Source organism: Lepidochelys kempii, chromosome 6 (genome assembly GCF_965140265.1).
Source record: "Lepidochelys kempii isolate rLepKem1 chromosome 6, rLepKem1.hap2, whole genome shotgun sequence".
In the NCBI taxonomy this organism is placed as follows: Eukaryota; Metazoa; Chordata; order Testudines; family Cheloniidae; genus Lepidochelys; species Lepidochelys kempii.
In genome coordinates, this window is record NC_133261.1 from 92,104,816 (window position 1) to 92,393,173 (window position 288,358).

The 288,358-nt window shown below is 44.9% G+C and overlaps 1 protein-coding gene and 1 long non-coding RNA gene across 3 annotated transcripts; both read left to right on the top strand.

Annotated features, from left to right (window-relative positions):
- Positions 1 to 2,903: 2,903 nt before the first annotated feature.
- Positions 2,904 to 25,474, top strand: LOC140913231 (uncharacterized). Its single transcript, XR_012159504.1, has 2 exons — positions 2,904 to 2,970; positions 24,692 to 25,474. It is a non-coding gene; the product is annotated as an uncharacterized lncRNA (long non-coding RNA).
- Positions 25,475 to 43,592: 18,118 nt separating this feature from the next.
- On the top strand, positions 43,593 to 210,030 carry ESRRB (estrogen related receptor beta). 2 transcript variants are annotated; one of them, XM_073349256.1, is made up of 10 exons: positions 43,593 to 43,809; positions 51,265 to 51,399; positions 53,259 to 53,311; positions 54,686 to 54,878; positions 156,314 to 156,723; positions 168,025 to 168,141; positions 183,577 to 183,687; positions 184,635 to 184,796; positions 196,675 to 196,944; positions 206,922 to 210,030. In XM_073349256.1, the coding sequence occupies exons 4-10, from the start codon at positions 54,826 to 54,828 to the stop codon at positions 207,164 to 207,166; spliced, it is 1,368 nt and encodes a 455-aa protein (XP_073205357.1). In that variant the 5' UTR covers positions 43,593 to 43,809; positions 51,265 to 51,399; positions 53,259 to 53,311; positions 54,686 to 54,825; the 3' UTR covers positions 207,167 to 210,030. The 2 variants fall into 2 exon arrangements, with proteins under 2 accessions (XP_073205357.1, XP_073205358.1); XM_073349257.1 differs by lacking the exons at positions 51,265 to 51,399; positions 53,259 to 53,311; positions 54,686 to 54,878.
- The last annotated feature ends 78,328 nt before the right edge of the window (positions 210,031 to 288,358 follow it).

Genomic DNA, 288,358 nt, shown 5'->3' on the forward strand with positions numbered 1-288,358 from the left:
GTAAAGTCAGCAGATGTGAAGTGGGGAGCAGAGAAGGGGCTAAGAAGGAATCTTTTGAAGTCATTATTCTTGATGCACCCACTCTTTTATGCATTGTCTTTCCAGAACGACAAGTATCATGTAACATGTACGGTTCCCCTGAGTGGGATAATGTGTCTGTCAGCAGCAGTTCAGCACCAAAGTGAGGGGAATAGAAATATCAAAGGTCTGTTACCACGTTCCTGTTTGTATAGCAAAAGGCCTAATTTAGGAGTAGCCACAATTAAAAGGTTCCAGAACCACTGGTGGAAACATCAGGGGATCATTCTGAGTACATTGCATATAGATCCTGTTCTTACAAGACACAGGACATACACTAAATGAAACATGCTCCACTAGTGCAGCCTGGGGTATGTCCGGGCATGTTACTCACTTGAATGGTGCTTCCATGGGACACTGCTATCAGGTAGAGGCAGATCAGTGTGGTATTCCCTACAGGAGTCAGATTCAGGAACCCTCTCCCATCCAGGCCATTTAGAGAGTGTCAAATCCTCTCAGTCTCTCCACCACGCCTTTCCCTCTAGTCACTCGCCCTCCCTAGATGGTGGGGAGGGTACAAGGGTGGCCTATGGCAGTGAGAAGAAAGGAGAAGACACAGTGATTTAGGGATGGTCTGTGAGTGGAGATAGCAGAGAAGGCACTGCAAAGCAGAATGCCTGTCGCTGCACCTGGACAGCTACACACCCCACAGCCCCATGATTAATTCAGGACTCCCGTGAAAATAACTAGAGCCCTGGAAATCTGTAGATACCTACTTTATGTCCGCAGATATCTGCATCTGTGGATGCGGATATGTTTGTATTGTTTACCATCTTTGTGGATCATGGATCGGAGATGGATCCAATTTTTTTTGTCTGCGCAGGGCTCTAGAGCCGTGGTTCTCAATTGGGGGTCCATGGCACGCTGGGAGACTGTGGCTTCAGAGGGTCTGCTTGAGGGGCTGAAGCCCTGAGTCCCGGTGCCCCTCATGGGGCTGGAGCCTCAAGCCCTGGCACCCTCCACAGGGATGGACCTCTGGAGCCCCAGTGCCCCCTGTGGGGCTGAAGCCCCAAGCCTTGACACTCACTGGAGCCCTGAATCCCAATGCCTCCTGCGGGGCTGAAGCCCGGAACCCCCAGCCCCCCAGGGGGCTGGAGCCCAGAGCCCAGCACCCCCTCGTGGGGCTGAAACCCAGTGCCTCTACAAGGCTGAAGTCCTGAGCTCTGGCACCCTGCACAGGGCTAAAGCCGGGGGGGGAGGCGGGGACCTTCAGGACTTGGGGCTCCTGGCTTCCGATCTGTAGGAAGGGCTGCTGGGGCTCAGGGCTTCCACCCCACAGGGCCCATGGATCCCTTGAAACTGACCTGAGGGCCCCCTGGGGGCCATGCATGCCCAGTTGAGAACCACTGCTCTAGAGGGTGTGGATGTGGATGCAGATACGTTTAAAAGGTGGATTGCAGATCATGGGTTAGGTACAATTTAATTACTGTGTATCAGATACAGATCCTAATTTTTGTATCCATGCAGGGCTGTATAAATAATCCCGACCCTCAGGATGCAAGTTTCTTGAGTCCCAAGAGACCGCTCTTTCCTCTCTAAAGCAGCACCTGCTGGTATTGCCCTAATTAAGGGCCTAATGGTGGTTCCTGTTTCACGGGCTTTAGAGCTAGGTTGAGTCTACTTTACTTTGATCTAAAATGTTGCAAACCATAGTGTTGTTGTTAACTTATGCAGCGGTGGTGGCTAGCAGTAACAGTTGAGCTGGTCCATATAAACTACAGGTCCCAGAATATAATGCTCCATCTTGAGCTGAGTGGCCTCACCTGAAAACAAGATGGAGCACTGCATTCTGGGACCTGCAGTCCTTATGGACTATGCCTCCATGTAGAGGCTGCCATCTGCTCCAGTTAGGGGCAGCATATTCCCTCCATGCAAGTGTCCTAGACAAAGTACCAATAAAGAAAACCTAAAATGTTTAAAAAAATGAATGTACAACATTTAAAGTAATACTAGCACCTACGTTTGCACAATGGAGAGGGGGAGAAATGTAGCTATTTTCCCACAATTGATATTAATGGGAGTCACCCCAGCTTCCTCCCCATCTTTTTATTACAACTTCTTAAAGGCCACATGTTTGTCTGATCTGTCCTCCTGGCTGAGGAAGACTAGAGATGTTTCAGAAGTCACCAAAGGGTGTAGTCACAAAGTAACCCCAACAACATGCAGGCTAAGACCCTGCCTCAGTGGCTCCCCTAGCTCACTGCTGCCCCATGGATAGACTCCAGTCCTGACCTCTGCCCTCTAGACTGCCACTCTGGCCTTATATAATTTTTTTCAATGTAAGTTTTTTGGGAGTAGTACAAGTGGCTGCTCTTTTAACAAAGTAGGGCCTCCAGTGCACAGACACATCGTTGCCAGGGACAATAGAACCTGGGACCTTCAACACTCAAAGCACAAGCCCCAGCCCCTTGAGCTAAATGAGTAAGTCCCTTTGCTGTCAATAAATAGCTGATTGTTGTCCTCACTGTGGCTAGACAGTAGCAGGAGACACGATTCCACGCACCACGCCCATGAGTTTATTTTCTTGTGTTCCAGTACACTGAGGAGGTCAGTTTTGCAGGGGTTCCTGACTGGCCTCCTTGTTGGCAGTCTCATTTGAAAGGCCAATATCTGAATAGGCCATGGAGACTGAACTCCAGGGCAGGGCTGAAGCCTGTGGGCGGCCGTGGTGTCAGAAAACTTGCAATCTGAAATCTTTCACCAGCACAAAATGTGCATGAAAAGTAAAGAGTTTTTTTGCAGGTTCACTTCTGATTTAACTGGCACTCCTGCCTTCCCAAATGAGGCTGGACTTGTCCCTAATGCCCAGGACCAGAGGCTGTGATGGGCATATGTGCAAAAGACATCCTGGTGTGTCATCTATCAGTTCCCGTATTTCCATGTTTCCCTCAGGTATGTGGCTGGGGGAGTGGGAGAGCTGAGCTGCTTGATTTGACCTTGTGTTTTGTTTTTTATTCTCTTTGCACGTGCCCCTAATTGATCTTGAAAAGAAGGGACAGTTAAAGAAGACGTTAAGGTGAAATGAAGCCATAACTGCGCCTGGAGACTTTTATTAAGTGTGGCAAAGTTCCCTGGGCAGCGTTGAAATTGTTTATTGATTTTGGTATGGCTGGGTGCTCTGGAGTAATCGCCCGCAGAACCGCGCGCGCGATAGAGAGAGAGAGCGAGCAAGCTCCTGCTTCGTTTGGTCTCAGCTGTCTCCAGCACCAGCCTGCTCCCTCCTATTCTGGGGTTTTGCCTCTTTTAACCTGTAAATAAAAAGCCACAGCTGTCTCCGATGAAGTGAGCTGTAGCTCACGAAAGCTTATGCTTAAATAAATTTGTTAGTCTCTAAGGTGCCACAAGTACTCCTTTTCTTTTTGCGGATCCAGACTAACACGGCTGCTACTCTGAAAGCTGTCTCTAGTTAACTCTTGTGGTGTCTAACTCTTAACAGCTTGGGGCTGGCTGCTGCTTGACCGTGCCAATCCCACTGCCTGTGAATTGCCTGCAAAAGGGGCAAGGGGATGATTTTTGAAATTTTTAACATGGACAGACTTGTAGTGGCTAAATTGCCCTTTTGATTGGCTTTTACAGAGAGGAATCCTTCTGTGACAGCCAGCCGTGTTCTTCAGCTCTGAGCCTAGTTAATTGATGGGTGGGTCAGCTTTGTGATGGGCATGTGGAAAACATGCTCTGTGTTTCATCATTAGCTTCAACAGGAATCCTAGAATCACAGGACTGGAAGGGACCTCGAGAGGTCATTTAGTCCAGTCCCCTGCACTCGTGGCAGGACTACTTATTATCTAGACCATTCCTGACAGGTGTTTGTCTAATCTGCTCTTAAAAATCTCCAGTGATGGAGATTCCACAGCCTCTCTAGGCAATTTATTCCAGTGCTTAACCACCCTGACGGCTAGGAAGTTTTTCCTAATGTCCAACCTAAACCTCCCTTGCTGCAATTTAAGCCCATTGCTTCTTGTCCTATCCTCAGAGGTTAAGAAGAACAATATTTCTCCCTCTTCCTTGTAACCACCTTTTATGTAATTGAAGACTGTTATCATGTCTTCTCTGTCTTCTCTTTTCCAGACTAAACAAACCCAATTTTTTTCAATCTTCCCTCACAGGTCATGTTTTTTAGACCTTTAATCATTTTTGTTGCTCTCCTCTGGACTTTCTCCAATTTATCCACATCTTTCTTGAAATGTGGCACTCAAAACTGGATACAATACTCCAGTTGAGGCCTAATCAGCACCGAGTAGAGCAGAAAAATTACTACTTGTGTCTTGCTTACTACACTCCTGCTAATACATCCCAGAATGATGTTCACTTTTTTTTTTTTTTGCAACAGTGTTACACTGTTGACTCATATTTAGCTTGTGATCCACTATGACCCCCAGATCCCTTTTCACAGCACTCCTTCCTAGGCAGGCATTTCCCATTTTGTATGTGTGCAACTGATTGTTCCTTCCTTAGTAGAGTACTTTGCATTTGTCCTTATTGAATTTCATCCTATTTACTTCAGACCATTTCTCCAGTTAGGAACGTTCTGGGCTAGTGTCGAATTCCACCATTTCTTCTCTGCCTCCTTCTCTTATCCACTACCCCTCTGCATCATAGCACTATAGCTGTAGCTGATGCTGGGGGGGATTGAGCAGTTGTCCATGGTACTGAAACCAGGGTACCTCTCTTGTGGGTGCTCTAAGACCAGCAGACCTTCAGTCTCTCTTCTGAATTCACCCTCTCCCTTTGAGATGTCTTTAGTTTGGGGTTTGCTGGCTGAAGTGTCAGATACAGAATCAAGACTTTGTTGCTGGCCAGGGTCCATGCTGCAGCCAGATCTTCATCCTTGTACAAAAGAGAACTCCACATCTCTGTTACTGCACCTGGGGTACTTCACACCACTGTCCTGGCAGACAGCAGATTCCACATCATTTGGCTCACATTAAGGGTATTGCATGCCACTGTCCTCACACTAGAGATGTGCCACACCACCTTCATTGTACAAAGGCCATTTAGCTCTTTTGTCATTGCATGAGGTACTGAGCTCAGACTAAGGGACTATTCCGTACAGGCTTTATTTCTTTACCTTTCCTCCTTCAGCTCTGATTAGCATGGGAAGAGAGAGGGCAGAGTCCTGTAGACCCTTGAGTTTAGATTATTCCCCACATCCTCTGATTTAACCAAATAATTATGCTGCATAGCTCTCAGTAACCCCTCTCTCTGCAGGCAAAGTCCAGTTAATAAATGGAGAGGGATGTAGGGTTTTTTTTTGCCTCCCCTTCATTCAGAGTTTTTATTCCCACTTGACCTTCCTGATGACACATTGTCTTAATCTCTTTCCCTCCTACCATGAGTTGATATCAGACCTCTTAGAATGGTGTGGACACTAGGTGAGGGTCACTCAGGTATAAGTTTTTATGGGGAGAGGCAAATGGAACAAATCTCAAGTCTTGACTCTTCCCTGAGCAGTTCACTTGTGGGACTTCCTAGAACCTGCAGAGCTTTGGTACTATTATCAAAAGACACTGGAGGTATTAAGAAAAAAAAAATCAACCGAGACACCTTCCTAGTAATCTGTACTCTAATCTGAGGAGAGGAATGAGATCTTGAAGCCAGAGGAAAGCTGAAAGCCTTCAACTTCAGGTTTTATGTGTCATAAACCAAAGATTACAGGAATAAGTGTAGATGTTGTATGGGTTGTAAGTATCTAATTTATGATCTTGATATCCTATACATTTCTTTATGAAGAAAACAAGGGGCTGTTTAATCTAAAAACTTTTTAAATTAAAATTGTTTGCTACAATAAGTAACATAAATGTTAGACAAACTATATACCCAGTATGTTGCAACTAAAGAAAACTCTAAGCTTTAGAAAGTATGGAAATAGGCTATGGCAATGTAGATAATTTATTTGAATATCCCTAGAGCATTCTTTGACAAAAATGACGTGAGCATTAGCATTACAAACTCCAATAGCAATCTTAATTCTGATCCTTTTCATCTTTTTATTCCTGTATAATACAGTTGTTCAAAAGTTTGTGTAATAAGTATGGTATAAGGACAATGAATAGTTTTAATGTTGGCACATCTTCATTTTGACTTGAGGGTGTGAATATCATAAGAGGATTTGCATCTATATATACATTATCTTAACTTGTCATTGCCATATTTTGTAATGGTTAGAGGCTTTTAATTATAAAGCTTTTGTACTATCTTCTCTGTAGTAGCCTTGGAGCATTGTGTAAAATATTGTCATTGCAGTGCCAGATTTCATCACAATTCCCCAAGGGTTTTGGTGAAATTTTTTGAAAGGCATCAATTTTTCACTGGTACTTTTAAAATAAGTGCAGGTATACAATACATATATAATGTTTGTAATTGGCAGTACTGAAATTGTTAAAGGGATTTAGTCACTCTTTTTAATAATCTTCTCAAGTGTATCTCATCTAGTTTTGGTTAAAGCTACAAAAAGTCCTTACTAACTCCTGGTGAACCAACTGCCAACTCCTGCTGTTGATTTGTACCAAGACTTCATCTTACTTCTCTTGCTGCATGTATCAGGGATTCTGTAGCCTCCACCTGGGGAAGAACAGGCTGGGTTTTAAATTCCTCAGTCCGACACCTCAGTCTGAAAAAGTTATTTTTAACCTGTCCTGACCCCTGTTTGAACAAGAATAAAATAGGGATTGGGCAGAATATGACACAAATCAATAGGTTATCCCAACAGATGTGATCTTTGGTGCCAGTATGCCTTGGACACTTGCTGCAGTAACACAGATAAATGGTGATTTGTTAACACCATGATCTGGGGACTGGGTGGCTCAGTGGATCAGGCAGTGACTTTTAATCACTGGGTCTCTGAGCTCTGAACATTGAGATGAAATCACAGTCTGATAGTGGGAAGAGAAAAAAGTTCCAGAGGGTTGTGTGTTTTTGGTTCAGTGCTAATCACACTGCTTGGCACAAAACAAACTACAGTAAAACCTCAGAGTTACAAACACCTCAGGAATGGAGGCTGTTTGTAACTCTGAACAAAATGTTATGGTGGTTGTTTCAAAAGTTTACAACTGAACATTGACTTAAGACCACTTTGAAACTTCACTATGCAGAAGAAAAATGCTGCTTTCCCTTTTTTTAGTAATTTATGTTTAACACAGTTCTGTACTGTATTCGTGTGTCTGTCTGTCTGCTGCCTGATTGTGTACTTCCGGTTCCAAATGAGGTGTGTAGTTGACTGCTCAGTTTGTAACTCTGGTGTTTGTAACTCTGAGGTTCTACTTTACTACAGTCCTTCAAAATAGAAAAGTCTCTCTGGTACCAGCCTTTTCCAACAGGAATTGAATGCAGCATTCCCATCCTATTATATCCCATCCCAACCGCTCCCAGCAGGAGGGGACTATAGGAAACCGGATAAGAACTGTAGCACTAGGGAGCTCCCAGCTATTTCAATCCCAGTCTCCCAGTTGCTTTAGGGAATAGCACTGGTCGTGCTTTCCTAGCCTATCTTTCCAAGTAGGAGGCGCACTTGGAAGAATTTGTAGTAGCTCTCAAAGTAGGGGAACTTAGATCATTGCTTTGTTTTGAAAGCAGCTTCCCTTCTATTTTCTGGGAGGGGTGAAACTTTTTGGTTTCTGTGGCTATCTTGAGCCTTGATCAGTTTTGGAAGGAAAGATGGAAGAGTTACTCAGAGGAGCAGAGCTATAGGGAACAGCAGAAGTACTGGCTCCTTGCTGTCCCAGATAATATCCCCAGATCTCCACTCACTCCCATTGTGCCCCTGACAGCCTCACCAGGTAGCCAGCTTTGATTTAGTCATTGAAGGTGGACAGTCAGCCACTTTGACAGTGCATGCCCCCAGAAGCATATCATACATGGTGTGCTCTTCTCCACATGCTGCTCAGGGTGTGGCGGACTGAGGCTGTCCTGAGCATTTTCAAGGTAAAGGATGAAGAGCTCCCACATCTGTCCCTCTTCTTATTCCTCTTTCTATTAAACTAAAGAGAGGCTGTGGGATAGTCTCCCAGTTCCAGGCAGTGACATACACCAACATCCTTGGACTGGGCCAATGACTTTAAGGAACAGGGTAACGATACTGAGCACTTCTACAGCATGATACATGTTCAAAACCCTCTTCATCACTAGTGGGCCTGCCAAGTGGCACATGGGGGCCATGGCACTCACACTTGCAGGGCCCCTACATGCTTCCCTGCAGCCCAGATGGATTCTCATGCACCAAGCATGGACTGAGCAGGGTTTTACCTTCCATTACTACTCCTGGACCCCGGGGGTTGCTGTGGAGCAGGATATGAAGGCAGCCAGGCAGTCTCTCTGCCTGCCTCCTTTCAGCTACTCTCTATTCCCCCTGCTGGCTTGCAGGTGTCAGCAGGGTCACCACTTGTCCAGGATGGCCTCTTGTTTGAGCTGCCTGTTCAAGTACCCAATGCACTGTCAGCTCTCCTGTTTTATGGGCTCAGGATCATCCTGCATGTCCCTGTTTTTGTACTTCCAAGATGGAGAGGGAAGGGAGAAAGAGGCTCCTTCAGTCTGTGCCCTGCTAGCCGGGGAGGTGAGAGGCCAGTGGGGGGCCAGGCTAGGTCAGGGACTGGACTGGTGTGTGGGATAGCAGGCTGGAGGGTGCAGACACAGAACATGAGTGTCTGAAGTGGGGGGCTAATGGGGACCAAGGGCAGAATGAGGGGAGGGGAGGCATGTGGATTCCAGTCTGGGGGGAGGGGCTTTGGGGTGTGGGACTGTCCACCTTCAAGCATCATAGACAGGTAGGACTTGGGAACAAGGCCTGGGGAGAGCAGAGGGTGGGTTTTGCTATGCCTAGGACTTGTTCAGGGTTTATTTATTTCATTTTTTGGGGTTTATTTTTTATGTAGATGTCCAAAAATCAGGGGGGTTTGGAGCTGTCTCTTTGTATCTACTGTAGTGAATAATCTCTTTGTAATGTTCCCTAGTGCACTTTAACACAGCCCTGTGTCACACAGCACAACATTAAAGTGCACTAGGAACCTTTAATGTGCACTACCAGGGACTACAGCAGGGGTGGGCAAACTTTTTGGCCTGAGGGCACATCTGGGTATAAAAATTGTATGGCGGGCCATGAATGCTCATGAAATTGGGGGCTGAGGTGCCGGAGAGGGTGAGGGCTCTGGCTGGGCATGCGGGCTCCGGGGTGGGGCCAGAAATGAGAAGTTCAGGGTGTGGGTGGGGACTCCAGGCTGGGGTGGGTGGGTGTGTGTGTGTGTGTGTGTGTGAGGGCTCTGGCTGGGGGTGAGTAGTTTGGGGTGTGGGAGTGTGCTCCGGGCTGGGACCGAGGGGTTAGGAAGGAGGGAGGGGGCTCTGGGCTGAGGCAGGGAGTTGGGATGGGGTGGGCTCAGGGGTGCAGGCTCCAGGCGGCGCTTACCTCAAGCAGCTCCTGGAAGCAGTGGCATGTCCCTTCTCCGTCTCCTATGCAGAGGCGTGGCCAGGTGGCTCTGCACATGGCCCCATCCGCAGGCGCTGCCCCTGCAGCTCCCATTGGCCGTGGATCCCAGCCAATGGGAGCTGTAGGGGATGGCACTTGGGGCAGGGGCAGCGTGCGGACAGCCCCCTAGCTGCCCCTACACGTAGGAGCTGGAGGGGGGACATGCCGCTGCTTCTGGGAGCCATGCAGCAAGCCCCCGACCCCACTCCCCGGCTGGAGAGTCGGAGTGGGGCAAGGCCTGGTGGGCCAGATGCAGTCCATGTGCCGTAGTTTGCTCACCCGTGGACTACACAGACCAATTAATTCACAACACATTAGTGTGCTTGAAAAATCACACCCCAGTAATGCACATTAGTGTTCCATTTAGACAAGCCCTTAGATACAAGTAACCCTTTCAGGTGTTCTCCAGTGTTTATTGGATAACTGCCAATGCCATTTTTTTGTATGGGGGTATTTTATTGATGTTTGTTGGTTAAAACTGAAATTCAGAAGCCCTAACTATGATTCACCCTTCAGTCATAGGCGTGTGGACATTGAGACGCAAGGCTTGCCACTTGTTCCTCAGTTACCGAAGTACTCACTTTGTAGCAGAGGGGGTTAATTAAATAGAAACAAAGCTCTTTGATGAGGGCAGGGTTGACATTTGATTTAGCTTGTTTGAAGCCCTCTGTCCTTTACATCCAGCTCTGTGTTGTGTATTTCTGGCTGCCCATTACTTAGAGATCTGCTTTTACACCTGGGCATCTGTCCTGTCTGTCTGCCTCCTATCTCTTTCCTTCCTTAAGAAGGAAGCAAAACTTTATTCCAACCCAGAACATTTCATGACTGTCAAATGGATGCATTCATCCTACGCTCTGTCTTGAGATAAATACAGACCAAGACAAATAGGTCTTTTTTTTTGCAAGTCTCTGAGTGGATCTTTGGCCAGAGAGTCCTGAAGCATCTGTCTCATTCTTCTCAAGTTATATCTGTCGGCATTGTGATTATTGACTGACAGCGTGCTTAAACGGAGCAATTGTAACCGAAGCTGCAAAGTTCCTTTGGACGTTGAGAGCTCTCTGCAGCTGCTTCATTCTTGCAAGAAATTTGGAAAGATAATTCCATCCTCAGCACAGAGATTGGGGAGATAAGGGTGAGAGGAAAAGAGGTGGCTGTCCTGAGGGCAAGAGGGCAGGTTTCAGCTGAGTGTCGGATGTTGCTTTGTTTTGTCAGCTCGCCTGTCAGTGCAGGGGCCTCAGGTGAGCACTGCAACCCTGCCTGAAAGTAGCATTCCTCCTCTCTGATTTCTCACAAGACCAGGAGTGATTTTGTACTGCATGCCCCCTCTAACGCATACTTTGGAAGGATGGTGCTTTTCAGGGGTTATCCTTGAAGAGAGTAAATCCATCGCCCTACTCCACAGGCATGCCTGCCCTCCGGCTGTCAGGCCAAGCAAATATTTTCAACCTTAATTGTCTTTAAATATTTGTAAGTAGAAAAGCTCAGCTCCTCAAACTCTACCTTTCTGTCCCCGTTTCCAGTTTTTGCAGTAGGAGTCACTCCCTTCTCCAAGGAGTCTGTGACAGAAGGCAGTGGTTTTTCCTCTTCCCAAATTGGAGGTGTATGGTAGAGATGTCTAGATTAGGGTTTGGAGTTCATGAAGTGGAGGTATAGCATAGGAAACTGAGATGGAAAAGAGTGATTAGGAAATATGTTAGAGAGACAAGAGCATGGCATTCACAAGCTTATAGAGGGTAATGACATCATAAGAAATAAACATTAGATGTCTGTAAAGAACAAGCCAAGCCAGGCCAGCCTGGGATCACTTTTTGTTACTGTTGACTACTGATTGAAAGGAGGCATGGGTTGATGCTGGGGATGCATCTGAATTTTAGTGAAACATTTGTTGTGGTTTCATGAAATCCTGCTCTCCTCATTCGGATGAGGTTGGATGGGAGCATGGGGACTGAAGTGGCCAAAGGTAATGGTGATCCTAGAAGAATCGCAGGAATTAGAGATGAAAAGACCTGGTCATCTAGCCCATCTCTATCATAGAAAGACTATGATGGTAACATATTGAGTAGCAGGTAGGGGGCCAGTGAGGTGGGGCAGGGATTAGCGTTAGTCCTGGTGTGATTAATCCTCTTCATTTAGAGATCTGGAAGAGGAGGTAAACAGTCCATTAATTAAGTCTGCAGATGATACTAAATTGGGAGTGTTCCAAACACCAGTGAGAAGAGAGCAATAATGCAAAGGGATTTAGAGATTAGAAATGTAGGCAGGAAATAAAACTATGTTCAACCTGAACAAATACAAGCTGGAAAAAAAACAACCTGAAACACAGATATTATAATGTGGAGAGAAGCCTGAAAAGTAATAGTGGCAGAAAGAGACCTAGAGACGATAGTGAACAGCAAATGAGTTAAGAGCCTGCAGTGTGACAAGGCTGGGAAACCTGGCATTTTGCTCAGTGGAGACAATGAGCCTAATACAGTGGAAAGACTCCTCTCTGCTCCAGTGAGTGTTGGATTGGGCCTGTAGTGTCTGAAAGGAGATCTGAGTGAAGGGAATGGTGAATGGGACAAGGAAAAAAGGTCTATCATTTAATGTGGCAACCCAAACCCTGGGAGAAACAAACTATCAATTGGGAAACAGCTGATGAAAGCAGAATTGAATCAGCAGCAGGATTGTTCCTTATGGCATATAATAAGTAATAACTGCTATGTCCTTCTCCAGCACCCTTCCATCCCAGAAGAGCTGCTGCACCAATGTGGGTGGAATGATCCTCACAACCGCCTTGGAATGAACCCCTGTTTTGTGATGGAAGAAACTGAGGTGCAGAGAAGTGACTTAGCTAGAGCCACTGATCTAGTATATGACTGAGCTAGGATTGGGATCCTGATTCCTAGTCCCATGCTCTACCCATTAGAAACATTGTCTTCCACATTCACTAGTATTTTATCCAGTTTAGTGTTAGATATCCTGAGCTGAGTGACAGGGCTCCTTGCCCTTCCACTAGGCGATGATTCCACCACCTGAACCATCTCACTGTCAGGGAGTTTATCCTGAGTTCTTCCTTTTTTTCATTTCATCCCATTACTGTAAGCTACACCCTTTCATACCACGCTACATCCCTGGACTTTTCCTCCTTTAGTATCTGGGGTGCATGGAAATTTCACCTTTTGGTGCCAGTGGCTCATGATAACAGGCTGATCTGAGTGGGGGCCCTGGGCATTTTTAAAATCAATTCCTTAGTTATAGGTCTTCCTTCCTCTGCTGCCCACCCAAGGTTAGCAGGTGGTTCAGTAATGCAGTGCTGCACTGCTGTGCATTGAGGCTTCTCAGGGAGTGGGTCAGCAATGCCAGCAGGGCTGCTGGGGTCATCAATGTAGTCGTCACACAGTCTTCAGTGTACTCAGTTGTGGGTTTACCGATGGAAAGGGTAGAAATATGGGCTCCCTCTGAGCACACTTGTACCGTGCATTTTGCAGGGTTTGGGTGTCTTGATACAGTCTGCTGTAACTGTCCCCCTTCCAAGTGAAGTAGAGCTTATGCAAAGAAAGACCTAAAGGTAAGACCCGTGAAAGCTGTGTCACATAGTTAATATCAACCCTGGGAGGTACTGGCCTAAAACTGCTTTAAAAATGAGCTCTGTATTATATCCTAATGATAGTGTACAGGAGGTCCAGCCACCAAAGTGTGGAGCAGGCTAGTGCTGGAATGTTTCAGGAGGGCTATGACACTTAATTTGGGGAACCCCTGGAGTACAGTAGTGGGGTTTCCAAAGGATGGTGTGGGGCGCACTCATCTCTAGAGGTCAGGGGAGCGTAATGAGGAAAGGAATTTTATCATTTTTCCTTGATGGCTTTTTGTGCCCTACAGGGCTTTCCTGCATGACCTCTGCAGGCTGAGTTCACATGGCCAGCTCGCTGCTGCTGCCTCTGAATAACCAGGCAGGCTTATCTCGCTGTGCTCGGGCCACTGCCTCTGGAGTCCACACCTATCGCCTCATCCACAGAGGCAGAGGGAGGGAGGTTAAAGGCAATCTGGGGCAGAAGTGGTATAGTCAAAGGCCAACCCTGCATTTCATCTCCCCCCTCCCCCCCAACCAAAAGGTCTAAAATAAACTTAGGAACATAGGAAGGGTCAGACCAGTTCACACCAGTAATCCATCTACTCCAGTATCCTGTCTCCAATGGCGACCTGTATCAGATGCTTCCGAATGGTCAGTTATGGAATAATCAGTCCAAAAAGGGAGTTTCTTTTGTCCCTGCCAATTAGTGATTGGCTTGTGGGCCCTGAAGCATTTGTTTTGAGCCTATCTGATGTAGTTGTAGTTATTCTCATTCTCATACAAGAATAGCCAGGATTATAATAGCTAATGTTGAAAACAAACATTTTGGGTGGGATGCAAAACCTCATGCTTCAATCTCCAGCTATTAGGGGTAGTATGAGACTTTCAGCAGGGAGGAGCACATCTGCCTGCTGTGGGTTTTTATTTATTTATTTTTTTAATTTTTTTTTTGTACCTTCCTCTGCTGCATTGGGTTCTGGCCACTGTCAGAGACAGGATACTGGCCTGGATGTTGCACTCTTCTAATTCAGCATGAAAATTCCTATGTTCCATTACGCATATGAGTGACCCTTATTTTTTAATCCCGCTAAATGTATGGCCTCAGTGTTATCTTGTGGCAGTGAGTTCCAAAGGTCAATTATGCATTTTGTAAAATTGCTTTTTCCACTTCCTATTTTTAAGTTTGTTGCCTTTCAGAGTCATTGAATGCCTCCTTGTTCTTGTATTATCAGAGAGGGCAAAAGGTAATCTCTGCAGGCCTCCAATCATTATCACTACCCATCTCGGGATCCCTGTTTCTTCTATATCTTCTTTCAGATAAGGTAACCAAAACTGAACATGCTGGAACTGATTCTCCCCTGAGCTGTGGTCCCTTTATACATTTCTGGTGGCAATGGCGGGAGGGGGCAGACATGGCCTCTGGAGAATACCCTCTACATTTTTACCACTGCTACACATTGAGAAGTTCTGTTGAACTGTCCACTATGATGCCCAGCTCCTTTTTTCTAGTGTCTGTAGTTAATTTAGAATGCCCAGTAATATGTATGAGTAGTTAAAATGATTCCTTCCAAACTGCGTTACTTTGCTTTTGCCAACATTGAATCCCATCTGCCATCATGCTGCTCATTCACTAGCTTTGTTAGGTCCCTCTGAAGTTCCTCACAGTCCCCTCTAATCTTGACTAACCTAAATTATTTTATGTCAGCTGTTAATTTTGCTACCTCACTGTTCACCTCCTTTTCCAGATCATTGATAAATATATGGGTGTTAGTACAGCACCTTGTGGCACTCACTCCTCTGTTAACTTTTTTCCATGCTGAAGTTCAACCGTTTACTCCTATTCTTTGTTTCAGTCTTGTCCAGTTTCTAATCCACAGTGGAACATTCTCTCTCACCCCAGGGCTGCTGAGTTTCCTTAGAAGGTCTCTGAGGGACTTTGTCAAAAGCCTTTTGCAAGTACAAATAAATTATGTCAACTGGTTCTCCTTTATCCCCTAGTCTGGAGATATGCTTACACAATTCCATTGACTCTAAGCTAAGTACTGACTGCTTCCAGAGTGACATTCTCATCTTCACTCTTAGACATTGAGTTCACGGGGATATAAACACACATGAGGTGTGGGGACAAGGGCACTGCACAATCTCTTTTGCAGCAAAGGGAAGGGTGTGGACTAGGGGGTTTTGCCTAGATTTCACTTGGCTTCTGTTTGGTGATGACTTCTCTCACATCTCTATCATATGGAATCTCAGTCCTGCGTACAAAGGAGGACTCTTCCAAGAGCTCATCTGGAACTTTAGCACCCTACTAAAGGGGGAGGTATAGACCTCCCTCCCTGCCTCAGGAAACAAGCTGATGTTTTCATGTCCTGACGCTAACTAGGCCCCCAAAGCCCATCACAGCCACCACACGTGAGAGCTGGGACCTCTGTACCCTGCCTGTCTGAGGTTGGAAAGTTATCAAATGTAACTGCGAGAGCACTCTTCGGTCCTGATGGGTTTTCCTCCAGCCAGTTTCTCAGAGAGTTGGGGGAGTTTAGCACTGAGGGATTTCTCAGGGGCTAGTTTTGTGGGGCCTGAGAGGTCTCTGTGGGGCCTGTTTCTCTGGGAGTTGAGAATTGATGCACTTTCATGTCACCCATCATCTGACTTTAGTCTTTTCCCCTCGTTCTTGTGTTTCTGGTTTCCCTGCAGCACCCAGCCTTACAATGCTGCTGCTATTCTCTTCTCTCCGGCACGTGCTTTCCAGGTGCTTATATCCTCTGAGTCCTGCCTCTGAGGCCAGCCCCTTGATGACAGCTGCCTGGCTGCCCATCAAAGGCACCATTTAGAGCTGGCCACAGAGCAGACAGAAGGCTGCAGTGTTAGACCCCGAAATCTGACACAGTGTGGCCCCGCCAGTTTTCAGTGTTCCTTGACAGTCCTTCAGCTCTTGTCTGTCAGCCCCCCTGCCAGGCACACAAGTTCACTTCCATCTCGGGAGAAGGGGAGAGAGAAAAGACATTTCACCGAGAGTTGGGCAGGCAGGGGGATGTAGTGAGATAAGGAAGGAGCACAAAGGCAGCTGAAATCCCCCAGTGGATATTGCGTTGCTGGCTGGATTGACAGGTTAAAAGTACAGTTGGGACAAGTTTCCTCCTCCCTGCACCCTCCCTCCCAGAGAGGTGCTCAGTGAGAACAGAGATACATCCAACTGGATCTTGGCCTAAATAACAGTATTTAGTCCAGCTCAGCCACAGCCTGATGTGGGAACAGCTCAGAACAGTTTGTTTCTGGCTTTCTCTTTGGATCTATCAGATACATGTTAAAAAAAAAATAATCACGGCAAACAATGAATGCTGATGAATCAATTGAAACCATGATGAGTCCAGAGGTGAAATATTAGCATTTTTCAAATCTGTGGTAGTGAAGAGAGCTCCTGGCACCAGTTCAGATCCTTGTGTAGGAAGCTGTTTGCAACGCACAAAGTTCACTCAGAGCCAAAACCTGTCAGTCGGCTCCCAGAGCTCAGGACGGCAAAACTCTTTTAAGTGACTAGCCCACAAATAGCCTAAAATAATAATGTTCTGCATTTCCATTCCATCTTTAAACCCACAGCTCTTTAGAAACTTAACTTAATGTGCAAGCTGTAGGGATCACTTCAGCCACCACTGAAATGCTGGCACCTCTGGAGTGAAAAGGGGCAGCTGTTTAGTAGCCATACAGAAACTCTAGACAACAGTAAACAAGCATCAGCACCCTATCTTTTATGAAGAGTGCCACAGGATCTTTAATGACCGTGAGCAATTAAAATCTGTGTTACATCTCATCTAAAAGACTGTCTGTAGCATGGCACCACTAACACCAGATAACTCCGTACTGATTCAGAGACACTTTCTGCAGGACCATGAGACTATGTCTACGTGATGAGCGAGGGGTGTGATTCCCCTGCTTAGCTGTGCCGAGGACAAACTTGGGTATGTACTCAGCATGGCTAAGCCATGCCTCCACTGCTGCTACCTGTGTTACTGCTGCAACACTGATATTTATACTCATGCTAGCTCGAGCGCTAGTATGAGTATGTGTACATGAGCAGGGGAATCATACCCCTGACTCAAAGTGTAGATGTAGCCTGGGTTTTGCTCGGAAGTTTCTCATCCTGAAGCTGATCCAGTCTAGCTCTGTTCATGTTCTCTTGGGAGACTACAACACAGCGTGGCTTGGCTGGAAGTTCATTGTCTAGGAAAATTTTTCACTCTGAAGGCAGGTCTACACTACGGGGTTAAGTCAACCTAAGTTACTTGACACCAGCTATGTTATTCACGTAGCTGGAGTCAACGTAGCTTAGGTCGACTTATTGCAGTGTCTGCACCGCGCTGGGTCAATGGGAGAAGCTCTCCTGTCAACTTACCTTATGCTTCTCATTCCAGTGGAGTACCAGAGTCGACGGGAGAGAAATCTGTGGTTGATTTAGCGGGTCTTCACTAGACCCACTAAATCGACCCCCGGTGGATCCATCACCACAGTGTCAAGCCACAGTAAGTGTAGACATGCACTGAGAAAGTTACATTACTTATTCATTCTTTAGTTCTTTGGGGAATGATGAACAGCATAGGCAACCTTCTCTTCTAGGTCATGGGTTCAAATCTGGCCTGGCCCAGAAGTGACAGAAAGCTATGTAGTTGGCTGTTGTGACATGAGTTGGTGGCCTCAGTCCTTTTCTGGTAGAGAGGGGTGTGAGTGTGGGCAGTGAGGAGATGTGTTTATTGGGGAAAGAGGCACCGAACTCTCAGGACAAGTGACTTTAGAGGTGATGCAAATGGAGCTTTGCTAAGAATCTCTTCGTGTTCCCCAGCAGCTCATCTCTGCAAGGTCAGAGGGCAAACATAGGCGATTTACTGGGTGAGTGGCTAAAGTGGTTGGGAAAGGGCCACATTCCAGTGTACTCTCTCCCCACCTTAAGAAGGGCTGGAAGAGAAGGCAGCTCAGGGGTACAAGCAGACCTGAGGAATTTGGAGGGGAGGAGGGAAGGTGGTGTGTGTGTGGGGGGGGGGGAGCTTGTAAATTTACTAACAAGTAAATAATAAGTAGAATGAACAGAATGCCCAGTGAGGTGAGAGGGGACTCACCCTTACCCATGCTCGCCACAGGGTACCGAGGGATGGCGTGATCTAGTCCCACAGGCAAATCACACCTACAGGGTGGTTTTTCTCTCCCTGTGTATGTCCTGTATGCCCTTCCACCTCTCCCAGCCTGCTATCACTTCTCCCCTGCCCCACTCCTTAGCCCATGCCACTTGGTCACATTGCTTCTTGTACAGGCTTTGAGGCTGCATAACACTCCTTATCCCAGGCATCACTGGGTCAGAAGGACCTGGATGTGAGTAACAGTCGAACTGTTCAGCCCAAACAGGGAGGTTAATAAAGACCTACAGCCTTGGTTACCTTTGGCTTTTATAAAATAAAAAATACAAATAGCACATAAGAAGCATTCATTACTGAGCCCTGCACCTTTGGCTGCTCCTTGGATACACATCCCCCTCCCCCCGCATCTCTCTCCCTCTCTTTTTTAATATGTTTTTTTTTAATTTGTTTTGATGAATGAGTGACAGCCCTGACACCCGATTCGCTGAGATTAATAGAAACGACACAATATTTACGTCGCGCCGACGAGCAATTATCCTGCCATCTATCTTTGAGATTATCTTTCTGATTGAAAACTACTCATCCATGTAATCGGAATTATTTGGAATTAGAAGGGAATTTATGGCCCCTCTCTCTCCCTCCTATATGCCTCTATCTCCATCTTTCTCTCTTCCCCCTCCTCTAAATGCGTTTCTTTCCTCCTTCCATCCTTCCCTTGGCCTATTGTCCAGTCGTGTCTGGAGCATCATGTGTCACCTGGGCTAAAGGCTTCTCTTCAAAAGGATGCTTTTGAGCATTGTGATGCAATGCAGGTGCAGCTTGGGGCAGAGAGAGAAGGTGGGCAGGGAAGCACTGGAGTGAGAGGAGGAAGACAGCGAGAGTGGTGCAGGGGTTGGGGCTCAGTGGGCAGGAATTGCAGTGCCAGAAAGGGAAGATGACACGTGGGTGTTGGAGAGGCCAGACTATGTGAGCCATACTCAGGCTGGCGTTAGGGTAGCTGCACAGGCAGTACCAGGATGGTGGGAATGAGTGTTATCTTCCCCCCTCCTTCTGCCCTATGTTGCTATTGCTGTCTTTTCTCTCTGTCTCTGTGGTGCCTCACACCTTGGTATCTATTGCTCACTGAGCTGAGCCAATCCCCTGATTTCTGATCTGAGTGTTTAACTCAAAATAATTCTCCATCTCACTGTGTATGATTGAGAATCTCCTGTCTGGAATGAACCTGTGTGCTGGGGCCGTTGTGCAGTCTGCTGAGATCCCACTGGTTCCTGGAGAGGGCCAATGGGATCTGGTGGCCTCTAGTGTATGTGCTGGGCCCTGGCAGCCTCTGGTCTGTTCTGGTGGCCTCTGGTATGATTCCATGTTGGTTAGAAGTGGCTTTCAGAAATTATTATGCCTATGTTTTCTGTTGCTCGATCAAATCCTTTCCATGTGAGTAAGACTAATGGGAACCCTCAGTGAGTGACTGGATCTAAATTTCACAGACGGTGTTTCTCTCACCTTTGCTTTGTTTACTTTTGTTTTCTTTTTTGCACTGAGATGTAAAGGAGGTAATTTGCCTGCACTGTTTGTCTGTGGCCATCACCAGATTTGGAGACATGACTGTTCTTCTGTGTGAATCCAGGATGGGACCTCTGAATTTTTCATATGGTCCCTCTCTTCCTCTTCAATCTCATTATTTTGTGTAATCTTCAGAAAAGTACTTCTTACCTCTTCCGATGGAAACTGGGAGTGATGACTCCTATTAAATGGTGGTATAGCCTGTAGTGGTATACGCTATAGTGCAGTCTGCTTGGAGAACAGCACCTTCTTTCCCTCTGTGCATGACCCAGCACAGCAGCTTATCTTTAAGATAGGAAGGAGAAGCCTAGAGTAGTGGGCATAAAAGCCTAGAATACCTGGGAAATTTGCCAGTGCTATGGTCTTATCAGTAGCATGTTTTCCCTGATGTGATTGAAATAATGGCCAATCAATTTGTGGTCTGGGATGGATAAATCCATTCTCAGACATCCCTTCATGAAGTTATTTCACAGCAGTGATGCTCATCACCTCATGGGGCATTGTGCCTCCTCACTCAGCCTTCTGCAAATCTTCTGAGCTGCTTATGAGGAATTAGCTGTGAGGGTTGGACACATACGAGTAGTGTCTCTGTGACTGATGGGTGATGCCATGTTGGAAACTAGTCTCCTGGATCTAGTGTGCAGTGGCACTTTCTCTACGTAGCTGGCACATTATGAGAGCTCTCGGTACACCATGCAAACCCCTCAGGTGCTGTGATTAGTTTTGGTAAGTAGCTTCTGCTGGGGACATGTGTGGCTGTGCTTTTGGGGTGATCATGGAGGCTACAGTCATTGAAGTCTCTGCATGATCTTTTCCCCCTGCCATAGGTGAGTGTCTAACTTTAAGAAGTCCTGTTTTTTTCCGAGTGCCCCAACCCCCCCAATTTTTCATTATTTTTGGTGAAATAATTTTTTTCATTATTTTTATTATATAAAACTGCAAAACTTATTGCTTTGGGTTTGCCTGAATTCCAGTGTCCTGAATGGGAGAAAGGGCTCCCAGCTTCTAAATTTTTATGCAGCCTCCTTTTCAGCTGCTCTCTCCTTGCATATTCCAGCCTTGCGCATCCTGCTCCGCACTTCTCTTGACCTCAGTCCCTGTGACAGGATATACCTGCCCTGCACTGGGCAGGAATGGGTTAACCCCATAGTGTGGGTTGAGAGAGCCATTCCTCACCCCTGCTGAGCATGCTCCAACTGGAATCATGGTACAAATGGGAGCAGCTAAGCTCAGTCTGCCTGACCAGGGAGGGGAGAGGATGTGCATCGCAAGCTCCTGCCTGGGAGCTATCGGAGCCCCAGGCCTCAGAGGCCAGACCTGCCAAGACCCAGGTAAATACCCGGCTGTCTGCAGACGCCCACAAGGAGAAGGAGTTGTTGGGAACTTCACCTGCTGACTATCCCAGATGACCCGTGGACTATGGAGCAGGAAGACGGAGTAGGAAGCTGCCCAGGGGAACCAGACATTGATCTGGTTGTGGAACCGGGAACAGAGTCTCACCATGTTTCGGAGGGATCCCTGCTGACTCAGTGGCAGATACTCTCGCTACTGTTAGGACCCTGGGCTGGTACCTGGTGAAGTAAGGAGGGCCCAGGCACCCCTACCCCAGCTGCCAATCCACCCCTGGGTGGCAACCTCTCTCCGGCTGGCCGCTAGGCCATACTGCCCTACTGACTCTGGCCACTAGGCCCCACTGCCCTATGCAGAAGGATGGCCCCATAGACTCTGGCTGCCAGGGCCCGCCGCCCTGTGCAGAGGAGGTTGGTCCCATTGACTCTAGCCATTAGTTCACACCACCCTGCAAGGAGGAGGGTGGTCCCATTGACTCAATCTGCTAGGTCAGACTGCCCTGAACCTAAGGACAGGCCCCCTAACCATTAGACTATACTGCCCTGGGAGGAGTACTCCATTGAACTTGGTTGCAGAACCATAATGCCTCCCCTCTGAGGGTGACAGGGTATACCTGCCCCGCAAGAGTCCCTCATAGGGAAAGGGATCAGGGAAGGCCAAATTAATTCTGCACGTAACTTCATTGATTTCCGAGAGTGATGATTCTGCTTACTGTCCCTACAAGAACTGGAATTGTTTACCCTTCACCCACACTTTCTGCTAATAATTCTTTGGCACTTCCGTTGTGCTTTCAATCTAGCTCTGAAAGTGCTTTACAGTGATAGGTCAAAATCATTACTGCCCAGTTTATAGTCAGGGACACTGAGGCATAGATCAGCGACAGGATTTGCTCAGGGTGGCACAGTGAGTCAGTGGCAAAACCAAGTCTAGAACTTGTATTATGTGACTGTCACTCCTGGGCTTCAGCCACTAAACTACTCTGCTTCCTATCTGGCACCTAAACTGTATTGGTCAGCCAGAGCCTAGACTCAGGTTCTCTGAGGCCCAGTCGGAGCCTGGACCTGAGCTCTCCTCACCACAAAAGAAAAGCCTGTTTCCGCTCTTGAGATTCAGAGATGACAACAGCCACTGAAGGGTTTTTGAAAAGACTTTACTATAATTTCCAGTCACCCTCCTCTCCCACCTTTCAGTTCAGGATAAATAGAAACCTCACTGAGGTGAATGAAGAGGGTTTCTTAGCTTGCCTCTGAATCAGTGGATGAGGTTACGGTTTAAACTGTGGGCATCAAGCTTTACCAAGCCAAAGGCTGCATCTGTAATTTACTAGAGCCCAAAGGCCACACCTTGGCCCTGATGTTGTAATCAGATCTGCTAAGACAAACATATATTGTTTGCTTGTGCCCAGTTTAACAAGTTATCCAGATCACTCTGTATCAGTGACCTGTCCTCAGACTTGTCCCCTTACCACTCCTCCAATTTTTGTCATCTGCAAACTTTGCCAGTGATGATTTCATGTTTTCTTCCAGGTCACTGAAAGAAATGTTAAATAGTGTAGGGTGAAGAACCAATTCTGATGAGACCCCTACTGGAAACACACCCATTCGATGATGATACCCCCTTTATAATTACATTTTGAGACCCGTCAGTTAGCCAGTTTTTAATCCATTTAATGTGTGCCGCATTAATTTTATAGCTTCCTAGATTTTTAATTAAAATGTCATGCAGTACCAAGTCAAAGACTTTACAGAAGTCTAAGTATATTACGTCCACACTATTACTTTTATCGACCAAACTTGTAATCTCATCAAAAAAAGATTTCAAGTTAGTTTGGTAGGGTCTATTTTCCACAAACCTCTCTTTATTGGCATTAATTATATTATCCTTCTTTAATTCTTTATTAATTGAGACCCGTATCAGCCACTTCATTATTTTGCCTGGGATCGATATCAGATTGACAGGACTATAATTACCCAAGTCATTGGCACAACATTAGTTTTCTTCTAGTCTTCTGGAACTTCCCATTGTTCTAAGACTAACATTAATGGTGCAGCAAGCTCCTCAGCCAACTCTTCTAAAATTCTTGGATGCAACTTACCCAGCCATGGTGATTTAAAAATGTTTAACTTTAGTAATTGCTGTTTAACATCCTTGTAATAGGGTGGCTTGCCCTTGGGCTGGGGCTAAGCCAGCCCTGATTAGAGAATAAGTCACACCAAGAGGAATCTGCTGATTCAAATAAAAAAGGCTGAAGGAAGCTGCAGGGTTCTGTGTGGTTGAGAGAAGTAACTACAACGGTCAGAGGTAGGAGGTCTAGCAGTAAGCTAGGGAACCCTGGGAAACAGGAGATTGTGTAGAGCTGGAACTGATGAAAGACTTTGTTTGTATTTGGGGAATTTTGAGTCCTGTTTCTGATTAATTCTGTTGCCAGCCTGGTGCAGAGTGAATTCAAGGATTTCGGTCTGAGAAGGTGGCTGGAAACTGAGTTCTTTGGGGGCTCTGGTGGAGGGGAAATAGAGGCAGGTGGCGGCCATGGTATTACAATCCTCCTGAGATATTAGTGAAGTGGAAAGAATGGTATCATATGCTGACTACATCATCTGGGTTTTTTCCCCAAATACAGAACAGAAATATTTATTGAACACTTCTGTCATGTCTTTATTATTATTGATAATTCTACCATTTCCATCCAGTAATGGACTAATACCATTGTTAGGATTCTTTTTGTTAACGCATGTACTTAAAAATATCTCCTTATTGTCCATAACTCTACTGGCCATAGATTTCTTGTTGTGTCCCTTTGCTTCCCTTATCAGTTTTCTACAGTTCCTAGCTTCTGATTTATATTCATTGCTATCAACTTCTCCTTTCTTCCAGTTGTTGTTGTTTATTATTTTTAATAGCTGCCTTCACTTTCCTTCTAAACCAGGTTGTTGGTTTTTTTAAACAAATATGATCTTCTCCTTGAATGTGGTATTGTTCAAGAACACTTGACTAAATGCCCAAAAAGCCACAATTCCCAATCACCATTCCCATTCTTCCTCCCAGGTGATTTGGCTCATAATTGTTTTCAGCTTTGTGAAATTGGCCCTTTTAAAACATGAAGTGTGTGTATCACTGGACTTGACTTTATTCTGTTTGTATATGATCGCTTGTATTGAAGTTACCATTGATGTCATGCTACTGAAACCTGATTAACAGAGAGGGGAAGTGATTTTTATTTACACTACTTAAAACATTTTGGGTTTTGGTTGCTTTTGGGTAGTAACTTATCTCAAATACACTATAAATCATTAGGATAAAAATTATCCTTGCTAAATATTCGACACCCAGTGCATCCATTAAGGAGTAAGAAAGCTCACATTCGGCATCTAAGACTTCCAGTGAGTCCTCTACCAAAACCAGGGAAGGACCGATTTGACATTCCTGATATTTCAAAGGTAGAAGTCGAGATTTTTTTTTAAAGGAAACCTTTCAGACTTCCTTTATCCATTATAAAGAAACAAACAGTTGCAAAAGGCCTCCTCCTCACCCCCGTTTTATTGTTTGTTTTTTTTGTTTGTTTTTGTTTTTTTGCAGGTCACCATTTAGATGAGCGATTTTTGCTTGGTTCTTGGCAGATAAACAGCTTTTCAGTTCACAAAACCCATCGTCGCCACCCTAACTATGACTGATTGCCATCACCACCCTCATGCCCACCTGAAAACATTGATCCTGTAGATCCAAGTGCATAGCTAGTGCTATGAGTCTAGGGAATGATTTTAGTTATATCAAAAGGACGAGTAAGGGGAGACTCCTGGAAACTGTGCCCAGTCCTCTTTGGACAGCAAATGGCTGGGGCTGAAATGGAGACCAAGTACATTGCTGGAACAATCTTTTTAAAATGGATCTAGGATCATCTCTATCCTTTAGGACTGAGAACTTGGGGTGGGACCCCACTCAGGTGAGCCCTCATAGGGAGAGAAAAGGGAAGTTATGTGGCTGCTTGAGCAAGTGTCAAATACAGATGACGACACATGGGCACTGAAGTAATTTAGTCTGGGTTTGTTTACAAGAAGTAGAAGTCAGACTAACAAGGCCTTAGGAGCAGGGGGCAGTGTAAACAGTTAATAATGGAATAAGACAGGAATTTGGTAGGGAAATATGTTGTGAGGTACAATTGCTAACTCAGCATGAGACACGTGGGCCCAGATGGGAATCTCCAGTTCCTTCCGCCCGGAAATTCCCTATGTTGTTGTTAATTAGCATGGAAATATTTTCCTAGCTGCAGAAAGGATTGTTGAATTGCCAGTGGGATATTAGGAGTGGTTCGTCTATCAAGTAACTCTTAATTAGGTTACTTCCCACTGCTGTTGATATGCTGGGGGATGATTGTGGGCCAAAACAAAAGGAGGGGGAAAGAGAGGAGCTGGGGAAGGAGAACGTGGAAAGCATAGGACAAAGAGACTGGACACAGGGGAGGAGAAGACAGGGCAGGCTGAAATGAGAGGGCTGAATAAGAAAAGGCTGCTTGTGCCCCAGGACAGGGGAAAAGCAGAATGAGAAACAAAATGCAAGCTAGGTCAAAAAGGAAAACACCCAGGAAACCTAAATAGCACTAGAATTGATTGAATGCAATTACTCAAGGGAATCACTAATTCCTTGGGATCTGACTGTTTCCTACCTTGCACCTTGTCCAGTCAGTTACACCTGTGCAAAGTGAGCACAAAACGCTCAGAGTATCATAATAGTGGTGTTTTACACTCACTCTACACACGTGTAAGGCAGGCTACCTTTCTTTGCTGACTGGTTCTAATATCTTCACCTGCATTTAAATGGGAGCTAAATCTGCTTTGATTAGTAATACTAACTGAAATTTTCACCATAGTTCTCTCTATATCCTTGGTGGAAGTGCAGTCAAATGTGTCTATGGTCTCTATGCTTCCTATCACAACACTACACTGAGAATGGGGGATAGGGGACATGGGCAGCTGGTGAACCCCGCCCGCCTTTGGGGAGGCTAACCCCCAGCACTGTTTGTTCCACCCAAGGCCCTAAGTCCCCACTTGCGGCCCGAGCCCTGGCCCATCCACCCACCCCAGCTGCCCTGAGCTGCCAGCTGGCCCATCCGAGCACCAGGCCGCCGGCCGACCCAAGCTGCCCCAGGCCATTGGCCCGAGCACCAAGCCAGCCCAAGCCTCCCCTGGCCACCCCAGCCCCTGGCCACTGGCTGGAGCAGAGCCTCCACTAGCTTCAGGGGAGAGGGGGAGTGAGGGCGGGGCCTCGACAACTTTTTCTCTCCCTTTCTAGCAATGGAAGAACACAGTCACTAAATGTAGTAAAAAGAAAAGGAGTACTTGTGGCACCTTAGAGACTAACCAATTTATTTGAGCATGAGCTTTCGTGAGCTGTAGCTCACGAAAGCTCATGCTCAAATAAATTGGTTAGTCTCTAAGGTGCCACAAGTACTCCTTTTCTTTTTGCGAATACAGACTAACACGGCTGTTACTCTGAAACCTGACTAAATGTAGTGTTACACAAGTGTACTAGCCCTATTTAGACTAACAACAGTGACTCCTGACCTAAACATGGGGATGGGGGTAGGGAAAGAAACACAAAGAGGACCAGGAATGAGGAAGAGATGAAAAATGTGTCTGGCAACATGAGTTAGAATAAGTCAGTAATCTAATCACAGAGGAGAGAGAAAATTGAGCAAGTGGGTTACCTAAAAATATCAGTGCAGACTCCCTCACAGACTGAGGGAAATGTTGCAATTCACAGAAGGTATGTTCAGGGGTTTTTAATACAAAGAAATAGCATCAGTGATACCTTATAAAATACCAACACAATAAAATGTTATCCTGAGGTGTGGCTCAACAGAACACAACTGCCATCAGTGTCCTAAGCAAGGAAAGTTGTCGATTGAGAAGATGGATTCTGGGCACATAAGGGACCCACCCATTCCTTAGACGATAGGATGGGGCAGCTGGCTAGGGAGCAGCAGGCCCTGATACAACTCCTCAGAGAGGGGTTTGCGAGGAACCGGAGAACATGGCGTGAGGGGCTGAGCACCAGGGCCAGGAGGCAGAGCGTCAGGCCTGCTATGCCTGCGGACGAACGGCGCATTTGAAACGGGACTGTCCTTATGGGGATAGGGGCAGGGCACCGCAGCCCCAACCGGGACAAGGAGAGGTCCCGTGGGCAGGCCGCCGAGTGTGGAAACACAGGTGGCTGCCAACCTGTTGGGCCTGTGGGCAGACGGGCCACATGCGGTGGGCCTGCCCAGGCCACAGGGACCAAGAAAAGCCCAAGACAGCCTGGAGGCAGGGAACCTGCTGGCGCTGTTGGGAACGGGGCCACATAAGAAGGCACTGCCCCCTCAGGAGAACTGAGGAGAGGCTGGGAGAGGTGCCTGTGTGCCTGGAAGGGTCAAGACTGGAAGAGACGGTGATCAGGATGGAGGGAACCCAGACCATCACAGGGGGCTTTCGCCGAGGACGAAACCCAGAGGGACTGGGCCCAGCAGGAGGCCCGGACCCAGGTCTGAGTAGAACAGGTGGCTGTGGAAACCAGACCCTAAGGGAAGAGGGCCTGGAGGACCAGGACCTACGGGCGCTGTTAGAGACCGCTGAGCTGGCCCTCAGGAAGGCCGAAGCCCAAGTCTGGGAGATGGCCTGGGGCTGGGAGGCCACGGAGAAGAAGTGGGCAGGCCTGGAAGAGCGACTCTGTAGGGGTAACCTCGGGGAGCCCAGGCCAAGACTCCCCCTGAACCCCAGGGTTGGGGGTTTTGAGGGGGGGTGTAGCAGGGTGAGCACATGCTCCAAGCCTGAAGGAAGTAAAACCACGGCTGATTGGGGGAAGTGGCGGCAGCTGGGGGGCCACACCGCAATCAGGGCCCAGCTGGCTCCATACAGGCTTTGAGCCAAAACCTCTGGGAGAGACTCTCTCTAGCTTGGAGAGAGAGGGACCTGGCTGCAAGGGCTGAGAAAGTACCTAGGTGGGGAGCAGGCTTGGGGAAGGCCAAGGGAGCTGGGGAGCTCGGGCCTAGGAAGGCCCCAGGCTGCAGGCCTGGGAAGGCCTATTAGGTACGGGGGTTGCAGGGGCAGCCATGGGTAAGCAGAGGCAGCAGGTCCAAACCCAACCTTGCCTGTCATGTGTGGCTCATACTGCAGTCTGCCCCAAGGTGCAGGGGCTAGCTGGTGACTGGCAGGAGTCTATGACTGAGGTGAGGTAAGGATAGTGCGTGGGGGGTTCCCCTGGGAGGGGGAGACCCAGAACTGTGGGGGTATTGCCAGGGGGCAGCACCCAAGACAAGGGTGAGCAAGACCCAGGGCAGCGAGACACTGGCCTGAAGGAGGTACTCCGGAGGCTGGATGCTAATTCCCTGACGACAACCATCAGGAGGCGCTGCCGGGTGAGTCTGCGCCCCGTGACAGTCTGCTAAGTGAGCAACAGTCTTATAAAAAGAAAAGGAGTACTTGTGGCACCTTAGAGACTAACCAATTTATTTGAGCATGAGCTTTCGTGAGCTACAGCTCACTTCATCGGATGCATGCCGTGGAAACTGCAGCAGACTTTATTTATGCACAGAGAATATGAAAAAATACCTCCTCCCATCCCACTGTCCTGCTGGTAATAGCTTATCTAAAGTGATCATCAGGTGGGCCATTTCCAGCACAAATCCAGGTTTTCTCACCCTCCACCCCCCCACACAAATTCACTCTCCTGCTGGTGATAGCCCATCCAAAGTGACAACTCTTTACACAATGTGCATGATAATCAAGTTGGGTCATTTCCTGCACAAATCCAGGTTCTCTCACCCCCTCACCCCCCTCCCAAAAACCACACACACAGACTCACTATCCTGCTGGTAATAGCTCATCCAAAGTGACCATTCTCCCTACAATGTGCATAATTAAGGTGGGCCATTTCCAGCACAAATCCAGGTTTTCTCACATCCCCCCCACCCCCATACACACACAAACTCACTCTCCTGCTGGTAATAGCTCATCCAAACTGACCACTCTCCAAGTTTAAATCCAAGTTAAACCAGAACATCGGGGGGGGGGGGGGGGGAGGAAAAAACAAGAGGAAATAGGCTACCTTGCATAATGACTTAGCAACTCCCAGTCTCTATTTAAGCCTAAATTAATAGTATCCAATTTGCAAATGAATTCCAATTCAGCAGTTTCTCGCTGGAGTCTGGATTTGAAGTTTTTTTGTTTTAAGATAGCGACCTTCATGTCTGTGATTGCGTGACCAGAGAGATTGAAGTGTTCTCCGACTGGTTTATGAATGTTATAATTCTTGACATCTGATTTGTGTCCATTTATTCTTTTACGTAGAGACTGTCCAGTTTGACCAATGTACATGGCAGAGGGGCATTGCTGGCACATGATGGCATATATCACATTGGTGGATGTGCAGGTATACGAGCCTCTGATAGTGTGGCTGATGTTATTAGGCCCTGTGATGGTGTCCCCTGAATAGATATGTGGGCACAATTGGCAACGGGCTTTGTTGCAAGGATAAGTTCCTGGGTTAGTGATTCTGTTGTGTGCTATGTGGTTGTTGGTGAGTATTTGCTTCAGGTTGCAGGGCTGTCTGTAGGCAAGGACTGGCCTGTCTCCCAAGATTTGTGAGAGTGTTGGGTCATCCTTTAGGATAGGTTGTAGATCCTTAATAATGCGTTGGAGGGGTTTTAGTTGGGGGCTGAAGGTGACGGCTAGTGGCGTTCTGTTATTTTCTTTGTTAGGCCTGTCCTGTAGTAGGTAACTTCTGGGAACTCTTCTGGCTCTATCAATCTGTTTCTTTACTTCAGCAGGTGGGTATTGTAGTTGTAAGAATGCTACATGCTACAAGGGGCCACAGCAATGGTTCCCTCAACCCACCTAGCAATATTGTTAACCTATCCAACTATAATCTCAGCCCAGCAGAAGCAGCTGTCCTATCTCGGGGCCTTTCCTTCTGCCCCTCCACCCCCACGAACATGATACAGTTCTGTGGTGACCTAGAATCCTATTTTCGACATCTCCGACTCAAGGAATATTTCCAACACACCTCTGAACAACATACTAATCCACAGAGACCTCCCAACCAACACTACAGAAAGAGGGATTCTAGGTGGACTCCTCCTGAAGGTCGAAACAGCAGACTGGACTTCTATATAGAGTGCTTCCGCCGACGTGCACGGGCTGAAATTGTGGAAAAGCAGCATCACTTGCCCCATAACCTCAGCCGTGCAGAACACAATGCCATCCACAGCCTCAGAAACAACTCTGACATCATTATAAAAAAGGCTGACAAAGGAGGTGCTGTTGTCATCATGAATAGGTCAGAATATGAACAAGAGGCTGCTCGGCAGCTCTCCAACACGAGTTTCTACAAGCCATTACCCTATGATCCCACTGAGAGTTACCAAAAGCAACTACAGCATTTGCTCAAGAAACTTCCTGAAAAAGCACAAGATCAAATCCGCACAGACACACCCCTGGAACCCCGACCTGGGATATTCTATCTACTACCCAAGATCCATAAACCTGGAAATCCTGGGCGCCCCATCATCTCAGGCATTGGCACCCTGACAGCAGGATTGTCTGGCTATGTAGACTCCCTCCTCAGGCCCTACGCTACCAGAACTCCCAGCTACCTTCGAGACACCACTGACTTCCTAAGGAAACTTCAATCCATCGGTGATCTTCCTGATAACACCATCCTGGCCACTATGGATGTAGAAGCCCTCTACACCAACATTCCACACAAAGATGGACTACAAGCCGTCAGGAACACTATCCCCGATAATGTCACGGCTAACCTGGTGGCTGAACTTTGTGACTTTGTGCTTACCCATAACTATTTCACATTTGGGGACAATGTATACCTTCAGATCAGCGGCACTGCTATGGGTACCCGCATGGCCCCACAGTATGCCAACATTTTTATGGCTGATTTAGAACAACGCTTCCTCAGCTCTCGTCCCCTAACACTCCTACTCTACTTGCGCTATATTGATGACATCTTCATCATCTGGACCCATGGAAAAGAAGCCCTTGAGGAATTCCACCATGATTTCAACAATTTCCATCCCACCATCAACCTCAGCCTGGTCCAGTCCACACAAGAGATCCACTTCCTGGACACTACAGTGCTAATAAACAATGGTCACATAAACACCACCCTATACCGGAAACCTACTGACCGCTATTCCTACCTGCATGCCTCCAGCTTTCACCCTGACCACACCACACGATCCATCGTCTACAGCCAAGCTCTGCGATACAACTGCATTTGCTCCAACCCCTCAGACAGAGACAAACACCTACAAGATCTCTGTCAAGCTTTCTTACAACTACAATACCCACCTGCTGAAGTAAAGAAACAGATTGATAGAGCCAGAAGAGTTCCCAGAAGTTACCTACTACAGGACAGGCCTAACAAAGAAAATAACAGAACACCACTAGCCGTCACCTTCAGCCCCCAACTAAAACCCCTCCAACGCATTATTAAGGATCTACAACCTATCCTAAAGGATGACCCAACACTCTCACAAATCTTGGGAGACAGGCCAGTCCTTGCCTACAGACAGCCCCCCAACCTGAAGCAAATACTCACCAACAACCACATAGCACACAACAGAACCACTAGCCCAGGAACCTATCCTTGCAACAAAGCCCGTTGCCAGCTTTGCCCACATATCTATTCAGGGGACACCATCACAGGGCCTAATAACATCAGCCACACTATCAGAGGCTCGTTCACCTGCACATCCACCAATGTGATATATGCCATCATGTGCCAGCAATGCCCCTCTGCCATTTACATTGGTCAAACAGGACAGTCTTTACGTAAAAGAATAAATGGACACAAATCAGATGTCAAGAATTATAACATTCATAAACCAGTCGGAGAACACTTCAATCTCTCTGGTCACGCAATCACAGACATGAAGGTCGCTATCTTAAAACAAAAAAACTTCAAATCCAGACTCCAGCGAGAAACTGCTGAATTGGAATTCATTTGCAAATTGGATACTATTAATTTAGGCTTAAATAGAGACTGGGAGTGGCTAAGTCATTATGCAAGGTAGCCTATTTCCTCTTGTTTTTTCCTCCCCCCCCCCCCCCCCGATGTTCTGGTTTAACTTGGATTTAAACTTGGAGAGTGGTCAGTTTGGATGAGCTATTACCAGCAGGAGAGTGAGTTTGTGTGTGTATGGGGGTGGGGGGGATGTGAGAAAACCTGGATTTGTGCTGGAAATGGCCCACCTTAATTATGCACATTGTAGGGAGAATGGTCACTTTGGATGAGCTATTACCAGCAGGATAGTGAGTCTGTGTGTGTGGTTTTTGGGAGGGGGGTGAGGGGGTGAGAGAACCTGGATTTGTGCAGGAAATGGCCCAACTTGATTATCATGCACATTGTGTAAAGAGTTGTCACTTTGGATGGGTTATCACCAGCAGGAGAGTGAATTTGTGTGGGGGGGTGGAGGGTGAGAAAACCTGGATTTGTGCTGGAAATGGCCCACCTGATGATCACTTTAGATAAGCTATTACCAGCAGGACAGTGGGATGGGAGGAGGTATTTTTTCATATTCTCTGTGCATAAATAAAGTCTGCTGCAGTTTCCACGGCATGCATCCGATGAAGTGAGCTGTAGCTCACGAAAGCTCATGCTCAAATAAATTGGTTAGTCTCTAAGGTGCCACAAGTACTCCTTTTCTTTTTGCGAATACAGACTAACACGGCTGTTACTCTGAAACCAGTCTTATAAAAGAAGCAAAGTTTACCAAAATGCTGCAAAAGCACTTTCATTTGTGGTTCCGTCAGATAATCTGTAACCATAGCATATGTAACCTGAGATGCAAAAGATTGTTGTTATGCATAGTACAGACATAACAGGAGCTGGTGTTACCAGAAGAAGCAGATAGGCAGACTGAGTGGAGAAGATGAGTACAATAAAAGTTAAATGTAAGAAATATTGAATAAAATAAATGCGGAGATTCCAGGGCAAGCTTTTTTTGGGACAGGCCTTTAAAAATCTTTAATGGAGTTATAAAAAGGGGATTATACCTCCCTTCCCAAAGTCCTGTTTGTCAGAAATGCCTTGATGGATTAACCTCAAACTTTATTTTTTTTTTTTTAAAGCATCTAACTAGAGATTGGAAATACAAAACTTCAGGTAGAAAGGATTCTTTCTGGAGGAAAACTGAAAACTAGGCTTAGAATTGCAAGTCTATACTTGATTGTATCCTCCTTCTTCTGCCTGTTATGACTCCTGCCTTTTTAGGACTAGTTTACACACAATTTTTGTTCCACTTTAACTCTATTGGTTTAAAAACCAATGTAGTTTGATTGGTTCAGCCCCCAGTATGGATGCAGTTATACCTCCTATAAAGGTGCTTATACCAATATAGCTTCTTTACAGGACTAAGCTGTAGCCCTATATGCATGTTTATGCATACTAGGATGTTAAACTGCTTGAACTATATCAAAATATAATCACAGCCCTAGTTGAAATAATTACATTGGGACAAAAACTGTGTAGTGCAGGCCTTAAATTGTGAGCTCTTTGCAGCAGGGACTATATCTTTGTAGGTGGAGGTACACTGCCTAGCACAAAGGGTCCCTGATCCTGATTGAGGCCTCTGGGGATATATCTATACTGCAATAAAATACCTACAGTATGATAGTGACTGACCAAGGTCAGCTGACTCTGGCTCACTGGGCTCCGGCTGCAGGGCTATAAAATTGCACTTTAGATGTGCAGACTTGGGGTAGAGCTCGGGCACTGGAACCTTCCCTTCCCTTGCAGGGTCTTGTCTACACTGCTATTTTTAGTCCCGCAACCTGAGCTCTGTGAGGCCAAGTCAGCTGACCTCGGCTCTGAGCTTTTTATTACAGGGTAGATAAATTCTCTGGGTGTTACCATACAGTAGCTATTACATAATAATGGAAAGGGAATTACAGATGTAGCTATAGAGTCATCCTAGTACATCTATAATTAGTAGTACTAATAATATTAATCTAAAAAGGACTTGTAAACATTAACAAATTACTAGGAGAGAAACATTAACTACATAGTCACGTGTGTTGTGTCAAGACTTTAATGACATTATTTTTTTGTCGGGGAAGTTCCTTACTATTTACTTGCTCATAATACTGAAAAATGGCTGAATGGATTTTGCTTGTAAATTTTATTATATTGAACACTGTGAGGTTGTCCATCACTGTTTAAAATGGGAGCACATAACTTTACCCAATATAATGAAATGCATTATGGTACCCCACAGCTTCACAATGTTTGAGGACAACGATTGGGGCTGGTGAGAGGGAAAACAAGCCAGAGCTCACCATTGCTGGAAACAGATGCATTTTCTAAACATGGCCAAATTTGAGCTCAGTTGTATTTCTAGCAGGAGAAAATTCCAGAGACCAGGGCTTGCTCCTGAGAAGGATTTGCTTGAGCTTCACTCAAAGGCAAGAGATAGGAAGTATTTCTCAAGGACATCTCTGGTGTGGCAAGGGAGAGGAGGGGTCTTGGATAACTTAGGCTTATGTCATTTAGAACTTTGTGGATGAGAACCAATGTCTTGCATTTTACTTAGAAATGGACTGGCAGCCAGTGAGAGACTGTAAGGAAGGTTTTTTGTTTTTTTTTTAAATAAACTGTTTCTTTTAAGAAAAAGACATGGAAAAGTTCCCATGTGTCTTAAGTGTTGTAATAACCTGTTTTGATCCATAAATTAAATTTGTCAGACTTGACTGGGCAGCATCCCTCTAAATTGTACATGACAAACAGAGGCCTACCCATGATAAAAACCCAGACATAATGCAACAGTGTTAGTGTATGCTACCCTTAGAGTGTACAAATATCTTCTTCTGGGCTCTCCTCCAAAGGAGACCTTCACCTGTTCTTAGATTCTTGTCTTTCCCTGTCAGTGATGTGTGAAGCAGAAATATAGGCCTTTAATGAAGAAACAGGAATAGCATTATTCTTTATTAAACAGCTGTATGAAGAGAAATATAGGCCTTTAATGAAGAAACAGGAATAGCATTATTCTTTATTAAACAGCTGTATGAAGAGAGCATTCTTTATGCCACTGAATCACAAACAAATTATATATATGCCTAGACTCTATTTTTATTTTAAAATTTTCTCCAGTTGTTTATGATCCTGTTCTTAACTGTTAATCTATCCCTCTTCATTTGCCCTCGCTGTGCTTCAGTTTCATCGTCTGTAATACGGGGATAATAAAAAGGGACCTACTTCACAGGGGTGAGGGAAACTGGATCATTAGTTTTGTGTGAAACTAATACAGGAGGTGGTAGAGAAGGGTTGCTATGTCTTTTAATTCTATTGATGCCTTTTAAAAGTTGTGTACAAGTTCCTGGGCGAGTTGCCTGGTGTTCAGTGTGCCAGGGGAGAGGCTATTCTAATGATCTGGGATCTGCAACCAATAGTTTTACTTCCTCTGTTATGGGCAGTCCTAGCTGGAACATGTGCAATTGTGTGCACTGTGAGAATGACAGTGACACCCTGCTGGAGGGTGGGACTGGCAAAGAGCTGAACCTTACCTTCAAACAGCAACAAGGCTGTGGGCAGAAGCAATGGAAGGGACTGGTTATTCCAGGCTGGGATAGACTCTGCAGCAGGAGGAGTCCTGGATAAAGTGATAACAAGGGACAGAGCAACACCACTAAAATGAAAGAATCCTGCAGAAACAAGAATCCTAGGAGAGCTGTTTGCGTGGGACTTCGGGTAAATTCACTTTAGATTGCAGAACTTGGCTAGCAGTTTCTTTGCACTGTTAATGCTAGTAGATCTATAGCCTTTTGAAAGGGGAAAGATTCAGCTGTTTATAGGCTTCACTTTTACCACATTAGTGTTTCATTTGTGTGGGACTATGGGCTAGTTCAAGTTCAGCTGTAGCTACCATCACCTAGTAGGCAGGGATTGCTACAGAGTCCTAGTGTCTTCCCTTCAATGCCCTCAAACACTGGCATCTTTGGAATTAAGGTTCAGTTCAGCCCATCTGAGAGAGGCAGTCCCAGTATCTCCTCAGCTGCACACCAAACATGTTTTCTTGACAGCCTCCAGTGCTGCTGTGTCTGTGGTTTTGTGATACCTATGGCACTTTCTTTACCTGTTCTTGGCTGTAAGTACCTTTTGGACCAAGGTAGGGGTGATAAAAGGTGAATAGAACCCAGACAATGGCATGGGCAGCACATGCACCTGCCTGATGGTCTGTGTGTGCATTAGGCAGCATGTGCTGCTCCCATTAGCTTGTTCAGAATAGCTCTCTTCTGGGTATCCAGGTGGATGCCTGACATGATAGAAATGGGAAGTGCTCGTTGTCTGCCAGAGACAGAGCAACAGCAGTGTGGACTCCCCCTGGGAATTTCCTACAAGCTGCCTCATAGCAAATGCACTATGATCTAATTTAAACAAGGGTTTTGTTTAATGTGGATGACATGCTCTAACACATGAAAGGTTTCCTGTCTTTGGGAGCTGGACTGCAAGAACAAGGATTGCTAGAGGTCTAGAGTGGAGTGCATTGGTAGAGCTGTTTGAGGGAATCCAAGGCTAACTGAGGTAAACTGGCAACGCTGGAATATGTGTGTGTTTTGGCGGGTGGACCTCAAGCATCAGGACTGGAAAAGCAGAGGGTGCTGTGGGGAAGGATTGAGAGACACTAGCAGAATTTGTGTAGAGAGATAGAAATTGCTTAACCCACAACTGAAATGCAACCTCCTCTGGGGTGGCACGTATCAGCTGTTTAACAGTGCACAGCAGCCCTACACAAACATCTGGAAAAGGAAATACTGTATAGAGCTGAAAATGCAAGGGTGAATTTTGGGAAGGTAGAATTTAATTTCCTGAGATAACCTCGGTGTCTTGGCCTGATTCTAACACCCCAGTTGTTTGTAAAATGGGATCTTAAATACCAAAATAAAAATTAGATGGTTTGACTTGTCTCATCCATAAACTAGCAGCTCCAGCAGCGCAGTTCCTGACTCCATGCTGATACTAGGATTCACTACTGCCTTATTGAATCATTAACACCACTCCTTGTTCCGGATATTCTTTGGAGGTCTCCCAGTATGGACTGGCCTTGACCCTGCTTGGTACGGGAGATCTGACAAAATGTTGGTTTGAGGCAGTCTGGGCATGAATGCTGTTTTTGCCATCTCACTAGCCTTCAAGAACAGAAGAATGCTCACAGTATGACATATATAGGATTCTCCTTTTCTTTTATGAAACGCCCCGAGAGTGACGCTTTCTTAATTTTGATTAGGAGAGCGCAGCTTTAGCTCCGGATCAGAGATACAGGAGAGGGCTCTGCCTTGGAGTAAGGGGAGAATGTTGAGAAGTTAGTGACTTTCCTAAGAGATTGGGCAAGGCAGGAAATTCTTGGCACTGCTTTAGAGATGAGCTTTGTGCCCTATGGCCCCCCACAAGAGACTTGCTTTAGATTCTTTCCTTTCCTTTTTTGGAAACCCAGGCAATTCATGCTGGTGACTTATCTCCTTCCATGGATTCATCTGATTATCGTTGATCAGGGAGCTTATTCTTTATGTGTATAAGGGCTGCGGAATTGGGCTCTTCCCAAGCAGACCTCAGAAAGCAGGCAAGTAATTTTGAGTCTCATTTATCTGTTGATTTTCAAGCTTTGTGGAGCTGGGGGACTCCTCCTGGAACTGTTTATTCCTTCATTAGCTAGAAATGGTGTTTGTAGCCAAGGAATGCCCTGCTTTAGGGCTCCCATAGAAGCTGGACTTTGCTTTTGGATGACTGTGACTTGTTAGAGTGTTTGTAGAGTGTGTGGGGAGGATCATTTTATTTCAGTATAAAAGCCCAATCTGAATTTGGAAGCTTATTTTAATCTCTGTGGTGGGCTGAACCAGAACTCCAGATCAAAGGGCCTTCATATATTCTGGAAGTTTGGATCTGGAGCCAAATGTAATGGCTGGGCCCATCGGTGACTGTTGTTTGTTGTTAGAGATGCTCTAAGGGAGTCTGTTCTCAAACCAACCAACCTAGGCAAGGGTACCACCATGTCCCTGGCTATTCAGCTCCTCCCTATTTCCTTTGGCACTAAAACTGGTTTAAATCTCTGTCTTCCTCCCCCTTTTCCTGCTATCAACTTTAGTATGGATATTATTACAATAGGTGTTTGCTATAAAACTAGCCGTGCTCTCTTTCCCTCTCCCTGCCCCCAAGGTTATTGAGAACATGAAACAGTATTGCTAGTCTCAAGCTGACCTTATACAAATCTCAGACATACCAGCAGGCTATTAAGTGCCTAGTTAATGCTCTGTCTGCACAGGTGTGTACTTGTTGGTGCTATAAAGTAACAAATAAGTGCTGTAGGTGCTTCACAGAAGTACATATGTGTTTTCTATATATGGTGATAACATCTGAGGCAGATGCCTTCCCCAAGGAGCAAATCTAGGAAGTGGACATTTAAACTATCATATAAACTCACTAACTTTTGTAGGCAGAGTCAATGCTTCAGAATTAAGTGTTTAGGAGGGATATTTAAATATATTGCAGTGTGTGATTGTCCTGCTGCTAATAAGCTTTAGATAGAGCCTCATACATTTTATTTCTGTACAAATTCAGACACATTGAAGTCTTTGAATACACTCCACTTAAGTACTAATATCTAACATGAGTACACTATATTGTGTGTACCGAACAGTGGATCACTAGTGTAATATTGGTGAACTCAACAGTACATAAATTGATAGGAGTATGATCAGGCACAAATACTCTTAAAGTCAATGGCAAAACTGTGATTGGACAGCCACAGTTAAAAATATTTGAGAATTAATAAAATATATTGAAACTAAAGAAGGAATAAAAGTCAAAACTGCATTGAGTCAGTGGTGTTATTTTCTCCAGTGGTACAAAGGACATTGCAAGGTGCAAGAATATCTCATGATTCTAGAGCTTGTTGGGAGAGTGCTGGACATGGAGTTTTATTCAGAGAACACCAAGAAAAGCCCTGTTGAGAATATAGATTACACAGAAAAATGCAAATTAATGTAATGTTAAGGTTACAGCATTAAAATTCTCCAAAGGTCAGGAAACACAATAGCTAGGCTTCCACTGGCATCAGCAACTCCACTGTCTTGTGCATCCTGTGTATGAGGAGTATATTTGAACAATCCAGTTAAACACAAAAACAGATCTGGAAAATACTCCATATAGGCAATGCACTCAAAATCATGTTGCTGTTGGAACCTCTACTTCTGCATTTCTGTCACGCTTAGTGGTGTTAACCAGGCAGCCTTGACATGGGTTTTTTTCTTTTCTTTTCTTTATATTTCTTCATAATAATGCTAGTATTTAAATGGTCCCAATTTGAAGGCTCTGAAGTTCACACCCCACTGAGGCTTATAGGATGATATCCCACCTATGCTGCAGTTTTTGGCTGGTGAGAGTTCTCTTGTAGATTGTTAAAATGACAACTGAATCTTCCTAATGGGAAAGTTTTTTAAAAAAAACTATTTTTGCTGCATTCTACAAATTTTTTTAAAAAAGATTGTGGATAGAATATCGTAAAACTATGGAATGATTTTTATTGATTTTTTTTGTTGTAGTTGTACATCCTTATGTTTTCCCTGACATTAAAACAGGTGCGGTTACATTGGGCTCTGCTAAAATCATGGCAGATATGCTTAGCATGCATAGAAGTGATTTTTTGGGTGCTTGCTTTTTTCCACACACTCAATTCAAAGGAAGATCCCAGCTGTCTGTCTCAGCCATCTTTCAAGCTTCATATATATTTACTGTAGCCCTGTCTAAAGTATGATTACTTTTCTTTTTTAACATTGGAGGAAAAGTGTAGTATGTTTCATTCTTCCATAATAATTTACAAATGGCTGAAAGGGTTTTGCCCAATTGACCCTTGCTCCCTCCCAGCCACCCACCCACACACTTACACTTTTCCTGCCCTCTGCCCCAAACCCCTCACCCTTGAGCAGAAGTCAATCACTGAAAATTTCATATACATAAATAATAGTTTTATGAGCCTGTGAAGCAGGAGTTTATAGTGGAAGCTGCTTTCAACTTTAACTACAGTAGGTACTAATGACAGGCACCTTTTAATAACAAATGCAACAGCAAATAACCAGTGAGAGAGACTGCTCAGATACAGTCCCTGTTTTCCAGATGGCAATACTCTAGACTAGGTGTTTGAAGAAAAATATATTAAACTTTATCCACTCTACAAGTAGCTTGTTTTTAAATATATTTTGAGGTGATTTTTTTTTTTTTGCACTCTTCTGGTCTCCTTTCTACAGTGTGTTGCAGTGGGTGTAAAGTCTATGTAGGATTTCCTCTGCTATAGGGTTTCTACCCCGTCTGTCCATGTCTCTGTGAGACTGCCTGACACAAATCATTTACTGCTGGAATGAAGAGGAGCTTCCACATAGAAGTTGACTGGGTCAGGGCCAAGAGAGTTCTGTGACAAGAACCAGCTTCAGGCTCAGGAGTGTCTTTACTGGGCCTCTGACTTCTTTCTCCCGAAGTATAACAACTAAATTCATGTGCTCTAGTAAAAGAGGAGATGAAGATTCAAAGAATTCTGGGCTCTGTTCAAGGCTGTGCCACTGTGTTGCTGAGACAGTGTGGGCAAATCTCTTGGTATCTCTGTGCCTCGGACTCCCTCTCCCCAATACAATATAGGGATGATAATACTGGCCTACCTTGCATGGGGCCTTAATTAGGTAATGTTTGTAAAGGGTTTGGAGATAGGTGATATGGAAAGGCAAGGAACGAATTGGTTGCATTTTTATTTATTTGGTTCAGAATGTATACAACTAGACTTGTATTAAGGTCAAACGTTTCAAAAATGGCCACTGGATTTGGGTACCGCACCTTGGCCTGATTTTCAGAAGTACTCAGCACTAAAAATTCCAGCTGAAGTCTGTAATAGGGTGGCCTGCCCCCTTTAAGGATAGACTTGAGACCAGTTAGCCTAGTTCAGTTAGTCCTGCCCTGTTATACCTGTGCAGGGTTGGACTTTAGAGGAAGACAGTCTGGAAGAGGGGGATTGGTGGGGGAAGCAGACCAGACACACTATCCTGCGGTAGGCAAGGAGCCTCGGTGGAGACAGGAGCCAATGAGAGACTGTAGCCTGTCTGAAACCCTGAGAGGGGAAAGTGTGTGCTAACCAGGGGGCGGTGAGAGTGAAAGCCAGAAACTTGGTCAGTGTTAGTACGGTTTGCAGCTGGGATTAGCCTGCAAAGAAGGAGGTTGGCAGCTGAGCCCAGCTGGGCTGAAGATTCAGTTGTTTTGCTATTTTCTGTTGGACTTCAAGTGAAGGACTCCGAGGGCCTGGAAGGGGTTGGACTCTGTTAGATGGATTGGCTGGAGGCCAGGTCACTCCTATGGCCAGAGAAGACTCTGGGGAAACTGAGGAAAGGCTGCTACAATACCACTTCCACCCATGATGGGGTGGGTTGGAGTGGCATCTCTGAAACAGTCAGGGGAGCCACGTACTCAACATCTCTCAAAATCTGACCCCAAGTCTCTCCCTTTAGGCACCCAAAATTAGAGCACATTCATGAAAATATGGTTGTGTTTTTGATGAAATTCAAGATTTGTTGTCCGTTCAGTTAGATATTGACTTGGTGTTCGTCTCAGCAAAAATCAAAGGGCCAAATTCAGCTGAAAGGCATGGGTGCATCTCCATTGAAGTCAATGGCACTATACTAGGGCTGAATCTGGCATGCTGTTTATCATAATGCTAAGTATAGCACTTTTCATCTGTAGATACCAAAGTGCTTTACAATGGAGGTTAAGCATCATTATCGCTGCCTTATGGATGGGAAAACTGAAGCACAGAGCTCAACTAGCTCAAAATCACACAAGGCGCAGCTAGGAACAGAACCCATGTGTCCTGCACCCAGCCCACTGCTTCGTCCACTAGACCATGCTGCAAGAATTAGAATATTAGGGAAATGACATGACATATGTTTTTCATGAAATAAGAATTATAAGTCCTGCCCTCTTTACTCAGGGAAAAGGCCCATTGACTCCAAAGAATGCATTGCCTGTGTCGGCACTGAAAGATTTGGCCTTAAAGTAGGGAAACTGCTTTCAGCTATTTACATGAATAATCACCTGGTGTAACCTGAAACCTGGGCCATGCTGGTGTGTCTCCTAGGCTTATTTTGGGAAATCTCCCACCACTGCACTAGCACTGGTGCAACTTTATGGAAATAGTAGCAGTAGTGTATGTGGGACACTAATTTTTGAACATCATCTTACCTAACCCTGCTCAGAGGAAATCTAGATGACATGGTGGTAAAAGTTTTTGATGAGTGCTGGTACCTGGTTTTCACCACCAGAGCTGAACTGGTCCTTGTTACCACACTGTGTGAGACCCCCCAAAATGTCTAATGTTGAGAAGATCATTATTCCCTCAGCTTTTCCTTCTGCCCTCTGTATCCCTCAATACACAGCTGCAGTTGCCACCCACCGGGCCATACCTTTGAGTCCAATTGGTATGGAGAGCTACATATCCCCCATGGAGGTCACTACTGATGTTAAACATCTGGGAGTCAGAGAAGGCTTGGAGAATAGTGCTAACAGCCACTTCCTACAGAAGCTTGAGACTTCAACTGATCTGCTGCTGAGACTGATTTGGGAGCAAGTAGAAGAAATCAGAAGTGTGAGAGGGAAAAGCCCTGTAAAGTCCCATCTAGACCATCCCCACACTTACCAATGCAGGCCAGGCAGGATTGCTTGCTAACGTCCATCCTTAAGGGCTTTATCCAGTCATGCATACGTGTCCCAAAGAACGGGGCTCACCCCGTTCCGTGAAAGACAATTCCATAGCTACACACATAATCACTGGGAGGTTTTTCCAAATATTCAAGGACTTGATCAAACCCCAAACTCCTATACAAATCCCCCAAAGTTTAGTAACTTGTTACTCTGAGCTAACACTAGCCAACAGGGAATTCCTTGGTCTGGGGCTTCCTTTAAAAGTGGGAATTTTGTCAATATCCTGATGTTAGTTGTCAGGGAGTGTCCTGATCAAATGGTTCATGGAGAACAGTAACTTCATTCTCAAGCCCTGAACTCTTTGCAGAGTCCTTCAGGAAGCTGTCTAACCTTGCAGTTACTAACCCAGGTGTCAGCCCCAGTTTATTCTGCAGCAGGAATGCAAAGTTTCATGGAAAGAGTTTGGAATAAAACACAGTTCAGAACTGTACTCAGCTCACATTTTTTCTTGTCTTTTCTTTTTTAACTTCAAGGTGTAAAGGAGTCAAATCCAAGCCAGCATCTGTACTTTTTTTCCTTTTCCTTCTTTTGGTACAGTGAATTTTGTTCACTTGCTTACATACCCAAAGTTGCTGTAATGCTGCTGTGGGGAAATGGTGACTGTGGGGGACTCCTCTCTGGGTGCAGTGCACAGGTGAAAGCCCAGCTTTTGCTGCTTTCCTTAAGACCTATGGTGTGGTGGTGGTTTGTTGTGTTTTTTTTTTTTTTTGTCAGCTGCCTGTTATATCAATCACAGAGCTGGGATCTATTTATAGGTTGGGACTCGGAGTACTGTGTCCTAGTCACAAAGAGGCAGAGACGCAGAGGGGACTGTCGGCTGGTGCAGGCAGAACCAAAAGATATTTAATCCGCAATTAGAAACACCTGAGGGCAAGGGAAATTCTGTTCCAGCCCAGAGCTTCTCTCTCAACCTGCAGCATGTAAGTACTTAACTTCTACCTTTTATTGTGTTTTGGATCCAAATGTCTCCCTGTACTAATCCTTTTATCTGGGCTTAAAATTATGGCAGCATCTCAATGTGATTTAAATTTTTTTTTTTCTGTTTTCACACTGTCAAAGCAAGGTCAGAGTGATCCACAAGCAGGCAAGATGATTTCAGAACTTCATGTAAATCAGTCAGTTTCACTATTTGGATGTTGGGTTTTTTTCTTAAAACAAATGAAAGTTTGAGCAGAATGGGATTTGTTTTGGGAATGGAAATAGTCAGCTTTGCTGGTGTTCTGAAAAGGCCACTGTATAATGTAACTCTGCTTTAAGGGCTTACCAAGGACAGGTGATATTTCCCCACCGCTTGTATAAAAACCACATACTTGGAAACTTCAGCAACCAATTACTAAAAGAAAAAAACAACCATTCTCCCAACCACCCCCCAAAACCCCTAGTTTTGGCTCACACCTTCTCTAGCACACACATGAAAATGAAATTTTGTTTCACCAAAGGCGTTTGGCATTGAGCAGCTGACGTTTGTCTAATTTTAAAGGTCCCCAAACAATTTAATTTCGCAATAGAGGGGTGCAAGACTTTGAGAAGTCAGCACAGTGACAATCAAAGGAGGACTCCATTGTGTGAGGTATTTGCTTTAAGGTATCTAAAATGCAAAATAAAACTCATACAATTGGTGTGTATTTTGGTGTGGTTTTTGTTAAAGGAAAAAGTAGGAGAAGCTCTAATTACAAAGGTTTAAAAATGAATCTGAAACTAGTTTTTATTCATTATGTAAACATTTTTTTGGGTCAAAAAACGGAAATTGAAATCGTTTGTCTTGTTTCTTACTTTGGGCTCAAAGACTTGGGATTTTTGACGGTTTACTTTTAATATTTTTTTTAAAGGATAGAACAGTCTTTATTACAAATGTATGTGGCTTCTTTGAAATTTCTTGCGTTTATAATGTGTCACGGGGGGAAAAAATCAAGATTACATTTTTTATTTTTGTTTTTCCAGTGTGGTACATTTTCGGTTATATACATTGTTCCCAAAGTACACTCTGGCAACTTTTTTTAGGACAGATATTTTAACATTTTGAAAGCAACAAAAAGAACACAAAATGGTTTGGTTTGAAATAATTTGGACTGAACAAACTTCTAATGAAAATATGAACAGAACAACGGGAGAGCTGCCTTTTGATTCAAGTATCAAGTACTAAGAAATAAAGTAGATTGGTGTGGTGGGATTGAGTGTGGGAAGGTGACAAACAGGCCAGATCTCGCCCTATAAATATACATCATATAGAACTGTGGCTTTTTATTCAATGCAAATTTTACCATTCCCAAAGTCTTTGACTTGCGAGTGTATTTTTGTTTTCTTTTGGAACTTATTCCAAATTGTTACTTGCAAAGATTTAAACCGTCCATGTAATGACTGAAGCTAACGAACTGGAATTGTAGAGGCACAGCTTGCAGGACAACACTGATAAACATGTTGATTTTCCATAGGTTAGTAACGTTTAAAATAATTGCAACTCAAAGCTTCCTCCAAAAAAGTAAATCAAATAGAATTCTCAACTTGACAATGCTCAGTATAGAAAGCTTAGTTCTGACTGGTAAGATTTTTTTCACTTTCTGTTGCTCTTTAATGTATTTTTTTTAATGTTTGTTTGGCACAGTATTACATTTATTGTTTCTCTGTTTATTTCCCTTTATAGTTGAATTATTCAAATGAGAGCAGGTTATTCTAAAATGTATTGAAGAAATCAAAATTGTTGTTTTAGTTAAATAAAGAAGGTGTACTGTACAACTAGTTTTAGATCCTCTTAAAATTTTAAAATTAAAAAAGCAACCTCTTTCTCCACCATGCACGCAGCAAAAATCCAACATGCCTACATTCAGACATGACTGCAAATATCCATGATTAAACACTTCTGCAGAGATCCCAACATTCCTGAGCAAGTATTCCCAATAAACCCTCTATCTCTTTAGTCTTAAGGATTTTTGGAATATTTCTTGGCTGTGTCCATGAAACTGCTGGACTTGACTCCCTTTTTCGCTACAGTGGATCTTTTCTTATACAATCTGCAGATTCTTTGTTTTGTTCTTGCATTTGGAAAAATTATCAAGTGCCTGCTGCTGTATAGCTTGTAGATCAATAGATTATGGGACATCTTTCTCTTTTATCTCTATGCATGGTTAGATAAATGATTGGAAAAAACTTTGATGCATTGTGTGGAAGAATGCAGCCTGTTATCATTTAGTTTCTGCTTCGCTAACAATTAATGTTATGTGGACTAAGCACCCATTAACCTCATCTCCTCCAAACTGATTCCTTAAATGTAATTTGTCATGGGCCTGTTTGTGATTTTTGAGGAATGAAAAATCTTGCTCATTACACCCTTTTCTGTTCATTTGACTGCAAAGTAATTGACACATACATTCTCTTTTTTGTTGTTGTGAAAAAATACTTCCTGGGAATTTTGAATAAACCTGTGCTAAACCAACTGTACAGGTGTCTGAAATGCAGCATACCAGGTGTATACCTGTAAATCTCTGCAAATTGGGAATAAACACCTGGGGGGAAACACTGTCCTTACTAAAACAATTCTACGCTGTTAGGGTCCTTCCTAATAACCCCCTGCCCAAAAGTCAGCAGCCAGTTAATAATTATTATTGAGCTATCTTTCTCTCCTTTTCTCTCTTCACCTGTACATCTGTCCAGCTGTTTCTGATCCCTCTATTTTTACATTTCATTATGCTCATGTTTGCTCTCTCACTCGCTCTTTTTCTTTCCTGAAAACACATTTCTATCTGGCACAGAAAATAAACTCAGATTGCGGGTAGTTATGTTAATCTAATTCAATCCTCTGTGGGTTAGGAGTGAAATTCTAATAGTGGAGCTGTTGAGGGCTTTTTTGTTAATGGCTTGGGGATTACATTGAGTTAAAGGCTCATTTCCTAATCAAACAGAGAGGGAGAGAGTGACTCCGAATATTTATGAGTCTCCCAGCGCGAGTTAAACATTGAACTCCAAAGCAGGATTTCAGTGCCACAGAAAGTGTTAAAACCCCTTAGGGCTGCTATGGAAAAAAAAAATGAAATCAGTTAAGCCATCAGCATTTTCAACTGCTGTACAACTTCAGTTCTGTAAGAAAAAATAATCATCTCACAAAGCTAAAATGGAAACTGTAGCAAGCTATTTAAAACAAAGTCAAGTGATGCTTCAGAACAGCTCTCTTGTAGGTAGGCAAGATATATGGAATGCATGCAGAGGCCTAATAGAAACTCCAAATAAATTCTCCACTAACGTATAGTTGGGTGGAGGGGCACATGTTTATGAGAAGAGGAAACTTTTATCCGTTTCTAGAAGACTCGATTTAATGTTTTAATGGATTAGTTTTGGTCCCATTTGTCTCATCGAGAACCCTTTTTGTTTTTTAAAAATGTGGATTGGTAAGCTCCTAAATTGTGCTGCCTCTGTAGACAGATTTGTTAGTGGGCCATATTTGACTCTTCAGGTTAGCAGGAGTCTTGGGTCAAATAGTATAGTTAAGAAATCAGAATCGCGGCCACAGGGACAAATCAATGTTTTGGTGATGGGTTCAGTACAAATGCTTAGATAGAGCCTCGTCCCTCTGAAGACAATAGGTGTTCTGATTGACTTCCGTGGGGTAGGACCCAACCCTATTTTGCTAAGTGTTGGTGTGTTGGAAAATAGGACAGAAGGGCACTGGCCTAGGTTGGGTGTGAAAACCAAACCTGCAAAGACTGAAGTGTAAGAAATGAGCTGGTGCTGTGAAAGTCTCTCTGCTCCCTTCGGCAGGGGTCTTTTAGTGTAGCAGGTGTGCTTCTTGGCTCTGACTACCAAATCACTTCTTCTCCGTGTGCCTCAGTTTCCCTAGCTGTAAAATAGGAATAATGATGCTGATCCATAATCTGAGATAGGTAGATGAAAAACTTTATCTAAACATTCATCCTATGACAAGCAGATCGATATTGAGCTGCGTTCAGCCCTGGTATAACTCTGTTGACCTCAGTGGCATTGTGCATGAGGTCTGAATTTGTCCTATTGTTTTTTGTTAAGATGAACCTCCAGCTTTATTAATCCAAGAGGTAAATATTTACTAAGGTGAAACCCGTGTCAGTATTTACCGTAAGTAACAATAAATCTTGAAGTTCATCCAAACGCTGCATTGATACATGTATTGTTTTATATATAATATATGTTCTGAATATATATATAACAATCATTCTCTTTGCCTTCTCCTGTGCCCTCCATAGTAGTGGCACCCAGGGCAGATCTACAGCAAAGTATTCCCTTCACAGCTTTGAGGCTGATTTCTGTGGCCAAACTGCACCCGGTAAAGTCTTAAATTTTCTTCTGTTCTCCCCATCACAGAACCCTTGCTTCTTGGCTGGTGCAGGAAGAGCTTCCCCTCCTGATTCAATCTATTTTAATCCCTGCCTGGCAGTTTCTGTAAATGCAGGGGTTTACCATGGTGTCCTTTAACCAAAAATTTCTCTTCCTTTCTCCCTCCACTGCTGTGCAGCACTCTGTGGATGGCTTTCTGCCCTCCACCCCAGAGGTGGCTGCATTTCAGTGAAGCTGTGTATGTGTACATTTTGTGAAGAATTTAGAAATATGTATTGCCTTTCATCCTGAAGTGCTTCACAAAATACATACACAGCTCAACTGAAACCTTTACAGAACACACAGTGGCAGGGTACGTATGCCATATGTTACAGACTATTTTAAGAAAAATTATTGGGACTGGTTTTTATCTCTCCGCCTGTAAAGCCAAGTACTGTATTGCCATGAATCCAACTGTACAGGATTAAGAGGAAGCCATAACAATTGGAAAATGTCACAGTTGAACAGTCTGAAATCTCAAGATCTAGACGAAAGCACTGAGTGTCCCACTGGGAATTTCCCCTTTCAGTGGGATACCACTCCTGTTTGGTTAAACATCATCCTCTGGATGCAGAACAGAAGATGCCTAACCAGGGTCTAAGTCTCACATGTATCAGAGGGAAGTTTAATTGGCTCTTTATTTTCATTCATTAGAGGAGCCACTGCCATTTCCCTTCCCTTTACCATTTGCCCAGCAGTTGTGAGTTACAGCCTAGGTGTTTCACTGAGGAGTCATGTGATGCTCACAAAGCCAGGAGAGTGATGTTCATGGTGAGAAGAATTTCACCAGCATTAGGACCTGGACAGATTACCTAACTCAGCAAGCCAGCCTCCCCTTTTTGTTTGATCGCAATCCTCATTTCCTGCTTTGTCAACAAAAACCCTCAGCCCTCTCCTTCTCCAGATATGAATCCACTTGACTCTTGAACTCCTTTTACTCTAGTTGCATTTCTGTGTAGCTTTATGTTGCACTTTTGCTCCCCTTCTTGGAGATTAGATTCGTACCCAAGTTTCCTTCCAGTTTCTCCCTTGTTGGAGTGTGCTCCTATAGTCCAATGCCCTTAACCAGGACCTCCTGAATTCTAATCACACCTCTAATACTGGTTTCAGAGTAACAGCCGTGTTAGTCTGTATTCGCAAAAAGAAAAGGAGTACTTGTGGCACCTTAGAGACTAACCAATTTATTTGAGCATGAGCTTTCGTGAGCTACAGCTCATACTGTCTCCCTGTACTGCCTGTGTCGAGTCCTTTCACTTCTGAGCTTTAGTTTGCCCATCTATAACATGGGATTAATACTCTTCTGCCTCCCAGGAAGGCTGTAAAGATGAACAAGGGCTTTGGAGGTGTAAAGCCCCATAGAAATGCTCAGCATTGTTGTTATACTCTGAGTTCTCCAGTGTGTTTTGCCTATTGTAACCGTTATCCCGTTTTGTGCCATGCAGAACACATCCTTTTTCCTCTCTGCCTGACCTTTTTTCCCTTCCCACCTCCTCCCTTTCCACCTGGCAGTAAACCTCAATTTTGGATCTTTCTTTTTGAAGTGGCCCTGGTGCTGTGGCTCGCTGTAATGCTCACCTACCCCAGCTGTTGCTCCTGATGTCTCCTTTTATGAAATGTCAGCAGGAACTTTGGGAGTGTATTCATCCCTCCTGATGTCAAAGCAGCAGTCAGGCATAGGAAGGCTCTGAAACTGGTTTCTCTGAAGAGGTTAAATGATAGCAAATAAGGGCTCAGGCATCTCCTAAGGAATAAGGACTGTCTGAGAGAATTGATTACTTTGGCTTATTGATCCTTCAGGAAGTAGTTGGCACTGAAGTGACAGTGCTGTTCTTATCACTTTAGGGGATTCTGTACCAAAACCATCCTTCTCTTTGCAGAGGTCAGTGAGGAGAAAGTGCTACTCTTCTACTGGCTCTCCCTAGATATATGCCATCCTGGGCAGCCACACGCTTTGTTTCTTGTCTCTCTTTTTGTGAAGAAGCTCACAGGTGAAATGCGAGTGCTTATAAAGTGAAGGGTGGAGAGCAGGGCATAGCAAATGGGTGGGCTGTGAAAGCAACTCTCCCACAGATTTGCTGAAGCATCTCAGTCCTAGCTTGCACATGGCACTGCTGGTGTGCCCCCGTTTTGACTTGCAGCCACCCCAGATACTCCTCCACCCAAATGACTTTCATTTGCAACCTAACACAAGAGCTGGATTCTTGTCTTCAGAGTTGAAAGGCCAGCACACTGATCATTGCGCCCCTTTCTCCTCTGTTCCCTCTCCTGTGCATGTACATGCACTGTCAACTTGTACCCCCTTTATTTCCGAATGTTCTCCTAGGGTTATAAAGAAACTCACTCAGGTCTCACACAACTGCCTATAGCTAGATTGGAAGGTTGTATGTGCTATTTGCAAAGACCCTGACTCTTGCAGAATCCTCTCCAAAACCAGAGGGTGCTTTAATCTAAAGTAAAGTGTTTTTGTACATTGTCATACCAGTTGCTCACTATACACTTTAAAAAAAATCAATGTAATTGCCCTATATATTATGTCTCTGTATTTCGCTGTACAGTGTTGCCAGTTCTTTGATGTTATTGCAATATTGGATGTTTTACTTAAAACCTCAGCTTCTGGAGACTAGTGATTATGGGAAAATCTCTGTTTTCGTTTTTTAAAAAAAGTTGCTAGCATCATTGTTGCAGAGAAAAGCTTGAAAACATGTTGCCCTCTGATTTTTGGGCCTTTAAGGTTCAAAACAAAACAACCTAACATCTATTTAAAAAAATCTCTTGCCAATCTTGTGACTTTTTGGGGGGGAGGCAGCGGCTCATGATATTTGAATGTTTGGAGCTGGCAGTACTGCGTTTCCTAGAGCACACAGTACTGCACCATGGTTATAACATGTTAAGAAATGAATGAAAAACACTGCTCAATCCCATGTTGTGTTCTGCCCCTGCTCATTCCTTTGTATTTGTAAAGATTCCCACCTTGTGGCTGAGGCCATTGGTACAAGCCACAATGACTGATGTCATCCTGTTTTTATTTATTCATTTAGATCAGGATCAGGGTCCTATTGCCCTGGGGACTGCACAAAGCCATAATAAAAGATGGAGTTGAGGGTCTTACATTCTGATTTTAAGAGGAGACACAACCAGAGGGTACAATAAACAAAGTGAAGGAACAAGAGAAGGTGGATGAGGGGAACAGTGAAAGGAAGACATGGTTATGTAGAATCACCTAGTTATTTTATTTCTAGTTCCTTTAGCGCCTCTGCTCTTTCTGCTAAACAAAGTGCTTTCCATGTTCTCTGTGTCCTTGTACTGAGCTCTTACATGTGCCAACCCTGTTTTCCTATGCTACAGTGCTGCCTTTCCCCTTATTAACATCTCTGGGAGAGTAGTACATTGGTCATCACTTCGTATGCTAATAGCTGAATTACATGCATGTGTGATGTGCTGTTACACAGAGTTGCAACACATTAATCCTAGGGCAAAGCCTTATCTTTGTACTGGATTTTTTTTTTAAATACTGGTATAGTTCAAGCAGTGTACCTGCATCAGTGAACTCTTAGTATAGATGTGCTGCAGCAGTATAAACAGTACAGGGCCCCAGAGTGGGAATGGGGTGATGGTTATGCACAGACTGAGTTTAAGCTGAGTATACTTGTTCTTTCTCTGTCTTCCCCTTCTCCCCCACAACAGCGTGGGCTGAATCTAGATTGGCTGTTGCGAAGGTGTCTGGAGGGCACATGTATCCTGGGGCCCCATGTTAAATATTAACCATTTATAGGAATGGCTCAGAAGCATGAAGATGGTATGTTATAGCATTTTCTGCTATCTGTACCCATGTACAGATTACATGGCAGCCATGGGCTTCAGTCAGTGAAAAATTCAGTCAGTCCCACTTCCATATTGCACAGGCCCACAGAAGGTTTGAAACTGAGGATTCAGTCACTTGATGGGTTTTCATCTTGTGGTCAAGGTGTATCGCTTTGCTGAATCACGCATCAGTGGAGTAATGTTGAATTAGCTGTGAACTACACTGTGTCAGCCAAGTGAACACCTATCCCCGAGAGGATCTTTATTCCCTGTAGCTTCAAGCATTACCTTCTGTTGCATGTTTCCTGCATGCAGGTGAGGGAGGGTGAAGCATAAAGATGTTCCTTTTAGCTGTAGCCCAGCCCAAGGCTCCTTTCAACATGGAGGGGAAGCGGGGTTCAGGGAGGGCAGATGAGCACAAGAGGTTCCACTCTTAAGAAAGGGAGCCTAAGCACAAGAGAATTTGAAGGCCATGAACATTCACAGAATAAGTGTTCACAGGAAGCAACCTCTCATCCCACACCATTAGCATTTAGTGACTGTCTGTGTTGTAGATAGTAGCTCAGGGTCATGTGGTTTCCTCTTCCCCAGTGTAGCCAGCTGCCTTATTGCTATTAGCCTGTGTAAACTCAGAAGCTGAGCTCCTGCTCTTTTGCTGCTTACCGTACATATTCTGTAAAACAGGAGTGTCTTGGGGCAGCTGAAAAAAATTTACCTTCACAACCAAGGATTCAGCTGTGTGGTAAGAAGGTACCACTTCTAGACTCCTCTTGGGGGTTGGAGTAGGATGGGGACGGGATACCTGTTCTGTTCCCTCTGGGGGATGGGGAAGACTGGTGGTGCTTCTATGGCTTTGAGGGGCAGCCAGGCTAGCGAGAGCATCTTTATGTATGTGAAGGTCCCTCTCCTCTCCCTTCTAGGGCAGGGCAGTCGGGATTGTGTTTTCCATGCTGTTCCCAGCCCCTGAAAGTGTCACTCCTCTAAAATGACATTGCTGAGGCTACAGTGTGGATCAGGTATCAGTGAGCCAACTTTCAAGTGGTCCGTCTGGGAGGGCCATCACAGACCTGCTGCTCTGCGTAGCAGGGTATGGGGAGTTTTCCCAAATACTTGAGCACCTAATTCTGCTCCAGCCCTTGTCTTTCTTTGCTCTCATCCCCTGCTGAGTATGTGCATCAATAGCCCAACCTCAGGCACTGACCGAGCTCTTCATCTTCAAATTGCTTTACAGACAGTAAGGGCTGAATGGCCCCCTTCTCTCCTCTGCCTGGAGGGATGACGGTGGTAAGTGTCAACAGAATAGTGTACCCCCTCTGACTGCCTGGGACACCAGGGGAACTTCACTGGGTCTTCCCTCTGTGTTGTTTTGTAGAAGGGGCTAGAAACCAGCTGTCCTCCCTGGTTGATGCTCCATATTTCGGCTTGGGAGTTAATGCTGCTTTCCCAAGGGTTGCTTACTGCATAGCTCTAGGGTAGACTTTGGCCAATGGCAGCATGGCTTCTGAAGGAGGAGCTGGGTAGGACTAGATTTGCCCAAGGTAAGAGAAAGGTTAGATGAGGGCTACTCCAATCTCCCAGGCTTTTCTGTTTGGGTTATGAAGCTCAGGCCTCCGGTTCTGTTCTGGACCTTGACTACTGAGACAAGCCACAAATCCAGCTATAAGCACTGTGAGGCCAGGCTTTAAAATGGGCCTATTAGAAGTGCATGCTTAAAACAAACTAGGTTTTCCAGTGACGCACTGTGGATGCATAGTTGTTCACTTCTCATACAAGTGCAATTGCAAGCACGAATGCTGTTTTTGTCTGTGCAAACAGATGCCCTTATGAATTTTACAGGTATAGTTTTAAAGGCCTTTTTGAAAACTGGGCCCTGTAAAGCACTGAAATAACTATGGAAAATAAATACATTTAATTTTATTGTCACAAAGTGTAATGCTAAAAACTAAAAATTCCACCAAGTAGATGAGGCCCCTGTAAAAAGGTGACCCGTTCACAATGCTCTCTATGCAAAATGCAGTGGTAATTGGGAAGAGTTTAGTGTCTTGGTGCTTAGTGCTGTGTGCTCTGTAAGTAACTTAAGAGCACATTGTGGGAATAAGGCACCTCCTGAACTACTACTTTAACATGGTCTTCCTCAAAAGATCCTGGGGCGAGAAAAGGAGATTGGATGGGTCCAGAGTCTGAACTCTCCATTGATGCCTAGGCTGGGCGGCAGTCAGGAACAGCTAATTTCATTAGAAAAGAAAAATAACACTTTCAGAATGATTTGACTCCCCCTCCCCCCTTGGTGGTCCTTGATTGATTGTTACACTTACCTTGTATCTTGTTTCAAATTTAGATTTCAAGTTCTGTAGGGCAGGGACATTCTCTCCCCTTGTGTGTCTGTACAGTGCTTAGCACATCTGGGCCCTGATCCTGACTGGAATAAAAAGCTGAATCTCTAATGGTGTGTGATCTCCTGTTCGGAGTCCTCAAAGACCTGACACACTCCTGGCAGGTCAGGAGTGGTAGGGAGCCACACTACTATTTATACTCCATGCCAAGCCACAAACAGCACTGTCTCCCTTTTTCTGAGCCCAGTTGAAATGTCAGGTAAATGTGAATGCTGATTTGCTGTTGTACAAACACACATTTTTTAAAAGAGAAGATGTTCTACAGGCATCTCTTAAAATGCAACCAAGTGGGAGTTTGTGCTGCTGCTTTCCTGCTCATCTGGGAGCCCCTGCATCTCTGTTAAAAGCACGTTTCTGAGAAGAGAAGCCAAGCTGCTAATTTGTCAGTAGGACCTTATTTCTGGAATGCAGCGGTATTTCACCAGTGGAGGAGCTGTCCTGGAAACTTACAACACAAGGTCAGCTTCCTTCTTGTCTTGCTTGTATCTGTCGTGTTGTACTAATGCTGGATAACCTGCCCCCAAATAGCAAAGTTGAGGCACGAGCAGGTGGCACTAGACTGGATGATAACCTGCCCCCTTAAAACATCTGACCACCTTGACAAGGTGTCATTGAAGCTATTGATTGTAGGAGCAGTGAGTAAAAGAAGCCTGTACATGTTTCCAGTGGAAATATGGTGGGGACCCTGCTACCACATAAACACATGCATGTCTGTGGGTGCGGGCAAAGGTGAGAGTGAGACCTAGAGGGGCTGGAGTAGCTGCTGCAGGGCCTGGGACTGGGTCGGGGAACAGCGAGAGAACCTAGAGGAGCTGGAACATGCCTGCAACTGGGACCCCTGGAGCCCTCCTTCCTAGCCTGGAGCCGCCGCCCAACTTCCTCCTCCTCCCCCTGCCAAGTCTCAGTACCTGTCCCTTCCCCACAAGTGAAGACATGGTGGCCCAGACTTCACCTTGGGCTGTACAAGCCTGCCCAAAACCTGAGCCCATGCTCCCATTCCTAGCCCATGATACTGAGGACTGTGGGGCCCCAATCCCAGTTTGAGGCCTTTGGGTGCTACCATAATATAAATATTAACTATTATAATAATAATAATAATAAGAGGAAAAGAAGTGATCCTGGACGGATGAGAGAAGTTGTGGCACAGAGAGGCAGGGTTATGGAATTAACTGATTTACAACTATGGTCCTGTGATAAAGGTGACTTTAGTCTTATAACTAAAAGGAAAAAGTCTTTATTTTTTTTTTATTTTTTAGTGGTAAAGTCTCATTGACCACTGGTACATGTTCTGAAAAGTTTGAGTAAACAGAGCAGAACTTTTTAAAATATTTAATCTATTTTGCAGAGTTTCACCAGCCCAATGACATCAAAAAACTCAAAACATGGATGAATTTTACTGACCAGTCTCAGTGTTTTTTTTTTTTTTTTTTAAATCCATGTGCTGCACAGCATTTAGCACTGTGATATCCAAGTGCTTTAGAAATGCTGATAGATTAGACAGATATTCTCATTGGCATAAACAGGCAATTTTCCAGGGCAGAGATAGTGAAATATTTAAGAAATTGCCATTCTATGAAAACTAGCTGATGGAAAAATAAAGAGATGATGGATAATATATTCTCCAACAGCCCTTGTTGTAGGTGAATCCTTTAACTGACAGAAGCAAAGATACTGTGTGGCTTGTACACATCGCACTCTTTCAGATGACTGCTTTCTACAACAATTTCAAAGTGGCAAAATGAATATAAAGTCATAGGGTTTGTTTTCTCCGCCCCCCCAGGCCAGAAGGGACCACTGTGGTACTCAGGCTGGCCTCTGCCATCACACAGGCCATAGAATTCATCCAGTAATTCCTGTATAACTTCTGGTTGTGCTAGAGCATATCTTCTAAAAAGACGTTTCATTTTGATTTGAAGACTACATGGGTATGCCTACACTTTGAGCTGAGGGTGTGATTCCCAGCTTGAGGTGGCATACTCCTACTACCTCTCATTAAGCTGGCATGCTGGGTCTTGGATGGTACGTACTCAGGGCAGCTAGCATGTCCCGCCACTTGTGCTGTCATGGCTATATACTATTTTTAGCACGCTAGTGTAATGAGAGCTAGCTTGGTGATGTCTCCTTAAGCCAGGAATCACATCCCCAGATCAAAGTGCAGATATGCCTCAAATGATGGAAATTCCAGCATGCCCGTAGGGAAATTGTTCCAGTGGTTAATTACCCTCCCTATAAAATTTGCACCTTAGTTCTAGTCTCAGATTTGTCTAGTTTCAGCTACAAGTTATAGGGTCTTGTGCCTTTTTCTGTTAAAGTGCCCTCTACTATCAGCAATCTTTCCCCCATGTAGGTACTTATAGGCTATGATCAAATCACCTCTTAAACTGCTCTTTGATTAAGCTCAATTGATTGAGCTTCTTAAATCTCTCACTGCACGGTGTTGGTTTCCAGCTAGTGTTGGTGTGGTAAATGCCACTCATTCCATTTAATCCAATAATCTAGTGACCCCTCCATCTCTTTCATCTAAACTGTGTCTTCAGTTACTTGTACAAAAGAAGAAAAAATGTTTTAAAAAAGGGAAATATCCCAAATAAGACCTTGTTTAAGAAACCAATTGAGGCGACTAACTGGCAACAGTTCAGTGGCAAATCACATACTTTATAAAAGCCAAGGTCTTAAAAGCAAGGAAGTAAAGAGATAAGGACATTATACATTTTGCGCTGTCTATATAAATAACATATGCACATTATTCACACCAAGTAAAAAGAAATGCATATTAAACTACAACAGAACAACCTAACTCTGACCCTGAAAATGTGATTCTTTCATCAGTAAACTCAAAACATAAATCCTACACAAAGCCCTTCTGGAAAAAGAAACACACACATTACAGGCCAGATTGCAGCTTTAAGCATTGCCCTGGATATAGGGGCAGTGCATAGCTGGGTAGCCTCAGGAAGAGCCCTGGGGAATAATTGTGACTCACAACTACTGGTTTCAGAGTAACAGCCGTGTTAGTCTGTATTCGCAAAAAGAAAAGGAGTACTTGTGGCACCTTAGAGACTAACCAATTTATTTGAGCATGAGCTTTCGTGATGAAGTGAGCTGTAGCTCACGAAAGCTTATGCTCAAATAAATTGGTTAGTCTCTAAGGTGCCACAAGTCCTCCTTTTCTTTTTTCACAACTACTGTGCTCCCCTCCTTCTCCCAGTGAGGGAGAATTGGGAGGTAAGTTACTTGGCTCCATCTCACAGTGCAGCTTGCTTGCTTTCTTCTCCTGTGCCTGGTCAACTCTTGCAGCACACCTGTGTATGTATGGAAAGTTCAGCAGGGGGTGGGGGGCAGGGGAAAGAGCTCCACTTCCTCCTCATCCACTTGCTCACAAGAAATGGATTTTTGGCCATTCAGCTTCTGCTTGTACCCTCCACCTTGCATACCAGCTGTGATGCAAGCTACTGTCCTGTTGCCATGCAAGAGCAGTATATATGGGTGGGTGGGGGAGATTACTCCCCTTGGTAGTGTATTAGGGCCAGTCAAAAACCAACTGTGTGTGTGTGCGCATCCATTAATGACATCTATTGATCAATCTCCAATGCAGGTGCACTTACATTCATAATTTTATCATAAGTTGACACTTACTCCTCTTTTTATTAAATTACAGTTCATTAAAAGAACAATTGTAAATATTCTACTAAAAAAAATCAGTCAGCTGATAAACACATTGAACTGATGTTTCCCATTTAACCCATCCTTTAAAAGAAAATACTTAGATCCTGAAATGAAAATAGCCAGAATAATACATGTAAATGACCTGCATGCGTCAGACATACGGCTGTTGTGATGGAATAGGTCTTTCTTTGAATAACACGGTTCTGTTTATGATGTGTGCTGTGTAATACTTATGGAAGCTGATTTTCAGCTGGTATATGTCAGTGTAGCTATGCCAAATTACAGCAATTTAGGATCTGGCCCTTTATTTCCTTGCTTTTAAGTGCTTGGGTTTTGTACACGATATAGATAACTACATTGGTGTCAACTGAAACTGTTTAATGTTTTTTTCTATCTTTTGGAATATACATATGTGTAGGGAAAACATTCTAATAACTGATGTATAGGTGGAAAGCAGTAAAGGTCTAATGGTAGGCAATAATAGTGAGCAGCAAATAGGATCTGAGTTGGCACAGTGGCATGACACCCAAAAAATGAGAGAGAGAATTTTAGTCTTTGAATGGGATTTGTTTGTGCACACAGAAGCAGCACCTCATGGAGCCAGTGAGGTAGAATACTCCCTCTCCGTACAGCTCTGATAAGACTGCCAGTCTTTCCACTGCAATGGCAAAAAGATAGAGGAATCTTGGAGGGTAGTTAAAGAACAAAAATTGTAAGAGAGCTGGAGGGATTGCTCTATGAGGGAAAGATCAAAAGCATTAAATATGTAGAGTTTGGCTAAATGATGACTAAGGGGGAAATGTGAAAACTACCTATAGCGGTTTGAAGGATATTAATGCTGGAGCTGAGCAAACAGTGGGGGGAAACAGTCTGTGAATTTGAAAGGGATTTTCAGCTCAACTGTGTTTGCAACCCTTTTATGATTATGTTCTGCCAAGATTTTCACACTCAAGCTTTACTGAATGAATTCTCACAAAAGATATTAAGCATTTGAGCTAAAAAATATGTGCAAAAGTGAACTTTTAAATGTAGATTCAGTTTTAAAGTTTGCATTGTGTTTAGTTACATAAGTCACCTAACTGGGTCTAGGTTAGTTTCATGAGTCACATGGTGAAAGAAACAATAGAGCACAAATTACTGCTCTGATAGTTAAATATACAATTTGAAAATTGTGCTCTTGGTTAGTTGCATATGTGTTGTGGTAGTGGTTTTGTTGCAGGGTTGAATATCTTATGTAACTGACCAACACAGCGTGAGTTGCAAATATTTGCAGTCAAATTTTCACAAACCACCCAAAACCAAGAATGACTGAAGAAATTCACTAATACTTTAGCATAACAAATAAACAGGTAGTGATAGTCTGTTCTGTTGCTGACAGGATGTTTTTTAATGAGTGTGATTTGTATGTTACTCTGTTACTTTTATAGACTTTTTTTTTACTTTTATCCACTGTCAAAGTGACTAGAACCTAGAGCAAGCGCTTTCTATGTATAATGATATTGCTATAGATGGTCTATGAGATGGGGTGTGAGTGTGTGTGTGAAATAAATGGAACAACTTCACAATCTGTTCATGGACAATTCACAAAACAACATAGGAGAAATTATTTGTCACATTATTCTTTTAGCTTTAACAACAGAACAGTTGTTTATGGTCCAAAAAGCTATAATTTACAGAATTGGGATAAACTTTAAGAGAAGGAAAATTCAGGCTGAATACTAGGAAAAATTTCTTACTAGTGGTGAAGTAATATCCAGGTAGAAGCTCCATTGTCCATTTAAAATTAAATTAATTTGTTGTCCATTTAAAATTAAATTGGACAGCAAAACATTGGAAAACTAGTTATAGGGCCCAGGGCTATACTGGGTAAGTGTCGGATGGACTATATGATCTGATAGGTTGTTTCCATCTCTAACTTCAGTGACTCTATGAATTAATAAGTATTTGTATAGAAGTTAGAGATGGGAAAGGCTTGTCTGGACATTAAGTGTGTTTCCCAGTTAATACGGGATTGATGTGTGCTGTCCAGTGAGTGATAGAAATACGCACTGAGCCATATAGATGCACATTTCAAGAAAATGCATCTCTGGAGCTGACTGTGTGTGTGTGTGTGTGTCGGGGGGGGGCATGCACATACTGTACAGAGAAACTATAGGCTTTGACCTATGCAAACACACACCAAATTATAGCCTCCCATAAACAAATTAGCATGCTTAAAAGGTGAAAAGCGCTATAAAATTGTCTCCTCTGTTGTTTATAGTGTGAGTAGAGGATGCCTACATTGCAGAGGAGCTCACATTCCTCTCTCTCCCTTTCGAAATGGACGTGTGCTCCGTCCATTTCACCATTGTTCCTGCCAGCCCGGTCCCAGCAGGGGTTCCCTAATTAGCAATCTCTTCATTTCCAATCAAAGCACAAAGCGGCCCCAAAAGCCTCTCTTTATGAGGGAGCTGAGCAGCGGCTGGGGACGTGGAGTGGGATAATTGCCTTTGCCACTGGCAGCGGTAAGCAGCCTGGCTAATTCATTATTGTAATAACTTTGCTTGTCCTTGGGGAGGGAGGGTTAGGGTGGAGAGAAGTGAGCCTATTGTGAGCAGTGCTAGCTGAGGACAGGGGGAAAGGGAAGTCCAGCCAGAGTTCAGGTAGGATGGAAACAATTGGCTGGGAAGAGGAGACTATACCAGATGGGGTTTCTGTCCTCCAGCTCCTTAAGCAATCTCAGGAATTCATTAATTTGTGGCATGATGGCCAGTACTCACTAAGATACAATGTTAACAGAACACCTATACTCTGTCCTTTGTAACATTCACAGAGACCACCACCCTAAAAAGTACACAGTGTGAGCAGGATCAGGATGCTGTGGAACCCAGTTATGATGGGAGAAAGGGTGAGGGAATGCCTCTGAGATCTGATAGAAACCTCAGATGTTTGAGACAGAACTAGAATGGCTGACCTGCCCAACACCAGCAGTCTATGACACTAACCTAATCATGAGACTAAGTTTCTTCTCGTGTCAGGAAATCCTCCACCATGCTTCTCTAATGGACGCTGGCTTGATATGCGTTACACACAGTGATGTAGTAGGGTTTTTTTTATAGTTTTTTCTAAAGTGTCTTTCACCATAATGTCTGTGATGCCTCCTGAGGCCCACAACTTTGTCTTCAGTGGAGCTGTGCCAATTTACAGTAGATACTGAGGGTCTGGCTCAGTGTGCAAAAAGCAAGCTTCAGGCACATGAAGAACTCCAGGAGGTCTAAAGCCAGCCTCATGCTGCAGGAGGCACTGTAGGCAATGGTGTGGGAGTGGTGGCTGTGGGGAGCTGCCTTCTGTTGCATGAAGGACTCTTCCTCACGTGCAGCACTGCACAGTCAGTTGGGGTTGGGTTTTTGACTTCCTAATGAAGCCTTAATTAGTAGCCCCTACTGTAAACAGGACACTGGGGTTGATGGGTCAGTGGCTTGAGCAGGTATGGCAAATCCTGTCTTCCCCCTAGGCCCTCTGATCCTTCCCGTTTACTCTTCCTCTTCAGTGTAGGTGGGGTGGCCCCTCTGTGACAATGCCCAGCAATTGTGTTAGTAGCAAGGAATACACAATCTTTATTGCTTTTATGATTCCTCTTCCTACTTTCTCCCAGCTATTGTTGTTTATAGTACAGCAGTGCCTAGGGGGCTCCAGTGCAGGATTGGGGCCCCATTGTTCTGGGCAATGTACAAATAGACAGCCCCTGCCACAAAGCATGTACAATCTAAGTAGCTAAACTATTGATTTGGGGAAAGGTGTCCCTTGGGTAGATTGGCCAAAGGTGCTGGCAAGTAAATGAATAAACATTTGGCCAATCCACCTAATAAACAGATTTTCCTGCATCAATAGTCAGCCTAGTCCTGCACGAGTTGCTAAGTACGTTTCTGGTGGGATCAGTTGGATGGGATCTGTAGCTTACACCATCTCTAACTTCTCTGTTTTAGTATGTACAATTAGCCTCTTTGAAGCTGCTTTGCCTGCAGTTCCCTCTGTTAAAACCAAAGCAATGTCCTCTCGATGAGCCTGGCTGCTCTCAAGTAAAGAGCAAAGCCCCTCTACCCTGTATTGGGACAGGGTGGAGAGGATGCTTATGGCTGAGAAGAAAATATCTGCCTTTTGATTCCTGTGACCAGTGTTCTTGTCTTGCCAGCCTTGTGCTGGGTGGGTGCTACCTAACATAGTATAGATGACCTTGTTCAGGGAGTGGGAGGTTCTGAAGGTCTTGTGGGCATTTACAATGGTCTGAGAGTGCTGTGCCATCTCCAGACTTCCCAGTACTGCTTGCTCAGTACCATTCAATGTGCAACTCCTCTCCATCTAAGGGATTGTTACAGCTACTCGTTTCTTATCCCCTCACACTCGAGCTGTCAGGACTAAAGTGTGGACCCAAAAAGAAGGATGCATTCCTAAAGAGCAGAAGCAATGATGGGAAAATTGCACCGCTCTCACTACTTAAATTATTCATGAACCACAGGAAGCTGAAGATAGATTAACAGCACGTGTTGATGAGACAAGTCAATGTGGGTCGCAAATGAGCTAGAAATGAGAAGTGTCTCCATTCCTGATTCTCCAGGACCTTCCTGCTTTCTGTTGTGTCCTATCCCTTCTTTAACTGAGGTTTCATAGTGGAAGCTGTGTTAGTCTGTATCATCAAAAACAACAAGGAGTACTTGTGGCACCTTAAATTTGTTAGTCTCTAAGGTGCCACAAGTACTCCTTGTTGCTTTAACTGAGGTTGACTCTCTCAATCAGCCAAACCTTTGAAAGTATATGTGGTGACACAGATGAGTGGGATAAGCATTCTCTTGTTGTTCGAGCAAACAACTGGGAGTCCGGGCTTCTGGGTTCTGTTCTGCCACTGACTGTGTCTGACCTTGGACAAGTCAGTTCCTTCTTTGTGCCTTTCTTTCTTTGTAAAATGGGGATAATCTTGACCCACCTCTCTGGAGGATTGAGGCTCAGTGGCCGTGAAGTTCTTCGGGATCCTTTGGAAGAGGAGTTAGAGGCAATGTGAGATGCAGGAAGACATTCTGGACAGAGCCCAGTGGTGCAGCCTGACTGGATGCCAGGATGTAGGAAAAACTGGCTGAAAAGTGATGAACAGAACCTGTTTGGGGTCTCAAACTTCTCCCCCTTCCCCACCCCTGCCACTTCAGTCTTCAAGCCAAAACTGTTGCATTGAAACAATCACTTGTGAAGAGGCTGGAAATCATGGCAATGGGCAGGAGAGGGAATATTAATGATCCAATTTCCAGGTGGGTTCCACTCCAAGGCCTCGCCAGGCGATGTGCATTTTTAATCATAACAAACCAGAATGAGAGGGAGTCATTTACAGTGAGGCAGTCCTGTGTCTGAAGCTGCAGAGTGTGATGTCATCTCACACCTCTGCCTGCTGCATAAAGGAGACTGTGCTCATAGGGGCTGCTGTACAGGATCTGAGATGGAGCACTTTCCAACAGGAACGTGACCGCTCCACACCGGGGCAGGCCTATGATAGAAATGACACCACAATCCAAACTGGACCATATGTCTAATAGAAACTGGATCTCTAATGGGAAAGGATCCCTGGGAAGAACCTTGGAAGAACCTTGAACCAGACTGAACCTCTGGGCAGAACCAGAGGGTCCCTTGAATTAGAGGGGAACCCCAGACAGAGTGGCCAGGGCTGAAAATTGGACCTGATCTGAAATGTGCAGAACCATGAACCAGAACAAGCCCTCCCTCAACAACCAGACAGTACCAAGAATCATAAGTCCTCCCTCAACAATGAATGAAACAGAATCCAGAGTGAACCAGCCCCCAAATTCCATGTCTTTCAGGAGCCCTTACTTCATAGAATCCTAGAATATCAGGGTTGGAAGGGACCTCAGAAGGTCATCTAGTCCAACCCCCTGCTCAAAGCAGGACCAATCCCCAACTAAATCATCCCAGCCAGAGCTTTGTCAAGCCTGACCTTAAAAATCTCAGAGGAAGGAGATTCCACCACCTCCCTAGGTAACGCATTCTAGTGCTTCCCTACCCTCCTAGTGAAAGTATTTTCCTAATATCCAACCTAAACCACCCCCACTGCAACTTGAGACCATTACTCCTTGTTCTATAGTCTGCTACCACTGAGAAACAGTCTAGATCCATCTTCTTTGGAACCCCCTTTCAGGTAGTTGAAAGCTGCGATCAAATCCCCTCTCCTTCTTCTCTTCTGCAGACTAAACAATGCCAGTTCTCTCAGCCTCTCCTCATAAGTCATCCTTCCAGTCCCCTAATCATTTTTGTTGCCCTCTGCTGGACTCTTTCCAATTTTTCCACATCCTTCTTGCAGTGTGGGGCACAAAAATGGACACAGTACTCCAGATGAGGCCTCACCATTGTTAAATAGAGGGGAACGATCACGTCCCTCAATCTGCTGGCAATGCCTCTGCTTATACAGCCCAAAATGCCATTAGCCTTCTTGGCAACAAGGGCAGACTGTTGACTCATATCCAGCTTCTCATCCACTGTAACCCATAGGTCCTTTTCTGTAGAACTGCTGCCTACCCATTCGGTCCCTAGTCTTTAGCAGTGCATGGGATTCTTCTGTCCTTAGTGCAGGACTCTGCACTTGTCTTTGTTGAACCTCATCAGATTTCTTTTCGCCGAATCCTCTCATTTGTCTAGGTCCCTCTGTATCCTATCCCTGCCCTCCAGCATATCTACCACTCCTCCCAGTTTAGTGTCATCTGCAAACTTGCTGAGGGTGGAGTCCATGCCATCCTCCAGATCGTTAATGAAGATATTGAACAAAACCAGCCCCAGGACCGACCCTTAGGGCACTCCACTTGATACCAGCTGCCAACTAGACATGGAGCCATTGATCACTACCGGTTGAGCCCGATGATCTATGCAGCTTTCTGTCCACCTTATAGTCCATTCATCCAGCCCATACTTCCACAGTATTCTTGCCAGCAAGTTAAAGGAGACCGTATCAAAAGCTTTGCTAAAATCAAGGAATAACACGTCCACGGCTTTCCCCTCCTCCACAGAGCCAATTATCTCGTCATAGAAGGCAGTTAGATTAGTCAGGCATGACTTGCCCTTGGTGAATCCATGCTGACTGTTCCTGATCACTTTTCTCTCCTCTAAGTGTTTCAGAATTGATTCTTTGAGGACCTGCTCCATGATTTTTCCAGGGATTGCGGTGAGGCTGACTGGCCTGTAGTTCCCTGGATCCTCCTCCTTCCCTTTTTTAAAGATGGGCACTACATTAGCCTTTTTCCAATTGTCCAGGACCTTCCACAATCACCATGAGTTTTCAAAGATAATGGGCAATGGCTCTGCAATCACATCTGCCTACTCCTTTAGCACTCCCGGATGCAGCGCATCTGGCCCCATGGATTTGTGCTTGTCCAGCTTTTCTAAATAGTCCCAAACCACTTCTTTTTCCACAGAGGGCTAGTTGCCTCCTCCCCATGCTGTGCTGCCCAGTGCAGTAGTCTGGGAGCTGACCTTGTTCGTGAAGGCAGAGGCAAAAAAAGCAGTGAGTACAGTAGCTTTTTGCACATCCTCTGTCACTAGGTTGCCTCCCTCATTCAGCAAGGGGCCCACACTTTCCTGGACTTTCTTCTTGTTGCTAACATACCTGAAGAAACCCTTCTTGTTACTCTTAACATCTCTTGCTATCTGCAACTCCAAGTGTGATTTGGCCTTCCTGATTTCACTCCTGCATGCCTGAACAATATTTTTATACTCCTCCCTGGTCATTTGTCCAATCTTCCACTTCTTGTAAGCTTCTTTTTTGTGTTTAAGATCAGCAAGGATTTCACTGTTAAGCCAAGCTGGCCGCCTGCCATATTTACTGTTCTTTCTACACATCAGGATGGTTTGTTCCTGTAACCTCAATAAGGATTCTTGAAAATACAGTCAGCTCTCCTGGACTCCTTTTCCCCCTCATATTATTCTCCCAGGGGATCCTGCCCATCAGTTCCCTGAAGGAGTCAAAGTCTGCTTTTCTGAAGTCCAGGGTCCATATTCTGCTGCTCTCCTTTCTTCCTTGTGTCAGGATCCTGAACTCGACCATCTCATGGTCCCTGCCTCCCAGGTTCCCATCCACTTTTGCTTCCCCTACTAATTCTTCCCGGTTTGTGAGCAGCAGGTCAAGAAGAGCTCTGCTGGAGACTCTTGCTGAGTTCTCTGCCAGACCAGGGACCATCTTGCTGCCTTGATGTTGGTTACGCCAGGCCTTCTCAGCTTTGTCCACATAATTCCTGGAAAGTGGCTTCTCTGGTTTTCAGGGCGCACTAATTTTCAGTCTTACTGGCCTACCCAGCAGGAATCTGTCTCATGACCAGTTTGTTTGACCCTTTCATTCCTAGAGGGGCAAGACTACTGAGGGAGTGTGGGAGAGCCTTTTAAGGTTCCCTCCCCCTTCCATCAGGTAACTGACCACTATTACTCTCCTTCAAGCCACAGAGGACTTGTACTGTCTTTCCTTTGGAGCCCATCTTCATGTGCTTAAGGTGGCCAGAGGGAGTTGCTGTTGGGAGACATTGGCCGTGCACTTCACAGGGCTAAGCACTCTTTCTGCTGGTGTTTTGGGGTCTGTGTGCCAGGCCAGGTCTCCTGACATGCCCTTTACTTTCTGTTCCTACTGGGTTCCCATTCTGCCATTCTGTTGGTTTCCAGGTTCCCCGCTACATGCTTTTGTATGGACTCACTGAGCATAAGCCCCTTTGTCTCTAGGGTTAAACAGCTGGTAAGCCTTGGTCACCTTGGACTTCAGTTCAGTGGCTACGTCATTGTGTGACCACCCATCATAAGTGGGGATGGAACTTAGGCCTTTCTGTTTCAAAAATACAGGCCTACCTCTGCAGTGAAAAAGGAATCACCTTAGCTTTACCAGTGCAGGGTTTATGATGCACTGAAATAGTGACTGTCATTCCACCTAGCAGAGGGCAGTGGTATCACTTCCCCACACATTAAACACTTCTATAGTTCAGAGGCTTTTGTAAAAGGGAACAACCTTCCACTTCACTTCCACCAACCCACACTTCCTCAGGTAGTAACAGGCCTTAAATCACCCATCACACTGGATGCTGAAAGCTGCCACTTTGTTGCCAATTCTTCATGCCAGTGGATCCAAGGCAGGGAGGAGGGCTAATAGATTTGTGTGTGCCCCTCATGTGACATCCCTTGCTGAGTTTGTTGCAAGGACAAGAAAAGTGGAAGGGGTGGTTGGGTTTTGATGTTCCACTGCCTCCACTTATTAGTGAGTTGATCCCAGGGAAGCAGCAGATGAGACAAGGTGGAAAGAGGTGAAGGTGATTTCAGGAGGTGAAGAGCTGCTCTTCTGGTCATCATTCCACTAAGCCACAACATGGATGGTGTTAGTGAGTCTGGTCCCTGCTGACCCAGTCAATCCCTTTTCTATGGGCTGGGGGCTAGAATCCCACGCTGCTCTGCTTCCGGCACAAAAGCTGTTTCTTTAGGAAAAGGAGGTCCCTAAAGAACCCTGGTATCTGCAAAAGCAGAGCCTGGCAAAACCACATGCGCCTGCCACTGTACCAGGGAAAATACCAGCAGCTTACAGAATTTTTGCTTTTGAATAAATGTTATAGCATTCACTGGAGAGCTGCTTCCACCTGAGCAGAAAGTGAATGTGCTGAAATGGCCAGGGGCAAGGAGGTGCCCTGTAATATACCCACAGCAGCCACTGCTGCTGGTCTGAGGGTTCTGGTTTGAGATGAGATGAGGGTTTATACATGCTATGTTCACGCAGCGAGTCCAGCCCTGAAAGGGGCATCCCTTCATACCCAGGGGCCATTCTTCCTCCTGCACAAAATATTTTTTGGGTTGAGGTGTTGAAAACCTAAATTGTCAAAGATTCATTTGTGTATGTGGGTATGAGAGAGAGTGATATGGGGGGCAGGTATTAAGAGAAGACAATCTTTCCCCCTTTAACAAGTGGATCTGATGAGAGAGTGAATGAAATGAACTGTTTTGAGCCCTTGTAGCTGCCAGCCAGATGCTGCCAGATGTGATTTTTATGATCACTTTTTAAGCAAGATGGATACAGCTTGCTGAGTAGGCAGGCATTTGTAATTGTCATCCAGGCAAAACTATTTACAGCAGCTCTGTGTGTGTGTGTGTGTGTCTATATGCCTGTGTTTGTGCATGCTCATGTATGCCTCTATTTCCATACTCTAGCCGCCTGCCTCTGATTTAAGGGCAGGTTTTATTCCCCAGCTGCCTCAGGGCTCCTCTTTTCTGATTGCATTAAAGTCTCTGTAATTCTCCCCTCATTAATGATTGGCATATTTTTACCTCTCACTAAAGGAGCTTGGAGGCAACTCCCGAGGGGCCCTGCTCTCCAAATGAAACAATTTCATCCTGCTCCAGAAACGCATTAAAAAGGGTTTGTCAGGATCTTATCGCTAGTTAGGGAAAGCTAATCAAATTACTTCTATTTATTAGCTGCTGCAGCAATGTGTCATTCCATCAAGTACAGGTAGTGGGACAGGCTGGGACCGTGCTGAGAGCTTCCCACAGCCAGTGCTCCTGCCTTTTACCTTACAGCACCTCCTGTTGGAAGAGCAGGGACTGGAGTAGCTGTGAGCTTTGCACACTTGTGCTCCAATTTCCGACCTTACACTGCCTCTTGCTGTGCCTAGAGTAGCTGTGGGTTCCCCACAGCCAATGTTCCTGCCTCTGACCTTGCAGCGCCTTCTGCTGGGCCTGGAGTAGTTGAGAGCTTCTATTGCCAGTGCTCTTGCCTCATATCTTAGAGTGCCCCCTATTGTGGGAACTGCAAGTGGAGTAGTTGTGAGCTCCTCCCTGTCAGGTCTGCTGCACTGTTCTCTGCAGCCCTTCCCCCTCCCCCCATTACTCTCCTCTTCCAGCAGTATCTGTGAACTCCATTATAATCAGTGCTTCTGCACTGTTCCCTCTGAAGCCAGTGGGTAACTTGGCACCTGACTGACCAATTCCTGCTGCCACTGACAGTTGCTGATTCTAATTGCGATGTGGGCTGTGGGATTTGGTTTTTGTCTGCATGTTAAACTCCGTGTTAGACCAGCACTAGTCACTTATTTTATAGTTTCTCAAAAAGAAAAGGAGTACTTGTGGCACATTAGAGACTAACAAATTTATTTGAGCATAAGCTTTCATGAGCTACAGCTCACTTCGTCGGATGCATTCAGTGGAAAATACAGTAGGGGGATCTTATATACACAGAACATGAAACAATGGGTGTTACCATCACTCTCGTTCTAGTGTCCGGTCACCATAGGTGGGGAAGGTGCTGGCTCATCAACTCACACCAGCCCCTGCTCAGCCCGGGCTGCCTTCTACCTGCATCTTGTGGGCAGGCAGGCTCTGCATCAGCGGCTGCAGCTCCTGTCCCAGCCCTAGAGCAGAGGGAGTACAGCTGGATGGAGGGATCCAGTAATGTGGAACGGATCCAGTAATGGGCTGGGGGGGAGGGTGGAAGAGCAGTGAGCTATGGAGGGAGCGGGGGGAGGGGCCTTGCAGGAAGAGGTGGAGCAAGGGGAGGTTCCTGCACTCCTGCTGTAGTGTCCAGTTTTTAGACATTGACAGAGCTCTGAATGCAGAGCCCAGAACTAGAATAGCAGGGAGCGCTGCAGGTCAGGAGTGAGGGGTTTTAACAGAGCTGCGTGAACAGGGATAGCAGAGGATACCATGTCGCAAACCCCTAGCATTCAAAACCCAAGAGTTAGGCCTTGAAATATTACAAGTGGTGTAAAAATCATGAGATTGTCTTCTGCCTTTTTGCACCATTAGGTATCAAATTTTCAATTTTTTTCTCTGCAACCAGGAAGTCTAGAAAAATGGTTTATTTAAAGTATTAAAGCAGAGAATCTTGGATAATTGCCTGAGTCCAGGAGCGAGCATTTTACGAAACCCTTAAAGTATTGCTAGGCTTATGATGAAATTGCAGGAGTTGGCCACACTGAGGATGCCAAAGATTGGCAGAACAGGAGAGGTGAATATGAACTTTTAAAAGAATTCAGATTCCTACATATGCCCCACACGTTGTACACACTTTATTTCTCTTTCTCTGTCCGTCATATGCACACACTCAGTACGCTTGCACTTATAACCAAATAGATACACGCGTACATTCTTGCATGCAAATATTCCCTCATCCCAGTAAGAGTACACAAATACACATACACTCAAAATGTTCATCTCTACATACACCCCAGGGGCACATCGGTTAAAACTTCAAGAAAATACAAAACAACTTGAATTCATGGTTTCTTATGGTCTTGAAACTGGAACCATTTTTTGCAACACAGTTTACTGAGCAGTGCAAATGTTTTGAGCAAGCAGGCTAATTTTCAAGTGAAAATGGGCCCATTTCCTTGTAAAAATGGCCTCGCTTTAAAAAATAAACATGAAGATAGCCATTTTGCTGAAATGTGTGTGAGTACAGTGGTATAGAATTCATGGTAATCATTTTGAATGGAAAAATTCACCATTTCATTTCAATTTCATATGCCCCAAATGCTGCTTTTAGAGGTGAATACAAATGCATACAATGAAATGGAAAAATATTAAATAAAGAACTTCCTAAAATGAAAACTGCATTTCACACACTAGTAATACAAACACATGCCCCCCCCGCCTCATTCTGCCACGTGTGTATGCTCATAGATGTTGCTTTCTCGCACATGCACTAACACAGGTTTCCTGTCTGAGTGCACTGAAGTTAAAAACATTCCAGTGCACTGGCATTGTGGACCCTGACGTTTGTGGCTTGTGTAGGTGAGAGGAGTGCAGGTGACAAGCTATTATAACTCAAGTTGAATTCACTAAATGGTCTTATGAGTTGACCCTGAAGTGCTACCAGTCAGCAGGGACTCCCCAGGTGCTGTTTAGCGGGATTAGTGAGGGCTCTTTCGCATCGGCCCATACAGTAAGCCATGCTGCGGCATCCTCGTTATCCGGTGCAGTTCAAAAGGTAGCCTGGAGTGGTCCATCATGTCCCACAAAAGGCTGCATCGATTGGTCTGTCGGAGCATTTCCTGGGGTCCTTTATATCTCTCTGCCTCGTTGTCTGTAATGAAGAGGCCAAGTACTGGGCGAGTCCCAGACTCCTGACTGCTAGGATTTCTTCATCTTCTCATCAGGATTTTAATTAGACACGTCCGAGAGGGCAGCATGTGTGAGGGCGGCGGGAGCTTTATCAAGCAGGCCACATCTTTAATTACTGTTTGCTGACAGATAACAAGGCGGGGGTGGGCACAGGTGAAGGGGGAGGCAGGAAAAGGACAGCAACCCCCAGAGTATCTGCTCAGCAAAGGAGAAGGCCTTTTTCACAAATCCTGGGGAAATCATGCCCCATTTGCCATGCTGCTTGTCTGCTACCTGGGCTGAGGGAGCTGCCGTCTGGCTCCATTCTGAAGGGCTGTCTGGTTTGGCAGAATGGGTATGGATGATGATAAGTGATGGAGGGTCGGGGCACTCAGAAGGAAAAGTACAAGTTAAATTGGAGGGAAATAAAGAAATCTTCCTGGCTTGCTGCACAATAGCAGTTAAAATAGGGCCCTGCCACTGTTGTTCTGACTGACTTGATGGTTGACTACGTGCCCTCCCTGCCTTAGCCCTGGTCTACACTACAAGTTTAGGTCGAATTTAGCAGCGTTAGGTCAATTTAACCCTGCACCTGTCCACACGGCCAAGCCTGTTTTGTCAACTTAAAGGGCTATTAAAATCGATTTCTGTACTCCTCCCCGGCAAGGGGAGTAGCGCTAAAATCGACCTCATTGGGTCGAATTTGGGGTAGTGTGGATGCAATTTGATGGTATTGGCCTCCAGGAGCTATCCCAAAGTGCTCCATTGTGGTCGCTCTGGACAGCACTCTCAATTCAGATGCACTGGCCAGGTAGACAGGAAAAGCCCCAGGAACTTTTGAATTTCATTTCCTGTTTGGCTAGCGTGACGAGCTGATCAGCACAGGTGACCATGGAGTCCCAAGACCATGAAGCGCAAAAGAGCTCCAGCATGAACCGAACGGGAGGTATTGGATCGGATTGCTGTATGGGGAGAAGAATCCGTGCAGGCAGAACTGCCTTCCAAAAGACAAAATGCCAATATATTTGCCAAAATCTCCAAGGGCATGATGGACAGAGGCTACAGCAGGGACACACAGCAGTGCCGTGTGAAAGTTAAGGAGCTGAGGCAAGCCTACCAAAAAACAAAGGATGCAAACGGTTGCTCTGGGTCAGAGCACCATACATGCGGCTTCTATGATGAGCTGCATGCAATTTTAGGGGGAGCCCCTACCACTTCCTCACCACTGTCCGTGGACACCTGCAAGGGGGGAGTCTCACGCAACAGGGATGAGGATTTTGTGGATGAAGAAGCGGAGGAGGAGGTTGAGGATAGCGCACAGCAGGCAAGCGGAAAATCCCTTCTCCCCGGCAGCCAGGAACTGTTCATCACCCTGGAGCCAATACCCTCCCAAGGCGGGCTCCCGGACCATGAAGCCGGAGAAGGCACCTCTGGTGAGTGTACCTTTGTAATATAATACAGGGTTTAAAAGCAAGTGTGTTTAATGATTAATTTGCCCTGAAGACTTGGGATGCATTCGTGGCCAGTGTAGCTACTGGAAAAGTCTGCTAACGTGTCTGGGGATGGAGTAGAAATCCTCCAGGGACATCTCCATGAAGCTCTCCTGGAGGTACTCTCTGTGTTAGCATCAGGAGAGTGATATCATTCATGGTCACCTGGTTGAAATATGGGAAATTTGTTTAAGGGGACATTCAGAGGTGCCCATTCCTGCTGGGCTGTTTGCCTTTGGCTGAAAAGAAATTATCCCCGCTGTTACCCGTGCAGTGGGGGGCTGACAGGGATCTTCCCTGATACTAGCCACGCTGTGGGGGTGTGTGTGTGAAGCGATCATCCCAGAGAATTGGGTGGCGAGGTGGTTTGGGCTGTGCTGCACATTCACCCTAAAACCGTAGCCCCTCCTTTTAAATGGCCGACCCAACGGGCTTTTCTTGGTATGGGAAAGGAGGGCGCTGCTGTTTGAAACTGTTCCCACATGTTATGAAGGTTGAAGAAGCCAAAACCCTTTGCCTTACCATGGCTGCCTGCAAGCCAAATTCTGTTGCCTAGCCAAGCGTGTGTGATGTCTCACACCAAACCGGCAGGTACTCAATTATAAGTGGCAAAATGTGACCTTGTACCAAAAGCACATGTGCTATGTAATGTGAATCGCTTGATTCAGTGTGAAATAGTCTTTCCTTTGTTCTCTAAAATGTATCTTTTTAAATACTACTCTCCCTTTTTCTCTCTCCCACAGCTGCAAATGTTTCTATGCTCCCCCTATCATCTCCGTCCCAGAGGCTAGCGCAGATTAGAAGGCGAAAAAAACGCACTCATGATTAAATGTCCTCATAGCTCATGCAGTCCTCCCGCACTGAAAGAGCTCAGCAGAATGCGTGGAGACAAACAATGGCAGAGTCCAGGAAAGCGTTAAATGAGTGCGATGAGAGGAGGGAGGATGCAATTCCGAGGCTAATGGGGGAGCAAAGTGACATGCTCAGGCATCTTGTGGAGCTGCAGGAAAGGCAGCAGGAGCAGAGACTGCCGCTGCAGCCCCTGTATAACTGCCTGCCCTCCTCTCCAAGTTCCTCACCCAGATGCTCAAGAATGCAGGGGCAGAGGCTATGGGCACCCAGCCACTACACCCCAGAGGATTGCCCAAGCAACAGAAAGCTGGCATTCAATACGTTTTTTGAACCGTAGTGTGGCCTTGTCCTTCCTGCCTTCCCTCATCCACCACCCCACCAAATGCTTCCCTCCTCACCCACCCCTCCCAGGCTACCTTGTGAGTTTTCCCCCTATTTGTGTGATGAATTAACAAAGAATGCATGATTTTGAAACAATAATGACTTTATTGCCTCTGAAAGTGGTGATCGAAGGGGGGAGGTTGGTTGGCTTACAGGGAAGTAGAGTCAACCAAGGGAGTGAGTTTTCATCAAGGAGAAACAAAGAGAACTGTCACACTGTAGCCTAGCCAGTCATGAAACTGGTTTTCAAAGCTTCTCTGATGAGCAGCGTGCCCAGCTGTGTTCTTCTAATCGCCATAGTGTCTGGCTGTGCGTAATTGGCTGCCAGGCAATTTGCCTCAACCTCCCACCCCGCCATAAACGTCTCCCCTTTACTCTCACAGATATTGTGGAGCACACAGCAAGCAGCAATAACAATGGGAACACTGGTTTCGCTGAGGTCTAACCAAGTCAGTAAACTGCGCCAGCGAGCTTTTAAATGCCCAAATGCACATTCTACCACCATTCTGCACTTGCTTTGCCTATAGTTGAACTGCTCCTGACTACTGTCCAGGCTGCCTGTGTATGGCTTCATGAGCCATGGCATTAAGGGGTAGGCTGGGTCCCCAAGGATAATTATAGGCATTTCAACATCCCCAACAGTAATTTTCTGGTCTGGGAAGTAAGTTCCTTCCTGCAGCTGATGAAACAGACCAGAGTTTCTGAAGATGGGAGCGTCATGTACCTTTCCTGGCCATCCCACGTTGATGTCGGTGAAACGTCTCTTGTGATCCACCAGGGCGTGCAGCACCATTGAAAAGTACCCCTTGCGGTTTATGTACTGGCTGCCAAGGTGGTCCGGTCCCAAGATAGGGATATACGTTCCATCTATCGCCGCATCACTGTTAGGGAACCCCATTGCAGCAAAGCCATCCACTATGACCTGCACATTTCCCAGAGTTACTACCCTTGATAGCAGCAGCTCGGTGATTGCGTTGGCTACTTGGATCACAGCAGTCCCCACAGTAGATTTACCCACTCCAGATTGATTCCTGACCAACCGGTAGCTCTCTGGTGTTGCAAGCTTCCAGAGGGCTATCGCCACTTGCTTCTCAACTATGAGGACTGCTCTCATCTTGGTATTCTTGCACTTCAGAGCAGGGGAATGTAAGTCACAAAGTTCCATGAAAGTGCCCTTACTCATGCAAAAGTTTCGCAGCCACTGGGAATCATCCCAGACCCACAATATTGTGCGGTCCCACCAGTCTGTGCTTGTTTCCTGGGCCCAGAGTCGGTGTTCCATGGCAGGAACCTGCCCCATTACCACCATGATGTCCAAATTGCCAGGGCCTGTGCTTTGAGAGAAGTCTGTGTCCATGTCCTCATCCCTATCGTGATCGTGCTGTCATTGCCTCCTCCCCTGTTTCTGCAGGTTCTGCACATACTGCAGGATAATGCACGAGGTGTTTACAATGCTCACAACAGCAGCGGTGAGCTGAGCGGGCTCCATGCTTGCCATGGTATGTTGTCTGCAGAGTTGTAGCGGAAACGGTGGATGACGACGATGGTTTAGTTGCCCTACTGCACTGGCTGCTGACAGCAGTATGGCAGCTGCACGGAAAAAAAGTGCAAAACGATTGTCTGCCGTTGCTTTCACGGAAGGAGGGACGACTGACGACATGTACCCAAAACCACCTGCGACAATGTTTTTGCCCCATCAGGCATTGGGAGCTCAACCCAGCATTCCAATGGGCAGCGGAGACTCTGGGATAGCCATGATACTGTGGACGCGCTCTGCCGACTTAATGCACTTAGTGGGGGGACACACAATAGACTGTATAAAATCGCTTCCTAAAAATCGACTTCTATAAATTTGACCTAATTTTGTCGTGTAGACATACCTTTGGATGACTCTGCTGGCTCCCCATTCACTTTAGGATTTGATGCAAAATCACTTTCCTTGGTTTTAAATCCTTCCAGTTGACTTTGCAGGCCTATCTGCTGCTTTCTCTGCTACTGCTTCTCATCCATCATAAACCGCTTCTCTGTCCCTTCATGGATGCGCTCCACTGCTGGTCTGAGAGCCTTCTCCTCTGCAGCTGAAGACACCTAGAACAGGCTCCCTGCAACTCTCCCTCATCTCCTCTCCTTCTGTTTTTAAATTCCATTTGCAGATGTCCCTTTTCTCGCTGGTCTCTGAATCCCCCTCTCCCTCCAGCTGGTATTTATTATCTAACTCTATAACACTGTGGTTTCCTGGATTGTTCTGTTCATTTGCTTTGTGTAATTATGCCCTGACTTTTTTGTGTTGTCTCAGGGCCTGCATTTTCCAGTTTGTTGATGCTGAGCCAGATGCACCTATGTACATGGTGGTGGTGCTGCTGTCTGGCTCATCCAGCCCCAGCCTATGAGGCCAGCATGTATGGGACCATCCCAGTGTGTCAGGTTAAATCTAGAACGGTGACCGTTTCTGCTTGAGCCACTCATTGACTGGAGGCTCAGCTGAATCACACCAATCTGGAGCCAGCTGATTGTTTCAAAAAACGTGCCACCAGCCCTGTTCCATTTGGATCCAGTACAAGGCAGCACAGTGATTCCAAGGGATCAAAATGCTGCTGCCTTTCCCTGCAGTCAGTGCCAGGGCAGGCTTCCCCTTGACCCAGACAGACCCTGGCTGATCTGCACAGAGCAGAGCCTGAAGGATGTGCCCAGGATCAGCAAGGACTCAGTAATTGGACTGTTGTTCTTTCATTTTGCTACGCAGTAACAAGCAGATTATATAGCCCACATGCTATAGATTTCCTGTCATCCTTCATGAATCAAGCTCAACTGTCTTATTTACTGTCAGCTAGTGCCTGTGAATAATATCACCTGGGGATACACTCACGCACTTGTGCAAACACACAGTACAGAGCGGTCAGATGCACCTTTGAGTTGTAATCCCCCTGTTCTCTCTCCCTCCCTTGTCTTCCTAACAAGACTTCATCAGAGAGAACAGCTCCTTCTTTTCCCATCTGTATGAAATGGGCACTAACTTGCCTCTGACCAGGGCAGGTATTATAATGTTAAAAGAAAAATCTGTGATATCACAATAGCATTGAGATCTAGATTGTAATTGCGTGAAAGTCAAAGAATTCAGTTAAGGTTCCTCTAGCCATTTTATCCCTGCCCTTTTGTGCCTGGACATTCCCTCGCTTGCCAGCCATGCGGCTAGATATCACTTCAAGTTCCCTGGAAGCAACATTTCTTACGAAAACTGGAAGGTTTTCATTGCTCATCAGAAAGGAAGGTGGACTTGTGGCTAAAATACCGTATTGGAAGTGAGGACCTTAGGCCTACTCCCAGGCTCCGCCCAGGGGTGGCACTAGACATTACGCTGATCTTTGGGCACTGCTACCGCAGTGCAAATAGAGAATAATATTGACCCTTTCCCCCCTCCCTCCCCGAAAGGGTTTTCTTGGAAGTTTCTCAACAATTCAACTCTAGGCTGCAAACAAATGTGAGAAATCTGATCCCAAGAGAGAGAATTGTTTTGGGAAGTGTCTCCATCTCTCCTATGACTATATAATGAGAATCGGTAGTGCATCCTGGCAAGAATAATTAAAAATGGCAGGATCTGCTGTAGACACTACGGAATACCAAGAAGGAGGTAAATGAGTAAACATCCACTGCAGGATTAGCCTTGCGTATGAGGAATCCAGCCAGAAATTGAGCTGAGGACCTTGTGCATCCAAAAGCAGTCGGACTACCGACAGAGCGACAGGGTAGTCTGCTTCATCTCTCAGTAGTGGCCCTCTTGGTTACAACTCCTTTTCCTATTGCATTTGTTTGTGAAGGCTGTGGTCAGAGGTTTGGAGAGCTGAAGTAGGCCTACTTGTAGTCTCAGTATTTGGTGGTTCTTGGGCAAATTAATAACTAAATAATTGAAATCTTGTGCTGAAAATGTGTAGATACTTGCCTGTGTAACTGGGTCTGGGATAGGCATTGGATGAATTGATATAGTTATGTGAAATAAACAAATACTGGAGCTTGTAAGATGGTTTGTGGTACACAAAGAATGCATGTTCTAGACACTCCTTTTCCCCTTGGAGGTCTGCAGCACAAATACAGACCAAGCCAAACACTGTTAAGTCTTAAAAACTAAGACCAGCCTGTTTAAACAATCCAACTACTGCACCTTCAGTTGGAACTTCCATAAATTATTTGTCTTGGTATGCGCTTGTAAATTGGGCTGGTAGCACTGCCTTTTGTTAAAGTTGCCCAGGACTTACCTTTATAAGAGCCTATTTTCAGTGGCTTACTACTTTGCCAAACAAACTATTTGTACTGAAATTTTCCATGCCAGGTGTCTGCATCAGGCTGAATATTTTTGAAAAAAAATTCCACCAAAATGGTTCAGTCATAATACATGGTTTTGCAATTGTGTTTTTAAAAAAAATTGTGGTGATCTCTTCTTTGAAAACCACTGTTGCCCTAATGCTTTGGAGCCAGGGACTTGAATTTTGGCAGAGTTGGCCTTTGGGTCAGGTATGTGCCTTCTGCCATCCCCATGGAAATCTGCCCACATCTGGCCAAGTTACCAGCCCTTGAAAAAATGCAGTTAGTACCTGCTCAGTAGAGATGTCTTAGATTTACAGCAGCGAAATTCCCACAAATGCTCTGTCCATTCAGGGCTGAACCTGTCTCTCCCGTGCCCTCTATGAGCCCCCTTGCTATTACCAGACAACAGGAAGAAGGAAGCTGCTAAATGCAGAGGGGACAAGAATGCAGAGTGTTTGAGGGTGTGAGAGAATAGTTTGGGTTAAGAAGCGGGGGGGGGGGGGCAGTAATTAGGGCTGGAGGGTGGGACAGAGAACATGGAACTGGGCATTGTGGGGTGAGGGGAAGAACTAGGACTGTCTGGGCAAAGACACAGTAAGAATTTTTCTTTACATGATCAATCATAATCATAAGGCTGCACAGGCAACCTTATTTCTGGTATTTTGTAACTTTTGAGTGCTTGATTTTGCAACCTTAATAACATAAAATAATGTTCTTTTAACATACTTGTGTGTGTAATACTATATCATTGAGTTTAATAGGTTAGGTGCTTGCTCTGCTTATGTGCTTAAAAATCATGTTGCCCCCAATCTATGCCATTTAGAATATGTATTGCTGTTTCATGTAGTTGCATATCAGCTAGTTACATATGGACAAATTCCAATATCCTTACTCACACTGAGTGGAATCTGATTCTGTAAGTCACACTATTGAGGTACTCCTCTGTGTGAGTAAGGGTGGCAGAACAAGGCTCATAATTTCGCTACATGCAAACATTATTGAGAACCACACATTGCTGCTTTTAACAGGGTAATTACTCTTAATAAATTATTGGGGATACTCGTGAGCTTTTGTCAATCTGTTTTTTTTTAAATAGTTGTTACTGCTTGCAGCAAAATGCAAGACCAAAGAATGTCACTGGGGCATATGAAAACCTGGAGCTATGACCTGAAAATCTTCACTGTCATGTGGAGAAAAGCCTGGCAAACATTAATTTTCTTAGAGCGAGAATACAGAACTGTTCAGCACTCAAAATGCCTAACTTTGTGTAAATTGAAAAGGAGTACTTGTGGCACCTTAGAGACTAACCAGTTTATTTGAGCATAAGCTTTCATGAGCTACAGCTCACTTCATCGGATGAAGTGAGCTGTAGCTCACGAAAGCTTATGCTCAGATAAATTGGTTAGTCTCTAAGGTGCCACAAGTACTCCTTTTCTTTTTGCGAATACAGACTAACACGGCTGTTACTCTGAAACCTGTCATTTGTGTAAATTGCATCTCTGCTTACTCGTTATGTACTTATTCAGAGATATGTGTGTCAGGGATGTATACTGTAATAATAAATGATAAAATGGGTGGTATTAAAATCTATTGATGTAGGTGTCTTATACTGTGCTGATCATTGTGGTATTTGAACCTAGCCTTTGCTGCTCTATGGTACTGTGGTGTTTGTGGAGTTTCCTAAACTTACGATGGAGAAAGTTCCACTTATTGACTATTGGCAACAATTACAAGTAGAAAATATCAATATTTGAACTGTGTTTACTTCCATTTGATCTTGTAGGTGATGTTGATTTTAAAGGTTCTAGGCACCTTCTGTAAAATGCACTCTTCCTATATCCTTTCTCCTCCCCTTCCATTGCTCATTGTTTTACGTCTAACTTAGATTGTGTCATAGTTTAATCAGAATAGGAGCTTGTTAGTGCTTTACTGACACATAATAGCTAAGCACAATTCTAGGACTATATAAAACATCTTTCTTAACTAGAACTGTTGACGTTTTTTAATATTGGTTAATTTTTGGAAAGTGCAAGTCATGTGCTGTGTCTCATTATTATTGAATGGTGGCAAATGCTCTCTTCCCTCCCATATTTTGTGGATGAATCAAATATGACTAAATAGATATTTTTTTTAAAATCCATTAAATTCTTGAGCACAAGAAATTCCAGGTTAACAGGTATGTTTCTGAGAATGGCATAAGCAGCCTAAAGGCCAAGTTAAGGTTGTGGGAAACTTGTATAATATCTGCCTGCACTGTGCCTCGTTCTCCCTTTAACCTGTGACTCCCTCTCTTTAAAAATTCCTTTAACACCTTTCCCCACTCTCATCCCTTCATCACCCACACACTATTTAAACTCGAAAAAAATGAAAAGAATCAATCTAATTCTTCTTCAGTCAGGACAGAGTGAGAGGTGAAGGGGAGGATAGAAATAGTGGTGCCAAAATGCTCCGTAAATTGAAAGCTGCTGCTGAGCAGGAACTCTGGTGAGCATCCCTGCAGGCAGGCAGACAGCTAAGCACGGCATGGCACTCACAGACAAAGAAGAGAGGAAATAAACAGCAAACTATCTGCTCCTGCATTTGGTCAGACGGAAAGGAAAAAAAGTGAGTACCTTCAGGTGGGAGCCACCATCCACATGGGAGCACAAAATCTACAATTTCCCTCTGGGAGAAATAAAACCTGTTCATTAAAATAGTGTTCGGCCAGATCCTCAGCTGGTAAAAATCAGTGTAGCTACATTGACTTAAAAGAGCAATGCTGCTTCGCACTGGCTCAGCATCCTGACCAGAATTTCTTGTCATTCTTTGTGGCCTTCCATGTATAGCTCTCAAAACATTTTACAAACATAATCATTGTCTTCCCTTCCCCTGCCTCCTCACAATATGAAGCAGGTCAGTATTATTTTACAGATGGGGAAACTGAGGCACAAAGGGGACTGACTTGTTCAGGCATTCTGACTTCCAGTGTTATTTCTAGCCACTAGACCTGCTACCTTCTTTAATGAGCTACAGTTTTGGAAATGACTGGCAGAACTCTCCAAATCAGGGAAAGATGGCAAGGGGAAAAACATCATAAAGATGTAGTTACAAAATGCACAGTTGGGTCAGCACAGTGGGCATAGCTTGTCTTACAGACATGGCTATACTTGCTGCACTGGCAAACTTGGTCACATCTGTTTTGAAAATATTGCCCATGGGCATCTCCCTCACTGTGGGGCACCTGGTCTTCTGGAGAACTGCATGGAGCGGGTAGACTGAGCCAGTGCAGTAACTGTGGGGGACGGAGCATTTCCTTGCCTCCATCCAGCTCCTTGTGGCAGCATGGACATAAGGTTGGGCCTTGGGCATTGTGGGAACTGCATGTGCTCAGAGGCTGAGTGTCTCGCTCTTTACAGATCTGTCAAGCAGAAAATGTTTGCTTGCTGCTTTGGATCCAGGACCTAGGTGAAAAGAATAAAAGTGATTTTAACCTCTGGTAGGAGGGAAATCATCTGACTGAACAGGAGGCAGAGGACAAATGGGACCGTACGATGTGGAGGAGGGGAGATACACTGGTTTGAATTCATTAATTATTCAGCTTCTAATTTTTGGCTGCTCTGATTGCACAACTGTTAGAAATAAAGATTCTTTTCACTGTCTCAGTGAATCTGTGACATGGGATCGCGCTCTGTGACATTGGCTGTGTCTTTGAGATGGGCAGCACCCTCTAGTGGTCAAGGATATTCCAACACCTCCTGTGTCTGGCAGCCACAGTCCCAGCATGCTGGGTTTGGGCTGTGTTGCATGGAGATTGCAGAGAGGCTCAGGTTAATTCCAGCTGGCTTTCAGGTTGCTGTTGCTACTGTGAAAGCCACGGCAGCTGGAGAAGAGGGTATAGGATCTGTCAGGGATGAAGGAGGGAAACAGAAGTTTGAAGAATACGTTCTCCCCTTCTTTCTCGGACTTTTGGGCCTCTGAATTTGTAGCCAACCCCTTTTCAAGCCTCTCTGCTCCTCTGGAAATGGATGTTAGGTGCTGTGCACTATCCATGCCACTTAGTCTGGCAGCTGCGCCTATCCAGTGCCCCCATAATCCATCGCAGGGGACACACAAACCCAGTTCAGTTTTTGCTTATCCCAGGAGCTGTACCCAGAATCCATTGCTAGTGAGCACCAAAATCCAGTCTGGGAGGGCTGCATCCTGAGTCTATCCTCTTCCTCCTCTTTCCCCAAGGGCATATAAATCCATTCCAGAGCTCTCACCAATCCAGGTTTGGTTCTTTTCCTTCTCCCAAGTGCCAGAGTCTGTATAGCCCATTGCAGGGAACACAGGAATTCAGATCAGGTTTCCCTTCTCCTTCCCCTAAGTGGATTAACAGGCTGAGGGGATAGTCTCTGCCTGCCTGACTCAATCTTCATTAGCTAACGTTTCACCAGCCGCAGTGACATCCTGAGCTGGGTGGTTATGTTTAATAGGAGTAGATTCTGGCCCCAGCCTCCATACTAGCAAAGGGCATTGGTCCCCCTCAGAAGATTTTCTTGAGGGCTGGGCCCTGCAACCATTCCTGGTATGGGCCCGGGGGCTGCTCCCCTGGGGAGCAGCGCCCATACCTTCTTGTATTATATTTTCACTGTAATAACTAATCTCTACAAGAGCCTGCTAGGTGAATCTGGCACTTAGGCCCCTACTGCTCACAGTGACATACCGATGTCATTGGAAACAGGGAAATCTTCCTGGTTTTTAGTGGGGGTTTTCTTGCTGTGGGAACTTCTCTCAAACATGGAAGGAACATGGGACTGTTCTGGTGCTCTCGGCTCTTATTATTAGGCTGTTACTTTTGGGCACCATTTCTCCAACAAGTGTTTCTACTGTCGATTCTAATGTGGTGACTCCCACCCCACTGTAAGCAAGTGACTGTCTCTATGCGGGCCCTCCCCCACTAGTCCCCTAGCTAATGCTGCTTTGTGGCTACGGTTAAATTGATGCAACCCTTTTGTATGGACACTTTTATTTTGGTTCACAAGTGCCTTGTATCAACTGAACTGATTTCAGGTCCTTACCAATTTGAGCTAAGGGCTTATCTGCATGAATAAGTTGCACCAATGTAACTTAAATTGGTTTTAATCTAATATAGATAAGCCGTTCAACCCCCTGTGTGGACCCTCTTCAAACCCCCTCAGTTTGAGGGGTTTATTTTCGTTTATTATACCATTTCTCAGATAATCATGGTTTAAACTGAAATAATAGTTGCCTTTTGCACCAGTTTAACTAAATCAGTTTAAAATTGTACCTTACACTATACTCATTCAACTTTCTCATGTAGACCGGCCTGAGCGTAAGGAGAGTATGTTGTGGGAGAGGAGCATGGCTAATACTAGGTCCCACTGAAAGGCTACCAACCTGCTGCTGATCATTGTAGGTATCTCAGCCCCTTCTGGCAGAAGTCTCAGCCCTTGTTATGGGGAGACTAAACTCAGTGGGGTGGCCTCTCAGAGGAACTGACAACAGTAAAGCCTTCTGGTTGTTAAATGGATGTCATTGTGTTCAGTTTGGGTCTGATTACATTTCTGTTAAAATGAGGTGTAAGTCTAATATGAATGTTGTCATGACCTTTTAAAAATTCCAGTGCAAGGGTTTTTTGAAAAAACAAATGTTTCCCTTCCATTTTTGCAACGCAAACATTGCAGCAGGATGCTAGTGCATGGGAATCTGAAAGCAAGGTTAACTAGAAAATGGCCAGAAGCAAAAGCAAAGCTGTCTGTTTCTATGTCCAACCTGGGAGAAAAACAAGAAGTAAACAAACTGCTCGATTGGAAACAGGATTTTAAAAACTATTTAGGCATGTGTGGCAGGTATAATAGGCTGGGGAAGGCTATGCCTCCCCAAACAGCCCTGTGGGGCCCCGCCCATGTTCCGCTCTGTGGCCCCCTTTTCCCTTGGTCCCAGCCCAGGCAGGCTGCTTCTCTTCCAGGGAGCCTGCTGGAGCTGGGACTTGAGGTGGCTCGTGGCTGGGGCCGCCTAGCGCTGGGGGGGGGGGGGGCAGGGGTTGCGCTGCCCAGCGCTCCAGGACTGGGGTTGCGCCGCCCAGTGCTCCGGGGCTGGGGGGAGCGGGTGGGGGTTCTCTGGGCTTTGGGGAGGGAAGAAGGGTGGGCAGGGCCTCAGGCAGAAGGGGTGGGCTGGGGGCTAGCCTCCCCAAGCCCGTGGTTCATCCACCGCCCATGTGTTTAGGATTTTATATCCTAAAACTGTTAGTAAGAAACATAAGGGATCAACTGACTATCCCTAACAATGTTTTTTAAACCACAAAATCTATTAACCCTGCCACCTAGGAACTGGGAATAGGCTTGCTATGGCATCATGGCCATTTCCAAACCCACAAGTCTTGGTATTCAAAGCAGCAAGACTGTGCAATTTCCAAGAGTGATCCCTGATTCTTTAGCATTCTAAGCTCAGCAGGGCAGAGACAGTCTCTGTGCCTGTCTCTTGTCCAGGCCTGAGCAGGCTATCATCACATGATGAGCACAGAGTGAGAAACAAGGTTTATGTTGACACACCAACCCTACAGATGTGGCTGGTCCCTTCAGAAATGAATGGGTAGCAAAGGAGATGCCTCTGGAAGTACGAATAGAACAGATCTAATTGGATGTTGCCTCTCAGGGGGTCGGGAAGGTTTGTCCTCTCTTCCCCTTTCCCTTCACATTCCCTCTTGTGGCAGGCACAGGATTCTTTTTACTTCATTTCTTCCATTTGTAAATCAGTCCACTACATGGAACAAGATTGGGAGAGAAGCCCTATTCTTTGGGAAGAGGGGGAGGTCTGCATGGGTGAGTCCAAGAACATTAGGACTCTTGGAGGCCATCAGACTCTCTGGGGCCATCTTGGATCACCAGGTTTGATGATGATATCTCATTCCAGTAGTGCTTTCCTTTTCAAGGGATCCCAAATATCCAAACTATTGAGATGATTTTGCCCATCACTGAAATGAAGCCACTTCTGGATGGAATGCAGCAGCATTTAACAGCACACAGCAACGCTATACAATAGTTCAAGATGGGGAGTGAAGGAGAATGTTGTATCCAATGAAAAGTGCTGGCAAAACTCAGGGAGGCAGAAGGGAATCACCAAGATTGAACAAGATGAGCTTTCCACCCATCATCCTTTATTTGCCAGGTGTGTGTCTGAAGTAGTAATTTACAGCCTTCCCCTTCCTCCTCAATGCATTACCTCCTTGCTAATGAATTACAGGCAGCCATAAAGCAGGACAGCATGGTATATCTTACCTACTACTATGTTCAAGTGTAAGGACCGGACTAGCCAAGTCCAGCCTGGTGGCTATTTTGAGTCTCTGCTCCACTCTAGTACCTCCCAATGGAAAAAAACCATGCTGCTTGATCTTCTCAGAGCCATGGTATATCCATGTCCCAGTGACTCTGCAGATGACATCAGAGTCAGATCACCTTGGGAACGCTGTGTCCCGATGACTCTGCTAGCGACATCAGAACTGTGTTGCTGTGGGGATTTGTGTCTCTTTTTTTTCAGGTGAATTTATCACTGGTGAAAGGTGCCGTGCCAGATACAAGCGGGAACTTTCTGAATTTAGGAAATAACTCCTCCCCAGTCACTGATTTGGTGAAAGGGAAGGAAATTGCACTAGCAATTTCAGAGTTTTCAGGGCAAGAGAAACTCTTGATGTTTTTATTTTATTTTTTTTCCTAGTGTGTCCTAATGTTCCCTCCTGAGCGATTTTTGTACCCCTGCCCTGACATCTTGGTACACATGACAAAATCTGGGCTATTTAAGTATGAGTTGGATCTAGGTGACGACTTGACCTGCTTTCTAAGCAGCTGGATCTGGTAGCTGATCCCTCCCTGAGTTGCTTTGCCAGCTGTGGACTGATTTGAGTGCGTCTGCTAGGAGTGTCAGGTCTTTGTCTTCTCATTGGCGTTCCCTCCATCAAACATGTCTATTAAACACTTGTCGAGTCCCTGAAGGCACTTGCTCTGTGTTTGAAGAGAAGCAGCCTAACCAAAAGCAAAGAGAAAAGCCCTTGTACTCAACCACAGTTGCTCTAAAGGGACTTAATTGAAAGCTAGTCAGAGCCTGCTGCGTATGCTGGGTGCCCAGAGCCCATGTGTGCTGCATCCCTCAGGAGGCCTGTTTGATGCTTTCAGTGTCCTTTGCTATTTTCTCACTGAGACTCTGGCACAGCCTGTATCACCTGGGCACTCTGGACATGAATTGTGTTAACTTCCCTGAGACCCTGGCCTAGGGAAACCTCTGGAGGATTCCAAGCAGCTCCCCAGCCCTCCTAAACCTTCCCAAGTGGAAATGTCTGGCCCTGTGGGAAAGGAGCTTGATAAATAAATAATCCCCTCTGTCTCTCCTGATCAGCCCAAGAAGTTGAGATTGCCCCTGGGTGCCCAAATTGCTTTGTTTAAAATGGCTTTTAAAGCAATTTCACCCTTATCTGATGACCCAGCTCCTCCTCCTAAAAGAGCAATTGCTTCTTTGGGGAGAGTTTTTTGGATCTCGTCAGCAGTGTTAACCTAGGTGAAGTAGGGGGATATTTAATCAATTAACCCCTTCACTACTACTGGATCCTGTGTATGCCTCACAGCCCCCATCAGTTTCCTATGGCAGCTGATCAGTAGAGTTGTGACTGGCAAGTGCTCATGCTGACCACACACAGTGTTCTGCTTAGTACTGATGTGCACAGTACCTTGCCACCCCCCCACCATGTCCTAACCACTGCCAGTGGTCGAAATTCCTTTTCCTCTATACTGCATGCTCCCCTTGTCTGTATGTGTTCAGTGTCCCCTCTTGGTTTCATTGAAGTTGGCATCTCAGCGAGTGCATTTGCCAATCACACAAGGAAATTGTTCCAGTAACGTTGGCTTAGCCTGGTAGCACCCAGGAGATGCAGAGCTCTGGTGCCATATCTCTCTCCCCTGGATATTGCAGCATGTAGCTAATTGTCACCCATTGTGTGAGAAGCTTGCGGGGCACATCTGAGGCTCTCAGGCAGCTCACAGATATTTAATTAATTAACTTCCACAGTGCTCTGTGATGGAAATGTTATACTCGCTATACTGTTGGAGAGAGTAAGGCACTGAGAGGTTAAATTACTTGTCCTAGGCCACACAGTAAATTAATGGCAGATTTAGGAATAGAACCCAGGAGTCCAGCTCCCAGCTCTAATGATGAGAGAACAAAAAATATTTGTGAGAGTTGTCCTGCTCAGTTGAAATAATGATAATACCCAGCTTTTATACAGCACTCTGCATCCATAGATCTCAAAGTGCTTTACAAAGGAGGTCAGAATCGTATCTCCATTTTACAGATGGGAAAACTGAAGCACAGGGAGGTGAAGTGATTTGCCTGAGGTCATCGAGCAGGCCAGTGGTATTGCTGGGAGTAGAACCCAAGTCTCCTCAGGTCAATCCAGTGCGCTATCCACTAAGCCACACAAAGTAAGCATTTGATAACTGACCCAAAAGGAGTCATTGCTACACTAAACTCTCAATATAATGCCCTTCACAATAGTGAACCTTGGGCTATAGTGAATGTGGTCCCTGGATCTCACCTCCAGCCCTGCCTGCTGTGGTGGGGGGCTGAGAGCTCCTCTGGCTGCAAAGGGGAGGGGGCTTCTCCAGTCTGGGGCTGCGGTGGGGGGCTGACAGGTCCTCCAGCCCCAATGCCGTGGATGGGACAAAATGCTCCTCTGCCCACGGGGCTGGCAGCAGAGTGCCCCTCTGGCCACAGGACTGGAGTAGCATTCCATCCCAGTGGCAAGCCCGGGGCTGGATGAGCACTGTCAGCACCTGCAGTGGCCCCAGGGCCAGAGGAGCTCTCTTTCTCTCCCCACTGCAGCCCCAAGGCCGGAGGAGCACTGTCCTGGCTGTGGCCCTGGGAGCCGCCTCCGCCTCCCTCACTACTGGCTATACTGAACAAATGGCTTGGATCCCCAGGGGTTCTCAATAGCAAGGGTATACTGTAGTATCTTATATTAATGATACATACTCTGTGTGTGTGTGTGTGTGTGTGTAAATATATGATATAGTACACAGGGAGAAATAGTCCCTGCCCCAAAGAATTTACAGTCTAATCCCAAGGAGCATTTTCAGTGACTGCATTGGAATACAGACAGTCTAGGTCTAGGTATATCCCAGTAGAATGCATGTGCTCGGCTTCTGAATGTACTAGTTCTGTCTGCATAGGAAGAGCACACCTACCGTGCTGCTGAATATGCTAGGTATGTTCAGATAGCGCTCACTTTCTGTGCTCTGTAGGATGTCCCTGTGTTGTGCTGCAATATCGGGGGAATAGCTGTGTTGGGCTGCCTGCCTGGTGAAATTCCCTGTGTTGTGCTGCCAAATGGATCCAATGCCTCTGGTTAGAATGCAGCTACCATGCTGCTGATCATGAAACAGAATGAGCAGATTCTGCATCTTGGTCATTAGCCCCGGTGCTATAGTAGCCACTGACCAAAAGTTTTGTTCTAACTGCTCTGCTTTGCTAATAAGATTGAGGCCATTGAGGCCTGTGCAATTATCACTGACATCGAAATGCAGGGTTTTATTAGGGCACTCTGAGTCCTGCCCAAGGATTTTCCCCTGGATATACAGTCAGGGATCTCCAAGTCACCACAATGGGACTAGTTTGCAGAATCCTAATTACATTTGAGGAAGTAATAAATGACTAGACAAATCTTTTCCAGTCTGTTCTGCTTATCCCCCAGCTCTCTGAGCTCACAAGAAAGAGAAGGTTTAACAAAGAGAAGTGATGGCCACACATTGCGGTGCCTCCCAGGGCATTGTAGAAGCACCTAGTGACACCTTACTCTTGGCGGGTGGCCCATCCTTGCCTGCTGGGCTGCTGATTGTACTAGCTATAGAACTACCTTATGTTCGTCTCCAGGCTGACTGTAAGAGATCTCCAAACAGGACACTTCTTCATAATTGTCTTCTCTGGTAATTTTCGTAAAGCAATCAAGAATGTGGTACCGGTTCTGGGACCCAAACTAGCCACAAGTGAGACATACTCTGTGACAACAAAACAAAGTATTTACTGAGTCATCATACAGCCTGTGACACTGCAGCCCCCTTTGTTGTTGTTCCAGAGAAAGGGAGCTCAGAGCAACTTGAGATTTTTTCAGTGAGAAGCTTTGAAACTTGAAAATTTTCCCTCTCTCTTCCCCATGCAGCCTTCAATGGGAATTAAGGTGTGTTGCCTTGATGGTAGCAGCTACAAAGCATTCCACTTCCTCAGGCCCCTTTGCCTTTCTACATCAGACCCATTAACATGTCCCTTGCAGCACACATGGCAATGACTTTTTAACTCTTTCCTTGCAGCATAGGAGCAAATAACTATTATTCCTTTTGATAACAAGGAGGCACTTCTTTTGATCAGTTTAGTCGAGAGCCTATCATTGTAAATATTAGGGTCCTGAGGTCAGTTTCTTTTAGACTAGTTAGGGTGCAAAGAGTTAAAGACAGAAAACTCCCCTGAACCAGGGGAATGAATGAGCACCCTGCTAACCTTCTCCCTACTCCCCTGACTTTCCATTGTGGCCCTCTGCCCCTAGCTCTTTCAACCTTTGTGCTGAAATTAAAGAGCTGCAGGTGGCTAGATGCTGTCTGCTTCTCTCTGCCATCTGATTGGGTGACCCATCAGCCTGGGGAAGCTGTGTTTGTGATGTCTTGGTGCTTTGTAATGGAAGTCTTGGTGATATCCCAAGTGAAGGTATTTCAAGGCCCCTTGATCTTCTTCCTTTCCTGCCCCGCAGCTGAACAAAGGACCCTGGTGCTGCTGTCTGGACTGTGAGCAGTGTCTCTGAGGTCACAGGTGGAGAAGGCTCTGTCGCAGCTCTGCAGGGATTTGGAGATAGGATGGGGAGAAGGGGAAGCATACTAATAGAAAATATGTAACTGTCAGTCTGAATAAGATCACTCACCATTTAATGCCTCAGTTGTGTCCTGTCCTACCAGGGCAGCCTCATCAAGGGCTGAAGGTAATACAGTAAATGGAGGGAATCACAAGGGAGAAGATCACCAATAGGTCAAAGTTTAGATCCAGACCACAGCTCTCATCGTAGCTCTGCCTGGTGTAACAGATCCATCTATTTGCCTTTCTAGCTATCCATCTTTCTTTGTGGGTGGCAGGCTGCTGTCTGCTGTAGTTTGAATGGATTTATGCAAAGATCTGTTACAGCAATAGGCTGCTAAAATATGATCAAAAATACTGTGAAGTCTTGTTAAACATTTCTGGACCAAAAATTCCATATCAAATGCCCCAACAAAGGCAATGATGCAAGAGGGAGCTGATCTTTCAAATCCTTTTTGTAGATTTCCTTCCCACATCCACCTCACCTCCCTTCCATTTTAAAACCTCTTTCAAAGATGGAAAATAAAACCTCCCTCCCAGATACCTTTTATTTTTTTCCATTTGGCAAAATACGTCTTGCTCACCTCCTGCTCTGACTTCTTGTTTTGAATTCAGCAGTTGATGTGCCTCTTTTTGGGATGCTTTTTTGTGTGTACACTTGCATCAGGGGTGTCAGGCACGTGCACTGCTTTGGAAATAGAACTTGTCCTGCTATTAGTATTGCAAAGCTGGAATAAAAAGGCAAAAATAGCGTGGGACCTACAAAAATGGGGACTCTTGTTTAGATTGTTTTCTGATTTCTCCATGACAAAGGAGTGGCTATTTTTATCTTATCTCAAGACTGCTTAATACTCTTGTATCTAAGCGGGAAAGGGGGAAAAAATCAGAACTTCATGACTATTCCCCCTCTCAATTCTACCAATCTTAAAATAGGTCAGATTTTTGGGGAACAGAATTCTGCAACTACAGCTGAGGACCAGAAATCAAGACACTTGGGCAAGTCACTTAACCTCTCAGTGTTTTGGTTTTTCCATCTATAGAATGGGAATGAGAATACTGACTTATCTTCCAGGAGTCTGAGGGCTAATTAATGTTTGTGACACAAGTAGATTTGCAGACAGAAGGCTCTATAGAAGTACATCATAATGGTAATGAACTGGCTGCTGTACATATTCCCTTGTTAAAAAATCATTAATAAAGAGTTAAGGCAAATCCCACTGACAGAAACCCTCAAAATCAAGGAGCGTATATTTAATCTACATACACATCCACCCTCTTACACATCACCACTACCACATCCTAAATGCACAGCACACACCGTTGCCACTTATTGCCTCTACAGTAAATATGCAGCCTTAACTACAAGCATGGTAGCAGTGCATTTCGGATGGATGCAATTAACAAGTAAGGTTAATAATTTTGCTTGAGGAAATGTCTGTGGGGGGCTTGGTTCATGTTAGAAAATTGTCTTTGGAGTGGCAGATAAACATTTCGTACTGTGCAATATGTGTTCTGTGTGATCTGTGCATGAAGAGTTTTACAGGGACAGTTGTAGAGAAAGCGGAGCAGAGTAGGGGAGGGATCCTATGTGTTGTCCCAGTTGGGGATAGCTGATTGCTGTGGAAGGTGATAGAATGGGAGGTGGTGTACTTCTGCCAACAGCTTAAGGGAGGCTCTCCTTTAGCTCAGGAGATTAGGGCCTATCGTTAGGGGCAAGAGGATCTGATTTTACCCACACTGCCACTGTGAAGTTGAGTGATCATGTGTACAACATAGATACATCTGTGAAGCCCTAGTGGGTAATGGTTTTGTTACAATATTATTGCCATAGAATCATAGAAATGTAGGTGTGGAAGGGACCTCAAGAAGTCATCTAGTCCATCCCCCTGCGCTGATGCTGGATTAAGTATACCCTGTAGCTCATCCCTGACAGGTATTTGTCTAACCTGTTCTTGAAAAGCTCCAATGATGGGGATTCCACAACATCCCCAGGTAAACAAGTTCCAGGTAACTTGTTCATAAGCAGCATAAAATAATTGTTTATCACATCAGTATGCTATATGCTGTACCTTATAGCATACTGATGTGATATGGTGTCAGACACAGACATGTATACTCAAGTTACTTGCCCAGCTCTCCTAAGTTTTGCATCAAATTTTTTTTCTGTGCAGATGCCACCTTACTGACTTTCCCACAAGAATATCATGGGAGATCATAGTGGGGACTTTTTAAAAAAAAATCTAGGTCTGTTCCATATGTTTGCATTCCCCTTATCTACAAAAAAACATAATTTTATCAAAGAGTGAAATCAGGTTTGCTTGGCATGATTTGTAGGTTGCTGCTGTATTAGACCAAATGAAATTTCTGTCATTCAATCAATCAGCTTGCTGGAAAGTTGACCGTTCTTCCATGATAAAAGTTAAAAAAGTAAAAATTAATCCATCAGAAAATAGCTTAGTCATTAAAGAACAGAAAATAAGTCTCAAGAAAATCTCAGTTCATCAGCTCTCAGAAAGCCAGTAAAAGTACCAAAGATCTGTAGTGATGTGAATTTGCTGTTTTCTTTCTGGGCAGGAAACAGTCTGGTTTAGAGGACTGATATCAAACTATAGAACAATTTGCCTATAGGACACAGATTCCATTCCATCCTATTAGCGAATGAAAGTATTTGCTATCTGATAACTGTGTGGTGGGGGTCATGGATCAGTGTTCACATCACACTTCCTATCAGTACCTGGCCCAGTTTGGAGAAGCTAATGATCCAACAAGCGGACCAAATTCAGCGATGAATCCTGGTCTCATGCTACCTAAGGCACATTGTGCATACGCTAAGAAGAAGACTGTTCAGTGAGCCAGGTGTGATATTGAATGGAGAGAATCAAATCCACATGCCCACATCATGAAAACCATCCCCACGGGTAGTGGCTCACTTGTTGGTATTCCCAGCAGAATGACTATGTACTGAATGGGTGGTAGGGTAACTGAATTGATGTCTCTCCTAGAGGTGATCATTCAAGGGCAGGGTTAAGATCAGTTGGCAAACCTACTCACTGTTGCCATTGTTGTTTTCCTCTGGGAGGGGAGGAAGCCCCACTGGCAGTTTTAGAAGCTAGAAAAGCTTTATGAGGACTGTCGACATCGGCTTTTTGAAAGCAAAATGAAGCCTCTAACGCTCCACAGACAGCGTCTTGGGTTTGTGGCCCTGTTCCGTAGAGACTTCAAGATGGCAGATGTGGCAAAGCCTATAGTGGCCATCCCCTCAGGTTCCTGAGGAGGGAAGCAGGGCTCCACTTAGCAGCTATGTTTTAGTAGCTAAATTTTAGCTACTCCAGAGGCATGGAAAGTGTCATTTGTCCATTTACACTGGGTCTAAAGTGATTATAATTTTTGCACCAAAAATGGGTCTGCGCAGCCGCTTCACAGATTCCCATCTCATCTTTGCCTGGGCAGTTCCTGTCAGCAGGAGCCCATTATCTGAGCACAAAGCGCCATTGTGTTACTGATGTCAGTTAATTAGACCACATGGAGCCTGTGCCAGCCAATTGGATGGCTCCCTGGCTGGCTCCCCTAGGCCCTGATAAAAGTTTAGACACAAAATGAAAACTTCAGCTATTGGGAAAGTGGCAGCTGCCTGAAAGGCCAGTTACCAAGCTGACCGCTCATTGCCTGAAGCAGCACACAAAATGGCTGCTCACTAAATCAGTCAGGGTGCAGCAGGTGAGCAATAGTCCACAATGGGAGACTCGATTTCAGATAAATAAGACCAATCAGAAGCTTCAACCACCCTTGAACCAAATCCTATCCATTCTCAGATTAGATAAAGGTCCCTCCAAACCCCATATCACAGGGCATATTCCAACAGGACCCCTATGGATTTTCTCCAACCCCTCCCATCATCCATCACTAACTGTGCAACATTGGGAATACGTCTTCAAGGGGCAACTGGATGGCCTCTTGCTTCTATTTCATCATCAGTGGTTTCTGAACAGTCTGCTCCCTGCTGTGACCTCGGACTACTTCAGGAAGCATCCTGGTATTTGCTCCCCACCCCTCCTATCAGGTTTCCTCACAGAATCATAGAATATCAGGGTTGGAAGGGACCTCAGGAGGTCATCTAGTCCAACCCCCTGCTCAAAGCAGGACCAATCCCCAATTTTTGCCCCAGATCCCTAAATGGCCCCCTCAAGGATTGAAGTCACAACCCTGGGTTTAGCAGGCCAATGCTCAAACCACTGAGCTATCCCTCCCTCCCTCCTTTGAGGCTGACTAGATTGCCTGCCCCTCCAGTCTGGTGTAGTGGGCCACAGTAATCCTCCTGTTGGATCCCACTGATCTGCCACTTCAAAATATAAAAACACCCCACAGTATGCTTGGTTTTGTGAGATTCTTTGGTAATATCCCTTTCTCCTTTCCCATAGGACCTGCTAATCTCATGGGTATAAAGGGATCTCTCACACAATGTACTCCAGGGTTTTACAATCCCATGGTATACTCTGAGTCACATGCTCTGGCCAGGTTGCTTTTACTGCTTGAAAACAAGACCCACCAGAGGTGTTCCTGGGCTTCTGTGAACCACAGTGGAGAGAACATTCACCCTCAGAACAAGAAGAAGACTTACCAAAGAAGATGGCAGATCATTGCACCTCTTGACAATAGAGAGCATACCAGGGCAGGGGGCAGCCTGACCCAGTTGCAGGGAGGAAGATTGAGAGAAATCTGAAGAGAAGAATGATTGGGAGCACACAGGTTTGGATAAATGTGTAAACATATCCATGCTGAATCAACCTGCCTTTTGCAATTCACCTATCACTGACATTAGTACTGTGTGCAACCATCAGATAAAGTGATTAATTTTCCATCAATCATTTGGTCTAATAAAACATAAGTACCATGTAATAGAAAATTCTTACAGGATCCAGTCCTCTGGCCTTGGAAATAAAACCTCCGCTTCACTTTTTCATTTATGTAGTGCTAAAGAAAGTTGATCTCTGCTACTATACAATGTATTTTATTCTTTATTCTGCATCCTTTAATGCACTGTAGGAACATACTGTAAGATTTGCTATAGTGGACCAGGCAGTTGGTTTGCTATAGTGGACCATCTACTTCAGTTATCCCATCTCTGGCAGTGACAGGCACCTGACAGTGACAATACTTGAAGTTCAGAGAGAGGCTCAAAAAGCCATCAATGCATGTGGAATAAGAGGATAAAATCCACAAACAATCCCCTTGTGTCATTAAGCTTGAGATATGATTTCCTCTTATCTCATTGTTTTAGGCTCTAAGCCCTGATTTACGCTACGCAGTTAGGTCGACATAAGGCAGCTTTATGTCTGTCAGTGTATACACTACAGCTTTGCTCCCACTGATGTAAGGCCTGGTCTACACTGCAGGTGGGGGGGAATCAATCTAAGATATGCAACTTCAGCTACGAGAATAGCGTAGCTGAAGTTGACGTATCTTAGATCAACTTAGAATCACTTACTTTGCATCCTCGCAGCACGGGATCAACAAACACCACTCCCCCGTCGACTCCGCTTCCGCCTCTCGCTGTGGTGGAGTTCCGGAGTCGATGGCAGAGCGATCGGGGATCAATTTATTGCATCTACACTAGACACGATAAATCGATCCCCAATAGATCGGTCACTGCCCGCCGATCCGGAGGGTAGTGTAGACGTGGCCTAAGTGTTCTGCTACACCCAACATAATATCTCCACATCCACGAGAGGCATAGGGCTTATGTTGGTGTAGTTAGGGTGACAGTGTCCATATAGACGCTCTGTTACTTACTTACACTGGCTGCTGACTGTCATTCTTGTCAATTTCACGGCTTCATCCTCCCCATGCCCAGCTAGGTTGCTGCCCACTGCCTGGGCACGCCGCTTGGAGCTGGGCTGCTCCTGGCATCCCTGGTGGGGTGGGGGTGGGGTAATGAGCTCCTGGCAGGGAACAGGGAGGCAAGGTGGGGCAAGTGGGCCACCGGGCTCCCAGTAGGGAGTGGGAAGGCGGGGGCGCAACCAGGCTCCCAGCAGAGAATGGGGTGCGGGGGAGAGCCAGTGGTGAGCCGGGTGCCTGTGGGGCAGCCAGGCTTCTGGTGGGGAGTTATGAGTGGAGCTGAGGTGCTCCCCACACTGCTCCTGTTAGGTCGGTGGAAGCGCTTCTGGTGTACCACCGACCGAAGGAGTGTAGTGTGGACATGCACCACCTCAGTAATTACTACGGTGGCTGTAAGTTGATCTAATATAGGTCAACTTAAGTTTTGGTGTAGAAATGTCTTAAGAGTTGCAAATGCTATTAATGGTCAGAGTTCCAAAAATCAAGCCACATATTTTGCCTGATGCCTCCTGCATCAGTGAGTTTCACAAGTTAACAATATATACTGCAGTATATACAATAGTATTTAATTTATTTTGTTTTACACTTACTGAATGTACTGTTATTCTTCTGGGAAATGGGTAAAGCAGGGAACTATGGGCTTTCACTAGTGGAACCTTTATTAACCAAATCTCACTTATCTGAAAATCCTCATAATTCAAAACAGAGTCCTTTCCCCAGGTCTCTGTTTTTATTTACATGCTAAAGTCTTAGTGAACTGCAGAATTCAGAGGTAAAGATTTAAGTGCTTAAATCTTTATATGCTCCTGTGCATAAAGATGTATGCATGTAAATGTTTATTTCAGTTCATATAAATCCTGTTTCTCAGAACTGTCTATAATCTGAATGCAGTGGTGTTGTGGCCATGTTGGTCCCAGGATATAGAGAGATAAGGCGGGTAAGGTGATATCTTTTATTGGACCAACTTCTGTTGGTAAGAGAGAGAAGTTTTTGAGCTTACACAGCTCTTCTATAATCTGAATGTCACCTGTTATATTCTGCTGTAAATCACCTGTTATATTCTGCTGTAAGTATGTCATACTCTCAAACATCCCATTCCAGTCCCCTCTCCCGTCTCTTTTCCAAACTGAATCATCCTCACTTTTGCAGTCTCTTTCTTTGTAAGCTCCACCATGTTGTACCTCTAACCATTCTTATCACTTTACTTTGATTATTTAGTCTGTTACATCTGAAGGTGAGTTGATCAAAATCAAACACAGTTCTCCAGGTCAGGGCACACCATTATTTTATACAGTACTTTGATCACATTGGGGCAGATTATTACCTAATGTAAATTGATTTAGCTGTACTGACTTAATGTGGACTTCAGTGGAGCTATGATGGTTTGTACCAGCTGAGGATCTAGCCCATTATTTTATCCCTTCCTCAATATCCTGCAAATACGGATCCTCTTGGCTTATATGAGAAATTTAAACTACTTTAGCCAATGTACATTGCTGAATACTGAACCAAGTCAAATTTCACTTGCCATTGTGCTGTGTAATTCCCCTCATTTGAATAGCTCCAATCTGTCTAGTGCTTTACCTGGTGTATTACACCATAGCCTCCAGTTATGGACTCAGGTTTAATGCTGTGTTATATAATGAAGCAATCTCCTCTTTGCCCTAACTTGGGTTTTTTTCCCCCTTGGCATAGGAGAACAAGGGGTTCTGCTGTCCACAGATATATAGAAAGACTTGTTTGGCTTAAAAATCTCTATTTTTCTTAATTATTTATTAAATTAATTTTTAATTTATTGAGTAGCAAAACTCCAAAGATTAAAAAAAAGTAGAAAGCAGGGCAGAGAGAAGTGAAAATAAGATTTGCATGTGTCTGGTTTAGAACATGGAAGATAGCAACAAACAACTAGATCAGTAATAGAACTTTGTAGGAGAGGGACTGCCAGTGTGAGTGTCTGTATAGTATGATCATGTATGAGAGACTCTGACTTTGCATGTGTGGGGTTAAGTGTGAGTGTTTGGATGGGGGTGAGTGTGCCAATGTAACTGTGTGGTTTGAAGGTGAAAATATGTGTGTGAACATGATGGTGTGGGAGTTGGGGGAGATCCCATTGACTCTAATGGCAGCCAATAAATGTGTACAAAGCCTTGGAAATGTCTGTGTGTGTGAGAGAGAGTGAATGTGTGTGATTGACAGTTTGAGTCTGAAATTGAGAAGTTTTGTGAGCACTTCTCTGCAAATGTATGTATCAATGTATTCTGCTGTGTTAACCTCTCAGGGTGTTTCTTTGCACCTCTGGGCGAGAGTTAAAGGTTTGTATCTGGAATGCATGCATTTACCCTGAAGATCTGATTCTGGTCTCGCTTATACAGGTTTTATACCACTGTAAATCCATGGGTTTCATTGAATTTATTTCTGATTTAAATTGGTATGAGATCAGAGTCAGGCCCTATTCTTTGTATGAAAGAGGGTGCATATGTATATTTCAGAATGAATCATTCTGTGTGTGTATTTGAGGGTTTGTATATGGGGATCTGCATATATTAGTCTGTCTGTGTGTATTTTGGGTGGGCTGAGTCACTGTGTGTGTATATTGGTGTGCGCCCAGCACTGAATTGCGTACACCCATACAAGTGTGTGTGTGTATATCTGTTGAGCTGTGTGTGTATTTGTATAGATATACAAATGGAGTGATGTGTTTGCATGTGACAGTGCATGTGTCTGTGTGCATAGATGTATGCAAACTGGTACGTATGCATGTCTAGGTGTGCGTATGGACTACTGTGTGTGAATGTATTTGATAGTGTCTCTGGACATGCACTGAAGTACATGTGTGGATGTGCATGTAGATTGGAATAATACATAAAGCACCTTTCACTTCAGGGTCTGAGTGCTTTATGAACACTAAGTACAGTGAGTCGGTAGGTAAGAGGCTGACGCGTAAGTGTGGGTGTGCATGCACATGCGGGGAGAGTCACCATGTCACAATAACTTACATTTTAAGATTGAATCAGGTGATGGTAGTTAATATTACTGTTATCATTTGCATTTCTAAATCACCCATCACTGTGGCATTTGACTAACAGACATCACCCTTTGGTGAGTGCCAATAAATCCAAGAAGTTCTGTTTCCCACATGCATTCAAACTGGTAGTCACACATATTCATTTATGAGACTTTATTGGCATGACAATCCAAGTACTGACAAAGAGTAGAGACAGAACCCTCAGATTTCTGTCAGGGGTGGATAGGATCCTCCCCGGATACAGCTATGCTGTATCCAGCAGTGTCCATTCGGGAGCTGGTGTTGGGCTGCTACTTAGCACTATATTGTGTCTGCTGTGTCTCTCCTTTCTGTTAGGGTCAGTTTTTCCTCAACACTTTCTGATGAGAAGCCTTTTGTGATTCCTGATAACTTGAGGAAATGATCAGGAATTGCTATGAATGCACAAGCAGCATGAGGTTTTGTTGCTGACCCCAAAGTGTTCCCCCGGCAGACACTTTAACAGTCACAGGCATTCAGAGGAATGCACAGGCTATGTATCTGGAAACAAACAAAAAACAAAGGAGACCCACCAGCCATGAGGTCCTGTCTCACTCAGTTCTGCTGCCAGTGGAATTCACATTGTAGAAGGCAAGGGGGACTGTGTAAAGGACCGAAGGTCACTCCCTGTCCCCCTGGTTTTGCCTAGCCAACTGCAGGATCACAAGCTCTTTGGCTGTGTGATCAGCATTCTCTTCCTCTGATGCTATTAGCCCATGTGTAGGTATGTTAGTCTATTGAAGTCTCACTAGCTTGCCCCCCACCTCCCTCCTTCTCACCCCCCTCCCTGCCCAGTTCTGCTCTGTCACTTCAAGTCCAGCCCCTGAGTGGTAACCAATAGCAGCTTTGCCATATTCATCAGTCTCTCAGTCTTAAAGCTACAGTGGAGTTAGTGGGATCTAAATCTCTTGTGCCTGTGTCTTCTCAGCTGCCTCCCTTCCCTCTGCCTGCTTCAGTGTGTCTGGATGAGTGTATGTGTGTGGATGTGCATATGTCTGTCTCTCTTTCTCTCCTACCCTCTTTAACTGTCTCCTCTTTTTCTCCCACCCCCTTTCTTTCCTTCCTTGTCCCTTTTCTTGCAGTCTGGTCCCCTTTCTGTGGCTCCCTTTTTTCCCCTTCACTCTCTCTTCACTGTAATTTAGTTGCTTTTCTCTGCCAACTGGGAATGCTAAAACTGGACTGATGGACATTTCCGAACTTTGCATCTCAGACCCTCTCAGCTACCACAACCAGTAGGTGCCCTGTTTGTTTGGTTTGGTTTGTTTGGTTTGGTTTGCCTGTGCTGGAAATGACAGGCTGGCACTTGTGTGACCCTGAGTATTGTCTGACATTGAGTTGGGAAGGGGGGAAAGCAATTTTTACTTGAGGTTTCTTCCCTCTCCCCCCGCACCACCCCTGAGGAGAAATTCCTCTGCAGATTTCCTATCTTTTGGACAAATTATGTAGAGGTGGGCAGGGGATTGTGTGAGGGGGTATCAATGTTCCTGTCTGAGGCTTGGAGGGAAGCAAATCTCCTTTTAGAACAGGTGCAGACCAAAAAGCCTGCTTAGGTGAAAGGAAAATCTCTCTAAGGAATCCACAACTCAGTTTGATTTGACTTTAGTTTGTGCCAATTTATTAATTTCCTTCTTGCAACTTCTTCCTTTAATGCTTCATCTCTGGGGAACACAGACTGATGAAACAGAAAATCTACAATGCATGTTCTGCTTTCACAGATTTACTTTCTGTTTGTGCTCAGGGCTATGTAAAATTTCTATTAGATGAACTAGTGCCTGGGTGTAAATAGATATATACTGTCCACACAAAGTAGATACAGTACATGAAAACACAGATATTTTACTGGGTTCACTTATTTAAAAGAAAGGCAAAAGCTTCATCTGTGGAAAGCCAGCCTTCCTAGGCTTGCAATCAGGGCAGCCAGCGCGGGGAAAGAGTGGAGGAGAGCTACTGAGCAGGCATCCCAAGCTGGACTGATGACAGATTCCTCGGCACCTGCTGGTGTTCTCATTCTTTGTATGTTATATTGGAACGTGCCCGACAATGCTTTGTATAAAATCACTTCAGCAAGTAAGTTGGATTTGATCCTTTTTGGGGAACTTGGGAGACAGGATGAATTCCTTTTGCAATTTGTGTCCGGTCCACCGGTACAATTCCTTTTCAAGTACGTTTCTCCTCTCCGACAAATCTCTTTCTAAGTCGAGTCTCCTTTTGTGTATTTGCATATTAGTCTGTGTGTCACCTACAAGGGCTCCATGGTGTCACCAGAGACGGAAATAGTCACTTTGGCTGGTTCATTATTTGTTTAATAACTGCATCCTAGTTAGCATGAATTAAAAGAGAATTAAAAAATTATGCCTTTTACTCTGCTCTTCTCATTACAGCTCTCTTTCATCTCTCTCACATCTTTCTGTTTCTCTCCCTCCCTTTTTCCTGACTTGCTCTCATTCCTTCTTTCCTTACCTTACTCCTTTGCTTCCAACAGCGCTGTTAACATGAGATTTATTATTTTAAATGGGAATTACCAGTTTAAGCCCTATGGCTTTTGTGACTGGTGCTTCGCTTTTGGCTGTTCCGCTTTGAATTAAAAATAAACAAACAGATTTGTAAAGGAAAAGTGGATTGCATCCCATTAGGTATTTTTAATACAAAGTCAAAGTTTTGAAAGTGCGCTGTTACCTCCATGAAAAATAGTTTGTAGCTTGATAATTACCAACTGTCATGTCTGCTCTTGTTAACTTTTTTCTGTTCATCCGTTCTACTTGTTGAATCCGGAAAAGCAATTCAGACAGTACCAAAACAATAAAAGTAAATCACTCATTTGATTATTGTTAGTACCTTTTACTATTTAATGGTCTCCCTGGACAGCCCCCAACAATCGTGTATCCAAGGTGCTTCATTCCTGCTTGTGCCTCCCTTAACTTTGGCTTCTGTTTAGACAAATGAAAGTGACTAGGAAATGTGAGAGATCCATGGCTTCAAAATGGGTTGGAGGAGCTATTCTTTGGTAATGATAAACTCTTGGTGTGATCTCTGTCTTCTTTTTCCTGGGCTTGCATGGCTTCTAAGCTCATTTACAATTTTTTTTTGGTGTGTGTGTGTGTGTATGTGTATGTGTGTGTGTGAGAGAGAGAGAGAGAGAAACTAAATTGGGAGAATTAAAAAAACCAAATAAACGCATTTAAAAAAAATTAAAGTAAAGAAAAGTTAAAGGAGCACAAGCTATGGGGCAAGTGCTATGGAAGCCATGACTAATTCAGAATCTGAAGAAAGTCAAGAGGAGAGGAAAGATGTAGGAAGCCTTCCAGATAATGTGTATAAATAAAAATTTATACAATGGTCAGGTTCTGCTTTGGTTTACACCCTTGTGTAACTAAGATCAGATTTCAGTGTGATTGTGTGTGTGTATCAGTCAGGGCAGAATTTGGCCCAATATATGTACATTTACCTATCTATCCAGTATGTGTAAATAGTACAAGTACACTTTGCAGCAAGTGTAAAATGTGTATGCATGAGTATATATGTACATACAGCATATTGTAGAGTGAGTGTGTGTGTGTGTGTGTATATATATACATTTATATCTGTATCTATTTGCATGAGTGTACTATCCTACATACAGTGGCTTACTACGCTGAATACTGGGTATTGAAATAATGTTATTTTCTGTCCAAACTCTCTTGTTTTAATTATGTTCGCAACGATTGTTTTTGGCAAACTGAACATTACATTGAATGTGAACTTTAAAATATTGAAAGCTGCTCCTTTATTTATGTATTTTAATAGTGGTAAAATGGGGGGATAAGTGTGCATAGCACCTTGGGTGATCCATTGTGGAATGCCCAGAAGTTGTAGTTTACATAGGAGACAGAGAGAGAGAGAGAGGAAAATGGTCACCTCACCACTTTGGAGTCCAGGGAAAGATCTAAGTTACACAAGTTCCAAATCCAGGATGAGTCCAGACAAGAACTAACTGAGCAGAGGAATTTACCTCTTCTAATCAAACTCCATTATACTTTGAATTTCACCTTCTCTGAGTAGTAAAAGTTCCCTTTTCTTCTGCCTGTATGTGTGTCCTGACCTAAGAAATGACACAAGGAGTCAGGGAGGACTCCGGTTATTGGTATGCATTGTTTCCTGCAGTGCTGGATCTTGCAGTGACAGTAAAAAAAACACTTGTTCCTAATTGTTGACTCTGAGTGTGTGTGTGTGTGAGAGAGAGAGAGAGAGAGAGAGAGAGAGAGAGAGAGTTGATGTGTTGGAGTTACTGCTTTGAGGGACTCATTGCTGTCTCCATGTACTGGGGTTTGGGAAAGTTCTTCTGTCAGTGGCAGGTGAAGCAGGTCCAAGGAGGAACCTTTTGCAAGGGTAGGATTAGCAAACTATAAAAGGTAATGATTTGAGTCTGCAGTTTGTCTCGGAGGTCAGGGCAGGTGGAATGAACATACTTACACTGTGCTTACGATGTCTATCAAAAGTACAGTACATGTACATACACGTTTTTAAAGTATACAGTATGCATACACATATATATATAAAATGCCTCTATTGTATCTCTGCGGTATATAAACGTAAGATTTTTTCACAAGAGAGTGAAATCTGGCATTTTATCCTTTAATATTAATTTCACACTCCCAGATGAGAGAAGAGGTTCTTTTTCTGTTTTGTTTTTGTTACTGCCTAAGATGTTGATAGGACTGTAGGAAAATATCATTGCCATTTCTAATTAATATCCTGGAAAGAGAAAGAAAGAGAGACTGACCAAGTTACGTGTGTGTGTGTGTGTGTGTGTAATTGCCAAATTAGGGCATCCTACTAAAGGTTATGTCTTTCAGTGTTTTTCCTTTGATGTAAAAGAGAGATGCACAAATCATTGTCCGATGATGATTCTGAAATCTTATTGTGCAATTAGAAAACAAAATTTAAAAGGAATAAAGTATCTGTATGATCATAGAAACACAGACACAGAGAGATACTGTACTGGAATTTTGATACAATCAAAGAGCAAATTCAGAGAAAGACTTTGTTTTCATTTGTTTTTGTTTTGTTTTGTTGATTCTTATTTACAGATTGAGGAAATGTCACTTTGTTTCCAGTAACCTCCAAAATCTCCACAGTCTGTGAATGGAAGGAAATTGGTGTCAGATGCTGACTGTAGCTGTGTACTTTGAGCACTTCTGAAGGACTAGAACAAGGAGTTGTTGTTTTGGGTTTTTGTTATATTTTACTGGCAGCATAAATTGAGAAGTGTCTGTAATGAAAAGGACTGAGTATCTGAGTTCCCTGAGCAGGTTCGCATCACAGGATGGGGTCCTGCTTTACTGAGCTTATCAAGAATCTGTCTGGCACTGGAATTTGGGAAATTATTTTATAGGATTTTTATTAACATCCCCTTCTCCTCCTCCCAACTTCCACTTTAAAAAAAAACTTTAATCATATTAATTATTGAGAGATATGGAAAGATCAATTTATTAAAGAAAACCCAACCAAACAGATCTTTCATTGTATTGATTTGAAGTAATCAATAAATATTGCATTTAGCCCGAGAGGGAAAAGACTTTGGAGGGATTGCGTTCAAAGAAAGTTGCTGTGACAGAGATTTCATATCCCAGACCCTTCTTCTCAGAGACTACATTGCTCACTACCAACTGCCCTGACTCAGAGACTCCCAGCCCCATTTCTGCTGCATTATTACCTATGCTTGATTCCCATTATTTTTAATTTCATGCTTCCCGAAATTTCTTATGCTCTTTGAATAATTTTAGTCCATTAAGGAGGTTTGTGTGTGACATCAACAACTCTCTACCAAAGACTTCATGTTTTGGGAGGATGGAATCTCTCCAAAGAAATGTAAAAAGGAAAGGGGGTGGGGGAATGGATATATCTAAACCGAACTGCACCTCATGGTCTCTGTGGGGGTGATGGACATTCTTGGGAAACCTCTTCAAAGCATGTAAAATGTTTTGGCTGCATACAGTTAGAGAAAGAAATAGCAAAAGAAGATGATGATGGTGTATGCTGGATATAAAAGCCAAATCCCTTCTCTCAAATTCTGTCCTTTCTGTTCTGCATCCCACAGTTCAGAAGTCGGGAAGTGCTAACAGCAACCAGATTTTGTGTGTGTGTGTGCGAGAGAGAGAGAGAGAGACTTTATTGTAGACCTCAGAGACAGGGCAAATTCTTCTCCGCAAGTCCATCTCCGCATCTTAGATAGTTAGTTATTTGGCAGCTGGGGAATACAAAAGGTTTTTTACATTTATTTTTAGTTTGCATGAGTAGGTAGGTATAGCATTTGTACAGTGCCTAGCGTAAGAGGCCAGGAACCTTGATTGAGGTTCCTAGGCACCACCGTCAAATAAATAATAAACAGAAGTTCCATAGGTAGCCATGAATCTATTGGCTGTTTGTCTGAAGAGGCTGGTGGACAATGAAAACAGCAACAGCAATCAGATTTGTGTATTTTGCTGAAAACAGGAAAAATCTTGCACTGTTTCTGCCCTCCAGGATCGGCTGCATTTCAGCAGCAGGCGAGGTGATTGCTCCATGTAGTTTGTGGGTTAGTCTGAATTGCAATGTGTTCTGGGATCTGCAAGTGGAAATGTAATGTAACAGCCTTATTATTTATTAATAATAAATATTGAGCTGGATAAATTATTATTTATTGAAAATAATAATAACTAATTACCTGCAGAAATCTTAGCCAACTTCTGGGGAATTTATTGTTGAGGAGCTAAATTTCAGTAACTTCTATCAATATCAATTTCTGTACCTGTCATGTCGCTTCTCTTTAAAACTCTGCCCTGCCTCTTCAGAGCACTAGAGATGCCCACAAAGTGACCCTTGGTGCTGAAACACACTTTACTTTGTTGATCATGTAGAGCTTTTAAGAGCTCTGCTGCTGGAAGCGACTGTCCGTGAGGAGAAACATGCTTGCTCAAGGTGGAGCGGGCTGTACAATAATATATTTGTCATGTTTGTAATTGCAAATGTAATTAGCAAACAAGCTCTGGGGGATAGAGGACTTGAAACTTTCACTGCACATCATTTGACCCTGTGCTGGCTGGACAGGAGCTTGTGTATTGTTAACCCTCACCATTCCTGCACACCGCTCCTCTCTGTCTTCCTAGGGTTTACTAATGCTAAATTTTCTTTTCCATAGGTCTGACCTTGCTTTGATTGGGTGTGTGTGTTTATAATTTATTTTATTGCAAATGATTACGGTCGTTTCACTAATATTTCCTATTCCCTACTGCTTCTGACACCCTCTGGAAAGCATTCTGTGATGCCCTTTACAAAGAGCACTGTGTACAAATAAATACTAGCACATTGCACTGTTCAGTGCATTCTGATCACCGCAGGCAATGTTCCCATTCAGTGCCCCCTTACACTTCGCAAAGGCAACTTGTGAAAAACAGGTGGCAAGCTGTTATCACACAACCTGTGTTGGGTTTGTGTCCCTGCTGAGCTGAATTTTTCTTGCTCCCTTCTTCTAAATGGGGGAGCCTACTCAGCTCTGTTTCTTTCTATTGGGAGAGGGGGAACGGAGCACAAGAAATCCAATTCAATTTTTTGGGATCCCAGAAAATCCCACCCTAGTCATCCTTAATCTGACTTTGTCAGTTTGCAAAGAATATACTTGGCCCATGAGAATGTTATGGACAATAGAACCAGAATCCCTTCAGAAAAAAATCACGAACTTGTGTGTGAGGGGAAGAGTGTCCTTTGCTTTCTCTTGCAAATTCCTTCCTTAGTTGCTTTTCTGCTCCTTTCTGCGCTTGGGATTTAAGTTGCAGTAACATTCCATGACAGAACTGTTTTTGTTTTGTTTTTTAGTGTGAAAGGGAATGGATTGAGCATAGAGAGAGGCGGCCTGTCTTGTCCGATGCTGCACTGCCGGTGAGGTGTTCATTCTTTGGGCATCTCCCTGATTTTACATCCCATTTGAGAGGGGTGGGAGAAAAAGGAAACCTGTTCTACATTTGTTCTTTAGGAGGCTAAGAGCATTTGGTGAGAACCCTTCTCTGACAGTCCCAACTTTCCTTTTCTGTCCTAGGAAATCATGTCCAGTTCACCATACATTTTAAGTCTCAAACACTTTCTTTAACATAAGAAAACTAGGCCATCGGATGGGTTAGAGAGAGCCAGATACTTTCAGTTGGGGAGCCTGTGAAAGAGAGTCTCTTTTCAAAATGCCATTCATTCTGAACTGATTGTGCATTTTTAATACAGCTGTTTTTATTAGGAGATTTCTTGTTGCTATTTTTCTCCTATTCTCCCAGTCTTTCCCACGCGTATAGTTTCACAAAACATTATTTTTTAATTCCTTCTGTTTTTCTCCTGGCACTTTAAAGTTCCCTTCAGTAATAATGAGCCTCAATCGCTGGTGATGAAGCCATCACCGTGAACGATACCGGTGAGCGTATTGTCTCACTGTCCTTTGACTCAAGAGAAAGGTCAAAAGAATAGCCTTAAAAATGTTTAATTCTGTCATTATGATTTTGCATATGGAGATGATCATTTTAAGAGCATCTAGTTTTTCCTCCTCCACAAAGATGTGGGGAAAAGTAAAGGACATAAATATAATTTTATGTCAATTGCCTTCAATAAATAAAGATTTTTTTGAATGTGTCTTTAAATGTGCTAGCAAAAACAATTACAAAACATCCTTCCACTGCGCTTTATACCAGTTTGTAGAGTTAAAAAAAAAATAAACACACAAAAAGAAGGACAGCAAATAATTTTGGTTTTCCTGATTTTATTTTTAAAAAGTTTTCCTTGCATTTTTTTGTTCATTCAATCTGACATGTTTTGAAACATCAACAGTGTTGTTTTATTTGCTTATTCTTAAAAAAAAAATTCTTTATGGGATTTTCGCAGACTTAGAAATACAACAGTTAAAAATATAGGCTTGTGACATTGAGTTCAGGGGCTCATTTTATAACTGTTACCACAGTACTGGTAGCCAGGGTTAATCCCAAAATTTTGTAAATGTTTGTGTGTGTGTATTCATACTTCGTCTGCTTTTCATTTTTTTACAAATTATCCTTGATTGAAAGACTGTTTCTGAGAATTACCTTTGTCTTTCATTTGTTCCTTGTTTCAGAATTGGGTATGATAGGCAAACACTGCCTGATATATATTTTAGCTGTCTAAAAGGTGGGGGGAAGGTCAGATTAATATCTTTACAACACTCAGATTGCAGTCCCTCTCTAGCCCCTTTTCAGCCTCTCTGGGCATTGCCTTCCTCTCTCCACCCCTCTGACTTGCTGCTTCATTCAGCCTCTCAAATGTTTCTGTTTTTCTGCCGTTTGCATTTTTGGTCATTGTGAGGGAGTGTGTGTGGGGTGGGGGGGGAGGAGGCGCTGCTCTGTAGTGAGATGCAGGGCAGCTACTCCTATGAAACCAAAGACCTTAATACCCGTTGCCTGACACTCTTTTAGCAGCCAGTTTGCTTATCAGATTAATCTGTAGTGCAAAGGTATCAGAAGGGAGCAAGGCACTCTTTATGCTTAACTGGATTATTAAGCAGTGATTTCCAGGCAATTGAGTGTAGCCTGCAATGCAGTCTAACCTGGGATCAGGGGCAGGGAGAGGAAGCATAGCTGTCTGATAGAGTCAAAACTTACTTTCAAAGCCAAATTAATCCCTATACGGGGGCCTGTAACAGTGGCACTTCAGCTTTAGAAAATATTTTACTTTCACTCCTTGTGGGCTTTTTCTGCCTTAACAGATCGAAGCAAGTGTGACCTTTTGAAAATGATGGTGAGATGTACTGATGTGTCCATACATTCTACCTTATACAAATGATACCAGACAGGTCGCCCTTAGAATAATTGATGAAAATTGTGCTGTTGCACCTTACACACTACACAGACTTAACATGAGTAAAGATGAGAAAGAAACAGTTTTATTCTCACATGCATGTGAATAAGTGTTTATATGTATAATCTGTGTGTGTATATATGTGTGACCTGAAGAAGAGCTTTGTGTAAGCTCGAAATCTTGTCTCTCTCACCAGCAGAAGTTGGTCCGTTAAAGGATAGTACCTCAGCCTCTTCTCTCTCTAATATCTTAGGACCAATATGGCTACAACAACATTGCATGTAATATATTATAAATAAACAAGCACACATACCATGTGTGTATGTGTGTGTGTATATTTCTATATAAAACAGGTACATATACTGTATATGTGAATATATGTGTATATGTATACTCTAAATATAGTGTGTGTGAATACTGTCTATAAATGTGTATATCTACAGTGTGTGTACATAAAGTATATATGAAAATACTTCCTTCCTCATAGAAGTGTTCTATGGCTTAATTAATTAATATTTCTAAAGCTTTTGAGATCTTTGAATAAAAGGAATTCTAGAACTAAAAAGAAATTTAATGGTATCTAGATACAGTGTACATAACATCTGTATTTATAGATTTTTATAGTCTGAATTAGAGCAGATATAATTAGATCGTAGATAATAAGATTAGATATCATTGGATAGCTAAATGTGGTTAGATATTTTGTTTATAGATTTCCCCCCCACATCAGGGTTTCTGATTTTAAAGAAATGCAGTGATATTTACTTCTATTAAAATGCGAGAAAGGATGAAAAGACAAATGTGCAAAATATGGAGCAAACCACAAAGTACTGTTTGGATGAAGCTGGGGACTTGTGCCGAAGCCGGAAAAGTCAACACTTTGGTTTAATCTTTGGTTTACTTTTGGGAACTTTTATTTTGTTTTGGGGAGATTTTAAGCATGGCGCTTATGGGAGGGCACAAAATGTAACATGCTTCCCACTGTATAGTTCATCACTTTTGAAAGAGTTTGAATAAGGAATTTGAATAAGGAATAATTCAAGTCACACCCTATCAAAGCAAACAGCATTTCTGACCATCCTGTTATAACTGTTAGGAGCCGCTTGCGATTTAAAATGAGAACTATTTGCTTTTGGTTCCAGTAAATTACAGTTAAAAGGCTGAAAGAACCATATGCCCTAAACAGTGCCTATACCCGTTTCTCCCATTCCAGAACAGATCCGGTCTTCAAATTTCTCCCCTGCCTCAAGACCATTGCCTTTTTAAGCCCCAAAACTGCAGTTTATTTCCCTATCATCCTTCATTTTCCCTCTGTGTATATTTGCAAAAGGAAATGAATTCCCCCAGCTCAGCACTACAGTATTATGTATATTTTTAATGTATTCATTTTTTCCTTTAAATTTTCACCTAAGGTGTTTAGGAAAATAATAGACACAACCATTTTTTAATGGTTAGTTGAAAGGAAAAAAATCTGCTTTTGGCTGTTCTGCTCTGTCGACATAGAGCTTCTTTTCTCAATTTGTGGGAAATGTTATAGATTCAATTCCCCTGTTGGACCAAGAGTTAAAAATTAATTCATGAATAATAAAAACCAATCAATCTGGTTGAGTTTAAGAAGGATTAGAAGAAAGGTTTTTGTACAGAAGCAGTTATATATCTTGGTGCTGATGTTGAACTATTAGATATTGTTCTGGTCTCCGCTGTTTATCTGATAAAGGTACTTGATTTGCAAATAGGATTGTTATCCTGATGACTAGCTCGATCCAAATCTCCAGCTTGCTGCACACATTCCTGCCCCATATGGAGATCACCAGCTGGGAAGGGTCAGTCTTTCAAGAGCAAAGTTTTGAAGGTGCTGGACTAGAGAAAGTATGAATTGGATTAATTAAGAAAGGTCAGGTGGCTGGTGTCTATTACAAGTTCTCATCCACTGCTTAGCAGATAATTCATTTGATTAAAAATGTATGGATGGTAAAGGGAATGTAACAAAATACATGTTTTAAAAATAATTTAAACTCATTATTTGTAAAAGCTGGGATATTCAACAAAGCCTATGGGATTTAGGCATCCAAATCCCCTTCAACTCCAGTGGGACTGTGGCAAATGTGCTGGGTTCTGTACAATACACAGCAGGCAAGGTAGTCCCTGCCCAAGGGAGCTTACGGTCCAGTAGACAGGCATAGAAAGAACAGACAAACTGGCAGAGCCAGAGGAAAGAGTTACTTTCCATAGTCTACCACCTTCAAAACTTTGCTCTTGAAAAGTGGAGACTCCCCAGCTGGCAGTTTCCTATAGCGTGCAAGTGAGTGGGCAGCAGGCTGGAGATTTGGATCCAGTTAATTTATTTGCTTCAGGAGGACTAGAAAGAAAATGTTTTGGTTGTTTTATTTTTCAAAGGTTGGGCTCCAGTTTTGGGGAGTTTCTTTGCTGTTGAAAATAACTGATAAAGAGCAATGTATGCACAGTTATTCTCTCAGAGCAGAGTCTTGCTGTGCAGTGGTGTGGAATAGGGTATGGGGTAATTGCACGTCTCGTGAGATAGCGTTGGAGCTCAACACAAGAGTGAATAAGGCAGGCCAAGGACAGAAGCACTACGTTGTCTTTCCACACCACAAAGCGATTCACCGCAATCAGTTAAGAAGATGTGCTTATGTGGGTGAGGAAGAAAGACATGACAGCGGCATTGGGTAAGGCAGAGTAAAGGGATAGAGCCAGTATAAGCTCCAAAAAGTCTGCTCCTGTAAGAGCTGTTCAAGATTATATAGCACTTTGAGTTAAAAACAACTGCTCCGTTAACAGGAGTTTGAGGTTAACCCCAGCTTCAGCTTCAAATAGCCACAGCACCTTCTGCTTTGGCAGTTCGGTATGGAAAAATTGTCATTGCAGAATTTTTCTGAGGTTACAGGATATGTCAGTCACTAGTTTAAACCTGAAGGAGACTTGATGTTAAATAGGAATAGGAGAGAGACCTGAGAAAGTAGTGTCATTTTTCCAAAACAAGAATGGAACTGCATACCTTACTGGGAGATCAGTCAGTCAGTGCCCATCATCTTTGCCTCAGCCTGCCTTAAAATAGCTCTGACCATTACGGTACTCCAATCCATGCACCAGATGAGAAAAGTCAGAAGAACTCTACAGCCCCCTGCAGGACTTGGTTGATACTGCATTGACACATCAGAGTTGATGAAGTACTGGGAAGGGTTACAATCACAGATTACTTTTTACATATGTAATTCTGGGAAATAATCAAATTACTTTGTGGTCTGAGAAGTAAATATGGATTCCTTTCAGCCACTTATCTTGGCAGTTCTTTAATTCCTGTGTCAATCACAGAATCAGATATTAGAGATGTAACTATTGGGTCATCCAGCCCATCTTCCTATGGCAATGCAGGATTCTGCTCTATGGTACATTTTCCAGTATTCTATCTAGTCTAGTTGTAAGTGTCACAAGTGAGGAGACTTCCATCCCTTCCCTCCAGGGATGATTCCACAGCCTAAGGAGTTCTCATAACAGAAAATACTTTTTCCTAATATTCAGCGCAAAAGTTTTCCTTCTTAATTTCATCCCATTCCTCCTGATTATGTCCTCTACTATCATGCTAAGCAATTTCTGTCCATCCTTCCTGTTTATTCTCTCTTCAAATATTGGTATATTGTTATCCCCTTAGACATCTGTTGATCTCTCTTCCTAATGAGTCCAGACAACCACCTGATCACTTTTGGGTGCTCAAAGCTGCATCCAGTTTGTCAGTATCATTCTGATAAAATGATGCCCACAAATTAACACAGTATTCCAGGTACAATTACAGCAGAACTGTGTGGAGAATTGTCACCTCCATACTTCATGACATTGTAAGGCAATATCCCTGGAGTGGACGGTTGGCAGTGGAGTTAACACACAAGACTTCAGGATCTGAATGACTGAGCTAGAAGACTCAGGTATGTTGCTCAGTGTCTGTAACAGGCTCTTTGTAGTCCAGACACTAGAGGGAGAGAGAGAGAGATTCATTGTGTAAGTGTGGTATACACATTCCCCAGGACTTTTCCAAAATAACAGTCTGTGGAGCCAGATGTTTGTTAGCTAATCCCCTGTCTGTCATAAAATACATTTTGTTCAGAACAACTAATGAATATATATATTCTTAAGTATTCTTTTACTTTCTTTTTATTAATAGCTGGTTTAGCAGGGTGCTTCTTACTTCCAAAATGTTTGTTCCTCTTTTATTTCTCATTAAAGGCAGATGTTGAAAAGCAGTAACCCAATCATTTTTGGCTTGCCACTAAACTAATCCCCCTATTCAATCTTTAATAGTCCTACTTCCTCCAAGTACTTCTACCATGGGGAATGACGCCATGAAAGTCATGCTGTCCAATATGAGCAATCTCCGTATGTAATGATCACCAGTGTTACAGCTACATTAGAACTTTGATACTTCTCATGGCGGACCATCAGACGAGACAAAAGAGCCTCACAAACTCAAGAAGGAATCTTTGTTGCCTTCTGAGATGGAAGACCATACTAAATGGCAGTAACTCACAGTGATTCACTTTTCCCCACACAGAAGTAAACTAATCAGTACTTCACAACTTCTAGGAGTGACTAATGTGTAACTGATTCCATTTTACATCCAGCAATGAGTAATTTGTAATAATTACTGCACATTCTCAAAGTAACTAACAACCATGAGATGCTGTCAGTGCATGTATAGTATAGAAGGATATTGTTGATAAGAATGTAAATAGGAGACTAAGATAGGAGAGGTCAGTAAATGAAGACACTATCATCAAGTCTTTTGAGTTCTGCATCTGAAGATGCTTTGGGTGGATTCTTATTTTCACTGGGGTAAATGAGGAGTAACTCAGTTGAAATCAGTAGTTACCCCAGTGTAAAACTGATGTGAGATCAATATTAGGCCTTTCAGCTTCACATCATAATAAGGGAAGATACACCTGGAATTGTTTAAAGAGATCTCTGTGAGAAGCAGACTAATGCTCCTACTGTACGGGGAAGACAGAAACTAGCATTCTACGCTCTGCAAAACTGCCAGGTGCTCTTATTGAGTCAGATCACCAGCTGCTTCTTTCAGAGTTCAGGTTTCATGCTTCTAATGCATGAAACAATTCCTTCAGTCCTTTGGGAATAATTTGGAGTATGCTGGAGGAAGCTACAGAGTGGTAATTGGGGATGAATTTGATGCATTGCTGAAATGCACAGAGGACAAAAAGGCAAATGAAGTGTGAGAGGAGACAAAGTGTGAACTCACTGAAGTTGCAAAGAATATTATTGGGATAAAAACATGGCAGAGAGGAATAAAACAAGGCTCAGATGAAGTATTCTGTCATGTGGAGAATCCCTGAGAACTCCAGGCAGGAAGGTGCTCTGATGAGAGAATGAGGAAGAAATCCATGTGGAGGGAGTTGACCCATGCAAATGCTGTTGAAACTCTATAGTGCCACCAAACTGAGCAACAGTAAAGCCCTCACAACAGCACATGAAATCAAGAAAAAGTGAAAGAAGGATGATAACCTCTGCTCTGAAACAAGGCAGGCTGCCTGATAGCCCCGACTGGGGAGGAATTCCAAAAGAACTCTCTAGCCCCTTAAAATCTGAAATGAGCAACGTGTGAACAAAATCCACAGAGACAAAGCTTGGAAGAGATGACAGCACTGCTGCTGAAAAAGGGATGAGTTCTTTACACAAGATCTCTCAGGCCAGAAGGGAAACCAGCAATGGCTGGATGACTGATACCAGCTGATAATCACACCTCTGCCCCTCCACCCCAGACAGGTGGTTTGAAGGAGAGTTGGAGTTACAGGCTAGCATCACACAATTCTCATGTGAGCAGCACCCTACAACCAGTTACTCTAGGAACAGTGTTTGAAGATGGAATGCAAACTGGAGGCAGAACAAGCAAGGGCAGAACTGAGGTCAGGGAGCGTCGGATCAGACATGTAACCGAGACATAATGATTGGGGGAAAAAAACAAAGAAAGTGAACCCAGTCCTCATGACTGTCTTATTCGTGTAACCAGGGTTTCTGGTTTTAGGTTGAAACTGATAAACTGTGACAAATTCCCCACATTTAAGATAAAGTTTTATAAAATATACACTGCAAATGCCCAGGCCAGGGGCAGTTCATTCCAAGGAAAGGCGGGGTTTTGAGTTTGTATCTATAGTGAGCTGGGGGGAAAGGATTTTTTAAAATGCATATTAGAAAAACCGACTTTCACAAAAACTGAGTCAGGATTTGCTTAAAAATAAACATTAAATCCAACAAACAATAATAACAGCACTAACCTTTGTCCTATCCATCTAACGAGCAATTTCAAACCAACACCTCAGTATGCCTCTGAGCCACTCTGCTGGAAATGGGCTTTCCTTCAGGTTTGAGGAACATGTCACACTGAGCAAGTGGCAGCCAGATCGGTGCAAGGTGTAGCACTGCAGAGAGGTTTCGCCACAGCGATTAAGCTTTCATAAAAATATACAATGTCCTTTGTGCTCGATGTCTCTGATAGTGCCAGGTCATTTGTGAAAGCAGAGTCTGCTACCTGCAGCCTTCTTGATGAGTGACATTGAGATCTGGAACTATGCGCAGCCAGAGGTGAATTGTACCTGAGAGAGATGGTGAGACTTGGGAAGCAGGATATTCCAAAGAGCGGAAGAGTTTGAAATGGAGCCATTGATAATGGAAAGAGTTATAGTGATGGACTTCATGGAGTTTGAGGAATAGGGATTGCCCTCATCAGATCAGGAGATAATTTATTACAGCATGTTTAGTGTCCTGGAAATTGGAGAAGACACACTAATTGGAAGCTGATAGAAGCTCTATCTTATGTGGATGCTCCAAAGGAGTGGGAGGAGACAGGAACCATGTCCCAGTATGAGGCTTAATGGAAACTGATGGAAATGGAATCCAAAGGTGGTGTTCACGGTGAGGTGGAGCACATGGCCTGCTGAGTCCTGGCTTGGCACTTGGAGGGAGCAGAAGCTCAGAACCATCCCGTTTTGTCATTTTTGCCTCTGTGATGGATAAAATAAAAATAGCCATAAGAGAACAGACAGGGAGGAAAACTTACAGTGAATCAATCCTAGAGAGAGAAAGGTGATTAGCTTATCTCAGGGTTTTCTTTGACCTGCTCAGTGGGCTCATGCTGACACTTGCAGTGGCTTTAACTCTCTGTGCTCTAACCTAGTGCTTAGTCCTGCTCCATGGAATTACTGAGTCCTCCAGTTGTTCCATTGCGGTTTAACAGCAGTTAATGGCAGTAGCCAGCCTCACTCTCTGCTGATTTGAAATATTTTATACTGAAAATAGAGTGAGTGAGGTGAGAGTAGAACATGACAAAGACCCTCTCTGCTTAAAGGGTCATTAAAGGGCCAGGCTGATTTGCGTTCTGGCCATTTATATTTGCAAAGGTGCTTGTCACAGAGTATGTAGGTTTGGGTGATGTGGGGTATGGGGGGTTCTGTGGAAAGTGTTCATCTGTATGTGTTTGTTGAATGCTTTGTTTAATGTCTTTATGTTGGTGTTTAATGTGAATGTAGGAGTATGCATGCTTGTGTACATATGGTGGGTAGTGGCGTATATGTCTCTTTGTTAGCATTAATGGATTTCAGTGTGTCGATGCATGTGTGTATTGTTTGATGCTTGTGCATGCATCTTGTGCACACTCATGCGTGATCCTTGTGCACATATTATTCTTTTAAGACATGCAAAATGCAAGTTACAAATGAGGCCTACTCAGTGTGGCCCAGATATTTCAAGCAGCCAAGGTGCTTGCAGCCATCCCAGCTCCATGCAGTTCCTATTATCTTGGCCAGAGGGAAGGCTCCCTTTGGGCTCACCTGGAAAAGCTAGCGCCTGAGGGTACTGGAAGACCTAACTGGAGTGTGAATTGCAGTACTGTGCAGATGCTCATACTTGGGGACTCAGCCATGAAATGGGGAACTCCAGGAACCAGAGGCCTCCACTCCAGTGTCTGGCCCAAGGCTGGCGATAGAATAGAATCATGGAATTATTTATTCCGTAGTGCCTACAAATGAATTTATTCTGTAGTGCCTGTCTAATCCTATGTCTGTGAAGAATATAGGATTAGACAGGTGTTTGCCCCTCAGAGTTTACAATCTTAAAGGACAAAGACCAAACAAGGGACGGGGGAAAGGGGAATAGCAGTCTAGAAATTAGTGAAGGAAAAGCCCACTGGGTTCCATCCAGATCTTGCTACCAGAGCAGAATTGTTCCCTACAGCACCTTTTCTACAGTTTTGTTGTGCCTGGATTTAAAGGTGCAGAGTTCTGAGTAAGCAACAAATATCTGTGCATGCGAATGAAAGAGCAAGGCACTGTTGCTCCATGGGGAGTGAGGAGGTGAGGTGGCAACATGCACTCACAAGTGATTCTAAGTCCCTTGCAAACGTGGTATTGTCAGTCGGGTGAGTATTTTGACATTTACTCGTCACTCTGAAAGAGAGGACACAGCCTCTGTCTCTGACAGCAAGTTTCTAGAATGGAGTTAATATTGTTCTGTGACTGAAAGGGCCAGTGTGTCTCCAAGAGACACCAACCAGCAGCACTCAGAAATATTAACAACAATAAAAGTACATTATACAATTCATCAATCTTTTTGTTTCCTGCATTGAAGCGATACTGCTCAGGGCACTCTGGTTACACAGAGGTCAAAACTTTCATTAGACCTCCCCTCCCCCCCCCCCCCCACACGCTCGCATACATCCTTTCCCAGGGTGCTCTAGAACTTTCCTATAGGAGTGGGTGCAGCTGGCAGCTTGGCACAGGCGCACGGGGCCAGGAATGATTGTTTAGTTCAAGACAAAGTGAAAGATCGGTCTGTTAGATAGGAGTGAAAATATTACACATTTCCTCCATGTCAGTGCAGGCCAGTTCTGATTTTAAAAATGAAATATGGCAGCTAATTAATCTAGATCACAGCTTAATCGCCTGTGGTCGTTTTTTAAAAAAACATTTTTGTGTGAATTTAGTGCTCATGAAAGTGAGAAACTCATATCATTGGGCAGACCAAGGCACGGTGTGAGCAAGCCACTTCCCCCTGCCTCTCCACCAGTGCACCTCAGTCTTGACCTGCCACAGCCTCTGCTGTTCAAGATCTGAGCACACCCTTATTTTACTTATGTACCTTAAACCTAGTGTGCAGCAGATTTCCACAGCTCTGCCAATGAACTTTGATCCAGATCTGCAGCACCCCTGTACTTCATTAATCTAATCATGAAGATTCCAAAGCACAGACTTGCAGTTGTGCAGATTTATAGTTTGATGTTGGTGGGCAAATATCCGCTTACGTATTTGCATTATAGTAGCACCCTGAGGCCTCCTACCAGGATTGGGGCTCCATTTTGCGGCATGCTGTTCAAACACATGGTCAGAGATGGTACCTGCCCTGCAGTGCTTCCAATCTAAAAGGACAAATAATTGACAAAGGAAAGGGGAGCAGGTTAGAACACAGATAGTGATCAAGGCCCTGATAGGTGCATATCTTGCCAGTTCCATTCTTCCCTCAGAGAACATCCCAAGTGTAAGTAGCAGCATGGAGGAAGGCTTGTAGACATTTATGTGAGGGGCTGACAAATTGGTGGAAAGCGCTGGCATAGCTGATGGACTAGAAAAGGTGGGCTGGGCAACATGGTAAGTTCTGTATTAAATTCTTTACGGTGGTTTAAAAAAATCCTACAGAAAAGGCAATAATTTTCTATTAAATTCTGTAGGACTGTTCATTGATGGTTACATCATTTAAAAACAAATAATTTGCTCCATCCTCATGCTTGCGGTTATCCTTGCCTGGGTTATGATTTTGGCTGATCTAACAGGCTAGGCAGAGTTAAACCCGATTAGTATGCTGTGGGAGGCCTGCAAGGAAAACTTTAGAGCAGTGTAAAAGGTGATGCTGGTGAATCAAGATCTTCACTCTCGAAGAGTTGAACCACAGCAGAGTACTGGTGTTGGGGGGCTGTGCAAGAGGCCATCGTCTTTCAGATGAGATGTGAAGCTAAGGTTCTGACTACTGTGTCCTTAACCATCCCATCATGTTGGGGTATTAATCAGTTGGGGCATTAATTCCAGTGTCCTGACTAAACTTCAACTGGGGTAATTCCATTCTTGCTCCTTGTGTTCTGCAGGAGTTGCAACCAGACACAAGATTCTTCTTTTCCTCCTATCTTAAACTGTCGTGCAGCATTGATATGTACTATAAAATAGCTGCTGTGTTCTGCCTCAGAGGTGGCTACATTTCTGGAGAGGATGAATGGATCCCTTAATGTGTGATCAATTTGCAGAGTGATTTGAAAACCTTTTGGCTGAATGGCACTGTGTAGTACGTATAAAGTTATTGCAATAATATGAACACCACATTCTGTCAATTTTTTTTAAATGTCCTTCTTATTGAGTGGATAACATGAGTGCTTCCATTTTGTGAGGTAATAACTGTACCATAAAGCTAAATAAAATCGAAGGCCAATAACTTTGTGTTAACAAGAAGTTGTTAATATATTAATAAAACTTCGCAATAGTGCTTGATATCCTTTATATTAACTGATTATACTTATCTGTCTAAGGAGTGAAATGTTTTGAGATGTAATGGGGTAAAAATATTGTCTCTTATTCTGTCATCTGGATGAAACAAGATGATGAGGTGGCTGTTTGTTGAGGGCACATGGAAGGTGAGCCCTGAGGACTGCAGCAAATCAGAGTGCACGGATATGAAGAATGGATGGTTAATATACAACTAGAGCCTTGATTTGTGGAGAGAGATGCATCTCAATATAGTAACTAGGATCCAGACAAACTACCATAACCCTGAAAGCACAATACTAATGGGGTAAATTTTGCTAGGTAGCGTTTGAGCAGTGACTCTCCCATTGGCTTCAAGTGAGGGTCGTGTGGCTATCTTGGGAAATGGTTTGAGAAGTTCAGGGTACGAGTCAGAGAAAGGGCAAGAATTCAGAGTTCACAGTTATGTGGAACAGAGCAGTTTCACTGTAGTCTAACTATTGTAACAGGTAGAGCTGCAAACACCCTTAGCCCAGACCGAGGGCACTAAAAGTCATTTGTGATGGCTTCAGGTAAGGACCTGTCTGTTAATCAGGACATGGGCAATAAACAAAAATTCACAGAAGCCTGTGACCTGTCCCTGACTTTTACTAAAAATAACTGTGACAAAATGGGGATGGAGGAGGATCCAGCATCCACCACTGCTGGGACTCTGGGGTCCCCACAGTGGCTGAGAGGGCCAGGGTCTCCCTCGCTGCCCGTGGCAGGTGGGATCTGTGGCTTAAAGCCTGGGGCTGAAGTGGAGAATGTCACGGAAGTCTCTGGAAGTCACAGATTCCATGACCTCCGTGACAAAATCTTAGCTTTAGTCATGATCTCTCTCTTTTCCATCTTCTGACCTAATTCCATCTATCTACAAGCTACTTGCACTACTGTACAGCCTCCACCTCCATAGTATCTCAAGTCTGTTGGGTGTTTAGTGGGAGGAAGAATAGTAATATTTATATGGGTTTTAGTATTACACATTATTAATTCTTACAAAACAGGGCTGCCAGGAACCCTGGGGGGGGGCGTACCGTAAACTGTTTCATTTTATTGCAGCCCCCTGGGGAAGAGTCTGGGTTTCTGTCTCTGGAATTGCTTTGTAAAGGTGATGGCTAGTTAGCATTTATCTAGAACATTTGATCTCTGAAGCTCAGTCAACTGTCACTCAAACTTTGTCCAGATTAGAGGAGGAGAGAAAAACAAGACTGGGCTAAGCACCAGTGAACTGACTTACGGAGCCGTCCTACACTGACCCCTTGGGGTGCTGGTGGACTAGATGGAACTTATTGGGCTTTTCCAGCTCTAACTTCCATGATTCTATGAAAATTAATGAGGCAAGGCAGTCAGCAGTCTTGGAATGAAAGAAATCCGAGGACTTCCAACCAGTGTTCTCTTTTGTTTTCTCCATCAAGGGGAGCTGATTAAGAGGCAAGAGCATCGCAGCAGGTAACAGCGCAACCGCCCCAACCTCCATCCATAAAGTCATTATTCATGAAACTGAGTTCACACTGGCCTAATGGAAGGGTCCTTTTCCCTTCATTGCTTATTTCTGTCCCCTACCCAAGAGTCTTCCACTGATGTTATTGCTGTGCAAAACTCTTACCTGCCTTCTCACCAAGAGTCATTAATTTAGCTCGAGGACAAAATTTTTAGAGAAGAAATGGCAAAAATTTGACCTTCAAGAAAATTGAAGGTTTCCTGTGTGATGTTGGACAAGTGACTTAATCTCTCTGTGCCTCTATTCGCCATGTGTAAAATGAGGGTCATAGTGTTTTCTTTTCTCTACTATTTGTCTGTCTTCCTACTTAGATTGTCCCTGCCCTAATAAGTACAATCAATTAGTAGGAGTGTGTACAGTGCCTAGTGCAGTGGGGCATCTAGGCACATCTCTATTAATACTAGTAATGATAGTGATGATGCTTTTAATAAGAGACCTTTCTGCTCCATCCATAATCCCATAAATCAGATTGTTTTCCATTCCTGTTTTGTCAGGACTGGAGTTTCCAGAGATGGATGCCACGAATGCTGGGCCCTGTGCCCTCAAAGATGCATTTCTGAATTCAAGGGGACAGCTTTCACATTGGAGACCTGCGCATGCACTACCTTGTCATAGAAACTTTAGGCAAAAAAAGCAGAAGCTGACCTTGCTCCTCTAAAAATGGCTTTGCAAATATGGCCTGTATTTGTGTGTGTACTCCCGTCCCTCCTCCCACAAACATACAATGAGTCACTTGCATATGGAGGCACCTGATTAGCACATCAGGTGATGAGGTGCGTGCATTTTCCAGTTTTAAAAAATATGCTCCTATCTATTCTTTCCCTTCCTGCTAGTAGCTATACTAAAAATAACCAGGGCCCTAGACTAACCTCTGTAGGCACCTGTGACTAGGACTGGAACCGTTTTGGGATTGTGTGTTTCTTAAAGTTATGGACAGAGCTGTAGATCAGAGGAGCAATCACATTTTTTTTTATGTCAGGAAGCTGCTGGTCAGTTGACTATTATTATTAATTTGTATTTTGGTTGCAATCTACTGGTCCTAATCAGGATATAGGCCCTAAAGTACTGGATACTGCACAAACATAAAAGTCAATCCCTGCCTGGAGTTGCATTGGTGCAGCTGCACCACTCTAGCTTTTAAGTGTCAAGAAGCCATTGGAGTCTACAATCTAATATAATAAAAGATCCAAGAAAAGTATGTAATGGACAAAAGATGGGAATTGGGGAGGGAGGATGATGGTAGCAATGGTTTGAACACACAGTACAAGGGTAGTATGCGTTTCATAGCACAGAGTAAAGTGACAGAGCTCAGTGGAGCCTGATGTGTTGCCAACTCTTCTGAGTTTATTGAAAGTCTTGCAGCATTTGGTGTTTTTTCTTATAGCATCAGCTCCTGGACTCAGTTTTCTCCACTTTCATTTTAAAAAAGTAACTCTCTAGCCCTCAGGAATGCAGAGAAAAGTTTGAAAGCATGACTCAAGAAACCCCAGAAGGCTCAGAAACATAGAGGCAAATAAAAAGAATCTAACATTTATTATTATTTAAAATATCGTGATTTTGGGGAGCCTGACTCATGATTTTTGCATGCTTGAGTTGCCAGTAGTAAGGCTGAACAGTGTAGGACAGATCTGAGCTGGGGAGTAATGGGTTAAAGCAACAGAGTGGCGTATGGAATGAGTACTGTAGGACAGGCCTGAGCTGTGGGAGAAGCCCTGTGGGAGGGATCTGTGCTCATCCAGAATCCCTTTGACCCAAATCCACTGGCTGCATTAACCCATGCAGATCCGTAACTAGAAAGCGGGAGGTGACTCTGCCAGTGTTAGGCTCTGTATTGCTCCAAGCATTCAGGTGATGCATGCAGTGTCCTCAAAAAGATCCCGGTTCCTGGCTGCTCCCACCTGGCAGATTGAGAAGGCTGGAAGCCTGGGAGTCAGTCCAGGAACTGCCTCTCCGAGGCAGGAGGGGGGCAGCATCTTGCCTTTGTACCACACACAGACTAATCCTTGCCCTTCCCCAGCCCTGGAATTGATGCCTTGTTTCCTCCTGAGCTCTCCTGCCGTGTGGGGTACATTCCTGGAAGAACTTTGCCTGTGACACAGCAGATCGACGGGCCCAGGCTCAAGTCACCTCTCGTTCCTGGGATCAATACAATGTTGGCGTGTGATGCTGGGGCTGGCATCACTGCTCCTTTCAGGTCTAGCATTGATTAGCTGCAGCCTGCAAATAGAACTAGAGCGGTAATGCTGTGTGACCTCGATAACCCCTTCTCAGGAGCCTGCTGGAGCCAAGGGGCTTCTCACCACCATCGCAGCCAATAGAACCATTTCATTAGTCTGGAAAGGTTAATTGCATTGAAAACTGGCATAGTCCTCAGTGCGTGACCATCATAAAGCTGCACAGCAGTGCAAGGCCTGGAACCTTCCCAGGGAAGGGGGAGCACATCTGAGCTCTGAGCATGAACCCAGCTCCACCCAACTGCACTTCTGAACAGAAAAAGTCAGACCCCAAGTTTTTCTCTCTTGTCTCCATTCCATTCCTCCTGCTGCTGCGCATCCTCCTCTTCACTTCTGCTTACCCTTTGTCTCTCATCCCTCTCTTCTCTGCCAGGGTACATCTTGCTTTGGGGAGGTGGGGGGTGGGGGAGAATTGGCTTCTGAGCTGGTGAAAGATATTCCCTTGTTATGCATCAGTCAGAATCCTGTCATGCAGCCCACAGCTGCTTGAATGGTTAATACAGATGTGTGGCCAGTAGAAGCATTGCAGGCTGGGATCTGTAGTCTCTGTGAGCCACAACTCTGTGCTTATGGTAAGGCAATTGCATTCTTCTCTATTTTATGCCAGTTAGATATAGACCTCGGGCTTCTGGCAAGTTGTTGCTACAGCTCTTGGCTGGGTGTAGTTTGAGTTCCCCCTGCTGCAAAATGCCGTATTTACATTTTGTATCCTTCCCAATTCACATTACAATCACCACCTCTGTGGAAAACAATAGGACAAGCTGATTTTATTAAAGGTTTGCCCTTCATCTCAGACATTTTATTGATAATATAAAATAAAAATTATATATTTTGCAAGATGAAAATTCCTCCCAGAGAGAATTGTTAATGAATCTGCTCTAGGGAGCATGTATATTTATTTACATGTCTGTTAAAAACATATTATTTAAAAAAATACGAGGATTTCCTGGTCTGTGGGAGAGCTGAAGATGGGTGGGGAGATGAAGTGTAAGGGCTGCCACCTTCTAAACACCATCCTCTGTGGCAGACTCAGTCACATCCTTACTCTAGGATGTGTGTATTGTGGCATCACAACTCAGTGTTATGATATCCTGATGTAGCCAGCACCACATCAGGTTTAATATCTTGTAAGCAGCCACTGGACAGCTCTTTTGAAACTGAGACTCCCCTTCAGCCACAAGCAGGATGGCTTGCTATCTGGGACCCCTGCCTGCTGGAGATGCAGCAGTGTTGGAATTTAGCTGTCAGAACTACAAGGATCCCCACTTTGTTACTTTTAGCCCCCTTCCCGGCAGGTACTAATGCTCAGTAATTCCCACAAAGAGGAGAATATGGTGTGCAGGAACCTCCTGCAGCAGCTTGAAAGGGAAGTAAGGAAAGAGAGAGAGAGCCAAATGGAGGTCTGAAGGATGAAAAGGAGAGAGGAGGATGGGGGGACGTCTTGTCCGTGTCAGGAGGGCTGTTTTTGTATTTTGAATTGCTGTTCCCATGTGCGCTGGGCTCTCAGTGGGAAGGGCACAGCGAAGAGCTCTCTCTTTAATACAGTATGTGTTTTATCTCCACAGACTTCTTGCAGACTTAGTTTAAAGATCTCAGCTCAATACCATTAGTGTATCTCTGCTGAAGGCCCTTTATAAAATTGATTAGAAAGTGGGCTTTTGCATGTGTGTGTGTGTGGGCTCTAATCTGATTTGAGTCCGAGATGGTATCTTTAATTCAGTGCATCGCAGCAACTAACTCACGAACTTCACCGAGAGTCAGGGCCTCTAATTTGGTTTGAGAATACATTAGCAAAACGAGCTCAGAAGGCCCCTTTTGGGAGGGGATGCTGTGGGGAGAGGGGGTGGAGTGACTTGATGGAAAAGAGTAGTGGATTTAACCAAGATCCTGGGCATGATATTCCTGCAATGGTTCCTAGGGAAAAAAAGAGAGCAAGATTGATTGATTGCTGGGCTTGCACAAATCATGGAGAACAAAGTGAACCTCAAAGCAGGCTTAACTCTTTCCACTCCAGGCAAACAAAGGCCTAAAGAGCTGTTCATTCAGCACTGTTTTCTCCTTCCACACACTTTCCTCTCCTATCTGCGAAGATGCCCCAAATAGGTGCCAAATGGTGTAGAATTTAAGCTACATTGCTGCAGTGACATACGGTCCACAACGTCAAAACCTTTTGGGGCTGTTCTGATCACAAAAAAACCCCAGCCATGCTGTCATTGCTGGGAGTGACCGTGAAAACCATAAGGTAGCCGAGACCCATTTCACTAAGTTTAGTAAGCAGGTAGTGTGCGATAACCAACTTTGAGGGAAACTGACTTGGCCCTTCGGGGAAGTCGTTGCACACAATAGCTGCTTTATTGCTGCCTTTCACTTTTAAATTGATTATTCATTGATTGTATGCGCCAGGGATTGTGTGTAACATTGCATACCTCTCAAAACCTACATTTCAGTGTTAAAAAAAAAAAAAAGTTGGGGACAGGAAGTAAGCCTGATTATTCCCCTTCCCTTGGGGAAAAAAAGATCATGTTCATTTAAAAAAAATAAGTGTGCAAAAGGTAGGAAAGCAATTAAGTGTTAGATTCTATAGGGTGATATAATGATACCTAAGATAGAGGAAAGTAAATATTTATTTTGAAAAGTTAATTACCGAGTTATTAAATATAAAACCTATGGTATATTAATTTTAATTTAATGGCTGAGGTTTTACATACACAGGATGTCAGGAAACTCCAAGTTCTGCTTTCTTTGGTAACCATACTGCAGTCCCCTTGCAATTAGATAATATTTTGTATTACTATGAGTGATGATGACTTTAGTGTTTTAGAGCTAGCTGCCTAGTTGTTGTAAATCATCCCTGCTACATTGTCTTCAAGGGACCTATGCCAATTTACACAAGGTGAGGGTCTGGCCCTTAATGTGGCGTGTGTGCCAAATTTTTGAACATAGGTGTCTAAATCATGCCTGCAAAATATTCACAGGCAAACACACAAGTATTTGTATGCACAAAGACGTGTGCACATAATTGCACATGCAGATACATGCTTGTGGGCAGTTGAGTCTGCTTTCATTTTTGAAGCAAAAATGCATATTCATACAGGCATTTTTTATGGATGCAATTTAGGTGACTGTTCGAAAATATGGCCCTCTACGCAATGTGTCCATGTCACATGTGTTTTGGAAAGTGTAATATTGAATTTCCTGACTTCAGTGCACGTAAAAGCTTCATCATAATGTTCCTTTGGGATTTTTTTTTTTTGCGCTTGAATCCCTGATTAAAACAACAAACAAAGATCAGAGCTGTCCCTGAGGGCATGGCATATTCAGTGACTTGCTCTTATAGTTTTCAGAGGCCCTTTGCTCTGTGATACTTGTAGATCACCTTTTGTGGGGAGGGAGGCTGATCTACTATTTAAAAAGAAGGAAAGTCCAGAAGTGATCCTCAAAATCAGGAAGATTCTTTGATATCCTGGGATGATCTGACAGGTGGGCCTATCACTGTCACTTGAATTGAAACTGGATATGCTGCTTGATTTGAACATATCCATACATGGCCACCATATTATTTAGCCTGACCAAGTAACTCCATGCCCTTCAAATTGTATCCCCATATGGTTAGATGATTTCCCTGTTTCTACCTTCCCTGACAAACTGCTGAGGTCAGCTATTTTAGTTCAGTAGCTTGCTCCAATGAATTTGAGTTCTATACCAACCTACCCATCCAGTCAGCACCGCAGTGCAGAGAAATAATCCAATTTTACTTGATTATTAATAATTACTCTCTTCTGTAATTTTTTTAGTTGATTGATTAGAATAAACACTGATCCAAGGGGACTCCCTCCCCTTCACTTCCATCCACCCTGATCTTTGGAGGTACAGAGACCGCACAAGCAGCAGGAGCGGAAAGTGGGTTACAGGGATATTTAATATTTGGGAGAGACAGATGAAGGGTTCTTTCAGTCCTTTGTAGCCTGAAACTCTATCCAGCAGTTCTGGAGCGTCAGAGGAACTTTAAAGCATTTGCAGGTTTGCCAGAAACCTAAACATCTCAGCTAAATTACACACACAAAAATAGAAAAAATAACACTGATAGGACTAGCTGTTTGTGCTGGGCAGGAGCAGCCACTGGAAATGGCCCACATTGATTATCACTACAAAAGGTCCCACTCCCTTCCCTCCCCCCCCCCCCAGCTCTCCTGCAGGTATTAGCTCACCTTAAGTGATCACTCTCGTTACAGTGTGTATGGTAACACCCATTGTTTCATGTTCTCTATGTATATAAATCTCCCCACTGTATTTTCCACTGCATGCATCCGATGAAGTGAGGTGTAGCTCACGAAAGCTTATGCTCAAATAAATTGGTTAGTCTCTAAGGTGCCACAAGTACTCCTTTTCTTTTTGCGGATACAGACTAACATGGCTGCTACTCTGACACCCAGGATTGCATCTCAATCATCACAGTTCCCTTGCTGACCCATTCTGTACTGTATCAAAGGCAGTACCTTCATACAAGTTCCCTGTATGTGCCTAGGGATGAGCAATGATGCACTTGGTATCTCAGCAGTCTACAACAGGTGATTTGCTAGGTAGCTGGTGTGATCTGCAGTTTTTCTGTTGAATAGCAGTTGTCACTGCATACTGGGATGCTCTCTTGTCAAGTGGCTGGTGCTCTGTTCTGGTTAATTCTTGTTGTCTGAGCTTGGGGACTCACTTGAGTTCCTTCTGTTGTGAGGATATTGCTGTTTTTGGGAGGAGAAAGTTGTTTGGACTTGGACTGAATTTTCTGCATCTGTGAAGGCACACCACTTGTCAAAGGCACCTGGAGCTTGGGATGGGTGGCTGTTGTTTGCTTGTTATGAACTCAAGTAAATAAAGGAGTCATTCATAGAGGGACACTTTTAGGGTAGCTGTTGCTGCTGAAGATTTCTTCTAGAGTGATCTGCACAGGGTGGGTGAACTTGCTGACAGCTAGTGGTGAAATGGTCTCCCTGGGGTCATTGTACTACTGGATGTCACCAGAGGACTGGGATGTGTTAATTGACTCATTACTTCCAGTAATACTCAAATACTGCAGTTGCCACCAGTTGGGTATCTAGCACCCTCAGCAATACATGCAGCGTGACTGACACTACAGTTTGTTAGCAATGTTTATTAGCATTACTAGTGACTTCTGACAAATTTGTATCATTGTGGCAGGTCTGCTCACGCCCTTTCCTTCCTTGGAACAGCCTTGTCTTTGATCTAAGTACCTATTTCAAGAAGAGCTGATTCAGCTCAGGCATGGTAGGCAGACGGACCTCCAGCAGGAACCTCAGAAATCTGACCCTCCAAACTAAAGGCAATGGATGGCACTACTTTTTACCATATCCATCAGAGTACATATGTCCTGTATTCTCAGGTCCAACTCCCACTGGAGTCAGTGGGATTCTCACCATTTAACTTTAATGGGAGCTGGTTCAGGACCTAAATGCAGATGTGGGTATTTCTCTTACCTAATTTCTGATGGTCTTCCAGTGGAGCTATAAACGATTTGGGTAGGATTTAGGTGGTAGATAGGATATTGCTTAACAACCATTCTTCCTCAACAGATTGTAAAATTCACTATTGTTCAATGGCTCACACAGCTTCTGTAGCTCCTATCACAAGTGGATGAGGAAGAAGTTTCATTCAAGCTCATTTCAAAGGGGATAAAATGTTCAGGTCACTTTTGCAAGTCAATATGCAGTCAGGATTTCTGAACCTCTTACCAGATACTAGCACCAAGTTCATCTTGTAGCAGGAGAATCGGTGTAAAGCTTAAATGGCACCATATGGAAAAACAGACTAGGATTTCTCCATGAGCACTCAGGTTTCAAAACAGGGTGTTTGGTTTTAGCTGTGTGAAGCCTACGACATGTGGCTAATTCCCCTACCCTTACAAAGCTCTGCATAATAGAGGGTGACCATTTCACATGAATTAAGGGCAGAGCATCCACTGTACTTGTGAATTGTCAGGGTTTCTCTTTTAGCATTAGAACTTTTAAAGTTATTTCAATGTAATTTGTAAGCCTCCCTCTTTCTTCACCATTAATCTCCCTATTTATATAGATAAGTGTTGAAATAGAAGCCCATTCCATACACAATACATATGTAAAGGGGGACATGAAATGCTGCATCTTCTGTACTGTAGATAAGACAGAACAAGGCAGGATTCAGATACAGAATGTGTCACAGGTAGATGGAGTTGGGACTGGAGCTGTTCAAATAACAGATTTTTCAGTTCACTGGCAGTCCCAAAATATTGGGGGGAGGGATAATTTCAAGTTGACCTGAAAACTACTTCAGGTTAAGCTAAAAGTTTTGTTTGATCCAAAATGAATATTTTCATTTAAATTCTGAGCAATTATTTAAAAATATAATTGAAAGAAATTCCAAAATGGAAAGTCTTTTTGACCCAAAAAATCAAAACATTTGGTTAGAACACGTCAAAACAAAACATTTTGATTTCTTTGGAATTTTTTTTTCCCTTCTAGACTAACAGTTTGGCAAAACTGACACAAAGCCGTGAGCCAACTCAGCTCGGAGGAAGAATTTAATTAAAAAAAATGTTAATGATTATTGGAAATTGTTTAAGAACACTTTACTAGATGCCCCCAAAGCCACAATCGAGGAAGAAGGCTGTATTGTCAGGAAGAAAGCTAATGTTGTACCAATATTTAAAAAGGGTAAACAGAATGACCCAGGTAATTCTAGGTCTGTAAGTCTGATATCGATCCCAGATAAAATAATGGAGTACCCGATATGGGACTAGATTAATAAAGAATTAAAGGAGGGTAATATAATTAATGCCAATCAACATGGGTTTATGGAAAATAGAGCCTGTCAAACTAACTTGGTATCTTTTTTTGATGAGATTACAAGTTTGGGTGGTAAAGGTAATAATGTTGATGTAATAGACTTCTATAAGGCTCTTGACTTGGTACAGCATGGCATTTTGATTTTAAAAAAATAACTAGAATGATATAAAGTTAACCTGGCACACATGAAATAGATTAAAAGATGGCTAACTGATAGGTTTCAAAACATGACTGTAAATGAAAAACCATTCAGTGGATGTGTTTCTAGTGCAGGGGTGGACAAACTACGGCCCATGGGCCGTATCCGGACTGCCAGCCGTTTTAAACCGACCTTTAAGCTCCCACTGGGGAGCGGGATCTGGGGCTTGCCCTGCTCTGGAACTCCAGCTAGGGAGCAGGGTCCGGCACCGTTCCGCACGGCTCCTGGAAGCAGCAGCATGTCCCCACTCTGGCTCCTACGCATGGGGCAGTCAGGGGGTTCCGCTCCACACACTGCCCCACCCCAAGTGCTGCCCCTGCAGCTCCCACTGGCTGGGAACCGCAGCCAATGGGAGCTGCAGGGGCGGCGCCTGCGGATGGGGCAGTGCGCAGCAGAGCGACTTGGCCATGTCTCTGCGTAGGAGCCAGAGGGCGGACATGCCACTGCTTCTGGGAGCTGCTTGAGGTAAGAGCCACCCAGAGCCTGCACCCATGAGACACCCCCTGCCCCCCCGCATGCACCTGCCCCAGCCCTGATCCCCCTCCCACCCTCCGAACCTCTCGGTCCCAGCCTGGAGCACCCTCCTGCACCCCAAACCCCTCATCCTCCGCCCCACCCCAGACCCTGCACCCTAAGCCAGAGCCTTCACCCCCCTGCTCCAACCCCCTGCCCCAGCCCTGATCGCCCTCCCGCCGTCCAGACGCTCTGTCCCAGCCCAGAGCACTTTCCTATACCCCAAACTCCTCATCCCCAGCCCCACCCAGAGCCCGCAGCCCCAGCCAGAGCCCTCACCCCCCACACACACCCCACTTCCCCCTACCCCAGCCCAGAGCCTCCTCCTGCACCCTGAACTCCTCATTTCTGGCCCCACCCCGGAGCCCGCAGCCCCAGCCAGAGCCCTCACCCCTCCCTCACCCCCAACCCCAATTTCGTGATCATTCATGACCCATCATACAATTTCTATACCCAGATGTGGCCTTTGGGCCAAAAAGTTTGCCCACCCCTGTTCTAGTGGGAGCCCACAGGGATAGGTTCTTGGCCCTATGCTATTTAACATTTTTACCAATGAACTCAAAGAGAACATAAAATCACTTCTGATGCAGTTTGCAGATGACCTAAAAATTGGGGGAGTGATAAATAATAAAAAGGACAGGTTATTGGGCACAAGCAAACAATATGCATTTTAATATATCTAAATTGAAATTGTATACATCTAGCAATAAAGAATGTTGGCCTTACTTACAGGATTGGGCACTCTGTCCTGGGAGGCAACTCTGAAAAAGATTTCGGTATTGTGATGGATAATCAGCTGAATGTGAGCTCCCAGCGTGAAGCTGTGGCTAAAAGGGCTAATGCAATTCTTGGATGCATAAAGAGGGGAATCTTGAGGAGCAGATGTTATTTTCCCTCTTTATTTGGCACTGGTGTGATCGCTGCTGGAATATTGGGTCCACTTCTGGGGTCTGCAGTTCAAGAAGGATGTAAATAAATTGGAAAGGGTTCAGAGAAGAGCCACAAAAATGATTAAAGGATTAGAAAACATACCTTATAGTGATAGACTCAAAGAGCTCAATCTATTTAGCTTAAGAAAGGGAAGGTTAGGAGATGACTTGATTACAGGCTAGGAGTACTTACATGAGGTACAAATATTTAATAATGGGATGTTCAGTCTACCAGAGAAGAATATAACATCATCCAATGGCTGAAAGTTAAAGCTAAACAAATTCAGACTGGAAATAAGGTGTAAGTTTTTAAGGGAGAGTAAGTAACAACTGGACGAATTTACCAAGAGTCATGGTGGATTCTCCATTACTTCCAGTTTTGAAATCAAGACTGGGTGTTCTTCTTGAAGACCTGCTCTAGGAATTACTTTGGGGAAGTTCTATGGCCCGTGTTATATAGGAAGTCAAACTAGATGATTACAATGGTCCGTTCTGGCCTTGGAATCTATGAATCTATAAAAGTCAGTAAATGTTTGTTTCACCAAATCTGCATTTTTTCACCAAAAAATGTTTGTCTGAGAAGTTTTGCCCAGCTCTAGTTGGGATGTAACAGAAGAATGGGTTGTATGGAGATGGGGGTCAGGAGATGGCTGGAATCTGAAATGGGACCCGGGGAGATAGAGGTAGAATGAAGTTCTTGAGTGAGTTTAGGGTGTAGTGAGATAGTGGTGCAGGCAAGTAGAAGGAAAACCGAGTTGGTCTGAATGATGCTAATACTCATTGTAAGATGTTTACAAAGTATATGTAAGGCTTCTGTTTGTCAAAGTTTATTAATTTCATTTTTCAGGGTTTATTTTTAGCAATTTTAGAGTTTTATATAGGTGTTTAAAAACTGGGGTTTTTTGGGGCTTTCTCTTTGTATATTCTGTAATGAGTAATCTCTTTGTAATGTCTTTAGTGCATTTTAACATAGTATATTTCAAAAAGTACTGTGTTAACACTAAAGGTTCCCAAGTGCATTTTCACCAGCAGGGTCTACATGGACTGATAAATGCTCAAAGTGTTAGTGTACTTTCAAAATCACAGCCCTGTTGTCCACATTACTGCTCCGCATAGACAAGCCCTTGGATACAAGTAACCATTTCCAGATTTCATTGTTTTTTGTGTCAGGGTGTTTTATGTTTTTATTGGTTATAACCTAAAATAAGAAGTCCTAAGTATATGTTGTATTCCCATCTAGTGGCTAGTCCACATAGAAGAAACCTGCTTACTACTACTGCCGGCTAGTGGAGTTACTCCTTTAGTTGAAATGGCAGAGGTCTGTGCTTTGGCGCTGAAGGAATGGGTTCAAACCCTAATGACAGCTTGTCGTAGAGGTTATTATGTGAGCACTTAAGATAAAATCTAGCCATCATGTTTAATTCACTCATTCTCATAAAATCTATATGCTTCATATTTCCAAGCACTGTGTAAACTTTAACGGATTAACCCTCACAATGCTCCTGGGAGGTGGGTCAGTCAATTTGGGAAACTGAGGAACAAGGTGTTGAAATGACTTGCCCAAGTCTACAGAGGAGAGTGTCAGAGTTGGAATAAGAACTTAGAATTGATTCTGTGCCCAGTGCTCAGTGCCCTATATCATGTTGCCCCACTGTGATGATGAACAAGAGAGAGGGAACTGAGTTATATAATGGGTCTCAAGGGCATGCATGGGGCTAGGGAATACAGTGCTCACTGGAAAAATAAAAGGTTAGGGTGCAGAATAAGTCACACAGAGAGTATTTGCAATAGAATGATGAGTCAGTAGAGGACACTCAGAGGGAGTAAGACGTACTAGGGTATATGGCTCTGGGGAGACAGGGCTTAAGAGTTTAGAAGAGGTTGGAAGGAGATAGGGCTGGGATAAAGCTTAGTCTCAAGAAGTCAGGGCTGGGCTATAGATCAGGTCAAAGATAGCTGGAGGTTGGCTAGACACTGTAGATGAGGTCAGAGGGTGTGGAGTTATAGATTCTGTCTTTACACATCACACTGATCTCATTCCAGTGTATTATACTGAGAGTTTCATTTATGTAATGTGGATGTTTTATATGGACTTGTTTATTTTTAATCCCTAGGTGGCCAGCAGTTTCCCACTTTGTCAGACACACAGACACTCAATGTGGCTGGACTGGGAGGCAGAGTTCAGGTCTGGATAAAGATTTTGCAAACTGGCCCTTAAAAATTCATAACCTCCACAAAAATGGCAAGTTCAAATGTTCTGGACTGAGTCAGAAGCAGAATATCTGGGGCCTGATTCTCCATTGTCTGGCACCTTGTGTTGCCATTTATGCAAAGTGAGTGTAAAATGCTACCAAATCATAATGGCGGTATTATACACCCATGCTGAATGGATGTAAATGACTACACAAGGAGCAAGGTGAGGATATCAGCCTTGTTGTGATTTTGACTCTCCATAGCCAAATGTAGAATCCTGACTGAAGAGATGAGGTTACATGTTTTATAATGCACTTGTCTCTCTCTCTCTCTCTCTCTCTGTGTGTGTGTGTGTGTGTGTGTGAAAAGTTGCAGTCTGTCAGCCAGTTGGGGCATGTCGGAGATGTTCTTGTGGCAGAGGAAAGCTCCTATTGCAGTGAGCATGTTTATTACTTAACCCCACAGCGAGAGCTCGTTCTGTGCACTAACAAAGTGATCTTCTGTCCCTCCATTTGAGAATAGATCTGTGTGGCATTGGAGGATATATTATCTAGTTGATCCCAGAAGAAAGGCTTTTTCAACATCAGTGGGACGACAAGGCAGTGGACAGAAGCTTTCTGTGGCAGATCCACCTTATCAGCTTTATCTGCAGAAGGAGCTAAGTTTTTTGAAAACAAGAGGTAGCCAGGCGATCAGAAAGTCATTGCCTTCCAGAGAAGGTTGTTGTTGACAGAAGCAGGCTTCTGTGTGGTAGTTTAGGGCTGACCTATATGTGTGCACCTCCCTTTGTGTGTTTTTACAAATAGTCTGTGTTAGTTTGGGATTGGTATTTTTAGTTGGCTTTATGTTTTCTTTGCATTTGATTTTTTTTTTTTTTTTTAAAGAAGGGACAGTATAAAAGAAGGTACTAGTGAGGCTGGATACTGACACCTGCCACTTGACAGGGTATGAAACTTTTGGAATTCTGACCCGTGTCATGTGATTTAGGCCAGGAACTATAGAACAGTCTCTTACCAGCACTTTTGTGTGTTATGTTGTTACTACGCCACCTCCAGAACTCGCCATGTTTCCTCATCTCTTCAAGGCTGTAGTCAGGAGTTAAACGGATTCTCTTTCCCCAAACTTGAGTGCAATGCCTTGTGTGCATCCTGTGTGTTGCTAAACCCCAAAATAGCCAGGAGAAAAATAAAATCTTGGAAGCCACCCCATCTGCCACTGATTGGTTTTCAGTTCACACTGCTGGCCCGTAATCACAGATTGATCTCCAGTTCTCATATTTCTGAATTCTTGCATGTCTCCAACCTAGTGAGCTCAGTCCCATCTGGAAGATGGACCATCAGAACCAGCCATTTGCAGGCTAGAGCTGACTTACCCCCTGGAGAACTCCAGCTGGCAAATGCCTGGCAAACTCCTGATGTCAATGTGTTCGTGCTCCTGCTTATTCCTGCACCGTCTCCAGCCCCCACACACTTCCCTTTCTGCACATCTTTTCCCCTTCATCGCAAGACTGTCTGTCCATCACCCTTTCTTTCTACGCACCTAATGGAGGGTGGTAATCCCGTTAGGTGCTTGCAGCAGGCGCTGCCGAGTTTGCTCGCAGCGCCTGTGCCAGGTCGAGTGTCATTGCCAGCAGCGCTCTTGGCGGGATGAAGGTTGCATTAGTGAACAGTAATTGAAATGCAAAATAACATTTTGATCGAGCGAGCAGGCTGTTTATTTATCAGATCAATAGCCAAAATGCCCCATCTGGAGAAGTCAGCGTGATAATAAGTGATAGCATTCCAAGGGCAAACGGAATGCATGCACTAGGGAGGACCCGCCATCAGGGTGGGCTAGGGTGTCTCTGAAACATGCTCTCCTATGACTCCCCTTCACCCTTCCCTGCAGAGGGCAGCCCCTTTCCTACCAGCAGCCACTAAGAGCTGCGCCCTCTTTTCTGTCTCTCAGGAAAGAGAATGACCATCTCTAAAATATCAGATTCAGTGTAGTGCAGATATATGGAAAATCATGTGAGACATTCTCCCTTTCATGTCCCGGTAGACACAGGGCTCTGACACAGGGTGCTGCTCACAGATATTGTGGCGCTGGTAGGCAATGATTTTCTTCTTTACTTAGTATGTTTTTGTCTGTTGTAAAGCTCTGTGTACAATTATGTCGCTATATAAATATTAAATCATAGTTTGGCAATGCAAGGGACCCATCACCATGGTATTTAGACACATGTAGAGAGGGAGAGCAGTGTGTGTGTGTAGCATAAATTTATATTATACATGCATGGTATATATTTACCACATATACACATATGCGCACACACACGTAACATCACATACACCTCTCCCTCAGCACATCTGTATAATGTGGCCTGGATACTATGGTGGTGGATTCATTACAAATTCCTAATTGATTTAATATTTATACCACTTCAGTACGTTATATTTAGATATACATGCATAAGTATAGAAACTGATTTGTTACAGATTAATTTCTATCTGTTTCATTCTCTTTCATTTATGTGGCTGATCCAAAGTCAGGTCAGTTTTTATTTGCTTAACGGAGCTGCCAAATGTTAGGAAAATCTGGCCAAATCTCCATTATCTTTCTGTGCGCCTCCTGGCCTGAAGTCCCAGCTGAAAACCACCTTCTTCCATATACACTCAATGAAGACCATCTGACCCACAATGCTCACCTTAGGCAGATACACAGTGGAAGTCTGTCTCTGCCATATAAGCAGATGCAAATCTCCTCCTCCCTGGGTTTTCCATCTGTGTTATTCTGTCTCTTTGGCTTCTGTTTGTCTGTTAGTAGAAATATTGAAAAAGGAGAGCAGGAAGTGAAACTGACATTGAAGTAGTTGTGAGTTTGATGCGTTTCCCTTTCCTCCCTGAGGAATAACACAAGGCAGAGTGACAAATTCCAGTGATGGGAGAGAGGATTCCAGCTTCTCAATTTAAATCATTGCTTTGATATTTTTGAATTTGATTATTTTTATTTTCCATCCAGTGATGTCATCTGCTTTGGGAAGGCACAGGGAGAAATTTCATGTTTGGTTTGGGTTTTTTTGTGTGTGTTGGTGCTCAGAGACGTGAAAGGCACCTAGAACTGGCTAAAAATTAAGGCATGATGTGGGCATTTGCTGTGCATTTTTCCTTCACACAGCTATCCCAAAGCACTTGAGACCTGACTTCAGAACCCTTTTCTGTTTCAGTTCTGGGTGCGCTGATGAGCCTCAGTCATGATCTGCAGATCCATTACAGTCTTGAACTCCATATTCTGTATATATATGGATACAGACATGTATAGATGTAAAACCATTAAGAACATAAGAACGGCCATACTGGGTCCATCTAGCCCAGTATCCTGTCTTCCAATAGTGGCCAGTGCCAGGTGCCCCAGAAGGAATGAATAGAACAGGTAATCATCAAGTGATTCATCCCCTGTCGCCCATTCCCAGCTTCTGGCAAAAAGAGGCTAGGAACACCATCCCTGCCTATCCTGGCTAATAGCCATTGATGGACCTATCCTCCAGGAATTTATCTAGTTCTTTTTTGAACCATGTTATAGTTACATAGATTAGATATAACACAAGTATAATTTGTAAAGGTCTGCAGAATCCTCTGAGAGGAAAGGTTCTCTATACATGTAATAAATTATCACTATAATAAAAGGACCTGCTCATTGCGAGGGTGAACTTTCAGTAACCTCAGTGGACTATTACTGGTTTTGAATTTTGTCAATAACTAGGCATTCTCAGTACCAGATTATATTGCATAAAAAATGAAAAAGGTAAAATGCTCCTGCAGTTGTCTTTGTGATGCTTTCTAATCATCTATATTGGGCAGCTGGAATTAAAGGTATGTCTGTTTTGTAGTCAGAAGATATTTCTACTCTTTTTGAATTTCTGTTCTTTTAGTCCTAGGATAATTGATATTTTAGGGGCCTGGAATATTGAAAGTTTATTACATTCTTTCTGACTGTTTCCGTAGAGACTGTGTTTTTCATTGTTATTGGCCACTTCACACTCTGTAACAAGGTGACTGTCCCATATCACAGTTCTAGTGACATCTCTCTGATTCCTCTGTCGAACAGTTGGAAGCACTTGCAGTATTTATGAGTGTACAGAGGAGAGAATGAATGCATGCGCCATAAAATTCCAGATTATGGAATTATCGAATAGAACAACAGTTATCATGACCTATGGCTCCTTCTCATCTCTTCGATCAGTCAGGCAAGAGTGCATCGCATGGTGTGGCTGAATTCGGACTGGGCTTGAGTGCGATGGAAACTTCTTTGTCAGTACGAGGGAGGAGTGAATAGACAGACCGTCTGGAAGGTGGATGGATGAGGTGGATTTAAAATGAAATTTAAAATTTCAAAACCCAGACTGAAAAGGAGTACTTGTGGCACCTTAGAGACTAACCAATTTATCTGAGCATAAGCTTTCGTGAGCTACAGCTCACTTCATCGGATGCATTCAGTGGAAAATACAGTGAGGAGATTTATATACACAGAGAACATGAAACAATGGGTGTTACCATACACACTGTAACGAGAGTGATCACTTAAGGTGAGCTATTACCATCAGGAGAGCGGGAGAGGGGGGAGAGGAGGCACACCTTTTGTAGTGATAATCAAGGTGGGCCATTTCCAGCAGTTTACAAGAACGTCTGAGGAACAGTGGTGGTGGGGAGGGGGAATAAACATGGGGAAATAGTTTTACTTTGTGTAATGACCCATCCACTCCCAGTCTCTATTCAAGCCTAAGTTAATTGTATCCAGTTTGCAAATTAATTTCAATTCAGCAGTCTCTCCTTGGAGTCTGTTTTTGAAGTTTTTTTTGTTGAAGAATTGCCACTTTTAGGTCTGTAATCGAGTGACCAAAGAGATTGAAGTGTTATCCAACTGGTTTTTGAATTTTATAATTCTTGACGTCTGATTTGTGTCCATTTATTCTTTTACGTAGAGGCTGTCCAGTTTGACCAAGGTACATGGCAGAGGGGCATTCCTGGCACATGATGGCATATATCACATTGGTGGATGTGCAGGTGAACGAGCCTCTGATAGTGTGGCTGATGTGATTAGGCCCTATGATGGTGTCCCCTGAATAGATATGTGGACACAGTTGGCAACGGGCTTTGTTGCAAGGATAGGTTCCTGGGTTAGTGGTTCTGTTGTGTGGTGTGTGGTTGCTGGTGAGTATTTGCTTCAGGTTGGGGGGCTGTCTGTAAGCAAGGACTGGCCTGTCTCCCAGGATCTGTGAGAGTGATGGGTCGTCCTTCAGGATAGGTTGTAGATCCTTGATGATGCGTTGGAGAGGTTTTAGTTGGGGGCTGAAGGTGATGGCTAGTGGCGTTCTGTTATTTTCTTTGTTGGGCCTGTCCCATAGTAGGTGACTTCTGGGTATTTTTCTGGCTCTGTCAATCTGTTTCTTCACTTCAGCAGGTGGGTATTGTAGTTGTAAGAATGCTTGATAGAGATCTTGTAGGTGTTTGTCTCTGTCTGAGAGGTTGGAGCAAATGCGGTTGTATCATAGAGCTTGGCTGTAGACAATGGATCGTTTGGTGTGGTCTGGATGAAATCTGGAGGCATGTAGGTAGGAATAGCGGTCAGTAGGTTTCCGGTATAGGATGGTGTTAATGTGACCATCGCTTATTAGCACCATAGTGTCCAGGAAGTGGATCTCTTGTGTGGACTGGGTCCAGGCTGAGGTTGATGGTGGGATGGAAATTGTTGAAATCATGGTGGAAATCCTCAAGGGCTTCTTTTCCATGGTCCAGATGATGACGATGTCATCCATGTAGCGCAAGTAGAGTAGGGGCATTAGGGGGCGAGAGCTGAGGAAGCGTTGTTCTAAGTCAGCCATAAAAATGTTGGCATACTGTGGGGCCATGCGGGTACCCATAGCAGTGCCACTGATTTGAAGGTATACATTGTCCCCAAATGTGAAATAGTTATGGGTAAGGACAAAGTCACAAAGTTCAGTCACCAGGTTAGCCGTGACATTATCGGGGATAGTGTTCTTGATGGCTTGCAGTGCATCTTTGTGTGGAATGTTGGTGTAGAGGGCTTCTACATCCATCGTGGCCAGGATGGTGTTTTCAGGAAGATCACCGACGGATTGCAGTTTCCGCAGGAAGTCAGTTGTGTCTCGAAGATAGCTGGGAGTGCTGGTAGCGTAGGGCCTGAGGAGGGAGTCTACAAAATCTCCCCACTGTATTTTCCAGTGAATGCATCCGATGAAGTGAGCTGTAGCTCACGAAAGCTTATGCTCAAATAAATTCGTTAGTCTCTAAGGTGCCACAATTCCTCCTTTTCTTTTTGCGAATACAGACTAACACGGCTACTACTCTAAAACCCAGACTGGAATTTGGGTCCAGTGTAAATGGCTACTTGTTATCGCAAAGACATGTGTCTTAAGGGAACTGCTAAATAGCTACCAAAGATGGGTCTTTAAAGGTGAACAAAATTGCACTGGAAACCTTGGGATATCTTAAATTTGTGGCTGAAAACAGTGCTGTACATTAACAGTGGCCTCTGGTACACATAGGTACATTGAGTGTTTTAGGGACACCAGCAAAGGGATTGGGTTACAAATTTTCCACATTAAGCGAACCCCTCTCTAGCTTTCAGTATTGCTTGTGAAATACTGAGAGAGGCTGAGAGAAAGGGCAAAAGCCAGACACAGAGTAGGTATGTGCCATGCAAGTGTACTTCACACAACTCTGCCAATGCATCTCAGTCCTTATCTGTAGTGCCACCCCCACCCTCCACTTCTTTTCTAGACCTGGACTCATCCCACAGCCCTACAGCTGTACTTCAATCCTGATTTGCAGTATTCATGCCCCCCCGCCCCGACTCTGCCACGTGCCACGTCTGTAGCACCCCTGCTGTTCCATTCCTAATTTCCCTATACCATTCTGGCAGTAGCCCAGGGGTTCTGTGGAAGCCAGACTATGCCAGTTCCTATGCCCATGTTCACACCCTCACCCTACTTTTGTGCCCTCTCAGTCTGATGACTGCTTCCAGGGAAGTCGGAGAGAAAAAGGTCTGATTGAAAAACACTAATTGCCCCTTGTTATTTTCGGTGCCATAATTTGTGTGGAATGAGATTTCAATCAGTTGTCCAGCTCAGGCTGGTTTTGACTAATCTTTATAATGATGAGAGGCTTAATTATAGATTTCTGTAAGAGCTCCGGGTGGAGTCTAGGCCCAGCAGACTGCCGCTTACTGGTTCAATTCCTCGGGTGGGTGGGGAGGGAAGATAGAGAGGCGATGTCTTGCTCCTGCTCTGGATTGTGGGGGGGGGGGGTTGTAATGGAGGGAGACTAAGAAAGGACAGAAAAAGAAATTGAACAACAAACCAAAGTCAGAGAATCCCCGAACACAGTGAAGTTGAAGAACAGGAGTGCTGGGGTTTCCAGCCTGCCTATGTCTAAATAAATCCAGAGTCCACTTTTCAGCAAATACATAGTTAGAAGGTAATTCTTTAGTCTCTTTTCACCTTTGTTCCTGGTTTTGTGTCCCTGATTTCTCCATCAATTCAGTGCCACTTCATTTTGTGTAGTGTCTTTTCTCCCAGCTTCTTACCCAAACATTTCACGGAGTTAAATAATCCCCCACCTCCCTCTGCTATTGTTCAACATGAAGCATAGGCAAAGTTAAGGGGAGATGCTATCAAGGGAGATCTAAAATGTGATAGAGAACTGGTGATAAGGCAGGGAGGAGCAAGAAGGCTGGTCCAGACTGAAAGAAGTTGCAAAGGAGGAGGCCTTCTCACTGACAGTGCGAAGGTGGTACTGAGGGAAGGAGTGCTAAATGAGCCAAGGGAGCAGGGCAGAATGCTAAAATGAATGGGATCTCGGGGAAGGTGTTGGAGGGTGGCATGTTTGCCTTGCTTTCCACATTTGAGAGCGTGGACGCAGAATGCTGTGCATGCTGGAGATGAAATGTTCTATTTTATTCTGTTAGGTTCTTGTATAGCACGTATTACCATAGTGTTTGAAGGACATTGGGAAGGACACTTTAGATACCAAGGTGAAAAGTATCTTGTAAATACCATAGATAAGTAGACTGTAGAGAAGGGGACTCCAAGAGGAGATGAAGGTTTGGCTGAAAATTTCAGCAGGGGCTGAGTTGTGGCCTTGGGCATTATATGAGCAGTATTGTGGAGGTGGTGTGGTTAGATTTGCAGATACAGGAATGATTGCAGAAGGCGCAGTGTAGTAAGAAGCAGGCAGGCTAGAGACATGAAAAACAGGATTTTAGGGGGGAAATTGGGGTCTTTTTGGATAAATAATGATTTGCAAGTCAGTCTTGGTCTTCATTTTGTTGGGATTTCACCAGTAGCTCTCCGTTAAAAGCATTAGCCCACATAATAAAGCAATTTACTTTGGAGGAAATGCTTGCAATGCACCAGAGGGCAAAGTAGCATCGGAAGCTGACCTGCTAATAAGAGAGTGAACTGATAATATGTGTCACAGCTCCAGATTAATTGTCTTAATTCATCTGTATAATTCTTCTTACAGTTTACAAACAAGAGAGTACTCTTAAAGGTGAAATAATGAGGAGTAGGACTGGGGGGTGAGGTGGGGAGGGGGATAAAGGCTAACAGGAAAACCAGAAAGTCTCCTCACTTCAAGAAGACTCTTATTTTTTTAAAGGCATCCAGACAGCTTGTGGGGCAGCTTTTGTCAGTATGATCAGACCTGGGCTATTGATGTATAGCTGGGATCTAGTTATACAATGGATCAGAGGAATAAAATGTTTCCTGGGTGTTAAGCAAGTGATTATTATTTGTGCAAGACTCTGAATTTGAGCATCCATTTCTCCATCCCCCAATTTGCTAGGAAGCGTGGATTTAAGCCTCCCCCTGGCCCCATGCCAGGAGTCGATTTCTTTGATCCATTTGCAGGAACTGGGTCTCAGCCAACAGCCCATATCAATAGACCTAATATAACCCAGTTCTCTTGTGGCCACCAGTGAGACTGCCCCCTGGAGACCTGCCTCAAGATAGACTTCTCAGGGTGGGGAGCTGTTGGGTTTACTGGCAAACTCACTCGTTTACAGTTTCAATCCATCTCTTTCAACCTCTGGACTCATTAGCTTTTCCTCCCTACAGGAAAATATAAGGCCAAAATTTTTTTTTAAAAAACCCCACCCAAAAAACCAGATCACTGCACAACAAATCAGAGACAAGGGGGCAAGGTGGTTGCAATGTATTTGTACAAAAGAAACCAGATCCAGATTAATAGCAAAGAGAGAAGCAATAGAAAAATACTCCAGGTTAAACTCAAAAAGTCTGGGCTTTGTTACAATCTGGAACTAACTCATTTAGCACTTGAGGATTTTTACCCCAAATCAGGGCAAATTCAGCAGCCTTCTGCTGTGAGCTGTTCTTTGTGTATGAGCCCAAAACAGAAATCTGATATTAGTGAGTGTACAAAAAAATCCATGTGAACACAAACCCCTGCAACCTAAAACCGTGGGGATTTGCACTACTCTAGAGAAGAGGCACAGGAGACTCAGGAGAAATAGAAAACCAGACAATCCAAAGGGAGGAGCTGCTGGGGAGCTGAAAGAGCTCTTAGAAAAGCATCTGTAGTCCAGGCCAAAAACACATAAATTAAATTAAAGTTGAGACTCTCTTGACCTTTAAAGCAACCTAAGCAAAGTGCTTGAGTTTAAAAATCCCCAAGCCCTACATGCTAGAAACTCAAGAACGTCACCGTTAAGATCCAATTTATAATACCATCTCTAACTTTGCCCTAAACCCTGTCCACTTACAGCCCAGAAACTCTTCCCTGCTGCCCTACAAAACTGAAGTTTGCCCTGCTGAGCGCATGAATTCCAACAGGATGCTCTTTAGTTGTAGAACGGGTTAACCCACACCAGCCCTTCCAGCCTACATCAGCTATAGCAGGATCTCTGCTAAATAACTGTAAAGTGTCCAGACCAGATCCTGGTATTTTTGGGATTCAGACCTTGCACTGAAAAGGGCCACCAAGTTTGTCAGGAGGCGGTGCCCATGTGATGATTCTCTGCCTTCTGCCAGTGTAACATGCAGGGTTCATAATGAGTGGTCAGAGGAACCGGGAAGACTTCAGGAGTATCTGCCCTTCAGATGACATTAGTCATTTATTGACAGACCTGAAAGAATGGAGAGCATGTGGCAATTATGAGCTATCCATAGGTGATAAGCTGTCAAACAGGCCTACACACATGGCAGCTTCCCTCTCACCTCCCTTGCTCCACGACATCATCCCTTTGCATATGCAGCCCAAAAATTTCATTGGCCATTGTTGTAGCCACATCACATTGCAAACTCTTTTCTGATCTGCTGCCAACGCTCTCCCCTTGGTCTCTCTCGAGTATTCTTCATAGACTGATAGATTCCAAGGCCAGAAGGGACCATTACGATAATCTAGTCTAACCTCCTGTATAACACAGGCCATAAAATTTCCCTAAAATAATTCCCAGAGCAGATCTTTTAGAAAAACATCCAATCTTGATTTTAAAATTGCCAATGATGAAGAATCCACCATGACACTTGGTAAGTTGTTCCAGTGGTTAATTACTGTCATGGTTAAAAATGTACACTTATTTCCAGTCTGAATTTGTCTAGCTTCAGCTTCCAGCCATTGGATCATATGATACCTTTCTCTGCTAGATTGAAAAGCCCATTATTAAATATTTGTTTCCCATGTACGTACTTATAGACTATAATCAAGTCACCCCTTATCATTCTCTTTGTTAAACAAAAGAGATTGAGCTCCTTACTATCATTCTCTTGGCTTTTCTCTGAACCCTCTCCAATTTATCAAAATCCTTCTTGAATTGTGATTGCTGCTGGAATATTGTGTCCAGTTCTGGTGTCCACAGCAGTGCCAAATACAGAGGTAAAATAACCTCTCTACTCCTACTCAATATTCGTCTGTTTATGCATTCAAGGATTGTATTAGCCCTTCTGGCCACAGTGTTGCACTGAGAGTGACTTTTTCAGAGTCTCAGCTTCCCAGGATAGAGTACCCATCCTGTAAGTAGGGCCTACATACTTGGTTCCTAAATGTGTACATTCCCATTTAGCCATGTTAAAATGCATATTGTTTGCTTGCACCCAGCTTACCAAGTGATCCAGATCACTCTGTATCAGTGACCGTTCCTCTTCATAATGTACCACTCCAATTTTCGTGTCTGCAAACTTAATCAGAAGTGATTTTAGGTTCTCCTTCAGGTCATTGATAAAAATGTTAAATAGCATAGAGCCAAGAAGTGATCCCTGTGTGGTCCCACTGGAAACATATCTGCTTGATATGATTCCCCATTTATAATTATGTTCTGAAAACCTGTTAGCCACCTTTTAATCCATTTCATGTGTACCATGTTAATTTTATACCGTTCTGGTCTTTTGATCAAAATGTCATGCTGTACCAAAGCAAACGCCTTACAGAAGTCTATTATGTAATCACTATTACCTTTATCAACCAAACTTGTAATCTCATTAAAAAAAAGATATCAAGTTAGTGTGCCAGAATCTATTTTCCATAAATCCAAGTGGATTGGCATTAATTATATTCTTGCATCTGGGTTTCTGACTACTTTTTCTCAAGTATAGTTACTACACTTTTCTAAGATGACTCTCATTTTCTTTTTTCTTACTCATGTTAAATCTCTCTAGGTCTGTTTGGATTGTTCCTTTGTCCTCATGAGTATTTTGCAACTCCTCTCAGACTAGCATCATTTGCAAATTTTATAAATGTTTGGGATTATTTTGGTTATAAATCTGTTAGACTCTGTTAACGTAGCTTTAAAAAGCAGCCACAGCACCCTGAACTGAGAATTTCTTTATTTTTTCCAACCTTAATAAAAATTTAATTTATTTTCTACTTGTATGCCTGGACAGACTTTGCTTCTGACTTCAGTGCAGTTTCTGTTTGGTTGGTGGTGTTTATGAGGTTTAAAAGTTCTGCAGCCTTTGCTGGTGGAGCTTAAAACTTCTATGCTGCTGCAAATGTGCTTCTCAGCTCTCACAAGTTGGTATCTGATGTGAGTTGAACAGAATTATAGTGGGGGCCCCACAGACCTCCTTCGCCAGAAAAGCCTGTCACCCCTATGAACTCCCCCCCACCCATTTGAGGCTTTACAAAAGTGGTAAATTCCACCAGCATAGCCATAAGCACATGGAAGTTAGAAGCTTTACTGGTATATTGCTTGCAGAGGTTACAAACTTTATGGCAGAGTTTAGGGATTAAAATAATCAAGATTTCACACAGTTTAGAATCCAGATCCCATAGTGGGAACCAATGAAAAGGCCCCTTTTTGACTCTTTGCTCTGCCAGAGTATCCAGAACAGAGAAACCTCTGCAAATAGATAGCAATCTGACACCCCCACTTCAGAAACACATAAGAGAATGTTCCTTCCACCACTTTTCCCATGCCCAGAAATGTCTGCAATTTCTTATGGGAAATGGTTCAGTGTTTGTCCCTTTTAACCATGATTTAAATCTTGGTCATGGAAATCTCGACCACTTTGGGTCAGTTTATACATGACTTGGGCACAAGACCCTCATGACAGACCTGGCCTATAGGTCAGAACTTCCAACAACCACGTCCTGCTCCCTTACAGGAAGTTGGAGTCTAGTATTAGGCTTGGGTGATGAGATGCCACTGCCTCCTCCCTGTTCATTTGTCCATGTGGTGAAGACTCAGCCACTGAAGAAGTTAAGCAGAATTATTTCCTGTAGCCTCCAACCCCCCGCCTTCTTGGTATTGTTGGCAGGAGGCGGAGAGTTGGGGCCAGATTTTTGGTCCTGCTCCCACCACTTTTGTGCTGCTCAGATAGCAGAGAGTAGCTGGATTCTGGCCAAAAGTAGCCAACAGAAAATCCCTCTGGTGGATGGGAGCTCCCCTCTAACATGAAGCCAGCTATTGTTCCAGCTATTTCACACTGGCATTGAGTTTGTGCCGGGGGTATGGATATGTCTTTGTTCCACTGATCCTCCACTGTCCTAAGTAAGAGTGTGTTACTGGAGATTAGAAAATGTTGGCCTTTTGCAGGAAGAAGTCTGGTATTCCACAGCTATGTGTGTGGGGATGGGGACGAGGGCAGGGGAAAAGGGTGACTTCTTACAGACATCACCATGAATAACGTGCCAAAAATTGGTATGGGAGCTTTAACTGCACATATCCTGAGTTTTTGCCATTTATATATTATTTCTGAATTCGAAAATTCTGTGAAAGGGTGTGTTAAAGGGCAGTGTTCACTACCTTAATGTTATAGTGAGAATACTTTGCCTTCTCTAGCACTATCTATCTAGCAGCCTTTCCAGCTCCTAACATTGCTCTTAAGAGTGTGTTGAGCCATTAGCAATCCAACCATTTCAGGGAAGAGGGGGAGGATGAAAGGCAGGAGAAAAGCTAGTAGAGAACTGGGAGAACTCCTAACTCCCATTAACCTAACATCACTGCCTAGAAAGATAATGCAACCAATATTAATAGATGGAATCTGTAAGCTTCCAGAGCCCAGTTCTGCCCTCATCTAAATCTGTACAGCTCCATCCAAAGTCAATGGGATTTGTGCACGCGTGTCTAACGGCAGGATTGGGTGTGTAGAGGCTAACAGCATCATGAGCAATAAACAACAATGGGTTTATGAAACAAGTTCAACAGACAATAGCTGTTCTTGATACAATTAGATAATTAGTGGGCAAAGGCAATACTGTGGATAGACTGTCTGACTTTACTTAGGCATTTGACATGGAGCCATACAAGATCTTATTAGGGAAATTAGATCCAATTGGTTTGGATGCAAATCCTGTGAAATGGATCGCAGACTGGCTGACAGACTGTAAAGGGAGGGAAGTTCTTTACCATGCTCGGGATGAAATGTTCAAAAGGTCCTGAAAGAGTATGTGAAAGGCACAAGTTGTTATATTCACAGACAGTCCCCAAGCTGGAAGGTCCTGGAAACAAGTACCTAGCAAGTGAGGAAGCTGTGCTAGAGGGGTTTGGTAAAATGGATAGAAATTAGAAACATGAGGCTGAAAATGGCAGAATCCCCTGTGCTAATGGAAGCAAGGTGGCTAAAGCTGTTACGTTCAGAAAGACCAGGGTGGGTTAGTGCAGAGGTTCTCAACCTTTTTCTTTCTGAGGTCCCCCCAACATACTATAAAAACTCTACGTCCCACCTGTGCCACAATAATTGGTGTTCTGCATATAAAAGCCAGGGCCGGTGTTAGGGGGTGGCAAGCAGGGTAATTACCTGAGGCCCCATGCCACAGGGCCCCCCACGAACTATATTGCTCAGGCTTCAGCTTCAGCCCCGGGTGGCGGGGCTCAGGGACCTGGGCTTCAGCCCTATGAGGTAGGGCTTCAGCTTTTTGCCCTGGGCCCCAGCGAGTCTAATGCTGGCCCTGCTTGGCGGACCCCCTGAAACCTGCTCAAGGCCTCCTAGCGGGCCCTGGACCCCTGGTTGAGAACTACTGGGTTAGTGGTTACCAAGTGATAGCAGCCTATAATGTGATCCAACCGCTAGAAAAGCCAACACTGTAGTGCACGGCCAGGAAAGAGACTCTCCACAGAGCCCTGGCATGATTGCACTTGAAGTTCTGCATGCAGGTCTGGACACCTCACTACAGGAAAGACTGGCAAATTGGAGAGAATCCAGAGAAGGGCAACAAAGATGCTAACAGGATTAGAGGGAATGACCTATGATTAGGAAAGGTGAAAAGAACGAAACGCTTAGAACCTCTAAGCTTGTTACATGGGCACAGAAATAGTAACGGAGCGTCCTGTGCCAGCTCGGAGGAGAATTGGATCAAGTCTCTCTCCTTTTATATTCCCAATAAGAGCAGGAGTACTTGTGGCACCTTAGAGACTAACAAATTTATTTGAGCATAAGCTTTCGTGGATACAGCTCACTTCATCAGATGCATAGAATGGAACATATAGTAAGAAGATATATATACATACAGATTTCAGAGTAAAAGCCGTGTTAGTCTGTATTCGCAAAAAGAAAAGGAGGAATTGTGGCACCTTAGAGACTAACCAATTTATTTGAGCATAAGCTTTCGTGAGCTACAGCTCACTTCATCGGATGCATACTGTGGAGAGCACAGAAGATCTTTTTATACACACAAACCAACATACAGAGAACATGAAAAGGTGGAAGTTGCCATACCAACTCTAAGAGGCTAATTAATTAAGATGAGCTATTATCAGCAGGAGAAAAAAAACTTTTGTAGTGATAATCAAGATGGCTCATTTCAGACAGTTTACAAGAAGGTGTGAGGATACTTAACATGGGGAAATAGATTCAATTTGTGTAATGACCCAGCCATTCCCAGTCTCTATTCAAGCCCAAGTTCATGGTATCTAGTTTGCAAATTAATTCCAGTTCAGCAGTTTCTCATTGGAGTCTGTTTTTGAAGCTTTTCTGTTGCAAAATTGCCACCTTTAAGTCTGTTGCTGAGTGACCAGAGAGGTTGAAGTGTTCTCCTACTGGTTTTTGAATGTTATGATTCCTGATGTCAGATTTGTGTCCATTTATTCTTTTACTTAGAGACTGTCCGTTTTGGCCAATGTTCATGGCAAAGGGGCTTTGCTGGCACATGATGGCATATATCACATTGGTAGATGTGCAGGTGAATGAGCCCCTGATGGCGTGGCTGATGTGATTAGGTCCTATGATGGTGTCACTTGAATAGATATGTGGACAGAGTTGGCATCAGGCTTTGTTGCAAGAGTAGGTTCCTGGGTTAGTGTTTTTGTTGTGTGTTGTGTGGTTGCTGGTGAGTATTTGCTTCAGGTTGGGGGGCTGTCTGTAAGCAAGGACTGGTCTGTCTCCCAAGATCTGTGCAAGTGAGGGATCATCTTTCAGGATAGGTTGTAGATCTCTGATGATGCGTTGGAGAGGTTTTAGTGGGGGCTGAAGGTGACAGCTAGAGGTGTTCTGTTATTTTCTTTGTTGGGCCTGTCCTGTAGTAGGTGACTTCTAGGTACTCTTCTGGCTCTGTTAATCTGTTTTTTCACTTCATCAGGTGGGTACTGTAGTTGTAAGAATGCTTGATAAAGATCTTGTAGGTGTTTGTCTCTATCTGAGGGGTTGGAGCAAATGTGGTTGTATTGTAGAGCTTGGCTGTAGACAATGGATCATGTGGTGTGTCCTGGATGGAAGCTGGAGGCATGTAGGTAAGTATAGCAGTCAGTAGATTTCCGGTATAGGGTGGTGTTTATGTGACCATTGCTTATTAGCACAATAGTGTCCAGGAAATGGACTGATTGTGTGGATTGGTCCAGGCTGAGGTTGATGGTGGGATGGAAATTGTTGAAATCATGGTGGAATTTCTCAAGGGCTTCTTTTCCATGGGTCCAGAAAAGCTTCAAAAACAGACTCCAACGAGAAACTGCTGAACTGGAATTAATTTGCAAACTAGATACCATTAACTTGGGCTTGAATAGAGACTGGGAATGGCTGGGTCATTACACAAATTGAGTCTATTTCCCCATGTTAAGTATCCTCACACCTTCTTGTCAAGTGTCTGAAATGGGCCATCTTGATTATCACTACAAAAGTTTTTTTTTCTCCTGCTGATAATAGCTCATCTTAATTAATTAGCCTTTTAGAGTTGGTATGGCAACTTCCACCTTTTCATGTTCTCTGCATGTATATATATCTTCTTACTATATGCTCCATTCTATGCATCTGATGAAGTGAGCTGTAGCCCACGAAAGCATATGCTCAAATAAATTTGTTAGTCTCTAAGGTGCCACAATTCCTCCTTTTCTTTTTGCGAATACAGACTAACACGGCTGCTACTCTGAAACCTATTCCCAGTAAGGTAACCAGACTCAAGCAAATAGCTGCTGTTCACTTTGTGAACTTGCAGGACAGGTGGATCTATTTTGCAGTTATTTCTGCTGTTCAGAATGCCTCATTTTGTGCATTTTGCTGCCATCACTTTGAGTCATCTTAAAAATAACAAACATTCCTGGTCCAAAGGGGGGATTTTTTTGTTAGGAGTGTTCATGGAACCTATGGAAGGTCAGAATTTGTCAGGCTTTGCTCAGCACATGGAGCTTTTTGGGAGACCCAGAACAGTGCTAACCCTGGGCTGTGATGGGATGCACAAATTGTGCCATAGACCAGAAAATAAAAATATAGGCTCAGTTAGTAACAAAGATGTCCTGATTGCCAGTTCTGTTCCTCAGTGGCACATGCAGCCTTTTACTCCAAGTCACTGATGCAAATCTGGCCTAGTCAGCAGTCACTAGTCCTTACTTATTACCATCTATTGGCTAGTCGGTGTCCCACGTGAAATGGCTTGGGGAGGACTCAGTCTAGATCCTAGAGGACTGGTGTCAATATCTCGAAAACCACCATCACAGGTGGCACTATCTGGCCCCTGTGTGTTGGTCTCAGCACTGAGTCAGAGGACTGAACTGGGCCAAGGAGACTGAGCATCCCTCACATTCCTCCAGCACAAGAAGGCAGCACATTGATGGGTCAGCATATAGGGAAGCCCACCCTGCCTCTATTCGTGGCCTTCCTATGCTGGAGATAAACAGAGGCCTTCAGTCTCCAGGTTTGTCAGTCCTTTAAATACACGTTTGACTATCAGGGATTATGATTTTGAGAAGTGGCTGCAAACTAGAGTCATCTCTGGGCTGGGTTACGATTGGCCCAGACAGGGGCATGAAACCTAGATGAAACCTCACTTAAAAGCTATTTTTAATAAACGAAGACTCAGTATGGGAATAAAGTAGAAGATGCTTCTAAATGTTCCTGAGTCTCAGCCAGAGAGAGTATATCTGGATTTTCTTGAACTATTATGGGGGAAGTCTCACTAGTACTGTTCTCCTAACAGTCACAACTCTATTCCTTCTAATAGGGGTTTGCTTTATATTTTTGAAAGCTACCATTAGACTGTGTTGCAGCAGACTGAGTATGTTTCCTATGATTCATGTGGAATGTGCTCTTCCCAGGATGTGGGTAGCTACCAGCTCAGACACAATATCAGAGTATTCTCCATCTGTTTTGTTAGCCCCTGATGCTGTCTGTCTTCCATTAGGGGTGTTTGGTGCCTGACTATGGGGTACGCTAGCCTGGTTGTATTTCATTTCTGTGTTTGGCTTATATTTTCCCAGACCCTTAATTTATCAGCTTTCAGTATCCTTTTCCCAATTCATTGAAGGGTCTAATTTGTATTCCTGGGGGAATTCTGCATGACTGTGCGTGCACAGAATTCATGGCCCCCGCAGATTTCTTTGCTTCCCCACAGAAAAATGACTTCTGACGGGGAAGCAAAGGGAAGCCGCAAAAGCGGTCATGCGCCCCTCCTTGCAGTGCAGACAGGTCAGTTTGGGTGCCTGGAGCAGCCAGTAGAGACATAAATCACCAGCAGGACAGGAGGGCTGGGCAGTCATGCATTTGAGAGAGAGAAACACTCTGTCCCTCTCGCTCGCTATTGTGGCATACTCATCATGGAGGGGCAGGGCTTTGGGGTGTTTCTGGGGAGGTAGGCATGTCCCCTCAGGCAGAGCAGAATGTAGCAGCTTGCCTGCTTAGTGAATTGTTCCCATTGTTCTTAGTGAATTCCCCCAGGAGTATAAAACTGGTGTAAAAAGTTTAAGGCTCCTTTACGTTGCCAGAGTGGTCTAAAGGAGCCTTATTGTAAAGGACAGGGTGGCCTCATAAATACTTATGGTGCTTTAGTGATTAGAACTGGTCTAAATTTTTGGACCGAAAAAATTTCCTATCAAAATGTGCTCCATGAACTGTTTGCTACTGACCTTTCTGGGGATGGTCAGTAGCCAATATAAATTGTGAGTTTGAGTTCCCAGCCCTCCCTTGTTCTTCAGTTGCCTATGATGTAACACTGAGCATATTTGTTGACTAATAATTAGAAGTAAAGGGTCAATACTAGCTACATTACTATTAGAGGGGATTTGTGGTATTTCCTCCAATGCTCCTCTCTCCCATTCTTCATCCATTGGATTGTAGTTTACATAAATTACCAAAATAATTGAAACCAGAGTGATTATATGGTGTTAATTTAACAAATAAAATATGCAGAATTTTGCAGACTTTTAAAATATTGTGCACAGAATTTTATTTTTTGGTGCAGAATTCCCCCAGCAGTAAATTTGCCTTCCTTTGTCTCCCCTTCCCCTTAAGCATGTGAATTACAGTCTTCTTAAAAGAAGAGGCTGGGATTCTAATTCACCTGTTTGAATTTGGGAATGTGGCTCACATCCCAGTCTGATCTTTTTCATAATCCCCAACATAGTGTGGGGGCCTTGCCTATATGCACAGCATCAGTCCCTCCATCTGGTGTTATGACACAGCCTGTTCTCACCTGTGAGCTCCTTTGTGCAATAAAAGGCAACCAACATTGTTTTTTGGTGTCTCTGCCTTCCATTGTGACCCTCACCTGATGATATTGTGCCAGCTGCTCTTCAGATCAGAGCTGCATCTGGACTCCTTTCACAGTGGTGGTCAGATAGAGTGAAGCCGGGAGCTTTCAGCAGTGTGATAACAGCTTTCATCTACAGAGATGTGGCCATGGAGGATAGAGGTGGGTCTCAGCATGCAAAGCTGTATTTTGACCAAAACAGACAGGTAGCTTTGCATGCTGAGATCTGTGGTTGCTGTAGCTGCCCTCTCTACTTAAGATGAATGCAGCTGCAGTCAGCTACATTTTTGCAAACTTTTGGTGGACCTTAGTCCATTGTAGTCCTCTGCTGGGCGAGGCTTGGGTTGGCCTTAACTCTTCAGATCTTGTCTCTGAGTGGGACTAACAGTTGGGCTCCTCTTTAGTAACCCTGGCACAGAGGAGCCCATCAGGCCAGGGATGGGAGATGCCTGCCCACACTCTTGAGGTCAGAAGTCTCAATAGGTAACAGAGTTGTTGGCAGATCTAGATCAAACATATTGGGCTAAACAGAGAGTAGAGGAGGGAAAATTAGGAGAGACTTGGTTACAATGAGGTTATGAAGATACAGGATCCTAAAGCTGCTGCATCTCCAATGTGTAGCTGCATGTACATAAATACACAGGCATGAAGCACATACACATTGGAATAAGTACTCACCTACTCATGCATACTCTAATTTTGGTACATGAGAGAAGCTCTGTCGTGTTGTCTCTTCTGGGTTTGACCTTCTGATGGCTGGATGGTGGTACATTTAACAGGTACCTGGGCTGAAATTAAAAACAGAATGATAAAATACCTAGATGATTAGGGTATGGCAACCATGAAGGAAAATTATGTGTCACCGATCAGTTAGAATTCTTTGGGCATGTCAACAAATTAGTGCACACAGGACAACGAATTGCTATCATTTATTTGGATTTAAAAAAAGCTTTTGACAAATTCCTTCACAAGAGGGGAAACTCAGTAGTTCTGGGGTGAGAAGTTAAGTACTAGTATGGATTAAAAAGTGTCTAAGAGGCAGAAGACAAAGGGTAGGAATAACTGATTAATTTTCAGAATGGCAAACGAAGGTTAACAGTGGGGTGCCTCAAGGTTCATACTTGGGTTGTTTAATGGGGAGAGCAGTGAGTTGGCAAAATTTGCAGATGACATAAAGTTAGTTATTTAGGTTATTCAAGACCAGAAAAGACTGTGATGAACTCCAGAGGGTCCTAACAAAGCTGGGTAAATGGGTAGCACAATGGCATATGAAATTAATTGTTGACAAATGTAGGATGATGTACGTTAGAAGGAATCATTCAATTTTTCATACATGTTGATGGATGTAGGCATAGATCTTGCTGGGCATGAGTAAACTTGCACATAGCTTGATTTGAGTGCAAGGTTAAATTGTAAACAAGGGTGTGACAGGCTGTGTGCTGGAGATGGCATTTTCGGGCTATTTGAGATAAGTGGGAACACGCTGAACTGATAGGCTTGAAAGGTAAATAAGGTGAAGGACATAAAGCAATTTCTCCTTATGTGATCTGTGTGATGGCCAAACCAATCAGGTCAAGAAATATGGATGTTAGTAGTTAGGAAAAATATATATAAACTGTGTAGTGTGTGACATGATTTGGAATTGTAGTATCACTCTGTTTCTAAATCCCTGTGTCTGGCCCTGGCCTGTGTGGGCATAGGGTACAAGCCTAAGTGATGAGGGGACTTGAACTGAGTTTTTGGATCCCAGAGAACTGGATGAAGTGTTCTCCCAGAACTGGACGAGGTGTTCTGGATAAGCTGTGTAGAAAAGGTCTCGGATGGAATCCCAGCAATGAGTTCTAAATTAACTGTAATAACTCAGAAAAAAGACTTAAGCATCATTGTGGACAACTCAGTGAAAGTCTCTGCTCAGTATGTAGCAATGGTTTAAAAAAAACCAAACAATGGTAGAAGGTATAATAAATGGGATGAAAAATAACACTGAAAATATATAATGTCCTTATATGAATTGGAGATTCATCCTGATCTAGAACACTGGGCTACACCTGCAGCTGGAGAATTGATTTCAATGTAGTTATGCTGATTTACATCAGCTGAGGATTGGGATCATTGAATTCAGTTCTGGTCACCCTCTCTAAAAACAAATATAGCAGAAATGGAGGAAGTTCAGAGATGGCTGATGAGACCAATGAAAGGCCTGGAAAGACTTCTGTATTAAGAAAGATTGAAAAGATAGTGGGGAAATGAATAAGTGGGGAAAATGACAAAGGTACACCAAGTAATGAATGACATAGAGAAAGTAGATTGGGCACTCCTCTTCACCCTCTCACAACACAAGTATAAAGGGTCTTTTAGTGAAATTGAAAGGCAGCAACTTTAATACTGATACAAGGAAATAATTTTTCACAAAGTGCACAATTAACTCATGGAACTCACTGCCACAAGATATCATTGAGGCTGACAGTTTAGTGGGATTCAAGAAAAGATCAAACATATCTATGGCTAATTAAAATATTCATAGATACTATAGATGAGGTTTTGTTTGTTTGTTTGTTTCTAAAAAACCCTCAACAGTTGGGAGGCTTTTACAAACTGTTATCTGTCAGCTTCTGAAGCCTCTCTTCTATAGGATTCCCAAATGTTTAAGAAAAAAAGAAAAAGGTGAAAAAGAAAACAGTGGGCATAATAACCCACTTTACTGCAAGGGAATTTACAAATGGAAGGTGTCCTCTCTTGTTGATGTCCTACTATGGAATCTGCTAGTAAACTCTGTTTGCCTGGAGCAGTGTCTGGGAATCCCAGATTGAGGGATCCCGCACCTCATCTGACACCACTACAGACCTGCTCAGTTCCTGATCTTCACCTGTCCTCCATGGTAGTGAACTCCTGCTCTGGATAGATTATAACCAGCTGGCACTGCTAACAACATAGCCGCTTCAACAGATTGTTCACTGAAATTTGGGACTGTCTCAAAAGGTGACCTACAAAAAATATCATGGTGCTTACTTACCCATTGCTCAGGTCAGTGGAGAGTAGGGAGGCAGCTCGTAACAAATTGGACTGATGTCCATTAGGAAGTCAAAGGGAGTGGGTTGAACTAGACCAAAGGTGGGAATGGGATGGACTCTGTGGTGACTGCACCCTGCCTGATATTTCTGTGGACTGATAAGTTTCCGTCTTCCTACAGGCTGCTTGGCAGAATGTCCACAGAGGAGCGGCATCTCACCTCTAGCTGCGGATCCTTCATTAAGACTGAGCCGTCCAGCCCATCTTCTGGCATTGATGCCATCAGCCATCACAGTCCCAGCGGCTCCTCTGATGCTAGTGGTGGCTATGGCATCGCCATGGGTGGCCACCCAGACGGCCTGGACTCCCCACCCATGTTCAATGGTGCGGGGATTGGGGGTGGGTCCTGCCGTAAGCGCTATGACGACTGTGCCAGCGCCATCATGGAGGACTCGCCCACCAAGTGCGAGTACATGCTCAATGCCATCCCCAAGAGGCTGTGCCTGGTGTGTGGGGACATTGCGTCTGGCTACCACTACGGCGTGGCCTCCTGCGAGGCATGCAAAGCCTTCTTCAAAAGAACAATTCAAGGTACAGTGTGGTGGGAGAGGGAGCTCACACGTTCACTCCATGGGGGGCTGGGTTCCTGTGGTTGAAGAAGCTCTTGTACTCCTGTGGCACTTTAAAGGAGAGAAGGACAAGCAACAAAAATATACATAATCTATCCTCTGCTCCCCAGCACAGCTCTGCCAAGCCTCCTCCACCTCTCCCCCACCCCTGGATGTGACCCAAAGCCTTTATACTTGGTGACTCTGGGAAGCTTTGCTAGGTTCCCAGCTTTCAACATCATCATCACACGTGGCAAAGCTGTTTTCAAAATGTTGCTGCAGGAAATGTAATTCCAGGGAGTTCTCCAGTTTTGCAGTGAAGAGGCAGCACCCCTCCCCACTCCTGGAGTCACCCACTGATTTGTAGCTGGCAGGGGGGTTAGGGTTTACTCTGGGAGGGTATTCGTTTGGCACAGGCTCATCTGGAGAGCAGAATCCCTGCCTGCTGAGGGCATCAGGATAGGGCTGGGGCCTTGTTAGTAATGTTATGCATCTTGTGGGGAAAACAACAGTGCTCCAGGAAAAGAGGTTTTCACACAAACCTGTCAATCCTTTTTGCATCCGTTAAGTTCTGAAGCACTATAGGCCTCATGGAGATGCTGTATAGTGCACGCAGATACGGAGACACACTGATACCTCTCCCTTCTCAGCAGCACAGCACATGGTTGTAAAGATTTAGATGAAGATTTTCAGATGCTGGGGGTGGGGGGGTTAGACACCCAATTTCTGATTAGTCTCAGTCAGAGTTGCAAATTCCTTAATGTTCCTCACACATTCTTGTCAACTGCTGGAAATGGCCCTCCTTGATTATCACTACAAAAGGTTCCCACCCCCCCACCCCCCCCCCCCCGCTCTTCTGCTGGTAATAGCTCACCTTACCTGATCACTCTTGTTACAGTGTGTATGGTAACACCCATTGTTTCATGTTCTCTATGTATATAAATCTCCCCACTGTATTTTCCACTGCATGCATCCGATGAAGTGAGCTGTAGCTCACGAAAGCTCATGCTCAAATAAATTGGTTAGTCTCTAAGGTGCCACAAGTCCTCCTTTTCTTTTTGCGGATACAGACTAACCCGGCTGCTACTCTGAAACCTGTCATTAAGTGGTTTTGAAAATTTCAACCTTGGCGTTTCAGTGTAAACAGCAGCGCACGCACCACAGTCCCCAAATGTGTGCACGCATGGACACAGACACAAACATACAGCCAGATATACCTGCATGCGTACCTACATGCGCACACATATGTACACCTATTACATACCACACACACACAAAGGTACACAGAAGAATTGTACATACACCTCTACCCCGGTATAACACTGTCCTCAGGAGCCAAAAAAATCTTACCGTGTTATAGGTGAAACCGCGTTATATCGAACTTGCTTTGATCCACCGGAGCACGCAGCCCCGCCCTTCCCCCCTCCCCCTCCGGAGCGGTGCTTTACCGCATTATATCCAAATTCACGTTATATCGGGGTAGAGGTGTACCTGCAGGACCAGTGATGCATACCAGCAAAGGCACACGTGTATACATGTACACAGATATACCATGCAAATATAGACAAATACACACACACTTACAGGCAGGCTGCCATACACAGATACTTGTATGTCCATTCATATACATGTACCAGTATAAGCACACATGCATAGACACGCTGTACATACATTCCCCCCCTCTCCAATTGAAAAGATGGACAGCATCATTCAGCCTGCAATAGAAAGTGAATTGAATTTACTACAAAGACACCTTTGACTCTGATTAAATTAATTAAATATGTATGCGGGAAGGACACACGTTTTATTTGTACTCAGTGAGTGGTTCCCTCATATCTGATCACACCTCATTGCTGAGGATGCTGGAATCTGGACTGGACAGAGCTGGGCAGGGAACAATCCTCCATAGGTCTCTGTGGATAGACTGTTTCTATCTCTGATCTCTCTGATTCCAGGCATCTCTACTTACTGTTACACTCCCTGGAAATTAACTCTCCATTGCCCCAGACTGACATGGTCCATCTCCCTCTGCCTGGCTTGTCCTCTCTCATCACACCATGTAGAAAACATGAACCACTATGGAATGCCCAGCTGTTCATATGCAATATTTCTGTGGCTTGTCATTGCAGAGTTTTCATGGGTTGAATGTGAACTTTTACATCCAGTCTCACTTAGCAGCGCTGAGTGTCATCCCTCTCTTGATCCATTCTTGGTATTTCAGTTCTGAACATTTGGGCAATCAACACTAAAGGAGGGACTTGGGGAGGGGGACGACACACCGGGGGATCTTTGTATGGAAAGAGAGTAAAGGTTAACCCTTTAGGGGAGCAACACTGGGGAATCTCTGTAGCAGAGGAGAAGGCAGTCTTTACCGTACCCTAGAAAACTACCAGCCACAATAGATCAGGAGAGATGGGGAAAGACCAGCAGCTGTAGAGTTCAGAAAGAATGAGAGAAAGCGAAGGGGGAAGAGACAGTGTAATCAGAGACTCCACTAGCCTATGTAAGCTATCAGCTGATTTCATCCTACAGCACAGAGAGACCCGCTGAGTGCAGCAGCCTTGCTGGCTGCTCCCTAATTGTAACGTGTAACAGATGGGGAGAAGGAATAAGTGGGGATTTCTCTCACCCTGTCATCAGCCCATCTCAGGCAGCATCACATCCCTCTCTCCATCGGCTGGTCTAGCAGTTAGGGCACCAAAATGCTCTTATTCATCTGAGCTGCAGAGCTCGGTCTAATGCAGTTGAGACTGAGGCTTTTATTCCATCATGGAGATGAGGGGCAGAGGCAGAGAAGGTGATCAGATTGGAGGAAGCAGGGCCTGCTTGGGAGCCAGGGCGGTCTGCAGATTGCACGATCAAAAAAGGCTTTGCTGCAGGACATGTTGAGCAAAAGGAGAATGAGCTCTCAAGTGTGACAGGGCCCTATGTAGGGAGCAGTAGGAGGGAAGAGACAGAGGCTCTCTATATATCAGTAGCAACAGCAAACAGGTTTCCAAAAGCCTTATTCATCCTGCAGGTTTATTTCATTCACTAGATTTGATAACAAATGAGAGAATTTAAATCACCATCCAAGCTTCTTAATATACATGTGCGCATGTGTCTGTGTGCACCCGTGTGATGTATTTGTGATGTGTGTTTTGGTCTAACCTATTACATTGCCTGCCAGCACAGATCATCTTTTTTGTGGCTGTGATGTCAGAGAGAGGTGCTGTCTGATCGTGCAAGCACAGAATTGGGACTGGGGATGCAGATAGCACAGTGATGTGCATACTATAAGAACCTAGATAGACAGATACTGCGGATAGATTCTGTACTCAGTTCTGACACTGACACCCTTATGGCCTTGGACAAATCACTTCACTCCTCTGTGACTTAGTTTCCCAATCTGCAGAATTAATGACTTCATTACATGCATTTCTAACCTGTCTTCTTTACAGGCGTTACATGGGGAGCTAAAGTAGTAACATGCTACTGTACTGTTCTCTGCATGGTGCTAAATTCTGATTCCTGTGAACAGTGAGACCGAGTGCAGCATGTGGCCTCTGATTGCAAAGCAGAGTTTCATGCTGAGAGCACGTCACTGATGCTCCCTAGCCGCACTGACTCCCTGTTGATTTCATAGTGGAGTTGAAAGCTGCTGACCCCTAATTGGTTTGGGACTGAATTACTCGTCATATCCTCTCTCCCGATATGATACTGCCATAGCTGTGATCAAACAAGATGCCCAAGCTGAAGATCTTTTGATTTAAAGGACTGGCAGAGTGTTTTCTGTGAAAGCCCATCAGTTTTGGACCTTGCTTCCCTCTCCTAAACACATTGCAAAGTCCATTTCTTTCAGGCTCGGGAAGGTGATGGGCTGGGGGATTGGAGGGATAAGCTGTTTGCTATGTAGTTATCATGAAAGCTGGTCAGGAATTTTCCAGCTGAATGATTTTTCCAACAGAAAATGCACTTTCCACCAAAAACAAAATTGTGGGAAAATTTTGTTTTTTCTGGACATTTTTTATTTTTTTTCCACTGGGGAAAATCTAAATGAGATCTTTCATTTGGGGTAACAAAATATTAAACTGAATTTCCCAATCAGTGTATTGCCATGTAGGAGTTGTAGTTTAGGCCCCAATCCTCTCATCTTCCACAAAGCTGGGCTCCACGTGTCCAATAATGCAATGCAGATTTCCCTCTGGCTGAGTGTGCAGTGCATCATGGGAGTAACATGACTGTGGGTGCACTGTGGGAGATGTAGTCCAGCCACATAACCTGGCACGCAAGGGGCGAATGGGGGTGTTAGGCTCCCAGACTACAGCTTGCGTGAGGCAGTGTGCCAGTGTTAGAATATGCAGTGCGTTATTGATCAGATTCAAAGTCTTTTGGGTGAGTTCAATAAACTGAAATGAAACATTTTGATTTTGCAAATGTTGAAACATTTTGTTTTGATATTTCACAATTGGAATTTTTCAGAATGTCCATTCTGCAAAAATGTTGACTTTTCATCCTGATTTGGGACAAAAGCAAATGTTGAAATGTCGGAATTTCTCTCACAATGGAAATTCCAAATTTTGCTCTGCTCTAGTCATTATTAATTTATTCGTTTGGGCTGGTATTTTGATATATTTGATTTTTTTTTGAATTGTTAAAAAAAATTAGGGTTCTGGGTAGGCAATAAAATAAATGTAAATTGTTGTATTCTCCTCCCCACAAAATCAGCTTGTACTATGCTCTGGGTCTCCGACCCTCAAATCTAGCCAGTGTACTAAATGACAAGAGATACCAGAACCTACAGCTAGTGAAGACACAGACAAACAGAAACATTTTACATCATATTTTACCTGGCCAGGTTCTGGATCAGCCATATCTCTGAAAGTGAATTCCAAAGTGGAGAGCCCACTCATATGAATGCCCTGGATCCTGTAAGCATCACCCTCAGGACAAATAGCTGACTGTAGCTGCTATGGCAGGACATAGCAGGATGTGCAATTTCTGGAAAAAACATAGCTGGAGTTTACACCAGTTAAGGCTTAAAATGTGGATAATGCTAATCACCCACCTCATAGGGGTGGTAACAAAGTGCTTGTAACAAATCCGTGGATTTCTAGGGCTCTGTGGTTGTTGCTACAATGCTCAGAGAGGCCCCTGGGAACTTCATAGCAGCAGCAAGGATAGAATCCAGATCTTCCTGTTCCAAAATTCCAAGCCACTAGTGTTTGAGCTAAAGGAAATTTCCCCCTAGTGGTTGGCCCTATAGGGCTTAAGACACACAATTGAACAGTTCTGCTTCCATCCCGTAGAGAGCAGTGGTATGCATGCATATGCACACGCTAGCCCTCTTGTAAACTTATCCTCAGAGATTTATATGTTCTTTCTCAGCTGAAAGGTCACAACTTAGAAATAGGATTTTTTTTGAAAGCTCAGAACAACTTTTCCATTACAACCAATAAAATTGCATAAACTAATGTCAGCTATGTAGTGATTGGCTAAGTTATATCTTATGTCACAGTCAATGTTCCCTCTAATTTTTGACAGGCCGTGTGTGCAAAAAATTTCTTCTGTGCAAATTTTTGACAGGCCGTGTGCACAAAAAATTTCTTCAGTGCAAATTGTTGTGTGCGTGGTGTTTCGCCGTGTGCGCGGGGTTTAGGATCCGTGTGTGCACGCACACATGCACAGCTTAGAGGGAACAGTGGTCACAGTCCTTCCACCCATAATGAGAAGATGTCTTGAAATCAGCTGCCTTGAAATCAGACAGCATCTCGGACACCCCTGGTTTTCCTTTTTCTCTGAGGAGAAGAATCATGCAGACTGGCTCCATGCAGAAGCATATCTTCCCTGGGACTTTAGTAAAAATGTATTTTACTTGTTAAAATCCTGTGATAGTATTAAAATATAAACAAAGCAGAGACATGCTGGTGACTCAAGCTTGGCATTTGTGGCTACTGTCAGCAGACGCCCTTGATGGTATCATGCCTTATAAGTGTTTAGAATCTCACCCTTCCCTGCCATGAGACCTGGTTAAATGAAATTCTTGGTTAACCAAAGTGCTATTGCACAGAATCTGCTTTCTCAAAATCTCATTGTCCCGAAGATTACACCCATGCACACACTAGTCCTTGCCAAAATTTTCAAAAATAGGCTGTAACTTTAGGCTCCTGAATCCATATTTAGACACCTAAATAAATGGCAGTCGGGAGCTGAAAGGTGCTCACCAGTTTTGAAAATCAGGTCACTAAAATATGAATTTTGGAGCCTAATTTCAGGCTCCTATTTTTGAAAATCATAGTCACAGAGTGTATTTCCCCCCCCCGACACAAACACACACACTCACCTCACTTGAATATAGCTGAAGGGATTTCCTTCATATTTTCATAGGGAGCAGAATATGAAGTTTCAACCCAAACAAGGAATGTGTCTGTAAATGATGCATGTGTAAAAGCAGTGGGTTAACACGGAATCAATTCTGCAAACTGTCACTTACACATAGTATCCGCGTTAACGTAAATCTGAGTGAGTTACTGGGAAGAGAGCACTGCTGAACTTTACTGGTACAGGGTGCCGCTGTATCATTTCCAGGTTCTTTTTGTGGTGGACAACCTTGATTGATCCAAGTGAACAAGTTCAGGAACCAAACTGGAACCCGAGATAAAAAGTAACTAAGTAAAACACTGATGGAAACTGGAATGACTGTGTCCCCTGACTTAGTTGCTTGTTGAATAGTCCAGTTTTATTCCCATTGAACTGTCCAAATGTTGGGACATCCAGGACTGTAGCCTGTATGGCTTTGTGCAGTCCTGACCATGCAGAACTGCTAAAGTGTAGATGCAGTATTCTGCACGTGACGTGTTGCTCTTTGATTGAACAAAATAATTTGTCTGCTAAAGTAATCTCTTATATTTAGGCCATTTTGAAGCTATTTCTGATTAAAGAAAGAAAATGAGAGGAAACGTCTCTAATGTTATGAGAAATGGAATAAAGGAAGAACAAGTGGTGTGATCTGAAATGGATGTGAGACCAATCCTGATGGGAAATCCTGCTTCCCACTTCCCATGCTCTATGGGACCGAAGAGTGGCATCATGCCACCCTAGCAAGTCTATGGCAGAGCCAGAAACTGAACCAAAGAGTCCTGCTCTAATCACTAAACAACACTGCCTCTCCTGTCTTTTAGTTTCATAAGTAATTTCTGATGTAAATAATGTGCAGATCTGTTTGGATCAGAGGTAAATACTGTTCTAAAGTGAGGAAAGCCCCTGTAATGAGAGACTATTCAGAACTGTTTCTTGGGAGCTTAGGTTAACCCATCTTCTACTCTTCCCTTCTGGCTCATATAATATTAAACACACACGAGGCGCACACACTCACCACAAATTCAAACACATGCAGATACAGACTCACATGCAGGAACAAACACGCACCCTTGCAGCTGCTCATTGACACGCACAGCCTCCTCCGCTGGCTGTCGCAGAGAATCGAGTTCTTTTAGCCTTCCTTCCCCAGAGCACCCAGTCTGTGGTGACTGAGCTGGCAGCGTGACCGCCAGCCAGCAGGAGGCTGCCGGAATTCCGATGAGTTAATCTCATCACTTTATCACAGGGCACTTACAGAAATTACAAGCCAGCGTGAGCAGCTCAGCTGTGCTGGCAGCCGGCCCAGGACCCATAAAAGAAATTGAGAGGAGAAAAAAAAAAGTCAAAGAACTTTGCTAAAGTTTTGAAGACAGTAGCTTTTCTTGGATGAGTTTTGCTTGGCTAACACTGACTGCGTCTTTCTCTCCTCTGTGGTGTCCTCCTCGCTTCACCCCCTGCAAAATGAAGAACCATTTTAGGCAAAGGTACTTCATCCCTGCACATCATCCTGTTTACAGCAGAGAACAGATTTGGGCCAAGTGACATCTGGTGTAATTGCACAGAAGTAAATGGAGTTTTACACTGGGGTGAACTGGCATGAAAGGGACATATTGAGACTGATTCTCCACTGGCTTGCATGTTTGCACCTGTACAAGTGGATATAAAATGCTGTTCTGACTTAATACTTTGCCAGATGTAAATGACGACGCAAGGTGTGTGGCAGGGAAGAAAGGGGCACAGAAGCATGGATAGAATTAAAAGAGAAGCCAGGAAATGAAGGATCCGCTATGCAAGGGACTACTGCATTCCCATCCTGAAGGGTCGGTCTGAGAGATGAGCACCCTCCTTTTGCTCTGCTATGGCTATTGTACTGACTGTGGGGAGCCACTGGCTCTTGCATACAGACTGTAGCATTTACAGACTGGTACTCCATCTGACAGTGTCAGAGCTTTCTCAGGGTACCTTCATGTGACAGTCCCAATTTCTTACATGACAATTGGCTCCTCAAATTGGGAGTAATGTGAAGCGGTGAAATCTTTGCCTTAATCCATCTGTGATGACCTTGAGCTGCAATGTGAGGAGCCCTTGTCATCCACAGATGCAAAGTTTTGATATGAGGACGCACAAACCTCATAGCAGCATAGTGCAGTGTTGCTGCCTCATGAGGTGACTGCTGAAATCCCATAACATTATGGTGCTGTAGGCCTCTTAGCAGGAGGTGGGGCCTCATTTGGGAGGGCTGGGGTTTTGCTTGTGAAAGAGAGGCTTGGAAACAGAAAGACGGGAACCACCCTGACAAAATGAATCTGCCACGTTCTTCTCCTTCGGGGTGTTACTGCATACTCCTCATATGTGGGACACAGCAGCTGTGCAGCCCTGAGGGCAGGGACGCTGCACTCTCCAGTCTGTGGCTCACTGGATGTACAGGAACAGAAGTGGGAGTTCCTTTATTACCTTGGGACCAAGCCTGAATCTCAATTTCCAGTTTTCAGAGATATTTGATACTTAGACGGCTATTGAAATTCAGGTGCTGTACAATGCTGAGGTATATACTGAATGGAAGTGGCTTGTGCAGCTCTCTCCGCTTCCACACAGCGTCCGTGTCTCCGATCCAACTGTGTGATGGCAGTGCTGCGAGCATGCAGACGAGCGATGGCTGAGAATTTAACAGTGACGCTGGAGATCACTGTCAGGGTGCAGGGCTTACAAGACAAGAATCTGAAGGTGAAAGCTCTACATACTGCATGCAGACATCAAGTCTTTGTGCCTTTGGGGCTTACAGTGCTCCTGGCCCCATGCCACCAGTGTGGGACTGAAATTCTCCCACATAACACTGTGAGCTAAACAGCTGGTGAATCCTTCACTTTGAATTTCCCTTCTCTGCCCATCTTTAGCCCTCTTCCACTCAGATTTTCAATGGGCTTTATATGGGGTTGGTCTAACTAAACTTCACCTCTCACCCCATCCCCATGCAAAAGGTGGGTATTAGAGCATCCCCATTATACAGTGAGCTGTAGCTCACGAAAGCTTATGCTCAAATAAATTTGTTAGTCTCTAAGGTGCCACAAGTACTCCTTTTCGTTATACAGAGGGGGGACTTGTTGAAGATCACACAAGTCCACTGCAAAACCAGGAACAGAACCCTGGAGTCCTAACTCCCAGACTTCTGCTCCAACCCCACTAAATCAAACTCTCCCTCCCTGATGTGGTTATAGAAGCCAAGAGTCCTGACTCCCTCTCCCCTCTGCTCTAACACTAAATGAGTACTCCTTCCCAGGGCTACCAATGAAAATCCAGGAGTCCTAAATCTCAATTTCTGCTCTAGCCCACCAGAACAAACTCCCCCCACAAAACTGAGTATGGAACCTGGGACTCCTGACACAAAGCTGCCTGCTTTAACTACTAGACCTGCATTTCTTAAATACATTATTGCTGTCGATGTATCACTATCAAGCTTAGATTTCCAACCCCCTCTCTTCACCCCTTATACTGAACAGTCCTGTCCAGAAGTATCTTCTGAAGAGTGATTGGCAGGAGGTGAGACAGCCCCATTTGTTACAGTCTTTAACAGTAGGGTTAAAAAAGTTCTGTGATGCTGTGACCGGGCATTACAGCACTTACATCCTCATGTCAGGTCATTGTACCTGTGTCTGAGGTTGTGTTCTTGCTTCATGATAGTGCGCCATGTGGCAGGAAATAAATTTGGGGTGCTTTCTTTGCCCTTGGGTGTTGCAAGGGATGAACCAGAGCCCTGGCAGCTGGAGTGGGAGGTGACCTAAAAGAAGAAAGTGAGAGGTGCACCTGGAAACATGGGGGCTCTGTGTGCTGAGCTCAGGGACTAGAGGTAGGAACTGACAGGATCAATATCCCTCAAATGCAGTAGGAAGCCTCCATCCCTCTTTGGAGCAAAGTCCTCAGAAGAAGTCCCTGTTTGTAACAAAACCAGATTCTGTTTTCATTAAGAAACCAGAGTCTCTGGCCAGGTTTGCTGAAGCCCATGCACCTTTTGCCAAGTCCAGCGGCCAAGTTTCAGGAGATCTGCGTTCAGTTTCTAGTTTCCATGGGAAACCATTGGAAATGTGTTTGTCCTTGTGATTTTGACCCAAAACCAGGAAAAAAATCAGTATTTTTGGATAAATTTGACTTTGTGTTGGGGGTTCATTTGAACTCCAAATAAATTCAAAGACAAGATCAGGGGACATCAGTGGCACATCAAGTGAAACCAAAAAGGTTTGCATTATCCTTCCTGTAACCAAACCTGGGGTATTCCACAGGAATGTCCTACTCCAGATCGAGCACTTCCCTGCCCCTGCTATCCCATTGTACTGTACCAGATCATAAGCATAAGATCATTAGAGTCAGTGTGTGACACAGTGAAGAGAAAAGTCACTTCCCCAGCTCCCTGCCCCCCAAAAACAAAAGGTGGAAAAGATCAGCAAGAGTCCCAAAGCCCTGAGGGAAACACAATCATCACAGGAAAGGCTGAGACTAGGGCAGCAAACGGAACAATCCCCATGGGTTGGGCTCCTGGGGATACGGTTATAACAGTAAGGGATATGTGCCAATAATAACACCAGGTGCATTGATTAGACTGGTAAGCAGTGCATCTCAGAGACACTACATGGCTGAAGGCCAAGCACCTCCAGCTGGGCTTGTACTCTAATTCCACCTGCAAGTACTGCTTTTTATTTAATGTTTTCATTTTGCTTTTCTAACAAAGAAGCCCAGCCTGTGTGGTAACCCCAAACATTTTCACAGATGGAGTCGTCATCACAGTCCCCTAGTGTGTGAATGAAGGAACGGACAGTATGCATCTGGGTGGTGTAGGGGGTATAAGGGTATTACCCAGTGCAGGCAGGAGGCATTGTACTCTGGCCATGATAGTGATTCCTGCTGTTAGAGGGAACAAGGCCTCTTGAGTGACCATCTCTGTGTTTGATTGCAGGGAACATTGAATACAGCTGCCCAGCCACCAATGAGTGTGAGATCACGAAACGGAGGCGCAAGTCCTGTCAGGCCTGTCGCTTCATGAAATGCCTCAAAGTGGGGATGCTGAAAGAAGGTAAGATAGAGGGTACTAGGGACTTGGGACCACTCACTACCTTTGAGCCTGGGCCAGGCCTCGTACCAGCTTCCAGACTGACTGCACAGGGGCCTCCCTGGCTTTCCCAAGGTGCAGCCCTTATAAAGGACTCAGGAAGGACAACAATCTGTTTCTGCTAAGTGGGAAGATGGGCCCTATGAGGGCTAGTTTCAGGGTATGTCTACACTTACCTCCAGAGCGATCAATCCGGGGGGGGGGGTGTCGATTTATCATGGCTAGTGAAGACGCGATAAATCGACCGCCGAGTGCTCTCCCATCAACTCTGGTACTCCACCGGAGCAAGAAGTGTAGGCGGAGTCAGTGGGGGAGCATCAGCAGTCGACCTACTGCAGTGAAGACACCCCAGTAAGTAGATCTAAGTACGTTGACTTCAGCTATGTTATTCACGTAGCTGAAGTTGTGTAACTTAGATCGATGCCCCCCATCTCTCCCCTTCCACCCCCATCCCCCAGTGTAGACCAGGCCTCAGTCTCCAAAGGGCAGGGTCCTTATGTTATATTTTGTATGGAGCTGCAAATCTGACAATTAGTGAGAGCCTGACCCATGATAGTGTACATTCCCCTTCTAAAGGAACCCCAGATGGGGGCACATCCCTCCCTCCCACAGTGACTTGGCTGAGTAACTGTACTAGTACCTGTACAACTGGAGGGAAGAGGGAATTATTGTTGTTAATGAACAGGTTGGGTTGTTTGTAGGGGAGGGTGAAGTTGGCATGAAGACATGTCACAGAGTGCAAGGAGGGTCTGGCAGCTATTCCATTCTGAGGGGAGGCTTTAAGAAAGTGATGGGGAAGAGACCTTTTTCCCTGAGCAGGTGGGTCCCTCTGCCCTGCATGCTCAGCCTGTCTCTCCCCTCTCTGAGCCTATTGATCTGCGCAATGTTCTCTGAGCAGCGCTCGGCTCCTTTCTTGTGCTGCTCTTTCCCCTCATCCTTGTCTATTCAAGGTGAACCACTGGGAATTCAGTGGCAATTAAACACATTCTTATGGATTGACTTTAAAGCTTCATTTCCCCAAGTTCCTTCTGGGAGAGGAAGGGAGGAGAGGCACTGCTTGTAATTCTCTGCATTGCTGTACCTGGCAAAGCACAGCGGCTTCAGCCTAACCCCAGTGAATAGCAGCCGGCAGTTGTCTGTGCAGGTCCAGCACGCTTGAGCCAAGGATGCCAGCACTTCACACTACTCACTTCCAGGCACGCCATCCTATGAGCCAGTGATGAATTGTAAGCTCTTGCCAGGAGGGTGTGTTGCTTTGCTGTGGGGTGCTGATACTTATCTCCTGGGAGACAGGCTGGTGGCAGCCAGTGCTGTTAGGAATGTAGATTAGATTTTAAACCCTTGCCTGTTCTTTGATGGATGTGTAATGTCTGGGGCTAGATATCTTCCTACCACAGCTCTCCAGTGACTGACTTTGTGAGGGTGTGAGCAGTGTACTGTCTGACCCTCCATGGCCTTGCCTTAGAAGGTGATGGAGTCTGAAGGATACATCAATCTGTTTATAAGAGGGATGCACCTACTTTTGGGTTAGGGGTTGACCCCCTTGATACCACTGCATTCAGTACTGCAGAAAATGAAGTATCCTCTGGTCTCTTTTGCTATTTCATGTTTATTGACACTTATTTGCTGTCGTGTCTTATGATACCAAACAGCCTTAATGGCAGAGTTCCTTACTGTTCTTCTTATAGGGACTGAAACTGCATCATTAAAATCAATCAGAGTTTTGCTACTGATGTCAGTGGATCTATGACTGGACCTGTAATATTTTAGATACGTAATATAAAGGTAGTTCAACAGTAGTATAATATATGTGCATATAATAATCTACGCCAGGGCGGAGGAGATTGGTTGAGTGATCTGAAAACAGATCTGGTATCCAGGATTCCTGGTTTTGACACAGACTTGCTGGGAGAGTTAAGGCATGCTTTTCCACTCAGTTCCTCAGTTTCCCCATTGTAAAATAAAGATCATACTGACCTGGTTTGCAGGTGGACTCTGGATTGATTAGTTAACTTACGTAAAGTCCTGTGGAAATACAACATATTATTATATAGAATTCAGTCAATACACATTTTTAAAAGCCAAAGCCAAAAAGGGGAAAAAATGGTTTTATAGTACATGGTCTCCACAGAGTCAGGAGTTTCTGGAAAGAGGAAATCCATAATTGTTTGACTTTCTGCTCAAAAATGGAGAATTGACAGAGGATTTCGATTATAAAAGGTTCATTGGTCTTTCCCATCTCTGATTTCTGTGATTCTATTAGATCATCCACTCCATCTCCCAGCCAGGGCAGGATTGTTCCCCTTTGTACATTTTCTAGTGCTTTGTCCGGTCTAGTTTTTAAAGTCCCAAGTGGCAGGGTTTCCCTGGAGAGATTGCTCTGATTTCTTGAAGAGCTCACTGTGAAGAAGTGTATCTGGATACCCATGCTAAGTTTCCTCCATTTTAATAATTTCATCTAATTATTCCTAGTTCTCCCCACTCCCTTATATCACACCAAGTAACTCCCCTCTCTCTTCTTGGTGTTTACCCCTTTCAAAAGACTGTTAACACATTTCTCCCCCCAGCTGCCAGGAAACGAGGTGGGCACTAGAGACTACAGATGGTCTAATGGTTAAAGCAAAAGATCAGGGAGTCAGGACCCTGGTTCTATTCTCTGATGCCCCTGTGGCCTTGGGCAACTATTTTCTGTAATGGTTCAGTGTAAAGACACTGACCATCCTCACAGGAGGGTTGGGAGACTGCACTGGTTAATATTTAGTTCAGCTGCTTTGAGATCTTTGAGCAGTAGGTACTACAGAGGGGGAAAGTATTAATTTTAATTTATTGTATTACATATTTATACCTTCCTGCCTGCTCGGCACTTGAGTTAAGCCAGAGGGATGTCTGGGGACAATATGTAGAGGTGACACGAAGAAAGCTGGTAATGATTCTGAGCCTGCTCCTGTTGGGATCCATGGCATGATTTCCATGGGAGCAGGCTCAGACCACAGTTGGTATGTGTGGGCATGAGCAGGAATACACATGCTCCCCCCTGCATCAGGTGAAGATGGAATGATCCAGTAGGATGCATTGATATGACTGTGCCCCTTTAAGACCCAGCAAGACTATCCCTGGGATGAACACAGCAGTGCAGGTTTGTTATGGGGGAAAGTGAATGAGAAACAGGCAGGAAGGGAGCCAAGTGAGAGATCAATAGGTTTCTCAGATATCCCCAGGTCACTTTCTTTAAGAGAGCCCTGATCAATGGGCTGCAACCAGGGAGTTGCACAGGCACCGGAGTTTTGACATCTCAGGTTCTTCCAGCGTGATGCAGCAGAGCATGGGAGACTTGCTAGGGAGAATACAACATGGTGCAGAAAACTCTTTTTGCAGAGCACATCTGGCTCCTATTCCTAAAGCATTTGCTTTTTGTAGCTTTTTTGCCTGTGAATCTCTCTCTCTTTTCATCTAGAGCTTACCCCAGTTAGTACTAATTGGCCCCCTTGTTGGCAGTCTCAGCAGAGAAGCCAAGGCTGTGTGGACCTGAAATTCTACCTAACCGCCAGAGAAAGGCATGTAACCTGGGAACTCTGTGCTACTTGTGCTGTATTGTTTGGTGTCCCTGCCTGAATTACATCAGGGGACAGTGGTTGAGAACCTTTCACCATCTCCTGTGCAGGGCCAGGCACTATCCTGGTCCATGTGTTCCTACTGTGCAAAGACTGGGGAATCTAGAGCAAACTGGTACAGATTCCTGTGTACCCCACACACAGGACAGTGGAACTGGGCCTGTAAAGGGAGAGCATATGCTGCTGCTTGCAAAAGAGAGGGGATGTTCAAGACTGTGCGCCCCCACCGGCATTGTCTGTTTCAGACACACAATTGCTGGAACGTAGCTCCTCCTTATCCCACTCCAACACAGGCAGTGCTTACAGCACAGTCTTGCCTGAAGTGCTTATACTTTGCTACCTCCTGATCATGGATTTGTGGATCTCTGGAGTGCTGCAGATATGACTCTTCTAATCCCTGTCTGTGCCGTATCAGCTATGGGGAGAATAAGCCTTTGCTACTCATCCCTCAGTCAGCTGTTGTGTTTCTTTTTTCTAAGAGTTTTTCAGTCATGCTCACAGTTTCTTTGTCTAAAAGTGGAGGAGAAGGATGTAATTTCAGACAATGTTCATGTAAATGGGTTCAGAGAAAGGGGGATTGGTTCCAGATGGAAGCTGATTGGATAAGGTCTCCCAGCCCAACTTCTCCATCTTTCTGATACTGCACTGAGGTCACAATCCTATGTTTGTTACCTCATAGGGTGTTGCTATGGAAATGACTATGGTGTCAGTTTTCCCTGAAGGAGCCAACAGGAGAAGAGGGTGCCAATCCTTTGTTTAAACATAAACAGCGTGAGCAGCTACAAGACATGGGAAGGGGGATGATGTATGGCCAGTGAGAAGCAGCTGCATGTTAAATTCCCCCTGGAAAAATCCCTTGTTGAGGGGAAAGGGAGTGGGAGGAGGCCTGTTTGCTGGGATCACAGGAAACCTCACCACAGACAAATGCGCAAAGCGAAGAAGGAGAGGAGCTAGAAGTTGCCAGAAGTATTGAGGGCACAACAAAGATACCCTCCAGCCCCATACTAGGTGAGCTCACAGGCAGCTTATTGAGCAGAATGGCCCTAGGAGTTCTCTGACACAAGCCTTTCCTTCTTCCTTGTGTGGTCATTCAGCCCTTTGTGATATCCCACTGAGACCTTTCCCCGCAGGGAATGCTTGCCTTGTCCCTGAAGCCGTGTAAACGGCAGGTGGCTGCCACTGCTCACAGTTCTGTGTTGGTGCCTCTTATTCTCATTGCAGCTTGGCACACACCTGGCAGGCTACCAAGGCTCAGCCCACTCAGTCACTTTTCACTTTGAAAGAGAAACTGTTTAATCTTCCAAAGGCCCCGTCCTTTCAGTGCCTGCTCCCTCGATGCTGCTTTTAGCTCCACTGCACTTCTGCAGCAGCATTTCACACATCTAATAGGAGTCAGAGAAACTCTGAAGGGAAAAATGCTCTGAAGTCAGGAGTGCCAGATCCCTTCACAAAGCACATGGGTGGGGCGGGGGAAAGAGGAGGGGTCACCAAAGTGCATAGCCCTCTAATAATCCTGTCATGCTTTGCTGGCTGGCTGGCCATGGAGAGCACATCCTGCATTCTTGCTGTTTTCTTTCTCAAGTGAAGCAGTAAGAATCTGTTTTATGTTGCTAAGACTTAGCCATCTTCTGCTCCCTGCAAGCAGTGTGCTGAGACTCATCTCTTTTGAGTCCCCACTCGCTGTAAGGACTGGGAGCAAGTCTCTGAAATAGGCTAATGGCCTCCATCCAGTTCCTCGTGGACTGGTAAAAACTATCATTACAGTTGGTACTAACTGGCTCCTACACTGGCACTCTCAGCAAATAAGCCAAATATAGATTGGGCTATGGAGCCAGGAGCCCTTCTCACTCTAGAGATGGTCCCAGAAGACCACGGGTGGGGATTAACACTACCACTGCTCATGCTGTACCCATTATTCTGTGGATAAACAGAGGTGCTTTGCTCTCCACAGATGTTAATTACACACATTTCACCAGCCTCAAATTTGCTAAAAATACTGCTTGTAAAGGACTGAGAGTAAGTTGCTCAGGAGGGGCAGTTTCTGAAGCTGCTAGTTCAGGAAAAATGATTCCATAAAAGGATCTGAAATCTGTTCAAACTAAACCTGGTACTCTGGGGAATTGCAGATTGGTACCAGGATGGGGTTTGTCAGATGCCCCTTCTGATCTGGTGCCTCCATGGCCACTGCAGGAACCTGTATGCTGTCTCACCTGGCAGGTATAGTATGAGGGAAGCTTTCCCCTGAGGCAAAGGAGTGTTCAGCTATTGCATAAAGCAGACAACAACTGTAGTCTCCCAGATTTCCAGCATTTTACCTATAAGAACTAGAGTAATAAAGGCAGGAATGGGAACTTCCATCCTAGGGCAAGAGCTGTTGCTCCGTGAAGATTCTCCATACTTAGCGTGTCTGGGAAGGGAAGTGTTCTTCTTACTTTCCTGCACCAATCGCATTGCACCAGGATTCTGAGGACTCCCCCAGTGACTGTGCAACTTGTGTTTCTTTGTGAGATGGGATGTGGTGAGACTGACAAATGCAAAGAAGGTTCTTTTCATAGCAGAAAGAAGAGGCTGGGTCTCCAGGAGCAGAAGAGGGACTCTCATCAACAATAAGAGACTCCCAGAAGACACTCTGACTTGGCAAAAATGGGATATGATTTATTTTCCTCTCTACATATTCCATTCTCCCAAGAACTGGAACTTCCATGGTACAGGAATCCCAGTTACTGAGATTCCAGAATGAGCCTTTCCTTTGCTACCTTTTGCTACTTGTCACACTCGTGAATTTGCAAAGGACGTGACAGAAAATATGTTAGGGCTTGTCTATGCTGGCTTGTCTACGCTGTCAGTGAAAAAACACCCCCCTGAGCGCAGCAAGTTGCAGCCCTGTAAAGCGCCAGTGTAAACAGTGCCCGAGCTCTGAGAGCTACGCCCCTCGTTGAGATGGGTTTTTTTAGAGCGCTGTGCCGTGACCACACAGTGTTGCTGTGGCAGAGTTGCCAGTGTAGACTAGCCCTTAAAATTCAACAGTGTGTCCAAATTCTTTCTGTTGCCAATCTCACAAGCTCTTGGACTCCTCTCTTCCTAATCTAATCTCTTTCTGGTGCACTCATCACCTGAGTACCACCATTGTGGGGCCAGGTAGTGAAATAAAATATGAATGGGAAGTAAACAATGACCACAGAATTGACCCAACTATCCTTTCTGTTAACTGTATACCTTCCCAGCACATTTCCAACTGCCATGGGAATGGTCTCAATCCTAGGACCTTCCAACCTTATACCAACTCGATCTTTTTGCTCTCCAAGCCTCTCCATGTCCATGTATTTGGGAAGTAGTCACTGTTCACTTTTAGTGATGAGAAGAATGGAAATCAAACTCATCTCTCACCCCAAACAACTGTCCCTTGCTACTTGACCTTCTTTCTGTGAACCCAGTCTGTGAGCTGTGAAGTCCTGTAGACAATGGCACTTTACTCAGGTTTAGCCTCCATTTTGCTGTTCCCAACCCAACCAGCTGCATGGAATGGCAGGTGCCACCCAGTGTTTGTAACAGAAATAGATTCACTTCTCACCCAGGGCCAACCCACATCTCTCGTGATGTGAATAGAATATGGTGGTCTTGTAACTAAATGGGAAATGGCAGGCATCAGTGATCTCAATCCACTTCCATTTAATAACCCTGCACAAAACCCCAGAAAGCTGGATAAACAGTAGAGCTTGCTTCCAGCAGAGTAACCGAATCTGGGGTGTCTCTTTTCTGTTTAAGTTTCAGAATCTCTCAATAGAGCAAAGTGTTTCCAGAAACCTCCCTCCTCCACCTCCTGCCCCCATCCTTGTTTTCAGACCATGAGTTTCCTAAATGATATTTGATTTCAGTGAAAGCTCAGCTGGAATCCATGCAATATGCTTGGGCTGTCTCGGTGCTTCGTGGGAAGGATGAGGACTCCTCTGGGAATTCTGGGTAATTGGGTTAGTGGCCAGCTCATGTCAGGAAATTAAAAGGCAGCCCCGATCAGGTTGCTGCTGCAGGGATTTAATGGTTTTGTATTTATAGAGTATTCTGCCTCTAGCTCATGCCAGAAATATCACTTTTCTAAGCATCCAAATGAAGAAAGAGAATGAAAAACAATTTTTCTTTCTCTAAAATACCCCTGTGCTTAAAAACAAACAAACAAACTCCATGCCCTTTAGAGCAGGAGCCAGGGCCAGTAACACTTTGATGTCTGTGTCACCCACACCCTGAGTACCTACCATTGTAGGAATATAGAATTTATATACTGGAGCCACATCATTGGTCCATCTGGTCTGGTATGTCAGCTTCCTGCCATAACAGATCAGACCACTGGCATACCTGAACAGACTATTAGGTTACCTGGTCCGGTTTCCCCCACTCTGTGTATCATTGAGCTGTCTAGTTTGGTATCTAGTCTGCTGCCAGAGTGAATTGGACCATTGCACCAGCAAACCTGGTGTCCCGCTTCCATTAGTGGTATATAGCTCTTGTTTCAGAAAAAGAGCTTCAGGTCTGCACCAGGCACTCTGCAAGTGGCATTTATTTTAGGGGACTTCGGAGAGCTTAATAGATCTAACTCCCATCCCCCCTCTCTCCCCCCCCCCATCTGCTTTTCCCACATCAGGGGGATTCTATTCAGTACTTCGACAAAATGGACATTGGGAAAGGAGACATCTGACATCCTGGTGAAGGTCCCAGCTCTGCAGAGATGTCCAGGCCCATATGGCTACATGTTAGCCAACTAAAACCGTTTTATGAAAGCAAGACTGAGCTCCAAGCAGGGGTGGGATTATGCTAGATACCTGCTTCTCTGAGCCAGTTAAAGGCACTTGGATAAAATTTTCAGAAGTGCCTACTAGGTCTCATTTTCAAAAGTGACAGACACTCGGCAGCCTATGTCCCATTTATTTTCCAAGTGTCTAAGGCCCCGATCTTTAAAGATACTTTAGTGCCTAAGTTCACCATTAGCTGCCACTGACCTTTTCAAAGCTGCTGCCAAACCCGTAGGCGTCTGAGGCCCCAGGCGGCTAAGCTTCCACCAGTCAACATTTGCCTAAATGCCAAATCCATCCCAGTGGCTAGTGAGCTACTTGGAGCCTTAACTCAAGCCAAAGCAGCCCCGTACCTAGATTCTCAAACTCAGGGGAATGCCTATCTTGCCAGCAGGGTCTGATCCCATGGGCATGTGCAGAGCGTGCCTAACACCTGTCACCTGCCAGCCACCACATCAGGAGGGCCAGAGGCAGGCCACCAATAGGGGGTGGGACGGCCAGGGGTACATGCAAATGCAGGGCGAGCACGAGAAAGGTATTGAGTGTGAGCAGGAGAGAGAGAAAGCAAGAGATATTTTCGGCTGCTAGGGTATGGGGTACCTAAGCTGCTGATTTGGCATAGGTACCTACCTCCAGGAGGGGGGCTCACAGCTATGGCATTGTATGAATACCCGTGGTAGTGGTGCACGGGAGTAGAAGCTGTACCTGATTCCAGTTAGCCTGTGAAAGCAGCTTCTGGCCTCTGTATCCAGGGCACAGCCATGCGGTGGTGCAAACACTAGGGCATCACTCCCTGGCCTATGCATTTCTCTTAGAGCTCCATTTAATTATGTTCTTTTCAATCTGGGTACCAATCATCCCATCAAAGCCACTTGGCAAAATTCTGCTGTGAGCCCTTCGGGCTGGGATAGATCGCTCTGTTACTATCAGTTCAGGAGCATGTGATAGGACTCTATAGAAAGTGATGTGAGGCTAGTAATTCGATGTGACAGCTGATATTGGGCCTAGGCTGCATTTCCCACTGGCCAAGGCTGAGCTTCACAGAGCTTTTAAGAGTATTTTTAGCCCCCAGAATATAAAAGAGAAACTAAACCTGATTTCCCGTGCTGCTGCCTCTGCACACTCGGCTATTTTTACTTCCGACGGACTAGGCGTGGGTCCAGCTTTTAAAAAAAACGCTGGAATTATTTTACTCCCATTAAGAAAAAACCCCCAAAGCCTGATGTTATCAAGTCAGTGAGGGGACATGTGATCTTGAACTCGTCAGGCAGATGTCTCTCTGAGGGGGCACAGCAGAGAATTGCAGGGAGCTTGAACAGATCAGCAGATTGGCTCTTGCACTGCAGAGGCTTGGCACTGGTACAGACTTTTTCACGTGAGCTCCTGGAACACGAGTGGCACCAACAGGATGGTTAGAAAACTGACAGCCCTAACCAGGGCAGAATGATGGGTTGAAAAGGACCAGGCAAACACCCAAGTCCAGGGCCTCCACCTTCCTTCATCCTGGGACCCCCTTTGGGATAGGGCAGGCAGGGGAACTAATAACATACACCTCTAATCAAAGAAAGCCAGACAAACATGGCAGACGCTGGTCAGAAGGGAGTCTCGTGTACGTGTCAGGGCTAACACAGGTGTTCCTTTCAGAGGCGACAGGACTGGAGTGTGCCCTTCCCTTTGTTACTGCACAAGTAGATCTGTGGGATTGTTTACATTCTCAGCACAGAAAGCATCCATGTCAGAAGGAGCCCCTGCCCTAAAACTGGAATAGAAAAAGCAGACTTCCCCCCAAACTTTCCCATGCCAATGTGCCTCACACCTGATGCGGAGGGACTCCCTCTAGGTGTGAGGAAGGAATTCTGAAGCCCATTCTGTCTATGCCTCTCTGCTGAAGCTGCCAACATGGGGGCCAGTGAGTGCCAAGTCCTGGTGGTGATTTTCTGATGGGTACATCTGTCCTGCTGGGAACTGGACTGTGGTGGCCCCTGTGTGAAATGAGTTGGAAAGTCATAGAGCAGCTGGAGGGTAACAAGTTTCCCTTGCTCCCATCATGGGATGGGTTGAAGGCAGCAAATCATGCGTAGGTGTGTCCACTAAAGGCTTGGCTGCCTCCCACAAGTATCTGCATACCAGGTGTCACAGCCTGCAATTCAACCTCAAAGGAATTAAGCAGAATGCTTAACCACCATGTGATTTCGGATTGACATCCATATGTTTCCAGGCCCTGCACAGCCTGGTGTCCTGGCTCGTCTGTGCCTCTCATCTCATCTCTGTTTGCTTCCTTTACCCTCCTTGTTCTACTCAGGCTCACAATTTGTCTCCCTTTTTGTTTCTTTCTCCCATTCTTATCTCATCTGACTGCTCCGGGCCTGGCACTGCCTCTCTAGCCCCACCCATCCTGCTTTGGACTTGACACTGCCTCTCTGTGACTGCACCCATGCTGCTCCGGGCTTGGCTGTGCTTTTCTCACCCCACCCACCACACGTCCAGTCCTTCTTCACATCTCTCTTGGAACCCCATTTTAACACCCTTCTTCTTCCCTCCCCGCTTCCTTGTAAGAGGCAATAACAAAATCAGACAATAAACAAACCAAACAGAAAAGTAACAAAACCCAGGGAAGTGAAAAGTTCAAGAGAAAAGTAAGCGCTCTTGTTATCAGCTGAGCTGCCTTTGTGTCTGTATGGGACTGTTAAGACTGTAAGCTCTTCAGGGCAGAGTACTTCTCTTGTTACTTGTCTCTCCACTATCTTGCACACTGTTCCCAGGATTGACATGCAGTTTGTTGCTTGTCACGCCTACAAATTGCTCCGATTAACGATTGGAAGATGGATGAGATGTTTCGCATGTGGGTCAGTCTACGCACTGTCTCTTTAAGGCTAATGCTTGTGTTGCTGAGGCAGAACAATGGTTGTGACCTTATTTAAAGCGTTTGCCTCAAGGAGTGTCACACTGGATGGGGAACAGGAGGAAAATACAGTCTCATTCAAAATTAACAAGCCAAAGTCCTTGGAGGAACAGGCCTATATCCACTCAGCCAGGGAAGGAGGGATGGAGGGTAAATCTCCTTGTCTCTCTCTCTTATCTCTTTTAATGCACTTAAGTCCTTTGTGTCCCTATAATCTGATTGAGGATCCCTAATACCTCTGCAACCTGTGCAGCCATTCCACCAGCCAAATGCTGGGGACGATGCGCCTGTCTGCATGTCTCTTTGGTAAAAGTAAAGTGACTCCCTCCCCAGGTTTTTTTTCCTTTCGCTTCATCAAAATGTGCAGAGAGTGCACTCTGGGGAATTGCAGATTGGTTCCCAGCTTCCTCTACTAAGCGGATAGGTGATTCCACCCTTTAATATCGTATCTGCCCATCAGCACATAGAAGAAACAGGAGCTGCGAGCCTCTAGTGAGAGGGAATGGGAAGTTGTGTTTCATTTAGAAAGCCCTGCTTGGGCCAGGCAATTCAGTCATATTCGTGATGTTTGTCACTTTCACAGCCTTTTCCCCATTCTGTTGCTGACTCAGCACTTCCCGGGGAGGCATATTTTCTCACTGACTGACTTGAGGCACTGCTCATTCAGCACAGCATGCGGTGGAGGCCTCATGGGGTTTCTGTCTTTTGAAATCTGAACAGATTTATCTCAATGGAGAAGTCAAAGGAGAGAAGCCAGTCTTGGGGTCTCCTGGCTAATACAGGACTCCAGGTTTGTACTCACACAGGTCTACCATTCTTCCTGGGTCTCCCTAGGCTCCAAATTCTGCTGTTTTCTTTTTCTCTTCTCTCCCTGGAACTTGATGGGACATCAGAGAAGGAGCTGTCCAGCCAGGCTCCTTGGTGCTGAGCAGGGAAATAAGAAACACCCGCTAAAATTTTCCAAGGTGCCCCTGTAATATGGAAGCCAGGTCCTATCGACTTTCTGTGAGTTCAGTGGGTCTCTTCATTGGATCAGTGACGAGCTTAGAAAATGTGCCAGTTGCAGCAAACTCGCTCAGTATGCTCTGACTCCACACATTTCACTTCCTGGGCTTTCTTCTGACATATCTCTGTCAAGCCATCTAGCCTCCCTCCCCCTGCTCAGCACTGGTACCTGAGCCCCTGAATACCCTGACTTTACTCACAGGAAAAACAACTATTTGAACTCATTGGGGCTGAATGGCTCCTGCCTTGCACTTTGCGTAAGATTCTCCAGTCCGCGAAGGCCTCTTCGTGCCAAATAAGTTTGCACCATATAAACGACACAGAGTGGCCTTAAAAGAAAGCAATATAAGTGAACTCTCTGCTGGTTGAAAGCTCTGCCACCTCTCACATCAGTCTGCTCCCACACCCCATGCACAAGGAGGGAAGGGGTGTATCGGGGCATTTGTGGGGAGTGATGTGGGCAGCAAGCATGTGGTGGAGTAGAGCCGTACCATATCTGTGCATCTACAGGCATTGGCCTTTACATCAGTAGTGGAAGTTAGAGTAAGCCCTGTGTGGTTCTAACTTCTCCTGGGGCCAGGTGGCTGAAGATCAGTCTTTTACCCTGCTCTATGCAGCCACCATTCCCTGCTATATCCAGGCACAGCTCAGACATCATCAGGGCCCTTGTGTCATCATTTGCACCTGTGCAAAGTGGGTGTAAAATGCTGCCAACTCAGAGTGATTGTGTGGGACACGTACTTTGCGCCCCTCTGCACTCATGTAAATGACAATATGAAGGGGAAGGCAGTGGAGAGAGAGGCCTAACATCTCAATTAAAACGAATAGTTCCAGGGCCCAGACTGATGGCTTAAATTATAGTTTTAGGGCTTGATTCTCTACTGTGCGGGGCCTGGTGCAGAGAGGGGCTGACATGCAGCTGATCTCATCCTGATTCTTAGCAGCCCAGCCTCATCTGCAGGGAGACAGCTTTAACTTATACCACTAGGGCAAGGTCCGATGCCAGTGGAGAACCAAGTGTAGCAGAGCCTAACTCAGCCATGTTCCCTCTACTCCCCGACAGCCGCATCTCATGCTCTACCCCTCTCTTTCCTGCATGCTGGGCTATGCAAGGGCAACTCACAATAGCAATTCCTTTGCTCTGGGGATTTCAAGGACTGGTCATTTCTGCTTCTCTCCACATGGGAGCAGGACTCTGAAAGGGAGCAAGGTGGGTCTATGGCTCCTCTCGCTACAATGCTGGCTCCTGGAGTGGGGATGGCATACCAGGGGAATCAATCTGTTCCATCAGATTGGATGGCACTGATTGAATGTACCTATCTACCCACGCCCAGGCTCGTGTGCAAGAAGCAGCGCTGGAGAGCCGTGCTTCATGAAGAGGAAGCTCCTTGTGCAGCCCCAAGAGCCTTGACATGCGTACGAACAGCAGCACCAATAGCAATACCAAGAACTAGGCACCCCTGGCACACAGCACGAACAGCACCATTGTCAGCAGAAGCCTCGCCCACAACTGTGCTCCTACATCGGTACCACAGGTGCCACTGCGCGGCAGCGGGGCTCGCCCTCGCGCACTACTCAGGCCTGTAGCTTAAAAACCACCCTGTAGCCCTTAGGTGGGCGCTGACGTTGGGCTTTGCCAACAGCCCTGGGTAGCCCTATACGGGGTGCTGTAGGAGAACGGTTGTGGAGCGTGCTGGTGTCGATGTATTTGTACCGCTAAGCGTGTTGGCGCTGGTGCGTACAGACATGCATGGTAAGGGATGGTAGGGCTAGCAGCAGGGTATGACGGCTCGTATTGGGCAGGGGTATCACTGCTTCTGGCACGGCTTTCATATAGCTCCTCCCGCGCTGTTGGTATTGGTTAGTGACCAAAGTGCTGATCTGAAATGAATAATTTACTTGTCAGATTAAGTCTCTTTCTGCTGTAAAATATCTGTGAGCAGACTGCAGTTTCCTCAAAGGTACGTGTTGTTCAAAATTTATTCATCTATCACGTTCTCTTTTTTATTTTTTACTGTATGGATTGATCACCAAATATTTGTTGCTTATTATGATTGGTCAGATAAGTCACATGGTGTTGTTTCTGTACTCTGGATGAAATCAGCACACAAATATTACAGGTGTGAATACTTGCATTTGCAAATTTTAAATTCAATTTCCATGTATACTCACAATTGACTTTCAACAGCTGTTTGTCCATGTAAAATTCAATTCCCCCAATTTCATAGAAATTGAACACAAAGGACCAAGGATCCAACAAGAAAGGAATTTATTTAATAATCTGGACAACTATTCATGGTCTTATTTTTCCACCATTTGCTCAAGTCTAGTACTGATGTAGAATTTCAGCTGCTGTTCTTGTATCGATGCTTGATCCTGCTGTTGCTGTTTGTATAGGTATAGTGATTTCGGTGTTGTATTTGACGCTTTGTTTGCTGTTTAACTCATTGTATTTGAGGCATTGTTGCTACAAATCTTCGCTTTCTGCCTAGTTCAGTTTTATTATTGCCTTACTGTGGTAGAGGTTGCATTGTCTTGTTTCTGTTTATATTTAGTTCTACTTTCGTTATGGGTTGCCTTGCTCGACAGATCTTGGTTCTATTCATATTTCATAATCTATTTGTTATGGGAAGCTTTCCTCAAATATAGACAGTGAAAGGTCACAGAATATTTAACTTTTCATTTTTAAGAACAATCTAAAGGGGTTTTTTAATAAGCGCAGGTTTGATTGACATTTCTGAGACTTCCTTTTTAAAAACATGATCATCCAGAGAGCACTGAAATCTGAAGCCCTCAATTTATCTACCAAACAGATGATGATTCAAGAGTTGAGGTGGGTTGGGTTTTGTCTTCATTAATGTTTTTAAGAGAGGTAACTATCCCAGTGATGTGGTCAGAGCAGGAGGCTGCCCAGCTGGCATTGTTGGGACAGCTGTGCTGGATTCAGTGGACAGGCCAGGTGGCCTGGTCAGGGAAGTTCTGCTGGGTAAGGAAGAATATCCAGGCCTCCTCTCTTACAAAGCTGTAGCAGTGAAATTCCAGGATTCACTACGACACTGCTAGGGGATCACGAGTTTCTTTCCTCTCTTACCCACAGGGGTTCGTCTGGATCGAGTCCGCGGAGGACGCCAGAAGTACAAGAGAAGACTGGACTCTGAGAGCAGTACTTATCTGAGCTTACAGATCCCTCCTCCAGCCAAAAAGCCATGTATGTACAAGCTTCCTATTGTTTTCCTTAAGGCCAGCACAGCTTCTTTTTCTGTTGGTGCCATGGATGCACAAATAATGTTGTGTGGTTGTTGTCCCCTTCTGTTTCCATTACAAATCACCATTGTCAGATATTCATTTTTTTCCCAATGAGTATAGTGTGTGGGTGGAATAGTGTCATCTGAGGTTGTGGCCCGTTGATGATGGGATTCTTTGGATCATCAGTCAGAGCTTTCTCAGAGAGGGAGACTAACTGTATAACTTCAGTGATGTTCTGGTCTTCCCTGCACCCAAGATCCACTAAATCAGCCTCACACCCTGATCTCTCTCTACCATGTCACCAAGTTGTTTTCTGAACTTCTCAAAATCCCAACAGTTGTTTGTCTATCACATTCATCTTAGGCTTCTCTCACCCTGTCATATCCCCATGGGATCTACCTGGTATAACTGAGCCATGACTTAAAATGGGCTCCTGCTTTTTTCAGACTTCTACAGGTGTTGGCTCAGTACTGAAGAATCACAGATTCTAGTTTCCAACCTCTACACCAGTGTTTTTCAAACTGGTGTACACATACCCATAGGGGTACGCAGGCTCTATCAGGGGATTCATGAGAAAAGTCCTGTAATGGCGGACAACGCATTTTATTTAGGAAGACTTGGCAATCTAATCATAGGTCTATTATTATCCTATCTCAGATGGGGGTATCTGGTAGACTATATTATTTGGAAAGGGATATGCAGCCAAAGAAGTTTGAAAACTCTACTCTTAACTACAGTGCAGTCTCCCTCCTGCTGTGAACAAAACACATTTCTGAGATCCCAAATTGCAGGCCGTATGGTACGAGAACTCCTATCAGTTGTGTATCCTGCTAAGTGTTGTCTGAAAGCTGCTACATACACACCATCTCCTGAAAGGTACAGTAGTAACTTCTCCTTTGACATTTGCAGTGACTAAGATCGTCTCCCACTTGCTGGTGGCTGAGCCAGAGAAGATTTATGCCATGCCTGACCCCACTATGCCGGAGAGTGACATCAAAGCACTGACAACCCTCTGTGACTTAGCAGACAGGGAACTGGTGGTGATCATTGGATGGGCAAAGCACATCCCAGGTAATGAAGGGGAAGTTACGGATGGGGGCATTAGTGTGAAAGACAAGGGGAGGTGATTATTTACTCTGTGAGCATCACTTTATTTTGGCACTCTGATGGGTTGAATCTACTTCAAGAGAAAGCTGCTCATGGTGAAGCCTCATTAACATTGAGTTCCAATACAGTGTGTATTAATTTGTGTAAATTAATTATTATATACACGTAGTGTCCTGGGATTATGTGGTAGCCTTAGAGATGATATTGTACAACAGTCAGTAGTGCCTGTGACCGAGTGGTACAGCAATAACCCCTGCTGATTAACCTTTGGGACTAGGTGGTACAGTGGTAGGCTTCGGTGATTTTGCATGACATTTGCTGCACCACCACAGAATAGGGAGCTCACCGCCCATCTGAAGGGGAAGCTTTCCTAGCCATAAGGAGCGAAGCCACAGAGCAAGGCCCACTCATACAGGACACTGATTAAGGCGCCACTCTGGAGCTCCTGTTTCCTGTGTTGATGGAGGCTGGGAACACTTTGACTGTGATGTGATCAACCTCTGACAGGAAGCTGACTGGAGCATTCACAGGACTTCCATACTCTTCGTTCAGCACAGCAGCAGCAGTCCATGTAGACTATCAGCACTACAGTAACAGATCCAGGACTGAAGGAGTGGCCATCTCCCTCATTCAGATATTGGGGGCTCCCATGTGATTCCTGCTGTTGGAAGAGTTGCATTCTGAGTCCACGGCTTGACCTTATGTCAAGCTCCATAACATAAAGTATCAAAGGGAGATGCCCTGGCACCTTGAACAGAAGTTCTGATTGCAAAGCAAAAGTGCAGTGGCTAGTAGGGAGGGCTTTCAGAAAGTGTCCCCAGGGCTCACTTTGCTGCGTTGCAGAAGACTGCTTCAAATAGACATGCGGCATGAATAATCTGATACAGCAGTCTCATCCCCTCTCCCTTCTTTCCCCCAAGCCCAGAGGAACATTTTGTACTCAGCTACTGGACCTAATCTGCTGCCAAATCTTGCACATATTACTCCAGCTTCAGTACAAGTTCACACTCTCCCATCCCGCTTCTTGGTTCATCAGTTCCTTGCTTCAGCCATGCAGCATGTTTCCATGAAACATTTTCGACCCCATCTGATCATTTGGGAATATCTGCTATAGGTCAGTTGTCCTAGCCTAGCAGACATTTGGCTCACACAATGACTAATTTCTGCAGCTTGTCCTTGTTCTCTCTTTGACTGCCGCTCCTCTTTGTTCTAAGTGACTGTTTCCCTGTAAAATTTGTCATCATTGGATTCTAAGGTTGGAGGCTCCCCTTGAGAAGACTTCCTGGGCTGTTTGAAGTGGGTACCTTGGGCCTAGATCCACAAAAGGATTTAGGCACCTGAAGTGCAGATTTAGATAACACTGTGATCCACAAAATCCCCGCTCAGCTATCACCCAACTCTATATGCGCCTAAACTCACTTGGCACCTACGTTTCCACTGTAAAAATTCCCTAGGCCCCTCTGGGCATGTGCACTGCTGCATCCGGCAGGGGTCCAGACGCCTCTCTCATGCCTAAACCCCAGCAAAATCCTCAAACAGGGGAAGACAGGCATTCCCCCGCCTATCTCCCCCAGGGCCCAATCCAGTAGGTGTACTCAGAGCATGCCAAACATCACAAGGGGGCCTCCCTTACATCCAGTGGTTAGGGTACTCACCTGGGATGTGGGAGACTCCAGTTCAATTCCCGCACTGTCCAATGAGAACGGTTTTGAACAGGGGTTTCCCCATCTCTCAGGTGAGTGCCCAAACCACTGGGATATAGGATATTCTGATGTGGGTCTCTCTTGTTGAAGTCATTCTACTTTCATTAAAAAAATATATTAATTGGCCCTAGAGTGTGAGGAACACTCTCCAGTTCAGTGGTTAGGGTACTCGCCTGAGAGATGTGCAACTGCTGTTCTAATCCCTTCTACCCATCAGGCAGAGAGGGGGGAATTAAACATGGATCTCCCATGTCCCGTGTGAGTACCCAAACCACTGCGCTAAAGGTTGTAAGGAAGGTCACCACTGTCACCTCCTCCTCACAAGAAATGGCTGAGATGGCGACACCATCTGACTCTAGACAGCGGGTCCTGGCTATGGATTGCAAGCAGAAATAGGTGCCTGCAGCCTGGATTTAGATGCCTATCTCCATGATGTGGGTGGGTGGGTGGTGGGGATTAGGACACACCCCTCTTGCTGGCATCACCCACTGACTACTTTACATGGCTCTCTGCCTAGCGTGCAGGCTTTTATGGATCCCATTCTTAGGCACCTACCTCTCCCCCATTCATTGTATAGGGAGCTTAGGGGCCTAACTCAGGCTTTGTGGCTCCCACTGTTCTTCCAGTGATTTGCTAGATGCCTACGAGTTAGGTGTTTCATAGAGCCACACCCCTGATTATAGAGTTTGAAGAAATAGGTCTTTCTGCAGGCAGTGTTTCTGAGCGGAGGTTAATGCCATGGGTGCCCTTCTTAAAGGAGATCTTCAGTATCAGGGATTACACCACTTGCTAGCTGTGGAATCCACCTGAGGCTGATTCAGCACAAACAAGGCTATGTTGCTGATTGAGGAATCTCAGCCTGGATTGCTCCATTAACCCAGCAGCAGGGTTAACTCCATTAACAGAAAGGGCATTATCACAATGCAGCTAGGGGTATGGCTCCACAGCCTAAAAACCCTACAACAGTGAGTCTCAGAGCTCAGGTGAACTGATTCAGGCTCACGCCACAGGGCTAAAAATAACAGTGTAGATGTTCCTGCTCAGGTGGGCCCGGGCTCCAGCCCCAGCACAAATGTCTACACTGCTATATTTAGCTCCTGAGAGTCCTTGCCATGGTCTTTTTGTTTTTGCTAGATAGACATACCCAAACACAGTTACTCACAGATTACTGTCACTGTGGCTATTAGTTCCCAAACACCTAGGTGTTGCAGGCCATTATCACTGCTACGCACTGGGGATGCCCTACAGTAGCTCAGGGATCTCTTGCTTACACCTGTGATGAATAGCTACTCCTCCCTGAATTTCATTTTGGAACCAATGCACTTTCCATCTTGCTGCTGCTCCTGCTGCTCTCCTAGAACGGGGATGTAAGCACAAGGTGACGACTGCTCTGTAAAAGGGGCGTTTTTTTTCTTCCAGAAGGACAGGGTACTCCTGCAACCTCCTCTGTTTTCTCTGTATTTCCCTTTCCGGCAAAAAAAAAACAAAAAAACCCCAGTGTGGCAACCCAATCAACACAGCTCCTGGGTCGGTCAGAGGGCTCAGTCCAGCTTTATACAAGAGATTTTAATATATATAAAATAGGATACAGCCTTTTTATTTTAATCCCCCATCAGAAATAGAAAAGGACTAAAACAAACTGAGCACATCAGGAGCACGGGGAAGGGGACTGACTCAAATGGGCATGTCAATGCAGTCTGTTCCCTTGAGTCTGCACTCCCCGAACCCCAGACACCAAGGAGCTCACACATCAGGGTGATCGCATGCTCAGGTTCCCACACAACTGCGCTCATAGACATGTGAGGCTTGATTCCCAAGGGGCACTTAGGCTGAGCATTTGCAGTGCATAGCCGTTAGGCACCCTGCCACCCAGTAGAATTCAGAGCCTCAAGTTAGGCACCCAGGCCTGGGGAGAGTTCGGAGCAAAAAAGGGGATTAACAGAAGCCAGTATGCTAAGGGGGGAGCTGCCTAAGCTAGGCCCTCAGAGGTAGTTAACTCAAGTCAAGGCTGGCCAGAGATGCCTTCCGCCACTTGGGATTCTCTTGTTGAAGCTTTCCCACTTTGTATAAAAATACTTAAATCGCCCTGGGGCTAAGGGGAAGAGGCCCCTACAGGTATTTTTCCTGCAACAGCCCAGCAGACTCCTTCTTACAAACAGCTTGTTTATGATGTTAAACTGATCTCCCATTGGCAAATCCAGGCAACAGCATTCTGGCATGTGGCTCACACATTAGGAGTGCACTATACCAGAGCGTCCTGAAGGAATATTTTTCGTAACATCATTCCATAAATTTGAATTGTCTGCAAGGCTGTCTTAGTGGGGCACCATGGTTCATTCGAAATAATAGAGTTCTCTTCAAGTACAGGGATAGACATTGGCAGGTATGTCACCAGAAATTGTATGTCAGAGATAGCTCACAAGGGAAGTACATAGTAGATAAAGGCTTCCCCTAGGACAGAGGAGACTGTGGGTTCCCGTGCACTGCAGACGTTCCTGCTTGGGCTGGAGCCCAGGCTCTGAGACCCTTCCCCCCAAGCTCCAGCCTGAGTGGGAACACCTACACTGCTATTTTTAGCCTCGTAGTGCAAGCCTTATGAGACTGGCTGCCACATGGCTTTTTCTGCAGTGTGGATACACCCCATGGCACACTTCCTACTATTCTGCTCCTTTAATGGCCACACTTGGGATCTTTTGGTCTGAAAAGGAGAGTTCCACTGTTGCATGGCCAGACTTATGGCCAGTTGGCTTTTGAACCTTTTCAGACACCAAAGGATTTGGTATCTACCTTGATAAGGTAGGACAGCCATTTGCTGTGTATTTTCTTTGAGCCTATGGCAGTTGTTACTGCAGTAATTTTATACTACCTCTGGCAGAGCTGCAGGTCAGCCCGCTTTCAGGCACAGAATGCCTTACCTGAAACTCTAGTTCACACTATTTTTGCAGTCATTCAGTTGCTCACAATGGCTAAGGAAAAAAACAGATGAATTTGGCAAAATGGCAGCCTCAGGATGGCCTATGACATCAAATTGACCTCTTAGTTCTCAGACCAAAACTGGGATGGGGAGGAGTTGGCTGGTTTCTTTTCATAGCTGTGATCTGTCCCATTTGTGACTGTGCTTTTTGTTTTGGGGTTTTATTCCATAGAGGGTTAGAGTTTGAGACTGACTCAGTGGGTGGGCACTTGTGGGAGAGTTCAAATCCCTGCTCCAGTGACTACTTAAGTTGTCATTGCCCCCCCACACTTGAGCAGCTGGGGACATGCGCACGGCCCTGGCAGAAATTTAGATGCCATGGGGACCTTATCAGTGGAAACTTAGGTGCCTGCAGGGTTAAGGAGCTGCTGGGAATAGGAATTTTTGCAGCTCTAAATGTTGGACTTAAAGGCTATGTCTACACTATGCAGCTTTTAGCGACACGGCTGCTGACAAAAAACTTCCACCTGCAACAAGAGCGCTCCTGCTGACAAAGCGCTGTTCACACCAGCACTTGTCATTGACAAAACTTTTGTCTTTTGGGTGTGTGTGTGTTTTTTTAAACACCTCTAAACAACAAAAGTTTTGTCTTTCACTTGCCAGTGTAGACAAAGCCTTTGGAACCTAAAGTGGCAGTTTAGCGCCTAAGCCCCCCCTCGTGAACCTAGCCCCTGGATCTCAGACACTAAGAACAAGGCGAAAGGACTAAAGATCACATCTGTCAGTCCTGTGTTAAATTAGAATGCTGTTTTTAAAATCAAGGCACAGGATTGCCTGCACTTCAGATACCAGGTCCCAGAGCAAACTCTTACTCTTTAATGTCAGCAAAATGAAACTGATTAAGCTTAAAGCCACTCTCCTGCAATCAGGAACATGAAAACACGATTTAAAAGTGTTCAGCAAACATTATTAGCTCAGTGTCCTCCCCAGCCAGCTTGGAGTCCTTGCCCTTTGGATGAGGCTCTCCCTTTTTTTTTTCTCCTTCCACCCAGCCCCTCTGTCAATCACATTTGTATTTCATCTACCTTTTACATGTGCTTTTCTGCGGGACGAGGAGACTTCTCTTGAGGGACAAGAACAGAGGCTGTCCCAAGGTAGCCGTTGTGCTGTTTTCACTAGGAAGCTGATAGCACCAGCACAGAATGAAATATGGCAAGTGGAGTGACAGCAGCTGTGTCTGGAGTGGCCTTAGATCCTATAATTACAGCTCCCTTTATTACCTCTGCTAATGGCCCTCCAGGATGACAGAAATGATAATAAATTAACAGATTATGAACTCCACTTGCCACAAATTATGTGTGTGGGTTTAAAAAAAAATTCTGGGACCTCACCCTGCCAAATCACTGAAATAAAAAAACCCAAATGTCACTACATCAGCTAGGGCAAATCAAATAACTTTCCACAGGGGATATGGCAACCTGCAGCTGGAATACATGGGAAGGAAATGCATGTGTGGCTCTGTGCTAGAGGTGACCAGGTACAGTGCTAGGGTATAGCAGAGCGAACGCAGCTGCAGCACATCACGGTAGATTCCTGAATGCTTCAGTACAAGGGCATAAGCAGTAGGAGTGGTGTCAGGAAGTTGAGTGCTCAGCACCCTTCAGGACCAGGCCCTAATATAGTAGCACAGAGACAATCATGTCTCATTGCTGAAGGTTCCCCAGTGTCGTAATCTAGTGGAGGCGATTTACCTTTCATTGCTGGGTCTTTCTGAAGGCTGTGCTGGCAAACAGCACAGGTAATGCAGTCATATTGCTGGAAGTTCTTAGATGCTGTATCATTAATGCAGTTGGGCTCTGTATATTAGAGAGCTGGTCAAGGTGAAACCAATATATACCTCTCCACACAGCAATTGCAGCATCAGGGCCCTAGGCTGTATAATCTTCGGGGCTCTATCTTTCTGATTGTCAAGCAGTGCCCAGGACAACAGAGCCATGATCCTTCTACTATAAAACAAATAAATAAAATTGGGGAACTGGGGGCCCTAGCTTGCAAGCCAGTTGCTGGCCCCCCACTGTTGTGCTTCTATGCCAGTCTGCTGGTGCAAAGCTGCTTAGTTGGCTTCCTGAGAATTCCCCTGTCAGAGGGGGATCTCCAGGCAGTATAGGCCTAGTGTAGTTGGCTCTACACCACCAATCTTGTTTGCCTGGCCTAGGGAGCATTGCTATGGCAAAGGATGCATGACCAACAATCCCCAACTGCCATAACTATCCCTTGGGTTGGGGGCCATTGTGGCTGGGTGGAAGTTAGAGCAACCCTAAATAGTGCTCTAACTTGCACCAAACAGCCGTTAGCCAGCTGCATGGGTTACAAAGGTGACATAAAACAGTTTCTTTGCTCTGTGTTGAGCAAAGCTCAGGCAGACCTGAGCAGCTAACCCTGTATCTCTATTTTTGCATTCAGTGGGGTTTTGTCTATGTACTGTTTCTTATCATTCCTGCCTCCCTAGTCTTGTTTCTTCATTGGTATAGGAGGCAACTGGTGAGTTTGCTGTGCATATAGATTAGGTCTTTATGGCCAGTAACTCTCCCAATTTTAGTCCAACTAACAGAGATTCTGGAGAATGGACAAGAACAGAGGAGATGGCTGAAGCTGGGTGTAGAGTCCATGCTGATGCAAACTGACTTGTAACCTCACACTGCTACTAACTAGCTCCAATTGAACAGGAAGCTTCCTTCTTCCTGGGGACAGGCTTGCTCACTGCTTCTAGTTCTTACCACAAATCTCGACCTAAACTCCTCGGGCCACGTTCTGATCTCAGTGACATCAGCGTAAATCCAGAGTTCACTTCGCCTGGGGTCCATGGAGTTACTTAATTTATACCAGTGTGAGATCAGAATCTGGCTCTTTAAATCACAGTTCTCTGGTAATGACTGATCTCTGAGGGGGGTAAGAGAGACAGGCACAGGTGCCATAGGTCAGTGGTTCTTAACCAAGGGTCCATGTACCTCGGGGGTACACAGAGGTCTTCCAGCGGGTATGTCAACTCATCTAGATATTTGCCTAGTTTAGAACAGGCTACATGAAAAGCACTAGCACAATCAATACAAACCAAAATTTCACACTGACAGTTTATACTGCTCTGTGTACTATATCAGAGTTTTTCAACTGGAGGGGAGGATCATAATTTATTTTATAAGTATATGGTAAAAATGAGAAAGTCGGCAGGTTTTCAGTAATTGTGTGCGGTGACACTTTTGTATTTTTATGTCTGACTTTGCAAGGTGAAACTTGGGGTACACAAGATAAATCAGCCTCCTGAAAGGGGTACAGTAGTCTGGAATGGTTGAAAATTACTTGCATAGGTCCATCTAATATACACAATTCATTTCCAGCGAGCATACTTTCTAGCAGTTTTCCACAAGTGCTTGCCATTTGTACAGGCCATGAAGGAGGCACTGTATGTAACAATACAATGGCAGTATAGGAAGCAGGCCACATTTCGCTCTTACGTGGGTGCCTGTTGCAGTCAATGGAGAGCATGCCTGTGTGAAAGGGGGATTTAGACCAGCAGCTGCAGGTGGAATGGGAGTTAGGGTGCAGAGGCGACACTTTGGCGAGAATGACTGAGCCCAGGGGGAATCAGAACCCAGCAGGAGATGGGGTTCCACGGTGTGTTTTGAAGAGAAAGTTTAGGACACAGTTCTGTGCAGGAGCAAAGGGGGCTGTTTCTGATGGTGCTGGCATAGTGGGGAAAGGATGTACTGCCTGCTGGGACTGGGGACAAGTAGGTCAAGCTGGAGATGTCATGGATGACATCGTGGGAAGACTGGTGATTAATAAGGTGTACTTACAGAGGTGGATGCATCTGAGCATTGCTCTGGGAGGCCAAAGGAATCAAAGCAATGCACAAGATCCATAGAGAGCAGGATGGACTTTGTACACGCACCTGCAAAGCCACATACTGTGCACACCAGCAGCTGCAAAGAAAGGAAATAACTTGGAAGAACTGATTGACGCTATCCAAAAAGAAAAGCAGGAGGAAATTCTGTGTGTCTGGGCCCCATTACCAGATGGCTGAACACCTCAAAATCTTCACCATATTTATTGTCACAACACCTCTTTTAGGGAGAGAAGTGCTATCATCCCCATTTTACAGATTGGGAACTGAGGCAGAGTAAGACTAAGCAACTGACCCAGGACAGCTGTGAGAGTTGAATCTAGGGCCCTCAAGGCTAGAGCCCAAACCACTGGACCAGCCTTCCTTTCCGTAGCTGAATGAATGGATAATGCCACAGTAGTTGGACTGAGGGTAGGAATGGGGAGTGCAGATAGGAGAGAGAGAGAGGCTATAAACTTTGGGAACCGAAGCTATAACTACTCTGCACAGCAGACGTCCTCTCTCCCAGAGGGGATAGCATCAGCTCCACATGCAGTAGAGGGCAGTGTCAGCAAGGTGTCAGGAGATCAGGAGCCTGATACGCACTTCACCTCAGCCCATTCTCCCATTTACTCAGAATACTGCCTTCAAGGGCTGGGGTAAAGGGGACTGTATACTAACTGCCGAGGAGGGGCTGAGGACAATGAAGAGGCAGATCTAAGAGAAACAGATTTTTTAAAAGAAGGAACCCATATGTTACTGTTCTCTTGGCTGTGACAGCCTGCAGTAGGGGGCACCAAACTTTACTAATGTGAAAACTGAACCCTCCAGGACCTCCACGCACTTCTGGCGGAGCACAGCTAACTCAAGAACGCAGCAGGTCCTTCCTATACAAATATATCCAAGGCCTGGAACAGGCCTGGATTGTTATCTGGAGAGAAGCCTGTGGCAATGGGGATTCTGCGCGAGCATCCCTCGCATAATGATGATAGACCAGACGCTGTTGGGCAGATAGCTCTCAGCTAGGGATTCAATCTAACTCATTTCACTCTCTATTCCAGCTTGTCTCCCTGGTGGTCTTTAGCTGTTCCCTTATTCCCTCTGGCACTCCTCCCCAATGGATTATCGATTCCTCCCTCCCACGCACTGCTACCCCCAGACCTCTCTCACACACACTCACACAACACGTGACAGCTGATTGGTATCTGTTAATTAATGTAGCCTGGGGCCTCTTTTCTATTCAGGGGCCTGATAAGGGAAATTGGATGTCCAAGGGCTGCCATGCCATTATCACCCTTTTCTTCCCCTGGCAACACAAACACAAAACATGGCGTAGTGATAAATAAATAAGACTAACCCATCCCTCTGCCCTCACTTCCTTGGGCTGAGATAGCACAGATAGAAAAACAGAACCCACAATCGGTCAATACAGCAATCACCAGCTCTTTTGTTAATTGCTGACTTGATAACAAGAGAAATCAAATGATCACTGCAGTGGCTGGTGACCTGGGCCCAGACACAGCGACGTGAGCGGTGAAGGCTGTGGGAATAAAGGGCATCTCACTGCACACAGTTTGCAGCCTGCCGGGCTAGGGAGTCTCAGAGGCAGAGGCTAATGAGCTCAGACAGGGCTGCAGGAGGAGAGTGATCCAGGGGCAGAGGATGCTGAGTTATGAGAGAAAACTGGAGGGAAAAAAAAAAGCCAGTGTTGGGGAGAGAGGCAGCAGCCTGAAGGTGAGAGAGGGGAGAGAATGCTACACCAAGTCTTAGGTGTTCCTGCTGCTTAGAAATACCCAGGCCTTCCCATTTCAACTCAGTGCTGTGAAACTCTATTGCCAGGACAGGCTGCCCCAGTGCTGCCCAAGTGTAAACAGAGACAGACACCCCGCTCAGGTCTCTGTCAGGGTGGACAGGGACACTACATACCGTGATTTCTGACAAATAGACGCAGGGCAACTGTGTCCATTCAGGATCCAATGTCAGGCTGCTACAGAGCCTGAGGTCATCTCTGCCATATCGCTCCTTTATCTGAGGCTCCAGCAGAGTTTTTCCTCATAGCTTTTCTGATGAGGTCTGATCATTTCTGGAGAAATCTTTCTCAAACTCCCTTTTATGTCAGACACTGGAGCAGAGAAAGCCTCTCGTCTCACTCTCCTCTGTCACGTGGGTTGTGAACTCACTCTTCTTTTGGTGTGAGCAGTGCTTTGTGCCTCCCAGTTTATGGTTATTTTGTCTGTATTTGGGGAGGGTCTGCCTCAGGTCTGCCTGTCTCTGTAGTGAGCTCTATTCATGTGGGCCAGGATCTATGTCTGTGGAGGGATCTGTACCATCTTGCTGCTTGGTTTGTTCATACTGACGCATCTGTTGGTATTTTAGGGTTTGGTCTGGCAGCCTGAGCATTTTTCAATATTGGGTGGGGCTCTTTCACTAGAAAGCTGGAGTCGCTGAGTGCGGGGAGTCGTGATGGTCAGAAGTGGATAATGTTTTCATATGGATTTAACTTTTGATCCTCCAGTGTGCTACAGTGGAAGAGAATTTGCCACTTGGCTGAGATGGCATTTTGATCATGATGAGCTTGAAACTCAGGCAAGCGTCTTCTCTTCCTACCCCATCAGGAGTCCACTCTCTCCCTTTGGAGTGCTTCCCTGTCAAGTCAGCAGAGTTCCTGGCTGGGGTATGGAGACAATGGGTTGCATTACATAAAATACAGCATGAGGAACAGGGAAGAAAAGTACCTACCAGGCAGTACTGCAGGAGGAACAGGGTCAGGGTACATCCCACCATGGTGTGGCCTGAGGACTTGGCTGTATTCAGGACAGCGCTGCAAGGAAAAATGGGGAACACAAAGGATGGATTCCAGGCAGGGCTTCAGGTGGACTGGGAAATAGAGAGATGGGTGAATTCCAGAGGTGCCAGACACTACATGATAGGGCCACGTAAGTACCTAGACAGGGCATGTCTACACGGCCCACAGCAGCAAGCCTTCCAGCCCAGGTCAAGAGACGTGGGTTCCCAGTACCACACTAAAAATAGCTCTGTAGACATAGCAGCTCAGACTCTGAAGCCTGGGGGGAAGGAGGTGGCATTAGAGCTCCAGCCCAGGCCACAACTTCAGAGCACTGTCTCCACAGCAGTTTTTGAGTGCTAGCAGGAGCCCCACAAACCCAAGGACGTTGACCAGAGCTGGCAGGCTCACCACAGGCTTTGGAGAGGTGCTCAGAGATTCCATGTAATGAGCAGGGGATTGGGAAGATGGAGTGACTCCCAGAAAAACTGGGGAGCTGTGGGGGATACAGCCTTTGGAGCCCATCCCAGTTTGACCCTGCTTGTCGTTTGCCCTGCCAGGTTTCTCTAATCTCTCTCTGGGGGACCAGATGAGCCTCCTGCAGAGCGCCTGGATGGAGATCCTCATCCTGGGCATTGTGTACCGCTCACTGCCCTACGAGGACAAGCTGGTCTATGCCGAGGACTACATAATGGATGAGGAGCACTCGCGCCTGACGGGGCTGCTGGAGCTCTACATGGCCATCCTGCAGCTGGTGCGCCGGTACAAGAAGCTGAAGGTGGAGAAGGAGGAGTTTGTCACACTCAAGGCCCTGGCCCTTGCCAACTCAGGTAAAGCCATGACCCGGTCTGGTGTGAGGCTCAGGGAGCCAAGGCCAACATGGATCTAGCATTCTAAGATGCTCCTGAGGAGTCAGAGGACTAGTGCCTGGCAATGCTCTGCCTCCTGGTAACAATGAGTCTCTCCAGTGGGTCTAACACAGCACCCACTCTCCCACACTGTTTTTCCTTCAGTTTAGAAGAGAATTGAGTACCTGGTGGAAATGTAGGCCTTATCTCCAGGGGGTCTGGAAATAGGGTATAGACCCTTTTCCCTCTTAGAATGCTGCTCCCAATATGGGCCCTGGTTGGAGAGGAATGACTGGCTGGGACAGGAGTTGAGGTATGAAATATGAGCCCTTTCACTTGCGAGTCCCCAGCTCCAATCTGACCTCAAGTTTGTTGAGAGAAGGGACTGGCTGGCTTTGGGAGACAGAACTACTGAATATGGAGCTTTTTCCCACTAGTGTACTGGATCCAATCAGACCTAGGTCAGGGGGACAGGCTGGATAAGGGAATGGGATATGGAACCCTTTACCTTGAAGTCACCAGTTCCCATTCAAGCCCAGGTCAGAGGGAGCCAGATGGCTCTTGGAAAATGGGATTCAGCACTTTTTGTTTCAAAGGCCCTGTCTGAATCTGGTCCAACTCAGTGGTGACTAGAGAGAAGTCAGACTGTAAAATCAGATTTTATACCCTACTCAAATGTATGGGTGTATGCTGGCCAGTGTGAAATTAGTTGAGAGTTCCAATCCCAGTTGACAAGTGGCTACAACACCAAAACCACCACTACAGTCGGCACTGACTGTCCCCCTTCATTGGCAGCCTCACCAGAGAAGCCAAGGTCTGAACAGGCCACAGAGAGTAAACTCCACTTTAGCCAGAAAATGGGGAGAGGCCCTCCAGAGCAGAGTGAGGTGCACTGGTTGGGATTAGGGCAGAGAAAGCTTGCCCCAAATCACAACAGATAGTGTGTGCTATGTTAATACTGCCCATGCAGCTGAAAAGGTTGCTACTCGCACATCTGTCCACCAGGGAACAGTGAAAGTCATCAGAGCTAAAGCTACTGCATGATGAGACCTGCATGCCTAAGCTTTCAGAGATTCATAGAGCTTAAGGCCAGATGGAGCCATTAGATCATCTAGTCCAGTGGTTCTCAACCAGAGCTCTGAGGTCCCCTGTGGGGCCACGAGCAGGTTTCAGGGGGCCCATCAAGCAGGGCCAGCATTAGATTTTCTGGGGCCTAGGGCAGAAACCCAAAGCCCCACTGCATGGGGCTGATGCCCCGAGGCCTGCCACCTGGGGCTCAAGCCAAAGCCTAAGCCTGAGCAACTTAGCTTTGCAGGGCTTTGCGGGGACCCCTGGAGTGTGGGGATCCAGGCAGTTGCCCTGCTTGTTACCCCCTAATGCCGGCCCTGGCTTTTATATGCAGAAAAAATATGTTGTGGCACAGCTGGGTTGTGGGGTTTTTGTAGCCTGTTGGGAGGAGCCTCAGAAAGGAAAAAGGTTGAGAACCCCTGGTCTATAACACAGGCCATTTAACTTTACCCAGTTATTCTGCCTTGAGCTCAATGAGCTGTGTTTGTAATAGTCTAAAACATAGCTTCCAGAAAGGCATCCAGTCTTGAAGATATCAAGAACTGGAGAATCCACCACTTCACTGTGTAGCTGGTTCCATGGTTAATCACCCTCACTGTTAACAGTTTGGCCTTACTTTCTCACATGAATTTGTCTGGCTTCAGCTTCCAGCTATTGGTTCATGTTATGCCTTTCTCAACTAGATTAAAGAGCCCTTTAGTGCCTGGTATTTTCTCCCCGGGAAGGTACTCATACAGCTTAATCAAGTCATCTCTCAAACTTATTTTGGTAAGCTAAACCAATCAAGCTGTTTAATCTCTCACTGTAAGGCATTTTTTTCAGTCCTTGAATAATTTTGTGGCTCTTTTCTACATCCTCTTCAATTTCTCAACCTTCTTTTTAAAATGTGGACACCAGAACTGTATGCATTATTCCAGTTGGTTTCCCCAGTGCTGTAACAGAGGTAAAGTCCTCCCCCTACTCACTACTCCTGTTTATAAGACCACATTGGCCCTTTTTGCCATAGCTTTGGAGTGGCAGCTCACGTTGAACTGCTTATGACCCTCTAAATTATTTTCAGAATCACTGCTCTCCAGGATACAATCCCCCATTCTAGCAGTATTGCCTGCATTCTTTGTCCCTACATGGATAACTTGACATTTGGCTGTATTAAAAGGCATTTTGTTTCAATGGTTGCTCTGTATGACCACACGGTCCTCATCATTAGTTACCACTCTGACAATCTGTATCACCCACAAGTTGTATCAGCAGTGTTTTTATATTTACTGCCAGATCATTGATGAAAATGTTGAACAGCATCAGGCCTAGTTCCAATCCCTGCAGAACCCCATTTGAAGATGATTCCCCATTGACAACTACTTTTTGAGATCTGTCAGTTAGCCAGTTAACATGCTTTATTGCTATCCTACAGTGCTAATTTTTTAATCAGTGTTGTGTACTACTAAGTCAAACACCTTACAAAAGTCTACGTCTATTTTTTCTATGCAGTTACCTTTATCAGCCAAACTTGCAATTTCACCAAAGAACAAAATCAGGTTTGTCTGACATGCCTTATTTTCCATAAAATAATGCTGACTGTCAAATGTTATATTCCTATTCTTTATTAATGGAATCCTGAATCAGCTTTTCCATTATTTTTCTTGGGATTGAACGCAGGATAACTCGCCTGTAATTCCGAGTCATCACACTTGGTCTTTTTGAATATTGGCATATTAGCATTCTTCCAGTCTTCTGGACTTTCCCTGGTATTACAAGATTTATTAAAAAATTATCAGTGAGCCAGAAAGCTCCTGAGCCAAATATTTTAGGATTGTTGGGTACAAGTTATCTGGGCCTTCTTATTTAAATTTTAAATTTTAAAAATGTTCATGCCTAGATGTTGTCTAACGTTGTCCTCAGTTACTCAGGGACTGAAAAGTAGTTCTTCATCCTCAGATAATGAGATTACATCATTCTGCTTCTTTCCAAATACAGAACAGAAATATTTATTGAATACTTCTGCCTTTTCTGCATCATTATTAACAAGTGCACAATTTCCACATAGTAATGGAGTACTGTTGCTAGATTTTTTGTTCCCTAATATACTTTTTAAATAAACCTTCATTATTGTCCTTAGCCTGACAGCCATAGATTTTTCCCTGATGTCCTTAGTTTCCCTTATCAATTTTCTGCACTTCATCACTTCTAATTTATATCGATTGCCATCTATTTCCCTCTTTTTCCATTTGTTATGAGTTGCTTTTATATTTCTAATTGCTGCCTTCACTTTGCACTGTACCAGGATGGGCTTTTAGCCACAGTGGACCTCTTTCTTGATTGTGGCTTTTTGGCAATCTACTAAACTCTTTATGAAGAAATAGCCTCTAACCTAAAAGGAAGGTCCCTGCATTACACTGGGAGCAGAAACCAGAGCAGTGATGTGAAGGAAGCTACAGGCCCTAACACCCACCCAGTTGGGCTGAAGTGCTAAGGAGTACCACAGGAGGTTGTTTTGTGGGCTATACTCTAAGTGGGGACATATGAGCTCGATGCTGCCATCAGGGTTTTTTGCAATAGGCGCTTCAGTACTCAGTGTTGCTCTCTCTCTCTTGACCATGCTCATGCCTGGGGTATAAGCAGGGCAATGCCCAGCTCAGGATGCTGGAGCAGACAGTCTGTGGGGTGAGTTACAGTGTGTGAGATCTCCCTGCATGCCTCTGTTTTTTTCCTGTGGAAAAAATAGGATGTGATCATGTAACTAAAAACTGCATCACAATCTATACACACAGGAGTATGAATTAAGGTTGCACAGTTGACCTTAGGCTGGCATTTTCTAACTTTTTAGAACTTGACTTAACCTTAATGTCCTTGTAATGTCACTATGGACTCAATTTCCATCTCGAGGGGCACACTTGCACAAATGCAGGGACACACATAAATGCCTTCATGCAAATGGCCAACACCTGCACCTACAGATGTACCTCTGAGCCAGTCCCCAACTCTACTAATCATGAGCTAATTCAGTTTAAACTAAGTGGAAGGATAAACAAAAATAAGTCTGCAACTAGGGACTTTGATTTCAAAAGGGCAAACTTAAGGGAATTAGTTAGGGAAGTGGACTGGACTGAAGAACTCAAGGATATGAATGTACAGGGGGCTTGGAATTACTTTGCCAAGTTGCAGAAGCTATCTGAAACCTGCATCCCAAGCACAGGGTGGGAGGAAATTCAACCAAACTGGATGAGCAAGCACCTCCAAGAGGTTATTAAGAGAAAGCCGAAAGCCTACAAGGAATGGAAGATGGGACAGATCAGCAAGGAAAGCTACCTCCTTGAGGACAGAAAGTTTAGGGAAAAAGTGACAACTGCCAAAAGCCAAATAGAGTTGGACACCTGTAGATGAGGGGAAAGTAGTGGATGTGTTGTTCCTTGACTTTAGCAAAGCTTTTGATACGGTCTCCCACAGTATTCTTGAGGGAAGTTAAAGAAGTATGGGCTGGATGAATGGACTATAAGGTGGATAGAAAGCTGGCTAGATAGCCAGACTCAACAGGTAGTGATCAATGGCTCCATGTCTAGTTGGCAGCCGGTATCAAGCGAAGTGCCCCAAGGGTCAGTCCTGGGGCTGGTCTTGTTCAATATCTACATTAACGTTCTGGAGGATGGCGTGAACTGCACCCTCAGCAAGTTTGCAGATGACACTAAACTGGGAGGAGTGGTAGATATGCTGGAGGGTAGGGATAGGATACAGAGGGACCTAGACAAATTAGAGGATTGGGCCAAAAGAAATCTGATGAGGTTCAACAAGGACAAGTGCAGAGTCCTGCACTTAGGACGGAAGAATCCCATGCATCGCTACAGACTAGGGACCGAATGGCTAGGTAGCAGTTCTGCAGAAAAGGACCTAGGGGTTACAGTGGACAAAGAAGCTGGATATGAGTCAACAGTGTGCCCTTGTTGCCAAGAAGGCTAACGGCATTTTGGGCTGTATAAGAAGGGGCATTGCCAGCAGATCAAGGGACATGATCATCCCCCTCTATTCAACATTGATGAGGCCTCATCTGGAGTACTGTGTCCAGTTTTGGGCCCCACACTACAAGAAGGAAGTGGAAATATTGGAAAGCGTCCAGCAGAGGGCAACAAAAATGATTAGGGGACTGGAACACATGATTTATGAGGAGAGGCTGAGGGAACTGGGATTGTTTAGTCTGCAGAAGAGTAGACTAAGGGGGAATTTGATTGCTGCTTTCAACTACCTGAAAGGGGCTTCCAAAGAGGATGGATCTAGACTGTTCTCAGTGGTAGCAGATGACAGAACAAGGAGTAAGGGTCTCAAGTTGTAGTGGGGGAGGTTTAGGTCGGATATTAGGAAAAACTTTTTCACAGGAGGGTGGTAAAGCACTGAATGCGTTACCTAGGGAGGTGGTGGAATCTCCTTCCTTTGAGGTTTTTAAGGTCAGGCTTGACAAAGAAAGCCCTGGCTAGGATGATTTAGTTGGTGTTGGTCCTGCTTTGAGCAGGGGGTTGGACTAGATGACCTCCTGAGGTCCCTTCCAACCCTGATTTTCTAAGACTCTATGATCGCAAAGGAAACTAAAGCCAATAGTAAAAGGTTATATAGCTATATAAACAAAAAGAAAATAAGGAAAGAAGAAGTGGGGTTGCTGAGCACTGAGGATAGGGAGGAGATGAAAGATAATCTAGGCATGGCCCTCTGTTTTTAATAAGGCTAATAAAGAGCTTTGGGAATAGTGGCTAATGGGAGTGAGGATATGGAAGTAGAAATTACCACATCCGAGGTGGAAGTCAAACTCAAACAGCTTAATGGGACCAAATGAGGGGACCCAGATAATCTCCACAGAAGAAGAATACTAAAGGAACTGCCACATGAAATTACAAGCCCACTAGCAAGGATTTTTAATGAATCTGTAAACTGGGGGGATGGTCATACCCTTTACCTGGAGAATTGCTAATACAGTACCTATTTTTAAGAAAGAGGAAAAAAGTGATCTGGGAAACTACAGGCCTGTTAGTTTGACCTCAATTATAGGCAAGGTCTTGGAACAAATTTTGAAAGAGAAAATAATTAAGGATATAGAGATAAACAGTAATTAGGCTAAAATACAACATGGTTTTACAAAAGTTAGGTCATGCCAGATTAACCTGATCTCCTCCTCTGAGCAGATAACTGAATTTTTAGTAAAAGGAAATGCAGTAGATTTAATCTACCTGGATTCCAGTAAGGCATTTGATATAGTTCCACATGGGAAATTATTAGTTAAATTGGAAAAGATGGGGATTAATGAGCGAATTGAAAGGTGGCTAAAGAACTGGTTAAAAGGGAGACTACAATGGGTGATACTGAAAAGTGAACTGTCAGCCTGGAGGGAGGTTACTAGTGGAGTTCCTCAGGGATCGGTGTTGGGATCAATCTTATTTAACATTTTCATTAATGATCTTGGCACAAAAAGTGGGAGTGTGCTAATCAAATCTGTGGCTATCACAAAGTTGGGAGGTATTGCTAATACGGAGGAGGATCAGAATAGCATACAAGAAGATCTAGAGGATGTTGAAAACTGGAGTAATAGCAATAGGATAAAATGTAATAGTGCAAAATGCAATGTCATGCATGTAGGGACTAATAAGAATTTTTGCTGTAAGCTGGAGACACATCAGTTGGAAGCAACAGAGCAGGAGAAATCCTAGGTGCATTGGCTGACCACAGGATGACTGTGAGCCACCAATGTGATGCAGCCGTGAAAAAGGCTAATGCAATCCTAGAATGCATCAGGTGAGGTATTTCCAGCAGAGAGAGGGAAGTGTTATTGCCATTACATAAGGCACTGGTGAGACCTCATCTGGAATACTATGTGCAGTGCTAGTCTCCCATGTTTAATAAAGATGAATTCAAACTGGAACAGGTGCAGAGAAGGGCTACTAGGATGATCAGAGTAATGGAAAACCTGCTCTACAAGAGGCAACTCAAGGAGCTTGGCTTGTTTAGCCTAACAAAACAAAGGCTGAGGGGAAATATGATTGCTCTCTATAAATAATGGAGAGGAGTTATTTATGTTAAGCACCATTGTTGACGCAAGAACAAATGGATATAAACTGGTCCTCAACAAGTTTAGGCTTGAAATTAGACAAAGGTTTCTAATGATCAAAGGAGTGAAGTTCTGGAATAGCCTTCCAAGTGGAGCAGTGGGAGCAAAAACATAACTAGCTTCAAGACTGAACCTGATCAATGCGGAAGGGCTGGTATGATGAAATTGCCTACAATGGCATGTGGCCCATCTGCAACTGCTACTAGCAAGAATCCACAGTGGCCAGAGATGGGGCACTAGCTGGGGAGGGCTCTGAGTTACTACAGAGAAATTCTTTTCCAGGTGTCTGCTTGGTGGGTCTTGCCCACATACTCATTATCCCCAGGTCAGATTGGAAGAGATCCTGGGGTTTTTTCACCTTCCTCTGCAGCATGGGCATGGGTCAGTTGCTGGTTTAAACTCAAGTAAATCGTGGAGTCTCTTTAAATTATGATTTGAGGACTTCAATAATTCAGCCAGAGGTTATGGGTCTATTAAAAGAGGGGTGTGTGTGTGTATAGGAGTGCCAGTTTTGGTTGTACATAGTCCTGGAGGTTTCAGCACATTAATCTTTAATTCCTGGATACTCAAGGAGAATCCTGGAGGGTTGACACCCCTATGTGTGTGAAGTTCTGGGGCCCTCAATGTGCAGGAGGTCAGACTAGATGACCACAATGGTCCCTTCTGGCCTGAAAGTCTATGTGAAGAAGCTGAGCGATTCAGCTGAGCACAGACAGGAGATTGCTGGGAGACAGCTTCCATTGCTGGAGCCCTGGCAGATCACTGACCCTTTTTGTGTGTAAAGCTTCAAGGAGCTGCTGTGTGGGACTACTGGAGAGAAGAAGGAGTGTGGTTTTATTTGGAGAACAACAACAAATAAAGAGCAGTGAAGACCACCATTTCCCAAATACTTCATTCGAAACATCCCGGCAGGGAGCAGGTTCTGAATCGCCTGTTGCCCTGTTATTCTGTGCTGTGTGTGCCACAGTGTCAGCCGTTACCACCCAGAGCCTAAGCATTCAGAGGAATTCTAGTGCTGAGGGGCTCCCCGCAGTTGAGCCCTAGTTAGTTTGGGGGATCTCATCCTGTCCGTAACCTTATCCCTTTATTCCCTGCAGCTGCCCTGCCTGAAGACATAGTGCTGAGGTGATTTGAGCACAGTTCTGCAGCAAGGGGTGAACTGTGCCACAAATTCTGTGAGGGTAGAACATGGAGACCCCTGCTCCTATGGGGCGCCAGGGTGCCAGCTTAAACTAAACTTTTGTTGTTGGGGGAGGCAATAGGCCCTGTCTGCAGCAACTTCAACAGACTGGCTGTCCATTATCACACGTTCACTCTGTCCCCCCATTCACGGAGCTCTGCAGAAGTGCAGGCATGGCTCTTGCTGAATGCACACGTTAGGAGGGAGTCCTTAGATTACCATGCCGTATGCCCCTGTGGGCCACAGCCTGGCAGCCTCCCTCCTCCTTGGTGCTCTGGCAGCTGTAAAAATTCATAGCCATTGATTTTGTAATTAACAGTTTATCAATGCAATCAACGCTCACTCGCTGATGGATTGCTGGGAAATTAATCCTGCACTGTTATTTTAGTTTTTGCAGGCCGCTGCAGATTTGGAGCTCTTCTCAGCATAGAGAAGGGCAATAGGCAGAGCGGGTTTGGGGTGCAGCTGGGTCTTTATAAAAGAAACAGAGGGGAGGAAATGGGAAATACATTGCTGCAGGATTCTTCGGCCTATAGAAATCAGCTGGTAAGGAGAAGCAGCGCTGTTACTCTGATTCACCTATCACACAACAGCAACCCCACTCCAAGAGTACCTGGTATATAAAGCGCAGTAAGGTACATGCTTCCACCCGATCCCACTGCCCCTAAGGGAATGAACACAGGGAGCGTGAGCTGGGGCATAGAGCTAGTGATAAGGATCAGATCTGGTGTTCTCATTTGAAGCTGACTCGTTGTATCTTTGGACAAGTCACTTAGCAGCTCTGTGCCTCAGTTTTCCCATCTGTAACACACCTCCCTCTCAGCTGGGGTTTGAGGCTTATCTGTAAAGCACACAGACTGGCAAAATACGATTGTAAGCACTCACCTCAAGGGCAAAAGCTTGTTGTTAGCAGCTGCCCATGTGCCTCAGATAGACTGTGCAGCCACTCCAGTCACACTGCTCAGCAAAAGGGGGGAGCCACAAAGCAGCTGTGGAGAAAGGATAGTTTTGCTGGTTAAAAGCCACACTGATGCCGCTCTGTGACCCTCTGCTCCACCATGTCCTGAGCTGGGTATGGCCCTGCCAGTACTCCAGGAAGTGTTTCCGTCTCTCTGCCATCCCGAGCAGCTGCACAGCAATTAGTTCATACTGATGAAGCTCTATGGAAGTGTTAATTATACCTACTGCGATCACTCCTGATTGATGGCACAGCAGCAGCCCCTCACTGTTCATGCCACTCCCCCTCGGGAACATAGAGGGCTGGTAGGCACAGGAGTAGCCAAGTACCCATCCTAACTTCAAGCTAGTTTCGTTCTTGCACAGCTCTCTAGCCCACCTGTAGAAGTGGTTTGGTTATAATGCAATTCACCAGCCACCCTTTGCAGCCCTACTGGCCCCTGAGCAGCCACTGCTAGAGTGCTGCAAAGCCTGGCACAGGGAGCCACACTGGGGGGCGCACCCACCACTTCCAGCAGCAGCCCTGCTAGCTCTTCTCACAGGGGCCCTGATGCTTCCTACCCAGGAGCTACTTTCCAGAAGCCGCAGCATTGACAAAGCCTTAGATTCAAATTAAAAATGCAGTTCTGTTTTTTGACCGTTGCTCTTTGCTATCTGTCTGCCCCCTCACAGATTCCATGCACATAGAGGACATGGAGGCGGTGCAGAAACTCCAGGACCTTCTCCATGAAGCCCTGCAGGACTACGAGCTGAGTCAGCGCCACGAGGAGCCGCGGCGGGCGGGCAAGCTGCTGCTGACCTTGCCCCTCCTGCGGCAGACGGCCGCCAAAGCCGTGCAGCACTTCTACAGCATCAAACTGCAGGGCAAGGTCCCCATGCACAAACTCTTCCTAGAAATGCTAGAGGCCAAGGTCTGACAGCCCTGGTGCCAGCCCGCTGAGGCCGGGGAACAAACTAGAAACAAAGACGCAGACACAAAGCAATCCAAACAGCAGCAGGGGCCGGCTTTTATCTCCAATCATTTATTATGGAAGAATTATTTAATGTCCAGTTGTCGGCCTGCTTGCCTGCCTGCCTGCCTGTCTGCAGAATCTCATGTACAGAGGGGGAAACTCTTTTAATCAGTCACCTGTTTCTCTGTGTTTATTTTCTCTGTAGGAAGTACCAGAGCGTGCACGCACTCTTGCACTTGCAGAAGGGGCTGAAGGGAATGTGGGCCCCTGAGCAGTTACGCTCTCTGCCCTATCCGGGCCAGCCTGTTCCCCAGCTCCCTCCACCAACTCTGGAGGGGTGATGTGGTGGGTTGAAGCAGGACATGAGGAAGAAAAGAGGCAATAGACTTCATCTCCTGGTGTTGTGAGGGAGGAGGCAGAGAGGGCAGCTCCTGCTGTTTGTCATCTCGTGCCAGCTTGCAGGCCCATGGGGCAGGTGCTTGTTTAGAGAAGAGCCTCATGGGACCTCTTCACTCGAAAACGGTTGCCTCCTGCACGCCTCTAGCCACATAGAACACATGTACGTAGAGGCCCCACTTCCAATGGGGAAAGATGTTCCTGCCCATGGAAGATATTTGGCGATCTTGTACAGTGTGTCATCACGCCTGGCTATTCCACGCCTGGGGCAATCCCACATTCGCCCAGGCTTGGCAAGTGGGAGGCTACATGTTTCTGAGAATGCGAGATCCCCCCCCCCCTCACGGGGAGGAGCCTGACATTTTGCTCCGGTGCTGGATTCACATGATAGTCTCTGCAACCTCACCCATGGTGCTAATTAAAATCCCCCCATTTCCACCATGCAGTGCGTCAACTCAGTAAATAGTCCTTCCCCCACTCATGTGACACAAATACCTGTCTGCAATAATGGGGCCCAAATGTAAATACCCCCCTCTCCTACCCAAGGATTACCCATCCATTTTTGAGAGAATGGATGTTTGCCCCCAGAGATGCTGGGACTTTACTCCACCCACTAGTTGGGAACAAAGGGAACTGTCCTTTGGAGAAAACTATGTACCGCAGGCCTAGGAAGCTGCTAGTTGATGCCAACTGAAAACACATTTAAATGGAGTCATTTAATCCCTGACTCCCACATACAATTGGCCATGTCCCTTGCCTCCCTTCCACCCCAAAAATAATCAACAGCCCATCTCAGAATGTTCTGTGGCCTCGTGAAGCCTCATGGGGCTGGCTCCAAAAGAAAATATTTCTTTTCAGGAAACTTTCATGGGGAAGGGTTTGTGCCTGTCCTACTCCCCACCTTTAACCAGGTTTCTAGAATGGCTTTTGAGGTGGGAACTACCACAACTCCAGCCGTCAGAGGGGAACTTCAGTGGCTGAAGAAATTGGGGAAGGAGTTTCAGTGACTACCTTTTCTAGGGCACTTGTTCAAAGCCAGCCTGACACAGTGATGGCTCAAAATTATCTTCTGGCACCAGATTTGGGGAGGGAGGGCGAAGAGTCTTGCTTAATTTATGCATCCTAAACCTACCAGCACGACTGGCACTCAGTGAGCCCTTGCTGGCAGTCTGAGGAGAAAGGCCATGAACTGACTGAGCAGGTCATCCCCTAGACGTAGCACCTCTGAGGCAAGGCTGAGGCACATTAGCACACAGTATCGTGGAGCTTGATCTCCATGAGAGCAGCAGGCATCATTGTCCAGGACTGTCATTCAAACTACATTTGCCACTGCTACACTCACTCCCTTTCTGGATCAACCACGTTAGAGAACAGACAGAACCACCCAATACAAGGCTTAGGTGGCAGAGCCAGCAGCCACTTGGGAGATGTGCATCCACTTCCTCAAGGCCAAGAATGGACAGCAGCCTTGTGCTTGGAACAGACTCCGGTGCTGATCACCAGCTGCTCTCGAAACAGACTTCGGTTGTATAAAACATCCATGTAATGCTCCGTGACCTGAGCTGGGAAACACGTATGGTTGGCGTGTAGCCAGCTCTGAGTACATGCTGCATTTTGGCAGCTGGTTCTGGCTGTGTAGCATCAGGTAATTTTACTCACAAGCTGGGATGGGCTCTACCCAGCACTGTGGCCAACACCCTGGATTCACGTCCTGTTAATGTCACTTCCACCTGGAGCTCTGCAGGCAGCTGCACTGATCTGTGTTCTGAGCGAGCCTGGCCATGCCTCTTTTCTGTGCACAGCACCCTGGTACAGACCTGGCTGTAGAAACCCTCAGAAGCGGTTAACATCAGTGGCCTCAGCCACAGGTCCCTGGAAGAAAGCCTTCTCTTTGTTGCAAAAGGGCTTGTCCTACAGTGCTACTGGTGGGACCATTTTTGAGTCACTAAGGGAAAGTTGAGCCCCAAAGGAGGGAGAAGAGAGGAAGGAGGGAGCTGCTGAATCGAGGTCCCATCTCCCCAAGGCTGCTGGCTAGTTCAGCCTGAATAGTTTAGTGGTGTAATTTGTGTAGTGAGAGGGGAGTGTAAAACTTCTGAAGTGCTTTCTGCGGTTATCGCCTCACCCTTCACCCCTAATGTGCTACCATTGGAGATAAGCAGAGCCTAAAGCAGGCTGGATGGATACATGCTGCCCTCAGAAGAGCTGCAGGACTCTTTCTCCATTTTATCTGCATAATCCTTGTGCCCATCACGTCCCCTCACACTCTAAGATGACAGACCCTGGACCAAGCCATATAAGTATCTCAGTGGGCTGGAAAAACCAATCAGTGTGTTAATGAATCGCTTTGCCTCTAAGCAAGGGCTGTGATCTCTCCCCTGGAAATGCAAAGGGAACACATGCCGGGAACAAACCCCAACAGCCGCCCCACCTTCTTTAACTAGGAAACAAGGCCACAGCTCTTTAGCACGTGAGGTAGTCATAGGAAACCTACATCCAGGCTTACTCTAACCAGCCAATATGATAGCAGTACTTAAAACTATGGGGATGGATGCCCAGGCGAGCAAGACAATGGCATTTGGGTTTATGGGTGTGTCACACTCCAGGCCTCTCACACTTAGAGAGCCTGGGGGGCTGCAGTTACTGCTTAGGCTAGTGTATGCTCAGCAACATCTCCCACACATGGTCAGCGATGTAACAATCTAGCCTTTAAATAGGAAAGAGGTTCTAGGACAGATTCCCTAGAAACCCTGTAGGGAATTCATGCCTTGTGTAAGAGTCATTGATCCAGTCCTGTACTACTGTAACTTCACATGGTGTAGGAGATGCTGGAATGCAAACTTGGGATGCATGTGGTTACTAAACACCTGAGATTAGTTTAAAACAAGACACAGAGGTAAGTGCCTCAACAAGTGTGCATAAGCATGAAGCCGAGTCCACCATTCATTCACACTAATGGGAGCTGCATCACACAGCTCCCACTCACTATGTACCACACACAGCAAAGCTTTGCATAGGCAGATAAACTAAATAGCAGGCAGCTGCTACAAAAGGTAGTCCTACTCAAGAGGGGACAGCGCCTCTTAGACAGTCACATTCCTCTTGGGAAACAGAGGTCTCTGGCCTCTAGAGCAAAACAAATTGCACAGGGATCAATTCAGATAAATGGTGAAACGCTGCATGGAACTATGTTTCTGGGCAAACACGGGCATTACCTTACAGTGAAACTATGACGCTACGGAAGAAACACTGAATCACAGCCTGGCAGTATAGTTCATGCCAAACAGGGGGCATTATTCTCTCTCATTAACCTGACTGCATCAATTTTTGAACTATTACAAACATATTATAAAATCATGCTGCACCAGAAAATATGTAGGAAACGATTAAAGGAAAAGTCACTGAGAAAGACCCTAAAATGTAACTGGTTGAGCTGAGAAAGAGCTTCCACTGTGTATCCACAAGCTGCAACCAGACACCTGGTCAAAGTCCACCCTGTTTCTGTGGCTGCACTATATGGGGAAGCCGGAGGGAGAGTGAGGCTGTACGAATGATGCAGGGAGTTGTAGTCAGACAGTGCAATAAACAGTATCTATTTTACTCAACTATTATCTGCTCCTGAAAAACTGTTAAATAAATAAATTGTATTCTTGTGGTACAGGGCATTTCAAACAAAACAAGAAATAAAACACAGACATGTACAAACTAAGCCAGCCAAGGTGATGTTTATTGGGTTTCTGAAATGCTCCTTCCCCCTTTGCTGAGGGGAGGTGGCATTTTGCAGTGCACTATAGGGAAACTATACCCATTTCACTTTGTATAGAGCACTATGATAAAAGGTTTAGAACAGACTGAACTATGAGAAAAGATTAAAATAAAACTGGGCATGTTTAATCTTGAGAAAAGATGCCTGAAGGAGGATCTGATAACAAGTCTTTAACTATGTTTAAAGGGGGTTATACATGGACTGTGGTCAATTGTTATCCATGTCCACTGAAGGTACGTCAAGAAGTAATGGGCTTAATCTGCAACAAGGGAGATTTAGGATAGATATTAGGAAAAGCTTTCTAACTATAACACAGCAGGGCACAGATTATGCAACAAGTTTTTGGAATGTATTGGAGACAATTTTTTATTTCAGAAAGTGGAGAAAGCTACTGGGGGGAGGCTGTTCTGGATTTGATTTTGACAAATAGGGAGGAACTGGTTGAGAATTTGAAAGTGGAAGACAACTTGGGTGAAAGTGATCATGAAATGGTAGAATTCATGATTATAAGGAATGGTAGGACGGAGAACAGCACAATAAAGACAATGGATTTCAAGAAGACAGACTTTAGCAAACTCAGGAAGTTGGTAGGCAAGATCCCCTGGGAAGCAAGTCTGAGGGGAAAAACAGTTGAAGACAGTTGGCAGTTTTTCAAAGAGACATTATTAAGGGCATAAGAGCAAACTATCCCACTGCGTAGGAAAGATAGGAAGTATGGCAAGAGACCACCCTGGCTTACCCAGGAGATCTTCAATGATCTAAAACTTAAAATAAGAGTCCTACAAAAAGTGGAAACTCAGTCAAATTACAAAGGATGAATATAAACAAATAACACAAGTATATAGGGACAAAATTAGAAAAGCCAAGGCACAAAATGAGATCAGACTAGCTAGGGACATAAAAAGAAACATGAAAACATTCTACAAATACGTTAGAAGCAAGAGGAAGACCAAGGACAGAGTAGGCCCATTACTCAAGGAGGGGGGGAAAGACAACAACAGAAAATGTGGAAATGGTAGAGGTGACTTCTTCGTTTTGGTTTTCACCAAGAAGATTGGTGGCCATTGAACATCTAACATAGTGAATGCCAGTGAAAATGAGGTAGGATCAGAGTCTAAAATAGGGAAAGTCAAAAATTACCATACTTAGACAAGTTAGATGTCTTCAAATCACCAGGGCCTGATGAAATGCATCCTAGAATACTCAAGGAGCTGACTAAGGAGATATCTGAGCCATTATCTTTGAAAAGTCATGGAAGCCAGGAGACATTCCAGAAGACTGGAAAAAGGCAAATATAGTGTCCATCCATAAAAAGGGAAATAAGGACCACGCGGGGAATTACAGACCAGTCATCTTAACTTCTGTACCCAGAAAGATAATGGAGCAAATAATTAAGCAATCAATTTGCAAACACCTAGAAGAAAGTAAAGTGATAAATAACAGTCAGCATGGATTTGTCAAGAACAAATCCGCGTCAAACCAACCTGATAGCTTTTTTTCACAGGTAACAAGCCTTGTGGATGGGGGGAAGCGGTATATGTGGTATATCTTGACTTTAGTAAGGCTTTTGATACTGTCTCACATGACCTTCTCATAAACAAAATAGGGAAATACAACCTAGATGGAGCTACTAGAAGGTGGGTGCATAACTGGCTGAAAAATCATTCCCAGAGAGCAGTTATCAGTGGTTCACAGTCATGCTAGAAGGGCATAACGAGTGGGGTCCCGCAGTGATCAGTTCTGGGTCCAGTTCTGTTCAATATTTTCATCAATGTTTTAGATAATGGCATAGAGACTACACTTATAAAGTTTGTGGACAATACAAATCTGGGAGGGGTTGCAAGTGCTTTGGAGGATAGGATTAAAATTCAAAATAATCTGGACAAACTGGAGAAATGGTCTGAAGTAAATAGGATGAAATTCAATAAGACAAATGCAAAGTACTCCATTTAGGAAGGAACGATCAGTTGCACACATACAAAATGGGAAATGACTGCCTAGGAAGGAGTACTGTGGAAAGGGATCTGGGGGTCATAGTGGATCACAAGCTAAATAAGAGTCAACAGTGTAACACTGTTGCAAAAAAAAAAAAACAAAAAACCAAACATCATTCTGGGATGTATTAGCAGGAGTGTTCTAAGCAACACACGAGAAGTAATTTTTCTGCTGTACTCTGCGCTGAGTAGGCCTCAACTGGATTATTGTGTCCAGTTCTGGGTGCCACATTTCAGGAAAGATGTGGACAAATTGGAAAAAGCCCAGAGAAGAGCAACAAAAATAATTACAGGTCTAGAAAACATGACCTATGACGGAAGATTGAAAAAATTGGGTTTGTTTAGTCTGGACAAGAGAAGACTGAGAGGGGACATGATAACAGTTTTCAACTACATGAAAGGTTGTTACAAGGAGGAGGGGGAAAATGGTTCTTCTTAACCGCTGAGGATAGGACAAGAAGCAATGGGCTTAAATTGCAGGAAGGGCAGGTTAGGTTGGACATTAGGAAAAACTTCCTAACTGTCAAGTGGTTAAGCACTGGAATATATTGCCTAGGGAGGTTGTGGAATCTCCATCATTGGGGATTTTTAAGAGTAGGTAGGACAAACACCTGTCAGGAATGGTCTAGATAATTCTTAGTCCTGCCTTGAGTGCAGGGGACTGAACTTGATGACCTCTTGAGGTTTCTGCCAGGCCTGCATTTCTGTAATTCTGTCAAAATTCTCTTGTGAGCAGGTAAATAAACCTGGCTGTTTAAAGTTTGGCCAGCAATTCTACTTTTAATCTATGGTGATGTATGCATTGTACTTGGCACTGGCTTGGGAAAGGTCCATCTCTATTATTGCACTTTTGTCCCTGCAGCCTGAGCTGCACTTTCATAGGGCATAAAAATAAGCAAGTGATGAAAAAGCTTGAAGCTGTTCCAGTGAAACAGTGACTCGCTAATCATAAAATACACAGTAGGCCTAAATGCAGCAGTGACATGAAGAATGATGCAAGCTGCGTAGCAGCTCTAAGTTGCTCAGAAAATCAAGGGGAGCAGTAAAGTGGTGTAACTTGCCCTCATTTGGCATTCACAGGATGTGAAAATCTCACACATTGAGCAGATGGAGGAAGAGTGATTCACTGGCTGAGGCAGAGAATTGGGAGTCATCAAACCTGGGTTCTGAGCCTATTTCTACCACCAATACTGGGACCCAGGGCCAGTCAGTTCCCCTCTCTGTGTTATTCACTCCAGGCTGAGTGCATCTTACATCGTGCATGGTATGAACTCAGCAGCACTGTGGGGCAGAGCTGTAGTTCCCCCTCCAAGCCACCCATGACCACGGTGGTACCTGGTGTCAGGTAACTAAGGGTATGTTGGACACTGCAGCTGGAAGCAAGCCTCAGCATGGGTAGACAGGCCTGAGCTAGCACTGGAAATAGCAGTGTGGACCTTGCAGCTTGGACAGCAGCTCAGGCTCTCAAGCCTACCCAACCCCATGTCTGAGCTCTGGCAGCTAGCTCCAGTCTCTGCTGGGGCTGCAACGTCCACACTGCTATTCTCAGCGTCCTAGCTCAAGCCTCACTTGTGCGAGTCTGTCTACCTCTGCGCTGCAGTGTAGACATACTCCAGGAGGCCTCTCTGGCCTGTACTCCATAGAGAAGAGGAGAAGACACCAGTGGTGGCTAGAGGAGGAAGGGGGCAGGATCTGAACAGGATTAGTATGGAAAGCAGGGGCTGAAAGAGGGTTGATCAGAAGAGTAGTGTGAGTAAACCCAAACCCCTCACACATAGCCCCAAGATGCTCCCCCACCCATAACTATCTTTGCACCCCCCCAAAATCTATCCTCCTTCCAAACTCTGTCCTCCCACCCCCAAACACACTGGTGATCTCTGCATCCCCTCACCACCACCGAAAGTGTTAAACTTCGTTCTCCTGTACCAGTAAATGACAGAGCTATGACTCATTCCACATACCGCATCCAAATGCTTCATCATCCAAGGAAATTTTCTCTCATTGCCACTGACCTGTAACTGACACCAGCCAAAAAACTGGAAAACTAACTATGGGGAATAAACTGAAACCCAATTGCCAGGATGGGCGGGAGAAACCTAAAAAAAGTAAACTAGGGGTGGCTAAGAAAGACTAGGTAACACAACCTTACCTGTATGGTAGCTGTAATGAAACACAATGGGCCTGCTCCTGAGGCCTTTTCAGCCAGTGGAGAGACTTCCATCACCTGTAACCAGATTGAAATCAGGCTCAGTATGATTTTGGCCTTTATATGCAGAGTTCAGCTCATAGAGCAGGGAGGGGATATTCGCTCTCCACAGGGCTCTGTATCAGAAAGATGTTGCTAAGTCGGAGGAAATTCAAAGACGAGCATCAAGAATGAGCAACAGACAGTAAGGACCGATGTGAGAAAAGATTACAACACCAGCTTGGCACGAGGGCACTCAGCAGCTCCCGCGGTGACCCTTCTGGTCAGATTTCCAGAAGAGTTCAGCATCCAATGTACTGAGCTCCTTTGAAAATCTCGTCACTCAGTTTGTGCCTAAACGGGAGCTGAGCTCTTGAAAATCTGACCCCAACAGAGGGTGCTGAGAAATGAGCACATATGAATACCTGGCCCATAGTGGCCCCTAGAGACCATTTTGATGTTGATGATTGCCAGAATGCAGGACTTTTCTCCCTTCATGGCCCCTCTACGCTGAGTATGTGTTAGGAAAATGAGTGGTGCAAAGCTAATTTGCCCTTTAAGGCAGCTGTCCCGATGATTTGCTCTGCCTGAGCTAGATACTTTATGGACATGTATGAAAGCAAGGTCCCGCCTAAGAAGAGATTACAGTTTAAACAGTATAGAAGATAGATATCTTTAGTCATTCTTTCATGCACAGTATTGTATGCAGTTAGTGTGTATCTTCAAAGCAGTTTACAGACAAGAACTAATTAATACCATACTTAGACTGGTGATTTTTTCTGATTTAAGAAACAATATACCCTCCTTCCTTTTTTTATTCATTTAATCCTTGCCCTAATAGATTCCTTTCCCACCTGAAACGGAAAGAATTATAAACTCACCTTGCCCTTTACCTGGTAATCTCTCTTTATTACAGTACAAATGAAATGTTTAGGAAAAGCCAAGTTTTTAAAGTATTTCTTGAGGCTGCTGTCTCTCTACTAAAACTGATTTTCTGATTAGAAATCCCACTTTTTGTAAATTCCATAATCAAAATTCTCTTTTCCAAAACATTTACAATGAAAACATTTACCCTTTTACAAAATAGTCTGAGCCAAATGCATTACTGGAATGAATGGAGTTACACCTGGGATGTATTTACTGCTCTGATGAATTGGCACATTTTCAGTAAGCTTTATCGTACACTCCCAACATGGCTGCAATTGTAGAATAATAAAGGTAGAGCAACGATCAGATAAGCAGAAGCTAAAATAGAGCAAACTGAAACCACTTTACCTAAATTGCCCGGAAATCAACACAAAAACCAACCCTGTATTTAATAGATCAGTTAGAATCAAACCACGTAAATCACCTTTTTGAGGAGGGTTAATTTACACCACCTGTCAATTAAATTGAGTGCAATGCATAGGTTATTAATACATTTATTGGGGTGAGAAATACTATATTTGGAAGGAAAATGATCCATCTGAAGCCAAAATTATGATCACCTCTGATCATTACATTTTCAGAGTTGTAAAATTAATTTCTATTGCAACACTGAAATCAGTCAACTTTGCACATAATTTTCTCATACCATTTACATTATCAAACCCAAACTCATTAACCAAAACATAAACAACCATTTTACCAGCAGTTAATGCCACTGCTAACCAATGATCCCCTGGATCTGATTTAGAAGACAATGTAATCTCACCACAACCCAATGACCAACCAAGCCGAGCAAATGTAATCCGGGCTAACAAGCAATTATTTATCTCCCATTAGTTTTTTCAGAGCTTTAAAACATTCTCCCAGGAAAGCACACCAAAACCTCACATGATTGTACTGTGAGAATAATTCTATCCCCAGCCCTCTCACTACCTCTATGTGCCTCAGTTTTTCCAGCTGGAGATAATATTATGCAATAAAGGTGTTAGAATCCTGGATGAGTTTCCCCAGGCAGATACTCACCAGGGTGGATCCCCTGTGCCCTCAGACTTGCTGGGGGTGGACAGAGACTAAGAACTGGCTCTGGGCCTCCAGACACAATCTCAGGGTGCATATCCTTTCTCCAGCTCCCCTTCTGAGGTATTGGACTCTGCAGTCCAAATGTCTAGGGCCTGAAACTAGTACCAACTCTCCCATGTTTCCCTAGTGGCTACTTCACTCTATCAGAGTTTCCCTGAAGCTGTGGACCCTCTGGAATACTATTTCACCCGTGAGGGCTACTTGACAATTAAAGCAAGTAAGTAAAGCAACACAGACTTTGCACAGGAATCTCTAAACCCATCATACTTCACTCACAGACAAGCATAAGAGATATAGAGATCTATGGAAAAACAACAAAACCCACACGGAAATCCCTGCCTCAGCTTCCTCGCAGCTACACGTGAGAAGTGATAAGGATTTTGTCATATAGGGAAGATGAGGATTGGATCAGTGTCCTTTCAGGGTTCCGGGACCCTCCTATCATCATCTTCCTCCTCCTGTCCCTTCTGGCTTCCCTGGGCAGCAGCTAGCTCTTTCATTTGACCATCCAGGTTAACAACTCTTGATTGTGCTCCATTGTTAATCCTCTCCTAGGAAGCACTGCTAACACCTCCTAGAATCCCAGTCCAAAATGGAAGGTAAAAAACAACAGAGAAGGCACGATACAGTTTTACAATCAAAATGGTGTTCACAAAACAAAGTGGAGTTTGCAGACTGAGACAGAGACATGCAGATGTATACTAATCAGGCACAAAAGGGTTAAGCTTGAAAAGAAATTTCAAGTTGCCACTCATCCTGCAGGACGCTTTATGGGGCTACACTGCTGTTGAGTCTTACAGACACACATGCAGACTGGAACCAGCTGCAGGACTGAGACAAAAACTACAGCCAGGCTAGCTCACAAAGTACATGCTGCTCAGATGCAGTTAACAGTTATTTCTTGTTGATCATTAGATAAATCAGGTGTCCTAAAATCTGCCTCAGTTATCAATGAAATACCACATGTAACCAGATGTGAAAAGAATGGAATGCTGGTAAATTGCAACTAGACTGCAAATGTTTAATGGAAGTAAGTGACACAAATTTCAACAATGAGAACGGTGAACTAAGAATGGCTGCAGTAAACCCTTTGCAAATGCAACATATAAATCTCATAGCAGCTCTTGTAGGGGATGCTGAGGAGATCTCGAAAAATTCAAATAGCAATTTCAATTGTAGCTGAAAGCCAGAAGAGTTAATAAAATGGAAGATAAGCCATAAGTATTGCACATTTTTTGATAATGGCTATGCTGAAGTGTGGCATATCCACAATGCATTTTAAGGGAGAGGAAGTTGTGAAGAAGCAGTGATCGGTTTAAGAATAATTGTACCCCTAGAAAAAAAGTGTTCCTTATGAAAGATATATTCCAGATAAGGACTCAAAAAAAGGAACAATATTAGCAATGTGGCAACTGTCAGGAGGACAGCAAATGTCAAGCATTTGGGCAAACGCAGAAATAATAATAAGTCCAACCTTTTTGCAGAAATGTGAAGACAAAGCAGAAAAGTGGATGATGGGCTAAAGGAAGAATGTGAGAATCCCTCAACTAAAGATGAGCTCTTCATAAATATAAAAGACTGATTCTGCCAAATCAAAATAATAGCTACTAAAGACATGCACAAATGGTCTACATACAAAATATATACAGAAGTGCAAGTGAATGTGTTGGGAACACTGGGGCATGGCCACTAGGTAACTCGAGGGGATGGAAGACCACGAGTGTCGATGAAGCCCCCTCGCACTAGGCCCCGGTGTCCTTGGCCCCCCCCCCACCTGGAGGCACTCGCAGCAGCTCTGCGTGCTAGGCCCAAGTGTCCTTGGCCCCCCCGCCTGGAGGCACACACAGCAGTTATGCTGAGAATCTGCAACAGTATGTTGCAGAGTCAGACTGCCTGAAACTAAGCAAGGCCAAACAGGGGAGATATGGAAGAACAATGCTGAATAAAGCAGCTTTATGTATAGTTTAACAAATGATACAGAGAATCAGGAAACTAGCTGGGAACTGGATTGGCTGGCTATATGGATACTTGGAGCAGCTTGCTATTGGATAAGTATGCTGGGAAAAAGGATGTATAAAAGCCTGTGTAACTTCCTGCTCTGTTGTGCAGGATTTGAGATTTTATTCTCCCTGTACCTTTTTGCAGCTGCAAATAAACTTTTCTGCTTCTCCACCCCGTTGTGATTATTGGGTGTAGCACACCGGGTAACGAACCACTCAAGCTGTTGTTCAGCCTCTTGGCACTGGGTGCCGGCAACAGCTTTTGGCGTCCCTGGGTGGGCGACGAGGCTGCAATTTAGCCTTGCCCGGACCCCTCCTGGAGGTCGAGGATTGCGGCGAGAACCGACGCCCAGCGCGCACCGGTGAGTTCATCGGGGGCCTCGGAGGAGACGCGATTTGATCGACCCCAGAGGGCACAACGGTGCAACGTACTCATATAGTGGAGAAGCTGTTGTGGACGGCGGTGAAGAACCGGTCCCTTAGACATGGGGGAGCAGCAGCTGCAGGACGGCGGTGAAGAACCGGTCCCTTGGATAAGGTAGGAACCTTTTAAAATCCGGATTATATGCTCTGTTGGAACCTGGGGACGCCCAGAGTTACCCTGTAGGTATGGGACAGGGACAGAGCTCAGAGGTTAGGGCACGGTGTACGCCCCTAGAGTGCATTCTAGCAAACTGGAAGGTATTTGGTGCGGATCCGATGACTAAGAGCCAATTAAAACGATTCTGTACAGTTGACTGGCCTCAATATCAACTAGAGGACCAGGAGTGGTGGCCACCAGGAGGGTCAATTAATTACAACACGATCCTTCAGTTACTCCTGTTCTGTCAGAGAACAAGGAAATGGAATGAACATATGTATGCGCATTTGTTTCTGACTTTATGTACTTGACCAGATATTTTACAGCACTGTAATCTGACTCCGACTGGTTCGGTAGCAGCTAATGTTAGTCCCCAGACCCCCACCCCCACTGTAATGGCAGAGCCGGTGTCCCCTTCGGCCCCTACACCCACACCTTGTAAGTCCCCAATGGTTGGCCTATACCCCTTAATCACTGAAACTAAAGTCGCCCGGTCTGGATCAGACAGGCGTCCTGCCACAACTATGCAGGTTTATACTCATGTGCCCTTTAATCCTGTGGATTTGGCTGCTTTCAAAGCACAGGCAGGAGAGTTTTCCACCCAAGCAGGTTTATTTCAGTCTTTGAGGGGTGCCTCAGTAGTCACAAGCCGATTGAGACGACTGTAATATCCTCCTGAGAACCTTGTTGTCTGAGGTGGAGAGGGATCAGGTTACAGCTAAGGCAAGGGGAGCGTCAGCGTTCAAGCGAAAAAAAAGAAAGGAATCTGTCAAGTTCCTCTCCAAATAATTGTAAGCAGCTCAGGGCATTTCTGGGTATGGCAGGCTTTTGCAGGATATGGATCCCAGAGTTTGGACTGTGGGCTAAACCCCTGTACGACTGTGTAAAAGGAGCAGATCATGACCCTTTCTATTGGACCCCAGAGGCTGACAGGGCATTTAAAATCCTGAAAAGAAAATTGATGGAAGCCCCAGCTCTGGACCTGCCGGATCTCTCTAAGCCGTTTCAGTTGTATGCACATGAACGAAGGGGGGTGGCCCTAGGAGTGCTTACACAGCTGTTATGAGCATGGAGACGTCCCGTGGCTTATTTTTCTAAGCAATTGGATCAGGTTGCAAAGGGTTGGCCGGCATGTTTACGGGCGGTCGCAGCTACTGCCCTATTGCTTGAGGAAGCCGAGAAGCTAACATTGGGAGGGGTTATGCAAATCTATACTCCCCATATGGTCCGAGCCTTACTGGATGCAAAGGGAGGGCTTTGGCTCACCCAGGCTCGGATTGCTCAGTACCAGGCTAAGCTGTTAGAGAACTCTGAAGTCACCCTACAGCCTTGCCCCTCCCTTAACCCAGCCACTCTCTTGCCAGAAACAGAGGAACAGAAACATAACTGTTTAAAGATCATAGATGTCCAGTACTCCAGCCGTCCAGATTTAAAGGATGTACCTCTCCCAAATGCAGATTATGAGTGGTACACTGATGGTAGCAGTACTGTAATAGATGGGCAAAGGAGGGCGGGTTATGCTGTTGTGACCCTCCATGACACTGTGGAAGCTGAAGGTTTGCCTGCTGGGACCTCTGCCCAGCTTGCCGAACTAATAGCCCTGACCCGTGCACTTGAACTGTCAAAAGGAAAGCGGGTCAACATTTTTACTGATTCAAAGTATGCTTTTGGTGTGCTGCATACTCATGCTGGCAGGGAAGCACTTATCCAACTAATGGGAAAATACTTTATCACTTCCGGACTCCGACCCCTGGCTGCCCAGGTACAAGCGGACTGCTTAGTCTGCCAAAAGAATAACCCCCGACTGGGACATCCTGTGCCACCAGCTGCCCTAGAACCCACTCCGGGCCCCGGACAAGGGTGGCAAATAGACTTTACTGAGTTTCCCCGGACCCAAGGGTTCAAATATCTCCTTGTTATAGTGGATCGGTTCAGCGGATGGCCAGAAGCCTTCCCATGCCGTAACTGCACTGCCAGGACAGTGGCCCTCAAGTTTGTTAAGGAGCTCATTCCTCGCTTTGGACTCCCCCTGTGGATGGAATCTGACAACGGGACACACTTCACGTCAAAAATCATCCAAAGCATCTCACATGCCTTACAGGTCCCCTGGAAACTCCATACGCCCTGGAGACCGCAAGCCAGTGGTGTAGTGGAGCGGACCAATCAGACCCTTAAACGGCATCTCTCAAAAGTGTGCCAAGAAGCCTCACTGCGATGGCCTGATGCTTTGCCCCTCGTCCTACTCCGTATCCGCGTTCTCCCAAAGGGTAGATTAGGGCTCAGTCCCTTTGAAATTATGTTTGGAAGGGCATGACCCATGAATGGCACCCCGGTTCTGTCAGGGGAATGGGAGTTGGGTAATGTTTTTTTGTCACAGTATATGTGTTCCCTGTCTGCTGTTCTCTTGTCTCTTCACAGGTATACCAAGGATTCCCAGCCTCTCCCCTTGGACTCTCCCGTTCACTCCTTACAGCCCGGTGACTCTGTGCTTGTTCGCACCTGGAAAGACGAGCCTCTCCAGGAAAAGTGGAAAGGACCCTATACCGTCCTGCTGATCTCCCATACAGCGGCAAAAATCAAGGGACACAAGAACTGGATCCATCACTCTCGTCTGAAGGCAGTACCTGCCCCCTCGTCAGCAGAACAGTGGACCATCCAACCTGCTGACTCCTCATCTAGTGACGATCTCGGGCTAAAGCTACTGTTTAAAAGACACAAATAGCGGGCACCTTAATGCTAAAATGGGCCCACCCAGGTACTGGAGACCCTGGGTTGGGAAGACTCTGGTAATAATTAATTGGGTAACATTGTTATTCTTTGTATTGGTATTTCCAAACTGTGCATATCGGGAGCATAACTCCTTTGTTTTGCTTGCGCACCATGTTGCTACTTTAACGAACCAGACTGATTGCTGGGTATGTGCTCCAACTCCACTGTCCCCCAAAACGGGAATGCCCCTTGACATGCTGCCCTTGACCCTAGCAGAATTAGCCACCACCAAAGAGCAGAAAAGAACGGACTTACCGTTCTGGAACAAGACCTCTTTACAGCAAGCCACCTATCAGGACCAGGAGTATTCAGTTGCAGTACTCACTAAGGGAGTGTTATGTTTTACCCGAAACCAATCTGATCACTATGGGCATCCTGTGGGAAAGAGCTCCTGTGTTATTACACAGTGGGCTGATGGGTATTAAATAAAAACCAACACGGGAGGCCAACAATGTGGGTGTAATGGTTCCTCCCCTTTTAGGGAAACTCTTACAAATACTCTTACCACAAAAGAGGAGTTTGGAAATGTAACTTGCCGTCCAGTTAATATCTCCAATGTAGCAAGCCCAAGTGAGAAAACTCAGAGCCAAGGCTGTTGAGTGTTCTCAAAGGGGGGAGTTGTTGGGAACACTGGGGCATGGCCACTAGGTAACTCGAGGGGATGGAAGACCACGAGTGTCGATGAAGCCCCCTCGCACTAGGCCCCGGTGTCCTTGGCCCCCCCCCCACCTGGAGGCACTCGCAGCAGCTCTGCGTGCTAGGCCCAAGTGTCCTTGGCCCCCCCGCCTGGAGGCGCACACAGCAGTTATGCTGAGAATCTGCAACAGTATGTTGCAGAGTCAGACTGCCTGAAACTAAGCAAGGCCAAACAGGGGAGATATGGAAGAACAATGCTGAATAAAGCAGCTTTATGTATAGTTTAACAAATGATACAGAGAATCAGGAAACTAGCTGGGAACTGGATTGGCTGGTTATATGGATACTTGGAGCAGCTTGCTATTGGATAAGTATGCTGGGAAAAAGGATGTATAAAAGCCTGTGTAACTTCCTGCTCTGTTGTGCAGGATTTGAGATTTTATTCTCCCTGTACCTTTTTGCAGCTGCAAATAAACTTTTCTGCTTCTCCACCCCGTTGTGATTATTGGGTGTAGCACACCGGGTAACGAACCACTCAAGCTGTTGTTCAGCCTCTCAGCACTGGGTGCCGGCAACAAATGTAATAAACGGAAGCAGAGCAACACAAAGCAAATATTTAACTTAAAAGTCAAAGTCAAACAACGAGAGGAACAAATGCCAGCTCCCAGAGAGTGAGTGAACTGTCATTAAGGTACAAGAGCTAAACAAGACAAGAGTTTGTCATAATACACCAAGGACAGCCATCGGTTGGGCTTGCACACATGTGATGTGCTTGGCTTAGTCAAGAGAGAGAATGCCACAGAGAGGAGTCAGAACAGCAATGCTGGTAACGAGCCAGAACCAAGATGTGCCTGTGTCCCATGAAGATGCGTCCACAGGAAAGTGATGTCTCCCAGCAACAAACAAGATGCAGAGTCATTTGTAGACTAGAAGAGCCAACAGATGGCTTAGAAATTCCTTAGAAATTGTAGAGGGGAAAAAAGGATGCAGAATGAGGTAGTGCATTGACACCCCCCTCCCCCGGAGCTGAATGCAAACACTAAAAAGGAACATTTCCACATGCCTACAAGGAACAAAATGTTTGCTGAGGTGGCAGGAGCCACATTCTTCAGAAGATTAGCTGCACTGGCAGGGTTTTGACACATTTCCTTGGACACAGAATGCTCCAAGATTGGCACTTTCAAAACACTCTTTGGCAGACACTGCTTTTTTAGATTGCCTTTTGGAATACATTCAGCACCAGAAGCCTTTTACCACACAACGTCCCAGAATTAGGGACTCCCGGGAGCGAGTGTGGGTGTAGATAACCCAGCAGCCTCATGCAGCACTATAGCACTTCTACTCAACATTAGGAACGAGTGTGAAAATTCCTGGGAACTGCAAAAAACTATCTTAAATGGAACAAGGCTATGAGTGAATTTCACACAACTGAAAATTACTTAGGAGAGAAACTGACCAAAAGGGTATAATGCTCGACGAGTTTAAGACTCCAGTGACAAAAATATGCAGCGGCCCAAAGATAAAAAAGTAGAGACAGCAAGGTATGTTGAATTAGTGAATTCACATCCAATTATGCAGCTTGGGCAAGTCACTTAAGAAAATTCGTTTATAAAGATTCAGAATGGGCATGGAAGCCAAAGCATGAAATACTAAGGGCTGGTCTAAACTACAGCTGTAAGTCCACCTCGGTTACACTACTTCAGTTAGGTAAGTTACATAACTGAAGTCGATGTAACTTAGGTTGACTTACAGTGGTGTTTACACCATGCTGTGTCAACAGGAGACACTCGCCGGCCGACTTACCTTACGCTTCTTGGGGAGCTGCAGTACAGAAGTCGACAGGAGAGCGTTCTGCCATTGATTTAGCAGGTCTTCACCAGATCTGCTAAGAAGTGTTTCTCAAATATGACCACTGTGGCTACATGTGGCCACCAGGGGCTTTTTGTGTGGCCACAGACTTCTGGGTGGTGACTGGGGAGGCGGGGGAGCGCAAAGCAGTGTTAACAAACATACAAACAACACTTTTCACAGAAACAGACTTACTAGCTAACGAGTCTAAAAAAAAAAAACAACCAAACAAGCAAAACAAACAAAACAAACAAACAAACAGACAAGAACATGCAAAGCACATTACTTGTTTCTATTCCGTTTAGATCCAGTAAAGAACAGAGACAACTTACATTATTTTTTATTATTGAGTCCGCAATAAAAACCTACATAAATAAATTACAATGATCTGGACCTGTATATGTGCATATCTATTTGTTTTTCCTTAAAGTGGCCACCAGCAAGAGTTAGTGGCCGCACTCTGAGGCCACCAAAAAATTTCTTGTGAGACCCCCTGCGCTAAATCGACACCATTGCATCAACTGCAGCAGTGCTGATCTAGCTGTAAGTATAGACATGTCCTAAAAATATCTGAAGGATGTACTGAACTCAGCACAGTGCTGCTACTTTTTGCCCTACTGAAAGGGCTCAAGACCTCCACAAGATTCTTCAAAAGGAGGGTGGAGAGCTGTAGTGTTACCGAGATGCGACAGTGAATGGCTGGCTGTAACGTTTGGTTTGAGAACCATGACAGCAGCAGAGAATACATATGTACAAATTAAAAGAGAGATGCTAGGCATCATCACTGGCTGTTTAGAGTGTCATAATTTTCTCTTTAATCCTCACTTCACAGCTGAAATTAATCAGGTCATCTAGATGAAAGTACTATAACGGGAGTGCAAATTGATTGAAAAAAACAAACTCAGAGAGCAGTTATCAATGATTCACTATCAAACTGGGAGGCCATATCTAGTAGGGTCCCACAGGGGTCTGTCCTGGGTCTGGTACTAATTCAGTAGTTTAATTAAAAATTTGGATAATGGAGTGGAGAGCATGCTTATAAAATTTGAGGATGACACCAACCTAGGAGGGGATTGCAAGCATTTTGGAGGATAATATTAGAATTCAAAATGACATTGATAAATTGGAAAACTGGTCTGAAGTCAGCATGATGCAATTCAATAAAGACAAGTGCTTACCAAGGAAAAAATTAAATGCACAAATCCAAAACAGGAAATAACTGGGTGGGCAGTAGTACTGCTGAAAAAGATCCGGGAGTGGATCACAAATTGAATGAGTCAACAATTTGATGCAGTTTCAAAATAGGCAAATGTCATTCTGGGTGAATTACCAGAAATGTCATATGTAAGACATGGGAGGTAATTGTTCTGCTCTACTCTACTTTCCACCTGTATATTCCCAATATAAAAAAGTGAGCTTTCACTGATTAAAGAAGTTCCCATCAAAGTACAAATATCTTAATTCCTACAGTGAGGAGATGGAAACCATTGGGAAGAATTCACAAAGAGCACTTTGGGATGATGAAGTCCTAAAGAAGAGCTGGGAAAGTCCCATTCTGGCCACAATGGAACAGTGATATTGCTGAAATGGTGAGCTAGTGTGGGACCTGCCCGAACGGATACATAACACCAACAGAGACCCTATGACACAAGCGCCGATTTCCCAAAGTGCCGGGGGGAAGGGGGGTTGCCCTCAATCCCCGGCTCTGCTCCAGGTCCCGCCTCCACTTCACTTCTTCCCCAAGGCCCCACCCACACCCTGTCTCTTCCCACCCCACCCCCACCGTGCCTCTTCCCACCCAATTCCGCCCCTGAGCGCACTGCGTCCTCGCTCCTCCCCCCACTCCCAGCCTCCTGCATGCCACAAAACAGCTGATTTTGACGGGCAGGAGGTGTGGGGAGGGAAGGGGAGATGCTGATCCACAGGGCCCGCTGGTGGGTGGGAGGCACGGGGGGTGGGGCTGCTAGTGGGTGCTCAGCACCCACCATTTTTTCCCCATGGGTGCTCCAGCCCCGGAGCACCCAGGGTGTCGGCACCTATGCCCTATGATACCCAATGATCAACCAACATTTCCAGGGGACATATTAGAACTACCAAGGAAAACAGGACCAGCTGCTTATAATGAACTGTTCTAGCAGCCTTCCAGAACGGTGACACTTGCAGATACCACAGCTGTGATCAAAGACATTAAATCCATCTTTTCACATAACAGACACCCAGAAAAAAACAAACATTGGACCATGGTCCAAGAACAGCGAATTTCTGGATTTTTCTAAAAAAGTATGGATTTCAACCTGAGATATCTAGCCCAAGTTATATATAAGCAAATGGACTAGCAGAATGTAGAGTCCATCTAGTCAGACACTTGGTCAAATAAGTAAGCGATGCAAGAGGAGATCCATATTTAGTACCACTCAGGTTCAGAGCAACACCGCTGCAATGTGGAAAATCACTGGTAGAATTGCTATATAACTGACTTATAAAACACACTCAATTACCAGAAATGAGACTAAAAACCAAAGCATGACAAATAACTCTATTATCTTGTCCAAGACATTAGTCAAGTCAAAACAAGATATAACAGAGGCATAAATCCTTCATACAGATTAAAAACAAAGTTTAGAATTTGGCAAGATGGTTGTTGACCTGAACAAGTTACAGCGATTGAAGAAGTGACACCATGTTCACATTCACTGATCAAAGAAAGTAGGACCATTTTATAAATGAATCAAACATCTGCTAAAGGTGCCCAGAAATGGAAACATGAAAGAAAACAAGCAGTTAACAGAGAAGAATGAAGAGAGAACAGATACGCTGGAGGAATGCTTCGTGGATTGATCCTATTCTGGATTAGGTGAAAGAGACCAAGTTGTCTGATAATACCACTGGCCATCATGCTGCCCAGTATCATCTCATTGTTTTGTGCTCTGCTGCCTGTACCCCTCTGTTGTCTATTGTCAGCTCTTTGAGGCCGGAACAGCCTTTTTTGTGTTTGGACAGCACCTAGCACAGTGGGGCCCTGGTCCACAACTGCGGCTCCTAGGCACTACTGCAATATAAGTGAATGAATAAAATAAAATAATGGACATGCCTAAATATATTTTTGCTTTACAGCAGATCTGGAATCCTGTTGAAATATTGCAACACACTGACTAAGACCTCTCAAATACAAAATAAAAGATGTTAAATCGCTGGGATTTAGAAGCCAACTGTTCAGAAACCAGTTTGTTAAAAGGGAAGGTGTCCAACATAAGAAGTCTAAGCTTTAGTAGGGAGTTTAAAGATGCCACACATCAGACAAGACACTATGCAGTTCTGACACACTCACAGAGACAGAGAATACAGCCAGGCTAGACAACAGCAACAGGGGTGCTGTGTTTCTAACTTATCCCTTGTTGTTAAGTTAAATATAAGTTATCCTACAACCTGCTTCAGTCACCAATGAAATACTACAGCAAGTACGAACACTGTCGCCTCCTTGGTACCACATGTATACATGGCTGGCTTCATGTACCCACCCACCCATAAGTCATTAAGGCAGGTGCCTTTTTCACTGACTCTGGCCACTGTGTCTTGGTGGCATGAATGGTTTATCTAGCAATGGTGCAGTATTCTTTTCAAAAATCCAAACCACCAAAGGAAAGGAATTGCAACAGCATCTGTCTTGGTCATTTATATGACTCAATGAGATTCTGATGTGATATCCTTGAGGAGGGGGCTGACCCAGTTTAAGGTGCTGTGGTAGGAGATGAGCAGTGCTGGCTGAATGTCCTTCAGGAAGGTGTTCTGGTGACCTCCCAGCTGCGATTGAGAAATGAGATAGTCTCTCTCATATACATCAGGTAACTGGCTACCCAGCAAATCTGGAACACACAGTGCCTCAGAAACAAAAAAGACAGAGGGGACAGAACGATAGAATGATAGCACATGAGGGAAAAAAGAAGGTTTCAGCAGTTCCTCAGAATCTCAGCATCTCAACTTGGCTGAGGATTCAACCCCTTTTTGAGGTTAGCTCTTCATTTCTCAATGATTAATGCACAGCGGATTAAAGAATATTGACCTCTCTAGCTCTGCTTCCTTCACCCACCTTCCTGTTTTGTTTCCTGTCACGGGTTCTATCACCACCTGCCTTGTAACTTCGGGTGCCTTAATGCTATGCTGATGTCGCTCAAAGCCTTGACACCAAGAGCCAATTCACAAGCATAAAAGTCTCACCCTGGCTTCCACCAGCCAAGTTACTCTTTGGAGAGTGACCTCAACAGCGCTTCCAGTCCCGAATCTCCCAAAATCTGTCTACACCGAATTCTTAACTACCAGACACTTAGACTTTTCCCGTGTGGGACATCACCCCCAAAATTGTGAAATAGGCCCCCAATTGTCAGTTAACTTTGGGGGGAGGGGGACATGCCACACTGTTTGCACAACAGACACCTATTTGGGGTAAAAATAAACAAAAAGTTGAACAGAAAAAAAAATCACAGATTCCAAGATGAAGTAATAATGCAAACACATACAAGTTACACAGGAAAACAAAGATTCAACCTCAAGTTTTACACTTCTATATCAGCTAAATTCCCTTTTCTAGTACAGGCAACCTATTGCCTCTGAAAAGTTTCCCAGCATTCCCTCTATGCTAGGGGAGCCAGTGTTTCACAGACAGCACCCTGCTTAGATGTCAGCCCTCAGTTTCTGGATATCCCTCACTAAAAAGAGAGGGGGGTTGAAGTATTTCTTTTTTCTCTCAGACTACGGTGGTTCATGGTGGGGCAAATTCCCTCCTCTCTTAGGCTTGATCTACACTACATACTTACTTTGGTATAACTACGTTGCTCAGGGGTGTGAAAAATCCACACCCCTGAATGATGTAGTTATACTGACCTTAACACCCCACCCCCCCATAGACAGTGTTAGGACAGTGGAAGAGCTTCTCTTGCCAACATAACTCCACCTTCACAAGAGGCAGTAGCCATTAAGCTGATGGGAGAGCTCTCTCCCGTTGGCTTAGAGCGTCTTCATCAGATGTGCCGCAGCAGCTCAGCTGAATAGGTGCAGCTGTGCTGATGTAAATTTGTAGTGTAGACCTGCCCTTAGTTTTTCAAGACTGGGATTTTCTTTTCAATTTCAAGTTGTTTCAATGTTTTCCCATTGGCTTTAATGGCCCCACCATTGTCTCCTCTGGTTGGGCAATGGTGGGGTACTTGAAGTTGGTTTCATGTAAACAACTAGACTGGGAGGTGCCCCTCCCTGCTTGATTGCTTCCTCACACTGTTGTGAGGTGATGCTGTAGTTGCACCACCATTACTGTTACAATGTTACACACAGACACACACCCATAACCTACATACCTATTTTCTAATGACCATCAAGTTCACATTACAAGATTTCATAAAAGACCTTACTGGATACATTTTTATACTTAATAATATTGTATATAACCAGTTGATTCAATGGCTTATTCTTCAGGGTCCAGCCCCCCTGTTCTCCCTTTGGGGTGTCTGGACCCTGATTGTCACACTAATTCCACGTCTTAAGGAGATGTGGGTAGACACTGGGCATAATGCAATTTCCTATCAAGCCAGGTTCAACATGGACCCAACCAGCTTGCCCAGAAAGAGATGACCTTTTTCCTGCACCAGCAGAGCCACTTCCTGTGGAGAATCCTTACTGCATTAATGTACACCAGCCCCGTTTTGCATGGTGCCTTCTACAGCCTGTGTGGGAAGCTAGGTTCCCAGCTAATGGCTGCCAGGTCCTGCACAAAAAAATATCAGAACACCATCCAAGTGCTCAGCTGCCCCCTGAGAGTGGAGGGGAGTCTCACATCCCAGGTGGTATTTGGGATTTAGCTGGAGCCAGTGGTGGTGTTATCTTGGTCCCTCTCTCTGGCCTGGCCTGGCCAGAACCTCTCTCTGGATTAGGACAAAGAAGGTCCAGGGTCCCAGAAGATGGTAGCGGTGGTAACTATGACGGAGAAGATTGCTCCAGCAGTCAATTTTTCTCCCCAAAGTTGCTGTCTTTCAGGAGCCCAAAAGAGAATGGTGGATAGAATAGCCCATCCCCTCATTATTTTGTCCACCAATTAAGCCTAATTTCCAGCACCAATTCTGGTTCAGTGATTTTCTTGTTTACTAAGCGTGATCAAACAGTCCTTGAGTTATATCAGTAGGTCTTTTTGTCTGGACTAATTCTGTTTGTCTCACTTTTGCGCCTTTTCCATACGTTTGTTATGGGTTATTGTGACATCTTATGAATTTACATTCACTTTTCACAGGTAAAAACTCACAATTAGGATAAATTTGTAGACCCAAGTATCACAACAGTGGAAAGAAGAATGACAACAGTGAGAAGACAACACAGCTTCCCTCCCTTGTTAGTTGGCTGATGCAACAAGTTTTGCCACTTGCTACATGCTTAGTTAATCAGAAGAGTAAATGGCATGGATTTTTTATAGCCTTTTATCCTATCCCCATCAAAAAGGCTGCCACAAGTAAGGATATGGCAAGAAAATGGGAGACTGCCATCTCCTCAGAGGAGGGAGAAAGAGGAACCACTGGCACTGGGGGAATATACTGCTACCTCCCATCTACACGGATTCCATCTCTGACTTTTGCCTCTACACAGCTGCTCTCCCCTTCCATTTCTGGAGCAAGACTTGGATGATTTCTGCTGCCACCCTGGGTTACAGAGAAACATGTCAGGTACAGATTAGGACATCGCCTTGTGCCATGCCTGGAAGGTCAACTGAAATGATCAATGCTGATCAGGGTGGACAACAAGTTCCAGAATCAAGGCATTCACAGAGAATGCTCTCCCAGCAGCTCTCTAGTACCAAAGGGCTGGCTGACCCTGTGCAGGTATCACATAGGGAGAAGGGCTCTCAGGCAGGCAGCTCCCATGCCACCTAGGGCTTTATAGGCCATAACCAACACCGAAATCAACAGGCAGAGGGTTTCTTTGCACAAGACTTCACCACAGAGGATGTCAGGGAGGTACTGCCTCCAGAATTACTCTTTTCGGGTAGGGAAGATGAGGCATCATCAGAGATCAAGGTATCAGAAGAGGTGGTGCTGGAACTAATTGATAAATAGTAACACATCACCAACACCACAGATGTATAAATCCAAGAGATCTGCATGAACTTGAGAATGAAGTAATTGAGCTAACAAAACTATACACTCTCTTATTAAAGTCAGCTACTATTAGCAAATGTTGTATCGTCCTGGATCATGCCAATACTTTTAAAGAGATATTTACCATTCACTTAGCCTTACTTCAATACTAAGGTACATTGGTTGAATAAAGTTAGGACCCTAGGAATGGACTGATGCAAAGAAATCATTTAGCTTTTCTGCAATGTCCTTCTCCTCCTTCCTCCACTCCCCGCTAGTCCAGGGGACCGCCCCCCAATTCTTTTGCAGGCTTCTTGCTTCTGTGATATTTTAATAATTTGTTGTTTCTTTTTATGCCTTTGGCTACATGCTCATGAAACTCCCTCTGAGTCCTCCTTAACTTCCATCCTACACTAATCTAACACTGAACTAACAAAAGATGTAGATGGAAAGTGTATCTTTATTTATTCAAATAATATATTAATTACGGTCACTCAAAGGATCCTGGGCCCTGCCCAAAAAAGTCAATAGTTGAAAAATCAAACTATGCTCAGTGCCCTACAGCTACCAAAACTCCAGCATCAGACCCTTCCCCTGGCTCGATCTCAATGGAAGGGAAATGGAAATTGTAGGCGGTTACTTGGAGAAACTGACCCAAATAGGATTTTGCCAGGAGTTCTGAAAAGAGCCACGGAGGAGATTGTAGGAACATTTTCAAGGAAGAAGCTTCCCAGAGAGCCCATAAACTGCCTGATCCAGGCAGGATAGAGAGTAAAGCTAGCTGATCTGTTTCCTGGGCAGGACCCAAGGCAAGAGATAGTCCTGCAAGTGTCTTGGTCTTGGAAGCCAACTGTCAATCAAATGATCAATGCCAAAAAAAGTCTGCAGAGCCGTTTTCCACCTCTTCTCCCAAGCTGCTAAGAAGGCTACCAAATGCCTATTTGAATGCAACATCAAATATAACTCAACACAGGCAATATGTGATTAGCAAAACTGTACCTGTCACAGTTGCAAAATTAATAAAATGTAGTTGGAATGAGGTGCGTGAATCTTCACAGGCATGAAGCTTTTAGAATCAAAATGGACAACAGGCAGAGCCTCTGAGATCCCATGAGAATACCAGCCACAAACACTTAGAATTAGTGAGCGAAAAGGGTGGAAATAGAGGTGCTTTCGCCATGAGCCTTAGCAGAGCTTTTCAGGTCTCCCCAGGGACTGGTGCCTAATGGGCCTTTGTGAATTTCATTTGGAGAAAATTAAACTCTTGCATCACTGCAAATCAAGGAGGGAAGAACACCTGTCAGGGACAAAGGATGAAATGTCTGTTGCCATGACACATTCTGTATTGGAGCAGTGTCATTTTGTTGGTTTGTGGACAGTGCAATACAGATTATTAGTATTTATTTACCCTGGGCATTGATCTCCACACTATGCAGACATAGTGGATGCCCTGGTTTCTGCCCCCAAGAATGCTGCAATCTAAATTGTAGACTAATCCTTTGTGGCTTTTTGTTGCTACTCTCGCGCAGTTTCTCTCCAGTCAAAACTGCTTTCGCTGTGCAAGGAAGGAAACATTTAGGAAATTTTGAAGAAAAAAAAAAAAGTCGGAAACCTGAGCTGAAAGGACCCCCTGAAAGAACGTGAGAGGAGTTTAATCCCCAAGAACAATTCAATCCTTGGCCTCTCTGCTGAGACTTGGAAACCAATTGGTACCAACTGTGGTGGTTGTGTGGATAACTACCCACCAAAACCAGGACTGTGCGCACCAACTCATTTCATAGGCCACCAGACAGCAATGTTTGTTTCTTTCTATTAGCCTGAGGCTGGACTGGAACAAATGACCTCAAGGTGAAAGGCTCCCCACCCCACTACCAATTCCTCCTTGGAGAGGAGAAAAGAACCTTTAAGAAAGGAAGACAAGCCCTTTGCTGGCACTGGAAATTCCCCTGAGTGACAGGGAGCAGTTCTACAGCAATTGCTTTGTTTAAAATGCAAAATGTGGATGTGTTTAGAGGACATATCAACATCAATCACTGTATGTAAATGCCAACCATGGAGAAGAGCTTCCCCTGTAAGTCACTCCTCACTGCCCTAATCGAGTTAATGCTAGTGGCTGAGGGCAGTCTGAATGCTGATCGGCTGCTGATAGCACTGTCCCAGGAGAAGATTAATAAGAGGCTGCAGGAAGCAATCAGGCCCAGCTTGGGGACACAGCTGAAGGGAGACAGAAGCCTCTTCCACTCTAGCACTCACAACCCACAACTACACCGCTTCATCCTGCAGAAGGAAAGCAAAGCTTGCAAGCCACTCCTCCAGCCCACGACACACTCACAGAATGCCAGCGAAGTTCATGTCAGGTGAGCTTGAATATAATGAACTATTTATAGTACTGGAGAATGAGATCCTCAGTTGTTCCAGCACATTGCAAAGGGTTTGCATTCCACATGGGCTCTGCCAACACTGGGGATATTTTTGAAAAGATTCCCACCATTGCTAACGCTGGCTCAGCTGAACTGGCATGAGCAACATTGGGAGCACTAGAGTAAAGGCCCAGCCAGGTGCTGACACAAATTTTCAGCATGGTTTCAACTGACAGAGAACCTGGTGTTGGAATTTGGTGTCAGCCGCAGGCAGTCTGTCTAACCAACACAGATAAACTCGGCATGAGTGTTCCAGCTACAAGTGGTTTCCTCTGTTAAGTGCAGTGGTGCTTTGCACTTCCCGAGCAGATATGAACAGAAGCGTTGCTAATGATGTCCATTAACATCACATCCCCCCTGCTCACATCAGGCAGAACAAAAGGGAAGAGCGGGAAAGCAGGAGGAGTGCAGATGTTCTCAGCTCCTTCTGCAGCAGCAGAAGGATAAAGATGAAGGTAACGGGACTGGCCAGGTTGCTCTAAAGATCGTTGCATCCTCCCCTTCGTAACTCCACTGTTGCCTACACTTTTGTTCCCATTTCCTCTGTTCACCTTCACTCGACATGCACCTCTCAGGCCTCCCCCCTTATCACCCCCTCACTAACTAATTTGTTCCCCTTTCAGCGTCACACCTTCTTCCATGCCAGCCCCTACTCTTGGGTCAGCTCCAAGCTTCCGTGCCATGAGGGTCTTCCCTCTCCTCCACTGAGTCCCTCCTTCAAACATACGTCTTTTGCAAAGGCTCCCTTCTTTATCTCTTCTGCCTCGTCTGCCCTCCTCAAAGTCTGAATTACTGTCCCATGTCTCCTGTATGTCTGAGTTGCACTGGCAGCCTGTCAGCTCCTCAGAGAGCAGGAATCTTGTCTTTTATGTGTCTATAAAGAGCTCTAAACATTTATGATACTCTATAAATAAGGATAATAAGAAGTCTGCTGCCGGCAGCTCCAACAGATGCATAAGGAAATTATGGTGCCTGGCCCAGAAGAAGAGAAAACTGAGCAGTGAGATCATTCTGCTTACTGTGAAGATTTTTTTTATTTTTTATGCCCAAAAGGCTGCCCTTTATACGGAGTCCAGTGAGCATCAAAACTCCATTGACATCTGGGACATAAAAGCAAAGTCTGTGTTAGGGAAGCATTAGCAGCTGATTCAGATGGAATGATTTGTACTGCTGCACTTCTCATTTGCGCAGTGCATTGAAAGAAACAGAGCTCAGGTAACAATGTCTAGTAACTTCCAATCACACACAGAATCATAGAAATGTAGGGCTGGAAGAGACCTTAAGAAGGCATCAAGTCCAGCCCCTGCCTCAGAGCAGGACCAAATAAACCTAGACTATCCCTGACAGGTGTGTCCGTCCAACCTGTTCTGAAAAACCTCCAGTGATGGGGATTCCACAACATCCTTTGGAAGCCTGTTCCAGAGTTTAAGTACCCTTATAGTTAGACAGTTTCTCCTAATATCTAACCTACATTTCACTTCCTGCAGATTAAGTCCATTCCAGTCCAACTCTCCACATGGAGAATAATCTATCACAGACCTCTTTATAACAGCCCTTAACATATCTGAAGACTGTTATCAGGTGTGTCCCCCTCCTTAGACTTCTTTTCTTAAGACTAAATATGCCCGGAGTCTTTTTTAGCCTTTTCTCATAGGTCACATTTTCTAAACCTTTTATATTGCTCTCCCCTCTGGATACTCTCTAGTTTGTCCATATCTTTACTAAAGTGTGGTGCCTAGAACTGGACACAACACTCCAGCTGAGGTCTCATCCGTGCCCAGTATAGCAGCACAATTGCCTCTTGTGTCTTACATACAACACTCCTGCTAATACACCCCAGAATATTATTAGCCTTTCTCACAACTGCATCACATTGTTGACTCATATTCAATTTGTGATCCATCAGAAACCCCAGATCCTTTTCAGCAGTACTACCATCTAGCTAGCTATTTCCTCATTTTGTAGTTGTACATTTGATTTTTCCTCCCTAAGTAAATTACTCTACACTTATCTTTATTGAATTTCACATGGTTAAATTCAGACCAATTCTCCAAATTGTCAAGGTCATTTTGAAATTAATTCTAATCCTGTTCTCCTAAGTGCTTGCAACCCCTCCCAGCTTGGTGTTGTCTGCAAATTTTATAAGCATATTCACCACTCCATTATCCAAATCATTAATGAAAATATTGAATTGTACTGGATTCCTGACACATGGAGAACAACTTCTGAACTCCTGAAAAACATCATATTTGCAGGGATAGACTGGTTCTGGGGATTGCGAATGGGATATGGACCCATCTGCCCCTAGTGGCTGTGTCCTACCTGAAATGAGTTGTTGGTCTGAACCCAGTTCCTAGAGAGAACCATCAGCACAACTGACAGGAACCAATCAAGGAATGAGTGGGTCATGGAACCTGAACATCTTTCTCACTGCTATAAGCAGTGTATCCAGGGCATTGTGGGTGCATACCAGCAGGACAGCATGGGATACCTACCATCCTCTAGAGTGAACACAATACTCCCAGTAACACAATGCAATGATCCTTATGTTACTATGGCAAGAGCAGGCAGGATGGCGAATGATAGGAAAAGTAGACCCTTCCAGCACCATGTTTCCACAGTAGTTTATGGAGCTGTCACATTCTGCAGCTCCAAAATGTACCTGCACTATCTTCTGATTTTTAACTTAAAACATTGCCAGAGCAGATGAGGGCAAGGGATAGTATTCAGCCCCTAAGTTATCCTTCCCTACCACTCCATATGCCCTAGAAATATCCCTGTTTCCCTCTAGGTTATCTAAAGTGATGCTGGGGAATTGATGGGCTGTTGGTCTGCAATTAAAGGGGTGATTGTAGATTATTTCTTGGGTGGGTATAGAAGGGGGGTTGGACAGGAAACTCTTCTTATAGTTATGTCCCTCCCCAGCATATCCCCCATCCATGCATATACTTGATTCAACCCAGTGCTACACCATAGACCAAACAACGAATATACCAGGAGGTGGAAGACTGGGAAAGGCCCTACTCACAATCTGTCATTTTAAATTGAATACTGATGTCCTTACTCAGGCATCAGCCTCAGTAGGAGATTCCCTGAGTAAATCCTCATGATTTGGCTCTTACCAGCAGTCTTTCTCCTTGAATCAGGTCCATCTCATTCCTCCCAAGCCAGAGTCCTGACCTGTACAAACCATGACTCTTGGCCCTGGGGAGCTGAGAGACGGACAGAGCAGAAAGGGCGTCATTGCACTTCCAGGCCTGACTTCTTCATCCCTACTGATGGAGAGAGTGTTTGCTTCTTGGATACAAGACATCTCAATGCTGGGGAGGCGGGGGAGCAGAAAGCCAGGATTGGGTGGTGGGGGGATGTGAGCTGACAGTTCCAGCTTTACAAGAGGATGATAAATGATAACAGCACTAGGAACAAAACCAAACATCCTTCATGCTGTCAGAGCAATGAAGCCAGCACATAACAAGACATGGGCACAGGGCAGCACAGTGCTTTCCAGAGAGGCACACAACTATCAAGTTACTTCTGCTCAGAATCAACAGACCAATTCATCTTCCCTGGGTTCCCATGGAACAGGGGCAGGGTGGGGGGAGATGCTTCTCTTTGGTTAGTTCAGCGCTACAGCCTCTCCACAGTATATTGGACGCATCATCTCTTTGCAGAGTCAGGTCAGTCCTGGGAGCTGGTGCTGAAGGTTCCAGACACGGAGCTTCTATGAGAGACTTAAGTGTGCTGCCTCTCTTGTACCCCCTATATCCCTCGCAGCAGTCAGCAAGGGCAATGAGGAAACACCATCACGAGAGAAATGTCACAGAATAGGTTCAGCCCCCCGGGAAGAGGCAGACCCAGGGGAACCTGGCCCACCAGAATGTGTTCTCCCCACAACTGAACAGATCACATCAAACAAACATAAAACCCAGGGCCTCCCCTGATTCCCATCACAACTCAGCGGGTGTGAGAGGGTGAGCAGGGCTGTTAGTACATGTTATTGGTGCTGGCTGCCTATTTTTCAAATTGAGGGACACAAAGAAGTTGTTTAGGCTCAAATTCCAACCTCCCTTACCAAGATAAAACTTTGCATTTTTCATCTTACAAACAGTTCATCTTCACCCACCATGGGAGAGACATGGGTGACTATCATTATCCTCCTTTTGCAGATGGGAAAACTGAGGCAGAGTGGGGAAGTGACCTGCCATGGGTCATAGACAGCAGGAGTTAGAGTCTGGGTTTTCCTAGTTCCCAGTCCTCCATTTTGCTCACAATTTTCTCTCTCAAAATGGTTTATAACCTCTCATACCCCATAGTATGTGCTGCCAGCTTTTCCACAGGCTAGGTCTCTACCTCTCCTGGTGACAGGCACACACCCAGCCTCTCCCCACAGGCCCCAAAGTGTGGTAGGGCTCAGAGATACCAGCAATGGGGCTGGGCCCAAGGCTATTGGCACTGCTGGCTGTCTTCTCGCACTTCGGGGGCAGGAGCATAGGGAGGCTGAAGTGGACAGAATATCATGACTGAAAGCACGCACTTCTCACATGGCTCTGGCAGGAATGCCTGTGACACAGGAGAGCTCATGAATATTAAATGAATACAGCCTTTGGATTCAGGCATAAATATATTTTGCCATTTAACAAATCTCAAAGAGATTATTCAGGCCCAGAAAATGGAAATCCAATTTAAGCAGCGCCAGTAAAAAGGACCATAAATAGTAAAATGTAAGATGGACATAGAATGTCAGGGGGATTCTGAAACAATTAACCACATTCATAAAAATATAAGACAAGTATATTGGAAGCAGGAAACCTGTGAGAGATTTGGTGGATCTGCTGGATTACCAGAGGAAAGGGGAACAATTAAGGAGGATAAGGACATTGCAGAGATGCTGAACGGCAGCTGGGCAGATACATACCCCAGAATTACTCTTTCCAGGTAATATAGACAAGACACTGCCAGAAAGGTAGGTGTCACAGCAGAAGGTGCTGGAACAAATCAATAAATTAAATAGCAAGACGTCCACAGGACTGGATGTCATTCACCCAAGAGTCCTGAAGGACATCCAGAATGAAGCAGCTGAGCAGCTAACACAAAACACACTATCTAAATAAAATTCGCTATTATACAGGAGAACTGGAGGGTAGCAAATGTTGACCACCCACACCACTTTTACACTGCTGTAATTGTGACATTGGAATTACTGTAAGTTACAGCAAAATCAGGCCCACACACAGAGGAAAGATTTCCCAGAGTGCCATTAGATGTTTAGGGCATATATCCAGCTGTGCATTTCCCCTCAGCCAGATATATACCCATCTCTCCAGACACAACAAAGCCCACTCACAGCCCCATTACTCATCATTAGTCCTGATTAGAACTTTTCAGAGTGACCATATTATTCCAATATTCTCAGCAATGATTAAGAACATTGGGGAAGTCTCCTTAGCCACAGACCTACAGCTTTGGGTTCATTTTGCCCACTCTGAGCCTGGTCCTTTACTTGCTCCACTCACTGCTTTTACAACACATGGCAGCTAAGCTCCCCTGCATCCCTCAGGCCCTGGCCTTTCCACCTTACTCCTGACAATAGCTCCCAGATATTACTAACCCAGAGCAGAGAAGTAGGAGCTTCAGATGTCATCCCATGTCCCACACATCCCAGACAAGCTTGAACCTGTAGCACAGAATCCTGCACATGCAGATGTCAAAGGCTAGGGAAAAGTCTCCTCAGCTTGGAAGTTAAAAGGACGTCCGTCCCTAACCTAATAAATCCCCAAATTTGCCAGGAGAATTAATTAGGAAGGGAGTCACGAGGGAGACAAACATAGGTGCCGACTCTTGTCGGTGCTCAGGGGCTGGAGCACCCACGGGGGAAAAAAAAAAAAAAAAAAACAGCCACAGCTGTTTGGCGGTGCCCCCGATGAGCTAAAAAGCTGATCAGCAGGTCGGGTAGGGGCTTGAGGGAGGGCAGAGAGCAGTGGGCAGGCGGGGACCTTAGGGAGGGGATGGAGCAGGGAAAGGAAGAGGTGGAGTGAGGGCAGGGCCTCGGGGAAGGGGCGGAGTGGGGGCAGAGCCTCGGGTGGAGCACACCTGGGGAAAACTAGACATCAGCGCCTATGGAGACAAAGGTGTTCGACTGAGAGCTCTAGGAGCAGGTTGATGCACAAAAGCATCGTTTTTGTGAGAAGTCTGGGGGTGAAGCAGTCCATGAAAGCAAGAGCTCTCATAGCTGGTTCTGAGCAAGGGGAATGGGGCACGTAAGTGTTGTGTAAACTTCCACCATACTGCTCTGCCTATGTCCCTCAATCCTGAACCACAGATGCCCCTTCTATTCCAATCCTGGTCTCCTCAGAAAACTCTGTTAGTGCACCTCAGTCCTGCCCTACAGCACCCCTTCTCATTCCACTCCACTATCCTACATCCACCCACCCAGCTCTTCCAACACCTATCTACCTTTCATCAGTTTTCTGGGCTTTCCTTGCCCTACAAAAGATATTTTAAGAATTTATATACAACTTCCTAGAATTTACAAGTCACTAAGGAGAAATTTGTATTAAAAAAAGAAATAAAATACTGTCCTTGAGCTAAGCTTTTAGAGATAAAAAGAAAAGGAGTACTTGTGGCACCTTAGAGACTAACCAATTTATTTGAGCATAAGCTTTCGTGAGCTACAGCTCACTTCATCGGATGCATACTGTGGAAACTGCAGAAGACATTATATACACAGAGACCATGAAACAATACCTCCTCCCACCCCACTCTCCTGCTGGTAATAGCTTATCTAAAGTGATCACTCTCCTTACAATGTGTATGATAATCAAGTTGGGCCATTTCCAGCACAAATCCAGGTTTTCTCCCCCCCACCCCTCCCCGAAACACACACACACAAACCCACCTGCGGAAATGAAGAAACAGATTGACAGAGCCAGAAGAGTTCCCAGAAGTCACCTACTACAGGACAGGCCTAACAACGAAAATAACAGAATGCCACTAGCCGTCACCTTCAGCCCCCAACTAAAACCCCTCCAACGCATTATTAAGGATCTACAACCTATCCTGAAGGATGACCCAACACTCTCACAAATCTTGGGAGACAGGCCAGTCCTTGCCTACAGACAGCCCCCCAACCTGAAGCAAATACTCACCAACAACCACATACCACACAACAGAACCACTAACCCAGGAACCTATCCTTGCAACAAAGCCCGTTGCCAACTGTGCCCACATATCTATTCAGGGGACACCATCACAGGGCCTAATAACTTCAGCCACACTATCAGAGGCTCGTTCACCTGCACATCCACCAATGTGATATATGCCATCATGTGCCAGCAATGCCCCTCTGCCATGTACATTGGTCAAACTGGACAGTCTCTATGTAAAAGAATAAATGGACACAAATCAGATGTCGAGAATTATAACATTCATAAACCAGTCGGAGAACACTTCAATCTCTCTGGTCACGCAATTACAGACATGAAGGTCGCTATCTTACAACAAAAAACCTTCAAATCCAGACTCCAGCGAGAAACTGCTGAATTGGAATTCATTTGCAAATTGGATACTATTAATTTAGGCTTAAATAGAGACTGGGAGTGGCTAAGTCATTATGCAAGGTAGCTTATTTCCCCTTGTTTTTTCCTACCCCCCTCCCCCCCGACGTTCTGGTTAAACTTGGATTTATGCTGGAAATGGCCCACCTTGATTATCATACACATTGTAAGGAGAGTGGTCAGTTTGGATGAGCTATTACCAGCAGGAGAGTGAGTTTGTGTGTGTGTGTTTTGGGGGGGGGGGGTGAGAAAACCTGGATTTGTGCTGGAAATGGCCCACCTTGATTTTCATACACATTGTAAAGAGAGTGGTCACTTTGGATAAGCTATTACCAGCAGGAGAGTGGGGTGGGAGGAGGTATTGTTTCATGGTCTCTGTGTACATAATGTCTTCTGCAGTTTCCACAGTATGCATCCGATGAAGTGAGCTGTAGCTCACGAAAGCTTATGCTCAAATAAATTGGTTAGTCTCTAAGGTGCCACAAGTACTCCTTTTCTTTTTGCGAATACAGACTAACACGGCTGTTACTCTGAAACCTTTTAGAGATAAAGTCTCAGCTAGGATGGAATACTCCTCTCTCAGTATGGGCTCATTATACAGTAGTCAATTCGTAAGTGCCCAGCATGTGACCCACTGGCCAAACACAGCCCACAGAGCTGTATGATGCCCCCTTTATCTTTCGATATAGAAGAAACCCAAGGAAACTATAGGTACCAAGATGCAATACTCATATAGATCCTGGCAGCTGGGTTCTCCATGGAGCACTGTATGCTGGGACATGTAGTCTTCATGGGCTGTACCTCCATCCTGAAAGTGAAGAGTACTGCAATCTGCTCCATGAATGGCCAGACAATTGACTCACTGCTCCAACTATCTGGGAGCTCAACAACATAGGGCAGCCTAATGCACAACACAGACACCCTTGTCACCTGCTATCCCACTGTCCAAGTTTCCTGGGCTCTCTCAACAGTAGGTGCATGTGCACCCCAGAGGAGCACATACAGGGTTAACTTTCTTGAATTCCTGCCCAGAGACAAATGGTTTGTGTTGAGGAACTGCTGCTGGGAAGAAAGAAAAAAAAAGCCCCTTTTTTATTATTCTGAGGTGCATTTTAATTTGCACAAGCGACATTGTGTCTGTGATGGATTACACAGAGGGAAACATTACAGCCCAGCAAGCTCGGCAAGGGGAAAAAAAATAAGGGAGATATGGAGAGGATTAAAAACAACCTATTGCAATCCTGAATTCTGATAAGGGGTCCGAGCTGCTTTCAGAATGGGAGCAGGTGGAGTTCAGAGTGCAAGGGAAAGAGAGAGGGACATGGGCAGAGACAACAGTACTCCACTCCTGTCCTCTCTCCTTGTCTAACCTACTGCTGCCTCCTTCTCCCCCCAATACCCTGCCTCTCCTTTATTCTCTGCCTCCCCATGTACCCTCTTTGTGCTCCCCTCTCCACTGTCGCAATTAATAATATTTTGATCTTCGTGGGTCTTCTCAAAGTGCTTTGAAACACTAGTGAATTAAGCCTCACAACCACCCTGCATTATGGGTCAATATCTTTATCCCCACAGCAGCCGAGAGAGCACTACCAGTCTTTGGAGTGGTGGGAAGAAACCCAACCCAGAATCATAGAATATCAGGGTTGGAAGGGACCTCATGAGGTCATCTAGTCCAACCCCCTGCTAAAAGCGGGACTGATCCCCAATTAAATCATCCCAGCCAGGGCTTTGTCAAGCCTGACCTTAAAAACTTCTAAGGAAGGAGATTCCACCACCTCCCTAGGTAACGCATTCCACTGTTTCACCACGCTCCTAGTGAAAAAGTTTTTCCTAATATCCAACCTAAATCTCCCCCACTGTAACTTGAGACCATTACTCCTTGTTCTGTCATCTGCTACCACTGAGAACAGTCTAGCTCCATCCTCTTTGGAACCCCCTTTCAGGTAGTTGAAAGCTGCGATCAAATCCCCCTCTCATTCTTCTCTTCCGTAGACTAAACATCCCCAGTTCCCTCAGCCTCTCCTCATAACTCATCATTCCAGTCCCTTAATCATTTTTGTTCCCTCCGCTGGACTCTTTCCAATTAGTTATCATTATGCAACATACCATGGCCACTTGGAATTTCACAGTCACAGCAGGGAAAGAACTCAGATCCTTCTACTTCAAAAGCACAGACTCCTACCACTTGAGTAAGGGAGAATCTCAATTCACCATTAGCTGTATATGGCCTCTGACATAGTGTTAAACAATTCTGATTCCATGAAGTAGAGAGCAGAGTGACATTTATACTCTAGCCAGTCATTAGAATATGTATATTCTCCTAAATGCCCAATGGTCTTTTTACTTCCTCTCTTTTTCTATAAAGACTAACTATAAAGGCATATCCCCAGGAACAATACAGCATGGAATTAAGGAAGGTGCATTTTGGGGCCTAAAGAGATTGGGGGCACTTGACAACAATAATAAACATACAGCTCAATAAGCATCCTTCGAAACCCACTAAGTAGCCAATGAAAGTCTAGGAAGTAAACTGAATTAGATACACTTGGTGTTAAACCAAGCTAACAAATTCTTTGTACTGTGTATTGTATAGAGGATTTTGAAGTGACTACAATAAAGATTTATGTTTTAATTTATACAATGCATCTTATTATAAAAACTCAGGGCATGTGTACAAGACTGAAAAGAAAAGAAAATCCTCCCAGAATGTCTACAATAATAAGCACATAAATAAAAAGAACAGGCCTGCCTCAAAAACAAACTAAGCCCTGCAACTAGCAGCTATTTCTATGGGAATTATAGATGCTCAACATGCCTTTTGATCAAATCGAAATACCAACCCCCAAAGACTCCTTAGTCAGGGAAAAGTCTGATGGAAGAGAGGAGCCCAGGGGAATTCCCTTAAGGTCAACAAAATTGGGCTCTATTGGGCCAAGCATATTCTAGAGTTTCTGCTAACAACACTTGTCCTCCAAGGCATTTACATTTGTCTATTTCTATATGCACACAAAAAACCACACCCACAACCACATATAAAATGCCAGCACAGCAGGAGGTTTTATGTTTAGGGTATCTCAGTGATTCCAGGTCAAATGTCCTCAGTTTATACATACAATTAGATTTTTACTAACTGCCCCTAACACAAACTTCTTCTGGGCTCTGAGAGTCAAACTGGGTTCTTTACGTCTCACGCATCATTAATCATAAAGATTCTGCAGACCAAATTTTGCTCCCAATGACACTCACAGCTGCCATCAATGGATTTTCACAGAAGTACCTGACTGGACTCATTCAGTTGGTAGGGCTTGAGAAAGAACAGAACCTACAATCCTCTTTTATAGCCGTGTTGACTCTACAGCACTGTGGGAGATTTGTGCACTATTTTTGTAATATTATGTGTGACTCAGTTTACCTACCTACTTTTGTATTGTGGGCTACAAAGGGACACAAAGGCTGATTCCTGCCTGGAGCTGTCCTCCCAGGAGAGAGACAATGATCTGAACTAACTCTGTCACTCAATACTTCATCAACCACACAGGTGATCAGGGCTGCAAAGTACTGTCTCTACACAGGTGGGCAGATGCCCTGGCTTGGGATAAAGGAGGGGGAATTATTGAGGTAGGAAAGCTGAAAGTAAGGGATTTGATTCTGTTAAAAAGAAGCCCTGACAAACTGGACGAAGAGGACTCTGAGGAATGTCTACACAGCAACGTAAGCCCAGGTTCAGACTCAGGCTTGAGCCCAATCCCCTATTCCATCTAAGATCTCGTACGGGGACAAGCCCGAGTCAAGCTGGGACCCAGGGTCCAAACCCTATCACTTTGCAGTGTAGATGCAACCCTGCCCAGACCCAGGTCCTGGGAGTCTGTCAAAAGTCTCCCACAATCCCATGGGCCAACTTCCTTTGTCCTCTCCCCGAATAATCACCAATTGACTCCAGGGAAACAGAAATAACCTCCTTTGTTGTAGTACAGCAGCTCAACAAGTCAGCGTTTAACCCTTCCATTTTATTCTGACCACCAAGCTGCTAACATGCCTTCAGAGAAGCTTCTGTGTTTGCAATGGACACCATCCAGAAGTCATCCTTTGCAAAGGCGTGCTGCTTCATGGTGACAGGAGCACAGCCGAACAGATTAATCACGGGTGCGAGGCGCGCAAAACAGTGGATTTTAGTAAGAGTACCATGAATGACCACAATTATCTTCAAACAGCAAAGAAACAGGCAGCACTGGAAATTTACTGACCAATAACCAGTGCAGGGAGTGGATTAGGCAGCTCAAATCTGAATACTGGAAAACCAGGAACCAAAACTGCATCTTGGGCAACTCGCTGACCTCATGCCTGTTTTATGAGTTTAACCAGCTACTGAGTACTGTGTCAAGCTCAGAGCCTACAGCAATTCAGGATGACCTGGTCCGTCGGGATGGTGACCTACTGGCTCCTGTGGAAAAATCTCCTCTAGGACTGGTAGCAGCAGCAGCGTCACTAGCTGATCTCATTCGGCACCAGCTGCTGCCTCCCATCAGTTCCCATGCTGGATTCTGGGGCCAGTCATATTTCAGGAAAGAGACTATTTTCCAGGGCCCCCTCAGTAGCTGACCAGCACACTCCACTCATAGATGAGCTGTTCAGTCACTGTATTTTGAATACTTCAAGGGTATACACTGCTGGTTTCCCACCGGTAGCTTATTAATACCTCTCTTTGTCAGTCAAGCACCACAAGGACGGTTATGTCCTCCAAAATGTGGAAGGTCTGAAACAATAGAGAAATTTTCATAGTATGGCCACCAACTGTCAACTATCTACCCCAAATCCAAATTATTCTGCAATTTTTAGGGTGGGAAAGGCTTTGATTTTTAACTTACCATTGTCTCTGCACTTCTTTCAGTGCAATTAACCAGGCTATGTCCAGGGCGTGTCTGAGGCATCCCTCTCACAAAATATTGAAATTCAGATTGGAAAAGTAACATTTCATGTCCTTGAAATTCCACCTGGATTTTTGCTGTGCTTCCGCACAGAGCTATTTGAGACCATCGGCCTCTGTGTCTTGTCCTGTTCCAGGCCCCTTGATCTCTACAGGCTGCAGTACCTCCACAGCTTGGCTCACAGTGCAGGAAGCCTGGCCCAGCGTGCCATCACGCACTGTTTCACAGGGAAGCATTTCATGATGAACTTATGGTTGAAGTTCTGGACGGGGCCAATAAGCAGAGAGGCCAAAGATAGAGAGACTTAATAGCCAGAGGAAAGGCTCAGGCTGGCTGCACAGCTTGAGAACACAGTTGCAGCACAGAAGCAGGTACTTGCTTTGCAGTTCCTGGAACAGGAATGACAGCTAAGAAAGGAGGACAGAGCTCAGCAGAAAGAACCATTTGAGTGGCTGCTATCACTAATGGCTACAAGATTGCCAGCTCCTGTTGCGTTCACACCCTGGCCTGCATCCCCTCCACAGTACCGTGATACAGTCCAGGAACAGCTTGGACAACTCCATGGCTGCGTGAACCTGTGCAATCAGGCCCTATGAGTGACTGGGCAGGGAAACTGCCCCATGCCGTCCTCCATATTGATCTCTTTCCCTGTGGAGGCCTCCACCCCCTTCCCCTAGCACCAAGTGTGCAGAAAATGTGGAAGGAAAGGAAAGGAAAGAACAGGCAGCCAGGGCACTGTCTTGTACATGGTTTCACTGTTTGCTCTTGCTCATATTAAGCCAGTTTATTGCTATCACTGTATCACATCATACAACCTGTATTGCAATTAATAAAGGTAAACACATGACCAGGGACAACTGGGAATTTGTATGCAAACACTATTTCTCAATCAATGCAATTAGCTACATCAATCCATACACCAATCACTTCCGTACAGCAATCCATACTGTGAATCAACCCCCTTACCTCCCTCCCACTTGATAACCGGTCAGGTCATTCATAAGTACATTGCATGGCAATCAACCCCACCATCCATCCCAAACACTGACCCTCTCCCCTCCCCCAATCACATTCAGGTCTGCATATTGCAGTGTGGATGCCACAGTCCCGGATTTGGGCCCAGGATAAAAAAAATCTTATCTAGGATCATAGGCGACGACTCCATGGGTGCTCTGGGACTAGAGCACCCATGGGAAAAAAATAGTGGGTGCTCAGCACTCACCGGTGGACCCACTGATCAGCTCCTCTCCCTTCCCCCCCATTGCCTCCTGCCTGCCATGATCAGCTGTTCAGCAGCATGCAGAAGGTGCTGGGGAGAAGGGGGTGGAGCAAGGGCAGGGTGCACTTGGTTTCAGGGGCAAAATGGGGTAGGAAGAGGTGGGGTGGGGCCTTGGGGAAAGGGGTGAAGTAAGGGTCGAGCACCCCCTGGGAAATGACAAAGTTGGTGCCTGTGCCTAGGGTTGGCAACCCGTGTAGATGCTCAAGCCCTGGGTTCTCAAACCCAGTGGCTGCTGACTTGAGTCCCACTAACTCTGAGCTTACATTGCAGAGTAGACATGCCTTGGAGAGATGCTGGCAGGAAGTCAGAGGTGGGAGCTGCAGGCTCCCTCCCCCAACCCAAGGCTGAAGGCTCCCTCGGCTAAGCAGGCCTGCTTAAGTAACCAAGGAGAAGCTAACATGTAAGGCAAGATACATTCATTCTTTGTTTTTTGAATCCACATCTCTGCACAGTGTGTTCCTGTTGACAAATACCTGTTTTTTTAAAAGGCTGACCCATGTCATTGCATATTACTTCCAGTTACCAACTGCCTAGAGAAAAGACTCCTAGGGGCAGCCCAGCCAAATTGGCCCTGCTGAAGCATGAAACAGCGATGCTGAAGCTTAGGGACCTACAGTCCCACGAGAAGCAAAGTCCTGGAAAGCCACCTTGAGGGACGTGGAGGCTCAAGGCCTATCACAGGAAAAGACTCATGAAAGACTGTAGAAGAGTACAAGGCATAGCATGCTCCGTGATCTGTGACACAGACTAACAAGAGTAAAACATTGTCACTAAAAACAGCAGATCCACACAAAGGGCAGATCTGCCCAGTAAGAAGATGCCTTCCTTATTCAAAGTCATTTTTTGGAGCAGAACTGACTTTGATAACACAAAGCAAAGCTCTCATGAGTCAAGAAATGCCAGCATTAAGGCTGCATGTGTCATGTCACAACAGTAAAGAATCACAGAAAGTTACTTTCTTCTAATGCTGAACAAGGAACTTTATTGAAATAAGAAACCAGGTTATCTGTAAAGCCTCTCTCTCTCTCTCTCTCTGCCTCACTACACAGCTTCTGCCCAGAACCTTCCACAATTCCCCATCTTGCTACAAATTTAAAGAAAGAGTACTCACATCCTTACAGCACACAAACACAACTTTAACTCTGCTCCCAGTGTGGGTCAAATTCATTCATATGAACTAAACTATTTGTCAGAAAGTAACATGCAACAAATGACACTTGGAAAATTCAATGTGAGTTCACCTACAAACAGAATAATTTGAACAACTTAAGTTCCAAGCCTGGCCCCTTTCACCAGTGCTAAATTCACTTAAAAACAAACCAACCTAACATTGTCAGGCAGGGATTCTGAATTGAGTTCAACTCCCTCCTTTCCCAGTTAATCCCAAACATTGCTGGCTCTTTCCCCAACCAAGCAAGGCTTAGGAAAGCAACCAGTGCAGCCTAATTGGTTTCCTGCTGTGACGGACATAGGCTAAAGAGCCTCTGAGATAACCTTCCCCACTGAGATTTGTTTTAGAGACAGAATGAATGTGGCAGGAAACATTAGTGCTGCCTGGAGATCTCTTGATAGGAGAAGGCTCTTCTCTTGCAATGATGGTATCACTGGCACTGGGTCACCTCAGCAGGGCCCAGCCTATTCCTCTTATCCTTTATTTTTCTTTTTTAATTTAGTTTTATTCCAATGCTTAGTGGCTCACAATAAAGCCAGGAGGGGAAGACACAGTAACACAGACTAACGTTTGGGTGAGAAAGGGAGAAGCATCTCCTGAGAAATCACCCTCTGAATGGCTGTCGGGCTGGGACAGAAACAGCATCAGGATGTATTTTGTTAGGGGACTGACTGGCTTAGGAAATTGGGAATTGGCCCCTGAGCCACTTGTCTCTAAGTCACACATTGCAGTTGGCAGCAATTGACCCATTAGGCTCAACTGGCTCAGCAGGGAGGCCAGGGACTCATCGGAAACAGAACTCTCTTTTGACTTTCCAGAGGAAGCCCCTCCCCTAAAGAGTCAACATACACTGTTGGGGCAATGGGTGTGCATGAGTGGGAAAAGCTGGCACTGCCCTTGCTGTACCTGCTGTGAGGATAAAGCCCCAGGCACAGCCTCTTCACAGCAGTCAAATCCAGCATCAAACCTATGCGCACACACAAAAAATTGAGTGGATTTTTAGCAAGTTATTTCATCCAGTATCCAACAGGAGTAGGTGAGTTACATCTATGAGCAATGTGCTTAAGTCTAATCTGACCACTCTGACCTGACCATACTCTCTCTCTTCCTGTCCCACCTCAGGACTGTCTGCTACACTCCTCTGGATGGCTGCCAGGTCAGCATGGACAAGGACTGCTTCCCATCAGAAGTTTCCTGAGGAATTTTTGCATTTGTATCACGCTACCAGCACAGAGGCACAATGGCTAGGAAAGAGGTGAAAGGAAGGCACACTGGGTCAATTATGAGCCACTTGAAGGATAAGCCAGTCCAGCCCCATCAGAGAATCCTGTAATGCGTACTAAGGAGCCCCTACAGTCCAGCGTGTGGAGTGATAACTGCTGGAGGCACATCTGAGGGGAGCAGTGTCACTTTGCAAGAAGCAGCAGAATCTGTGGTTCTGACACCTCTAACAACAAACATGCCAAGTCTTACACCTTAAGATGTGAAGCCTGCTGCAGTTTCCACGATATGCATCTGAGGAAGTGAGCTGTAGCTCACGAAAGCTCATGCTCTAATAAATTGGTTAGTCTCTAAGGTGCCACAAGTACTCCTTTTCTTTTTGCGAATACAGACTAACACAGCTGTCACTCTGAAACCTGAGCTAACAATAGTTCAAGAACCTTAAACTCTTTAGGCACCTGACTTAGGATGCCTAAGTCTTCAAGCCTTCATGTTGCTCTGCTCTAGAGCAGGGGCAGCCAGCCTGAGAAGGAGCCAGAATTTACCAATGTACTTTGCCAAAGAGCCAAACTAATATGTCAGCAGCCCCCCCCGCCCCATCAGCTCCCCCCACTCCAACCTGCAGTGCTCCTGCCCACCAGCAGCCCCACCAATCCGTGCCTCCCGCTCCCTCCCCACACCTCCTGCCCGCCGTGATCAGCTGTTACGCAGTGCGCAGGAGGCTTGGGGGAGAGAGGGGGGGAAAACGAGGGCATGGCAGACTCAGGGGAAGGGGTGGAGTGGGGGCAGGGCCTGGGGCAGAGCAGGGGGTTGAGCACTGAGCACTCCCCAGGGTTGCTGTGAAATAACAGGAAATTGTGGGGAAAGTTTCTAGTATTAAACTACATATTTAGGATTTTCCAAATATGAAACAGAGCAGGATAGTGGAGCCTGTCATTTCAATGTTCCAGGTGTACCAGGTTCTCAGGAGAACTCAGCCAGAAGATTCCCTATTCCCTAATCCCCTTTTGGGAGGAGGGGGAAGAAAAATGTTTAAAAATAAATAAAGCCTCAAAAATCCTTGCCTTAAAGAGATGTGCAGGGCTCCCCTACTTCTGAAAACAACATGTGGGCTACACTAACCCAATTCCTAATAGCTGCAGAGGGATCTCAATTACCTATGCTGAAGGAATTGGCGGCTGTGATTGCAGAGCCACTGGCCATTATCTTTGAAAACTCGTGGCGAACCGGGGAAGTCCCGGATGACTGGAAAAAGGCTAATGTAGTGCCAATCTTTAAAAAAGGGAAGAAGGAAGATCCTGGGAACTACAGGCCAGTCAGCCTCACCTCAGTCCCTGGAAAAATCATGGAGCAGGTCCTCAAAGAATCAATCCTGAAGCACTTGCATGAGAGGAAAGTGATCAGGAACAGCCAGCATGGATTCACCAAGGGAAGGTCATGCCTGACTAATCTAATCGCCTTTTATGATGAGATTACTGGTTCTGTGGATGAAGGGAAAGCAGTGGATGTATTGTTTCTTGACTTTAGCAAAGCTTTTGACACGGTCTCCCATAGTATTCTTGTCAGCAAGTTAAGGAAGTATGGGCTGGATGAATGCACTATAAGGTGGGTAGAAAGCTGGCTAAATTGTCGGGCTCAACGGGTAGTGATCAATGGCTCCATGTCTAGTTGGCAGCCGGTATCAAGTGGAGTGCCCCAAGGGTCGGTCCTGGGGCCGGTTTTATTCAATATCTTCATAAATGATCTGGAGGATGGTGTGGATTGCACTCTCAGCAAATTTGCGGATGATACTAAACTGGGAGGAGTGGTAGATACGCTGGAGGGGAGGGATAGGATACAGAAGGACCTAGACCAATTGGAAGATTGGGCCAAAAGGAATCTGATGAGGTTCAATAAGGATAAGTGCAGGGTCCTGCACTTAGGACGGAAGAACCCAATGCACAGCTACAGACTAGGGACCGAATGGCTAGGCAGCAGTTCTGCAGAAAAGGACCTAGGGGTGACAGTGGACGAGAAGCTGGATATGAGTCAGCAGTGTGCCCTTGTTGCCAAGAAGGCCAATGGCATTTTGGGATGTATAAGTAGGGGCATAGCGAGCAGATCGAGGGACGTGATCGTTCCCCTCTATTCGACATTGGTGAGGCCTCATCTGGAGTACTGTGTCCAGTTTTGGGCCCCACACTTCAAGAAGGATGTGGATAAATTGGAGAGAGTCCAGCGAAGGGCAACAAAAATGATTAGGGGACTGGAACACATGAGTTATGAGGAGAGGCTGAGGGAGCTGGGATTGTTTAGCCTGCAGAAGAGAAGAATGAGGGGGGATTTGATAGCTGCTTTCAACTACCTGAAAGGGGGTTCCAAAGAGGATGGCTCTAGACTGTTCTCAATGGTAGCAGATGACAGAACGAGGAGTAAGGGTCTCAAGTTGCAGTGGGGGAGGTTTAGATTGGATACTAGGAAAAACTTTTTCACTAAGAGGGTGGTGAAACACTGGAATGCGTTACCTAGGGAGGTGGTAGAATCTCCTTCCTTAGAGGTTTTTAAGGTCAGGCTTGACAAAGCCCTGGCTGGGATGATTTAACTGGGAATTGGTCCTGCTTTGAGCAGGGGGTTGGACTAGATGACCTTCTGGGGTCCCTTCCAACCCTGATATTCTATGATTCTATGATTCTATGCTCAAGACAGAGAGTAAGAACTACGTCCCCACCTTTGACTAGGCATTGCCCAACTTTGGTGAAGACCAGTCAGATTCTTTACGTAAACCAACACTGCCAAGTTAATAATTACTGAAGCGGTCCCAAGCCACTCAGGACTTTACACGTTAAACCAATCAATTTGCCAACGCAGCCTCTAGGGTGGGCAAGGTTTGGGTGTCCATGCAATTGATTATCCTCCTGTTTGTTGACTGCCTCCTTGTGGGCTTTCAAGAATGTTGCTCGGCACTGATTTCTGTTCCACTCTATGGGAAGTATGTTGGGTTTCAAACTCCTTCCGTGCAATTCATAGGGTTACCTTTCCAGTTCTTCTGCAGCAGATTAGCTTTGCCCCACCAGAGGGGAATATATCTGTGTTCTCCAGCTCTTGTTATGAACCTGAACAGGGGACACTGCCAAATTGTGCTTCCTACATGTTTTTCCTGGGGGAGGCAGTGTTGCCAACCCTCCAGGATTGTCCTGGAGTCTCCAGGAATTAAAGATTAATATTCAATTAAATATTATGTCATGTGATGAAGCCTCCAGGAATAAGTCCAATCAGAATTGGCAACCAGGGGGGAGGGGGAGGAGAGGAAAGGGAAGGGAAGGGAAGAGAGGTGTGTTTTTGCTCTCACATCAACACCCGGATGGACATTTGAAAACACGGCATCCTTCCTTCCACATTTAGTCCTATTCTGTTTGGCAAATATGGATTTAAAAAAAGAATCTCCCTTGTGTTTTGAATGAAGCTGAAATGTTGTCAAACATACTCAGTGCCTCATCTTCACCCTGATCTGTGAGCCAACAGCATTTGCAGCCTGTCAGCAGTGTGGCGTGGAGCAGTTAGTACATTGTGGCTGCAGAGCCAAGGGGGAGAATGAAATGAAGGATCTAGTAGACAGTAGCATAGTCCCTCCCCTGGGAAGTGGGGGGAAGCTCCATCTCTTAGAACATTTAAAATTAAACTAGATGCTGACCTGGAGAATAGACTATAAGGAACAACACTATCCTGGAAATGAGCCAAAAGACCTAGAAGTTAGAGATCGAAAAGAGCTTATATGAAGTAAGGAAAACCAGCTAGCAGACCATCTTTCCCAGCTCTATTTCTCCCAGTCTACCCCCATGTCCCAAGTCCATTTCACCCCCATTTGGAGTTGTATCAGGTTTAGGACGTGCCCAAGTCTACATGGGTATTATCTGTATCCTTTAGATAAGCTGGAAAATGTAAAGCATTTGTGTGGTGTTTGGGTGCATGCGGACTTCCTCAGTGCAACATCATCCATAGGGCTGAGGGAAGGAATTGGAGGATACAGGCTAATTTCCAGTAGCCACAAGAATCTTCCCTGTAAAATTTATAGAATGTCTGCATCCTGTGAAGCAGAATGCATGGAACTCTTATTTAAAGCATCAGTGACTTCAGAAAAGCAAGGAGGGCTACTACTACTGCAACATGCTGTCATTCAGGAGGCCCAAGCTCAGGTCCCTGGGCTGGAGGGGACACTGTAGAGGAAGTGCACACAGCCCCCGTGGGAAGGGAAGGACTTGTGACTAGCTCCTCTGGCCAATCTGGCATTGACAGGACCCAGTGAGAGATGCCTCCCACCCTCCTTGGTCAGACAAGGGGATGCAGTGATGACACAGGGTCTTTGAAGGATAGGAATAAAGGGTGAAAACAAGAGCCCAGAGGCCTGCCTCACCTAAAGGGGTCACAGGAAACATGTGCCCAGATAGAAGCACAAAGAAAATGCTCCCTTTTTCACATCTGCTCCCATGTAAAGTCCTTATTCAACGAGCAGACTCTAATTAACTCCTGTTTATATCTCACAGTGGCACATTTAGAGAAGAGCGCTCCTAGGACAGAGATGGCAATACCCATTGCAGTGTGTGCTGGAGCGCCCCTCGCTCATGAGTTCTAGCATCAGCGATTCCTCCATGTGATTTATCACTAGGTAATCCATCTCCTCCATCCATTATCCAGCTCGAAAATCAGCTCTGGGCAGCAGCCTTCTCAGCAGTAAGGCAGTCGGAGCTGTCACTTTGCCTATCCTCTCTTCTGTAGGGCAGGGGAATCTCCTTTTTCAGATTCAATAAGTTTCATCCACTTTGATTTAATGTCTTACAGGAATTACTAACTCTTGGTACGTACTGCTAGGCTGTATACTCCTTATTCAGATTAGTGAGCACTTACCCACCGGAGCAGCCCCAATCATTTCAACGGGACAACTCATGTAAGCGCTCACCAACGTAAATAAGGGTGTACACATGAGCCCTTAGTAAGCTCTTCTTGTTTTCTACACACTGTATCAATATCATCTAATTAACCCTTCAAAGACCATGTTATTGTCCATATCTTGTTGATGGAGAGACAGATAATTTTCATGGTGTCTTACCTATCAAGCATTTGTAACGGACCCACTGCTGTGGTTTCTAGGCACCACTCTCCTGGAGCACAGCATCCACCCAACCTCTTCCCCAGTGGAATCTCAGCAGCTGTTGGATTCCCATAGATTTTACCTTATTGGTATCCTTACCGAAAAACCACATTACTTGCATGCTGAACTAGTGAACAAAAAAAATGCAGTTATGTGAAACATATAGACTATAACATAGACAAATAGGACTCAACTAAATATGGAGTAGTCTATGCTATGAAACAAAATATACAGGCAAGACAACGTTTCAAGACACATTTATTCTTCTAGTGTTTAAAATATATTTGCTGAGATTTTTTTCTCAGATTTGAAATCATACCCATCCAGTGCCTACATAGTATGAGGATTCTCACTATATTAAGTCCTTCTGTACACTAGAAAAATGTTGTGGTATAGATATACCAGCAAACCCTCCTAGAGTAGACGCAGCTTATGCTGTCAAAACAGGGCAACTACAGCTTATACCACAAATGAAATAAGCTATACCGGCAAAACCCCTTTTCTGCCAATATAACAGTGTTTATGCTAGGGTTTCTGCTACTATAGAAATGTCATTCAAAAACCCAAACCCCTAACGAGCATTGCTCCACTGGCAAAAGTTGCTAGTACAGACCTATCCTAAGTTACCTGTATTAGGGCCCAGATGCGCTCTTCCTATATGTTTGTACAGCATCTAGTACTGGGACCCTGCAGAAGAAGCAATGCATTGCCACGGAGCTTACAATTCCCACAGTTGCAATCAGTGCAGCACAGAAACTCTTTCAAGCAACCATGTTTTACAGAGAACTGAAGCTATACATGCAATATGCAGTATCTAGTTCAAAGAAAAACACAAACTGATAGAGAATACAGGGTTTTCTATAAGGTGAAAAACAACCTTTCACCAATAAGCCATTTAGGTCTGGTATAGATTTGATGGATCTAGAATCTGCCATGCACCTAGAAAAAGGACACAAAAAATTCAAAGACACTCCACATTGGCAGAAATAACTAATTCCCATGCGCCTCCTGCAATCCAGCTAGCTTCCCAGTTGGGAAGTGCCAAAAAGAGATCTCTACCCTACCCTTCTTATTTAAAAATAAATAAATAAAAATATAAAATAAAAAAATCAGAACAAAAGAACCTGGGGCGGGGGGGAAGGGGGATAGTGGGAGAGGAAGAAAAAAGCACTTGTAAAATTAAAAGGCAGGGCCGCATCAGATTGTGTTGGGCAGGGGAAAGCGTGTCGTAGGAAGGAGTAATTGGCAATCGGAGCAGAAGTGAAGAAGGGGATGATTTATGGGAGCATGGAGACAGGGGTGGAATAATTTTTGGAGCAGAACGGGGAACTTACTGAACGCCTGAAACTCAGCTACTTATCCACTCGTTCTCTTGATAAATTAGCTCTTGTTTAAAGTAACTGGAGCTCCATTTTTCATTCTGATTACTACACTTGATATCTCTCTCTCTCTCTCTGTTTCTCTCTGACCACTGCCCCTTAGCGGGTTCTCTGAGCTGAGGCAATGGGTTTATGGAAATTCTTCACCCTGCCACCACACGCCCCCACCCCCATACAATTATTATAAGGTTCTCTCTTTAAACATCTCTGTGAAACAGAACGACTTAAACTCTTCCTCAAGGTGGACCTGAGAGCATATGGGATGTTGTTTCTCCCTATCCATTTGTAGCGTGCGTAGGATGATGTGTGCCTGCGTTAACATGTAGAACGCCTATTGGTATGGGATGGTATGCAATGTTACATTTGCTGTGCTGAAATGTAACAAGGTGTACACTTCAGTGCATATCAGTTACTATGGATCTGTTTTATGGCACAACTCGGAGGCTACAGTCAGGCTCTGGGTCTCATTGTGCAGTGCACCATATAGACACATACAAAGACTCAGGGCTTATCTTCACTACCGCGCTTTTGCGGTGTCAATTTAGCGCGTCTGGTGAAGACGAGCTATGATGACAGGAGCAAGCTCTCCCACTGACATAATTAATCCACCTAAACAAGAGGTGGAAGCTAAGATGGCGGGAGATGCTCTCTCACCGACATAGTGTGGTGTAGATGCCACTTTAAGTCAATGTAAGTTGTGATGCTCAAGTGGGTGGTTTTTTCACACCCCTAAGCAACATAAAACTTACATCAACTTAAGCAGTAGTGTAGAGGAGCCCTAAGTCCTTTACCAAAGAGCTTACAGTGCAGTTTTGGACAAGATACAAGGAGTAACAAACAACTGGAGGAAAAAGAAGAGAGCGGACGGGGTTAACAGAGATAGGCACATATAGTAACATAGACTCCCCGTGAGCACAACTAGATGGATTAGAGCCAAAGACATTTAACAGTAGGCTTATAATAAGTTATAAGGCAGAAATAAATACTAAATGAATCTCCTTATTGGCATTCACAGAGCCAGTTAGCGTCCCAAAGGCATCACAGTATAGGTCTGTCTTGAGGAAGCATTTGAAGAAGTTGAGGGAAATGGCTCTATAGGTAAGTTTGTGGAGGATGTTCCATAAATGAGGGGCAGTGTGGGAGACAGCGTCACAGTGTTTGTCTGTCAGCTTCTCCCACAATCAAGGCTGACATCATTAGCAGAGTAGAGAAGACAGCAGGAAATATGAGAAGATGTAAGAATGGGCCAGTGGGAGGTGGATTTATTATTTGTCTAGCTCTGTAACATACAAGACCATGGGGGTACTCAATGATTTTGAAAGGTAGCAAAAATTCAAAACTGATTAAATTAAATACCTTTGCTACACAATGCATGTAATTAGCCAGTGGAACTCATCGCTACAAAGTTAATTGAAGTCAAGAGTTTAGCATAATTCTAAAAAGGATCAGACCTTTACATATAGATAACAAGTACCTCTAGAGATACTACTAGTAAAAAAAACCAAGAGTTTTGGAAAGGATAGCCACTGTGCAGCAATAGGGCACAGGCCAACCTCTAACTATTGGGAGTTAGGAGGAAACTATCCCCGTGAGCAGATTATCTCATAACTGTCTCCTGCAGGAATCCTTGCATCTTCCTCTGAAGTATCTGGTACTAGTCACAGTCAGTGATAGGATACAAGACTAGATGGACCATTAGTCTGATCCAGTATGGCAGCTCTTATATTCCTACATGATACTGTGTAGTTACAAAACAGTGTCAAACAAACAGGTTCTCTGCCCCGCAGGGCTTGCATCGTATAGACATTATTATGTCAGTCACATATGCCTATTAGACTGCATATGTGGCTCCGTCAGTGACTGTGTTCTTGTGGAGGAGTTGCAGTCTGGTAAATGTTGATGGGCTGGTGAGCCTGCCTGACTATGGGAATTAGTGGACTCACTGGTTGGGAAGATGTATGTTACATCTCTTCATCTCAGGAGCACTGGGCTCAGTTTAAAGCCCTAAAAATGCACAGGATGACTTCAGAAGCACAAATTCTATTCAACAGCTATGAACCACACACTATTCTTCATACAACTTGCTACCAATGTCTCAATATGTTCAGTTACACACACAAAAATTAAAGATACTCTACTATTGGACTTAGCATTTATTGAGCCCTTTACATCTTCTAAGCAGTTTGCAAACCTTGCCCCTTATTTTCAGAAGGGTCTTGACTCAGATAAATGTGGGCACAAAATTGAAAGTTACTACTGAAAATGCAAGGCTGTTTTATGCAAAATCTTCACAGTCTTTCAGGAGCTAGGCAAAACCCTGTGACTTACCTTTACAGACAAAGCATTTCTTCAATGGAAATTTCACAGAAAAAAGCTTTAGGGACTAAGGGATTTTAAACAGTCTGTCCTCACCTACACCACATGCATCTGGGAATATTCAAGCCAGGAGCAGGTACTCATAGACATCAAGGTCAGAAGGGACCATTATGATCTAGTCTGACCTCCTGTGCAGTGCAGGCCACAGAATCTCACCCACCCACTCCTGCAATAAACCTCTCACCTATGACTGAGCTACTGAAGTCCTCAAATCATGGTTTAAAGACTTCAAGATGCAGAGAATCCTCCAGCAAGTGACCCATGCCCCATGCTACGGAGGAAGGCGAAAACCCCCCCCAGGGCCTCTTCCAATCGGCCCTGGAGGAAAATTCCTTCCCGACCCCAAATATGGCGATCAGCTGAACCCTGAGCATGTGGGCAAGATTCACCAGCCAGATACCCAGGAAAGAATTCTCTGTAGTAACTCAGATCCCACCCCATCTAACATCCGAATCACAGGCCATTGGGCCTATTTACCATGAATAGTTAAAGAACAATTAATTGCCAAAATCATGTTATCCCATCATACCATCTCCTCCATAAACTTATCGAGTTTAATTTTGAAGCCAGATAGGTCTTTTGTCCCCACTGCTTCCCTTGGAAGGCTGTTCCAGAACTTCACTCCTCTGAGGGTCATCTAATTTCAAGTCTAAACTTCCCGATGGCCAGTTTATATCAATTTGTTCTTGTGTCCACATTGGTACTGAACTTAAATAATTCCTCTCCCTCTCCGGTATCTCCCTCTGATATATTTATAGAGAGCAATCATATCTCCCCTCAACGTTCTTTTAGTTAGGCTAAACAAGCCAAGCTCCTTGAGTCTCCTTTCATAAGACAGGTTTTCCATTCCTCGAATCATCCTAGTAGCCCTTCTCTGTACCTGTTCCAGTTTGAATTCATCCTTCTTAAACACGGGAGACCAGAACTGCACACAGTATTCCAGGTGAGGTCTCACCAGTGCCTTGTATAATGGTACTAACACCTCCTTATCTCTACTGGAAGTACCTCGCCTGATGCATCCCAAGACCGTATTAACTTTTTTCACGGCCATATCACATTGGTGGCTCATAGTCATCCTGCGATCAACCAATACACTCAAGGTCCTTCTCCTCCTCCGTTACTTCTAATTGATGCGTCCCCAGCTTATAACTAAAATTCTTGTTCTTAATCCCTAAATGCATGACCTTACACTTCTCGCTATTAAATTTCATCCTATTACTACTACTCCAGTTTACAAGGACATCCAGATCCTCCTGTACGATATCCCGGTCTTTCTCTAAATTGGCAATACCTCCCAGCTTTGTATCATCCGCAAACTTTATTAGCACACTCCCACTTTTTGTGCCAAGGTCAGTAAAAAAAGATTAAATAAGATTGGTCCCAAAACCGATCCCTGAGGAACTCCTCTGGTAACCTCCCTCCAGTCTGACAGTTCACCTTTCAGTATGACCCGCTGTAGTCTCCCTTTTAACCAATTCCTTATCTACCCTTCAATTTTCATATTTATCCCCATATTTTCCAATTTAATTAATAATTCCCCATGTGGCACCGTATCAAAAGCCTTAGTGAAATCTAGGTAAATTAGATCCGCTGCATTTCCTTTGTCTAAAAAATCTGTTACTTTCCCAAAGAAGGAGATCTGGTTGGTTTGGCACAATCTACCTTTTGTAAAACCATGTTGTATTTTGTCCCATTTACCATTGACCTCAATGTCCTTAACTACTTCCTCCTTCAAAATTTTTTCCAAGACGTTGCATACTACAGATGTCAAAACTAACAGGCCTGTAGTTACCAGATCACTTCTTTTCCCCTTTCTTAAAAATAGGAACTATGTTAGCAATTCTCCAGTCATACGGCACAACCCCTGAGTTTACAGATTCATTAAAAATTCTTGCTAATGGGCTTGCAATTTCATGTGCCAATTCCTTTAATATTCTTGGATGAAGATTGTCTGGGCCGCTCGATTTAGTCCCATTAAGCTCTTCAAGTTTCGCTTCTACCTCAGATATGGTAATATCTGCCTCCATATCCTTATTCCCATTTGTCATGCTACCATTATCCCTAAGATCCTCATTAGCCTTATTAAAGACGGAGGCAAAGTATTTGTTTAGATATTGGGCCATGCCTAGATTATCCTTAACCTCCACTCCATCCTCAGTGTTTAGCAGTCCCACTTCTTCTTTCTTTGTTTTCTTCTTATTTATATGGCTATAGAACCTTTTACTATTGATTTTAATTCCCTTTGCAAGGTCCAACTCTACTTGACTTTTAGCCTCTCTCACTTTGTCCCTACATGTTCTGACCTCAATAAGGTAGCTTTCCTTGCTGGGGTGCTCTTCTATTGGGAGCACTTTCAAAATCGTATTTAAAATTAGAGTGAATTTTGAACTCATAAGAATGACGAACAAATCATAGGAGCAAGATTTCAGTGCAGAATGTGCCTGCAACCCACATACAGCTACGCCAATGCACCTCATTTCTCACCAGTAGTAACCCTCCTATTCCACTCTGTCAGTGCCTCTCAGCTCTGCCCTGAAGCATCCTCTGCTATTCCAGTCCTGGTATACTCCTACACACAGCTCTGTCAAATCATGCTGAATCTTGTGGTGGTTGTGTGAATTTCCACTAACCACTAGAAAAAGATTCACCAACCACGAGTCAGAGCTAAATTAATGTATCCATAGCTGATAGGTCAGCATATCCACATAAAATGCACATAAAAAAACGGTAACAGGGTCGGGCCGGATGGCAACAGAAGAGTAACAGAAGGTAGATATATTAGTCCCAGGTTAAGTAGGTCCCTTTTCCCTGGGTAAGGTAACAGGGAAGGTTCCAGAACAATCAGGAACCTTCTGGAGACAATTAAGACAGGCTGATTAGAACACCTGCAGCCAATCAAGAAGCTGCTAGAATCAAGTAAGGCAGGCTAATCAGGGCACCTGGGTTTTAAAAAGGAGCCCACTTCAGTTTCTGGTGCGTGTGTAAGGAGCTAGGAGCAAGAGGCGCTACGAGCTGAGAGTGAGAACGCGGACTGTTGGAGGACTGAGGAGTACAAGCATTATCAGACACCAGGAGGAAGGTCCTGTGGTGAGGATAAAGAAGGTGTTGGGAGGAGGCCATGGGGAAGTAGCCCAGGGAGTTGTAGCCGTCACACAGCTGTTCCAGGAGGTGCTCTAGACAGCTGCATTCCACAGGGCCCTGGGCTGGAACCCAGAGTAGAGGGCGGGCCCGGGTTCCCCCCAAATCCTCCCAACTCCTGGTCAGACACAGGAGGAGTCGACCTGGATTGTGGGTTCATAAAAACGTCCAAACTGAGGGCTGTTGTGAAGCTCCAAGGTGAGCGAATCCGCCAATAAGCGCAAGACCCACCGAGGTAGAGGAGGAACTTTGTCACACTCACCTTCTCGGAACCGTTGCTCTTCGAGAGGTGTTGCTCAAATCCATTCCAATTAAGTATGTGTGCACTGCATGCACAATCGTCAGAAAGTTTTTCCCTGAGCAGCTCCCGGTGGTGCCATTATGGTGCTGAATATATACCCCAGCCGACCCAGCCCCTCCTCAGTTCCTTCTTGCTGGCTATTCCGACAGAGGGGAAGGAGGGTGGGTATTGGAATGGAAATGAGCAACACACCTCAAAGAGCAACAGTTACGAGAAGGTGAGTAACCATTTTTCCTTCTTCGAGTGATTGTTGTATCAATTCCAATTAGGTGACTCCCAAGCCCTACCTAGGCGGTGGGGTCAGAGTTATGGAAATACTGATAGGAGCACCACTCTGCCGAATGCTGCATCATCATCTCTGGCATGCTGGACGATGGCGTAATGAGAGGTGAACACATATACCGAGGACCATGTTGCTGCCTTGAAGATCTCTTGTATTGGGACCTGGACCAGGAATGCTGCTGAAGACACCTGCCCCTTTATAGTGTGTGCCGTAAGGGCCAGCTTGTAGCACATCCAGATGCAGGACGTGATCCACAATGAGATCCTCTGAGATGAGATCAGGAGGCTTTTCATCCAGTTCACAAATCACCACGAACAGGTAGTTCAACTTCTGGAAAGGTTTTGTGCGCTTGATGTAAAAGGCCAGCACCCGCCAAATGTCCAGTGAGTGGAGCCTCTGTTCTCAGACATTAGCGTGAGGGTTTAGGGAAGATGACAGGCAGAAAAATGTCCTGGTTGGTGTGAAAATATGACACCACCTTTGGAAGGAAGGCCAGGTGAGGTCTAACTTAACTTGTACCTTGTCCTTATGGAAAACTGTGTAGTGGGGGTCGGAAGTGAGGGCATTTAACTCCGACACCCTCCTTGTTAAGGTAACAGTGACCAGAAAAGCAACCTTCCATGAGAAGTAGAGAAGGGAGCAAGTCACCAGTGGTTCGAAGAGGGGCCACATTAGCCTGGAGAGGACCAGGTTAAGGTCCCATGCAGGGAGCAGTTGTCTAATCTATGGGTATAATCGCTCAGAAGAAGAAGAAATCGGCAACCATACAGTTGGCGAAGATTGAACGCCTGGCCGTTCCTGGGTGGAAGGCCGAAATAGCTGCAAGGTGCACCTTGATGGACGACGCTGCAAGACCGTGATGTTTCAGCTGCAGCAGGTACTCCAGGATGAGTGGTATGGGCTCCTGGAGTGGAGGTGTGCGATGCTGAGCAGAAAATGAATCTTTTCCACTTTGCTAGGTATGTGGCCCTAGTTGAGGGCTTTCTGTTGCCACCTGGATAAGGAGTTGCTTGAAGGGACAGGGAATGGGGGTGGGAGGGAGAGGAGGAGCAGAATTGGAGAGAATATCCAACTTCTACCATGTGAAGAACCCAGCAGTCCGATGTTATTTGGGACCCAGTATGGTAGAAGTGGGACAGATGATTCAAGAAACAAGGGGAAGGATCCAGTGACATGGCTGGTGTGCCATCCTTGGGCACACCTTCAAAAGGCCTGTTTTGAGCTCGACAATGGCTTGGTCAGGCCCTGCCCGGGAGCAGGAGGCTGGGCAGATGGGAAGGCTTGAGCCTGCCATTTCTACCCCTCCTTCTTTTAGACTGTGCAGCCTGGAGTCCATCTGCTCTGAGAACAGGCCTGCCCCATCAAAGGGCAAGTCTTGTAAGGTCTGCTGCAGTTCCAGGTGCAACCCGGATGCCTGCAGCCATGAGGACTTTCTCATGGCTATCCCGGAGGAAAGGGTGCAGGCGGCAGAATCCACAGCATCCATCCTGGCCTGCAAAGAGGTTCATGCCACTGCCTTCCCTTCCTCGACTATTGCCGCAAACTCAGCTCTGGAGTCGGACCCTGACTCTCTTTCTTGTTTACCGCAGACACCACCAACAAAGAGCAGGCTGTGGGTGCGAGAAGAGGCACTCATGCTCTTTACAAGGTATAAAGTATTTCCGCTCAACCCCTTTTGCAGTAGGTGGAATGGATGCAGGGGTCTGCCACAGGGTCTTGATATTGCTCTAGATAGTTTTTATCAATGGCAGAGCAACTCTAGATAGCCCCTCTGGTGCCAAAATATCCACCATGGGGACCACAGGTTCGACCTCCTCCTCTGCCTGCAACCCCATGTTGCGGGCAATCCTGCGGAGTAGGTCTTGGTGGGCTCTGTGGCCAATCAGGGGTGGTCCTAAGGCCGAAGCCCCTGCCACCACCTCATCCGGGAACAAGGATGATGAGGCCAAAGGCGGTGCAGGGTCTTCCTGACCCTCCAGCTCTCTTGCATCCTCCTGACTAGTGCTGGAGACATTGGCAGTGGCCTGAGTGGGAGACGGTCCTTGTGCCGGCATGGTCTCAGAGCCCCGAGGCATAGGTTGGTCTGCAGGCAGTGGTGGAGCTCAATTTTTGGAGGCCACCTACCTGAAGCCCCTGGAAGGAGCGCCCTGGGCCTGGTGATAAGCCCAGGGGGTCCAAAAGGGCCACTGTGCAGGCAGCTGCCACTGGAGGTGTCAGGGGACCACTGGTGCATCACGTCAGTGCCTACCTGACCTGTGACGGCTGCTTCTGGAGTAGAAGGAGTCCGCATCAGAGTCCAACAAGGCCAATCTCAACTGTGAGGACCATGGCGGCGCCAATGGATATTGCGCCAGGGACTTGTGCTGAGCCAGGGATTGGTGCCTAGGGTCTGGTGCCAAAGACCAGTGCCGTGGACCGATGCTGGTCCAGTGATCATCGCCCCAATGGTGTCGGAAAACCTCGCCTGGAACCCAGTGCCAGTGAATGGTGCTGCAACTGAGGAGATCAGGAGTGGTGCTAAGCCAGGGAGGGTGACCAACTCATCATGTCCAACTTGCCTCTAGACGGTGCCGGTCGTTGTGCAGGCTGTTTTATGAAACAAAGGGAAATGGAGTCTCTTCCCTGGAGATCTTACACAAATCTAAGGGCTGCATCCTGCAAACACTTATTTCTGGGCATGTGGTCTGATCTAATTCCCACTAAAATCCAGGGAAAGACTCCTACTGATGATGGGAGATGAATCAGGCCAAGTGTTTTACTACCATGAGTATTGCCCTACTCACTTCAACGCACATATTATAGCAGTAAGCACTATACTCTGTAGTAAGTGATTACAGAGTTGGCCGCTATTAAAAAAAAAAAACGACATCAGCAAGAGAGGACAACAACAAGAAAGGCATTTTGGGAGGATAAGGTGCGGGAAATAAGGGTGAAGACAATAAGTTCATGCAGTTTCTTTTAGGTGAGTATGTGTTACATAACTCCTGTAACCTTGAAAGATCCTGAAGGAAAGTGGAGGGAGGAGGAAGGTTTAGGGTTGCTAATATATTTTTATTATATATTTTATTATATTAAGTAGAGGGCAGACCAATCACTATGACCAGACAAGGACAGTTGAGATTAGCCTTACTGCAGTGTGGGGCAGTTTTTTACCTGGACTCCAGACAGCTTATCTACCCATCAAACTCCAAATAGTGCTCACCTTATCTGCAGGTAGGAGCCAGGCCCTTTTCTCTTTCTCAAAACCTTTGATATCATCAAGGGACTAAAAACTTTTTGACCAAGATTTATAAAAGCCAGATGGATGAAGCAGGTGAAATCTCTGCAAGTTTTGCTTTTATAAACTGCAATTTTAATGCAGGAGCAAATGGGGTGGTATCAGCAAGGAAGAGCTAAATCTGAGGAGGCCACTGATGAATCCAGCTTGAACATTTATGTCCAATGGGCTATTTTTTTTAACCTACTCAGGCTAAACTGGGCGTCTTTCAGGCAGTGACACAGCAGGCTAACAGGATTTTCAACACAATCTCTTGGAGCTGTGGCTTTCGCTCAGAATCATTGGAACCATGGGGTCAGGGAGCAGAAAGGTTGGAAATCAATTAGATGACACTTCAGTTCCAAATAATCCAACATGGGACCCTGGTATCAGAAAGTGAAAAGGGATCAAGCAGATAATTCTCTCTTTTCCCTTCCATTGTTCAGTGCAGCTGCATATTGGCTACTGCCATCCACCCAGGAAGTGGCTGCACTGTAGGGGAGATGCCTATCCATAGTCTATAACATGCCTTGGGGTACTTCAATGTGAGAGGCACTAATGAAATGTATGATGACATCCCTGGGGGAGAAAGATTGGTCTCTTGTACATAGGCATCAAACAGGACCCAGTTTCCCATGTTCAAATCTGAACAAACCCAAATGGTGAGGGATGGAATAGGGCCCCCATTTTCAGTCCCAAGAAAATACCACATTGCTTGGCTAAATAGTTTTTTGTTTCTGACCACCAGCTGGCAGACTTAGTATCCAAGATATGACACTTGAAGGCAGACATAGGCCAAAACCAGAAGCCTCATTTCTTGGGACATTTCAAGTATGACAGGACACAACCTTGGAGTATAGGGTATAAGGAAAAACCCTGGCCTGACCCCCAGAAGATGAGGCCTAACAGAGATGGAAAAACGCTGATTTATCCAAACCATCATTAACTTTTTGAGGATGTAAATACTGGGAATTGAATCCAAACCACCTTTAGTTTTGCAAAACAAAACAACCCCCCAATTTTGCCAATGTTCACTTAAGGAATGAACCTTACAAGAGAGCCTCTGCAGAGCCAATGCTGTTCTAGAAGGTCTCCAGACAGAGACAGAGAGAGGGGTCCTCGGTTACTAGGTAATGATCCTTTTACCTGTGACTGCATTTTAAATGGGATCATTGCTGTGGCAGCCTACAACATATAGAGATACCATTTGCTCACATACTAGTAAAACCACATAATCAACATGCTCTTTGACAGACAATTTTCCTTTGTTGTGACTAGAGCACTAATACAGTGCGCAAAACTGGCCTCTGAGGAGACTGAAGCTTGTATTTCCCCAGAACAGGCATAGCCTAGCCAATAGCAAGGCAAACTTCTATTCACTTCTCCCCAACATGGTGGTTTTCCACAGATGTGGCACCGGGTCCAATAAGAACTCAACTGGAACTTTAACTCATTTTACACAGGCCAAACTGCCATCAGATGGGAGTGACCTACTACTACAGGAACTGCCAAACTAAAGGTAAAAAGATGCAGGTCCCAATCCCTTCAGTCACTCGAATATTTTAATGTGATAATGCATGTGCTAATGTTACCCACTGGTCAGTGTGTGCTGTGTATACCTCTCCGTGCCCGATCCACAGAGGATGTGAATCTGTTACAGCCCCCCAGCTACATAGCCAGGCACTTTAGCTCAAGCTGTAGAGACTCAAACTTTTAGCTCAAGTCCCGGGTTCTATCCCTGGTGGCAGCCAAGATGGTAGTTGGCATGCTAGTGTAATGGGGGACAACTCTGCCCCACTTACTCCATCACCCAAGGAAGTATTGAGAGAGAGTCCCCAAGCAAGCACATAACCACACTAGCTGTGGTAATACCCTTCTTGCCCTTGTCCTCCAGCCTTCACACAGCACTCCACACTGCCAGGGATGGCTGAAAGGCTTCTGAGCAAATGAGAACAATCCTTCCCCACAAAGAGAAAAAAAATCATTTTCAGAACTCAAACAAACCTTCGTCGCTCTAACACCATTGGCTAAGTCAGTTTTCTGGCCAGCACAAGAACCGGAGATGCCAAGTACCATAGAAGTAGTTGTTCCAATAGGGTTTCTACAGCACTTATTTCAGACCCAAGGAAGCAGGATAAGTATCTGAGCTTTTGGAAGCTTAACTGAACCCAATCACCACATCTTCAGAGCTCCATCCATCCCTACTCAATGCCTGGACCTAGGTGAGCTCCAAACAACTTGTACATTAATTTTAGGGGCTGCAGAATGAGGGGACCATGTACTGGATAGAGGGGAAATAATTCCAGGAACACAATGGATATATTTTTTTAAAGAGCTATCATTGCTTCTCTCCATGCCTCCTCCCCTGGCAAGGGTGAACTGCATATCTTTAGTTAATAATTAACTTGTCATGAGCTCCATCAATATCCCATCACCCAAGTGACAGAGGGAAGGGAGGCGATGGGGGAGGTGATCAGTACGCCGTGCCAGCTCTGCCCGCAGCCCGCGATCTCGTCTCGGCCATAATAAATAGGATGAAATGCGCTCCTGATAAATGCCCATGTCATGGAGAGATTTTACCTTCACTCAGAAACAATGTAATATCTCAGCTATTACCCAAAATAATTTATCAATGTGTAATAGCTTTGTGCAGAGCTCAGATAGGAGGGGAGCAGCACTGCCCGAGATGGATGGATCCTACCTTCTGCTTTTAATTTTTAATGCTTGTAGGCAGCTTCACATTAAAGGCCAGGTGTCATATATAGACTTAATGTAAGAACAGAGTTCATGAATTCTAATCAGGAGAGAATCACCCTCTCTCTTCTCACTTAAGTCACCTTTTTTTATTTATCAATTTTCCTCTCCTCTCATTCTCTTCTCTGCCTCTTTTTGAGGCTGTTTTCCCCTATTCCTTCGTTTGTGTTTTGCTCCCTGTCTCAACGTTCAGATAGCTGTCTGCCACTTTAGGTCCAAGAACTTCCCCACAGTAGTCCCCATTCTCATCAGCTCCACTCCTTGTGTCCTCATTTAGATCTGGACAAAGCAAGTGCCCAGCAGATCCCAAAACAGAAGAGTTGCATTTTACACCTGGGGAAAATGGGCATCACTGCCAACAAGGTGATTAGCCTTCAGGCTGCAAGCCACAGAAATTTACAGAGGAATTTAAATAAGGTGCTGGCCTAACTAGCTAAGTGGGCGAAAGTGAGTCCCAAGGCCCAAAGCAAGTGGTGCCAGTAGTAAAAGAGATTTCTTAACTGGCCAAGATACAACTATGAAAAAAGGGGTTTTGAATAATACAGAGAAATTGCTGCACTGGTGTCCCATCACTGCCAGTGGACAGTATGAGGAGCTTTACCAGCAGATGTAAAATCCCTATTATGCTGCTGGTGTGCTGAGATCACAGCCAATCATGCTGACCAATAGTCTCATTGCTTCCTTATATTCCCCAATCTGTGTGTACCCATTTGTTGTCTCTTGTCTTATACTTCAATTGTAAGCTCCTTGGAGCAGGGACCCTCTTTTAGTTCTTTGTATGTACAGTGCCTAGCATAATAGGGTCCTGGACCATGCCTCGGACTGCTACACTTCTACAATAATAATAATAAAGGACAATCGTGCAATGCCAACATCACAGTGAAGACACCAGTACATCCCACGCCAGAAATGCTGGTAAGTCACATCACTAAATCACATCAGAATCCACACCAAACACCCTGGGCCAGAAATATCTGAAAGTGATTGTAACTGTGCCTCAGTGGGTCACAACTGAGGATGCCAAATTCAGGACAAACTGCTGGAAAATAGGGCAGATAGCCACCAGTCTTGGGGTGTAAGACCCCATAGGATATACCAAACCAGCAACAAAAGTAAACTTCTGTTTCACCACACTGGCTAACAAGAAGTCATAAAAGCAGTCTGCTTAGGCATTCCAGTCCTCGTATTATCCCCGAGAACATTAGACATAGAGATGAGTGGTTCTTTAAACCAATCTCTTCAAATAAAAAGGTTCTTCTGATCCCAAAGGACAAGCCACACAAGCAGGCCAATATATAACTTAGATCTTACCCAAAAGTCATGCTGATGCGAATCTTTTAGTATCTAAAAGGTTTATTCATAAAAAGAAAGAAAAAGGTGAGTTAAAATTGGTGAAAGGAATCAAATACATAGAGTAATTGCAAAGTTCTTGGTTCTGGCTTGAGGCAGAGATAGAATAAACTGTTGGCTTAAGTCAAGTCTGGCTGCTTTCAAATCATTGGAAGGTCCTCAGTTCCTTGGTTAGAATGCTTCCATTAATATAAGTTCATAGTACAGAGGCTGGAGCAGAAAAGAGACAAAATGGAGGGGGTCTCCAGGGCCTTTTACATCTTCTGCCATGTGGAGGGAAACCCATTGTTCCAAACAAAGCCCTCAGCATAGCTAGTGGAAAATTACAAATGACAAGATGAGCATTCGGAGTCACATGGGCAAGTCACCTGTGCATGCCTGATTTCACTTAGTCATTGCAGGAAGCCATTACCTATATTTCAGATGGAACGTCCACTCAGTGTAGATGGGCATCTCCCATGGTTCATTGTGAGTTAAGTGTTCCTTGATGAGCCACTTAATTTGAATAGTCCCTTCAAGCTGTGCTGGCTAACTACCTTGTGGCGTTACCCCAGGAGCAAACATTTGAAATACAGGTATAGAGCCAATACTCATAACTTCAAATACAAAAATGATACATGCATACAAATAGCATAATTATATTCAGCAAATCATAACTTTTTCATAGACATCTTACATGCCACATTTTGCACAAGATTTGTTGCAAATATGTAATAGTGGTTGCAACAATGATCTATGTGGTCATATTTTAATCATATAACGTTACAGTGATACTGAAGCAAAATGGTGCTTCTGAGTTCTGCACAATGACTAGGAGGCTGGGCAGCCCAGGAGCACCGGTTACAGTGTCCAGGGTGAGACTATTGGCACCTGCTCCACATGAGAATGAACATAAGCAACAGACCCAAAGACCCATGAAGAACGGGAGGCTACGCAAGGCAGGATGTGTACAGGAAGAATCTGGCTGATGGGCCTGCTCACCTTGTTTACACACACAACTACAAGAAAATAAACAGGCACCTAGTACAATGCTGCCTGTGGGACCTACACTACTATTTGCCAGGCCATGCTGCAAGGGCCATAATCCTAAATGTTGGTTCCATTATCCCCAGTAGCCCCCAAATAATTAAGCCACAGGAGCTGAATGGAATCTGGTTTGATTCTGCAGCTGATTTTCAGTGGCACTCACACTGCCCAGGTCCTGCCCACACTGCTCCACTGCTGGCCTGGGGTACTGGCCACTGGCCCTGTCAGCCAGGGTTCTGGCCGCTGGCCCCCTGCCAGCCAGGGTTCCATCCACTGGCCCCACTCAGCCTGCTGCCGGCCCCAGGTTCCGGCCACTGGTCCAGGGGGGCTCTAGTGCCGGCCTGGGGTCCCGGCTGCTGGCCCAGGGCTCTGCTGCCGCCCAGCCTGGGGCAGTGAGGGGTGCAGACAGGAGCAAGAGGGGCCACAGCTCAGCACCCCCACCTTAAAAATTGTTCCAGCGCCACTGTGCTGGGATATTTTTAAGTCCGGATTTGCTGCTTACATCACTATGGCACCACGTGGAACAGCGCACTGCGTTTGACGCTGAGATTAGAATGTAAATGCAAGAACTGGAATCAGAATTTTCTGATAGATTTCAAGATTTCCAGCCATTTGGCCCAGTGCTTTCTTTTCTAATTAAACCTGAAAAATTCAACGAAGCAACTTGGATTTGTCTGTATTTCAGTGGATGGGTGTTGAAGATTTCAAAATGCAGCTCATTCAGTTAAAAAGCTCAGAATTGTGGGCATCAAAGTTTCGAGATCTGCGGCGTGCACTTGAAGCTACCGAGAGAAATCATGGGGCCTCTATTCTGACCTGCTGGACGTCCCTGCCAGTGAAATTTAACTGTTTGAAGAAAATTGCGTTTGCAATGCTTTCAGCATTTGGATCCACATACCTGTGTGAGAGGTATTTTCACACATGAAACCTGTCCCTCTCAGAGCTGGTTAACAACTGATCACTCAGAAGCCTGTGTGCAGCTTAAAGTATCCAAATACATGCCAGACATTGGAAAACTCAGCAAGGAAAAGCAAGAGGAAGGATCATACTAAACCGATAAGATCTGCATTTTAATTTAATTTTAAATGAAGCTTCTTAAAAATTTTAAAAACCCTATTTATTTTACATACAACAATAGTTTAGTTATATATTATAGACTTATAGAAAGAGACCTTCGAAAAATGTGAAAATGTATTACTGGCACAGAAAACCTTAAATTGGAGTGAATAAACGAAGACTTGGCACACCACTTCTGAAAGGCTGCCAAACCTTGTGCTAGGCACTGAACAAACACAGCACGAAAAGATAGTTCCTGTCCCCAAAGAGCTCACACTCCAAGTAAGCGGAGGAAGCTTCCACTGCTGCCGCTTGGGCTAGCCCTGTGCTGTGGAAAAACAGTGGGCAAAAGCCTGTAGGGCTTGTATTGCTGGCAAGTTATTTCTCTTTTCCTCACCCTTCATGTGTTTGTCTTTTTAAAATGTAAGCAATTTGGGACAGGGACTGTCTTTTCATACATTTCTGTACGGCACCCAGCACATTCTTGGTGCTACTAGAATACACATCACTATAAACAACAGGACTGCCTCGCTGTACTGTTCACCAGCACAACATTCATTAAAAAACAAAACTCTCCAAAGGAAAAAATCCCTTCCAGCTTCCTGTCTTTAGCAAGGACTGTTCCAGTGCAAATCACATAGGTGCAAATCACCTAATCTTCCCCTGATGCTTCAACCTTGCTCCTGTACCCAGCTTGCAGATCACGCACTTCTGGAGCCCAGGGCCTGTCTCCTTTCAAATCATGACAATTCCCAGCACCTCATCAATTTCACAGTTCTTTTCTCCAGTTGACTGATGCTCCCTCGAGGGGGTGAAAAGCTCCCTAACAAAACCGTCCTAACAAATCTAATTCCGTATACCTAAAAACCAGTTTATAACTGCACCCCTATATAGCGCTAAAAACAAAATCATATACAACAGAAAATGAAAGGCTAGGTCTGGGCAGCAATCCCAGGGATTTCAGGATAAGACGATTTCAGGGTAAGACTTCTGGGCAGCAGATCTGGAGATTTCAAGGTCAGAGAGAATGTCATGCTGCCTTTGGGCAGCAGCAGCTCCAGAGGCTTATGGGCAATAATGTAGTAGTGGGCTGGGTACTAGGGAACTTCAGGGTAATAAAGGATGCACAACTGGCTCCAGGCAGCGGCTCTGGAAACTTCAGTCTGTTTATTCAGGTGTGACAATTCCTACATGTTCTGGGAATGCGCTTCCAAGCTTCCCTGCCTGCTAGTGCATGCTGAGCAGATTTTTCACTCCTGCCTCTCCCCATATCATAGTGAGATCCTGTGCTGCACAAGGAAGCCAAGACATTAGCATCTCTGGGAGCAGCAACCCCAGGGTACACTCTCTGATCTACACTTATCTAAACTAATAAGGAAGAGAGATCTTGTTTGAAGACAGAAAGAAAGATAGTGTTACGCTCCCTGAACACTACTCACTTAGTGGCTTTGGCCTGGCTCCAAGCCAGCTGGATTGCATCATGCCCTGGTCTGTGCAGAATGAAGGTCCATTGCTGGCTGCCAGATAGCCTCAGGCAGGCTATGCCTCCAAGAGTTAAACTGAGATCACCACATTCATCTCATCTATGGCCTGAGACTATTCCCAGTCCTGGGGGGGGAGGGGGGGCAGTAGGGAGAAGGAAAGGCCATCCTGCAGGTAACACTCCTTTGCAACACACAACCTGAGCCTAATCAGGGTCTATTGCCGTCTCATTCCATCACTAACACTGTGAGTCTAACTGCCGTGTACTACAAATTAATTCATTCCTTCAGGCCTTGCTGTTCAGTAACTGGCTGTCACAGCAATCTCCCAAGGAGCTAATTGAGAGTTGTGATCCGTGCAGTATTTCCATTAGTGCTGTAATGACAGGCAGCCAGACACACACGCACACACAGAGACGCTAACGCACAGCACAGGTTCCTCCATCCCGACAAAGGGAAGAAGATAAGGGGCAAGCACCATCTCAAGTGTTAAGCACGGGCTGGGAAAAAGGAAAAGCAACAGAGGCAATGGCAGCTTCAGTGACTCAACAGATCAGGGTCACCCAAACTTTGCCTAACTGGGAGCCTAACCAGCAACTTGACAAAAGCCTGCACACAGGACCTAATTTGCATTAATGGAGCAGATCCCAGGCACCCTCCTTTTCAATACAGTGGTGCAACTCCTAGAGACTACAAATTCCAGCTGGCAATTCACCTCAATCCAAATGACCGTCTTCACTGCATGCTAAGACCTCTACTCTCGATAGGCCATGCCTCCTATAAAAAAAATGGTAGTTGTGGGCTGCATTGTAGGGTTTGGGAATAGCCAGATGGCAGTATTACAGATAGCCTTATAAGTGCTGCTTAGCTCACCGTACAGACAGGGTTAATGCTGAACAAATGCTTTGTGTCAGTTGTGGCGCAGTTCATTTAAGAAATTGTGCATCTCACCAGTGAAGTCTGTTTGCTGCCTTAGCCTCTCTCTGACTGATATTCTTGTATGCAGCTGCTGCCTGCAATCATATTTCATAAACTTTTGAGAGCTGAGCTTCCTGCAGGAAAATTAAACTGCTACAGCCCCCCTACAACCACAGCATTTGTTGTTAAAGGCCGTACCCCATGCACCCATCGCTTCTCATCCCCTGGGTGGGGGTGTACCCCACACTTGAGGGAAAGTTGGCCTATAGGATATGAACTTAGCAAGCAAACAAAAATAAAGTAGCATACAACAATGGGCCTGCAACCTCACTTGTCAAGCTGCAGGTGGGAAGTGCCTGATGAAAATAGGAAAGGCAGTTGTGGGTACTACAAGTCAATGACATTTCACTAGAGTTGGTTAAAACACAGGAACAAAATTTCTTGAAAACTTTATCCCAACTAGCTCTAGTATTAACTCTCCCGTCTCTAAGGCCTTGTCTACACACACAAAAAAGTGTGCCTAATTAAAGTGGTTTAGAAACTGGTTTAGTTAAATTAATGCAAACCCTTGGGGGAGGGGACTCTTTTTGGTTTAAGTGCTTTATTAATTATGGAGCCAAACCACCAGTGCCTCCATAAATAAGGTGGAGTTTCATTTTGCCCTTAAACAGGGATTCAACTATTGTTACATATGAAAAACCAAAAAGTACAGTTATTACTTAATGAGTTCAAGTTACCTTAAAATGAGTTCTTTAGGAAATTTCACATTGGTACTGTGGTTTTTTTGTTTTTTTGTCCAGAATTATTTCAGTAACAGAACAGACTCCTCAAACTTTCCCTTTCACTACATTTCATTGAAATCTTGTGCACAATCCATATTTGAATAAAATAAATTGCAATTACATCAAGTTATTAACAAATTCTATATCCAATTGTTACTATATAGGTTACAGACAGGTCAGTTTTAAACTAGGGTCACTGTGCCATCAGAGGTAACTCAGCTATTCTCTGTACACTGAGGCATAAGTGCCAGGTAACCCTGAAAGTGCAGACACATTGGAATTCAAGACTGGGTTCCTCTCACATAGCCCTACTCTCTAACCCAAGGGTAGTCAATAGGCAGACCAGCAGACACTTTTGAATGGACCCCGGAATCTGTTTATTTGCTAATCATCATCATCGTTGTTTTTTATTATGTTCTTTGGAATCTGGACCTTGACCATATCATAGAATCATAAATTATCAGGGTTCGAAGGGACCTCAGGAGGTCATCTAGTCCAACCCCCTGCTCAAAGCAGGGCCAATCCCCAATTTTTGCCCCAGATCCCAAATGGCCCCCTCAAGGATTGAACTCACAACCCTGGGTTTAGCAGGCCAATGCTCAAACTACTGAGCTATCCCTCCCCCCTTGACCAAGAAATGTGGACCTTGACCAAAAAAAAAAAAAAAAAAAAGGATTGACTACCCCTGCTCTTACCCAATAAGTCAACTAAAAATTATGGGCCAGATTCACCAGTTCATTTTGACGGCTTTGCACTGCTCTAGCAATGTAAAGAAATTGTAATCTCATTTTAACTGGTTGGTGCATTCTGGCTGCTTTGTGCTGCTCTGGCATAACAGTGAGTCTGCCCTTAATAGTTAAATTTTTAAACATAATTTAAAGTTGATACTATGTATCTTCATATCATTAGAAATGGTAGCATTCACCATTTCTTTTGCTTAGTGGTCACAAATGAAATTTTTTTTAATTAAAAAACAACAGCACAACAAGGAACTGCAGACACAACATTAACTCTGCCCTGTAGCAACACCATGAGAAGAAAAAACATTGGGGGAGGGGGGGAATGTTTTTTAAAAAATACTTTAATCTAATCTGGGCCCACAGAAACTAAAATGCCGTTGTTATAATCATATAGTTGTTGTATAATCACTACAACGCAGAGTTATGGTTGCTTGGGTGCCTTAAGCGTGCACTTCCATACCATAAAATGTTTGGATTTCTTTTAAATGTAACCTTAAATCTGAATATCCTGTGCTTATACTGCTTGATTTAGGGATAACTGCAAAAGCCCCCCCCCCTTTTTTTTTTAAACCTTAAGCTTCTGATGTATACCCTCAACCTTATCACCATCTTAATGTCTTTTTTTTTAAATCTTGGAATATCAATTTAGCCGAAACTGGTAAGGAATCAATGTAAGCTAAATTAATGTAAGGCACTTTTGTAAACTGAAATAGAAGTGTCCAAACTAGAGGGTTGCACTAGGGTTGCCTAGTCACAAAGAGGACCCTGGTGGCTTAGCAGGCCACTAAAAGTCCGGTCAACGGCACCGCGGGACTAAGGCTGGCTCCTGCCTGCCCTGGCTCTGCGTGGCTCTCAGAAGCAGCTGGCATGTGGCACAGGCGGCCACTGGAGCTCCCGGCGCTGCCCCTGCCCCAAGCACCAGCTCTGCCGCTCCCCTTGACCGGGAACCGCAGCCAAGGGGAGCTGCGGAGGCAGGCAGTGCGCAGAGCCACCTGGCCGTGCCTCCGACTAGAGGCCCATAGGGACATGCCGCAACTTCCAGAACCTGTACAGAGCCATGGTAGGCAGGGAGCCAGCCTTAGCCCTGGTGTGCCGCCAACCAGGAGCCGCCTGAGGTAGGCGCCGCCCAGCCAGAGCCCACACCCTGAATGCCCTTCCACACCCCAAACTCCTGCCACAGGTCAGAACCCCCTCCTGCACCCTAACTCCCTCCTGGAGCCCACACCCCAACCCCCCTTCCCCAGCCGCACCCAAGCTCCCTCCCGCACCCCAACCCCCTGCCCCGGCCCTGAGCCCCCCCTCCTGCACCCCAAACCCCTCATCCCCAGCCCCACCCCAGAGCCTGCACCCCCCGCCAGAGCCCTCATGCCCTCCTGCACCCCAACACCCTGCCCCAGCCCGGAGCCTCCTCCTGTACTCTGAACCCCTCATTTCTGGGCTCACCCCACTCTATGTAAGAGCCCTCAAGCAAATACACCTTTCTTCTTTATTGGCAAGAAAATGAACTCCACTTACTCTGACTGAACCCAAAAGAGCAGGTCAGTTCCTTGCTAAAGAATCTGACCATGCAAGTATGATAGGCCCGGCTAACTCTACACTGCCACTGCACTCTTCTTCTTTTCTCACCTTCTCCAGAGTCATTAGGGTTAACAATTCACCAAAGCTGAAGAGCAAATAAATGCCATAAAACTAATGCAATGTAATAACTGACCTCAGATTCTGAACTGTAGTGCAAAACTGATCAGTCTTCTTAATTTTACTCTGTGGCTACTGCTGGCCAAATCTCAGTGCAGCAACACAAGAAATGAAACTGATAGTCTGCAGACTCAGGAATACAACACTGCATTGAAGACCACTCTATTAATAACTTCCTGATAAACCATGTAGTTGCTGGTGAAACAGCTGCATCCACATTGTGTCTTGATCAAGAAAAGCTTAGCAATAATACACAGGCATTGTCTACATGAGAAAATTCTACATAGGTTTTGAAACTGATTTAAATTAAACCTGTGCAAACCCCTTGACAGGTACTCTTATTTCAGTGTAAGGCACTCTTATTTTGCTTTAGCTTAAACCACTTAAGCTAAACTGAAATAAGCCACTCTTAATATGAATTAAGAATGTCTGCAGAAGGATTACCACCAGTTTGACTAAACTGGTTTAAAAATCACACCATCAATTAAGCCAGTGTTTCCCAAACTTGGGAAGCTGCTTGTTCAGGGAAAGCCCCTGGAGGGCTGGGCCGGTTTGTTTACCTGCCGTGTCTGGGAAGTGGTGGCCAGTATGTCCCTCAGCCCGTGCTGCTTCCTGCAGCCCGCATTGGCCTGCAGCAGCGAACCGCGGCGGGCTGAACCTGCGGACATGGCAGGTAAACAAACCGGCCCAGCCCGCCAGGGGCTTTCCCTGAACAAGTGGCATCCCAAGTTTGGGAAACACTGAATTAAGCCAATGCAATTGTCTCATAAAGACAAGGCCTCAGCACTTCTGCTGTGTATTACACCCAGTGATGAAAGCCTCATTACCCCTCTATGAGGTCAGTCAGTATCATCCCTATTTTAAAAAGGGGGAAACAGAGGCACAAAAAAGAGAGTCGTTACTTACCCAAGGTCACACAAGGCAGCAGTAGCAGAGCGGGGCCTGGAATGTGAGTGTTCCTGGTTCTCAGTCCTATGCTCAGACCACTATGCCAGAAGGCCTCCCTAAACCAGTGTTACATCTTAAGCAACAGCTTTATAGTTTATCCTGAAGTTAGTTCTGTATTTGGTTACAAACAAATACAAATATCTCTGTCACTCACCAGGACTTATACCTGAAGTTTCCCCCTCTTTTCTTTGGCTTTTTTCTTTTTCTTCCCCTTCCCGTCACCCCAAACTCACAGTGGATTTCCTTTTCTTTGTGGTTGGTCTAGGGGATTTTGCAGTTGTTAAGACTCTGCCCAATGTACCAGCTTTAACTGGCTCAATTTTAACTGCTCATACCTGAAAAGTTGAGCCATCCCTTTGCAAGCACATAGCTCGTTCCCATCCCTTCTGTCCCATCTTCCTCTCTGTCCCAGCACAGTTTACAATGTACAGTCCGGTATGGCCAGGTCTACACTACACATTTGCTGGCATAGCTATACTGGTCAGAGGCATGAACAGGTGTGATCCGTGACGTGATCCCTGATCACCAGAGCTCTACCAAAAAAAGCTCCAAATGTAGATACAGTTATACGGGTAAAACTGCACTTTTACTAGTATAACTTGTTTCATTTGTGGCGGGTGCGAGGAGGGAGATGGGGGCAGTGGGGATGGGGGGGGCTGAAGAAGGCTACACTGGCAAATGTGCTGAGTTTTGCTGCATAAGATGTGACCACACTAGGATTGTTTTGCGGGTGTAGCATACTGGTATAGCTATACCGGCAAAGCCTTCCAAGTGTAGAGCTGGCTGAAGAGTGGTATTAACTTCCATAGAGACTGGAGGTTCATCAGGTGACATTTCCGATAGTTACACAAACACAACATTAATGTTAAGTACCAAAACAGGCTTGCAACTGTACAACCTTCTAATCTAGAAAGATACAGTCCCTGTCTTTAGGAACTTGCAATCTGAAGAGAGACAAAAATACAACACAAGCACATTCAGTACACACAGGCCTTAGGGAACAGGACAGATATTTTACTTAGTTGATCATTTAAATGGCTAATATTGTCCCATTTATTTTTCCCCAAAGATATTACACCTGCATGTAGGTAAAAGAAAGCAAAGAAAGATCTGAACTAGCGTCCATTAGTGTAAACAAAGCCCTGAACACCAAATGCTTTGCTATCAGCTGAATTCTAAACCAAGTCCGGCATTAAAACACTCAGCCTGAACTAATTATTCACTAGGATTTGGCCAACGGAGACAGAATAATAAATAATAATATTAATAATTAATAATAATACTTAGCACTTACATAGCACTTTACATTTTCAAAGTGCTGTACAAACATTCACTAATTAATCTATTAATCAAGAAGTTATAAAATTAGCTACATTAACTAATTAATTAATCACGAAGCTATTAAATCCCGACTGAGAGGCTATCGATTGTAGCTGGAAATAACAATGTAATTACAATGTTGCTGCAGAAAGAAAAGAATTCTGGATCTAGGAAATAAAATTGAAGCTATCCATGTGTTAAATGTGGATGGATTAGAGATGTGCCAGAGAAATCCGTGATGAGGAATCTGAAAGGATTCGAAGTTTGGATTAGCTGCTATAAGTGTGAATGTTTATTTGAACTTGTGAAGCCCCACAACAGACCCCAACCCCAACTCCAGAACAAGCTGGATGACTATCAAACGTGAATGACTATGAGACTGCAAGGAATCCCTGACGTGAAGGAAGCAGAGTGCATCAAAGCCCCTTGGGGCCAGGACTGCCTCTTTGTTCTGTGCTTGTACAGTACCTAGTACAATGGGGTCCTCATCCATTACTAGGATTCCTAGGTGCTCTGATAATATAGTAATCAAACCCTGAGAAGAAAAGAAGTGAAGATGAGCGAAGGATCTATCTAGTCCTCCATCCCTAGTATCAGCTGCTGTCTTTACTGTAGGGTCTCTGGGACCTGCTGGAATGAGAAGTAAAACTGATGATTTTTGCAACTACATTTAACAGCATCCCCACAGAGGTTAATACCCTGTTCGGTGTATGCTACTCACCCTGTGGCAGTGCCTAAGCTAAACCTGAGAAGCATTTGTCAGCGTCTGCTTGCTGGCCTGCAGCAGACCCCTCAAAAGAAGGGGAGATGAAGGGCTGCATTCCATCTGGCATAAAATGGAATAAACTGCAGGCACTTTAACTCAATCTTTAACACTGAGAAGTAGATTATGGAATCGGCAGGCCAACATAGGCTATGCTCCGGCTTGATCTGAAGGCCGATCACTTGAAGAATGGTATGCTATCCACCCAGGCATTTATACCAGGCCCACCAGTTAGTGATGGAGCATCTTACTAAATTATAAAATACAAGACATTTACAACTAACCCTGAGTTTTCTCTTCTCTCTCCCGCCCCAGGATTGGGCATGGTGCCTAGGACTCAGGAGGTCTTTAATGATCTAATCCTTCTAATTTTATTCATTTCTCCATTCGGACAACAGGCAGAGTGGTCGATTTCCACACACACGCCTCCCACCCCCCCCCACCCCCCCAATAATGATTGTCAATGTTATGCGGAAGTGTTGGTAAAAGGTGGGTTTTACATTCTGTCCTGAAGGCAACCACACTTCATCCTGAACTCATGTGCACAAGATTTCCACAGCCATGGACTGGCTGCTGCTAACTCTCCATCTCCCAGTCTTACAAGTCCTTAGCCTTCATTCAAAACTGGATTGCAAAAGCCTTGCAAAGTCTTGATCATAGAAGCAGTGTCTGAGATAGCTCAGTCCCAGCTCACTTAGCTTACTGGGACACACCAGGACCTGTAGCATCTGTGGGCTGCACTTCTGTATTAAAGATGAAGGTGGCTGCAGGCTGAGACATAGAAAGTACAGACCATACCTGGCCAGCAGTCCTCCACTAAGAAACTGAATGGTCCGTGTTATGAGCAGACAGGAAGTTACCTGCCATTCCTTTCCTGAGCTGTGGCTCCGTGCATTATGTACTTTTACTTGCCTACTGTCTTATGCCATTCCCCCCTTATATTTTATTAATTTTCAATCTCTCTTCTATAATAGTGAACAAACAAAAGAGAGCAGAATATTATATTTCATAACACCTCAAGAGCTTGAACGACAAAAGCATTCTCAGCACAGTCAAAAATCATACTAGACACTGCCTTCCCTCACAAGACAGAGGACCTTTTGTTCTAGTCCACAGTTAGCCTTCAGCTGATACTGGATCTCATAGCACCGAGTACAGGAGTTTCCCATGCTTTACCCTTTCCAACTGGCATAAAATGGAACAGATTGCAGCAGTCCTCATCTTCTATAAGGGTTAACAGCCAAAAGAGACTACAGATCTCAGCATCCTGTTCTCTATTTGAGCCAAGCCTCCTCCTGGTTAGATCAAGATGGAGAACAGCATTTTGGGACCTGTAGTTTTATATAGGCCACACCTGCATGCTAAGATAAGAGTGACCAAGGCGGGGACTGGCAGGGCACATTTGGCCTGTGGCTGCATTGTGATGTGATAACTGGAATGGTGTCTTAATTACTTGCAGAAGGTACAGCTCAATCCCCAGATTTATAGCCTGAAAAGTTCAACAGAAAACCGAACCAGATGGAATAAAAGGTAATTCTGAAAAGAATATACATAGTTTTCTTAGCAAGCCCCTACTAGATGTGTATATGGCTGGTATACCATCTGGGAGGGGTCTGTCTTAACTCCTGTCTCCTGCACTGTGCAGCCCTGTTGGACTTTGCTGTTCAGGAAAAGCCCATGCTCCCCAGTTCTGAGCTCACTATTTTTATTGGACACCCATTAATTGCATTGCTTGGAATGATTTGCTGTGGGTTCTCTTTCTTTTTTATTCTAGCTGCTTTATTCCGTGATCTGATGATTGATTGGGCCTTGTGAGCAATCATGAGCCTCAGCCTATTGCTGCTGCTTGATAGAGTGTATATCTCTATTTCATATTCAATAATGATGAATGGTCACGACTTACATTTATATAGAGCCTTTCATCCAGAAAGATCCCAAAGCGCTTTACAAATTGATTTACTCTGCAAACTATGGGGTTTATTCTCCGCTTCATAAGCTCATATAAATCCCATTGAGTTACTTGCACTTCATCATGGTACTCAGTATTGCCCAAACAAAACACATGAGCTCTTTAAAATACACCTAGGAGACAGCCAGTTATAAAAATATGCAAGCATTCAGGGTCTCAGTTTTGTGCATCACCCAAAAGCAGCATCTCTAGCAGCTCAGTGTCTCCTAGGGCTGGGAAAATGCCACAGTAAACCACCAATAGGACTTCCCGTCTCAACCTATTTCTTGAAGGTCTCCCTATCCAAGTATTGACCATGCCAGATTCTGCTTAGCAAGGTGACAAGATCATAGCCCAAGGTGGTGGTGCCTGCATACAATTGGAGTAGCAGGTATTTCTCCTCTTAATAATATTATTATATAGAACGGTGTCAATGGCTGCATGTTCAGAGTCATTGATGTACAAGTAACTAGGATGAAATTCTACAGGACAAGTTAAAGATGCCATGCAGTAACTGTCCCCAGATAGTCATTAAGGGTATTGTACAAATTAAAGCACTCTTTTTTGTCTGCCAGTTGAAACTCTGAGATGCCTTTGTGTCACAAAACATCTGCACAAAAGGAGGACAGATGCCCAGGCTCACCTTCGTAAGCCATAGTCTCACTGAGCAGCCTTTTACTAGGGCTTTCACAGGTTGAAAGGCAGGAGCTGAGTCAGGGTACGTCTACACTACAAGTGGAACAGACGCAGCTATGCTGCAGTAGCACAGACACCTCCCACTGTGATGGACGGGGGCTTTCAATCGTTGTAGTTAATCCATCTCCTTGAGCAGTGGTCGTTAGATTGACGAAGGAATGCTTCCATCAACCTAGCCGTGGGTATAGCAGGGCTTAGGTCAACTAAACTCCGTCTCTCAAGGATGTGAATTTTTCAAATCCCTAACCAACACTGTTAGGTCGACCTACATTTTAGGTGCAGACCAGGCAGTAGGAAGAGGAGCAGAGAGCATGTTAACCAGAGAGAGACCTGTGTGAGGCCTTCTCAGACTGATACAGAGTACAAGCTGCTTCTGAAGGTGCCTTAACTGAGCTTTCCGCTAGAGCAGTGGTTCTGAACATTACCAGATTACTGTACCCCTTTCAGGAGTCTGATTTGTCTTGCGTACTCCAAGTTTCACCTCACTTAAACCACAACTTCAGCTTCATTAACATGCTTGCATGCATCAGTAAATGACATAAAACAGGCATGTCTAATACAGTGCATATATGCACATCACATTATCATATAATAGAGTATATACAGCAGTATAAACAAGTCATTGTATGAAATTTTAGTTTCTAATGACTTATCTAGTGCTTTTTATGTAGCCTGTTGTAAAACTAGACAAATATCTACATGAATTGACTTACCCCCTGGAAGACCTCTGTGTACCCCCAGACATACACATACCCCTGGTTCAGAACCTCTGGGCTAGAGGGAGAGGCCTCCGTTGTCATTTGTTATCACGCCAATTCAAAGAATCGGGAATGTGCACATCTGGTAAATAAACAAATTACACTACGGAAATACCTGACTCCATGTTACCAACTTTTCTCCATATAGGAAACTGAATCACAAGGCTCCAAATCCTGCTAGCTTTTAGCAAAGGGGTAACTGTATAATGACAAATAATATTACCCAAGGACTCTGAATCTATACGAGATCATTAAATTCACCTACTGGTGCCATCTAACCAAAGCTCTTCTCAGATGGATACCCTGAGAAATAGAAGCAACGAGCGATGTCTGCCACTGAACTGAGGGATGAATGAATTGATAGAGGGGCTCATCACTTACACAAAATGCAAATGACCTTGTCAGTAGTTTTGCGTATTCCCAGCTATTCAGTCAAATATCTGTGTTGGAATAAAAGCATCCCTGCTTCATTCATTTGAAAAAAACACAGTGATTTTGGTGCTGATGAAAGTGAGGTGCTGATAGTGTTTGGTTAATGCAGGCATAGCATGGATGTGTGTTATGCAAGATTCCCACACAGAACTTTACCACTGGTACCATGTCTACAGCACCTGGTACTGTTCCAGTCCGGATCCTCTTCTGATCACAGATGCAGTCATGTCAAGTTGTGCAATGCTTGTGTGGTGTAAAAACATCCCCAAGGGATCAGGCTAAGATATCCCAACTCATTTCACTTTTGACCAAGAAGCAGTAGTTTTCAGGTGCCCCAAGACAAAAGGAATTAACACACTGTTAAAACTGCATGTGCCACCTGTTTCCCAGACCGTCTCTTTTCCTCCTTGATCTGCCATTGAGATTGTCCTCAGATTCCACAGTGATGGGCACAGTATAACAAACATGAATAGAATTCTATCAAGTTTATTATGTGCACAGACTGTTGCCAAGCTTATCATTACTGTGGGATCAAGGAGGACGAGGAAGAGGCAGGCTAAAACAGACTGAAAATGAGGCTGAAAAGGCAAGTACCTTGAAAATTACAGTAACTAGATTGTCAAAGACATTTTGAGGGACTATCGAATTCTAAGTGCATGCTAGAAAGAGGCAGACTACATGGGAAATGTTGATGGTCTCAGAGAGAACAACTTGGCGGAGATAAACAGATGCAATAGGATGCAGATCCTTAACTACACCCCAATAAGCAAAGGGTTAACTCTTTGTGCAGATCTCCCACAAGTGTACCCTAATGAAGCCAGGCTGGGGACTGAAGGGCACTCAAAGACATTCTAGAACAGCAACTGGAATGTAGGGGTCCCTCAAGAGGCAGAGGCCCACACACAGTCATATAGCTACTGGATCATAGCCCAATCTTGGCTTTTTCTGTCTGAACCTGTGTTTATATAAAACCCTGTTGTTTCTTTCCTTATAACTTAGCTCAGGAATAAAAAAAACAGAGAAAAAAACCTCACTTGTTTAAGACCATTGGGCAACATTTAATTGTAACTAAACACCACTGAATTTCTTTAAAAAACAAAAACAACAACAACCCCAAACCAACATTAAAAGAGCATTAAGATGGCAAACTCATAAGAGTTACGAAATGCCAGAATTAAGGTTACCCACGCAACCAGTCTTTAAATTGCATAATCACAAACTATTTCTCCCTGGGACCCCTGTTTCACTTAGTGAATGGGTAGTTATTCAACACTTCTTTTTGCCCTCATTTAATGTGCAGCCCAGGTCTCATTTAAAAGGCACACAATCCAAAGCCCACACTGAATATAAAAAGTATTAATTTCCTCTTGGGTGTTTCTACCATAATGTCTGAACACATCACAAATATTAATGAATTGATCTTCACAATATCCCTGGGAGATTAGGTGGCAGAAAGTCCTACTTAGCATCTGCAGGCCTATGGTGGAGCATACTCAAGTCACTGTGAAGAAGACACCTGCAGTGCAGTCAGCAGGCAGGTGCTGTAGGAGGCTGAAGCATTCTCAATGCACACAGGCTCTTCAGAGAACTTAGCTATTCAAACTCTAACCAGTTGCTATTGAGCACATGCAAATAGGTTTTTTCAGAGCCTTAAAACTTGAAAATTCACCCAAATTTGGCCAAAGGGATGTCCTGGACTCCCAATTTCAAACCCCAGCTGGAATGAATAGAGGTACTAGAGCTTCTCAACAAAAACATTATAAGAATTTTTTTTAACACCAGCAAAACAATGTGTTTTTCCATGATCTTATTCTCAGAAACAGCTTAACTATTTACCTGAAACCTTTGTAGAAAATTTCAGCCAGAGGCAGACACCTGGCATGGAAAATTTCAACCTGAACAGTTTAAGTTTGGCAAAGTTATAAGCAACTGAAAACAAGGTCTTAAGCTGGAAGAGTCTGGCATTCTTAAAGAGAGGTGGCTCTACCAGATCTGCCTAGAATTATTTTTTGAGCATCTAAAAGCATGCTAGAAACAAGTAAACAAACCACCATTTTTAAAGTGCACAAGAAACACGCTTACTTACAATACTGCAGGTGGGGAACATGCTGCTTTATTGAGCTACCTAACAGAGTGGGGGAATGCACACTAATTATCAAAAGTAAGAGAGGGGTGGAGCATAGCTCCAACCCATAATAATCTAGTAACCCAGTTAACCCCTTGATGACCACTTTACTGCATTCCTCTCCTCTCAATGTTATATCCTGAATGTAAATCTTTTAAATAACCAGGGGCTTTTCTCTCTCTCTTAGAGGGTACCACCTGCATGCAGCAGCCTGAGCCTCCTCCAGGAGCAGAGACCCCCTTTCCTCAGTGCCCTGGTCCAGCAAGTCTGTCAATACCCCGTCTCAGCTATTTCCTGATAAAACTGCATCCTCTCCTGGCCTCAGTTCCTCCAGGTGGTCATCACCCAAGGGCAAAGGCTCTGGTGCTTGCACATCACTCTGCAAGCAGACATGATCCTGATATCATCTTACGACTTGCCCATCACTTAAACAGATTTTAAATAACCAAGGTTCAACTTGCTCTGGGATAGTACCCAGAATCCATGTTGGCTGGTGAGCTTTGAAACTTTTGGTATAGAGCAGATTCTTTGTGTCCAACTCCCTGTCTTTAGCATGACTGTCATGGCTTTTTGAAAAACTAGCTTCCTTAACACACCCCCTTCCATGGTAGGATGGATGAAGTCCCAATTATCTTCCATTCCATCAACAG

Coding starts and splice junctions, on each gene's coding strand:
- ESRRB (XM_073349256.1), top strand. CDS start 54,826: ATGCAGCGGTATTTCACCAGTGGAGGAGCTGTCCTGGAAACTTACAAC. Junction 156,724..168,024: donor CTTCAAAAGAACAATTCAAG/GTACAGTGTGGT, acceptor GTTTGATTGCAG/GGAACATTGAATACAGCTGC. Junction 184,797..196,674: donor ATGGGCAAAGCACATCCCAG/GTAATGAAGGGG, acceptor TTGCCCTGCCAG/GTTTCTCTAATCTCTCTCTG.